The 279,751-nt window shown below is 49.1% G+C and overlaps 6 protein-coding genes across 19 annotated transcripts; 5 read left to right on the forward strand and 1 right to left on the reverse strand.

The window, feature by feature from the left end:
• The first annotated feature begins 23,155 nt into the window (after positions 1-23,155).
• PSMG3 (proteasome assembly chaperone 3) lies at positions 23,156-26,601 on the forward strand. Of its 4 annotated transcripts, none has more exons than XM_063171785.1 (3): positions 23,156-23,278; positions 23,838-24,055; positions 26,051-26,601. In XM_063171785.1, exons 2-3 carry the CDS (start codon positions 23,840-23,842, stop codon positions 26,201-26,203), a joined length of 369 nt encoding a protein of 122 aa, XP_063027855.1. In that variant the 5' UTR covers positions 23,156-23,278; positions 23,838-23,839; the 3' UTR covers positions 26,204-26,601. The 4 variants fall into 4 exon arrangements, with proteins under 4 accessions (XP_063027855.1, XP_063027853.1, XP_063027854.1 ...); XM_063171783.1 differs by lacking the exon at positions 23,156-23,278 and adding an exon at positions 23,422-23,475; XM_063171784.1 differs by lacking the exon at positions 23,156-23,278 and adding an exon at positions 23,485-23,699.
• A 1,446-nt stretch (positions 26,602-28,047) lies between these two features.
• On the forward strand, positions 28,048-38,094 carry TMEM184A (transmembrane protein 184A). 5 transcript variants are annotated; one of them, XM_063171774.1, is made up of 9 exons: positions 28,048-28,271; positions 31,547-31,771; positions 32,411-32,576; positions 33,335-33,425; positions 33,513-33,588; positions 34,135-34,226; positions 34,639-34,808; positions 34,908-35,105; positions 35,520-38,094. In XM_063171774.1, the coding sequence occupies exons 2-9, from the start codon at positions 31,547-31,549 to the stop codon at positions 35,768-35,770; spliced, it is 1,269 nt and encodes a 422-aa protein (XP_063027844.1). In that variant the 5' UTR covers positions 28,048-28,271; the 3' UTR covers positions 35,771-38,094. The 5 variants fall into 5 exon arrangements, with proteins under 5 accessions (XP_063027844.1, XP_063027843.1, XP_063027845.1 ...); XM_063171773.1 differs by lacking the exon at positions 28,048-28,271 and adding an exon at positions 28,580-28,667; XM_063171775.1 differs by lacking the exon at positions 28,048-28,271 and adding an exon at positions 28,764-29,116.
• Positions 38,095-40,126: 2,032 nt separating this feature from the next.
• MAFK (MAF bZIP transcription factor K) lies at positions 40,127-54,258 on the reverse strand. 4 transcript variants are annotated; one of them, XM_063171777.1, is made up of 3 exons: positions 54,204-54,258; positions 46,160-46,239; positions 40,127-44,999 (listed from the first exon to the last, which is right to left on the reverse strand). In XM_063171777.1, the coding sequence occupies exons 2-3, from the start codon at positions 46,193-46,195 to the stop codon at positions 44,565-44,567; spliced, it is 471 nt and encodes a 156-aa protein (XP_063027847.1). In that variant the 5' UTR covers positions 46,196-46,239; positions 54,204-54,258; the 3' UTR covers positions 40,127-44,564. The 4 variants fall into 4 exon arrangements, with proteins under 4 accessions (XP_063027847.1, XP_063027849.1, XP_063027851.1 ...); XM_063171779.1 differs by lacking the exon at positions 54,204-54,258 and adding an exon at positions 50,334-51,105; XM_063171781.1 differs by lacking the exon at positions 54,204-54,258 and adding an exon at positions 48,243-48,385.
• On the forward strand, positions 52,453-69,434 carry LOC134426619 (lysosomal alpha-glucosidase-like). 3 transcript variants are annotated; one of them, XM_063171771.1, is made up of 20 exons: positions 52,453-52,568; positions 58,676-59,204; positions 59,396-59,541; positions 60,472-60,637; positions 61,105-61,201; positions 62,178-62,297; positions 62,560-62,678; positions 63,261-63,392; positions 64,137-64,247; positions 65,034-65,147; positions 65,306-65,390; positions 65,716-65,833; positions 66,181-66,314; positions 66,399-66,550; positions 67,746-67,894; positions 67,973-68,114; positions 68,294-68,392; positions 68,508-68,672; positions 68,753-68,899; positions 69,106-69,434. In XM_063171771.1, exons 2-20 carry the CDS (start codon positions 58,683-58,685, stop codon positions 69,166-69,168), a joined length of 2,781 nt encoding a protein of 926 aa, XP_063027841.1. In that variant the 5' UTR covers positions 52,453-52,568; positions 58,676-58,682; the 3' UTR covers positions 69,169-69,434. The 3 variants fall into 3 exon arrangements, with proteins under 3 accessions (XP_063027841.1, XP_063027839.1, XP_063027840.1); XM_063171769.1 differs by lacking the exon at positions 52,453-52,568 and adding an exon at positions 57,411-57,495 and having other exon boundaries at positions 58,673-59,204; XM_063171770.1 differs by lacking the exon at positions 52,453-52,568 and adding an exon at positions 57,411-57,495.
• Positions 69,435-70,199: 765 nt separating this feature from the next.
• Positions 70,200-98,345, forward strand: INTS1 (integrator complex subunit 1). Of its 2 annotated transcripts, none has more exons than XM_063171786.1 (47): positions 70,200-70,317; positions 70,430-70,720; positions 71,294-71,490; positions 71,706-71,843; positions 72,432-72,591; positions 72,958-73,063; positions 73,326-73,512; positions 73,642-73,787; positions 74,090-74,231; positions 74,570-74,746; positions 74,996-75,104; positions 75,703-75,823; positions 76,465-76,542; positions 77,037-77,194; positions 78,362-78,458; positions 78,857-78,948; positions 79,276-79,336; positions 79,719-79,916; positions 80,198-80,327; positions 80,540-80,719; positions 80,811-80,960; positions 81,462-81,641; positions 81,829-81,933; positions 82,640-82,807; positions 83,121-83,232; positions 83,555-83,716; positions 84,447-84,593; positions 84,988-85,086; positions 85,455-85,579; positions 86,276-86,620; positions 87,206-87,365; positions 87,977-88,117; positions 88,498-88,672; positions 88,756-88,879; positions 89,410-89,528; positions 90,504-90,591; positions 91,195-91,421; positions 92,412-92,535; positions 93,015-93,148; positions 93,507-93,699; positions 93,960-94,087; positions 94,546-94,658; positions 95,216-95,329; positions 96,174-96,244; positions 96,744-96,835; positions 96,950-97,059; positions 97,447-98,345. In XM_063171786.1, the coding sequence occupies exons 1-47, from the start codon at positions 70,260-70,262 to the stop codon at positions 97,560-97,562; spliced, it is 6,648 nt and encodes a 2,215-aa protein (XP_063027856.1). In that variant the 5' UTR covers positions 70,200-70,259; the 3' UTR covers positions 97,563-98,345. The 2 variants fall into 2 exon arrangements, with proteins under 2 accessions (XP_063027856.1, XP_063027857.1); XM_063171787.1 differs by having other exon boundaries at positions 70,201-70,317; positions 83,558-83,716.
• Positions 98,346-107,104: 8,759 nt separating this feature from the next.
• Positions 107,105-131,953, forward strand: MICALL2 (MICAL like 2). The gene is made up of 17 exons (XM_063171788.1): positions 107,105-107,268; positions 114,038-114,086; positions 117,910-118,051; positions 120,527-120,687; positions 121,305-121,426; positions 121,788-122,459; positions 122,668-122,837; positions 123,686-123,761; positions 123,881-123,996; positions 124,514-124,663; positions 127,311-127,366; positions 127,921-128,044; positions 128,632-128,722; positions 129,080-129,153; positions 129,403-129,517; positions 130,385-130,431; positions 130,523-131,953. Exons 1-17 carry the CDS (start codon positions 107,126-107,128, stop codon positions 130,606-130,608), a joined length of 2,394 nt encoding a protein of 797 aa, XP_063027858.1. The 5' UTR covers positions 107,105-107,125; the 3' UTR covers positions 130,609-131,953.
• The last annotated feature ends 147,798 nt before the right edge of the window (positions 131,954-279,751 follow it).

Genomic DNA, 279,751 nt, shown 5'->3' on the forward strand with positions numbered 1-279,751 from the left:
CCCTTGAGAAACCTGGTCAGCCCTTTGCTTAGTGCTTCCCTGCTCCTCACCACCTTTTATCCCACTAATTCCCACCTCCTCTTGTTTAATTAATAGGATGTGAGACCGGTGAGGCAGCCAGGCTGTGAAACTGCCCAGGAAGTCAGTTTTGGGGTAATGATGAAATAAATGTGGTCACAGTGACAGCCTGGTCACTGCCTTCTCAGGAGGGGGAAGCAATGTGGAGATTTAAAGGTCTGTATCTGAATTTAATTAGAAAACTCTCCAAAACCTTCCTCTTTGCATGCATCCTTCCACAGTGATGCCTGCACACCTTAGCAGAACCTCAGCCCACTCCTGGAGCACCACAAACCTGTCCCAGAGATCTTGCCATGGAAGAGAACAGCCTTAAAGCATCACCACATCCCAGAGACATGCTAACGTGTCTCTGTTAGCACTCACTGCTTGTGCATCACCAAAGTTACTCTATGTGTGTAAAGAACCAGGAGGAACCTGCAGAGAGGACACTGAAATGCAAGGGACAAGAAAGTGAAGGTCCCCAAAGGATGGAGGATGCCACAGTGTCCACAAGGAGCCATTCCAGAGCCTGGCTGGTGGGAAGGTCAGTGCACACCTCCTCATGGCCCAAAGACTTTTTAACTCTTCTCTCCAGCTGAGTGGCAGGCAAGAAGTAACCTCAGTGATTGCATTTCTTTGTATGACCCCATCTAAAACTTTCTGCATCAGATAAACAACTCCCAAGGGTCAATTAACATGTCTTGAGATGATTAGAGTCTGACACTGATGAAACCCAGCAGTAATTAGCAAATTAAAAAAAAAAAAACAACCCTTTTGATTAGTACTCAGCATAATTCCCTCCAATTATTCAAAGTTCATGACTACAGGGGGTGGAATATCTCCAGGAATATTTATTTATATCCCTATTTTTTTCCAATCAACTTTGTGAATCTAGTTAATCATCAGCACTTGAACTTGTTAACTTGGAGAGTTTCAGAGCTGTCACTCTGTCTGATTGCTGGAGACAGCCCAGGGAAGAGTTTGGGGAGCACAGAGAATCCAAATACCTGTCTCAGGCAAAGAAAAAAAAAAAAAAAGAAACAAAAACAAGAAGAAAGAAAAAACTCCAACTGAGTGCAGCAGCAGAGAAAATAAAAATACCCTGTTTTCCCTCTCTTTGTTTCCAGTCACAGCTTGGTGCTGGCATGTTTTGCATTAGCCTGTCAGACAGTGCTTTGCAAAGGCAATACATTCCCTTCTGCACACGGACAAAATCCTCTCCAAAGGGATGCTCCTGCCTGCAAATATCTGGGCAGGAGCAGCCCAGGCAGCCAACTCCCCTGAAAATGTGTTCCATGAAGAAGGGTGTTGAGCTCTGAAGCTCCTCGTGTGCAGGTGCAGTAAATCAGCTCCCCAGGCAGCCCCTGCCGGGGCACAGATGACCTGCCCACCATTCATGGCAAGGGCAAGCCACAAAAAAAGCTGGGATTGCTCTGGAAGTCGCTGTTGCCTGCAGGGAAGCTTTGCTAAAGCATTTCATGCCTGTCTTCAGATGGCGTGAGAACAGTTTTCCTGCCCTAAATCCTCCCACATCCTTTCCAGAAGAAGGGAAGGGACTGGGAGCTGTGGAACCACTCCTTCACTGTCCCTCTCCAGAGGGAGGTCACTGCTCCAGTGACCAGTGCTGCTGGCTGAATGGGGGACCAGCATCCCCACCCTGCTGTCACAGGGGGATGTGTGACCCCATCCCACTGCCACATCTGCCCCAGAGCTGCTGCTGTGTCCTTGCTCCCAGAGATGGCTCCACACCCATGGGAGAGGCAGGTGAAGAGGGAGCTGGAGATGTCAGCACTTAGAAATACCACAGTGGTCTGAGCATCACGAGGTTTTCTCAGGAAACTGCTCCAGTGGAGTCAGAAAAAAGCTGCACTTTGCAAGAGGACAGGCACTCTCAGCATCTCCATTCTTCTGGCCCTTGCCTCCCACCAGCCACACCATTTGGGCAGACACTGTCCACCCTGGTGGCCTGCAGGGACTGCCCTTGTTGATCTGCATGGCGAAGTGGCCACATGGAAAGTGGGCTTGTCAGGCTCTGAGCTGCAACTCCTCCACCCTCTGCTTCATTAAAAATTTCTTCCCTGCCTGACTGAGCCCTGAGGGATGGAGAAGTCTAGTCCTAGATAGGAAGACATACACTTAAACCTTTCAAAGCCATTTTTCATTGGACTTTTCTATATTCATCACTGCAGACTAACAGAGATTTTCTCTCTAGTTTAGATGATTTTTTTTTTAATTTAATCCTATCCAGAGAGAGCCCTCTAGGGAGCTCCTAACCCTGCTTTAATAACATGCTCATTAGCAAGGTTATTCAGGGAGTGGTTTCTATTTGACACTCCAGCATCTTTCCAATTAATGTTGCTTTAAAACAAGCAAACCTTAAAAAAGAGAGAATATCAAACAGCTCAGAGTCAGCACTGCAGGAAGCCAGCAATTTCCTCTGGATTTTCATCTCCAAAACTTGGTTCTTAGTATCGCAGCCATTTGATGAGACAGAAGTAAATTAAAAGACTACAAGGCCCTGCCATCTCCATAGCTCAGGGATGTTAAATGAGAAGCCACAACACCAATTGGGACAACAAAAATGGTTTTGTTGAGCTGGATCAGGTCCAGCACGATGCATTCTCTGGGCCATGCAAATGTAAGGTTGTACCAATGCACACAGGCACTCCCATGGCCCAAGGGACAACTCAGTGACATTTTCTGCCATCTCTACAACTGGAAATGCCTCCACCAGCTCAACACTGCCCAGCACAGGAGGTCTTCCCCTTGGTCCCTCACTTGAGGCTCCCAAAGGCGGTCACTGCTCCTGGCTGAACATGGGAGCAGCATCCCCACCCTGCTGGGATGGTGATGGGTGTGTGACCCCATCCCACAGCTCCCTCTGCTCCAGCTGCTGCATTGCTCCGTCAGGACATGAGTTATTGAAAACCATTTCAAAACGTGCTCAATTTGCCCAACATAAGCTGGACTGAAGCACTTCCTCCCCTGCCCACCACTTCCCCTGCTGCAGTAACAGGACATATTAATTTCATTTTAGGTGTAGAAAATTGAAATCCGGGTCGGAAGCGTGGAAAGCAGAGTCACACAAGGCACACAGCCACTGCAAAGAAACACCACCCCTGGCAGGTCAGCAGCTACAAAGGGAGCAGCACAGGGACAAATGCTGCACTGTCCAGCACCAGCCCAGTGGCCAAAGACAAGTACAGCAATTTGTACCCAGCTGAGCCTCGCCCCAGAGGAGATACTGCTGCTTGAGCCAGGAATGAAATCAAAGTGGTGAAGCAGCAAGAGAAAAAAGTGTTCAGAGCCTAGAGCTGGTAACAATACCAAGACTTGTTACCCTTGGTGTTGTCCTCAAGTCATTGCCCACCACTTGGAGTGAGGTAAGTGCATAACTGTGCTGCCCACCACAGCTCACACCCCTTGCTGCTGAGATGCAGGGAATGCCAGCGTTACCTGGCTGTGGGAACAGATCAGCTCTGAGTAAGTCTGCTGGCATCCTCCACTCTCTATTAGCACAAGTCCCCCTCAGGCTCTTCTCTTTGCCTTCCCCAGTCTTACACAGAATTTTGGCTCTTTCCTTGTTAATTAAATGACAGCCAGAGCTTGAATTACAGCTGCCTAAAGCGATCAGCAGTGATTGGAACTGTCGGATCATTTTGATTGCAAAGATTCCCACACGAGTCAAAACAAGCAGGGAGTGCAGGCATATGCTGGGAGCTCTTAGGAGAGCTCCTTCCTTTCTGCTCACACAACCCAAGGCCTGTCCCAAGCTCTTCTCTGAAAGAATTTAAGAGAAAGGCTGAGCAGAGTGGGGTTTTTTCCCCTTGGGTGCAGCTCCTTGCAATGGTTTGAAGTGGCAGCAGATGATGCTGCTGTTGGCCAGAGCTGTTTGTGGGACCCGAGGTAGTGCTAGAGATGAGGCACAGCCCACATACATCCTGCTCTGCTGTTTCAGGATTATTTCTTCACATCAGGCTTGCAGCAGTTGATGTTTCCCTGGCTTGTTTTACAGCTGTGGTGGAAGGAGAAAAGCCAATGAAAGGGATGTAACTGAAATAGAGCGACTTAGAAGCAAGCACATAAAGATGAAAGAGTACAGATCAGTGAGGCTCTATTGGAAGCTCTCCCCAGCAAGCATCCTGCCAGGATTTCCCCAGGGATTGTCCACTCCTCTCTGTACTGCACTGCAGTGCAAACACCAGCCCTCCTTTGCAGTTCTTCTCCTCTCCCCCATAAAGTCTTGACCATACACACATCAAATGGGGTGCCCAAGACTTCCCAGTTCATCAGGAAAAGTCTGTCCCAGAGCTCATGGGAGGCAGTGATGGCACACTGGGAGTGCTACAAGAGGACCTGTGAGTAGCCTGGGGAGAGGAGGGTCAGGCACCAACTGAACCCCTGATCTCTTCCTTCCATCAGCTCCCACATTGAACCAGGCACATGTAAAATGTTCTCAGTAAATATCAAACCAGCCAGGAAATGGAGAATCCAAGAATTCAAAATAATTGGTGAAATCAGGCTGAATTTGGGAAAGCTGCAATGAAAATCCCTGGGGGAAAAAGGCAGCAGAAAGATGTTGCCCTCTATAAATGAAATTTCTAACTCTGGTTTCAAAGGACAGTTTTCTTTAAGACCAGACCTCATATTTAAAGTGAAGCAGGGAGAAGGCAGGAAAAGTGTGTGTCAGGTCAAATAACCTAAAGCAAAATATTTCAATTCAGGTCTAGTGAGAGAGCTGGGGTCTCCAGCTCAAAGACAAAGCAGGGGGAAACTGAACCAAAATTTTCCCCCTGATTTATTGGATCAGATACCAGCCAGAAGCCCTGTGACTTGCCAGCTCTGCTCTCCAGCCCAGGGCTGTTCAGGGGCACCCACAGGACAGTGCTGGGGAGCATCTCCCTGCTGCTGGATCCTCTCAGGAGTTGCTGTGCCCCTCTCTGTTGCCACAGAAACAGCTGTGATGTCATCCTGAGGATGGAGCTCCCGGGAAGGGCAGAGAGGTCACCCAGGATCGTGTCCTCCTGTGCCAAACCCCAGGCACCCTGTCCCCAGGCATGGAAAGGTGTACTGGGGAAAACAAGAGCTGCAGGAGAAGAGGGGAACAGATTTGTGTCCTCAGGAAGCACATTTTAAGCATTTTAAGTACTGAAAACACATTTTTTTGGAGGTCTGGAATAGATTCTTAAATGTATTGGTTTGGAGCAATAATGACATCCAGTGGCTGGTTAGCTTAGTTCTCAAGGGGAATTGTGCATGAGCATCCCCTGTCCTGTTGCTGCTCAAGGGTGTTAGAGAGGGGCAGGCTGGAGAAAATGGGGCTGTCTGCAGTCACTGCACACTCGTACTGCACCTAGGATGAGAGGTCCAGCAGCTAAAGAACTTGCTCCCAGGACATGCTCCTGCTCCATCCTCCCCAGCAAGCCCCAAGCCTGCTTTTTTTGGAGTCAAATCTCTTGGTTTCAGGGAGAGAGCAGAATGACAGCCAAGAGCTCTGCTGTTTCCAGCAACTCTGAGCTTGCTGGAGGAGCCTGTATGGTGAACACCAACCTGCAGCAGCCAGACAGCAGCATGGGTGCTGAACATGGTCTGTGGAATTGAGTGACAGCAGCTGAGACATCTGAGGCCAAGCTGAGCAATTCCTGTGCCCAGGGAAACCAGGGAACACTGAAACACTGGGACACCATGGCAGGTCACACAGGCCACAGGATGCCAGCACAGAGCAGCTCCATTGGATGTCACTGTGCCCATGCCAAGGGTGACACTGACTGCTGTGCCCCACTGCTTTCCCAGCAATTCCCTGAAAGGGGTCCCCAGGCACTATGGGGAAGGGGCCAATGCCTGGGGCACGTCACAACCTTTTCATAGGAGAAACACTTTTGTGTGCATGGTGGGCAGGAGCACACTGCCTGGGTGCCAGGCAGATGGTCTGGAGTCAGTGTCTGTCCCCAGCCCTGCTGTCCCTCCCTCAGTCCCAGCCAGGCTGCGTGTGTGGCATTTGCAGAAGCAGTGGCTGGAGATCCTCTTGGCAGACCTCCTCCTGCAAGGTCAGGCTCCCAAGCAGGCACAAAGCCAACCTTAAAAAACCAAGCAGCATCTCAGGGCCCTCGGCAAGATGCAGTTGTGTCCCTGTTGCCCAAACCAGGGAATGGGACAGCACAATCTGGGGATCTGAGGCATGGAATATTAGCAGATTTACATGGGATTAAAGGAGACTCAGCCCCTGGGGGGTGGCTTCATTGCATCCCCTAATGACAACAAAGGCAGGAGAATGATTTATTTGAAGCCCAGTCATTGGGTTTTTAAGGTCTCTGAACGCATCCCTCACAAAAAGCCAGGTTGGCAAAGCCTGTCAGGAGTGGTTTCTCTGCTCATCCCTGCCAATGATTACTGGGTCAGGCAGAGGTTTCACTCCAGAGCTGATGGCTTTACATGCATGGATGTTCCCTGTTCCCCTCAAGGCTGCAGCAGCAAACACAGCTCAGCTCACGTGCGCCTGCCCAGACCCCAACCAAGGCAGTGAGACGTGAAGGATGCAGTTATGCAAGCAGAGAGTGAGCTCCAGTGCCTTTTCCCTCTGAAACTCAAAAATGCTGCTGTCAGAGGGCTGGCACAGCATCCCCCCCATCCCTGCTAGAGCAGACAGGATGACTGGGATCAATGCTGGGCAGGCCACGGCCATGGCATGGTCGCAGGGGCCTCTCACCCCTTGACAGCAGCCTTAAAGCTCTCCCTCATGGGTGCTGAGAGTGTGAAATTTATCCCACATCTGCTTCTCATCTGTAACTGCATCTCGGGGAGAGCCACCTTTGTCCTGGATGAGCAGATAGAGCCATTCATCTCTGAGGAACCTGGGAGCATGCTGAAGTCAATTAAGCCAGGGTACTAATTGCAGAGGGTCAACAGGCATCTCTCACCGCCCTGGAAGATGTGCAAAGACCCATGAACAATCAGGGACACAGAAGATCAGTTGATTTGGGGAACTATCTCTTTACAAAGCCACTTTAACAGTAAGTTATATTACAAAGACTAAAAATGTCCATGTAGTTAAAGCTCTGGGGCTCAGGGACAGGGGTTTAACTCCCCTCCCTGACACACTCTGTTTGTACAATAAGGTGCTTCGATATGACACCACTGAGACCCATAGAAAATCCCTCTGAGGCTCATTTATGGAGGATGGCAAAGTGCATTTGAACATCCAGTCCCTACAGGTGCAGAGTTGCTCAATCTCACTCCTCCTACTCCATGTGACTCTTCTGTGGAGTTTAGAAACCTCAATATTTCCCCAGCCCAGCACTGCTCTGTTGCTAGCATAAATCCCAGCTCCCCCGTGCTGCAGCAAGCCCTTTAGAGCTCTTTTAAATGACATTACCTTTTCTTTGTATATTTTTGATCCAAAGCACAGGAGAAAGCTAACAGAGGGAAATCAGCATTTTAATCAGGATTGGTGATGCGGCATTTCATAAGCAAGTCAGCTTATACATGGGTTTGGATGATAGAAAAATTGGCTAGTGGGAAGAATATTTACAGGAGTCTTTTCCCAGCTTTGGAATTAGAGAAAATAATCCTACTAAATTAAACAAAAGTGATAATAATATAAGAGAGTGCTTCTTAAACACAACAGCATCCTTCCTTGCCAGCAACATAGAACTCAATGTTTTCAACACATGTATAATGCATTTTTAATGTAAACGGCATGAGGCAAAATTCCAGCATAGGATGTGAAATAGAAAGAGAAATCGTTCAGGAAGGGAGTTGGGGAAATTGCTAACGTTGCACACAAAATGAAACTTTCTCTAAATCCCAAGCTCTGTCTGTGGGGCATTACAGAATCAATACCATTATCGCTGCACACCATGGGCCGCTTATTGCTTTTAATTATGTTAGCAAAATAAAGGATCCTTTCTGGCCAGACTGGATGGACAATGTTAAGCCATGCTGGCAAAGCTGGATAAACCTCATTAAGGAGAATTTGGCACAGAGAAAGATAAGGCTGCACGCTCACCGAGCTGAGGATACTTCAAAGGGAAAAAAGGCTTTTGATAATGGATTTCTTGGGAGTCACAACATGACTGGGCACCTTACTCATCCTGCAGCCAACCGCTACAGAGGAGAGGAGGTCTTCCTGGGAAAATGCCCTCTGTTTGCCTTGCCACCTCCACAGCCATGTGATGTAGTGGTGCTGCATCACACCCTGATTGTGGGGTGACAAGATTTTGCCCTGTTGTTTTAGTGCCCCTGGAACCACTGAGCATGCAGTGAAAGGACCATGGCCCCAGGCATGCACAAAATGGGATGGCAGAGCCCTGCAGATGTGCTGCATCCAGTGGCTCCCAGACTGTATGGACAGCTGGGCTGCACGTTCTCCTGGGTTTGCTCCACTTTGTTTGAATGGTAGATGTGGCATTCACATCTTCTGAAAAATCCCTTCACCCAGGATTGTTCTCCTGGGAAGCTGAAAAGCTTCAGAGAAAAAGGAAAACAAATTCTTATCTCATTTGCTTCTCCTGTGTTGTGCTCACGTGTGGAATGTGTTTGGAGATTGTTTACCCACAGGTGATCGTTCCATTGGATTCTGGTGTGAGTTGTTTTCACTCAATAGCCAATGAGTGCCAAGCTGTGTTAGGACTCTGGAAAGAGTCACGAGTTTTCATTATTATCTCTTTAGCCTTCTGTAAGTATCCTTTCTGTATTCTTTAGTATAGTTTAGTATAGCATTCTTTAATATAATATAGTATCATAAAATAATAAATTAGCCTTCTGAAAACATGGAGTCTGATTCATCACTCCTTCCTCCATCTGGGGGCAACCCAAATACAACAGCAAGACACAGTGAGGGATGAAGGAGCAGGGTTATTATGCATGCAGACAAGAGTGATTGGGGAGGGATGGCAAGGACACTTTGGGGACAAGGTTAGAATTCAGAATTATTTAGACAAGTTGGATGAAACAGCCCCAAATACTGAGGTGAAATGCAAATGGAGGACAACAGCCAGGCACTGCATTTCAGCAGGAGGCACAAACTGCTCACATCCAGGGTGGGAATGAACAGAGGCATGGCTTTTCTTCCAGAAAGGAGCTGGGATATTGGCAGTTACAGGGGAATGGTCTCTCCTTCAGCTCCAAATGGTTCCTCTCCTTGCATAGCTTAACAAGTAGCAGAGGAGAGATGTTAACCTTGTCTCCCCCTCAGCTTAACTATTCAGTTCTTAAGGCCTTGAAAAGATAACCTTCTGAGGGGGGAACAGTCTGTCCTGCACAGCTGCAGCAGACAGGACAAGATGACACAGGTTTAAATTGCAGTGAGAGCAAATCAGGTTAGACACACAGGACTGTTTACAGGGTCTGGAGCAGATAACTTTGGGATGCTGGGCAGTCTCCATGTTGAGAGCTGTAAACTTTTCTTTCCTGTTCATCTACAGGTCTTTTCTCCCTTCTGTGATATCTGTGTGGCAAAGGAATTTTAGAATTTTATCTGTCCTTGAGGAGAGGAGCTTGTCTTGGTTCCCCTGAAGCATTTTCCCTAGCACAGGGGAGGCAAGGCCAGCTCATCATCCTATGTACTAACACTGCCCTGAATATTGGGAAAAGACAGAAGCAATGCTATTTTTGAAGGCAATATTGAATATAAATAGACATGGCAAGGTGCCAGCTTCAAAACAGAACTGTTTCCAATAGAGCTGGGTGAGGCACTCAAAGAGTCTTTTGAAAAATCCATTAAGGCTCCATCAAAACAAGGAGCTTTTCAGGATGACAGACACATAGGTGCCTCCTTCAGCTCATTCATTGAAATAGAAAAATCAGGCATGTTTTCTCCTTATTTCCTTTCATTCAGATTCAGCCCCTTAAGAGGACAAAAAAAAGTAAATTAAAGTTTCTGTTGCAGAGAAGGCAGCACCATTTCAAGTTTTAACAGATCTTCTATTGATCAGGCTTAAATCAGATGTTAAATCAGCTGCACGCTGCCTGCAGTCGAGCTCTCGGCTCCGCTGCACTGCTGCTGACATGGAAAGGACTTAGCAGGCAAGCAGAGAGCTCCCGAGTCTGCAACCCTCATCTGCTGCTCAAAGCTTCAAAATGCAGAAGCTTTCAAGACTGAAAAGCCCAGGCTTTTGCCTTTCCACCAGTAGGTCTTTGAACACCTCTGGGTTTTTGTAATAGCAGCATCTGCTTCATCATTTCAATTTCTGCATGAGTCACAGTTCCCCTCATGTACTACTTTTCCTTTCCCACTCTGCCTCAGAGATAAGAATTCACTGTCCCAGAGCAGAGATTTGAGAAACCTCAGGCAATGGATTCATGTCCAGAAAAAAATGAATCTTATCTATGACAAAGAGGGAAAAGGAAGGGGGCGAAATGTGTTTGTAGTAAAATTGTTAAGAGACCAAATCTGTGCTTCCTTAGGAAGTTCCTGGGTTGTAAAGCACCAATTAATGTGCACATGATGTGAAATATGAATAGACCAGGGCTTTGACTCACCCTCCGGTGCAAAGCAAGGGAAGAGCTTGAGTCGGCAAGGCAAGCAGCAATTTCAGGAGGGAAAAGGGAAGCCTTTCATTTGAACTGTGCCTCCAGCCACAGCAGAGGGACAGAGGAAGTAATGCAAGTTAGGAAGTGCCAGGATGTGGAGATGTGAGAAAAGGGTGCCTGGGGTCTGTCCTGGCCCCGTGCCAGATGAGAGCCCTGTATCCTTGCAATTATTTCCATCACGAATCCAACAACCACTGCAGGTTTGCACACATAAGGAAGGACCTGAGACTCCAAAGGAGCAATACACACTTCAGCTGTGGATCCCCAAGCACTGGGTCGTGCTGATCAGCCAACCCACTCAGTGCCTCTGGCAGTAGAGTATTTTTAAAATATTTTAGGAGACAGGACAAGGATCAAATTGTTGAGGAAGCCAGCAGAATTCATGATTTGATTCTTCAGAAGATGCTTGTTTTACATGATTGCAGCTGAATGCTGGGGACATAAGGAGATAGTCCTTGGTTGTGACCCCCAACTGTCCCAGGCAACACAGCATCAGTGCCCCTGTCCTGCCTGATCTCCTGATTGATATTTAGGACCCAGCAGAGCTGGTGCTCAGATGCTGAGGACAAACTAAAGCCATTTCTGGTGCACTCTCTATTTACAGCTGCAGCACAACCAAATCCATCAAACGAGAAGAGGAGTTCAGTTGTCACTGTCACATCCTGGAGGAAGACTGGGCTGACTCAATTAGAAGACATACATGAGTATTGATTATTGCCAAGTACAAATTCTCTCTCCCTCTCAACTATGTATTACACTGTTAGTTTATTTTCCCCCTCCAGGTTACTCTTAATTTCAAAATAACGTGATTGTTGTTGCTCCCAATGTACAATACAAATTGACAATATAATGTAGCTTGTACTACCACAATCCCTACTGGCTTCTGATGAGTTAGTAATTCAGCCATTTGATTTCCTCATTTTTTCTTTCCCTTTTCACTTGTGGATTCCAAGAGCTCTGAAAATGTATTTCTTGTTTATGTTCAAAGCAAAGCCACCTCACAGCTGCAGGATGCCTGAAAGATCTTTCTTGCCCTTTGACTCTACTATAGAGGGGGCTGTATCTGTTCCAAAGATCCCATCCTGTAATTGCAGCCATCAGTCACTTATTCCCAGGGAAACTTATTTACAGGGCATTAAATTGGGGTGAGGGCAGATTCCTGGGAGCCAACCCTCTGTGTATGCTGGGACAACTATTTTGGAGGGACAGCAGAGGCTGTGAGCTCTCAGCTTTCAGGCTGGGAGTAATCAAGAAATGGATGTTGCAAGCTACAGTCTCCCAGGGTAAATGAAGTGTTAGATCCCACCAAACAAATCTGCCTTGAGACCTTTTTATTCAAGTGGGAATCCATCATCCCTGCCTCTGGAAATAAAGCCATTAGGATATCTTGCTATAAACTCACGAGACTAAAAAAGAATCTCCCTCATCTGAAAATGGAGATTTCGTGGTCCTGCACAGAGCAAACAGAAAAGTCCAACTTTCTACACAAACATCATCACTCTCCTGCCCTTGCAGGGGAGTCTGGGAGCCCAAATTCTCCCACACCTGCAGTTTCCTGCATGGAACTGGCAAAATGCACTGACTGCATTGAATAAGCCTAGAGACTCAGAGGTCCCATGATCTCACCAGGAGATATTAAAATTCTTCATCTTCCTCTTGCCTGATGAAAGAGGGATGAACTGTGCTTGCACCAGTTAGAAATTAAACTATTTCCAGTGTATAACATCTATTGCTGTCCTTGGGGATGACTCAGATGTGAGTTACATATTTCTGGTAGAATGGTACTGGAGAGGACAGCAGGGCCAGCACTTCAGGTCTGTATTTAAGGATATCATCAGAAAAGTTTTATTGGATTCATATTTTGCATCACTCTCTGGAGGTCTTCCTACTTTCATAGTATTGTTCTCTTGCTTTCAGTAACTGATTTTATACATGTATGTACACACAGGGGATTTGGGTAAGAATTTCTCAAAGTATGGAGAAACACTGGAGGCATGACTGAAACATGGGTTCACTGTGTTTATAAATACAAAACCCATCTGCATTCAGATGCACCAGAGAGAGATTCAGTACCAGTCCTACTTTAGCACCTTGGTCTAGGTACCACATGCCCTCATGTGTTGTCCTTTCTCCAAAATGTGAGACATGCTAAGATTTTCACCCAAATAGGAAAAAAGGAAGAAATATTTTAAAGCTTTTCACAAAAACAGCATGTCCTGCAGGTAGTTTGGGTCAACCAAATGTTTTCCTTTGCTCACTTCTCCTATATAAGATAAAATGTGGATAAAAAAAATCGACATGAAGTGAAATGACTGCAACTTTGTTTGAAAAATCATCAAAGCAGAACACTGTAACCTAAAAGTTACTTTTGAAAAGGGAGTGATCAAAACAATACGGCCTGATGTGTCGAAATAACATTTCCAACAAAAATTCCTTTAACAACATTTTCTCAAAGGCTCCTCATTGCACCATTCCCAAAAGGACCATTCCTGGTGATAACATGAAGAGATCACCTAGGAATTTTCTCCTCTTCTGCTTCCTTTTAAGGCAGTGGTGACATGCATTGGTCTCTCCTTTTCTCTTCATGCGCTGTCTTTGAGACTTTTAGTCTTTTGTACCAAGTCTTGTTATTAATGTTGGGCATGGGGTGTGAGATTCACAGCACCACAGACCCTGCACAGCTGTATCACCTTTCCCTGCAATAATGGGGGACTCATTGGATTGACACTGATGTCCCCAAGACAGCAGTGATCTTTCAGAAGGAAAGCAGCCCCACATGAAGGTCACACAGATTTTGCCCCATTCACACTGGTAAGTCCAATGTGCTGCTGTTTGCTGCTGTGCACGTACAAATACTCAGATAAGAGGGGATGTGCTCATGCACTTGTCAGCAGAGCACTGAGATGTCCAGCACTCAGTAGAAATATATAGGAGATGATTGTTGGAGCATGATTGTGTGATCCCTCAGCCCAAGACAGCACAGGCTGAACTCTGTCCACACCAATAGGCTGGTACAGACCTGAGCAGAGCAGAATGAATGCACTTCTTCATCATGCAGGTGTCACTTCTCCTGACTCAGATTCAAGTACACTCATGGAGCTGATTGCAGATTTCAGCCTACTCTTGCATATCAAGCACACATTCAATGTTCCAGGGACTCCATGAAACAAAAAGCCAGCATGTGGTTTTCCTTACAGCCCCTGAGGCTTGTTCATCCCTGGTGGAGCCACATAAAGAATGAGTCTGGCCTATTTTGTCAGATGCAGGGGTATCTGTGGGATAGTATGTTCAATCCTTTATGTCATCTATCTCTTCTCAGCAAAATGTATCTGTGATTACTTCTCCATTTGCTGGGATTTAAATGCAGAATTATACAATAACCCTCAAACTGAAGGAGAGGGGAATAAAAATGTTTAATTTAAAAGTTTAACTAGTCAAAACAAAGTTAGGGAAAGCACTGAGCATCTCAGGTGCTGGTTAGCCTATAAATGAAAAATAATGAAGGCTGGAAAAAGGAATATTAAATTAAGTATATTCTTAGAGGAATCATATCTTGGCTCATATACAAGTCCTCAGTGCTGCAGGAAAGGAATGGGAAGACTGAGCTGGAAGAAAAGGGAAAATCAGTGTCTTCTCATGGAAAACAAGGGAAAACATCAGTGGAGCTTGGGTAGAATGGAAAATAGCTCTACTTTAAAAAGTTTAGGTCACATTCATACCACGTAACAGCAGTAATGTGTTTTGCCCTCAAAAAGAAAGAGCAAAGCAAGTCTCATGCCCACATACAGCCTATGCATGCATGTAGCTGGCACACAGCCCTGTAAGGACTGTTCCTGTTGCATGGGGCTCCTGCCTTACAGAAAAGATTGAGCTGTAGTGTCAGGAGAGCACCCAGAGATGGAGCTGCACGCTTCTCTTTCTCCTCCAGACAGGGACACAGTCCCGTGGGAACACACCCTGCCTTTTGCAGACACATCCCACTTCCTAATTTATGGCAAGTCACCACAACATCTCCCTGGATGCTTTCCTTTCCCTGGGGAGGCATTTGGGACCCAGCAGCAGGTTTGGGGACAAGGGTGGCTACAGACACATCATCTGCTGTCTCCAGCTTCTCTGTGGGAGCTGATGCTGCAGGATCCATGTTGCACTGTTGTGTAGAAAAGCAGAAACTCCTCTCCAAAGCTCTAATGTACCTTCCAAGTCAACACTAAATAAACTTCTGCAAGGAATGCTGAGTTGTAATGCTGGTCCCAGCTGGTTTGGGGAGCATTGTTCTGTTGGAAACCATATTTCATGGTCTGTAAATGTGACAGGGTTTTCTGAAGATGGCCAAGCATGTGGGAACACTTCTCAGTCCCTGGAAGCCAATGGTTGTTCCTCAGCACAGATTTACAATTTAATTGGGAAAAAAAAAAAAAAAAAAAAAAAAAAGAGAGAGAAAGAGAAGAAATTTTTATTAACACCATAACATCTATTAGAGGACTGACAGTAGAAAGAACCAGAGAGGAGAACAAAATAAGAATGGGGTAAATGATGGTCTCACTTGCTCAGGAGCAACTCCATGACGCAAATAGCTACTCTGCACTTATGTGGCTGCAGAGGCTCAGTTTGTCCCAGTGCCTTCTCAACACTGAACATTTGTCCTGCTTTCTAATCTTTAGGACCTGCCCCTAGCAAGTCTCCTGTCAAGCTCTTATTTGTCCTGTTTGCATGATATATCAGGAAACATCTCTAAAAAGAGACATCAGTCTGTGGCATGGAATTCTCCCTGGGAAATAATCTGCTGTGCTGCAGGCTGTGGAGGGGAGATCTGTTACCTTTCAAGAGCTGTCCCATTCAAAAACTGCTGAAGCAAAAAGCAAAAATTACCAGAGTCAACCCTGAACCAAAGTCCCAGCCAACATCAGGGAGCCCTTTTCTGTTAGAAGAGCCTCTTTTCTGTTAAGACTTTCATCCAAGGTTATCTGAACACTTGCAATCAAATGGCATTTTGTGCTAACATTAATCCTGGTGTCCTGGCCACATTCCAGTTTGAGTAACAACATTCTGCCAACATAAATTCCTCCAGAGGTTTGAGTAGGATGGAATTTTCTCCTTCCTTTTTGTCTTCCATTTCTGGGTAGTCAATTCTGGACAGTGCAAACACGGACCATCTTCCAACCCAACATTGGCAGCACCTCTATCAGGAGGAAAGTGGAGCTTCAAGTGAGAAGGACCAAAATCCTGCATTAAAACACATAATTAATAATAAATTACTTTTAAAACATTTTGTTGCTTTTCTTTTAATTTCTGGAATCAGTTGAAAATGTAGAGCTAGAATACTACTGACACCTCTGAGAAAGTTTATCAGCAATCCCGGCAATCAGAAGAGAGAGGTGCCTCTTAACTTCTAATCAATACACTGGTGACACAAATGAAAGGGAGACGTTACATAAGGAGGATTTTTCCACTGGAGAGAGCCCTGACAGGCAGTTATTGCACTGAGGAGAGGAAGTCACCCAGATGGACTCTCCGTCACACTAATGAAGCCATCTCATAACTGTAACAGAGACCTCATGTATCTGCTGTGACACTTAGCAAATCTGGGCATGAATAAATAGCCAAAGTCCAATTGAATTAACCTCCAGCTGATCAGCCCTACTAAACAAATTATCCTAAACTCTGAACAAGATTAGAAGGACTGGCACAGGCCAGAATCATGTGGCAGGAGTGTTAATTCAGTTTAACAAGTTTAAAACTAATCCTCCAGTGTTCTCAGATGTCAGGGTTTCAGGGCAAACTAGTTCCAAAATGCTCCTGGAAGGGTTAGAAAAGGAGGCTCACATGAAGCTGAGAACAAAAATATGAGCTCAGCCTAGAGTCACCTAAAGATACAGAAGAAGAATTTCAAATGCAGAGCAAAGAAGGGTTTAGGCAGAGCATTTCTTACTGAAACAGAAGAGAGTAGGAAAATAACATTGATTTCCTCATGGAATATTCCAACCTCATTTCCAGGATGAAACTTTAAAAGTTGATAGCATATCTGCTTTTTTAATTATCATGTTTCTTGTGCAGAAACAGGAGATAAGCACCTATGAAATAAGGGACAATACTCCATTTTAAAGCCATTTTCTCCAGTATATAATTGTATTTTCTTCTAAGAGTACATTTGTACAGTCCATCAAAAGCACAATTAAATTATCACAAATTTCAGTTCATTACTTAGAATGGCACTAACAAACAACTTCAGTACTTGTTTCTTTTTATGTTGATTCATAAAAGAATTTATATGGTCAGCTAAAATTAACTTTTAACTTCAACTTTAACTGGCTCAACATTTTGCAGGGCTTTGGAATATTAAACCTGCTTCCAAGAGGAAATATTTATTTGATTACTCTCTAGACACAGGAGGAGATGTAGTAAACTCCACAAGTTTTCTGAAATGGAGATAACCAGGATTAGAAACTCTTCTAAAAACAAACTCCTGCAGTACATGAACATGATGCCTCACAAAATCTTTCAAATCACAATAATCTTCATAAATGTATTTCCAATCTTCTGTTATAGGTAGGTCCTTCAATGGAGCTCCCAGATTCCTAAAATCTCACTCTTTCAGTGAGTCTGCTTAGTATAGGCAGATGAAGACAGAAATGTGAGAGTCTCTGTGGCCCACTAAAGGACACCTGCCTGCACTCTCCTGCCTTGCCATGGAATGTCTTTATGCAAGGCTGACTTAGATTCTTTACTGTGGCTTCAGTTTTATGTGCTCAACTCAAGCACCAGACAGCACGATAATTTTGATTAGATGGCAAACAAATTTAATGTATCATGAAAGAGACATTCAGACACCAGGCAATTCCATCATCTTCAATATCTTCAACACATAAAGAACTTAAAAATCAGATTAGGCCAATTTTCACCCAATATTCAGAAGTAATTCATAAATCATTTTGTTACTGTTTCACTGGCAAGGCATTGTTGCCCATTTTGTTGAGAACTGCCTGAATGCTTCCACATATTTCAGTGTTGAAAATGAATACTCCTGTAATTCTGAAACTTCTGTTACACAACACTCAAAATGGAATCATGACTTGTCTACTGTGTACTTTGCTGTTATTTATGCAGTATATAAATGCAAGGTAAATATTTATTCTCATTTTCTACTGTGTGCACTGACTGATATCTCCAAAAGTTAACAGCAGCATTATGAACTGCAAATGATGACACATTGTCAAAGTTGAAACCATTTGGTTAGATGCCTCTTACATTCTCAAATATTCCCAATGTAATTTCATAACTGTCTTGAACATAATGAGGCAATGGATTTTTCCTCCTTCAACTGTGTAACAATGAACAACTATTAGAACCACTTTATTATTTCCAGAGTTTGAGGGATCAGTGGCCACAGAGAAAGTATGCCCTTTTCAACCAAGTTTTTAATTGTTTTCTCACTTGAAAGAGGAGCTAATTTATTACTGGCAGCACAGAAGGCATTTGTCTCATCAAGATATATCATTTTAACTGTGGGTGAATTCTAGACAACAACACTATTTAATTTACTGTCACAATTAAGTGATTTATAGGACTGACTATACTATTAGCATCATACTAATACTCTGACATTCTTGTTACTTCTGCAAGGGCCACAGAGTTATTTTCAGTGCTTTCACACTTCTCAGGAACAGAGGGGTATGAGTTTTACTGTTAGAAGCTATGCCATAGTAATTTTTACAATCCACTCCATTTGCATGTTGTCTCCCATCTGACAGATCACCACAAGCACCTGAAAATCTCCTACACAAACTACAGTGAGATTTAAGGCAATTACTGCTGTCTTTACTGATCCATGGAAATAATTCCTCTGGCCACTGCAGCAACACAAAGCTTCTGCTGCTCTCAGAGTAGATTGCTGATGGATGATACCATCCACAGGCGCTGTCATGGTTGTGATCTATGAGGGGCTGTTATTTGACAAATGAAAATTATGTAAACAGTACTCAAACTCAATCTTGCCTCATGATGACTCTGTCTGTTCCATACCCCCTGCCTACAGTGCCCAGAACAGCCAGCTGTTATCTCATGATAAATATCGAGGATAAAATTATCATCAGACAGCACCAGGTTGTCTGCATGATGTAATCCCGACTCTTTTAGGTAGCTGGAGCTTTTTTAGCTCTCTTAGGTAGTCTGGAGTGTTTCTGGAGGTGTATCTCACACATTTCCAGAGAGTCATTTTCATTTCAGTGGTTGTTGAAATAATTTCTGCAGAAATTTTTGCAAAGAAATCAAAGATGTGCTGGTTTCAAGGGTACTGAATATATGAAAAATATTGTTGTTTGAGATCAAGCACCCCAAAAACTGTTTTCAGCAAAATCCTTCTGCAGATGTGACTTGTTTCACTCTTGCCAGGCTCTGTAATCTCAGCAGGAGCCCCTTCCCAAATTTCTCCCCCAGCACCAAGGTTGCTCCTTTCTCCTCTCAGCCCCATGGATCTGTAATCCTCCTCCCCCAGCCTGCAGATCAGCTCAGAAAACACCAATGACACAGCACAAAAAAGTCCTACAAGGGCTGGAGTACTCCTCTATTTATAGGTCGCTAAATCTGACTAAAAAAAAACTTCCACAGAGCACCAGTCAAATTGCTACCTAGATGTTTCCAGGCCCAGCCAGCCAGGGCATGCTGGCTTGCTGCCATGTTTTTAAATCCTACCCTGTGCATTGAGCTTTCTCAGGAAAATCTGCTAGTGCTCATATGTGGGCTGTTACTATTGACACAAACATTAATGAACATTCCCCTATTGCTTCCTTACTAAGCTGCAAGTGCAAGAAACCAAAACAATAACATGACCTGACAGTCTCAAGCATGTAAGCACATCCAGCACTTCTATTTCAGATGTGCAGCTGAGTGCAGCTCACTAGGAAAGGGAACAATTTGTGTTTAAGTGTTATGTTTGTTTTTTCTTCTAACACTGTTTTTTTGCTGGCTGAATTCTACACTGGAAAAAAAAAAATGTTTCATCAACAACAAAGTAGATTGGAGTGGTTCTGCAATGCCTAATGGATTGGCTGAGCCTTCCTCTCACACAATCAATGAAATAAGAGATGTTCCATACAATAAGAGCCATAGCGACAACTTCAGAACAAAGCAAACCTCTTAGAATTGTCTCTCAAAATAAGGACTGATAATCTTGTTATCCTAGGGAGCACAGCAAAGGGACCAACACACAAAAGAGCCAGAATCCCCTCATCTTCCTTCAAAATATGAGCACATAAACCGAGAGCCTCAGAGCTTTAACTCAGGTATCACCTAATCCTGGACACATCTGAACTCCTCAGGAGCTCACACTCCAACCTCAGGCTCCCCTGCACACCTCATGTCCCATGTGCAGAAACAGCTGAGCTGAGGTCATGGTTGGCAGGCTCATACCTCTATCAGGAGGAGCTGCAGAAACCCAGAGATGAAACAACCAATGTCAGGTGCAGCAGGGGTGACTCCTGACTGTGGACAGTGGGGTTCAAAGCTGTTTCCACTCTGCACCAAAGGCCAAAGCCTCTCTCTGCTGTCTGCAGCCAGCCAGCCAGGGAGACCCGAGTGCTGGGCTAAACAGCCCCACGTGTGCTCCTCTCCCTGCCTCCCCCAGGGCCTCGATTCACTATTATTTTCTGAACACAGTCCCTTCCAGACTAATTAAATGCAGTGGGGATGACTTGAAAGGAGAAATCCAGGAGGTGAATTTCTGCCATTCTTCTACTCCTTTTACAATGGCCCCATGGAGAGAGCCCTCACACAACCCCGCAGCACCCACACCCCTGACCTTGCTGTGCCAGTAATAAGAGGAAAAGGAGAGTTCTGATATTGCCTGGCCCGAGGAATGTACTCACAGGCAGCTCCACTTCATGTACCTGATTTATAACAAGGGTCAGAATAATTCCCAAGCAGCTCCTGCATCAGGGAGCAAACTAATTCCTTTCCTCTCTCCTCGGCTGCACAGCTCAGAGTCCAGCTGCACCCGAGGTTCCAGCTCAGTCTATATTCTGCATCATAAAAGATACAAGAGAGAAATCTAAACTGGAGAAGTAATAACCTGTAAACTAATAAACCAACCCAGCACTTTGATAGTGAGGCACTCCCCAGAGCAGGGATTATTAATGGGTGTCCTGAAACACTGTGTGTCTATGTTCGAGAGCAGTGGGAAATATTTCTGATGCTCTGTGGATCTTACACATATGTTCTTATAAAATCAGTTCAGATAAATGCAAAGACTAATATAAAAGCAGCCTCCCTCCAGTCTACACACACAGAGGCACTTAAGCAGTTTAAAAAGAAAAGCAGTACAAAACTCTTGAATAAATAATAATAAAGGTATTAAGCTGCAATATTAGGAGTAGTTTTACTTGTCAAAGTATGGGGCTGCACAGTCATTGATTTTCTCTTATAATTGAGATAGTGACATGCATGACTTATGTTTCTTTGGCAGCGAGTGCATGGGGATGGAAGAAGGGATCTTGAAATCCTGTGAAATCTCCAGCTGAGGATTTGATGGCTCTGAAACTGCTGTCGGTCTCGATTCTTTATTTCCCTCGAACCATAAAATGGGTTATATTAACAATCTGTTATGATGAAAGACAGTTTATGAAGCTAAATGTAATAACGTTTGCAATGTGATCAGGGATCTGTGGAGGTAAAGTGCTATAGAAACCAGGAGTGTGAGTATGGATCCAGATCCTTCTCAGCCAGAAATGCTGGGAAGCAGATGACAGGCAGACAGACCCCCTCAGGAAAGGTTTCATTACCTGTCCTGGTGTGTATTCTCAAATCCCCATGCCCTGTCTCAGTCACACAAACAGGAATCTTCTCCTTAGTTAATTTCTTTAACATATTCACTTTCAGTGATGAGGATTCAGTGCTCAGTTGCTTCAGCTTGCTATATCCCATCTCAGCTACATGCCAAAATGAGACATCTAATTGACAGAAACTGTGAAAGACAACTTTTTTTCTTTGTCCCAAACTAATGCAAAACAGCAAAGAATGGTGTTTCCATGTAAATCTGAACTACAGTGGACTCCCTTTGTTCCCCTGTCATGTAAAAAATAAAATGAAGTCTGGCAAGGATGGCAGGAAGAATCCAGTGCTTTGTGTCCTGAAGTAAAGTTACTCTCTGGAGAAGGCAGAGCAGGAATAAACTTCTTTATGAGTCAGGAGGTTTTACTGACAATAGCTGCTATTATCTCTGTCGAACAGGCAAAGCCTCGAGTGATTGTGGTAAGCGAGAAAGAGGAATGCTGTTTATTCAGTGCTGGAAAACAGACTATTTGCCAGACTGCAAAGAGTACTGAAAAGGTATCGAGTCTCTCTCTGTTTGAATTAACCACAAAAATAACCTGCTGAATTAAAAGCTTTTCCATGGATCTCTGCTGCTCTCTAACGGTGCCTTAAAGGATTGTCAGCACAAAGTGTATGTGTTCCTCCTGTAATCAAGTTTTGGTAAAACTTTTAATGCAAAACAAACAAAAGAAATATTCATTAGGTCCTTCAGAGATGTTACCTGAACAGATAACTCACAGATCAGGTAGCTATTGCTGTACCCATGGCCAGAATATTTGGGATGTGGTGAGGATGGTGGCAAAGGAGAGCTAAAACATGGGAATGCAGGTTTTGACTGTATTTTAGATGCAGCAATTGCAGGAGTCTGGGAAATGCCCGTTTTCAGGGCTTTGTATAAATTAGAATACAAGCTTTTTATTCGTGAGTACCAGTATTTCAAAGGAAAAAAAATAGCATTGTATTAATTAGGTATAATTAATAGAAACTAATGTTTGCACCTGGGACAGACACATTCGGCTCCACTCTCCTCTCACATAAGTCTTTATTTTATCCCCCTGTACAGCTCCACTGGTCACCTGCCAATGCTCACTCAGCTAGCTAATGGCAAAGCCACTTCCCTGACCAAAACCAGCCTTGTTTTCAGAGAATCACAGAATGGTTTGGGTTGGAAAGGACCTTAAAGATCATTTTCTTTCACCCTGTCATGGGTGACAACTTCCACCATCCCAGGTTGCTCCAAGCCCTGTCCAACCTGGCCTTGGACACTTCCAGGGATGGGACAACCTCATCTGTGCTGGGCAACCTGTGCCAGGGCCTCAGCACTCTTATGGGGAAGTCTAAGTCCTAACAGCCAATATACATTTCTTCCCTTTAAGTTTAAAAGCATTCACTTTGCCCTAGCTCTGTTTGTCTGTGTAAAAAGTTCTCTTTCACACAAGCCCCCTTCATAAGCCATTTTTATTAAGATGGGAAAGCACACTCCGGGTCTTAGAGCGTGGCCAAACAAAACCCAGTACTGGAAATGACCGTACCCCATGGGGAAACGGAGGGAAAACCAATATTCACAGCGCTTCTGTGTCCCCAGGGTCACCTGTCCCCTTACAGCCACCCCCTCATGGAGCAGGGGGGTCCTGCCTGTGAGTCCTCCCCAACTCTCGGCGTGCAACGCGGAGAAACCAGGCGTGGAGACCGGACCGGGGGAAGGGGATCATCCCCGGAGAAAGGGGTTCATCCCCGGAGAAGGGGATCCCTCCCGGGAGAGGGGTTCATCCCCGGGGGAAGGAGTTCATCCCCGGAGGAGGGTCTGGGTGCGGCAGCTCTGTTCGGAGCCAGCGAGCGACCGTGAGGAGAATACGGGGGGGCCGGACATGGCGTCTTGCCGCGGCGGGTAATGGCGGCGGCGCGGAGGGAAGGGAAGGGGAGGGGACAGCCCGTGAGGGCAGCGGCCGCCCTGCGCCATCACCCCCCGCCGGCTGCGGGAGGGAGAGAGGGAGGGATGGGAAAGAAAAGGAAAAGAAAGGCGCCGCTTCCGCCACGGCGGGGCGGGCCCGGGCGGAGAGCGTCGGCGCGGCGGGGCTGGCGCGGGTAGGGGCGGTGAGGGCCGCGGCCCGGCGGAATGGGGATGGCTGTGTCCCTGTCTCCATGTCTCTCTCAGGAAAAGCCTGGTGGAGCCGGGGTGAAAAGCAGGGCTCGAGGTTTCCCCCTCGGTACCAGCTATCCGCGCTAGCGGGGCCCCTGTCGGAGGCAGCGGGGCCATGCGGGGCAGTGATGCCATCGCTGCGGGGCTGCGAAGTCCCCCCCAGTCAGGGGTGCGGGTTTGCACTGAAATTAACTTAACCGTGGGTATTTCAAGTTACGGGAATGATTCAGTCTTTCTGTAGCTCGTGGCGCATGTTTTTAATCTAATGTTGTCACACTGTTGTTGTTGTTCTGTTCTTTTTCGGAAGCGATGGAAGCGAGTCCCATCGTGACGTCCAAGCAGCGAGAGGAGGTGGTGCACGGGGTGCCCACCGAGGTGGTGTGCACGGCCTTCTCCAACTCGGTGCTCGTGGTGGTCACACAGTACGGCAAGATGGGCACCATCGTCTACGTGGACCCCAACACCATCGGCGACAACGTGGGCAGGCCCTCGCTCACCACCAAGGTGCTGCTGGGCAAGGATGAGGTGAGGTGAGAGCGGATGCGAAGCGCAGAGGCAGCGAGGATAAGGGGGAAATGTGGTAGGTGGGGCCGTGCAAGCTGCCAGGGAGTTGATGAATCACAGCAGTTAAGCAGTGTTTGAATAGTGATAAGATTAATTTTAAAATGAGGAAAAGAGGGGCTCATCAGAAAAGTATGTGTGCTCGTCTGCTCTTGGACATAAAAGTTTAACTAACCGTGAGTGGTTTGGCGTTCTGTTGTTTTTATCCTACAGGATATGGATTGCTTCTGCATGTTTATGGAAAGTTTGATAAAGCTCTGTTGATTTAAGGGTTGCAAGATTAAATATGCAGCCATTGATAACCTTTTTGGGTTTCTGTTCCAGTGAGTTTGTTTTCCTTTTCAGGTCTGTTTACCACCCCCATCCTCCCCTGTCTATGCCAGCCCCATAATGGACTTTAGTTGCCCTCTCCCAAGTGTGTCTGCCAGCACCTTCCCTTGATAAAGTTTAATTTGTTTTGCTTCAACAAAATGAGGTTTTTATCGACCATTTCACAAAGCTAGAGAGAAAGCAGAAGCAAATGTGTTTCTAAAAGCGTCAACTGGTCAAACATTAAAACAGAAAGTTACAGAGCTACAAGATTATGAAGCTTTCCATCAGGGTTGAAGCTATCACATATTACTTGCTAGCTTTAACTAGACAAGCTATAGCAGCACAAGTTCCTGATTCTATCCATGACTTCCCCTTGTGGAGTTCTTTTTCTTGAGCAATAGCCTTCCCTTTTTGGGAGATATTTTGCTTTCTCTGCTTTGATATCTGCAAATGCTGACCACCTCCATCCCCAAGCTTATTTGGGTTTTATTTGGAAATGGGAAGTGCTATGTTTACTTTGTTCCATTCTATTTTTAAATAATTTTAACTAACTGATCTAAAGTTCAAGAGAAGACTTTCACTAGTTTGCTGCTTTCCTGCTTGTCACTGCTAACATCATTCTTTGGGATGTTGCACATTTCCAAACAGCAGCTAAAATCAAGCAAACTCATCCTTCTGACAGATGCACAGCTCTGGGTGTAAATAAACCCTCAGTAAGCTGGGTGGTTCAAAGCTGTGCTGGCTGAGGTTGGGACTGGGCATGAGAAAACACCTCTTCACCAAGAGTGTGGTCAGACACTGGAACAGGCTTGAGGTGGTTGATGCTCTGAGCCTGTCAGTGTTTAAGAGCCATTTGGACAATCCCCTGAATAATGTTTTAACCTGGGCTGTGAGTTGGTCAGGCAGTTGGGCTGGATGTCATTGTAGGTACCTTCCAAGTGGAATGGTCAATGCTGTTCTGATCTATTTTGTTAAAGAAAGCTCATGGAAAAGGTTATATCAGTTTTTTGCCTCCTTTAGCCTCACTACTTATTTCTGCTTTTCATGATTCTATTAAAATAAGAAGCAACATGTCTGTAACACCAGGCATACAAAAACTGTCTATAACACCATTTGGGGATTTCTTGGAATTACAAAAATAACAGCTTTTTTTCAGAGCTTGTCAGTGGAGCATCCCCTCTTCAGAACAAGTTTTTAAACAAAAAAACTGTACTTGCAGCCTTCTTTAGAAACCGGGATGTGAAGGAAATAAAGGCATTTGGATCCACAGCATTTCATGTCATTTAACACTGGTGCCATAGTTCAGGTGGGAGGATTATGGAAGGAAAGATTCTCTGTACTGAGTTTCCAAGTTTCCCAGACAGTGCTGAACTCAGTTCAAGTGCAGCTCCAGTAAAGTTGTTTCAGGGTGGTGTGGGTGGCTGGCACACTCATGGGACCAAACTCTTCCCTTTTAAGCTGGTTGAGACAGGGTTTTCTGAAGTTCCCTGTCCCATGGCTTGCCTTTGCTGACCATGTTGGAACTGCTCAGTCTGAGTCCAGGATCAGCAGATTCTCCACGTCACCCCAGGGCTCTTCCTCTCCTAACTCCTGCAGGAGAACTCTCCCATCTGCAGGAGTGTACATCTGTATCCCTTTGCTTTTCAGCCCCTCGTTCATGTCTGTGCCAAAAACCTGGTGGCGTTTGTGTCGCAGGAAGCCGGGAACAAACCTGTTCTCCTCGCCATGGCTCTAAAGGACAAAACCATGGAAGGAATACAGGCCCTACGAGAAGTGATCCGAAGTTGCCAAGTGTGGTGAAGTTGTGCCATCTGGATTCAAGGAAATGATCCTGAGCCCATGACTCATCACCACCTAGTTGAAAGGACTAGAAATGAAAATGATGGAATGTCTTTGTGGTGGTTTTGGACGTCCTGAGGAATTTCATGAATTTTTCTCTACTGTGTAGAACGTTTGTGGGTTTTATTACTGGGACAGGTTTGCAAGTCCATATAGACAGTGGTGAGACGAGAGCAATTGTCTCAACATAGGAGAGGAGTGCTACTTTTATCATGTTGGGTGGGTCATTTGGGAAAGGGCTCGGCTCTGCACATGTGTCCTGAGGAGCAGCAGATGCCAAGCTCTGTAGCTGTGCCATACCACAAAGGGGGAACACCCTTTGTGTTCAGGCAGAGGGAATAAAAGAAACATTGACAAATCAAATTTTACCTGTTTTCTTTTTTGCTCTGTGAGAATCACTTCAATTGAAATACAAGCCTTGGTAAAAAAAATCAACAGTTATATAATGGGAAAGGTTTTCTTGCCTTTTTTTAGGAAATGAGTCCTAGATGGCTGCTTTTGTCCTTATCTCCATTCATTTATTGGATGTAGTCTGAATTCATTTTCTACTTTCACTGTGATTTTAAAGAGAGGCAGATCATGATGCTCTGCAAATTTCATGAAAGCTGATGTCAGGGCAGAAGACAGGAACCCAAAATAGCGGTAAGAAAATAATCTCTGCCAATGGATTACATGGTACCAGCACATTGGAGAAACAGAACATCCATAGGCTGATCACCTGCAATGAGCATCTGTCTTAGGAGACGTGGGGACAGATGGTTTGAGGGGTTACACAGGGTTGTTTCTGCCAAGTCATTTACAGAAGGTGTCAGATTATGTTGTGTGAGCTGATACAAAGATTAATAGCCAAACTTTTGCCTTTTGCTTGGAAAGCACATTTGTTTTTACCTCTTGTAATAAACAACAACAAGTAGTAAATTTTTAAGTGAGCTGTTACACACTTTTGTCACTTATGAACTTGACAGCACAGATGGAGGCCAGGTCTTGGATTCTGGGCAGGGAGGAGTTGTGCTAAGACCAGTTGGTACAGCAGAATCAGCACAGAGCCTGTGCCTGCCCCACCACAGTGATCCAGCTGCCAGGTCATTCTGCTGCTAAAAAATCCCCTAGAAGCAGAAAAGCAGAAAATGGATTTTGAAAGGACTCTTTTCTCTGAAGTAAGAGTTATTTACAGCAGTTAAAGGGATTATGAGAAATGAAACTCTCTTTTAAAAATACGTTCAAACACTGCAGGCTTCCAGCTGCCCTTGACAAGAAGCTTCATCTAAAAATAATTTTCTAAACTGTGCTTCCAAGAATCAAAGATTCGCATCTGTCAGAGCTATAAATTTTTCCTCTTTTACACTTCCCTTTTTTTTGTCTAGGAAGGCTGAGAGAGACATGTGGAATTAGTTATTGTCAATTTTGGTTTGCTAGTAGGGATTCTCTCCTGACACAAAACTGAGGCTCTTACTGTGTCCGTAGCTCCAGCAGCTTGAGGAGAACATGCATGAATCAGCAAATTGGATGGAAATTGCATCTTCCACTGTGGTGATACAGTGGCATACCACTGCTGAGCCCCAGAGAACTGAGTGTTACTGCCTAAAGGCCAGGCACAAGTTAAGTACCTTCATTTCCTGGCTCTATATGTGCCACCTGGTCTGCATAGGACAGTGGGTGAGGAAAGGTCATGGAAACCTCTCTGATTTGATGCTCAGAGCCAGGACAGACTTACCTTGCTGCCTTTCCACGTGCCATAAATTAGAGCACGAGCAATTGGTCCTTCGACTTTGCTCCTCTCTGCTGCACAATAAACCAAGGGGAAGGCCTGCTCAAACAACAGGCACAAGGTGCCACCAGCTGCCTGCCTTTTAGTCATCGCTCTCCTCCAGGTGGGGATTAATTCCCGCTTGAGGGAAAGCTGCCTCTGCCACCCAGGCAGAGCTCTTGCCCTCGTCGTGCGCTGGGCGGGGGGCAGCGGCGTCGGGCCGCGGCTTTCCATCCGTGTTTGCTTTCCGGGCGTGGGTGCCGAGCACGGCGGACTGGAAAGGTAAGTTGGGTGGCTTTTCTGCGGGAGAGAAAGCCCGACCTGCTGCTCCAGCTCCCGCGGGGCCCGGGGCGCAGGGAGGGCGCTGGCACGGTGAGCCGGGCACAGCCAGGGGGTGCGGGTAAGGTAAGAGGGGCACCGGCGAGCCCGGGGCACAGCAAGAGCCACTGGGGGCTGGCAGGGAGAGTGGGGCGCTGGTAGCAAAAGCGGGGTGCTGGTGGGAGCCAGGGAGCAGCGAGGGTAAGCAAGTGGGGCAGTGGCAGGGCCCGCGGCCAGCAGGCGGGCAGGGCTGGGACGGTGTCCGGAGGAGGAGTCTGCAGCGGTGCAGGTGGAGGAGGGCGCGGGGGATGCACGGCAGGTGCACGGCAGCCAGACTCCCTCCCGGAGCAGCCCCAAAGGGTGAGTGGGGCCCTGGGGGGTGCACAGCAGCCGGGGGAAACACCACAAACCGGGGTTGACCCAGCCGTTGGTTCTGAGCACCTGTGCGAGCCGCTGGGAGGGCAGAGCCGCCGCTAAGAGCCCTGTGCCTGCGTCATCCGCTCCTGCAGATGGCCTTTAGAGAGGGCTCGACGCTGCCCTGCCGCGATTTGTAGCTGTGCGCTGTAGGTCCTTCCCCCTGAGTGGCCTGATGGTGGTGCGGAGAGGCTGGTCCCGTGAATAACCCGAGTGTCCTGGCTTTACCTGACAGCAATCAGGAGGAAAGGCATGTCTCCTGCTCTGGTGGGGCTAAGCCTGGATGCTCCCTTCCCCGGGATGTGGGTCAGGGATCTCAGAGGTGCTGCTGGGGGGCTGCGAGGGCTCACCTTTCCCTGCTGACTTGCTTCGCCCCACAGAGGGCTGCCACTGAGGTGGGGATTTGTCCTAAGTGCTGCAGGACACAGGGAAGGATGTGAGCTGGGAGTCTGGGCTCTGGCAGCCTGCAGATGGAGAGGAATCCCTGGCAAGGTGAAAAGCCCCATTTGCAGGTGGCCTCCCTGAACACAAGCTTTGCTGCTCAGTTTATCTTTTCAGTTCTCACTTAGCATCTCTAATATCCCAGAGAGTGCATGTAACAGGTAGACACTGTATGGCAGCCACCTGCAAGGTGTCTGAGAACAGACTGGATATGGCTCAGTCCCATCGAGGAGCTGAATTTTGCAGCTGGTATTATTCCCGGTGTCTCCTTGCCGCCTTTGTTTTGGAAGCAAATGGCTCTCTAACTGCATTGAATAGCCTGACTACCTTGCACGGCCGGGATCTAATTACCTGTGGAGCTGGGAGCCCTGTCTGTGAGCGGCACCGAGGCTTTTGCTTTTAATGACTTGTTCTGCAATGTTCAGAGTGTGACAATGTCGGGGAGGCTGCCAGGACTGGCTGTCGGTGCCACTGTGCGATGGCTGGGAAAGTTAATAGGAGATGGGATGTCTTGGGCCAAGCATCTGTGGTTGAAAACAGAATAAATGGATCTAGTGAAGAGCACAGCTCTCTGCCGTGTCTTGAGGAGTAAGCTGGATCATTTGAAAAGTGACTAGAAAAACACAGCTAGAAAGAGTGAGCTTTCCAGAGTGAGCTTTTCAAGAGTGAGTTTTCCTGCTCTGTCATGATGCTCTGGCAGAGGCAAAGCGTGGCCAAATGCAGCCATTTACCCCAGCCAGCAGTAGGGCAGCCCCCAGAAAGAGTGAAGAGTGACTGGGGAGCAAGGCACAGCTGGACTCTTATCTCCTTCCCTGTGCCACGAGCTATCTCTGTCCTCCTGTTAATGTTTACAAGGCAGGTCCGGCAGCATCCAAGCCTGTCCAAAGACCAGCTCCCGCCCTGGCTTTCCCGGGATCCTTTTTCCTGCTGGCCGGGGCAGGAGCCCAGGCCGGTGTCGGGGAGGAGGAGCGGGCTCCCTGCGGGCTGTGTAACACTATCGGCCCCGCTGCTGTCCCCGCAGCCAGCCCCAGCCCCAGCCCCGCTCCCCCTCTCGCAGCGCAGGTACCCGGGGTGAGCTGCTGGGGCCTCGCCAGCTGCTGCCCGGGCATCTCCGCTTACACCGACTGCCAGAGCCGGGGAAAGGTATTTTTAGGGCTGTTGATCTGACACCAGCTGAGTTCGCTCTCCTGTGAGGTTGGGGTTCGGTGAGAGAGCAGAACAGGGAGCCGCAGGGTCAGCTCTTGCTTTGGTTTGTTTTCAGTGTTTAATTGGACCGAGGTCATTCCCTACCACTCTTATCTGTGGCAGATATTTTTGTGCTTCTCTCCTGTTCACGCTTACAGTTTTACTCCAGGCGATAGTTACCCACCAGCTAAAATATTTGTTTATTAACAATGCACTGAGAAGCATCTATATTGTTAGAGTTCAGCTTGCAGGTTGTTGGGTTTTTAAACCACTATTGTTATACTTGGGGAAAAAGCAGCTTTCCATAGATTAACAGAAAGAAAACCCAAACATGGCAGTTTATGCATCTGTTGGCCTTGAGATATGAAGCTGCCCTATAAATAATTGCTTATTATTAGGTTGGTCCTTGCTGTCTGTAACCACAGGGTACACGGTGTCCGTATGCCCAGCCGCCCTGTGCACCAGGAATGCTCAGTGCCTTGGGGCAGCCAGCTCTGAGGAGCACACAGCGAGCAGGGAGATGCCACAGCTCTGCCTCTGGCATGGCAGGCTTGCTCCCCTGTGCTAAATTTGGGTGCAGGAGGAACTGCTGGCTGTCCTTCAGGTCTTGGGGTTGGCACTACTGGCACACTGACACCCCCACAATCCCAAAATAACTGGGTGAAGAATGTGGGTGACACCAAATGTCTGGTTTCTTGGGCAGCCCCAGGCTTTCCCCCAGTAGGTCACACAGGATAAAAGGAGCCAAATTTGGGGGGGGACTTGGTGTTTTCTGGGCTCCCAAGGAAGATGAGAAAAGTGTCCTGATGGCTTGTTGGTAAGGGACTCTTTATTGTCCTGGGTGAGGGATTGGTTTAACCCTTAAGTCTCTGTTTTCTGATGGAAAAGATGCACAGATCATTCCCTTTCAAGTGGGAGTGATTCCTGAGAAAGCAAGGAGCAAAGCTGGGAAGGAGAAGAGGTGTGTATTTTGGGAGACATGGGAACTGCATAGACCTCCTCAGGGGAAAGAGGGTCTGCTCCTGAAGGATATTTGCATTTTCCTGCTGGGAGAAGCAGGCAAAGGGGCTGGTTTGGGTGAAGGACACCCTGGGGAGGAGATAAACCTCACAGGAGGTTTGTACATGTTGTGTGGGCTGGAAAATCTGCTGGGACCTTCCCTGTGCTGCACCACTCCCCTTCCCTCTCCCTCCCTGCAGATGAGTAATGCCACACGTGCTGTGCCCCCTCCCGTGGCACCTGGCACGCTGGAGCCTGGCACAGCAGCCAGGCTGGCCTCAGCCCCACCATTCTCAGCTGTTGCCCTGCTCACGGCTGCCCACAACACCTCCCAGGAGGGCCAGCAGCTTTTCCTGACCACCACAGCAGCACAGGTCATCTCTGGCATCTTCGTGTGGTCTGCACTCATCGTCACCTTCCACCAGGTACGGGCTGCAGCAGAGGTGGGGCTCAGCACGGGGGTTGACATGAGAGAAAATTAGTGATTGCCCCCAAGTCCATTGCAAATTACTCAGCTCTGGGTAAGTATTTCTTCCTGTTGCTGCCCAGAGGTGATATCCCCGCTGTCAGGAGCCTGCTGCTGGCAGGCAGCTCATAAGGATGGACTTTGCCCACACCCTCCCCAGGTGGTTGCCAGAGCCAGGAGAGGCTGCAGGGCATTGGCACTGCCCAGAGGCAACACCCAGTGGGGCATTTGGCGTGTTTGGGGTGCCCAGCACGAGCTGTCTTGAGGCATTCCCTGGGTGGGCACGGTTTAGGGGGCTGTGCAGGTCTGTGCTGCTGAAGGCAGCCCTGGGGCAAGCAGCTGTCTCCAAGCACTGGGATGGGGCTGCACAGGAGAGGGTACATTCCTCACACAGCCCAGGGAAGGAACCTCATTTCCACGTTTTCATGCAAGGGGTGAGCCCAGGGACTGGGATGGAGCCTGTTGTGTGTGTTCTCTGTGGTGGAAGGCTGGCAGAGCTCTCACCTCAGAGAGGAGGGTTAGCACAGCACCCCTGTGTCTTGGGGGCTCCCATCCTGACCTCTGTCAGCCACAGCTCTGCTTGCTGGGCACTCTGCAGATCTACACACACCTGAGGAATTACACCATCCCCAAGGAGCAGCGCTACATCATCCGCATCCTCTTCATCGTGCCTGTCTATGCCTTCGACTCCTGGCTCAGCCTCCTCCTCCTCGGCAGCCACCAGTACTACGTCTACTTCGACTCGGTGCGGGACTGCTACGAAGGTGAGCACAGCATCTGCTCAGCAGGCAGGCTGAAGGCAAAGCAGGGTTCTCATCCTGCTGACCTGTCTCTGGAGCATCTTAAAGTACCATATCTCCATTGCTTTTGCTTCCCACTCTCCCTTCCTCCATGAAGAAGTTTTCCTTTTCCTTCTCTGTCGGCATCAGGGAGGGGATGCTCCACACACAAACATAAGCTGGTGCCTTTCAGACACAGGCTTGGAGGGACCCCAGCACCACATTGCTGGGAAAGAGGTTTTCTGTGAGGTAGAAGTACAGCTTCTCTAAAACATGAGGCAGATACACCCAAGAAACTGGGCAGTTGGGGTGTGTTGAAGTGCAAAGGAAACTTGTCAGGGTTAAGGATGTTTTTCTACCTTGGTCCATTTGGGTATTTGCATTTCTTCAGGTTTGGTGTATAAAAAAAATAAGTGGTGGGGATGTCCAAGAAAACTGTCCAGGACCCACTGCTTGCTGGCCACCAGCCATTTGTGCTGCCCCTTAGCAATTTTGAGGTAGTTCCATGCAGATGGTCCTTGGATAGACTGTGTGTGCCCAGAGGAGCTGCTGACTCCACTTGGAAGTTGGATAGGTTTGACCTGCTGCTTCTCTCCCCGGGCTCCCACCCACCAGCATCCCAAATCTTGATGCAGTGCCAGGTTGGATGAGGAAACACCTGAGCAGGAAGAAATGTGAGATGAAACAACCCCCTCCAGGACTTCCATCAGTCCTGCTGATCCTGTCTGCCCTTGCCTTGGCAGCTTTTGTGATTTACAGCTTCCTGAGCCTGTGCTTTGAGTACCTCGGCGGGGAGAGCACCATCATGACAGAGATCCGAGGGAAGCCCATTGCGTAAGTCCCAGCATCCTGTGAGTTCCTCCTCCACCCACTTTCCCCACCCAGCACCCCCAATGGCATCCCCTTTCCTTCTGCTTCCAGGTCCAGCTGCTTTTATGGGACCTGCTGCCTTCAGGGTATGTCCTACTCCATCGGGTTCCTGCGCTTCTGCAAGCAGGTGGGTACCCCATGGGGAGCATTGTCTCCACTTCCCTCAGATGAGGGTTCTCTGGAGGCAGGTTCCTTCCCCACTGCCCTGCCAAGGGGGCTTAGCTTCATTATTCACTTAAAATGTTGTATTTGGAGGCCTTTTTCCTCTGAGGGAGGCAGGTCACCAGCTTGCTGGCATCTGGCCAGCAGCAAGGCTGCTTGCTGTCCTTGCCTCTGACTCACTGCTGAGTCAGGGTCTCCTCCCACTGCAGAGCTCAGATTGCCATCTCTGTCCAGTCCCAGGTTATCCTGGATGCTGTCTCACTCCCCAGGACTGCACTGGGGGCTGAATCCTGTCACCTGTCTGTCCCCAAGCCCTCTGGTCCCCTACCCTGGGCTGGCTATGCTGCCTTTTGAGAGCTGCCTTCTGGAAACCCCACTCCCTCACATGTGCAGACCTTGTGCTGGTTCATATTTCACCCCAGAGCTCTGCTTTCTCCTCTGAGTGTGTCCCTGGAGCAGAGGAGTGGGATGTCCTGCTGCCCATGGTACACTGTGTCTCTCCTCTGTGCAGGCCACACTGCAGTTCTGCATTGTGAAACCCCTCATGGCAATTGTCACCATCATCCTGCAGGCGTTTGGGAAGTACCACGATGGAGACTTCAAGTGAGGATGCTGGGGGGGGGGGGGGGGGGTGAATGGGAGAGGATGGATCCCTGCTCCATCTCAGTGTGTCCTGCCAGTGTCCCCAGGAAGCTGCTCCATGGATAGTGAGAGCACTGTGAGCCCACAGTGCTGGGGAACAGAGACTCACTGCCTCCAAACAATAAAGGGACAAAACTTCTCTGAGCCATAATAAATAAAATCATAAATAAAAAAAATAATAAAATGAGGTCCCACCAGCAGAGGAGAAGCTGTTACCTCTGCCCTGCTCCCCCTCCTGGGCTGTGTTCTCCCCCACAGCAAAGCTATGCACCCTCCCCTTCCCCATTTGACCTCTCTTTGGCCCCAGCTGCACTTTCTTGCTCCCCACAGCGCAGGGCAGCAGCTCTCTCTCTCTCTCTCTCTTTGTCTGCAGTGTCCACAGTGGATATCTTTACATCACCATCATCTACAACTTCTCTGTCAGCCTGGCCCTTTATGCTCTTTTCCTCTTCTACTTCGCCACCATGGACCTGCTGCGCCCGTTTGAGCCGGTCCTCAAGTTCATCACCATCAAGGCCGTCATCTTCCTCTCCTTCTGGCAAGGTGGGTCCCACCATGGATGCCCAGGGCTTTTCCTCCCATAGCCCCACCTGGATCAGGGGTGCAGGAGCAGAACTGATCCCTCTCCCTTCCCCCACACAGGGACACTGCTGGCAATCCTGGAGAAATGTGGGGTGATCCCTGAAGTTCAGATCATTGATGGGAAGGAGGTGGGAGCTGGGACAGTGGCTGCTGGCTACCAGAACTTCATCATCTGCATTGAAATGTTCTTCGCTTCCATTGCCCTGCGCTACGCATTCACCTGCCACGTGTACAGGGAGAAGAAAGAAAACTCAACAGGTAACTCTTCCTTTCTGCAATGACTAAGGAAAGAGGAAACTTCCCTTATTTTATTAGTATCCATTACTAATGGGATGCTAAAAGCCACAAGAGGAATTTCTTTACCCTGTACTCCATGCATTTCTTCTCCCTCTTCCCTCATGACACCCACAAGCTAAAACAAGGGGGCAGGTAAGGAGATCTTGGTGTGGCTGGGCAGGATTAGGGGATGGTGGTATTTACCAACATGCTCTTGGAGAAGATCTATCCTTTGGAACATGGAGCTTGGATTGCCTTCCTTCTCCTTGGAATCACAAGCTGATGTGGCCCACAATGAGCCCCTGATCTCGAATTTCCAAGGAGAAGTGTCTTGGATCACTTGTGCTCATTCACTGCCTGCTGTCCCATCACCCTCCTGCTCTCCCTGTTTTGCAGCAAACCTCGCCCCGATGCAGAGCATCTCGAGTGGGCTGAAGGAGACCATCAGCCCCCAGGACATCGTGCAGGATGCCATCCACAACTTCTCACCTGCATACCAGCACTACACCCAGCAGTCCATGCAGGAGGCAGAGCGCAAAGCGCCAGGGGACAACGGGCAGGTGGCCTCCAAGATAGATGGACAGAGCAGCAGGAAGAGCAAACACATTGAAAAGAGAATGCTCATCCTGTCAGATGAGGAGCTGTAGGAGGTATCAGAAGAGACACTGACACTGAAGAGGTTTTAACCCATGCAGAGGGGAGGTGTCTTGAGGCTGGGACAGCCTGGGCTAATCAGAATACTGAGAAGCCAGGAACTCTCTCCAAAAAGCCAGTCTCTCAAAGGGAAGATGCAATAACCCAGAAAAGGTTAAGTGAAATAGTGCCAGCTTCTGCTGGCATGGATGAAGCTGTGCTGGACCCTGTGTTGCAGCCTGGGCTTTGCTGCCCCACTGCTGCTGTCTCTCTGCCAGCCCTGTGCCAATGCTGGGGGATGCCAGGCAGGGAGGGGAGCCAGGGTGCAGGACAGACCTGATGCCCTCACCCTCCTCCTACCTCCAAGCAGTGCTGAGGCCTGAGAGAAATGCTTTTCTCAGCACAGTTCTGCTCTAGTTTCTCCCAATTTGAGTAAAAAATGATCTCCAAGGGCTCCGTGGAGAAAACCAGCCCAGGAAGGTGACTTCGCTTCACCTCAAAACCCGGTAAAGGTTGAAAGACGTCATTCCTTATTTTTACATCTTTCCCCCTCTCCTTCTCACAGCAAAGCTTATAGAGATGTGCACAAGACTTTTACCATGGAGAAAGAGTAAGTCATCCTCTTCTCCCTCCAGATGTGGATGCAGCTGTCCAAGAAACTCCCCCGGGAGTGCGGCAGGACCTCACTGGGACTAAGCAGAGGTCTGCAGCTGCATTTCTGAGAGCGGCCAGTGACAGAAGTGCTTGTTTATGTCTAAACCAGCTTATCTCTGAATGGATCAGAAGTTAAAAGGGATTCCAGCTTCCTTATCAGAATCTTTACTAGGGAACCAGACTGTGACTGGTGGTGGTAGGAATTCACTTACTGGGAACTGTCTGTTCCTCCGAACCCTTCACCATTCCCCATCCCTGGGCTTTGCCTGACCTGTGGGAAGGCAAGCAGGAGCTGAGCCCAGCTGGGTGACCATGGTGAGGACAGAGAGGTGCTGAGGGATGTTGCCATGTGGGGCAAGACCACAGGCAAGGGAAGACTGTGTATGGGGGGATGCTCTTTGTATCAGTGATGGTGAGCTCATATCCTTCTGTTAAGACTTCTTCTCCTTTCTTCCCCAATTTCTAGTCTAATTTCTATTCTCCTGTTAATGAGATGATCCCTGGGAATGAACTTAGGCACTGGTTGGGTAGTTGTCTGGGATGGTAGCTGGCTAGTGGAAGGATGAAGGCAAATCTATAGCCTCAGATTTGCAATCATGTGGCAAACAAACCAATGGATAAGGCTTGGAGCCCTTTTAAACACAACTCAGAGAATTTGGATCTTTTTTTCCCCCTGCTCTTAAGCTGCAAAATGTAAATCACAACACAAAATTATTTATTTTTTTTTCTAATAAACAGCAATTTCTAGCACAGAGCAAGCAAGCATTTTCACTGAGCTCAGCAAGCAAAGCCCACGATCTGCCTGTTCCTGCTATAATGCTGATGCTCTTAAGCTTAACGTCCTCCCTGCCCCTCAGTGCTGGCCCAGCAGAAATACCTGCACACGCAGCATCCTGCACATTTTGGCATTCCTACAGGATTTGTGCTCATCTTTTTCACTCCACAAAGAACGTGTGTGTCTCCTGCTTTGTCTCCTTGCACAGCACCTCTTCCAACCCTCACCTAAGCTGGTTCAGAGGTGCTGGATCTGGTTTAGCTAAGCTAAGCCCAGATTCCAGCACCAACAAGACAAGCTCTGTTGATTATTATTATTATTGGAAAAATCTTACCATGCTATAGCCCAGACTCCACATGAGCAACCTATAGTTCAGCCAGTCCTGCAAGTCCCTCTGGTCCAAAGGAGCACTGCTCATACCTGCTCAGCCGGTGAGACTGCTGCCACTTTTCCTGCAAGGAGGTCCATAAACAAGAGCCAGATGCTGTGCACGTCCAGGCATTCATCCAGGATCCTGCACATCCTGGGAGCCAGACTGTCCTGCATAGAATGTGCAGCCTCAGTACTCAGGGACAAGGCTGCTTGGCTTTGTAATGCAGCCAGCACGGAAGCAGGGACATCTCAGCTGAACATCTTGGTCTTCACCCCTCTGGGAGAGGACAGCCACAGCTGCAGGAACAGAGGCTGCTCTGGCTCCTGGGGCGAGGACAGACTGCAAAGGTGATGATGGCACATCTGCTGGTGCTCTCGCAGCCGCTGAGATAAAGACTTGCACAAGAACACAGCAAGAACCGTGGTTGTACTTCATTGCACAAATGATCGACTCCGGTGCATAATGGGCTGCCTCCACTGCTCTGCCAGCAGGTGCAATTCCCAATGCAGACAATAACATTTGCCTATTTATGTCAAGCCCTGATTACTGTATTATATGTAAAACAGATCTTTCTTGCAAGCCAAACAAGGGGGGAAAGAAAAAAAAACAAAAAAAAAGTCAGCTGTGACTCATGCAAGTCAGCAGTGTGATACCAGGCTGAAGGAGCCGTGCTGGGCTGGACACCAGCTGGCTGCCGCGACGGCAACAGCAGGCACCCTCCCTGCTCCAGCCTGGGCCTCCTGCTCGTCCTTCTTCTTGGAGAGGGGAGAGAGGCAAGGGCTGATGGCTCAGGCTGGCCGCTGTCATGGCCCTCAAAGCCTCAGGCTGTCAAAAGGCATCCATGGGGAACAGAAATGCCAGCGCTGATGTAGGCTGGACGCCGTCTCCTCGGCTCGCGCGTCTCCTCCACCTCCTCAACAAGGACACGGGAAAAGCTGGCGGCGAGCACACGGGTGACCTACACAGGAGCCTGCTGTGCCTGGAGCCACGCCAGCAGGCAGCCCGGGAGGAACAGGCGTCTCTCACTGCCAGCAGCAGACTCCAGTGGTCGGCAGATTTGTTTTCCCGTTGTCGCCTGTCCTCGGGCTTTCCCCAAGGGCAAGGCTGAGCTGCAGCTATCGGATCTCCTGGTGATTTTTGGGCTTGGACCAGGCAGGTTTACACCCCACTCATGTCAGGGATGATCATCACAGCAAGCCCTGCCACTACACCTGCAGGAGCTGAGGCTGACCTCTCTAAAAGCAGAGGGGAAGGAAGGTAGATGCTGGCACCTCAGGAGAGGCAGCTCTCATGCATGGCTGCTCGCTGAGAGCACAGCACCCAGTCAGAGACAGACACTTCTTGTTTTGGGTGCTAGCACTCACCAACAAGTCCCTGAGCCCAGCTGCTGACAGGCACCAGACTGCCAGACCTGTGCCAGAGAGCAGGATTTGTGCTTTTGTCACCCTATTCACAGAGACCTTCTATGCTCCTCCACTATGCATGGTAAATAATGAGTTTCCTTTCACTTCTGAACCTTCACCTGGCCATTCCTGATGCCCTTTTCCTCCTGAACTAATGCTTCTCCATCCCTCCAACAGTCACAACTGGCCCACCTCCCTGTCCCCTCTGTTGTCACCATCTCCTCGCTGCAGTGACTCCAGGCAGGAGCCAAAGCAGCTGATGATGCTTTTTTTGCTCAGCACAGAGACTGCCATCACCCTCAGGCTTCACCCACGTGCTGCTCAGCCAAGCCTGCCTGGCCCCACCTCATGACCATCCATTACCTGCTGACACACAAAGCTCTCCAGCCCTGCTCCTCTTCACTTTGCCCTACCTCTTAATTCCAGCTTTGGCCAACACACCCAGCTGTCTCCAACCTACTGCCTCAACACAGGCCAAATGTTTTACCCCCTTCAGCTGTTCCCTCAAGAATTTCTACCACTTGAAATAGGGAATTAAAGCCAACACAACCCCTGGAAGCTCACTGGCACAAGGTACCACAAAGCCCCAACAGGGAAAAGCAAAAAGATGAAGTATTGATGTAAGGGGTTAAAGCAGTTTATTCACAAGCAGTGACACAGGGAAACCACGAAGGGATATTTCACAACCCAAAGGAAGAGAGAGGAGTGTCTCTCTCCAGCACTTCCAGACAGGTCACAGTGTCTCCAAGCCACAAGTGGCTTTGCTCAGCATCACAACTACAGGCAGGTGCCTGCTGAGCTGTCAATCCTGCTTGTGCTAACACAGACAGCCCCTGATTGTGCACAAAGAGAGCCCCTGGGTCAGGAACAGACACACGGTCTGAGCATGGCATCGACCTGACAAACAGCCTGGACACCAGCTGTCCCTGGAGCACATTCCAAGTGTCCCAAGAAAGCACCACAACAAGGCTGAGATGGGCTCCGGGAAGTTAGGTCAGATGATTGCAAAAGCCCAAGCTGCCATCCCACTCGCCAGCCTCCAAAAAACAAACTGCTCACCGCAGCCGCGTGCTGCGCTGGGGACAGGCAGCAAAAAACCCGAGGAAAACACTCCACTGAAGATCAATTCAGGCTCCAAAACGCTGACCATAGACCAGGGCAAGTCTGAAACCAGAAAATGCTTTATTGGAAAGGTACAAAAAAACCAGTCACTGCAGCTAAATTTACAGCAATAAATTACGTTGTGGCTGTCAAGAGAAGTAATGGACACATACACAGGGCTATTCGCCTTACAAACAGGAATCCACATTGCTTGGTATATCAATAATTTATTTTATAATAAAAAAGCAGCACAAAAATAAATATTGAAATGAAATTACTGAGTAACCACAGAGGATAGAATGAGCTGGTGATAAAAAACAACTTAAAACAGAAGACTTCTATCATTAAAAAAATGAAAGCAAGTATCCACCATCTACGGAAACACCCCAGCAGACTGAAATACAGACGAAGGAAAACAAATCCACATTACAAAAGTTTTTCGGTTTTGTTTCTTTTTTTTTTGTTTTACCTTTTTTTTTCCTTCTTTTTTTCCTTTTTTTTTTTTTTTTTAAATAAAAACAATCATGACAATGAAGTTTAAATGATTCGAGAGAGAAAAAACTGCCACCTTCTCCTCCTCCCCGGGTCTGAGCCATCCCGTGGCACAGCTCACATCCGCCCCAGCCCAGTGCCAGCGCCTCGTCCCTCCCGCCGTCCCGGAGCTGCCCTGGCACCCAGGTCTCTGCACTTTGTGGTCTCCTCCTGGCAGATGTAGAGCTGGGCAGGAGCAGAAACGCTGCCTTGTTTCGAAGGGATCTGGAGCTGCCCTGGAGGGAAAGGTTCCCCACTCCCAACAGAGAGCACAGCAAACACGTCTACGAGAACCGAGGAGTCCCTTCCCGACGCCTTCGTCTCCTCCTGCCTCCCACCCAGCCTCGCTTCCCGCGTCACACTGCGGATGGGGAGCAACCAAAGAAAGGCCAGGCCCAGGGGAGAGCATCCCAGCACCCAAAAATCAGAGCCCCCCCCCGAGCTCCTCCTCAGCAGGGTCGGGGGGACAAACTAAGAGGGGCAGGGAAGGGAGCCATCCAAAGTACTGCAGCAGAGAAGCGCGGGAGGCGCGGCTGTGGGACACGTCCCACGCCACCAGCTCCCCAAACCGCGCTCGCCCTGGGTGTCAGGCTGGCAAGTGCAGGACGGAGAGAAAAAAAAAAAAAACAAACAAAACAAAAACAAAACAAAACAAAACAAAAAATTAAAACACAACAGAAACAAACCGAACCCCAGAGGAATGCAACGCGACAACCCCAAGCTGGAGGGCCCTCCAGGGAGGAGGGTGGAGGAGCTGGGTCTCCAACGCCATCAACAGCTTTCGGGTCATTCCTCCCTCCACGTTACCTTGCAATTCTGATCCCTCTGTGGAAGTTTAGCCAGGACATTTCATTCTCCTCCAGGTCACCACCCAGGGAGCCCTGGACTGGCAATTTCTTTTAATAAAGATTTACAGTATCAAACTTGGAAAAAAAATTATTTTTTTTCTTTTTTACGAAAAATCTGTACGATAAAATGTATATAATTATATATTTATATATATATTTCTCTCTCTTTAAATATTTCCACGTGGTCCTTATGGATATCCAATATGGATTACCTACCATGGCTATGGTATCAACAGCTTTAACAACACCCAGGCCTCTTGTTCTTTATCGAGTGACCAGAGATTTAAGTGCCTACCAGCACTAAACTAGCAATCACTTGGACAAGCCTTTGGCACCCTTCCAAGAACTGGAAAAAAAAGAAATACTTGGCCACAAGGGAAGTGCCACATAAAGATATGTTTCTCAACTCATTCCAACAGCAAGAAGACCCCAGGAACAAAGTTCAACCTCTGTCCCCTTCAGTGAGACAGGTCTGATTTCCCCGGAGGGGTGTCAAGGGCAGCCAGAGGGTGTTCCTATCTAGCCAGGAATGTTATGGAGCTCTGGAGCTGTTTTAAAGACTGGAAGCATTTGGGCATTTTCAAGTCAACTGGCCTTTTTCAATAAAGTTTTCATTTAAAGCCCCAACAGTGCCAGGAGTCTCCATTTTGCCTGTTTTTGGAGGCACCTGTAAGGTCTGGGAAAGTGTCCAATGTCTGTGAGCTGGAGAACATGAGAGGACCAGGAAATGACCGTAACATCTTTCTCTTCCTCAGCTTCTGCTGTGGGAGTCAATAACTGGTACTGATACACAGGACATCGATCTGCCTGTTTGGAGATAGGGAGGGAATGGAGGAGAAATGAGGTAACACTAAGTGCCATCCAAACTCTACGTGTGTTGGAAAATCACACGAAGGAAACTCCCTGCTCCCCTCCAAAAGGTGTGGATCTGGCAGGGGGAACGAGCCTGCAGGAAGCGTTTCACTGACACCCTTTCTGGCTCAGTAAAGTCACGGATGTCGATGCTGGGGACTGAACGAGAACCAAGTCTGAGGTTTCTCTTTTCATTAACCTATTTCACAAAGGATCCTCCTGGGAAATCCAGAGACTCCGATGACAAGGTGAAAAAAAAAAGAAAAAGCAAGCTAACAACTTCTTCCAAAGACAAGTAGGGCTTCACTAAATTTCTACCAACTTACTGCCATTCAAGGCAAGACAAAGCCTCAAACAACAAATTATACTGGGTGTCAGATGCCAGTTCACTGTCCTCTTTCCAACAATGGTAGCACTTGATTATTCTCTTTCAGTCCAAACCACTTATGAATTCTCCGTGATCTTTGTTCCAGAGCCCAAATTCTCTAAGCTCTTCTCCTCACTTCAAAACCTCAGCAATCTCATTCTTTTCTCACCTGCATGACAACAGGCATCGTCCATTCCATAAGTCTCTGACCTGCCCTACAAAACACACAGTCCCTTCCCTTTCCTACTTCAAGAAGAAAAAAAAAACAACAACAAAACACACAAACACCAACATAGCTATTTTTTTTTTTACAGTGACCTGGAAACATTCATTGTTTCATCACTGCTGCGTGACAGCAGAATCTCTCCTTTCAGCTTCCCAAATCCTGCCCACTGCCAAGCCAGAAATCCCTCTCCCAAACCACTGCTCAGAGCCAAACAAACGACTTCTCCATCCCAATTCTTCTGCCCCCTACACGCACATTGATTTTCCATCCTGCCCTCATTATAACTCACCCACTTGCAAGAGAAAGCATCAAGTTTCAGGGTCACATTCACACAGGTTGTCTGAACACTGAGGGTTGTTCACCGTACTCTTTGGATCCCAAATCCAGCATCTGATGTGCTATGGAGAGGGAAAGACTCTTCCAAGCTCCCATCTGACCTCCCCACAGCCCTTCTCTGATCACCAAGGACTGGTGAGCACAGCTCTCCAGCTAAGGATGCTCATTGCTAACATACCAGTGCTTTTGTCAAAGAAGAGACTCTAAACTTCTCTCCTCCTGGCTGAATGCTATTGCCCTCTAGTTACACTTCAGTGCTTTAAAAACATCCTTCCAACATCTTCTGCACAAACCCTTCTTCGCAGTGCTGATCCCAGCAGAACTGTCCCACCTTCTCTCCCAGCCAATTCTGCCTCCACCAGTAATACATGCAGCATTTTTCCTCCTCATCTCCCCTTCTCCTCCTCACCACACTCCTCTTCACAGCCTTGACTGTGCCTCCCTCCCTTCAGCTTCAGGTAACCCAGGAAAAAAAAAAGCTGCTACTTCAAGACTGCGGATCATTTGGAAGAAATAAACTGCATAAATATACCCAATTCACAGGCACACCTTTGGGAAGGAGCTATCAGGAAACTTGGGCTTGGAATAAAGGAGGCTGCTATGTAGGTTTTTTTTTTACAGGCCACACAGGTAATGGGGCATATTAAAATATGCAAAATATATATTTTTCCATATTTTAACAGCATGGATTGAAAACAAAAGGTTATTCTTAATGGGTGTGGTCAGACCCAAGCATTTATCTCCATCATCCTCCCACTCCCATGCACTGTTAGCAGGATGAAATCAAACCCAAAAAGCCTATATTCCTGCCCTCATAATATCAGGTGGAAGTGGGGAAGGTAGGGGAGACCCTTCTTACAAGGAGTAGGAGGCCACTAAAGGAAACTCTTTTTCCCATACATTCATCTCACATGATGATTTCTACGGTCCATATGTTTCCTGGCTCTTGAGCATCATTCACGAAGACTCCGGAGGCTCCTCAGGTATCTTCTCCCAGCTGGAAAGCTGCCCACAGCTGAGAGGGGTTTGTGGAGGCAGAGGGAAGGAGGAAGCAGATCTTGCAATTTGTACTGCATACAGAGCTCAAATCCTGGACACGAGAGGTTGATGGAGCCACTGAGTCCAGACAGAAGCAGCCAGTTAAGTTCCCTTTGTAGGAACCCTTTGGGTTTGTTTGTTTTTCTCTTTTCTTTTTTTTTTTTATATTCTTCTGGTTTTTTTGCACTTTTGGAAGAGACTTCTTAAAATGCCAATTCTTGACGTGACCAAGGACTCCGGAACAATGCATAAGAGCCTTATCCCCTCCCCTCTGAAAGGCTGCTAGTTCCCCCCACCGAGGGCACTAGGAGGCTGCTGAAAAGGGCACAGAACTGGACGAGATTTCGGCTGATTTCACGATGGTGATGACACTGGTGGTGGCAACTTTGGTCGGGGTAATAGGCCCTCGCGCCACAGTACGAGCAAAGGTCTGGAGTGCTTCGTACTTGGAGCGCAAGGCATCCAGCTCTAGCTTCATGCTGCTGTTTTCTCTGGCCAGCTTCTCCACCTCTTGCTGCAGCTCAACCCGCTGCCTCTCGAGCTCCTCTTTCTGAGTCACACGCTTGATGCGGCAGCTGGCAGCGTAGCCCCGGTTCTTGAGCGTGCGCCTCCGCTGCTTCAGACGGATGACCTCCTCTTTGGTGAGACCCCTCAGGTGCTGGTTCAGCTCCCGTACGGACATTGACACGAGTTCATCATCACTCAGCACTGGGGCATTCTCTCCTGACTCCTCCTTTACCTGCAAATACCAACAGCACAGGGGTAGCAGCAAGGCGACGAGAGCGGATGGTCTGGGCAGCAGAAGGAGAAAGGGCCACCCCAACATGACATCCCTACGTGGGAAATACTCCTGATGGGCTGTGGAGAGCGCAAACTCCACTAAAACATCTGGGTTAAACATGGCAGAGATCTGAGCACTGCAGCTGTGTGGGTTTGGGTCACTCTCTTAGGTCACAGATCTTTACACGCCCAATGTGAACACAACAGCAAAATTTTCAAGGGGATAAATGTAAAGTCAGCTGAAGCCTTTTTTTGTGAAGTCCTTTGTCAGGATCTGGAATTCATAATGAATGCTAAAGATGACACCTTATCCCAGCATTATGCTGGGACACCAGTGCAGCAGAATAGCTGCTTCTGTGCAGGGCTTAATTCAGCATTTTGTGGTTTTTCGTTGAAGATTGCTCATTTGAGTCGTGAACAAAACCAACCATGCTTGGCTTCAAGGACAGCCCGATTTGGTTTTGCTGGGGCACAGCATGTAGTAACTGAAGTTACATGAGAAAACCACCAAGGCCTTGCCCTTTCCTCAAGCACATTTGCCACCACCACTATTTTCAGAATCACAAAATTGTTTAGGCTGAAAAACACCTTCAATATCACTGAACACAGAACTTTTAGGACACCATCCTTTTGTCTTTTCAGAGACTGTAGGACATATGAAGAGCCAAAACATTAGAAAGAAATTTCAACCATGCATGAACAGCCCAGGCACAGACCACCACCAAGGTGTGTCTGAGGCATTTACTGTCTCATGGGTCTAAGAGACATCAGCTGAAAAAGTCCCTTCCCCAGTGCCTCCCAGTCCTGAGAGTTAAAGTAGCTCATTGCCAAGACTCAGAGCACTGGTTTCAGGATGCTGCCAACACCTCCTGTAGTCAGAAGTCTCTTGGGAAGCTACTGGGATATGCCAGCCTCCTCACCATGCCAGAGACTTCAGGACTCTTTCTGGGTAATGTCAGTGTTCTCCTACCCTAATCTTTCCCGTAGACAGTGGGAAATTGTACCAGCACCCATTTCTAAGAGTCTCTGGGAATGAAAAAGAACAGTCACGTACAAGCAGCACAGCTCTGTGACAGCCTCCCCAGCCACCCAGCACCACCCACTCAGCCTCTTCCCTACCTTTAATGCCTTGTTCGGTTTGGGATTAGTCGTCATAACCTGAGCACAGTCTTCCGGACAAAACTGCTCAGAAATTGCAACTGGAAAAACAAAACAAGGTTTCCAGGTTAATCACAGAGACAAGGGCAGGATAAAAAACGCCCAACACACAGCCCAAGCCCCCAAATCAACCACCATTAAAAGAAATAAGCACACAGTTGTTTGAATCACCGGGATGGATTCAGATATCATTTACCCTATTCAGATAACAGCAAGAGAAATTTGTGTTGACAAGTGCATTGCTTTTTAACAGCCAGACCTCGTATTTTGCTGTTAACCACACTAAGATGCAGCAGAGAAGACAGGGCAGGGAGGAAAGAAGGACACCCACATTCATCTGTAAACAAGAGTCACACTCAGCATCACGCAGCACCTTGCCATGTGCCACCCCTTCCCAAGGGGAGGATGGAGCGTGGCCTCCGAGGCCCCGTCACTGGCTCACCTCCCTCTGGAGGCATCCCAGACGCTCCAAATGGCCTATTAGGGACTGAATTACGAGTTACCTCTGCTCATAAAAGGCACTGAAAAGCCACAAGACAACAACTCCCTTCATTCTCATTTTGATGATTATTAGCTCGGCTCCAAATTGAGCCAGCAACCCAGAGAGAAGCTGCCTGGTTTGTAACCTGCTTCCAGCGCTGTCCCCACCCAAAGGAGACGCCACCAGAAAACCCAAACAACAGAAACAAATCCCCCCCCGACAACAAAGCCAGCAAGGAGTTCACCTCTCCCAACACACCAAGACTGTTGCTTCCCAATCCTCCAGCCCCAGACTGTGACAGCAGACCTGCTTGATGTTTCTAGTGACGTGGAGACATGTCCATCCACAGCCAGCCCGTCCCCTGCCATGACACTGCCCTTCACTCTCACCTTAGCCACGACTACACCCCTCCGACCAGCACCCTGCAGAAAATCCACCTGCCCACACCTCCACCAACCCCTTCACCCCGTGGTGCGATGGTACCTACCCCGGGAGAGGCACAGGCAGCCGTGCCACCATCACAGCCTCCGCTAAGGCTCCCCAGAGGGGAGGGGTGAGGCAGGTGCCCCCGAGACAGGGCGGCTTCGAGGGCTGCGCACCCGCGGCACCGCAGAGCTCCTGTCTGGCGGGAGTCCTCTGCCTGCCCCCACCTTCTCCTGCCCAGCCCAAACCCTCCCCATTTCCACGTCTGCATCGTGTCACACATCCTAATCATTCATGAAAAATCCAGCCAAAGCATCCCAAGCATGATTCCCTTCTGATAGTTGCCATGGTGACCTTGGGAAAGTAGCCAACCCGGAGACAGTCGCCATGGAAACAGAGAAGCCCAAAAGCAATAATGACTTCAGGTCATGTCTGTGCAAAGACATCACGAGGTCGTCGGAGAGTAAACAAACTCATTCATATCTGCAAACAGGGGTGGCGGGATTTGGGGGGGTGCAAAGGTGGGGTGTGGGGACCAGTGGGAGCTGAGTGGGTGAAGGTGCTGGCTCAGCCCGTGCTGCTGTCACTTGAATTTTATCAGTCAAGGCACCTCATCATCACACGACTTACATAAAAATCAAGATGAAGAGCAGGAGGGGGAAAAAAATAATCCTGTAATTGCAGAGCTGCAAGATACTATCCCAGATATTAGGGAGTGTATTTAGGCGCCTCCTCTATTTTTAAGCCTGAGACAGCACAGCTCTCCATGTCTGGAGGAGGGACAAGGACAGCCGCACAGCACACAAGCCAAGATGCTCCGTGATGAATGGACCACTTACAGCAACTGGTGTGCGCTGCATTTTCTAGAGCATCAGCGAGTCCTTCCCTGCTCTCCTCCAGCACTGAGCCCCACCCCGGGCACACCTCCAGCCACAACAGCCCCTTGTCTCGCCAGCACGGCAGGAATGGGCAGGGCACGGGGCAGGGGGGCGACTCCCAGCCCCCGACAGACGGAGATGCGCCCAACCTCTGCGTGCGCGCTCTCCAGAGCAGCATCTCCTGCGAGCACAGGCGCCTCTCCAGCCCCCTTGCACCGTCCATCGCTTCCCCTCCACACCAGCATTCGCTGCCCACCCCTACCTCCCGGCCGGAGCCGCAGACGTAGGCACTGGCAGGCGGGGAGGAGGGAAGGAGAAAGCTCCCTGTGTTGGCCAGGAGGTCTCTGAGGAGCTGAGGAGCGCAGAGGCGCTGCCAGTGCGGAGAGGAAAGGGCCGGCAGCCCCCTCCCTGCAGAGGCGCAGCCGGGCCGCAGGCAGTTGGTGCCATAGTTATGCAGTGAGTCACCAGCTGTTTACAGAGTTTGAGCGCTCGCATTCCCACAGCATCAGAAACTCTTCCTTCCCTCGGCGGCATCCCCCCCTCCCGCGCCGCCCCCGTCCCTACAAGGGAAGGGGCGCACCGGCCGCTGGCCGCGCTGCGAACGCCGGAAAAGGAAAGGCAGAAAGGAGGGGGAGGCCAGCGAGAGCCCCGTCACACCCACCGAGCGCACAAAAAGCCTTTTGATCCTCACCCAGCGCGTCTTCAAAGCGTTTCGTGCGCCAGCCGATGGAAAAACTGAACGCGGCCGCTTGGCCGCGCGGAGATGGAAAGAAATGTAAAGTATCATGGAAAACAAGAGGCGAGGGGTGAGGTTGCCTCCAGTGAGGGTCAGCGTGAGGGCTCACCTGCCACCCTGAGCAATGCTCCAGCTCTGAGTGATGAAACCCTGCTGGTCACCTGTTGCTCCATGTCACCAAAGCAACAGCTCCTTACCCTGCACATTCCTCAGAGGACAGCACAGGCGCTTGGCTCGGAGTCTGCTGCTGCACACCTGTCTCCCCCCCACACCAAAACACCCTGGATGGGCCAGCATCCCTCGGACATAGGCTGGGATCCACCCTACTGCACTAGGGGCCATGGCCAGAGCTGCTGCTGACACAGACTAACGAGGAGGTTCAAGGCACCATCAGGAATTGTGATGCCATACCCTCTTAAAACAAGGGTGGGAGACTGTGGGCTGGCCTGACCCAAAGGGCAAGATTTCACAGAGCAAGTAGAAACACTCAAACAGGCTCAAGTCAGATATGAGTGCAAGGGTGAGTCTTATCTCTGCACTAGGTGAAGGCACAGGTGTGGTCTGGGCTCCGCTCGAAACCGATACAGCAGCACTCGCAATCCTCACCAGCCATCCTCCAGGGCCTTGGGCCTCATCTCATCTACCAAATCCTTCCCATCAGGATTATTTGGGACTATTCAGCTACCAGCAAGAAAACACTAAAAATCAGCATGTCATCTCCCTTACATTTGTTACTTACAAAGCAAAACCCCGCAATGAAATCATAAACCACTCTGCAAACAAGTCATACCCAGCAGCGTTCCCTAAACATGCTGCACAGGGGTCTTCTGGGACCCTGCCTGCGATTTGATTATTAGAACCCTTTTAGTCTTTACCCTACTCCTGCCCTTCTTTCCTTAATTGCATTTGCTGCATCACATCTAAAATTAGGAGCTCAGCTTTTTGGAACAAGGACCGCGCCACATCCCTGCTCTGTAAGCAGTACGACACATTCCGAATGCCACATCAATAAAGCAGCAAGTAGTATTACACCAACTGTGAGGGGAAAAAGCTTTTCCAGAGCTGCTCCACGCTCGTATTTACAGCAAGTGTTTTGACTGTGGGTTACATAAAGAGCCCTTGTAATTCTGCAATAAAGTTACCCATTGACAGCCTTGCCAACGCCCTCTCCCTCTCTCAGACAGCTCCTGTGCCTCCTGCAGCATCCTCCCAAAAACCTGGAAGTCTCCAGCTGACATCCTAAGTCTGACAGTCTCAGCTTCGAGCATCTAGAGATCCCAGTTCCTTTGCTTTGAAAGGGAAAGGCAGCAGAAAGCCTGACTCAGGCGGAGGTAGGACAGAGCTTTCCACACAAGGCTTGCAATTAAGAAAGAAAACATGCCAGAGTGAGATTTCAGACTTTCCACGCTACAGGGCTTTCCAAACGCATTACACATTAAGGAATTACTATAAAATCACTGCCGACACCCGACAACTGCAGATGAACTTGAATTTTAAAACTCTTTCTACACCGAAAGACAACCCCGGCCACAACACGAGTGCCTGGCAGACAGCCCTGCTGGTGTTTAGCTTCCATGCTCACACACACAGAGCAAACTGAAAACATGCAAGCCTCACCTTCCGCCAGGCCAGCGACGACTTCCCGAGGGCAGAAAAACAGCGCAAGGTTCAAGCAGTGGCAGGGATCTCTGCCATCACGTCTCAATTCGGCACCGACAGCTACGCAGGGAACACTCTACTCATTCCCAAACGCAGCCATTTAAATCCTAGGCAGCTGTTTAAATTTCTCGTTTATCCTCAAGTTGTTCCCAGCTCCAGAGCGCCAGCCAAACGGATGTGCCTACCCCGGGTAACATCTGAGCTGACAGGTGAAGGCAACTACAGATGCTTAAATCCTCATCGCCGTGCCTCTGCCGCTCGCAGGCACGACACGGATTTCCAGCACATTGCAGCATGGTAGGCAGAGCACCATCCCTCTCCCCATCACTCAAAAAGCCATTCTCCTGCTCTGACAACCTTCACACATCCTGTAAGGCAGACTGACGCTTGTCACTCATTTGTAATGAGAGCGGGGAGGGACAGGCTGGTGGTGTGAATCAGAGAGTAGAGAAGCATATGCGAGGCAATATATTTGACATGAAGAGAGAGAAGACACAAGGAGGGGGTGAGTCACTGTTTACTGTTCTAGAGGAGCTCCATGCAGCCCTCGCCCAGCTGGCCAGCTTTCCATTTCCCTTATGGATCGGAACCAGCATCCAGCAGCAAAGGGGAGATTCAGGAACCTTCAGAGCACATTTGAGAGCTGCCAGGACAGAGCTCTCTGAGGCGCTCTCCGGGGAAGCCTGGACATGGATCAGACAGTCTTCAGTGCTTTGGTAAACAACCTAGTCAGAAGCTGCAAAGAGCCTGTGGTTAGGGAGCAGGGATACAGAGCACCAGGCGGGCACGTCTGTGTGTCACCTCTGAAACTTCATGGAGGAGGAGACTGAAGGGGAAAGGTATGTGACAGCCAGCCCTGGTACTGACAAGCTTACAGCACTTTTTCCATCACGTGCTTGTAAAACGCGGTGACAGAGACATGCTGGAATTACACCTCAGCATCACCAGCCCAGAGATGCGGCTCCCCAGCCGGACAAGCTGAGCCACCAAGCAACAAATAACTTGCAGATGCACAGCCAGACTCTGGGGCAGAACTGGGAATGGGATTCCTAACTTTGCTGCTCCTGACCCCAAGTGCCAGCCATCAAGTCAGAGACCTTCACTAACTTTAATAATGGAACATAGCAGTGCTATTTGGCATCCTGCAATATTGCAAAGCAGTGGGATCCACTATGCAGCCTGTCCCTCAACTCAGGAGCACAGTGCCAGGGTAATTGCTCTCATTACTGCCTTCCCCCAGCCCTTGTGCTGATGGTCACAGAGCACTGCATCGCTTGTGCTTGCTTCATGCTTGGAAAACTCTCTGCCCAAGTTTGAAGATAGCCTCAAACAATAGCTGAGACAGAAGTGGAAATTGCCTGTTCATCTCTACAGGGTGCTGAGCCTGAAACTTCCTGATAATTGAAAGTGCTAGCACCGCTCAAGTATTTCACAGCTGGATGTTTACAAAAATGATCAGCGAGCAAGCTTATCCCACAAACCCCGACTGCCGCAGGGGCCAGCGCTCCCAGCTGTCCTTTCTTCGCTTCCCAAACATCTCACACAGCTAGAGATTTTCAATACCAAGTCCTGCAGCACATTCCTTGCCATTAATCATCTTCCAATGCTGATGGAAATCAGAGGGTATCAAGCTGATCTGTATTTTTCCCTTTCAGGAGGCACACAGCAGTACTGAACTCCACGCCGCAACAGATTGCTGAGACGGGCGACGGCGCAGAAATGACATAAAACATGACAAAGCACGCTGTCCTTGACAGGCAAGCAGGGGGAAGAAAAAAATAAAAAAAACACCAACAAATTTCTACCTCTGGTTCAGAAACAGTTGTGAAGCAAGCAAGAAAGCTGGCGTAATATAGCCAGGAACACTGAAGAGGGCTCAAAGCCCTGTCAAGCTCAGAGCGTGCAGAAGCGGGCAGGGTGTCCTGATGGCCAGAGTCACCGTGTGCCCAACCTTGCGGCAAGTGCATGGAAACCCTGGGCAGCCGCAGGTCCGGCCGGGCGGGAGCAGAGTTAACTCCGGGGCCGCGCAGCCCTGCGTGCCATTGGGCAGCCGCGGCGTCCATCAGCCCGAGGAAGTGACTGAAGCCTTGGGGAAGGGCTCTCGGCAGGCAGCACCGCGGACACACACGGAAGGAGAGGGGGGAAAGAGCGGAGGGACGCACGCTGCTCTCAGCAGTGAGAAAAAGCCACCAGGTAAACTCATTCGCTGCTAGAACCCCGACGGCAGCAGGCGCTGGGCTGGGGCGCTGGGCTGCGTCCGCCACAGGGCTCACAAAAACTGAAAGTGCAAGAAAAAGGCGTGCAGCTTTTCAGGGAAACACTTTGCTCTCTCACTGGCTCCCTCCACCTTCCGCAGTCCCGGCTCAGCTTTAGGCACGCTGGCAAAGGAGGGGGCGGCCAGGTGAAAGCGAAAATGGAGGCCTTTCCCTTTTCTGTAACAACTTTGCCCAAAGGGGGCTCGTTCCTAATTTGAGACCTCATGGCCTGCTTTCAGCAGAATCTGTAAAATAAATCCTCCACGGAGAAACCCACGAGGGAGGGGAGCGGGCTCTCAGCCCGAGGAAGAGGAGGAAGGAAACAGACCCTGACACCCTGTGAGAGTTTGGAGATCTCAGTTCCCGTCGCTCGTGGCCTGGATGTTTCCCCACCTTGCGCCGCTGCCGTCACGGGGAGGCTGAAGAGGTTCCCCCCACCCACCTCCTCAGTTCTGATTAAATCCCCGAACCGTCCCGCACCCACCAGACAGTCACGCGGCACTGCCCGCTCCCGGAATGTCACCGTCCCCTTTCCTCCCACGGCCGGCGCTGGGCGGCCGCCGAGCACCCCGCTTGCAGGGCGGCCCCATGCACACGCATCCCTCCCTCCCTCCCCACAGGCTCCGGGACCAGCCCGAACACAGCACGCACCTCTCCCTCTTTCCACCCGACCAGCAGCTGTGCTCAGCAGAGATAAGCCCCCCACCCGCCGCAGGCTGGCCCCTCAGCCCATCCGACGCGCCCGCCTGGCATTTCCCGGTGGCGGCGGCTGCTCCTGCCCGATAACGCGGGGCGGACAGCGGATCACGAAGCCGCCACCACGCCCGGCCAGCGCCGCACGCCGCGGCCACGCTGCCCGGCCCCGGCTGCGCCCCGGCTCCCTCCGTACTACAAAAGCTGCTATTTTTAGTCGGCGGAGCGCGCGGCGTCACAACAGGTTTCCTCACATGTATTTTAAGAGCCATTCAAAGGCAGAGGCAGGCAGCGCGCTCATCCTCGAGGGGAAGAAAAATAACAACAAGAGACAGGCAAAGCATCACCCCGGCGAACACCCGAGGGACCCCCCCAGCCCCGTGTCCCCGAGGGTGCGGGGGCGCTGCCAGCCCCGTCCCACGGGGGTTCAGCGGTGCCGGCTCCGCGCCGCTGGTGCGAGGTGACAGGGAAGCTGTGACGGCGGGGCCCTCGCGCCTCCGCCCCGCGGGGGCTTCGGGGGCCGCTCGGCGGGGACGGGCGGCGCTGCCCGAGCCCCCTCCCGCTCCCGCCCGGCGGGGCCGCCGCCGCCGCCCGCCCCGAGCCCCCCGCCGGGCCCCACGTGCGCGCCCGGCCCGGCCCGGTGCGAGGGGCGGCGGCACCACGTGCCCGGCGCGGTGGTGACTCAGCACTTTTACCTCCGCCGCCCCGCCCGCCCGCGCCCAACCGGAGCCGACCGGACCGAGCGGGAGCCGGGCCGGAGCCGGGCCGAGCCGCCCCTTCCCCCGCCATCGAGCGGCAACGCGCGGCCACCCCCCCTTGCCGGCTCCGACCCAGCCCCCCGCCCCCGCCCCCTCCGCGCCGCGCCCGGGCGGCTCCTCACCTGCGTGCCGGCGGGAGCGCCCCGTGGCGGGGGCGGCGGCGGGGGCGGCGGGGCAGCGGGGGCGGCGGCGGGGGCGCTGCGCGGCTCCCTCCTCCCTCCCTGCCAGCGAGTCCCGCGGACAACAACAAGCGCGGGGCGGCCGCCTCCCCCCCGCCGCGCCGCCGACCAACCAGCGCCCCCGCCGCTTCCGGCATGGCGCGTCACCGCGCGCGTCACCGCCCGGCCCGGCCCGCCCGCCGCGTCACCCCGGGACCGCCCGCGCCGTTCATTCATGGGCAAGGGCGCGGGACGGGCGGGGCGCCGCTGCTGCCGGCACGTAGTCGCCCCCCTTCGTCCCCGTCCCCATCCCTCCGTCGTCTCCATCTTCCTCCCCATACTTGTTCTTATCCCGGTCCCCATCCCTCCTTCATCTCCATCCTCACCCTGGTCCAGATTCCTCTGTTATGCCCCCTTCATGCCCATCCTCATCCGCGTCTCCTCATCACCACGCCCCGTGCCCCCGCCCCGCGGCGGGGCTCACCCCTCTCCGGCAGCTCCCGGCCAGCCGGATCAGTCCCGATGGCGGGGGCGCAGCGTGGCCGGGGGTTTTGCACGCTCACACACGGGTGCGTTTTATGGAATCATAGAATGGTTGGTTAGGGAGGGACCTTAAAGCTCATCGCGTTTCAACCGCCGTGCCATGGGCAGGGACACCTTCCACTAGACGAGGTTGTTTCAAACCCCATCTAAATTGGCCTTGAACACCTCCAGGGATGTGGCATCCACAACTTTTCTGTGCAACCTGTGCCAGTGCCTCACCACCCTCATGGAAAAGATTTCTTCCTGACGTCTAAACTAAACCTGCTCTTTGTCAGTTTTAAACCATTACCCCTTGTCCTGCCACCACATGCTCCGGACAAAAGTTCCTCTTTAGCTTTCTTGCAGGCTCCCTTCAGACAAAGATAGCAATAAGATCTCCCTGAAGCCTTCTCTTGTTCAGGCTGAACAATCCAAATTCTCTCCTTTCCTCATAGGAGAGGTGTTCCATCCCCCTAATCAATTTGGTTGCCTCCTCTGGACTGTCTCTAACAGCTCCATGTCCTTCCAGTGCTGAGGACCCCAGAGCTGGACACAGCACTGCAGGTCAGGTCTCACAGAGCACAGCAGAGGGATAGAATCACTTCCCTTGACCTGCTGGCTCCTCTGCTTTTGGTGCAGCCTGGGACAAGGTTGGCTTTCTAGGCTGCAAGTGCTTTGTTGACTCATATCCAGCCTCTCATCCACCAGCACCCCGAAATCCTTGGAAGGGCTGCTCTTGATCCTTTCATCCCCCAGTCTGGATTGATACCAGGAGTTTCCCTGACCCAGGGGCAAAACCAGCAGGGCAAATGATGGTGGAGAAACGTGTCCTGGGCATCCCAATGCGCTTGGGAGGACTCACTTTTTCCCTGGGCTTCTTGAGGTGGCCGCTGACCAGCTTTGCCCTCCACTAGCTTTGGACTGCCTGTCCTGCCTGTGGACCTGTGGACTGCTTGTCCTGCAGCCCCCTGAGCATTGCAGCAGGGCCAAATCCTGCCCAGGGCTGGACCCTCAGCCCAATCTTTGCACTTTCCTCGTGCAGTTGTGTGAGCTGCTAAACGCAGCACCCTGACCCCAATGGTGTGAACAGCATTTTGGACCCTGGGGGAATCCAAAAATCATGATAATCTATCAAAAAATGTAATAACACAGGCAATTGACTAAACCAAACTGTCTCCATCTCAGCTAGGCTTGTTGTGGTTTCTTTGTGTCCATAACAATGTTGGACACTCTGTGTCAGCCCCTTGCAGTTTGTGCTTTCCAGCCTTGGGGCCAAACACTGGAGCAGCTCTAAGGGCCACAACTGAGGCTGTGAGTAAGATCCCATCCCTAACACAGGCAGCCTCATACCTGGCAGAGCCCCATGGGTCTGGGCAGCCAGAGCAAGGTTTAGTGAATGCACCTCCCTGATGTTAAGAAATCCCTACTTATCATTGGAACTGAGCTAATGAGGTTGGCTAAAGCTCCCAGGTGATGGGTGGCACGAAGCTGCTGTCCAGTGTAGCTGCAGCAGCTTTGGCCTTCACCTCTCCCAGATTTGCAGGCACTGGTTGAAATCCTGTGCTGGGTGCTGGGACAGGGTGAGCTAAGGGCTGGAGGGCAGATTTCAGCCAAAACTGCAGTCTCCACTGATGCCTCTGAGGTTTGTCTCCAGATCTCCTTTCCATCCAGGAAGGTTCTAGTGGCTCAGAGAGCCTAGACAGGCAAGGAGAAGGGATGCTGGGTGTGGAGCCTTTGGGGCCACTGATGTCCTCAACACAGCCACCTGCTCCTTGTGCTCTCTCTGAGTGCTGATAACCAAGAGTGGTCAGAGCCATCCTAAATCATCCAGGGCTTATCCCTGAGACATCCTCGAGATGGTCCTCAAGGGCAGGAGGGATGGGCTGGCTGCATCCTGGACGGGGGTTTCACCCTCTGTGGTGACAGCCCCGCACATGGGGCTCACCAGAATTGAGGTATTTCCCCCCATGGGGTTTGACAGATCACATATAGCAGGAGGGGAGCGGCTTTGTCACCTGAAATTCTGTTTCTGGATGAATTGCCCTGTTCACAACAGGTTGCTTTTCATTTTCATTCCCTGGGGAAAGCACCTCTGCTCCAAAGGTCTGTTTTCATTCGCTGCTGAACTTTAGACAGCGGTGGCCTTCAATAGTAAACAAGGAGGAGCTTTCTAGTCCTTTGAAAAGTGGGAAAGCCTGTGCAGCACACACACTCGTTAAGCAAATGAAGAGGAGTGCATGGACCTCTGGTGAAAACTTGGATGGAGAAAGGTTCTGGGACGTGTGGGGTTTTGTGAGTCTGGCCCAAAACACACCCAGCATCACGATTCCCTGAAGCCACTCAGCAGAGATAAAGTACTCTCACCCTATACGGGGGCACAGAGGATTAGTCACCTAAACAGAGGTTTAGAACACCTAAACAGAGGTGTTCTTTCTTCGGGTTTTGACACCCTGCATGCATCAACTGTGGAAAAACCTAAAAAAACCCGCTGCTCTCCCATACTCTAGACACAAATATTAAAAATGAAATTTAAAAACAGCACCCAAAGCGGAAGAGCGAGCGGAGGAGGGGCGTGCGGGGATGCGCTGCTACTAGAGAGGCGCGGTAGGAGTCGGCCGAGCTCGTCGGGTGTTTACGGCGGGGCCGGCGGAGCCGCAGCGCCGGGAGCGCTGCCCGTGCCCTGCCCGCTGCCCGTGCCCGCTGCCCACAGCCACAATGTCAAGAGGAGACCCGTGTATGTAAGCGCCGGCACGGCCGGAGCGGGGCCCGCAGGCGGGCAGGGGCGCCCGGGGATGCCGCGGCTGTGTGTCCCTCCCCGGGGCTGTGTGTCCCTCCCTGGCCGTGTGTCCCCCCGTCCGTGTGTCCCTGCGGCTGAGAGTCCCTCCGGCTGTTTGTCCCCCGGCTGTGTGTCCCCCGGCTGTTTGTCCCCCGGCTGTGTGTCCCCCGACTGTGTGTCCCCCCGGGGCGGGCAGAGGGCCCCGGGGCTCGGGAGCGGCCGCGCCGGGGGAAGCGGCGGGCGGGTGCGAAAGGCGGAGGCGCCGCCGCTCCGGGAGGTTCGCGGCCGGGTTGAGCCGTGGTGGTGGCCCGGGATGGGAGAGGGCTGGGGACTAAATGTGTTGATGGGGGATGGAGGCGTTTTCTGAGCCTGTGCAGGGAGGATGGTGAGGGGAGCAGGGTCTGAGTGAGAGTGAGATGGAGACAAGAAAGTTGTGTCTCTTTTTTAAGGTGCTGAGATTGCTGCCTGCAAACTTAACTAACTAGAACATGGGGGTCTCCGTTGCTTAGAATCCGGGAGTTGTTTGCCTGAGAGGTTGTCAGGATCAGCATTTATCAGTAGAAAGCAAGGACTAATGGCATATTCCCAGCCATCCCTTGCTCAGCTCTCCTCGGGTCTAAAACCTCTGAGTCAGGGCTTTGGACTGTGATGACAGAGGATGCTCGGAGCAGAGGAATGCTCAGAGCAGAGAATGCTCCTCACCTCGGAGCTGTAGCACTCAGCATCACGGCTCTGTTCCCACAGGAAGAGCAAGCTCGGTTTTGCTTGCACTTTCCAGAAACACTGCAGCCCATTAATTCAGATCTCCTTGAGGGGCCACTCTGCCGTCTCCCAAAAGCAAATGGTGCTTTTACCTCTTCACAGAGAGCAGCAGGCACACTTTCACCCTTGGGATTAATGGACAGTCAGGTGTCAGTGTCTCCCCACACTTAGCAGGGTGAGGACCACCTGACCTTGGCCAAGCCTTTCTTTTGCTGTATTTGCCAGGTGCATCTTGGCTGAAGGCACAGCTGTGATGCTGCAGGGTGCTGAGGGAGCAGGCTCTGCCCAAACCACAGGCATCAGGAGAGGGGGAAGCTGTCCTTGAGGCCTGGGCGAACTCTCCCCCTCTGTCTCTTTCACCCCTTCCATCCAGCAGCAGGACAATGAAGTCGTACCAGAAGCTGACAGCAGCCCAGCCAGCAGCATGCCGGCTGGAAGAGGAGGGGGCAGCCCCGGTGCCCTCTGGCCACGGGAAGCTGGCCCCGTGGTGGGTGGGCAGTGGGCTGCTGGTGGCCGCTGTTCTGCTGAGCACCGTCACCGTCTGGGTGCTGCGGCAAGTGTCGGGGGGCTGGCTGGGACCCACGGCACCCCCAAAATGCCTGGCGGTCCCCGAGAGCCGTCGCTTTGACTGCTACCCGGAGCGGCGCGTGGTGGTGACCCAGGAGCTCTGCGAAAGCCGAGGCTGCTGCTTCATCCCGAGTCCCCCGCTGGCAGAGGGCAGGCAGGGGGTGCCCTGGTGCTTCTATCCCCCTGACTTCCCCAGCTACACCCTGGAGAGCCTCAACCAGACAGCGCTGGGCATGGTGGGGCTGCTGGTGCAGAGGGAGAAGGCCTATTACCCCCGGGACATCCAGAAGCTGAGGCTGGATGTGGAATTTGAGACGGACACACGGCTGCACATCAAGGTGAGCTTCCTGCTGGCTGCCCTCAGGGGCCTGTGACTGTGCTCCTGACCCTTGCACCTGCCATCCTGTAGGGGACATCAAGTCTGGAATCTGCTGTGCTCCAGGCATGGCTGTGTGGGGCCAGTGAGCATCTCCAGCACTTTACCCTCTCACTTTGCTGGTCTTTAAAGCCCTTTTTCTTCCTTTTGCAGATAACAGATGCAGCCAACCCACGCTATGAGGTGCCCCTTGATGTTCCCCGGGTGATGAAGAGAGCGGAAAACCCCATCTATAGTCTGAACTTCTCCTGGGACCCCTTTGGGGTGGTGCTGCAGCGCAAGGCAACAGGGACAGTGCTGTAAGAACCCACCTCATGCTCACGCTGTGCCAGTGGAGAGAAGCTTTTCCCATCCTAGGCAGGATCCAGCATGCTTCCCCGAGGTTTTCCATTAGGAAAGTCCATGCTGTGAGATCTCCAAACTCTTTGTCTTGTATCTTTTGAGCGGTGCTGACATGGGGATGTGGCAGCAGGTGGCTTCCTGGCCCCAGGGGCTGGCCATGTGCTTGCCTTGTCCATAGCAGACCTGTGTGGGATCAGCATCTCTCCAAAAACTTCCCAGTGCTCTGATTCCTCCCAGGGTGCTACAGAAGCCAAACATTGTGTAGATCCCAGCACATCACCAATAAATGATCTGGTGGCTCAGGAAAAATGTCAGAGAAGAGTTGTGGCTTTGCCCTCTCCCTGCTTTTGGGTTTCACTGGCTGTCCAAACTATAGGTACACCCACAGCTCCAGGCTTTTTGTGGAAAAGGACTGTGGGTGACTTTGCTGTACATCTTCTGTCACCTCCACAGCTTTGCCCACACTCAGTTGGTGGTAAGCACCACCAGCTGGACAATGTCTGGTCAGGGTATGTTTTGGGATCCCATCCTTTCCTCCTCTTTCCCATTTGCTGGTGGCTGTGGTCCATTCTGTGCTTGGGAGCTGTTTATCAGTGACAGAAGGCTGAGAAACCCCATGGCCATATCACCTCAGTGGTTAAAATTAACCTGGGTGGAAACTTCTGGTGTCAAAGGGAAGGCTGTGCTGTGCTGGCTTGGGCTGTGCCTTGTGTCCAGCCAGACCTGAATTTGCTCCTGGGCTGCTGGATGCAGGGTGGGATGTGCTGTTAGACTGCCCCTTGAGATGCTTTGAGAGGGAAGAGATCAATTATTGATGAGCAAATGGATCCTAATGCATCCCAGAACCCTCTCTTGACCCTCTCTCTTTCTTGGTGTCACCCTGGCAGGCTAAACACCACCGTGGCCCCCTTGATCTTTGCTGACCAGTTTCTCCAGATATCCACATCACTGCCATCCAGGTTCCTCTATGGGCTGGGGGAGCACCGTGACAGCCTCCTGCACAGCCTGGACTGGAACACCCTCACGCTGTGGGCCCGCGACGTCTCTCCCACGGTACATCTGCCCTGTCCCCGAGGGGTGCAGGGGCTGAGGGCAGGAGTGCCACTCTCCTGAGCCTGGGAAAGCGTGGCAGGGGTGGGCAGCAGCACTGGGAGAGGCTGATGAGCAGGTATGTGCCAGGGAGGATTTCAGAGCAATTGCAAAATGCTCTTGGCACTCCAAGGGCGCTGGGTGTTTCCGCTCCACCCTGCTCCTCGTGCAATGTGTTGTGGTGAGGCAGGAGGCTTCCCCCTCACCCAGCCCAGCTCAGTAGCAGCCCCTGAGCTGGAGGAAGAAGCAACCTCCCACGGCCTTAAGCTCCAAACCTATCCTCATTCCCTGCCTTATGCTCCAGAGGAGTGACAGATGCCTGGTGAGGTGGTGGCAGCATATACAGCTCAGGGTCATTTATTCCCTTTCAGTGACATGGGCCTCTCCTGCTTTGCCCTCTTTGTTGTCTTACTGGGCACCTTTCCTTGCAGGAATCATTCAACCTGTACGGTGCCCACCCCTTCTACCTGCTGATGGAGGAGGGTGGAAACGCTCACGGTGTTTTCCTGCTCAACAGCAACGCCATGGGTAGGTGTCCAGGGGACCCCAGGCCAGCTTGTCCATGGTGGAGGAGTGGCAGATTGGGACAGATGGGAGCTGCTGGAGTGGGCACTTTGGGACCTTGGGGTGAGGGGAAGGCATGAAAAGGAAAGATGTGGTTTGATGGCTCCGTTATTGAGAGCAGCCATCTGTTTCCTGGCTACGGCGAGGCTCTTTAGCAACTGCCGAGCAGTTGAACCACACGCCCAGCTGCCATCAGCAAGGCAGGTCCCCTGCATGCAGCTCCATGCCCATTGCCCTGCTCCAGCACTGGGCACGGCTGGGGCACTGCCATCTGTCACCCTCACTGTTCCCAGCTGTGCTGCCAGCTGTGGCCATGGGATCTGCCCCTGTGTGCCAGCTGATAACGCAGCAGCTCCTGCCCTGCCAGGGGCAGCACCAGGACCACCCGTCCCTCCCTGCAGCTGCCTCTTGCAGCCAGCTGGGATGATGCTGCTCACCCCAGGGCTCTGGCAGCTCCAGCTGTGCTCTGCTCTGTGGCTGTGATGCTGCTGGGCAGGAGCTCCTGTGAGATGCAGCCACCTGAGCTGAGGTTAAAAGGCTGCTCCATGTGAGGAGCCCTTCCCAGGAAAGGCCTGGCTCCCACGTGCTTGCTTGTAAAAGCAGCCCTCAATTCACTTAGGAGGGGATTTCAGGGGAGGACATGAAGGAAAGCACTGCACTGAAGTGCTTAGTCTTGGTCCAGAAGCTGGCACAGATTTGAGATTAAAGAGCAGATTTTCAAGATAGCGTAAACCCATGATCTCTCTGGGCTGTGATGATTTAAGCTTCCAGACACCCATTTAGCATCTGCTGAGTGTAAGACAGGGATTTCTGTGTTCCCCCCTGAGCATTGCCTGTGGTGCTGCCTGGGCCCCATCATAGGGGCTAAAGTCTGGGGGCTGCTCCCCAGTTGTCACTGCCTTTTTCTCTTCTCTTTCCCTTTCTATCTTGCCATTCAAAGAGGTGGCTCTGCAGCCTGCTCCAGGCCTGACCTGGAGGACCATTGGAGGGGTGCTGGATTTTTACATCTTCCTGGGGCCCGATCCCAGCATGGTCATCCAACAGTACCAGCAGGTGATAGGTAAGTGCCCACACCCCAACACAGCTCTCTACAGGCATCTCCTTCATGCCCACATCCCTGTCTCACCCCAGCTTCACCACCATCCCCAACCCTCTCAGCTGGAGAGGGGTCAGCATCCCCCAGCCATCCCATCCCCAGCCCTTCCAGCACGCTGTGGTCAGTGGTCACCTTTTATCCTCCCTCTCCTCTTGCCTTCCCATCCTTTTGAGATGCTGCTGTCATCTTGGGAATCCCCATCCATGCTCCCACTGTCCCACTGCAGGGTTCCCAGCCATGCCCCCCATGTGGGCTCTTGGCTTCCATCTCTGCCGCTGGGGCTACGGATCCAGCAACGGGACCTGGCAGACTGTGAGAGCCATGAGGAACTACCAGATCCCCCAGGTAAGCCCAGCCTGTGGGGCAGGGAGTGCCCATCACCCATTCCTGCGCCCCATCACCCATTCCAGAGCCCCATCACCCTTTCCTGAGCCCCATCACCCATTCCTGAGCCCCATCACCAATTCCTGAGCCCCATCACCAATTCCTGAGCCCCATCACCCATTCCTGCACCCCATCACCCGTTCCTGAGCCCCATCACCCATTCCTGAGCCCCATCACCCATTCCAGAGCCCCATCACCCATTCCTGCACCCCATCACCCATTCCAGAGCCCCATCACCCTTTCCTGAGCCCCATCACCCATTCCAGAGTCCCATCACCCATTCCTGAGCCCCGTCACCCATTCCTGAGCCCCGTCACCCATTCCTGAGCCCCATCACCCATTCCTGAGCCCCATCACCCACTCCTGAGCCCCATCACCCATTTCTGAGCCCCATCACCCATTCCAGAGCCCCCATCACCCATTCCTGAGCCCCATCACCCATTCCTGAGCCCCATCACCCATTCCTGAGCCCCATCACCCATTCCAGAGCCCCATCACCCATTCCAGAGTCCCATCACCCATTCCTGAGCCTCTTTCCTGCAGGATGGGCAGTGGAATGACATCGATTACATGGATGGCTACCGGGACTTCACCTTGGATTCCCAGAAGTTTTCCTCCCTGCCCTCCCTGGTGGAAGACCTCCACAAACATGGGCAGCACTACGTTATGATCTTGGTATTCCCCCTCCTCTCCCACTGTGCTGCCTTTGCTGCAGGGATGTCAGACAAGGGCATAAAGGATGCTCCTGGTGCCAGCTGGTCGTTCCTGGCTCTGGGGATTTTTGTAGGAGGTCAATTCCCAGTTCTGGTCAGGCCCTGTAAACTGTGACTGGAAATCCCCCTAATGCAGGGACCTTGGAGACACAGCCAGGTTCTTGTGCTGTGCTTCTGTGGGTAAAAGGATGGCCCTGACCCCTGGGAGAGAAGGAATGGAGGAACTGTGGGTCAGGCAGGTATCCTTGTGGGTGCTCAGCTCAGGTGCTCTCACATCCCCACAAGTGCTGGGACCTTGTGACCTGGCTGTGATGTGCCTTCTTCCCTCTGCAAGGAGTGGGGGCACGGGTTCTGCTTGCTGGAGGCAGTGGGGACCAGCAGGTCCTTGCAGGGGGAAGCTGGATTTCCTCCTCAATGAACTCTCTGTAGTAGCCCTGTCCATGACCTGACATTTCTTGCATAAGAACAAGAGTTCTTGTATGTGTCTCCCCCTCCCCAAAACACCATAACGGGTCCTGGGGACTTGCAGAAGTGGCATTTTAGAAAACATGCCTGGAAGTGTTGAACACAAGTTTCTCTTCCCCTTGGGGGGGAAACAGCCACCGTGTGTGGGCTCTGGCTGACCCTGCCTGGGTTCTCCTCTGTGAATCACACTGGTCTGGCCAGGGCTGCCTGAAATGTCACTAACCCTCTGCCCCATCCCCAGGATCCTGGCATCAGCAGCACCAGCCCCAATGGCTCCTACTGGCCTTTTGATGAAGGCTTGAGACGGGGCTTGTTCCTCAACACCACCCAGGGGCAGCCACTCATCGGGCAGGTGAGGAGCTCTGGGGGAAATCCCAGCCCAGGGGGTTGTGCAACACCAGGAATGGGATTTCAGCACAACAGAGGGAAAGCCAAGTGGCCAAGGGACTTCTCTGGGATAATTGCCAGAGCCTGGCTCAGTCCTTGTCCCCTCCTGGTGTCTTCACCAGCCCAGGGACCAGCCCTTGCTCAGCAGAGGAGCCTGTGGAAGTCATATGAGCTTACCAGAGTCAGCAGTGCTGCCTCAGGCTGATCATCTGATTTCTCTCCCTTCCTGTTTCTGGGGTGAGGGGAGGTTGTCTGTGATGAGCAGTGTGCCTCGAGACCTGCTCTGCAGCTCTTCCCTCCCACTTTGACCCCTCTGGCTGTTTTCTCCCACCTGCTCTCTCTTGCTCTCTCCAAGGAGGGAGCTTTCGATGTAGCCTGAAAACATAGGGGAAAATGAATTGGCTAAAATTCCTGGAGTGAGGCAAAGCACAGAGAAATCATGGCTTTTCCCTGACATGTTCTTGGTGAGGTGGTAACAGGCCTTGTGCAAGTGAGGGCAGAGCAGCTCCATCAGCTGCCCACGGCCTGTGGGGACTCCTCAGCACTTGGTACTCCTGGTACCATGGAGTAGAAGGGATGCTCTGTGTTTGTGTAGCACCCAAGACTCAAAGCTTTGGCTGGGTTTATCTTCTCTCATTTCCTGTTTCACCCCCAGCTGAAATCCCTGGCATGCTCTGGTACCCTGGTCCTCATGGTGGCTCCCCACAAATCACCTGCTCGCTGAACCCATGGATTTGTGGTGTCTCCACAGGTCTGGCCTGGTTTCACTGCCTTTGCAGACTTCTCCAACCCAGACACACACCAGTGGTGGCTGGAGAACCTGCAGCACTTCCATGCCCACGTGCCCTTTGATGGCCTCTGGATCGTAAGTCCCTCCTTGCCCGTGGGTTGCTGCGTGCCAGCAGCTCAGCTCCTGCCTGATGTGTGTCCTGGCAGGACTGTCCCTCAAATGCAGCTTTTCCAGGTCTATTACTAATCACAAAACCACACACCTGAAATTGCAGCACAATTTTCTTTGCTTAGGACATGAATGAGCCATCCAACTTCATGGATGGGTCTGAACATGGGTGCCCCCCAGGAGAGTTGGACAACCCACCCTACACTCCAGGTGAGGAGGGAGATGAGATGCAAAGCTGTGCTCATAGGTACTGTGTGCTTTGAGATGGCTGCCAACTGAGTGTGGTGGAGGAAAACCATTTCTAAGAGACATTTATGAATGCCTCCATCCCTTCCTTCATGTGCCAGAATCCATGTCTAAGCCATGCACACTTGTTAGGCCACATCAGGGTGCAGGATGGGGCTGTTTGCATGAGCTTTTGGCACTGGTTGGCAATGACAGCTGGCTGTGGGAGGGCTGGCCCAGAGCCAGCAAGTGTGGGGGTCCATATCCCCTGCACCCCAGCTGGGTCCAACTGGGCTCTGTGTCCTGGCAGCCGTGCTGGGCGATTCCCTCTCTGCAAAGACGGTGTGTGCCTCAGCAAAGCAGAAAGTCTCCGTGCACTACAACCTCCACAACCTCTATGGGCTGATGGAAGCCAAAGCCACAGCAAGGTACCTGAGCATCCTTCTTCCTGGCAGCCTGGGGATGGGCTGGGACAAAATTCTTTTCGGAGCTGAGCAGGAAAAGGATGGAGATTTGAGTGTGATCTGAAGTGGAGGAGCTCTGGCTGTTCACTGCCTCTGGGATGGGAATAACCCAGGAGAAGAGAAGAGCTGGCACTGCTCTGGGAGGAATGGGTGAATGAGGCTGGTCCTGCTGGAAGCCTTTTCCAGACTGCTCAGACTGACTCTCTACCCCTCTGCCAGCGGGCTGGAATTTCCCTCAGCTGTTGTGGGACAGGGCAAACCCTGGCGGGCTGCTCTTACCCTCTGCCCCCAGCTCTGCCGTTGTTTTCCAGCGCCTTGATCCAGCTGCGGGGGAAGCGCCCCTTCCTCATCTCCCGCTCCACCTTCCCCAGCCAGGGCCGCTACTCGGGGCACTGGCTGGGTGACAACCGCAGCCAGTGGAAGGACATGCGTTACTCCATCCCGGGTGGGTGCCACAGAGCCCCTAACAGCACTCTCCTCGTTTGAGGTGTCTCTGAAACTGTGCCCTGCTGACTGTCCCTGCCCCCAGGGCTGCTGAGCTTCAGCCTCTTTGGCATCCCTCTGGTCGGGGCGGACATCTGCGGCTTCTCGGGCAGCGCCTCGGAGGAGCTGTGCACACGCTGGATGCAGCTCGGCGCCTTCTACCCCTTCTCCCGCAACCACAACACCCAGAACGAGAAGGTGCAGGGCAGTGGGAGGCATCCTAGGGCTGGGGTGTGGGATGGGGGATGCAGGGTGTGGGGTGTGGGATGGGGGATGCAGGATGTGGGGTGTGGAACTGGGGATGCAGGATATGGGGTGTGGGATGGGGGATGCAGGATATGGGGTGTGGGATGGGGGATGCAGGATATGGGATATGGAATGGGGTTGCAGGATATGGGGTGTGGGATGGGGGATGCAGGATATGGGATATGGAATGGGGTTGCAGGATATGGGGTGTGGGATGGGGGATGCAGGATATGGGGTGTGGGATGGGGGATGCAGGATATGGGATATGGAATGGGGTTGCAGGATATGGGGTGTGGGATGGGGGATGCAGGATATGGGGTGTGGGATGGGGGATGCAGGATATGGGGTGTGGGATGGGGGATGCAGGATATGGGATATGGAATGGGGTTGCAGGATATGGTGTGTGGGATGGGGGATGCAGGATATGGGGTGGGAACTGGGGATGCAGGATATGGGGTGGGAACTGGGGATGCAGGATATGGGATATGGAATGGGGTTGCAGGATATGGTGTGTGGGATGGGGGATGCAGGATATGGGGTGGGGAACTGGGGATGCAGGATATGGGATATGGAATGGGGTTGCAGGATAGGGAATGTGGGATGGGGGATGCAGGAGGTAGGATGTGGAACTGGGGATGCAGGATATGGGGTGTGGGATGGGGGATGCAGGATATGGCATATGGAACTGGGGATGCAGGATATGGGATGTGAAACTGGGGATGCAGGATATAGGATGTGGAATGGGGGATACAGGAGGTGGAATGTGGAATGGGGGCATTGGATGTGGTATGGGGGAGGCAGGATATAGGATGTGGGATGCAGGATATGGGATGTGGGATGCAGGATATGGAGTGTGGGATGGGGGATGCAAGAGGTGGGATGTGGAATAGGAGATGCAGGATATGCGATGGGGGATGCAGGATATGGAATTGGGTATGCAGGATGTAGAATTGGGGATGCAGGATATGGGATGGGGATGGGGGATACAGGATATGGGATGGGGATGGGGGATGCAGGATATGGGATGGGGATGGGGGATGCAGGATATGGGATGGGGATGGGGGATGCAGGATATGGGATGGGGATGGGGGATGCAGGATATGGGGTCGGGGGTGGGACAGCTGCTGACTGCCCGTGTCTCCCCCAGGCCCAGGACCCAACAGCGTTCAGCCCCGCAGCCAGGACAGCCATGAAGGACGTGCTGCTGACCCGCTACTCCCTCCTGCCCTTCCTCTACACCCTTTTCCACCGTGCCCACCTGCAGGGGGACACCGTGGCCCGGCCCTTGTTCTTTGAGTAAGGCCATCCCCACTGGGAGTGGGGAGATGCTGGGCTGAACCAGGGAAATCACACAGCATCTCCATCCTGCTGCAGGTTCCCTCAGGATAAGGCCACGTGGGAGCTGGACAGGCAGTTCCTGTGGGGCCAGAGCCTGCTGGTAACCCCAGTGCTGGAGCCTGGGGTGGACTCAGTCACAGGTTATGTCCCCCAAGGCACGTGGTACGACTTCTACACGGTGAGGAGCATCACAGCATTTGCCAGGGGCTGGGTGATCCCTGCTTGACCCTCTTGAGTCAAACTGTGGGTGGGAAGCCCTGGCTGAGCCCTAATGGAGGGAGGGTTGGGGATGGCTGCCCTGCAGACCCCTGCCTGAGCCCTGATCCCTCACACCCCTGTCTCTCACTCCCTGCCCAGGGCTCCTCAGTGAACAGCAGTGGGGAGATGTTGAAGATGTCAGCCCCTCTGGAGCACCTCAACCTGCACATCCGGGAAGGTTCCATCCTGCCCACCCAGGTGAGTGCCCACCCATCGCCTCCCTGGGTGCTGTCCACGGAGTGTGTGTCCCCCAGCACCTCAACTCCTGCCCCCAGTGCTCATGGCCCTACAGCACCCATGTCTTTGAACCCAGAAACCAGGAACCACCACAGAGGCCACCCGAGGGAACCCCCTGCGTCTCATCGTGGCCTTGTCCTCGCATGCCACGGCCTGGGGTGACCTTTTCTGGGATGATGGCGAGAGCCTGGACACCTTCGAGAAGGGCGACTACTCCTACGTGGTGTTCAATGTCACACAGGTGGGATGTGGTGGGGAGGGCAGGAGTGGGAGGTCCCATGGTCCCTGGTGACCTTGAGCTCATGCTGTCCCCTCCTACAGAACATCTTCACCTCCACCGTCCTCCATGCCAGCACCGAGGCCACCAAGGTCACCGTTGGCACACTGAGCATCTTTGGGGTGCAGAAGCCGCCCAGCAAGGTCCTCCTGAATGGCCAGGAGAAGCCCTTTTCCTACCTGGACAACCAGGTATGGCCCCATTTCAAAGTGACCTTTGCTGGGTGGGGGTGCCAATCCTGAGGGTCTCCACCCCTCCTCTTCCAGGGTCACAGTGGGACCAACGAGGGGGTGAGGGCTCTCTGTGGCTCTCCCGCCATGCCAGGCCTTAGGGGAAAGCATCCTCCACTTCCCTCCTGTCAAGGCTGTACCCCAAAATGTCTCCTTTCCCCCCACAGGTTCTCAACGTGAGTGACCTTGGCATGAGCCTCAGCCAGGGCTTCTCCCTGCAGTGGCTGTGACAGGGGGCTGTGGGGTCACCCCCAGGACACCCTGCTGGGAGATGCTCAGTGCTCCAGTCCCTGAAACCAGGATGCTGCCATGGAGTGGGCTCTGGGGACTGTCACCTGCTGCTGCTCACCCCCTCCAGCACAGCTGGGGACAGGGGGCGTGGGATGGGGGCTTGGCTGCTGGGTGCCCCCTGCATGGTCCTGGGTGGGTGGGTGCCGTGGGTGGAGGTGTGGGTACCTGCTGTCCCCACTGCAATAAAGGCATGTGGAGAACTTGTCCTGGGAGCATGATGTGGGGATGGAAGGGGTAGCATGGGGGAGAGAGCAACTAAAACAGTTGCTGCTGTTTTAGTTTTTGACCTTGGTTCTCCTGACTCCATCACCCTGGTTTCAGCTGCTCAATTTTAGCCCCAATCCTCAATTCCAGCCCCACATTCCACCCCTCCAACTTCAGCCACTACTTCCAGCTCCCCAATTTCAGCCCCTGACTCCAGCATCCAATCCCACCTCCTTGATTCCCCTGTTTGATCCCAGATCCCCCAATCACAGAATCATTTAAGCTGGAAAAGATCTCCAAGATCAAGTCCAGCCGTGGACTAATCACTTTTTCATACACCATGGCACTGAGTGCCACGTCCAGTCATTTCTTGAACACCTCCAGAGGCGGTGACTCCATCACCACCCTGGGCAGCCTGTTCCAAAATGTAATCCCACTTTTTGTGAAGAAATCCCTCCTGATGCCTGACTTAACACCCCCTGGTGCTGCCTGAGACTATGTCCTCTTGCCCTGCTGCTAGCGGCGTGGGAGAAGAGACGGATCAAGCACCAAAGAATACATTTTTTTAAGAAGATGTTTACATTTTATACAACTCGCAGCCTCTCTGATCTCGGGCGGCCCGCGATCCCCGGCGCTGCAGTTCCCCTCCCGCCCGCCAGACGGCGCTGCCCGGTGGGGCGGGCCGGGCCGGGCGGTGCCGCTGCGGCGGCGATTCCGGTTCCGTGCGGCCGCGGCCGTCGGTCGGTCCCGGCTCTCGGTCCCTGGTGTCTGTCTGTCCGTCCCGGCTGTCTCTCGGTCCGGTGCTGAGCCGGTGCTCGGCGGCGCCATGAACCGGCCGAAGGCGGCGGCCGTGCGGCGGCCCAGCGCCGTGCCCAAGCCCTCCGGTGAGTCCCGCGGGGCCGGCCGGGCTCTGTCCCGCACTGTGGTTGTCGCTCACTGTCCCTCACTGTCGCTGTCCCTCATTGTCGCTCACTGTCGCTGTCTCTCCCCTCGCAGCTCACCCGCCGCCCGGAGATTTCATCGCGCTGGGCTCCAAGGGGCAGAGCGGCGAGGGCAAGGCCGCCGTGACGCTGCTGAAGCCGGCGCCGCCCGGGCTGCCCTCGGAGCGCAAGCGGGACGCGGCCGCCGCCTTGGCGGGCCCGGCGGGGCTGCCCGGGCTCACCAAGCGGCCCAAGCTCTCCTCCACGCCGCCCCTCAGCGCCCTGGGACGCCTGGCAGAGGCGGCCGTGGCGGAGAAAAGAGCCATCTCGCCCTCCATCAAGGAGCCGTCTGTCATCCCCATCGAAGGTGAGCCTCGCTGCGCTCCTGCTGTCACACGGAGACCTCGGGGAAGCTTCTCCTTGCTCTGGAGTCTCATCCCAGGAGTCGTTCTGGAAGCCCACGCTGCAATTATGTGCTGTCCTCGAGGGTTTCCTTCCCTGGATATGGGGCTGAAGTCAAGGCTTTCTCTTCTGTTGGCATTGGGTTGTGTTCATTCTGTCTGACAGCTGTTTAGTAGCTGTATGCAAAATACTCCCTTGAGGAGATCTCAAAGTCTGGATTGTAGTGTGTTATTCACATACCTCTTTAGCAAACTCTGGGTCTGGATGTTGCCTTTGAATTGTCCATTTCAATTGTCCAAATGTATCCATTTCTGATATTGGGTACATTTGCAGAGGAGTGTGCTAGCATGGAAAAACAAGGGGTATTATCAGTTGTGAAACACAACTTTTAATGGCAATTGAGTTGGGAAAAACTGTTGCAGGGGCTAAAAGTGAGCTGGTCAGTGCTTTGCTGTCCCTTGTGACTGGTCCTGCAGCACCTCAGGGCGGTCATTTGGTGTGAGGGTAAATGCTGATGCCTGTGTGTTGGTGGTTGCAGTCGTCCCCACGGTGCTGCTGGATGAGATTGAGGCAGCAGAGGCAGAAGGCAACGATGACCGTATTGAGGGGGTGCTGTGTGGAGCTGTGAAGCAGCTGAAGATGAACAGAGCCAAACCTGACACCACTCTCTACCTGAGCCTCATGTACCTGGCAAAAATCAAACCCAACATATTTGCCACTGAAGGGGTTATCGAGGTGAGGATTCACAAAGTCACTGACTGAGCATTCTTGCCAAACTGTGAGCAGACTTGTACTTTCTCTCAGGCCAGAGCATGGTCTGCATGGCTTTGTAAATACCAGAGCTCTGTGGCAAGCTGCTGCAATTTGTATTTCTCTTTCTGCAGCTTCTCTGCATGCTTTCTCAATAGATGACTTGTTTATCATTTTATTTTTTGTGGATGTTATTCCAGGCACTGTGCAGCCTACTCCGAAGAGATGCCTCCATCAATTTCAAAGCCAAAGGGAACAGTCTTGTGTCTGTCTTGGCATGCAACCTTCTCATGGCAGCTTATGAAGAGGATGAGAACTGGCCAGAGATCTTTGTCAAGGTTGGTGAGCTGAGGGGGCTTCTGGACTGAGGCAGTGATGGGCAGACTGGTTTGGGAAATGTGGATTTGTTGGAGTAGGAGAGCATCATGGGATTTATTACAGATGCAGGGAAGGGGGTGGCTAGTGTCCTCTTGTCCACTGTGGGAATGCAGCTGGAGGAGGCTGAAATTGGAGTCTGGACCCATCCTTGTAAGGAAAATCTCCATGGGTTTCTGGAATGTAGCCTCCATTGCCTTCTGTTGCCTTATCTCTGAGATGTCTTTGAGAGTCTGTATTGATGTAAGTGTTGCAGAGACTCCTTGCTTTCTCTTTGGTGTGTAGGGGTTAAAAAAGCCCTTTAACTTGAAAAGACCGAGCTGACCAGCTTGTATATTTTGATGGCAGAAGTTGTTGTAAAGTGTTCCTTCAGAAGGTGCCCAGTAGAGCTTGGGATGTGGTGGTATAAATTTTTGCTCTTTTATGATAATCTGGTCTGGTTTTTATTCACTGGTTATGTTAGTTTCCTACTCTGTACATTAGAAATCCATAAAAACTCACATATACTCCTTAATTAACCCCATGGAAATGGGTTGTGCTCCCTGCTGCAGGTGTACATCGAGGACTCCCTCGGGGAGCGCATCTGGGTGGACAGCCCTCACTGCAAGACATTTGTGGATAACATCCAGACAGCTTTTAACACCAAGATGCCTCCTAAGACCATGCTCTTGCATGGAGAAGTTGGACGTAGTGGAGGGGACCTTAGTGCTGGTAAGAAGATGTTTGGGAACCAGGAGCAAAGGTTTAGGGAGAGGACAGAGCCTGCAGTGCTTATTGACTTGTGAGAATAGTTTAGATGGAGTCATACAGACCAGGCTTTGAGTTCCAGGCATTGCTTTTCTCCTTTATGGGTCTCTGTCATGCCCAGGGGATGTTTGAGGGTAGTTAAAAATAGGCTTATATGGGATGCAGTGTGAGAAGCTGTGGTCCTGCCAAAAGGGATCCCTGAAAGAAGCTGAACAATCCAGAGCACAAGTGATTGATCTCTAAGAAGAGGAGCTGTGTGCTGTGTCCAGTGATTGACCTGTAGGGAGAGGAGTTGTCTCATGGGGTGTGCTGTGTCCTGGTCTCTCTTAGGGAGTAGCCCACACCCTTCCATGACAGAGGAGGAGGACAGCCAGAGTGAGCTGCTGATTGCAGAGGAGAAAATGAGCCCGGAGCAGGCGGGCCAGCTCATGCCCAGGTACAGTGCCTCTTCCTCTCCTGACACAGTTGTGTGCAGGTGTGTCTGTAGATGTGTCTGTGCTCACCCACCTGCAGAGCTGTGGCAGGAAGCTCCTTCTCTGTGCTCCTGTGGCATTTGCTGGGGGATGTTGATAAAGATAAAACTGGTGCCAAGAGAAAAGAGGGGATTTTCTTGGTTTGCAAGTTGTACCACAAACAAGAGTGCTGATCTCTGGACTGTCTTTTGTGGAAATGAGTAAAGTTCAGTTTGTGTGTCCCAGGTATGAAGACCTTGCAGAGAGTGTGGAGGAATATGTGCTGGACATGCTCCGGGACCAGCTGAACCGGCGGCAGCCCATGGACAACGTCTCCAGGAACCTGCTGCGCCTGCTGACAGCCACCTGTGGCTACAAAGAGGTGCGCCAGATGGCTGTGCAGAGGCTGGAGATGTGGCTGCAGAACCCAAAGGTGAGGAGAGGAGCTGCTGGAGCACAGCCCTGGTCTGCAATCCAGCCAGGAGGGCTGCTTGCTGTACTCCAGTTATGTTTCTGGTCTGTAATGGTGAGTGGTTGAAGTCTTTCTGCTCTTTTTCTGCAGTTGACCAAGCCAGCTCAGGACTTGCTGATGTCGGTGTGTATGAACTGTAACACCCACAGCTCAGAGGACATGGAAGTTATCTCCAACCTGATCAAAATTCGTCTCAAGCCAAAAGTCCTTCTCAACCACTACATGCTGTGTGTCAGGTGAGTGACTGGGTCTGTGACAGGAAGGGAGAGCACTGTGGGAGACATGCCCAGGGACTTGACAGTCTCAATGTCGCTGCACAGTGGTTTTAAATATCAGCTTGGGGCACAGAGTGTCTTGTGTTCATTTAAATGAATTTCACTGTCCTAGAAATCTTTCAGTAGTCCTTTGATATTGTCCTTTGATATGTGCTGTTCTATCCTTTTCACTTTTGTGTGCTAAATACTTCAAGGAGAAATGAAAAGAATGTGTCCAGCTGCAATGAAATGTCAATTCAGGTGTCCCTGGTCTTCCCTTGCAGGGAGCTGCTGAATGCACACAGGGATAACCTGGGCACCACCATTAAGTTTGTGATTTTCAATGAACTGTCAAATGCAAGAAATCCCAACAACATGCAGATCCTGTATACTGTGCTTCAGCACAGCTCAGAGCAAGCTCCAAAGGTAGGTGCAGGGTCTTGGATGACTGATGGTTACCCCAGAACCCCACCTGACAGATTTAGTTGTTTCGAGGCCCAGATGAATCTTTTCACAGACAGCTGTCTGGTCTGTATCATACTATTTTGAAATTATATAATTATTCTTGCTAGGAATAAACATAAATGGGCATTTTCTAACTCCCACATTCTGGGTGATAATGCAGTTTCATGAGAGAAACATTATTACAGCTGCCCAGGGGTCTGAAGGACAGGATACGTCCAGCATGGTTTCCTTGTGTCTCTTCATGTTGTGGATGCAGACCCATTACAGTGCACTGAACGTTTCTCTCTGTGTGGCCCCAGTACCTGGCCATGGTGTTCCAGGACCTGCTGACCACCAAGGACGATTACCTGCGAGCTTCACGGGCTCTGCTGAGAGAGATCATCAAGCAGACAAAGCATGAGATCAACTTCCAGGCCTTCTGCCTGGGTCTCATGCAGGAAAGGAAGGAGGCCCTGTATGCAGAGATGGAGTTCAAGGTACCATTCCCCACCCCTGTGCTGCTGGATGTGCCAGAGGTGCCCTGACCTCTCCTGTGTCTGCTTTCCTGGCCATTCTTCCTTTTGCTCTTTGGTGTGTGAGTGAGTCACTATTTGTGTGTCTCATAGCAGCACTCCCATATCTCATTTCCAAACATCCACGTTCATCCTTTTTGATGACAAAACACTTCCAGAAGGCAGCTCTGGCTGTTGCCATTCAACTCTTTTTTTTTTCTTTGCTATTTCAAGGAGCGGTTTGTCATTCACATAACCGACCTGCTGGCTGTCTCCATGATGCTTGGTATCACAGCCCAGGTGAAGGAGGCTGGAATTGCTTGGGACAAAGGAGAGAAAAAGAGTAAGCAGAAGAAACTAGGTTCTCTCTGAGGATGAACATTTTAGTAGATATCTGCCCCTGGTGTTGGTGGAACATCAGCTAGGGTTGGGAGCCTGCTGCCATCCTGGGGCTGATAGAGATTGGGGATGTGGCATTTGCATGGCCAGTGCTTCTTGTATCTATGGAAGCAGTGGCTGAGGCTGGAGAGAGGGAGCTGTGGGTGGAGGGGCCTCAGGCCTGAAGGGGCAGCTGTAAGGATTAAGGGGCTGGGAAGACAAACCTTTGGTGTGGCATTGACATGACTGCCCACGTGCCTTCTTCTCACAAAACTAATCCATCTGTGCTTTGTGTTGGGGGTTTTACTGCAGAAAGCAAAGAACATGTTCTGCCAGAGCTGGGGGACTCAAGTCCTTCTCATACACTCCTCTGGTTCCCCTTCTCTAGTGGAAGGTGTGGTGCAGGAATTGGAACAAGATGATCTTTAAGGTTCCTTCCAACTCAAACCATTCTGTGATTCTGTGATTTGCTATTGATGCCTCAGAGTCCTGTTTACTGTCTTGAAACCACCACACTTCTGATGAGGCCCGTGTGTGTATTTTGTGCCCTGAATGTTTTTCAGACCTGGAAGTGCTGCGCTCTTTCCAGAACCAGATTGCTGCTATCCAGCGTGATGCTGTCTGGTGGCTGCATACAGTTGTTCCATCTATCAGCAAGCTGGCTCCAAAGGACTATGTGCACTGGTGAGAGTCAGCCTGGTCATGTCTGTGCATAACCAGTCCCTTCCCCAACACTTTTCATATATTATGAAAGCAGGTATACACCAGGTTTTAGTTAGATTTCTCTCCCATTTTCAGACAGGGAGTAGAAACAGTTTTAGCAGGGACTGTCTCCCTCTCTGAAACTCCTTCAGGTGCATTCTCATACCAGAAATATATGATAATGGAAAATATTTCTGATTTATGTTTAGGCCCACTCAGTAGGGGATTTTTAGCTATCTGACCAAACAAATTCCCTGTGGACTCCTTGGTTTTTTGTTTTTTTTTTAATTTGACATCCTTTTTAAGGCTCTGTTGCTGAGGGCTCCACAGATAGTTTTGTCTTCTGGAGAACAGATGATATCCTGGGGTCTTGACACAAGGTATTACTGAGACAGTTCAAGCCAGAATTTTTAGTAAGCAAGACAGGTTACTGAAAGTATAAAAGCCCCGAGCCCATGTTGATTGCATAGTCCTCTCTGTTCTGAATCATGTTGTTCCTGTTGCTAGACTCACTTACCTGAGAGTGCTCTTGGGAAGCTTTAGCAGGATTTGAGGGAGACTGGACTGTTGTATGTGTTCTTAAGCCTCACAGATGATGTTTACTGTGCTATTCATCTCTACAGCCTCCACAAGGTGCTCTTCACAGAGCAGCCAGAAACCTACTACAAATGGGACAACTGGCCCCCCGAGAGTGACCGCAAGTGAGTGCCTGCCCTTCCTGTGGTAGCTGCAGGGGGAGCTGCTCTAGCTGGAGGCAGAGGAATGGGTGTTTTCTGGTGATCCTTATATAGCTCTGTGTTGGAAAGGCTTGGAACTGTGCTCAGATTTTCTTCATCTGTTACACTGCCATAAAACTGGGGGGTGTTGTTCCACTCTCCATCTGTTCCTCTTCCTCCTTCATTCCTGTTCCCTGTGCCAAGCTGTTCTGTATCTTGACACTGTAGTTGTAAGGAGAGCGGCCCCACAGTGTGTGGGTAACTGGGGTAAGGTGAGGGAGCTCAGACTCAAGGGGGCTGAAGCGTAGAAGGCGCTGCAGGTGATACTCAGATAATAATTTGTTTCAAATAGTTGCATTTGGAGCTGGAGATCGGGGAAAGAGGCTGTGATGTATCTTCTGCTCAGATACGTTGTAAGGTCCCTGGAGGGTTCCAGGAGGCTGCTGTGCACGGTGATTGATGTCCGGTGTCCCCTGCAGCTTCTTCCTGCGGCTGTGCTCGGAGGTGCCCATCCTGGAGGACACGCTGATGCGCATCCTGGTGATCGGGCTGTCGCGGGACCTGCCCCTGGGCCCTGCCGATGCCATGGAGCTCGCCGACCACTTGGTGAAGAGGGCTGCAGCTGTGCAAGCAGATGGTGAGGCTGCACAGGCTCCCACCAGCAAGTGCTGGCTTCTGCCTCCGCATCCTCCTATTGCCACCCAGGGCTGAGACAGCTCCTACCACCTACCAAAGAGCCTTTGCATCACTTAAAGCATATTTTAGTCGTGATGGCTAAACATTTGGCTCAAAGCCAGCTGTGCTGCTGTTGCTTTCTCACTAGAGGAGCTTCTTATTTTTTCTTACTGTTTCTCTCTGTTGCTAATTTTGTATCGTGGAGTGTTTGGGAAATTATTGGTTGTGTGGAGAATGAAGGAATGTGAACAACCACCCAGAGTTTTGAGTCAGCATTTTAAAATTCAATTTAGTCCTTTGTACGTACTGTAAAATGAAATTTGTAGGCTATGCAAAAATGGAAGGATTGGAAGTTAAATTAATTAACCAATTGTATGCTCTTCTCAAGTCCATTATTGGGACACTTACAGAATAGCAGTTACAAAAGCAATCTTTACTCTTACTTCTTTTATTAATTCATTTAGCATTTGTCTAAATTCCTGCATTGCTGGTAAATACATCCATTCAGCTGAGCTGTGTATGTTTGTGGCAGAATTGAGGGTGTTGTCAGAGTTTGGTTCTAAAGCATCTTACATGCTCTTACTGCCGACTGGTTAATGGCAAAGAGGGCTTGTGGAAGGATTTAGGCTTTGCTTGTTTTATTGCTGTTCAGTATCCTTTCACAATGTGTCCAGCCTCTCATATAGGATTTTAAATCCTGCACCATTTCATATACTGGAAAACTCAGAATTAGAGTGAATCTGAAACTTGCAGCAAAGTTGAAATTCATTTCTAGTTCTTCTGAGCCCCAGAAGTTCTGAGCAGATTTGTTGCTTACCTGAAGGAGTGTATCCAAGTTCTGAAAAAGTTACAAGTATCATATTGGATGCATTTGGGAAAAAAGTACCCTTAAGAATTTAAACCAGATTGCTGCTGAAAAGCTCCATATCCTTATATATCGACTTATAGGATTTTTTAAGTGTTGTTGCTCTTTAAATGTTGATTTTTAGTTTTTGTAATATCACAAGAACAAGCCCACAATAACATAGTTGCTTGAAGTAAAATTTTTTTACACTGTGCTGCTTTTCTTGAAGGACTTTCAGGCAGGTAGACAGGTCAATAACTTGTTCAGTCTCTTCTTCTCCTCCAGATGTTGAGGTCCTGAGGGTAGAAAGAATCCAGCTGATCGATGCAGTCTTAAATCTGTGCACTTACCACCACCCAGAGAATATCCAGCTACCTCCAGGGTAAGACTTATCACATAGATAATCTTGCTGTGATCTAGCTCGCTTTCACCTTGTGACTAACATTTCCAGTACACAGATTTTAAGATGCTTTTCTGTATTAAAATTTGTCATAACAAAATGACAAGGATTTTCAGGGTCATGTTAAGGTGGGTATTTCTCTAGAGCAATCAAGACCTGAGTCATGGAATGTACTTTGGTCTGCAAGCACTGACTTTCTGCCCTAGAAATCTTCAGCTGAGCTGGAAGGATTTTTGTGTGGGTGTGGGTGTCTCTTTGTTGGGAAAAGCACTGAACTGGCATGACTGAATCTAAACAGTGCTTGATTAAGGGGAAAAGCAGACTTGAGATGGGCTAAGGAATCAAACTTGACCACTTATTTCTGTTGGTGGCTTTTGCAGGTACCAGCCTCCAAATCTAGCTATTTCTACTCTCTACTGGAAAGCCTGGCCTCTCCTGCTAGTAGTGGCTGCATTCAATCCTGAAAATATTGGTGAGTTGGGACATTTCTCAGGATGCCAGTTCTGCTGCAAAAATTGGCCAAGATACTTTCTGCAGAAGTCTGGTTGCTTGTGTGCAAGGCCTGTGCTGGGTTGGTGAGGTAACTGCACTTAAATAACTGTGTATCCCCTGTGGCTGAAAAATGTGTGCAGGTGGGATTTGGACCAGCATGTGGCTGGAGTTGCCTTGTTTGTGCTCTGAGTGTTATGAGCTGTTCTCAAGTGAGCTTGTGTTTTCCCACCTTGCAATGTGTTAGAGTATATTTAAAGGCTCTGTTTTTTTCCTGTATTCCTTATTGTTGTTCTCTTCTCTGCTGCAGGTCTGGCTGCATGGGAGGAGTACCCCTCTCTAAAGATGCTCATGGAAATGGTCATGACCAAGTTAGTATGGTTAAATCCCTAAGTATGTCAAACAGACCACTGAAAACACACATTTCTGAATTAAGTTTGAGCCATGCAACTCCTTCCTTTCCAGTGGGACTTGTGTAAAATAAACTGGCATCAACACTGCAGTTGGAGTGGGAAAAAAGCCTTCCCTTGACAAAAATATTATAAGCAAGGGAATAAAACTGAGAAAAAGAGGGAGGGGAATGACTGCTGTGCCTTGCTGAGAAGGTCTCAGTCTCCTGGTTCCACTGAGGAACTACTTGGTTTTTTCTATGTTGTCTATCAGAGCTGAGGTCCTGTGTTCTTTCTGACTGTGGTTCATGAATTTTGAATAGAACAAAATAACCATTTCCTTTTTCAAACTCTTTTTTCTCAGTAATTATTCCTATCCTCAATGTACCTTGACGGATGAGGAGACACGCACAGAGATGATTAATCGTGAACTTCAAATCTCCCAGAGAGAAAAACAGGAGATTCTTGCATTTGAGGGTCATCTGGCAGCTGCATCCACAAAACAAACAATTACAGAGAGCAGCAGCCTCTTGCTGTCCCAGCTGACAAGTCTGGACCCTCAGTAAGTAGCCTTCTGCATTCTAGTACCTTTATGAAATCCTAGTTAACAGCACTAGCAGGAAACCCTGCTCCTCCACAGGGTGCTTGATGTGGGGAAGAAGAACCCTGTGGTGTGGTAGCCCATGGGATCACAGAATCATAGAGTGGTTTTGGTTGGAAGATCATCTGGTTGCAACCTGCCTGCCACCTTTTTATAAACCCCTCATGCACTACAGAACTGACTGAACGTGCTCACATCAGAGTGAAGGTCTGCCAGGCTGTAACTTGCTGTTTCTGTGGCAGGGGCCCCCCTCGCAGACCTCCACCACATGTCCTGGAGCAGGTGAAAAGCCTGAACCAGTCTCTTCGCCTGGGCCACCTTCTGTGTCGCAGTCGCCATCCTGACTTTCTGCTCAACATCATCCAGAGACAGGTAGGCTGTGGTGGGACTGGATCCTTTGCCTCTGAAACTTGAGCAGAGTGGGGGCAAAAGGAAGCTGAGTGAGATTCAGGGGAAGGTGGTTTGCTGCTCAGGAATTAAATGATCAGTGTGCTGCTCTGATCTATGATCTACGTTCTATGATCTATGTTCTGTCTGATCTATGATCTATGATCTGCTGACCTTGTTACTCTCATCCTTCCCAGGCCTCATCACAGTCAATGCCATGGCTGGCAGATCTGGTTCAGTCCAGTGAGGGCTCCTTGGATGTCCTGCCTGTGCAGTGTCTTTGTGAATTCCTGCTTCATGATGCTGCTGATGAATCAACCTCAGGTGAAGAAGAAGAGGAGGGTGAGAGTAAGGACCAGCGTGCCAAGAAACGCCAGGTGAGCATTCTCTTGGGGATCCCTTGTGCTAGCTACTTTCTGTGCATCCCAGATTTGATTTCACTGGACAGACCAACTTATCACTTCACAGAGACAACAGAAACAAAGGCAGTTGCTTGGACGTTTGCAAGACTTGCTGTTGGGACCCAAAGCAGATGAACAGACAACCTGTGAGGTGCTTGACTACTTCCTGCGGCGCCTGAGCTCCTCCCAGGTGGCTTCCAGGGTCCTGGCCATGAAGGTGAGCAGAATGGAAATCATCTTGACTGGGGTCTGTCTAAACCCCAGGGCAGAGCCCTAGGTTATCTTGAGTGCAGAGCCAGCACAGTGCAATTGTTCCATGTCATCCTCCTTTAGTGACTTGTCTCAATCTCCAAACCCCACCAAATACACTTCTGCTCCCTGCTGCTCAGAAGTTATTGTTCAACAACTAAGTTGTACTGAAGATAGAGCTGGATTTTACTATGTTTCCTGTGGAGTTCAGGTGTATGCTCAGGAGATTGTGTGCCATGTGGAGTAATTGGCAGAGGCTGTTGTTTGTGAGTGAGTGCCTGGTGCTCAGACTGAAACTTCAAGCAGGGTATCTGTCAAGAAAACTCATTATATGAGATGAAACCTGTTGTGTGCTGCATTTGGATTGTTCTGTGGTGTTTGAAGCATGTTTCTGTTACATTCACTAGTATGAACCTAGCAGTCCAGCTGTGGCTTCAAATGCAACAGCTGTGTGTGTGCGACTTTGCAGGGCCTGTCGTTGGTGCTGTCGGAAGGAGGGATGCGGGATGGGGAGGAGAAGGATCACCCCATGGAAGAAGACTCTGGTGATTCTGAGCTGCTGCAGGGGTATCAGTGGCTGCTGAGAGACCTCCCAAGGCTGCCACTGTTTGACAGTGTGAGAGCCACGACAGCTCTGGCCTTGCAGCAGGTGGGTGCAAGCAGCTGAAGGGAGGAGTGTCAGGCTTGTTCTTTTTCTACTAGTGCTGAAACAGATCTAAACAAACTGGATCTGGCTGTGATATTGGCATGTTTATGTGCTTGCAGAAGAATTTTGTTTATGCTGGTGCTTGTTTTCATTAAATCCTGATTTCTAATGAAAAGAGTTCTTATTCCAGGCCATCCACATGGAGACAGATCCCCAAACCATCAGTGCTTACCTGGTGTACCTCTCCCAGCACGCCCCAGTGGAGGAGCAGGGACAGCACAACGACCTTGCTCTGGTGAGAGGAGGGATTGTGTGGGGGACACATGGCATGTTCCAGGAGAGTGGTAGGCATAGGACCTGCTGTACCACCAGGATGAGTTTTGGGGAGTGTGTTACTCTGACAACTGCATGTTTGTGTCTGTGCATGGGCACCTGGCAGTGTTTCATAAATAAACAGGTGCCAAACCTGCAGTCATATGTGTCTGGGGAGAGAATGGGAAGTCAGGAACTTCAGTGGTGGGATATGTACTCCCCTATAACCAAAACTAGATTTCTGGGTTGATTTGTTTGTGTGAATTTTTTTCTTTTCAGAGAAGCTTTTGGTGATATTTTTTTAATAATGTTTTTTTTTCTTTTTTCTCCCTGGGTACTTTTTTTTTTGTTGCTTTAAGACTTATGTGCTGATAGTGCCTCTGTTTGGATACACGGGGGAGGTTGAATGATAAGATCAGGAGATCTTTTTCTTCAGAGTAAAGCTATGTGAAGGCTTATTTTGTAGTGGGGTGCATCAGAATGCATCTGTGCTCCACTGGGGCACTGTAAGATGCATGCAAAGCACCAACCTTTTCCCTCCTGTGTCAGTTCTACTCTTGACTCCACAAGCTGATCTCCAGAGTGGTGTGTACGGGGCTGATGATGGGAATGGAGAACACAATGCAGTGAAGCAGTGGGGCCTGGCTGTGCTTTGCAGTGAACGCCTCCTGGATGTTTTCTCCCTGCAGGACGTCGCCCGACTGATCGTGGAGCGCTCCACCATCATGTCCCACCTGTTCTCCAAGCTGTCCTACAGTGCTGAGTCAGATGCAGTGCTCGTGGCTCTGCTCTCCATCTTCTCGCGCTACATCAAGCGCATGCGGCAGAGCAAGGAGGGCGAGGAGGTGTACAGCTGGGTGAGTGCCTCCTGCCCTGCCCCAGCAGCTCACAGGCACTGACTGGGCAGGTTAACAGAACAGAAGCCCTTAATGGGTTACTCAATTTGAATAGACCAAGTCCAGCTCAAGAATTCCCTAATCTGAAAATAATCGGATTGTGACATAGGATGAGAGCTAAGCCTGTGTGTTTGTAAAATGCCTTTTTAACTTTTCCCCAAGTATATCCACTGTTGGAGATGTTGGGAACTATGGTCTGACTAAATTTGTCCATTCTCATGTTCTCTTTCTCTCCCCCTCTTTGCTCATCCTGTCTTATTCTGCCTTTTTCCAGTCAGAGTCCCAGGACCAGGTGTTCCTTCGCTGGACTAGTGGGGAAACAGCCACCATGCACATCCTTGTGGTCCATGCCATGGTTATTCTCCTGACACTGGGGCCACCTCAAGGTCAGTGAAGTATGCTCATGGTTTTTTTGGGGTAATGGTCAATACAGGTTGGCTTTTCTCTATCTGCTATCTCCTAACACGTCAGACTGGTGTTAATCCTATTCACAGGCTTGACCCTTGCAGTACATGTTTGTAGCTGTAAGATTTATCAGAATATTGCTGCAAGGAGTGAAGGATTTGCAGGCTTATTTATTTTTCTTTTCGCTTTCTGCAGACAGCAGGAAATGCCAAAACAATGGTGTGTTCTAGTGTATTAACAGAGAAGGGCAGGGCATTCTAGGTACTTGTGAACATGGGAAATAATTTCTTATCCACTCTTAAGCAGGGGATGGTGATTTTTACACCTTACTGGATATATGGTTCCCTGAGAAGAAGCCCCTCCCTACTGCTTTCCTGGTTGACACCTCGGAGGAGGCCCTGCTGCTCCCGGACTGGCTGAAGCTGCGCATGATCCGCTCCGAGGTCCCGCGGCTCGTGGATGCAGGTGAGCCTGGGCCGTGTCTGTTGGTGTTTCAAAGCCCTGCTGAAAGGAAAGGGAGAGGCTTCCTTGCTCAAGTGTGCCCAGCCATCCTGTTTGGATGCCTTTGAACGTAGCCATGTTACTTTTAAAGTAGGGGAGTGAGTCTGAATGGATATTCCCTTTTCTGTGTATTTTAAAGGAATGGGAGACTCTGAATTGAAGTCCCATCTCTTTTACAACAATTCAATTCAAGCTATGCAGTCACCAGACAATAGGCACAGCACTGTGGAAAGCTGTGCCTAGAGGATGTAAGCTAAACCTCTGGTTATTCTGGTCTTTGTACCACTCATCAGTGCTCTCTTTCTTCTTGGTATTCAGAGCTTTCATCCCATTTTACTAATTAAATGACAGCTGTCTATAGCCAGTGATTGAATTATTCAATAATTCCTGCCTGCAGCCATCAAGAGATAGGGTGGAAGTTATTTTTTAATACGAATGATTGCATTACTGAAGTTCTAATAAAATTAAACAGAAGATCAGATTAGCCAGTGAGTGAATTAACTGGAAGATGCAATAAGGCAGCAATAATTTGCAGAGGAAAGAAAATATAGTAGGCAGCTGTCAGAGTTCTGGCTTTAGGCTCTCTGCAGCTCTGTCATTAATGTGTCACAGACAAAAGCATAAAGATAGGTAATAAAGATGACCCTCCATGGACAGTTCAGAGGTCTGAGGACTCAGTGTTTGTCTATTGCAGCCCTGCAGGACCTGGAGCCACAGCAGCTGCTTCTCTTTGTTCAGTCCTTTGGAATCCCAGTTTCCAGCATGAGCAAACTTCTGCAGTACCTGGATCAGGCAGTATCTCATGACCCACAGACGCTGGAGCAGAACATCATGGACAAAAGTAAGAGCTGCAGAGGAGGCTGACTAGGCATTTAACTTTTTCTTGAACTGTTTCCATGAGTATCTCCTGTGACTTTCTTGGAAAAATCCAAGCTAGTTCAGCAAACTTTGTGCACAGGCTGCTTTGGCAGCTTGTTGTCACTGTCAACACCTGGGTGGCCCTTGGCTGTATTTCCCAAAATAGAGGAGGATTTTTTGGATTGGAATGTACTGAGTCAAAAAGTACTTTGGAAGGTATTTTGTAAAAGAAACAAAGCTTTCAAGGCATCATGTTTACAAAGTCTATGGGAACAGCAGATTCTCTTGTCTGTGGGGGCTGTACAAACAGCCAATTCTGTCCTGCTTTAATGAAGAGGGCAAGATGATGATGTGTTCTTATTTCCTCCTTTTTTCAGACTACATGGCTCATCTTGTGGAGGTTCAACATGAGAGAGGAGCAACAGGAGGCCAGACTTTCCACTCCCTGCTTACTGCCTCCTTACCAGCCCGCCGAGGTACTGGCCAGGATTACCTAAATGTCAAAGTCATCTTCCAAACTTCCCTCCTTTGTTGCTGTTGGGAGGAACAGGCAGAGATGCCTTAAAAAGCAGGCGTGTTGTAATGAACCAGCAAGCTACAGTTAGACACCAGTCCTTTGCTTTTTTGCTTCTGGCAAAGAGAAAAATTCCAGTATTTTTGGAGTTTATTACAGCGAGTTTTTCTGAGTCATATAGAAAAGTAGGTCTTGCTTGGAATGAAGAGAAAAGCTGCTGAATTCCTCAGTAGTTAGAGACTGTAAAGCTGAAGGTGATCTAGTGTTGGGGCTCCAGATGCTATCTACCATAACAGCATTTTCCTTTCTTTCCTTTTATTCCTCTTGCAGACAGCGCTGAGACTGCAAGGTCAAAATCCAGTCCTGAAAACTCCCAAAGTCAGAGTCGGATCCGGGCCTTGAGCCAGGTCCGTGTGCTGGGCCCAGAAGATGATCTGGCAGGCATCTTGCTGCAGGTACTGTCATAACCTCCAGCTGAGTAGCTGCTTCCCTGCAGCAGCTTTACAAAATCCATTTCTCTCATACTTGCATCTTGTGACTCCTCATCCTGCAGTGTTTGCAGGCAATAAATATGGAAACCCTGATGCAATGAGGCTGTGCCATTACAGCCTGATGGAGTTGATACTGGCAGGAATTTTCTCTTGTAGTTGGAACGTGATGTGGCTTTTGATCATGCCTGGTACTGTCAGTACCTACTAACATGTTGCTGTCTCTGCACCTTGTTTGTTCTGTGCATAGTGCCTTTCCTCTCAGCAGTGGATGCAGGATTTGTGAAATGCTCACAGGGCCCTGGCAGCAAAGCTGTGTGCAAACAGCATTTGTACTCTGGCTTGTCTGCTTACAGAACTTCCCTCCCTCCATTGACTCCAGAAGGAGCCTACAGGGAATTAATTGGCCAAGTCAGTTGTTGGTGTTTGGGTAGTAGGATTCCCCTGCAGTGTCAGCGTGGATAATCGTGTTGGGGTTGCAGAGATGCTGCTTATGTTCATGTGCCAGGCACTAGAATATAGAAGAAGCTGTATCAGAAGGTTCCTGTTAGCCTACAGTCAGTATAACTGTACAAGATAAATCATTCCTCAGCCTCAGGGTGTTCATGGTACAGCAATCCTTTCATTGTCAGTCATAAATTACTCCTTGCTGTATTTCCCCAGCTTTTCCCACTGACCCCGGACCCGCGATGGCAGAACTCCAGCCTGCGGCCGCTGGCCCTGGCCCTGCAGCAGTCACTGGGGCAGGAGCTGGCCCACATCCGCCAAGGGGCCGTGCCAGAGAGCGGGGTCACAGCCAGTGGGGTCACAAGCAGTGGAGTCACAGCCAGTGGAGCCACAGCCAGCGGGGTCACGGCCAGCGGGGTCACAGCCAGCGGGGTGACAGCGCGGCTGCTGCAGGCCGTGGCTGCGCTGCTCAACTCCGCGCACGGCGGCGCCCTGGCCATGGCCATGCACCGCCACCACTTCATCTCCTGCCCGCTCATGCGCCAGCTCTACCAGTACCACGTGAGTGCCTTGGGAGCATTTCATACAGAGGAGTGAGGGAGAAATGGGGGATCTGTTTGGGAGCATTTCGTACAGAGGGGTGAGAGAGAAATGGGAAATCTGCAGGACATGTGCTCTGCTGTGTGCACACTTTGTAATGCTCAGCTCAGGTTGCCTGGCTGTGGGTATCTGGATGCAGGCTGGTGGCATTAGGCTGGCACTGCTGAGATTACCTGCAGAGTTGGTGCACCTTACCCAGCCTGGTAACTGTTTTTTGGATTTACAGCTGTAGGTCTCTGCTGGTTTTGTGATCTGTAGTCTGTGCTGTTCTGTGGTGTTGGACATGTCTTGCAAGCCAGGGCATTTGCAGATAGTTTGAGAGCTGAAGTCTAATTCATAGAGTCATAAAATGGCTTGGGTTGGAAGGCACCTTAAAGATCACCTAGCTCAAATTCCCTGCCATGGGCAAGGGCACCTTTCACTAGACCAAGTTGCTCCAAACCCATCCTACCTGGCTTTGAACACTTCCAGGGATGGGGAGTCCAGAACCTCTGGGCAACCTCTGCCAGTGCCTCACCACCCTAACTGTAAAGAATTTCCTCCCAGCGCGCCATGCCACAGGACACTGCCTTCTCCTCGCTCTTCTTCAAAGTGCTCATGCAGATGCTGCAGTGGCTGGAGAACCCTGCTGTGGAAGATGGTCCCCTGCGAGCTCAGCTGAAGGCCTTTGCTGTGCAATACTCCTCAAGGCACAGGATCAGTGATGGTACTGGCACTGGGCAGCTTATGGGACTCAGAGGGGACAAAGTGGGGCAAGAAAGAGACAAAACTGCACCTGGAGCAGGAAGTGTTGTGGGAAGCCTTTTAGACAGGTGTCATAAGGAGTTACAAAAGTAGCACATTGTGCTGCAGAAGCTCTTTGAGACTGTGAACCGTGTCTTAGCTCTGGGGGCTTACAGTTGACAGCTGGTAGCATCAAAGCACAGCAGATCTCTCAGGGAAAACTTACAATTCCTCAGGCCAGGAATTCCGTGTGAATTGTAGTTTTGGTAGATGAGCATGCAGGAATGCCTCTGGAACTAGGTCACATCATGACTTATAGAGTTGTTTATCATCTGCCATCCCTTGGGAGCAGGAATCTAACGAAGAGTTTGGGCATGGAAATGGGTTTGTGGTTACAGAGCTTCTTCTTAGCCACATGTCCCTGTAACATGCAGGAGAGCTGTCAAGGGTTCTGGTGGCCATAAGTGGCAGTAGAATGTGTATTTGTATGTTTGAGTAGTTGTGCCCTGGAGCCACATGGGGAATCTGTGGGAGGGAAGCCTGATGTGGGGGCTGGCTTGTCCCTGTGATGCCAGTGCTGTGATTTTGTTACAGTTAGAGGTGGATTCCTGCACCTCACAGAAGCTCTTTCTTTCCGTCGTGACCCGGACTTGATCAGCTCCACGGTCTGTGCCATCATTGCAACCCTGAAATCAGGAGAGAAGTGTAATGTGGAGCCAGAGCTCATTAGCAAAGGTATGGATGTCCTTGTGCTCTCCTTCTTTGCAGCAGCAGCTTGAACTTCCAGCCCAGCAAGGCAGTGCCTAGTGTGCAGGCTGTGGGAATCTGCCGTCTCCTGGATCAGAAAATGTGAACTGATCTAAGCTTGGGCCTTTCTTGTATCACCTCCTTTCCCCACTGTATGTGGGTTTATAAACTGTGATCTGGGGCTTGGATTAAGTCTGTGAGCAAACTGTTGGTTTCCACTAACAAAAAGAAATGGAAGCCTACCATCCCAGATAAAAATGTCTTCCCTCTTCCTCACTGAGCCTGGCTATCAGGAATAATACTTGCAAGGTTCCATACCTTTCACCACATCCTGGAGTTAATGAGTGGCATCTTTCTCCTTCTTCTAGTCCTTCAAGGTCTGATTGAAACCCACTCTCCATACCTGGAGGAGCTCCTGACTGTCCTCTTCTCAGCTTCTGTTGAGACCAAGTGTCCTGCCATGAAACCAATTGCTGTGGTGTGCTCCTTGTTGCTCCAGGACAAGGAAGAAACCCCAGTAAAGAAGGAAGTGGAGAGTTGCAGGTGAGCCAAGGCAATGATGGGAATTCACAGGTAGGTCTGGGTGCATGGTATCACCAGTGACACTGGTCTTGCTTTGTCCACAGTGCTGAATCAGCTTGGCCAGGGCCTGCCTCTGGCCTTCTCAATGACTGGCTGGAGATGTTGGACCCAGAGGTCATCAGCAGCTGCCCTGATCTACAGCAGAAGCTACTGTTCTCCTGGAGCAAAGTAAGAGTTGTTGGGCAGAGGGATTGCTGTGCAGAAAGAACTTTCTGGGGTACTGACCTGCACCTGGAAACAGGGCAAGGGCTATTTTTATGTTTTGCCACAGGTTACTGTAGGAGTTCCAAAGCAGTACAGGCTGACTAGGAGGACAGTTGTGTGCAAGGCTCACATTTGTCAGCGCAGGGCTTATGTTTCCTTTTAGCTTTATATTTCCTCAGTTATGTTCTTTTAAGGACTTCAAAGTGCTTTGCAGACACAGCACAGTCCCATAACAACCCAGCCAGCTGTGTTTTCATTGGTATTTTTGCAGACAGATCAATAGCTTGCACAAAGTGCCATGCCAAAGTTAAATCTGAAACTGAATTTCACACCTGATACTATGTTCTCTAGAAAGTGCTGCCCTAAATCCTCATGCTGTCTGTGTTGTCTGCCCTCCTGGACTATCATCCTTCTGCAATACACATGGCATGGCCTACAGCCACCCTGCTGCCAGGACCTGTTCATTGCATCTCTTTCTCTCTTGGTGCTTCCAGGCAGGGTCCCAGGTGCCCTCCTTCCGCCCGTACCTCCTGGCTCTCCTCACTCACCAGTCCAGCTGGACCACACTGCACCAGTGCATCAGGCTTCTGCTTGGCAGGAACAGGGAGCAGAGGTGAGTCTTGTTTGGCCTAGCCAAGGGATTGAGTTGGGCAACTCTCTGTCTGAAGGAGAACAAGACCTGCCATGTTCATGATGTGACTGCCAGGAGATGTAAGTCAGCCAGAAATAGACTTTGTGAGAAGGATGCAGATTTCAGTCCTGCTGATTTGTGTACCTTGATGTAAATATTACCTACTGTTTGATGGAAGCAGCACATAAAGATTTGGCTGTGTTCTAAACAGGAAGTGCTAATTGTGGGTAATCCATCTTGCATTGCCCTTGTTAGTAGTGCTTATGAACACAGGGTTTGCAGGATGGCTTGGATAGCAAACTGGGGGCTGTCTCTGTACCTGGGCAGGCTCTGATGGATATTTTGGTTGTACTAAACTCCATTTCAAGTCTTTTTTCTAACCCTTTCATTACATCAGCCTCCCAGTTTTGATCTCTGCAGCAGCCCTAGCTCTGATCTTCTGTACACAGCTTTCAAATACTGAAGTTCCAGTTGTAGTATTGTTACAGTTATGGACTAGGACATGCTAAAAACTTATAACAGCAATACTTCTAAAACTGGTAGTACTTCAGTTTATTATTTTTTTCTTAATTTCTTGCTCAAAATTAAATTACTTTCTCAGTTCAAGGTAACTGCTGTGATAGGGACAGTAAGGTCATTGGTCTGATTGTACCAACTGTTTGTGTTGATGACCAGCTCCTGGCCTTGGTGTAAGGCTCCCTGTAGCCCCCACACTTGCTGAATGCCATTTGTTCTGTTCTGTACCCTGTGCTGTGCTTACTGCAACAACTATTTAGTCATAATCTGGGAACAGAACCAACCCCCTTCTTGGGACTTAATAGGTCCTATTTTTACATTTGCAGATGTTTCTTTCTTCACAGCACTCTTCATGTTTAGTGATGCTTCCATGTGTTTGTGTGCTGCCTGAGGGTTGTGTTGACTCTAATTGCAAATCTGTCTTCTTTTGTCTTCTGGCAGGTTTGACCCAACTGCATCCTTGGATTTCTTGTGGGCCTGTATTCACATTCCTCGGATCTGGCAGGGAAGGGACCAGAGAACTCCTCAGGTATTGGTTCAGCTCTTCCAAGATTTCTATCTGGATGGAGTGAGAGGCAATGTTTTCACAGTGCCTGATTTTTCCATGGCCAGGAGGTGGCTGGAGTGATTCAGGTGCAGTGTGCCAAGTTTGCTGCTTGTACCTCAGCTGATTACTTGGTTGCTCTGCTGTTCCATGTGACAGTGGCAGTTTAGAGTCCAGAAAGCTGATAGGAACACATAAAGTTTGCCCACTTGGCATTTGCCCTGCAGCAGTTGCCACAATATCTGGTAAAGGCACAAGAGAGTGGCAAGCAAGCTAAAACTCAACATGGGATAATTGCCATTTTACAAAGAAAAGGAGGCTGTGTCTCTTCTCCACAGAATTTCTTTGGTTTGGTGACTGAATTATGCTTTCTGACCCATCACATCTAAGATGGAAGTAAATGAAGAAGTAGAGGAGGGGTAAAGAGATTTTATTTGGGGTTGTGATTCTTTCAGAGCTCTAGATATGGAGCCATTCTTAAGTCTGGTTCTGAGATGTTCCATTCCAGTCAGGGAAGGTGTGACTAGAAGGAGCTAAGGCTCTTGGGATTTGGTGTGGAATAATTTGGGGTGTTCTCTTGCCTTACAGAAGCGCCGTGAGGAATTTGTGCTCCACCTGAAGGCATCAGAACTGATCAGCATGGTGGAGCTGATCCTGGCTGAAGCAGAGACCAGATACCAGAACACTGACGAGGCCTCCTGCACACTCATCCAGTCCCGACTGCCGTTGCTGCTCAGTTGTTCTCATGGAGACCTCGAGAACGTCAAGAAAGTAACAGAATATTTGACCAACTGCATCCAGCAGTGGGGAAGCAGGTGAGGGTGCAAATGAGGAGCATTGTCTGCTGGAATTGTAGTTCTTGGGCACAGGCAGGCAGTAATGCTGAGACTTGCCAGTATGTCTTCATTAAGAATATCATGTTCCAGAGCCTGTATGAAAATGCACACTATCCTCCCAAGGTCTGGGGAAATAACAAGTGGTTTTAAGTGGTACTCAGCCCAGGAAGCTGACTTCAAAAGTGAAATTTAAGGGCCTTCTTGCTTTTAGGACTTCAGAATGAAATTCTTGACGTGCTTGGGGTTTTTTCTTTCATTCTTTAGGCAGTGGTTATTTTTGATTACTAGTTCCTAACGTGGGATTTCTTGTCTACTCATCCCTTGAGTCACTGCTTGTAATACATCCTGCTTCTGACTTGCTTTGAAAGCTGAATGGAGACCAAATTATTTCCTAACAGCTATTTTAAGACTGTGGAAAGAACAGGAAGATGATGTTTTTGTGGCAGTGAAAGGAGCTGACCTAATTCCAACCTTGCTTATGGTGATATTAGGAAAGATTCTGAATGACTGTTTCTTCCTACTGCCTCCTGGTACAGACTATGCCAGGGATCTCCAGGGGTTTCAGGTGTGTAGAGAACATGCTGGTTAGTCTGAATAGTTGCGGGTTTGACTTATTTTCCAATTGGGATGGGGCTGACTGTGAGTACCACATGCAGGAACTCTGCACTGGAGATGTAAGCAGAGCTTTCTTCTCCTATGCCCTTTGAACTGCAGTTTTCTAACTCCAAATGGCCTCCTGGTGGATCCCCATAGACTGTGGATGGATCTGTGTGGAAAGTGGATGATTTGAGCTGTTCAAAAGAAGCAAAGACTTAAAAAACACTGGTTGAGATTATTGATGTCTTTGTTTTCACATGCTCTGTTTGCCACATGCAGGAAGGCTGTTTGTTACTAATCTGATGGGTCTGGGGTGTTTGCTGCTTGAACTAATGTAGTGTCCAGTGGCTGACCTCTCACTTTCTCTTTTAGCTCTGTGGGGAAATGCTGCCAGGACCTTCTGCTGCAGATATACCTGCAACTACCTGAGCTCCTGGTGCCTATGCCTGAGATGCTTCTTACCAGTGAAGGAGCCAGAGACAGCAGCACTTGCAAGGTAAAGTTAGAGGCATAGGAGGGCCCCTTTCAGTTGTGTGTATACACAATGGATTCTACCTTGATGCCCAGTTTAGAAGGTGAGGGCTGGCAAAAGCTTCCTGGGTGACTTTGGTTTCTTTATTTTGCTTTTCTGTTACCCCATCCCTGCCTGCACTCTCCAGAGAAGAGAGTTCTGGTGTGGTTTGTTTTGCAGTGTCCTTCTATAAAATAGTATAAGCTCCACAAGCTTCTGTGTGCCAAAGGCTTCTGTAAGGCACAAGTGTGCAGGCATCTGATCCTGCTTTGATGTCTGTAGGGACTGTGGACTTCAGATCCCATGCCAGCTGGAGCACTGCATCTGCTCACAGATTCTACCTGAAAATAATTTCTGTTAACCCCCCTGTGTAGCTGGAAAGGAATTGGGAAACACTGCTGGAGAGCCAGGGACTGGTTTGTACATTAAACTTCTTACCAGTTTGCTCATTATTTTTCTTGCAGCTCGATGCCCTGGTTCACAGATTCATTAACCTCCTCGCAGACACCAGTGACTCCAAGTCCTCCGAAAGCCGCGTGTGGGATGCCAATATGGCCTGCAGGAAGCTGGCTGTGGCTCATCCCATCCTCCTCCTCAGGTACCTCTCTCTCCCTGTGTGTCTCTGAAAAGCTTCCACCCTTGTCCTAGAAAGAGAACAAACTGGTAGCAGTCACAGTGGTGGTGACAGAGTTCACGTTCATGGACAGAAGTCAGGAGAAAAGGCAGCAAAGTGACATCTTTTACAGTGAGGCAACACTTTGTGTCTGTCAGGAAATAATCTTGGAATTGGAGACAAGGGAACAGAGTATGGGTGGGAAATGGGGCATGCTGAATCTGTCTATATAGGGATCAAGACAAGAACTCTGAGAGAGGATAAGGGATTTTGCCTTCCAGGAACTGAGGTAACATGTACCTTTGAAAGATCTAGGCCTAGATTTTCTTGTTTGGTGTTTCAGGCACTTGCCAATGATTGCAGCACTGCTGCACGGCCGCGTTCACCTCAATTTCCAGGAATTCAGGCAGCAGAACCACTTGACCTTCTTCATCCATGTCCTGGGCATCCTGGAGCTGCTCCAACCACAGGTGTTCCAGAACGAGCACCAGGCGGCACTCTGGGACTGTCTCCTGTCCTTCATCCGTCTGCTGCTGGTAGGAAAATCCCTCCCTGTGCCGGCTGCTGGCCACTAGATGGGGAAGCTCCTGTAACACAGGGCCAACCATGCTGCTTCTCATTTGAGGGGAAAGCCTTCCTAAATGCCTAAGAACAAAAAAGTGCATTAAGTACCTTGGAGAGCTTGAAGAGGAGGCAGCAGATCAAGAAACTGCTCCCTGGTACCCAGAGGTGCAGGATGGGACAGTGCATTGCTGCTGTTTTTTGGTTAACTCTCACCTTTTTGATCCTTTCCCAGAACTACAGAAAATCCTCCCGGCACCTGGCTGCCTTCATCAGCAAGTTTGTGCAGTTTATCCACAAGTACATCACGTGCAATGCCCAGGCAGCTGTCTCCTTCCTGCAGAAGCACTCGGATCCACTCCAGTAAGCTTCCTTATGCCTGTTAGCCCATGCACAGTCACATTGCCAGGAGCTAATCAGACACAAGACAGCAAGAGGATATGACAGAGTAGCTGCTAATATGGCATTTTTTACCCTTAGCTCCCTTAAGTCACCACTGAAATGAGCAGCATATCTCTTCTTTATAGGTGAAAACTGAGCCCAAGGAAGTCACATAATGACTTTAACTCACATTATGGCCTAAATGTTATATTGAGGTATTATAGTGCCCTGCAACCTTTCATAGAGGCAGCTGGAGAGTCTTTTTCCAGAGCAGTGGCTGCAGGGTCCCACCTACAGATATGTGGGGGAAGTGGATTTGAGTTCCAGTTATGAAGAAAGGAATTGTTTCTGCTTCTGAGAAGCTCTTTGTTTCAGTGTGCATATCTGTGCTCATGCCCTTATTGCTATTGAAAGCCAAACACACCACTTTTTCTTCCCAGTGACCTGTCCTCAGACAACAGTGACCTGGCAATGCTGAAATCCCTCCTGGCCGGGCTGAGTCTCCCTAGTAAGAGTGGCATCTTGGACAGGGGCTCTGATGAAGAGAAGGATGGTGAGTCTGGGTGGGAGAAGAGTTATTTCAGCTGGTAAACCTGCACTCTGCTTTGGAAAATAAGTGGGTTTTTTGTGGGGTGTATACTGTGGTTGTTCTTATAACAGCTCAATGTGTTTAGAGTGGAGAATGGCACTTGTATGCTCAGCAGTTGGGAACCAGTATTTGGGATGGGTTAATTTGTTTTCCTGCCAGTTGTATCAGTACTGGAGCAGAACAGCTCTTAACAAGGGTGAGTTTCCTGGTTGTGGATTTTGCCCTTTTAATCCACACTTAAGGATTGACCTGTTGGGGGGACTCTAAGGGTACATCCATTCTTCCACTGTTGACAGCTTGCACAGCTTGCATGGAGAAAATTATTCAGCATTAAAAGAGCTTGCAAAGCTTCCTCCTCAGTGTCAGCTGAGGGGGTTACAGGAGGTGCAGTGAGATTAGAGGCAGTGTGAGACAATTGTATCTCAGCATTGCTGGTGGCTCCTGATACACCACTGCACTGCTGGGGAATCCTGGCCAGTCCAGAGGCTCTCAGGAGTGCCCTGCTCTCTCTCTCCCCCCAGAAGAAGCAGCTGCTGGCTCTCTCCCCCTGGTCAGCGTGTCCCTCTTCACTCCCCTCACACCAGCTGAAATGGCTCCATACATGAAGAGGCTCTCCAGAGGCCAGACAGTGGAGGGTGAGTGAGGCCCTGCTGTGCAAAGACACAGGGCAAATACAGACATTTGTCAACCTTGTTACTTATCTGTCAGCAGCAGCCTGGTTTCCTGTTTCAGTCTTGCACCAGCAGTTAGGATGTTGTTCCATTTTTGGATTAACTTGTCCATAGCCTCCTGTGATTCTGTGACAGAGGCTTCCTATGATTCTATTGTCACTTAGCTCAGCAGTACTTCAGTGGCCCTTCTAGGCCATTTGAGATTGACCCTTCTGGGCCATTTGATGGCCCCTTTGAGGCTCTTCAAGGATCTTCAAGTATTTTGGAAGATAGTATGAGTAAATCAAGGAATGCTGCAGTTTGAGCCAGGAAGTGCTGATAGGAATGAAATACCAAACTGATGAGAAGCAGGATTTACTAGAAATCCCCAAATGGCCTTCATGGAAGAAAACCATGTTAATCTGGCATATGGGAACAATAATCTCCAAAGGTCTTCTGCAATTACAAGTGTCCTGTCTTCATACCTAAGTTGTGACAGTTTTCCTTCCAAGGTAGAATAGCACAAAAAAAGTCCTGCCTGTACCCTGTTTTTTAAAGAGACACTCTGAAGGTCTTTATTTACAGAAGAAGGTGCTCTGAAACTGAAACCTCTCACTCCTTGTATTCCTTCTGCCTGGGCAGCTTGGGATGTGTTGATCTGGCACATCCCTGGTCTCCTCCTTTCTGAAGAACTGCCTTCATTACACTACCTCTGTGTGAAAGTGGGGAAACTTGATGGCTTGGGAGATTTGTTTTGTGGGGAAAAAGAAAAGATTCTTTGCTGGATCTGTGAATTTCAGTCACCTTTTCAACCTGTGTCTTCTCCCAGACATCCTGGAGGTGCTGACAGACATTGATGAGATGTCCAGACGGAGGCCAGAAATTCTTGCCTTTTTTGCTGTGAGTATTGGTGTCTCAGACTGCAGCTGGAAGAGATTCTTTTCACCAGATTCTGTTGCACAGCCAGCTGAAGCACTACCCTTCCTCTGTTTTGTGGGTGGTTGTTGCAGCACCTTAGGAGAAAAGTGTCCTCAGTTAGCCCTGCTGAGGGCAGACAGTATTTCCCTCCATTGCATACTGCCTCAACTATCATCTGCTGTATGTCAGAGGAAGAATTAAACCTCTGTCCTCTTCTCAGGGCAAGGAGAGAACAGAACAGCTCTGTTGAATAAGCTGGAAACTAGGGAAAACTCAGCTGTCCCACATGAAATAAGATTACAGAAGGGTACTTTAAAGTATTCAAAACCAGGATAATCTGTCTTACTAAGAGGGATTTCTGGGGTCAGCCAGTACCTGCTGGATTTGTGTTGGGCTGGATTGGTGTGGAGGGGAGTAATGCCAATCTGAGGAGTTTGTGCTCCCTGAATGGCCCTGTGATCCACATTTGTCCATCTTTCAGACAAACCTGCAGAAGCTGATGAGTTCATCAGAGGATTCCTGCCGAAACCTGGCCTTCAGCCTGGCTCTGCGCTCCATCCAGAACAACCCCAGGTGAGCACCACTGCACCTGAGGCTGTGCTGCCTGAGCTGGGGCTCCACTGACCCTGTTTGCTGTGGATTTCCTGCCCACATGCATGTACTGACCCTGTCATGTTTCCCTGCCAGCATTGCTGCAGATTTCCTGCCCACCTACATGTACTGCCTGGGCAGCCGAGACTTCGAGGTGGTGCAGACAGCGCTGAGGAACCTGCCTGAGTACACCCTCCTTTGCCAAGGTACCTGGAGATCAGCCCCCTTTGGGCCATGGTTGGCCTCACAAGGGTCAAAGCTGGGGTGCTGTGCTCCCTGGGATTGCTGTTGCTTAGACCAGGCTGTCAATGCCAGCAGTAGCTTTGGGCTGAGCTTCACAAGGGGGATTTGGCATAGAGACAAGGGGAGCTTCCTTGAGGCAGATTTGCTCCCTTATGGTTTTCTCTGAGTTGTGACCTCTCACATGATCACAAACCCACAGAGCAGTTAGAGGGGAGATTATTCCAAATTCTTATGAAAGTGGAAATTTCTCATACAGCTGCAAATGCTCAGCCAGTGGTTGTTGGTGGATTGCTCTTGCACAAGGAGCCCTGGGGCCAGTCCTCACTCTGCCTTTCCTTTTCCCTTTCCAGAACACGCAGCAGTGCTGCTGCACAGAGCCTTCCTGGTGGGCATGTACGGCCAGATTGACACCAGCTCTCAGATCTCAGAGGCCTTGAAGATTCTGCACATGGAGGCCATGATATGAACATGTGGTTCTGGGAGTTCCACTTCCAGAGGAATTAATTTAATGGATTCATCAGCTGCATTACAGCCCTTTAAGAAGAACAGTGTATTGCAACTCATGTGCTGGAGGATCAAAGAGGTGATGTGGCAGGCCAGACTGTGCTGGAAAAGAAGAAGGTGCTGACTGAAGATCAGAAAAGGGCAAGGATCAATCTGCCTGGCTAAGATGCCATTATTGTGGGAGAAAAATCTCCTAAACATTGTGCCAAACAGGGACCACTTCCTTCTTGGAGTCTTGGGGCAGTGGCTGTTGGTTTGTTGTTTGGGGTTTTTTTGTCTCTCCAAGAAGGCAGAGCTGCTGGGAGAGCAGAAGGGAGTGAGTGATGGCCCTTGCAATGGAAGTGTCTGCACTCTCTGTGCTGGAGAGAACATGCAGATTTGTGCAGGGGGAGAGACCACTTTGGTTTCTGGGGGTGGGTGGGGTTTTTTTATTTTATAATTAAAATTCTCTTTGTTTCCACTGTGCCTTTCTCTGCTCCCTTGGGTGTAACATGACATCCCTCTCACCCTGTTCTTCAGTCTCCCTAGACAATGCACCTCTGGAAGACCTCCATGGCCAAGTGCTCACAGGGCTGTCTAGGCCTTTTACAGGATATGCAAAAAATGGAACAGATTTGGAAGGGTCAGTGAGGTACTGTGGATGAGTTGGGTCAGTACCAGCTGCTGACACGACAACTTTTAAGAGGTTCCTTGGAAAACTTTTGTTTAAAAACAAATAAAACAAACTTCTTGGTACATCTGCAAACATCCCAGCAGCTGGCCACTGTCTCAGTGGAGGCTTTGAACCAGCAGCTGGGTTTCCTCCTTGGGATCTGCCAGTTCCTCCCTGTGACTCTTCTGACCACTGCTCTCTGGTCCTTACCTCCTGATAGGGGTGAGGGTTTATTTGCCAGCTGTCATTTGAGGACAAAAGTCTTCATTTCCCTGCTCCAGAGAAATTACTGCTCCTTGTGCTTGTTCTGCAGCCTCACTTTATTCCAATCACCAATTTGTTCTCCTGTCATTTGTCTCTATCCCTCTGGTGCTCCACTTGTTTAGTGGAGAAACACTGTAGTATGGTAATGACAAACATCTTGGAGGAATTTTATCTCCTTGCTGGTGGCAGGGACAGTTGTGACCTCAGAGGTGGCTGGTGGGGAAATATTGGCTATTCCTGCACATGAGGAATACCACAGCTGGTATTTAGCTGGTGTGTCAAAATATGAATGAATGTCCAGCTGGCTTTGCAAAGAAATTGAGAAGAAAAGGGGGAGAGCTGAACCTCCCATCAACTCTAAGTAGCCTTGTCTTTAAATAGAGATTAGAGCCATCAGTTATGGATGCAACATGCTCTTTTCCTCAGCAGCATCTGCTTTGCATCCAGAGCCACTACTGAGGCAATTAGCTCCATGTAAATTATGTGGAGGAACAGCTGAAGGAGATCAAGTCAGTGCAATGGGTTTCCTGAGGGGCTCAGTGACAGCAGGATTAATGCCTGTCCAAGGGGAGCCAGGAATCTCACTGGGAACCCTTTCCTTAGTCCCTTATCACACATCATTAAGGCACTGCTCAGTTTGTCAGGGCAGGGAGGTAGTTCTGTTGGTGCTGCTGTGGGCCTAGAGCTGCTGGGAACTTGTGGGACTTCCTGGAAAAGGCTTTTAAGGACTTTGAGTCAAGGAGCAAGGAAGATGTCCCAAGACTGTTATTGTGCAAGGACAGTGAGTCAAACACGATAGTGGTGCTTTGGTAAAGATCCTCTCTGCAGCTGGGGCTTTCCAGAAATTCCACTCTTGGACTGCAACTAGAAACATTTACAGGCAAAACCAAACAATGTGGTTGGTCCCAAATTATCCTGTGTGTGTTTTGCAATGCCTGTGGTGAGCAGAGCTGCTCCAGGATGCCTGGGTCACAGGAGCAGGACACACTTGGATGTTGGCAGAGCTATTTCAGGACCCCTCAGTCCAGAGCAGACAGGCTTTGCAGAGCTGTGTGGAAAGAGATGTGTCTAGGAAGGTGGAAGGAGCATCTCTTTAGCAGCAGCAGGAATCTCCTTTTGGGAAATCAGGAAATGAAGTCAAATGGAGATGATGTGGGTGGAAGTTACTCTGCAGAATTGAGATTTCCTATAGATCTCACAGTACAAAAATCATCATCTGTGATTTGTTGATCTCTCCTTTTTCCTGTCCCACAATGCATTTTCTCTGCTGCCATGCTCTGTTTGGACCCAGTGGAGCTAAGCAGGCTGCCTTGGCTTGTAGCACATCATCAAAACCAGATGAGTGCTGGAAACAGGGCTGTCAGAGGGTGCCTGGCTGGGTGGAGACAGCTCAGGGCAGGGCCCCATCCCTGCTCTTGGGGAAGGCAGCTGTGGCAGCTCTCAAATGGTTGGTGACAGTGGTACTGATGCCCTGACACTTGCTGCCTGTACTCTGTGCTCTGTAATTTCCATCTCTGCCTGGCTGACCACCTCCTCTCCTCCCATCCTGGCTGAGCTGGCAGTGTCACCCTTCACAGCTCATCCCAGGCTCCTCCTGGGGCTGGGCCCATCTTCCATGTGTTCAAGAGCTGGTGCCTTGTTCAGAAGAGGAGTGGTGAGGAGGTTTGCAGGGTCTCTCCTGGCCAAGCCCATGGGGCCCCTTGACTCACCCAGTGCAAGTCACTGCTCCCATCTGCCTTACAGGCAGCACATCCCAAACTGGTGCAAAAGTGTTCAGACACTTTTTTACCATCATCTCCTGTAGCCAAGAGCTTTCTAAAGATAACTGGGCTGCCAGAGCTGGTGGCTGGGGCTGGAGAATGGCACTGGCTTGTGGGGAGGCTTTTTGTCTTCTCAGATACACTGGGAATCCCTTGCCAGCTGTAGGGGGAGGCATGATGGGGAGGAGAAAACTGGCCAGAGGTTTGTTTCCCATGCTGGGGCTGCACCCAGCTCAGGGCAAGGCTGGCTCTTGCCCAGCATGCACATGGTGGACCTCAACTGCTTGGATTGGCATCTCCAAGCTGGCCATCCCACACACCTGCCAGGCCCTGTGTGGCTGCAGTTGTGGCCCCTCACGTGTGCCAATGTCCTGGAGGTTTGTGGCTTTTTGGCACAGCTCTGGGCAAGGTTGTGCACCCCAGGAACTGTGAGGGGTAACCAGCAGCATGTAAATTTGGTTATGAGCAGGGTGTCACTAAGCAGGGAGGTGCCTGCCTGTTCCTGCCCCAGTGGCTGCTGCTCTGGGATGTGCTTGGCACTGGGGAGCTGGACAAGCCCCACACTGAGCTCAGAGGAACATCTGCCCAACCTGCTGCACCAACAGCAGAAGCACAGGGAGAGCTGTGCAGGTAACAGGCACCAACTGGGATTTCATGGCTGAAGGCTGATGTGCCAGCCATGAGCAATGAGAAAGGGTAAAGAGAAGCCTCACCTTGCAAGGAGCAGCAGGCAAGAAATCTTGTGCAAAATGAAAAGGGAGAGGAAAACTCTACCTGGTGTCTGTGAGTGGAGCCTGTTCCCAGGACTGCTCCCTGGGGCTCTGCCATCCACTCCCTCCAGCCAACCTCATCTGTGACCCCCATCAGTGACAAATGCAATCCTGGCCCTGCCTGCCCTCAATTAACTTCCTTCTGGCCATACCACAGTTCAGGACAGTACAGTTCACACTTAACTCAAGGACTGGTTTGCTAAAAGCTAAAAATGGTAACTTTAGGGGTGTCAAAGCCAGCCCCATGCCATCCAAGTAGCCTGGCTGCTCTAGGGGTAGCATTTGCCTGAGGTGGGCTGTTCTCTGTGTTGCCTGTCCTTGTATTTAGATAATTTGCCCCTAAAATATACAGAGAATACTTTAGGGGCAAATTATCTAATACAAGGACAGGCAGAATATAGAGCTTGACATTTCCCATCATTTTAAAATCAGAAGACCTCTATAACAACATATCTGCCTGTCCCATGTTGCTGGTGGTGTTTTGGTATCAGCCTGTTTGCAGAACACCATCTCTAACACAAGAAGATACTGACAAAAATGTCAAGACCCCCAGCAACAATTAAAAAATTAATTAAGCTACAGTAGCCCAGTCATTGCTGGGTAATTATTAAGCTGTAAGAATTGCTAATTGTCTTATTAGCATTAAGCAATTATGCAAATAATGGAAAACATACCATAAGAGTAATAAAATTACCTCCCTTTCTCTCTCTCTTTTTTTTTTTTTTAAACCAATAATGATATTCAAAATCTAAAGTGATGCATATGATTTTATTGTGAGTATCTTTGAAGAGGAGTGAGACCTCTAAGGGTGCTCAGCCCTTTTGGGGCATCCCAAAACACATCTATCATGAATTCTCTTGCAGAGCTTGTGATGCCCCACATGAGGCCATCCCCTGATTCTGCACCCACCAAGGCACCAACAGAGGGACACAGGGTGGCCAGGAGTGGGGAGTCACAATTTTATACTGTCACAGATGTTCTAGGGCATCCCTGTTCTCCCCCTAATAAAGCACATACTGCTTCAGGTTTGGCCTGGGAAAAAACAAGGCAATTTGTAGTTTTTCTGTCAATTCAGTGCAGAAGTGGAAAGTTTTGGCCTTTAGAGTTGCTGTCTCAAGGATTTTATTCCTATAAAAGTTCATAACCTGAGGTAAGAGCTGGCTTCTTCTCCAGGTGAGGCTCCAGCTGGATTTCAGGGTTCAGGAATAAGCTGAATGATGAGCAAGTGTTTTTGTGTTCCTTGAAACAAGAACAAGACCTCACCCTCATTACCAGGAAAAGGAAACTTCACTTGGGCCTGGACAACATGAAGTGATTTTTTGCTTCAGCACGTTCACATTGTTAATCACTAACAAATTTTATTGCTTTTACAGGCTTTAAATTCTGCTTTACTGATAAGACACAGCATTTCAAAGTGCCCAAGCCAGTTCCTGCTCCAGGGTGTGTTCTGTTTCCATGGAGGCTCCTTAATAAACCTCTGGTCACTTCACCCAGTTGTGTGATCCAAACAGGTTTTGGTCTGCAAAACACACCTTTGCTTTCACTTTCTGATAAGAATGGGGATGTTCTCTCCTGGAGAACCAGAGAGAGTGTTCTGCTATGGCAGTGCAAAGACTGGAATCACATTAATCTGTTTCCCCTCCTTGTCAGAGAAGGGGAGATCACATTATGAAATAAATACCACCCCCAACCCTCTTGGAGTGCTCCTTTCAGCTCCCTGGGACTGGTGACCCACCAAGCTGCTGTTAATGCCCTTTTCATTTTTCCTATCCCCTGGTGTGTAGGATACAGGATGTGAGCAATCTCTTATCTTTGTTGCCTGGAAACAACTTTCTGAAATCACCCTCTAGCCTGTCCCTCATTTCACTGCACTGAGGGACAGAAAAACCAGCAGGACATCTGGCTGGTGGAAGGGGGGACAAGGGAGAGAGACTTCTTTCTGTTTTGATGTGATATTGTATTATACCTAGGTGATAGGACACTCTTCTTTCTGATGCTCACTGGTTTTGGTCCTTTGAGATTTTAGGATAATGGGTTTACCATTTATGAGCTTCTTGAGGGATGTGTTGCAGAGAGATTTACCAAAGTGCCTTTTCCTGTAACTTCATGTTTCTCTTTCATCTTCTTGGAAGAATGGAAGAAGTGGAAATTCTTGTTCAGACTTGAATTCCATAATAACTTTTTTTCTGCCACTTTTACAGGTCAAACTAGTCAGACTCTGAGGGGAGGCAGGTATCATGTGGAAGCATTTCTGCGTGAGTAGCTGTGAAATTGTTGGGGCTTTCTTTTCCCTGTTTGGGGCCTTTCCATCTCTGTGGGTTCAGCTTGGCTGCCTTCTGGGAAGAGAGAGCTGATGAGGCATGTTACTGATGAGACAAATGCTTTTTCCTTCTTGTTTTAAATCCCTCAATTTAATTCAAGCCATTGGCACGGGGATGTATGAGAGCTCTTGGCTACCACACACACTTCCTATTGTTGGGAGTGAACAGCCCTGCACACAGCCTGAGGCAAAATTATGAAGTAGCTCAATTTGATCAGCTGATTTCTCACAATAGTTAAAAGATGTGATTTTTTTTCTATGATGTTATGCTCTCCTATGAGGAAAAAAAAGCATCACTTGATTCTCAGCTTCATGAGGCCCCACATTTCCTGACACAAGGAACTGGCCCTTCTCCTTCTTGAGTCTTCAAGGTGACAAATTTTGGTTGGGTTTTTTTGGGCTTTAGGGTGGCCTAGTCAGATATTTAAGTTTTTTCTCCACTAATGGTAAAGTCCATTGGTTGCTGCATATGGGAACCAGGATGAATTTAAGAGGTGATGGCAGAGTAATCCTCACTGGTCATAGTCATAGCAACTGTCAGGAAGCACCAGCATTGCTCTGGTGCAGCCTGGTATCTAAAAAGAGAACTGAAAAGGACTGAGGAAGAGAAAGAAGAGTGTCTGTAAGTAGAGAAGAATAAATCAGTCCATGTCTGTGGATTGCTGCTCCAACAAACTTCCAAACACACCTTGGGGAGGGAGCTAGGGGAGCAGGCAGAGTGCTGCAGGACTCACTTTGCTCCAGGAGCCAGCTGTGCATCACAGGTGGGAAACCTCACCCAGCAGCCCTGGGAAAAGCTCAGTGAGCAGGGCCAAAGTCTGCAAAAAAGGGTAAGGACATATAAGGCTCCCTCAAAGGAAAAGATGTGGAAAGGAGAGGTACAATGCAGAGTAAGGATTTGTCAGCATCATCCCCTGAGGAACATTCTCAGAAAACAGCAGCTGTGGGTAACAGGCAGCTGCACAGGCAGCTCTGCTCCCTTCCTGCCCTTTCCTCTCTCAGTGTGTGCTACTTTACCTGTTGGTGCATTAAAGGCTCATCAGAGCTGCAAGCTCCCACAGAGCTCTCCTCCAGAGCTTGCACAAGTCTCTGCTGCCTGCACTTTGGAAAGCCATTCTTGGGCCAGCAGCAATACCCTTACTGTATTAGCAAACTCCTCCAGCAATGTCATTTTAATCACCTTAGTGGAAAATGTGCACCTGATTCTTCTGGTGTACCAAGGGCTGTACCTCCAGACTAAACCTCTCTTGGGGTGCACAGCTTGGAGCCAGCAGCTAATAGTTTCTTCTTCTGCTGCCTGCAAGCCTGGATTTGTGGTCTGACCGTCCTGGTGATAAACGGGGCTCAGTGCAGGGAGGGACGAGGTGAGATGTGCCTGTGACACACAGGAAGTCACAGCTGCTCTGAGCCCAGCCTGGCTTTCCACTCTGTGGGTCTGTGTCCCCTGTCCCTTCCCAAAGCCCCAGCTGCCCCTTCCCAAAGCACGAGGTAATGAGAAGGGCCTGGCTGCATTGGCTCATTGAGCTGGGTTTGTTAGAAGACAGATTGTCATGTTAAACAAATATATTTAAAAAAACACAAAGTCTCATTCCCTGGGCCATGCCCCATCTGGGCCATTAAATCTGAAAGGGGTAAGTACAGCAGTGTCAAAGCTGCACTCAGGAGCTGATTTTCAAGCTGATTTTCACTGTTTGTGTGATGGCAACTGGCAACCACTCCATTTCCAAACCTCATTTCCTTCTCCTCCTTTCCCAGAGCTGCGCTGTGTCGATCGGAAGCGCAGCAGGGGATGCACACTGCTAAACACAAACTCCACAGACACATTTCCTAAACCCAGAGCTGCCTCTTTATTTCTAACCAAACCCTAAGATACCTGGGGATGGGAAGGGCTGCTCACTGTTAGCCAGGCTTTTTGTAAATTGTACTATTATACTATTTTATCAAAGGTGTTGTGGAAATGTGGGACAGCTCATCTTTCAGGGCTCCAGCAAGCGTGTTTTTTGAGGGAAGTGAGGGGTAAAAACCCAACTTTGAGTTAATCCAGCCTTTCTTTTGATTGGTCCCTTGGTAGTCTGATTAATTTTGAGTGCAGATGTTTCTGCTTTCCATCACAGAATACACCCAGGACCTGGGAGCAGCCTCACAGTGCCGTATTTCCTCCTCACCACACCACTCTTGTTACGGTTGTGCAGCAACATATGCTAAGGCCTTATTACAAGGGATTCCTATAAATGGCATAAAGGATTAATAATGTATTTATAACACAACTTTTTTTTAGTATAAAGTGATCTATAAATTTGTAATAAATGTTTTATAATGTTTTTGTAGCCTGTTATAAATGATAAATGGGAGACTATAGATGCCACATCAAATATTCATGCTGCATTGTGTGCATTATTATGCCATTACTGTTCAGGAAACCATTAATAATAAAGTGAATGGAGATGTAAAAGTTGCTGACATGCCCAGCAAGCCATTTATAATGAAATGTATAATCCTTACCATAAAGTAAATACATTGGCCAGTGATTGTTGATGAAATGGAAACACTCTGAATTATTTGTGAGGTATTTATATATTAATGTATATTATCCATATCATGTCACAGAAATGCCGTTAATGTATTATATGTATTATTGATTATTTTCCCCTAATTTATAGGCAGCTGTTTAAGTGTTACCTTGTCTCTTCTCGTGTTTTGCCAGCTGCCTGAGGTCTGCTGAGTTATTTTATGGGACGCGAGTGCTGCGGGGCAGCTGTTGCGAGCTGGCCATGGCAGCGCTGGAGCGAGCTCAGCGGGGCAGGACGGCAGCGGGGCCGCCTTGTCGAGCCGCAATCCTTCCCCTTATCGAGCCGCAATCCTTCCCCTTATCGAGCCGCAATCCTTCCCCTTATCGAGCCGCAATCCTTCCCCTTATCGAGCCGCAATTCCTGCGGGGACGGGCCGGGGAGCAACCCGCGGGGCTTCTCCAGCCTGAACGAGTGCAGGGTTTCACGGCACTGCCGGTGCCTGGTGCGCCGCCCCAGCAGGGACAGACAGAGCCGCTGCTCCCGGCTGGCCTCGCCGCGGCGAGACCTCGGGGCAGGCTCCGGGCTGGTTCTGGGCTGATTCTAGGGAGGTTCTGGGCTTATTCTGGGCTGGTTATGGATTCTGGACTGATTCTAGGCTGATTCTGGGCAGGTTCTGAGCAGGGTCTGGGCTGCCGAGCTTCGTCCTCCCTCCTCCCCGTTCTCTCTCTCCAGAGGGGCTTTTGCGGCTCCGGCACCGCTCGCCCTCGGCGTTACCTGGTGATGCTGGGGATGTATCCGCCCCCCCCAGCCCAGGATTATCCAGCGAACACTTTACATTTAGATACTTTATGATACTTTTTAACTTTTTCTCCTCCAAATGGGGAGAAAACATCCCTCCCAGTGACTAAATATGGTTCACGCCTCCCCTGCTGGCCGCCCCTTGGGCAGGGGGTTTTTCTGCGGGAGCAGAGGAAATTTCCCATGCCCTTGGTGCGGGCCCCCTTGTGCCGGGGGTGCTGCTGCCCGCTCCCCGAGGCGAGGCGGCGCCTTCCCCGCCGCTTCTCCGCCCCTGAACCGCCCCAGAACCGCCTGAGAGCCGCCCCTTTCCCCGCCTCCCGCCGCCGGTCCGGCCGCCACCCGCGGGCTGCTCGGCCCGGGCTGGGCACGGCGCGGCGCGGAGGGTCCCGGCCCTGCCCGGCCCGTCCCGGGCCTGCCCGGCCCCGCCAGGCCCTGCGGCGCCCCGCGGGCCATGGCGGCCATCCAGAACCTGCAGCTGTGGTGCCGCCAGCAGTGCGAGGGCTACCGCGATGTCAGCATCACCAACATGACCACCTCGTTCCGCGACGGGCTCGCCTTCTGCGCCATCCTGCACCGACACCGCCCCGACCTCATGTGAGTACCGTGCCGGGCATCGAGGGACGCCCCGCTCCGGCCCGGCACCCGCGCCGGGCCGCGGACCCCGTGTCCTCCATCCCCCCGGTACCCTCGCTGGGCTTTGCCCGTCCCTCCGTCCATCGAGCTGTGCATGTGCTGTGTCCATCCTGCCGTCCATCGAGGTGCAGACCCCGTGTCCTCTATCCCCAAAGAACCCTCGCTGGGCTGTGCCCATCGAGCTGCGGACCCCGTGTCTTCTGTCCCCAAAGATCCCATGCTGGGCTGTGCCCATCCCTCCATCCTTCAAGCTGTGCATGTGCTGTGCCCATCCCTCCATCCATTGAGGCGTACCCATCCCACCATCCATCGAGCTGTTGATGTGCTGTGCCCATCCTGCTGTCCATGGAGCTGCAGACCCCAGGTTCCCCATCCGCTCAAGAACCCTCTCCAGGGTGTGGCCATCCTGCCATCCTACAAGTTGTGGATGGCTGTGGCTGTCCTGCCATCCATTGAGCTGTGGACCCTGGTCTTCCACCTTCCTTGGGCTCTTGCCCTCACCAGCAGCATTCTGCTCACACCCACGCTGAGAATCTCCAAGAGAAAAGCTCTGCTCTCCCAGCCTACGTGCTGGTTTTTTCCATACATTTTTCCTTTTTCCCTTTTCTTCCCTCAGTAGCCGGATTATAAATGTTCCAAATGCGTCCTTTCCGTTGCAGAACAAGTTCAGGCACTGATCTTTGGGGCAGCATTTCCTTCTTTGCTGTTGTGTTTGCTCTGGCTGGGCTCTCCTTGCTCAGCCCAGCAGCAGCACAGTGCTCACAAGTCATGAGGCAAGGGCTATTTAAACAAAATGCAGTAAAAGGGCAGGGCCCCACAGCCACTGGATTCCTGCACATCCTTGTTTTTCCCATCTAGAGCTCTGTCTGTGGGAGCTTAAGTGCTTTTTGTGCCTTGCTGGGGCCATTTCTGGTGCCCTGTGGGTTTTGAGCTGTCCGTGCCCAAATGTTGGCATATGAGAAGGTGAATGGCCAAAGGGAGTCATAGATCCTGCTTCATAGCCGGGGTTCTTTGAGTTTGATTAATTTTTTCTTCTGGGCTCTTTGAGATGGTGGGATTGAGGGGGAAGATGAAGGCAAGGGAAAGAGTGCCCAGGAGTGTTGATTTAAACATTAGGTCTCTCCTGATCAGATGTGCCCAGCTGGGTGAAGAACAGATTGGGTGGTCTGCACTGCAGTTTTCCTCCTGTCCTGCATCTTCTCCCTTTTTCTTCATGCTCCCAGCACAGCCTGCCACATGGGTTTGTGTGCAGCCATCCCTCTTGCAGGTGTCTTGCTTCTGCTTGAACCCAAGGAAAGAACCCTTGTTTTCTCTCCTCTGTTACCTTGAAACGTGCCAGAAGCTGGAGCAGGCTTGGGCAGCAGAGGTTGGTTCAGGAGCTCCAGGCACCCTTTGTTGTCCCGGTGCTTGCTCTGTCACCGTGGTGTTGCCATGAATGACTTCCTGACATGTTGTCATGTCCATGTGACTCCAAATATTTCCTTTCCTTCCTTTGATTCACAGTCACAAAAACACAAAACACCGGGGCAGGAGGGTTGAGGTGTTCTAGTGGAGGGGCTGTGACTGCTTCCTGCAGCTGGCCCATCCGGAGCACAGCGATGGGAGAGCTGGAATAATCCTGTTGCCCAGTTTAGTGAGTTGTTTATAATCCTTGAACTGTGCAAAAAGGGTTGTGGATAGACATCTCTAAAATAAATTTTCCTGTGCTGGAGAGGGAAGATGTTCCTTGAGGCATCTCTCTGTTGCCATTCATTTTCCTTTATGGTGGACATTCTGCCTGACTTGATTTGGGACATCACAGAAGCTCTTTCTGACTCAGACCAGCTCAGCAAGGGCTGCCTGAAGGTTAAAGTAAGAGAAGCCTTTATTTGTCACCTCCTTCATCCGTGTCAGTGCTGTAATTCAGCAATGCACCACGTGTACTACTGACTGGGCAAAGTCCTGCTGCAAGGAAATGGTGCTTTTGGGTGGTTGGTGGCCAGGCTTGCCAGGTGCCATGTGTCAGATCCTGGGGCAGAATACTTGTGCAGGTTCTCCATTTATCCCAAAAAGCTTCTCTGAGTGTTCCTGGTGCAAGGCACAAAGGTGGAGAAGTGCAGCTGGGTGCATGTGTGACTGTGATTTCTCCTTCCCAGGGGTCCATCCTGGGCTCCTGTCCTTGCTTCTACCAAGGATTATAGTTAAAGATTAAAAACACCAGAATGAAAGTAAAACTAGAAAGGGGTGTTTGGAGCTCTTGGTGAGTTTGCAGCAGCTCTGCTGCACAGATTACTTGCAGAACATGAGTCAGTCACAGCATCAGTTTTGCAACAGCGTGTTTTCTGTCTTGTTTTACACAAATGACATTCTTGGGCTGAGTGCAGGGGATTTCTCCTGAAGAAGCCTGAAAAATTACCAGGAAAACTTCAAGCTCAAAACATGGACATAAACATGAGCTTCTCTTGTGAAGTATGTGGCTCAGAGGGCAGGCTGGTGTGGGTCTCTCCTTCCTTCCTGTTTTCTTGCTGGAAAACATATGGAAAATATGATAACTCCTCTCAAACTTGGCCAATGTTGGCTTGTGTGTTACCAGTGAACAGGGCAAGCTGTGTAAAATTAGAAATGCATTTCCCACTCACTTCCCACTCATGCAAGGATCCTTGGGGGAGTGAAGATCCATGCTGAATTACCATGGAAATCCACTTTTTTTGTCCCAGATAAAGAGTGTTTCAGAGTCAGTCCCAGCTGGGCACACACACTGTTTCAGGCAGGCTGCAGCCCATTTTCTGGGATGCTTGTAGAGCCTGGGGACATCTCTTGTCAGAGGAACATGAAACCTCATGGTAGGAGCTGAGGTTAGCAGCTGCCACATGTGGTGGTGAAGGTTGTGCAAGCTTCAGCCAGGATTTTAGTGCCCTTGTCCTGATGAATGAGTTAAAGAGGCAGGGGAGCTGTGCATGCTCACTCAGATATTAATGCCAGATGTCGAGGAAAGGTTTTGATTAGGATCCTTCTCTTCATCCAGGATCTTGCTCTTTCCCGGGCTGGTGTTCTGGGAATGGGCTGGTGGAGAAATCCCCCTTGGCAGCTGAGCAGCAGCAGTGCTCCTTCCCCCTGCAGCATTTCCAGGTCAGGGGCAGCTCAGCAGGGCAGGATGGGGTCAGGCTGGGGATGGGCTGTCAGCAGCAGGCTGGGCTGAGGCAGAGCTGCCTTGGCTCGGTGGGTTTGTGGTTTGTGTGACAGGCATAGGCAGGGAGGATGGCTGGGGGTTCATTTTGGCAGCATTCTGTCGCTTGCCAGCAGGAGCATGGCAGAGTGGGGCAGGCATTCCTCAGAGGAGGATGGGCACATGGGGGGCATCTCCCTCCTGGAATTGCCAGCCTTGTCCCAGCTTTGCATCTCCAGAAAGAGCACAGCTGAGAGCTCCTGTTCCCAGCAAAGCAGGCTGGGTTTGAGCTCCTCTCCAAGGCTGGGAGCTGGCAAAGGGTGCCTCACTCCTTTACAGTGTTCCTTTTCACTGCACATCTTACTGTCTGTAGAGAAAGTAACACAAAGTTGCCTAAAAGAAGAAACTTTTTTGGTGCCATTGAGGCTCTGGGATTTTATTTTTTTTTGCTCAGTCTGTTCCAAGGTCAAGTTTCCAATCAAGTTGGTGCTTGCAGCAGCAGAGATTCCTCCTGTGGAGGCACATGTGCTTGCAGAGGACTGTGGCATGTTTGTGAGTGCTGGGTCTGTGCAGCTGGAGCAGGGGGTGGTCACAGAGATTTGTGGGCATGGGAAATGCTCAGCCTCTTATTTGCTAAGGGAAGGATTTTTTTTTTCAGAGCTAAAAACTTCCCCTGTTTTAAAACAGGAATAAAACTATTCCTCTGCTTGTGCACTCCACTCTGATTTGTTTCCAACACTGGAGGCCTCTCTTGGGTCGCATTTATATTTTTCACATTTTCCAATTAATTCAGTTGCCTGTGTTTTCTCAGTGGAGAACTCCTACTTCTCTGTTTGTATTACCTTTGCTGTCTTAGGATTACATTGGTCCAGAGAGCTTTGATATTCCAAGATAGGAGATGCACCAGCAAGATCAATTTCCAAAAGAAATATTAGATGTAAGCAGTTCACCTGACTAGCCAGGAAAGAATGATGCTGAGAGGTCAGGGGACTCTTGAAATGACCAAATAACCTGGTTGTTTGCACTTTCTTTTGAGGAACAGAAGGGGATTTGAGACATCACAATCAAAAGATTGGGGTTTGTAGGTCTCTGCTGCATGCCAGGGAGTGCACGCACCACCACAGCAAACAGTGTTGAGTGTGGCTAAGGCACTGACTGACAATAAATAATTCTAGTGTCTCACAAGTCAGAATGACCAAGGAACTGGAGCTGCTCTTTGTTCTTGCAGTGTTTTGCTGCATTTCCATGCTACAGAGATTGTTTGGGAGCAGAACAGGGAGTGAGGCAAAGAGCTGATATCACCTCCTTCAGCTGGGTCTTAAAAAAAACCAATTTTCTGGCCTGAATTAACCCAAGGATGGTTGTATCTATTGTTCCACTGAGACTTTTTTGGCACGTGATTATTTTTGTTGCTTTTTAATCCATTGTCTCAGGGAAGGGAAATCTTTGGGCAGGAGCACTGCTTGAAGAGAAACCTTTGCAATTCCCTTTGACTGTGCGCAGGAAGGACTCTGTGGTTTAGAGGTGGGATGTGCCTTGTCTTTACTGCTTGGGGGAGTTTAACCTCAGGGTTTTATCTGCCATTCCTTCTGTCCCTGTCCCACACAGCAATGCCAGATGTGGGAAGCAGGGAGGAGGCATTGGCACGATGAGCCAGGCTGTGGAAGGTTCCTCTCTTATTTATGATGTAATGCTCCCCTTTCTGTGCTGAGCAGATAAAGGACCTGGCTGCCTCCTTGCTGTTACAAGCAGTGGAAAAAGTTCCCCCGCTGCGATACAGATCATGTGTTTCTCTCATGAATAGGGTGCTGTGAGCCAGCTTTGCTCTCAGAGCTACCCTGGCTCATCCCACAGGAGAGGGATAGGCTAAGGAGGTGGGTCCACATCAGATATAAAGGTGCTACATACAAGGAATGCAAAGTTGGTGCTGTTTTCTGTTTGTCGGTGAGAATTCCCCTCTCAGGTATCAGCAGACACAGGGATTGGAAGGTGAAACGGTGTTATCAGAGAGGGATTGACCCTGCCAGCCTGCCTGGGCAGGAGGAAGCAGTGTTGCAGAGCAGGGCTGCCAGCCAGGATCCAGTTTTGTGTTCCCTGCTTAGCAAGTGGCAGCCCGTTTCTAACGAAGCTGATGGTGCTGTTCCCTCAGCAAGGGACACGCTCTGCTGTGGCTGAGGGGGCACTGCCAGAGGGCTCCAATTGCAGCAGCACAAACTCTGCCATCCCATCCCTGTCCCAGCACATCCCAGGGTCTCAGCTCCCAGCACAGTCAGGGAGTGTGGATCTGGGTTGGACCCGGCAGAGGGAAAGCAAATCTGGGCAGAGGTGAAGAGGGAAGTGATGTCTGGAGACAGCAGAAAGGAGTTGTTGACTTTGGCTTGGATTTGTGAACAGTAATTGTCACTTCCTTTTCAGTTGCTGATTATGAGCACGAATCAAAAGTTGCAGCCCTAGGGAAAGCAGGCTAAAATTTTTACTGGCAGCTTTGGTGTTATCAGATGCAGTATGGTGTGGGCAGAGGTTTTCCCAGGCAGATCCCTGGTGCTGCTTTTGTGGAGTTCTGCCAGAGGGAAAAAAGAAGATTTGAAGCCAGAACTCATGTGCTGCTGGACCCAGGAGCTTCTGAGATCAGAGGATATGGGTGTGTTGGAAAAGCATGTGATATGTGCAGTGTGTGAGGGCTCCATGAGAGACCTCCTTGGAGCTGAGCTCTGTGGAGACAAATTTCAAGGCAGGAGAAGAGCATGGAAAGTACTTTTGGGGTGACAGTGTTCATACCTGGCCAGCAGGTGTTGGTGTGTCTCTTTGAGGTGGGAGGGAACTGTGACCGTGTTCACAGGGGTCTCAGGTTGAGGGAAGAGACAAGGATCTGACTCCATGTTTCAGAAGGCTTGATTTATTATGATATATATTATGATATATATTACATTAAAACTATACTAAAAGAATAGAAGAAAAGGTTTCATCAGAAGGCTGGCTAAGAATAGAAAAGAAAGAATGATAACAAAAGCTTCTGTCTCGGACAGAGAGTCCAAGCCAGCTCACTGTGGTTGGCCATTAATTAGAAACAACTCTATGAGACCAATCACAGATGCACCTGTTGCATTCCACAGCAGCAGATAACCATTGTTTACATTTTGTACCTGAGGCCTCTCAGCTTCTTAGGAGGAAAAATCCTCAGGAAAGGATTTTTCATAAAAAGATGTCTGTGACAGGGCAGCAAGGCTTTTCTGGGGGCCAAGAAACCACCCCATGAATTAGAGGTTGCTCCTGGCTGTCTCAGCAGAACCCCTCAATATACCTGGGATGTTTTTGCACCAACATGTCCTGTCCACAGGCAGCTGTGGGAGCCAGCAAAGGCAGATGTGCCAGAATTGTCTGGTGCTGCCTGTGGGCAGGTGCTGTGCCTGCTGCACATCCCTGTCCTGGGTGCAGCAGGTCTGATCTCAGGTGGGATCTGCCACGCTGCCCTCTCTGGAGCTGTCCAGGGGTGGATGGGATGCTCTGTCCCCTGAGCCAGAGCTGGAACTGGAGCAGTTCACTCTACATCACCAACCTGAGATTTTTCCTCTTTCTGTATTTCAGAAACTTCGACTCCCTCAGAAAAGAAAATGTGTACGAGAACAACAAGCTGGTAAGTGACTTCTAATGTTTACTTTTGGTCTAGTCTGGGACGTGGCACTTTGCTCATGTGATTTAGCAACAGAAACCCTGCAGACACAGTGTGCCCATTGTGCTGGGTTCCAGTCTTTTGCCTTATTCTGCACCTTCCAGCCTCCTCCTCAGGACAGCAATGTCCTGCTTGAAAGCACCTTCAGGCTGTTCACTCTTCTTAGCTCACACAGTGATGCCTGTTCCCAGTGTGTCCCGTGGCAGCAGGAGCTCAGACAGAGCTCAAAACATGGGCATGTTGAGTGTGTGATGCTCCTGAGGGGTGGAGCAGGAGCTGGGGAAAAGCTGGTGTGAGAGGGGAAGCACAGGGAGTGTCCTCCCAATTCTGTTCCTTCCTGCTGCAGGGGATCAAGGTGGATACATCCTAAAACCTGTCTGGGTGCTGCCTGGACATTTCAGCCTGGTGTTGGAGTTTCTCATGTTCTTTCCACGAAGAAAAGAGAAGTTAGGCAGGCCAGCCCCCTCCTGCACTGGATTCTAGCATGGTCTTAGTGATCCAAGGAGGGATTTTCCTCTCCCTCTCTCCATTGCAAAAGGAGAGGCGGTGAATTATAACCCTTCTCTTCCCCTGGCTTTGCTCCATGCAGCTTCATGGCTGCTTGACAGGAGCTTGGGATATGAGCAAACCATGGCAGCTTACCCCTGTCTGGGCTGGAGCAGTGACACAATCTCAGGCTGAAGTGCTTCTTGCCTCTGGGAGAGCCAAACCTGTCCCCTCATGCTCCTTAGCTCCTGCTGCCCTTCATCCCTGGCATGTCCATCACAGACCCTGAGTGCCCGGGCTGGGCTGGAGCCTGTGGGGAGTTGGTGACACTCTGGGGCTCAGCCCTGTGTGTTCCTCTCCTCAGATTCAGACCGTGCGTTTTGCCCTGGAGGGTTGCTGTTTGGCAGGAGCTGGGGCCTCTTCTCCGTGGAATCTTGGCTGGAGTGCTGAGGATCCCTGAGTGTTGCTCCTTGTCCAGCTGGGCTGATGGTGTCTGCTTGTGTCTGGGAAATGAGCTCTGAGAGCTGCCTCTGCTGCTTTCATTCATGAAAAGCTTCTTTGTGCTTATAAAGAGTTGCTCCCCTCCTTTGTTGCAGTCTGTGTGTCCCCCCCTCCTCCCCCTTTCTGAGTTTCTTTTATGTCCTTTGTTTTGCTCTCTCTTCCTTATTCCACCTGCTGTGGGCTGCCTTGTCTGTGTTGTCCTTTCCCTGCTGGTGTCCTGCTGTCCTGGCTGTGCTGTCTGTGGGACTGTCCCTCCACCTCTCTGTGCTCCTGCCTCCCTTGGGCTTCTCTCCATCCTGGCTCCTACCCTGCCTTGCTCTGCCTATCCTTGGGATACAATGATTTGCTGATTTCTCCCCAAATTATTGCTCTGCTATTTTCCAGACCCTCCTTGATGCCTTACTCATCAGAGGCTTATTTTCAAGGGCTGCATTGTGCATGTAAAAAAGCCTTGTTTGAGCTGCAGTTGGCCATATAAGGTCATCTATAAGAAAGAATTTGTCATTTCTCAAGTGCCACAAGACCAACCCCAAACCCGTGAAAAATTTCACTTGGTGGCATTTTTTTTTGCTAGAGATTTCAAAAATATATAAAGAGGAGGAAAGTTTCTAGAGACCTGGAGTCAGTGCTGGTGGAGGGTGGTGTGGTGTAGCAGGTGGAGCCTGTGCCAGGCAGCTCAGGTGGCCTCAAGCATATCACTTTCCCATTTTGCATGGGCATGGCAGCAGTGGCACTTTCCTCCCCTGGAAAGCCCTTGGAGCTGCACAGATGAAAACCATGATGCAAAAACAACATGCTGGTCTGTGATGGTGGTCACAGGGGTTCTTGGATGAGGGAAGAGACGAGGATCTGACTTCATGTTTCAGAAGGCTTGATTTATTATTTTATGATATATATTACATTAAAACTATACTAAAAGAATAGAAGAAAGGATTCCATCAGAAAGCTAGCTAAGAATAGAATAAGAAAGAATGATAAAAAAAGTTTGTGGCTTGGCTCTCTGTCCAAGCCAGCTGAGCTGTGATTGGCCATTAATTAGAAACATCTAACATGGGCTAATCAAAGATCTACCTGTTGCATTCCAAGCAGCAGATAATCAATGTTTACATTTTGTTCTTGAATCCTCTCAGCTTCTCAGGAGGAAAAACCCTAAATAAAGGATTTTTCATAAAAGATGTCTGTGACATTGGTCCTTGAAAGGGCAGCCTGGGCAGGCAGGCAGAGCAGGAGGTGACTGGGTCCTTTAGGTGCTGATCCTCTTGGGTCTCCAGGCAAGAGCAGCTCCCAGGAACACGAGGGTGCTGCAGGCACAGGGGACACCATGTCCTGATGGTGCTCTCTGCATTTGGCTCTGCCCAGAGCAGGTGGGAGCACAGAACATCCTCCTCTCTGTGGTCCAGCAGCCCCTGGCTCGTGTTCTGTGCCCGCTGTCACCTGTGGCAGGAGGTGGCACGACCTGTGTCCCCACTAAACATCACACCACCAATGTCCAGCAAGAAAACTGGACTGGTCAGACCAGTTGTGCAGTGGGGAGCACTCCAAGGAATGCATTAAGTACCAGTTTGCAAGACAGGAAAGTGCCAGGCTGGGCTGGCAGCTGGGGTGACACAGCCGGTGGTAACTGGCTGAAAGCGTTTTTAATGTCAGCTCTGTTGCATTTTTACTGGGATACCCAATGGAAAAAAAGGGTAATTATCTTGCTGAAAAATAGTGGCTGTTTGTTTCTTCTAAGCAGGAATGGTTGGCTTGTACACCAACACTGTGTGTGTCCGTGCCAGAGGTCAGATGCGGAGGGGTTTAATATATTCAAGGGGTTTTTTTTAACCCTTTCACTGTGGACTTTAGCAGTAGCTTTCCTTGTGCCTCTGGTCCTACAAGTGCTGTTTTCCTTTGCTGTATTGGCATTTCAACAGGGATGCTCCAAAGGGGGAGAAAAAGGATTTTTTTCCCATAAGTTGGGAAGGAACAAGGCTGGAGAAGGTTCTTAGTGAAAGCTTTAAACTGAGCTGGGGTGTTGCAGTTTTTTTGTATTCTATTAAAGACTTTTTTCAGAGGCAAGAGAAAATAGCTTTTGCCTCCTTTAACACCTCTTCCTGGTGTCCTCTGCAGTTTCAAAGCAGAGGACACCAGAAAGAGGAATATCTACCCCAAATACATGTTAGGCAGCACGGAAACAGTTAAACTGGAAGGCAGCTCTGTATCAGGAATTTTTCTGTATTACACCTCTTCTCCCCCTTTCTGCTCTGGGAGAGCAGGGTCCCTCCTGCAGCCCAATTTTCAGATGGAGAAGGGCAGGCAGTAGGAGGCTGGAAACTTTAGCCCAGCACTCAGAGATGAAAGCTGCCTGCAAGCACCTACCAGCCCACCGTTAATTGGGGAGAGCTCAGCTTGGGCTGGGAGCCTGGAAGCAGCTCTGCCAGCCTGGCCTGGCACATCCCCTTCTGCCAGCCTGGCTCTCTGCAGCTGTGCACGCACACACACAGGCAGGCTGCAGGAAGAGCAAGGCAAGCCCAGGTGAGTTACTGAGCACTGAGCTATGGCCAGCTTGCCAGGCCAGATTTTTGGCTCCTTGCCTGGGTTTCTCAAGGCAGTGGCTGGAAGCCATGACTCCGTTGGTTCCTATGATGTAGGAGTTAAACTGGTGCAGCTGTTCCCCAGTAGAGTTGTTTTTATTTGAGTGGGGCTGTTTGCAGTGAACTTTTTTACCTATGATGAGGAGCAGCTCTGCTGCCTGCCATGGATAAGACCCCTCTGTTTTTATTTTTATTTTTATTTTCCCTTTCTTTTTCCCTTTCTGCAGGCATTTCGGGTGGCAGAGGAGGAGCTGGGGATCCCAGCCTTGCTGGATGCAGAGGATATGGTTGCTCTGAAGGTACCAGACAGGCTGAGCATCCTCACCTATGTTTCCCAGTATTATAACTACTTCCATGGACGGTCTCCTAGTAAGTACCATATTCCCTGGAGGGCTGGGAAGTATCAGGGCTTCATTTCAAGGCTGCATCAGGGCTGCATTTCCTCCTGACAAGCTTGGAAAAAGCAAAATAAACTGCACAGAGGCCTTCTTAGTACCAGAACTGTTTCACTGGGGGGATCTGAACTCTTTGCACACCAGCCTACAGTTGCACCAGTGCTTTTGGAATAGGGTACAGGGCCGTGTCTTGTCTTTGAAACTCTACCTTAAAATTTAAAATGCGGTTTAAAATTTCTTGTGGTCCAGCCAGAGGGGAGCACTGAAGGTTCCTCTCCATCGTCCCCACCTCAGCTTTCCATTCCTGAGCACCTCCACCCCTGTTCCAGTCTTTGCCATGCCTGAGGGCTGGTGAGAGCATGCAGCAGAACAAGGCTGAGCTTGTCTGTGAGGCTGTGCCAATGTGACAGCATCAGTGGTAGGGCTCGTACAGCACAGCAGCACTGATGGAAGGAAGGAGAAGAAAATTATCACCCTAACTGACATAATTGTGATAGAAATTCTGTCAAACATAAAACAGAGCTGCCAAGGCATTATATTCATGTAGTGGAGAGTTTAGCTGAGCTCACAGGGGCATTTTTGTAGTCTTGGTTTATATTTGGCTTTAAGCTCACACAAAATGAGGTAATATAATAAACCAATTTTACAGGTTCCTCCAGAGGAAACTTTCTAAAGTGGGACATGAATGACTTAAGTGGTTAAGGTGAATGTAAATGGAGAGATATGTATTGAAAATGTCCTACATCTTGGAAAGAAAGCACAATTCACTCAGAACTGCCTTTAATGCTTAAACTCTTCCTACTTCTCCGCCTCTTTACACATTTGTGCATGCTTTTTCTCTCCCTCCACAACTTCTTCTCTCTCCCTCTTCATTTTTTATTTCTTATTTTAAAACTGTTCTGATTGAAATCAAACAAATTCTGTCATGTTCATGCCAAGTGGTGAGAACCTGGGTCAGGCTGGGGTCTTTGCCCCCTCCTCCCTGCATTTATCTGCAACATCATCAAGCACAGCACATTTTTATACTCCCACAAGTGTCCCTCAAAACACTTGGGTTGCATTCCTGTTGCTGGGGTGAATGGGAATGTCTGAAAATGAGGAATGTGCCCTCTGACACGGAGCGGAGTCGCGGACGCACAGCCGTGCCCTTCAGATGGGTTCCTGAAACAAGCAGGACACAGGAGGGCAGGCAGGGAGAGCAGACAGGGCTTTAGTGAGGCCATGCTCTTGTGGGTGAGCAGAGTTGAAGCCACCCATCTTTGTGCTGGGCTTTGGGAATTCAGTGAATGGCACATTGGGGAGTGAGGGACACTCTGAGCCTGAGCTGTGTGATGTTTAACTGTGCCCTGCTCCCTGCACTGGGAGTGCTGGGTGTTTATTTGGAAACTTGGCTCTCTTGAGGCAGACTGCTGGGAACTGGGCTCCCTCTCTGCTCCCTGCCCTTTCTGTGTTTACTGAGCAGGGTATAATCTCTTTTCAGATGAGTGGCCATTGAAGTGTCACTTGGAAAGTGGAGCTGTGGCTCAAATATCCCACAAGGAGCACAGAGACATCTCATTCAGAATAGGAAGTGGTGCAAGAATAACATCCCCGTGAGACACTTGGGGTTTGTGTCTGTAAAAACTTTGCACAAAGCCTTATTTCCCAGGGAAGGTTCCCTGCACCTCCCAGGGCACAGGGCACCATTCCCTGCTTGACTGAAGTGTGCTGGAGATTCTCTTTTCTCCACTTGTAGTGAATTTTGAGGGGTTCTATTCCATCTGCAAAGAAAAGAGAATTGGGCATTTTCAGGCTGCTTGTGGCAGCTCTTGGTTTCCACATCAGCATCTTCATGGCACCTCCAAGTCTTTGCAGAATTACCCATTTTTAGTGGTCATTTCCACATTCAACGAGGCTGTTTGCTCTGTGGGAGTCCCAGCTGGGGTATGGGAGGGACACTTGTAGCAGTGAATGTTCAGGCTCTGTAGGAAATCTGGAGCACAAGGACTTCAATGAAGCAAACCCTCTGTTTGCAAACCCTTCATCTCCTTAGCCATGACTCCTCTGCCTGTTCCAGCAGGGCCTCTTCCAGCTGGGATCATTTCCAGCCAAACCATGGGCTGCAATTGAAAACCCAAGGTCTTGTTCTCACCAGCAATGGATGGCAATTTGCATTTCTGCCCTCTTGCATTTCTGTTCATGAAATTCCCTGATTGCATTTCTGCCCTCTTGCATTTCTGTTCATGAAATTCCCTGGGAAGAGAAAAATCAGCAGTTTCAGAATGTTGTTACAATTCACTCGCTGCCTCTTGCCCCTCAGTCCAGTACAGAGCTGCTCATGAAGGAAGTGTGTGTCTCCTTGTGTGCTTTTCATGTTACCCATCAGGCGCCTCTGGGTATTCTTACTTTAAAAATTATTCCTAAACCTGTGAGTTTTCCTTTAAAATATTCCCTTCTTCCATTCTTCCAGTTGGAGGCATGGCTGGAATCAAGCGTCCTTCCTCTGAATCTCCAGAGCAGCATCCTGGGAAGAAAACTGCTCCAGAGCCCCCCAAGCCAGTGCCACCAAAACTGCCTCCTGCCCACCCACCAGCCAGAGCCAAGCCAAAGGAAACCTCCCCAGTTACCACAGTAAGAAATGTGGGTTTGGGTGTTCTTTATACCTTAAATCTGCCCAGTGAGATGGAGAGTACTGGGCTGGTTTAGAGCTCCTGCTGGTAAGGACTTAGTTCCTAAATTTTCTGTTCAGTATGAGTGATTTAATTCTGGCATAGATGGAGGTGGGAGTCACTGGAAAACCATCAGTCAGCCTGGATACTTCCTGAACAGGATGTGGATGTCTTAGGACATGGAACCTGTGCTGTTCCTAGATATTGGGAATGGAGATTTTACAGGATGTAGTGGTTTTTTTGCTAGAAAACATTGATCCAATTATTTGATATGGCTTCAAAACAGAGTAGAGATGAAAACAGGGTAGAAGCCCTTTCCCAGCTCATTTAAATCAGAGACCTTTGCCTATAGGCAGACAGGGCACCCTGGTTCTCTGGTTTTGTGGGAACATATTCCCCATGCTCTGTCCTTCCAAGGGCTGTTCCACTTCTGTGACCAAGGGATTGGAGGGAGAGGGAATTTCCTGGGTGTCACTTCTCTGTCCTGGCTGTGCAGGCCAAACACTGACCTTCTTGGGAGATTTCTAGCTGTGCCCAGTGCCACGCTCTCGTCTGCTCACCCTCTGCTTCTCCCCACAGAAGAGGGTCCTGGCAGAGAGTGGGAATGTGCCCAGCAGCAGCTGTGGGGTCTGTGGGAAGCACGTCCACCTGGTGCAGCGCTACCTGGTTGATGGGAAGCTCTATCACAGGAACTGCTTCAGGTACAGCAGCTCTTCAAGGCAGGGGCACAGCCCTGGGGCTCACAGAGGGCCAGCCTGGTTCTTTGGGGCTGGAGAGAGTGGTGTGGCACATTTTATTCAGAGTGGAGGCAATCTGGGCTTGCTGTTGACCTGTGTGTAAGGGAAACCGTCTCCACTGGTTTGTTTTCATCCACACCCCTCCTGCTTCAGGCTGTGCTATCAACAGCTCTTGTTCTGGTGCCTGAGGAGTGTGCACACAGGGTCTGCTCACTGCCAGTGTGGTGCCTTCACCCTCCTGTGGGTGGTGGAGTCGTGCCTGCACTCCCAGCTGTGTGTTTCCCAGCACTCTGGAGGATGTTTCCTGACATTTTTGTATCCACAGGTGCAGGCAGTGTTGGAACTTGCTTCTTCCTGGAAGCTACAAAGCTGGGCCTGAGCCCGGTACCTTCATCTGCACCAGCCACCAGCAGCCAGACAGTGTCCAGATCTCTGGTCTCCACAGTACTGGGAAACAGCCTGACAGTGCCCCAGCCCCTGCTGCTGCCAGGGCGTTCCAGAAAGCAGCAGAACCCAAGAAACCAGAGCAGGTGTTGAAGAAACCCAGCCAGGAAGGCCTCACTAATTCAACCAAGCCATCTGTTTCATCTTATGGAAGCTCTGGCTTCAAAAGTGTAAATACTCCATGGTCCTCCTCAGCTGTAAATAAATCAGATGACTGCAAAGGTGCCTCTTTGGGGAATAAATCAGATCCCCATGAAGGCACCCCAGCAAAGCCTCCTTGGACATCCTCCACAACAAAAACACAGCAAGCACGAGAAAACTTTTTTCGCTCTTTGGAGTCCTCCAGCAATAAATCTCCTGAGACTCAAAAACAAGTCCAGTCTCCTCAGGGCCCTGATAAAGCTGCCCCTGCCAGAAGCACTGCTGAGGTCAGTCGGGTGACTGCTGGGAAGGATCAGGCACGTAACCATATTATACAGGCTCTGTCTGCATCAGGCGCTGCTCCAAGCAGGCCAGGAGGACTCAGTTCCACTGGCTCCTCAGCACCTGGCAGGTAAGCACTGTTTCCCTTTCCCTTTTTACTGCCAAGATGTTCCTTGGGATAATTTGAGAAGCCCCTGCACCTTTCTTTGCTTTGTCCTGACTGCTCTTGTGGCTCGGTTTTAAAGGCATGTAGAGGGACACATACAAATCATTGGAACAGAGGCAAATAAAAAGGTCCATCCTTTCAAAAAGACTCATTAAGTTGTTCTTTTTTGCAGTGGCAAGTTTTCTCCCCCCAGTTCTCAGAGTCCAGCTCCAAAACCACAGTCCAGTAAAACAGGGTACCCAGCACCAAAGCAGGAAAAGATCACAGACCCTGTGCCCAAGAGCCAGGCTGCCAGCAAACCTGCTGAGCCTTTGCACAAGCCAGAGCCAAAAGGCATCAAAGGTGAGGATGAATGATTCACACAGCTCTGCCTGGACACAGCACTCCAACTTTATGCCTTCCTCTTGGACCAGTGCAGCAAATGTGTCCATGACTCTGTCCTTTGTGTCTGTGAGTGCTTTCTGAGCTGTGTTTTCTCCCTGTGTGCACTATCCCTGTGCAACTGCTCCCTCTAGCATGGGGAATTCTACTGCTCTGAGGATCTCCAGGTGTTTGAAGTTGTACTTGCTGTCATCAAACATTGAGATCATGGTGGCTTTCAAAGGCTTAGGGTTTCCCAGGTGGGAGACCTTGCCAGAGCTTTGGGATGGTTTTTTGATTGCAGTTGCAAGTCACCCAGCCTCCTTGTCTGTTTTGTACCAAGCTTCCATCATGGTGACTTAGCAGTAGGCCAGGGGATGATATCTGGGGGTTCCCAGTGTCCCAGGCACTTTCAGGTGGCTGGTATTTTTTGGGGCCAGAAGAACTGGCTCTTTGCAGTTAGCTGTGACTTTGTGGGGCTTTTTTGTCTCTTCCTGCCCCAGCCTTTGGTCTCTGAGATCTGAGCCGTTTGTGTTGTATTGCTGTTGAATGTGCCTGTTCATGTACTCTGCAGCTGAATTTCTGTAACTGTGATTGATCTGAAAGTGACAAAATGCCACTTAGATTACTTACTCCCTATTGTATCTGAATCTGCCCATGTTAAACTTGTTGAGCTGGTGCTGCTTTGCTGCAATAACATCATAGTACCTGCCCCACTGCATGCCTTATCTCCTAGGATTCTCCTGAGACTCAAATCTGGCTTGTTTCTTTTTATTGGATGCTTTTGTTCTTGTGTATTTTTATTTCCCTTGCTATGTTCTTTTCTTCAGGAAGCACAAATGTTGCTGACAGCAAGTCTGAGAGCCCAGAAGGGTGGAGATCTCGGTTGAAGCCTGTGGGCAACAAGTGAGTGTCTTTGCAGCTGGTGGGTTTCCACACCAGATCCACACCAGGATGGCCAGGACTTTTCCTGTGGACCATTCTGCATGAGGGATTTTTCCTATCTTTGTCTTTTTTCTTTGCAGGGACCAAGGTGGCTCTAAGAAACCTGCTGATAACTGCCAGGTGGGAGCAGGGAGCCCAGCACAGAAGGAGCCAAAGCCAAGCCCATTAGTTGTCCCACCAGCAAAGCAGGACTCTGGTATGAAGGATAAAAGCTTTGCCTTCGTTTTGCTGATCAGGAAAGGGACAGGCATTGTACTGCAAGGATTGTTGGTGGAGAATGTGCCTTTGCTTTCAGGGATCTTTGCTCTCTGCACCTGCTTTAGCCTTGTGGTGCCTTTATTTTTGATGGATGGCTTCCTATCCTTCCCCAAGGAGAGGGACTCAGTATCCATAGGGTTCCCTTTTCTGCAAGACAGCCTGCAAGATTCCACTTACCCTCTCTTGCATGATTGTATAATGTTGAGAAATCTTAGTGATGGTTCCCAGCTGTTTATTCTCCTCCCAAATGTTTATTCTCCTCTTACTCTGGCCTTGTAATGAGTGTTTTTTCCTGTTTACTTTGGGTTTATGCCCTTCATTATCATCAAGAGAGAACTAGGACTAGAAATGGAGTTTGGTAGTGGTGACTGCCAGAGACATTGGGCATTAAAGGGATTTTTGTGAGATAAAATTGAAATTTCTTACCCAAAACTTCTCTGTGCTTCTTAATCCAGCTTCATCTGGTGGATTCACGAAGAAGTTGTTGATTCCCAGCTCAGATCTTATCAGGAGCTGTCAGAATGCAAAGCAAGACTGGAAAGATCCTGGAGGGTCTGCCAAGAAGGAGGAAGATGGCAACCAGTTGAAAACAAGCACTGCTACATGTAAGGTCTCTTCTGTCTACTGAAGTCACCCTCTCCCCTGCACTGTCAGGGAACAGCCTGAGTGGTCAGGGGGGGTTATGTGTCCCAGAGTTTTCTGTGACTGATCCTCTGGCTGCTGTCATGGGGGCAGAGTCTGGGTAATTGATTTTTATTAGCCAGCTTGGCCTGAGCAGGAAGCAGCAAGGCCAGAGAATTCAGTGGGAAAGGAAGAAATTGAAATAGGAATTTTTCAAGGTCACTGCCCTGTCATTCTTTGGACTTATGAAGTGCTATGAAGAGGACCATCTCCTAATTTGGGGAACTGGGATCTAGTTGATGTCTCTGTTCTTCTTCAGCTGGGTGGCTTTAGGAAATAAAAGGAATGCAGAGAATTGTCATCCAGAGACTCCAGCTGGCAGGACCCACAGGAGCAGGAGCCAAGGCTTCTGTTTCTTTGATATTCAAAGGTGTCCTGACCAGTTTTTTCCTACTCTTAATCCAGTTTCTTACTCCTGTTTGTTCAACCATAGCTTTACTGTGCACCTCTCCTCCAAGTTTTCCTTGCTCTGACGCATCCCACCACAATGCTGAGGAAATTTTCTGGAGCTAACCTAATGTTTGCTGCTGTCCTGTTTGCTCAGCTTCTTTGTCTCCCTTTTCCTTGCCCCATCTTGCTGTGTCTTACCTGTCTGGAGTAGAAGCTTCACACAGCAGGGCTCAGTCCTGCCCCTGAAGTTTGTCTTGGGCAAGCAGGATGGATCCTGGTGGCTCCATGGCCTCATCTTTATTTTTTGTCAGCTGGTTCCACCACCTTTGACAGCTACCAAACATTCAGTCTCCAGTTGTGCTGTCTTTTTTAAAAGTTTGCTGTGCCTCCTTTGCCAGCATTTTCCCAAAACTTCCCAGCTCCTCTTCCCTCAGCCTCAGCCCCAGGGTTCAGCTCCGGTCTCTCCCAAAAGTGAGTGAGCTGTTCAGATAAGGGAGGCTGGGTTCATATCTGTCTTTCTAAAGGTTATTGATTGCCATGGGGGAGGGCCATTGGGAAATGTTCCTGGCAGTGTCCCCCCACTTTTCCCCAGCTGAAAGGCTGGTTCCTGCTGCTGTCACTGGGCAGGCTGTGGGGTAGGGACAGAGCTCTTGCTCCTCTCTGTGGATTTTTCCTCAGCACTCAGAGCTGCGAGCAGTCAGCTGCTGTTCCTGCCCTCAGTCCTGGGCTGGTGTTGAGCTGTGGATGGTGAGCATTGCTGTAATCATTCATTTTCTTTGGTGGTAGGTGATGTTTTCTGCTGAGAAAGGAGGCTCCAGGCTTTTCCTGCCAGCTGTCCTACTTCCAGCTTGCTGGCAGGCATCCAGCCCATCCTGTGTCTGTCAGGCCACAACCCGAGGGTATCAGGGGATATCAGATCCCGAGCTGGTCCCAGGGTGTCACTTTACAGGCTCTCCCCTGCAGTGACCCTGGCCTTCTCTCCATCAGGGCTGCAGCTCTCTGCCGTGCTTGGGGGTGCTGCAGAGCCCACCTGGGAGGAGCCCAGAGGTGCAGGACTGGGCTGGGAGAGGGAAATGTTGTTTGGGCAGGCAGCTCAAGGCAGGACAAGTCCTTCTTGGAGGAATCTTTAAGAGAAGTGTGGGTTGCAGGCAATGCACAGGCAGCAAACAGCAGCATCCAGAGGGAAGGGATCCCTGACAGAGCCCAGCAGTGCAGGAGCAGCACAGCCACATCCAGCATCTTCTGCCTTTGCACTCCTAGAAAGCACAATGGGCAGCTGGAGAGCTGTCCTTGAGCTCTTCCTCAGTCTCCAGAGACTCTCAGGAGGCTCCCCATGTCTGTCTGTCCTGCCTTTCTGCTTGTGTGTGCTCAGCCTGCATCGCTGCTGCCTTTGTTACAGCCCTGCTCTTTTGATAGCAGAGTTTTCCTCCCTTATCTCATCATCCACTCACGCCTCTGTTCCCTCTCTGTGGTAATTATCCAGCCCAGCCCCTTGGGGATCCAAATACCTCACACTCTTCTGTAGTTATCCTTGCAGCACAGTTGGGCAGAGGAAGCTGAGGCACAGTGGAACAAATACACACTGCTTAAGGATTGATTTTAATAGGTGTCCAGAGCCTGAATAATGCTGTGTAGTGGGGCCGTGGGGACTTCTCACCTAGGAAGTGTTTTGTGGAAGGAATTGAACCTTAGTTTCCTGAGATCTACACTGAGGTCCCCTAGACCATCTTTGTTTCATCAGTATTTACTGGTACTCCTTTGTAAAAGAGCACTAGGGGGACATTTTTAGTGTGTCCTGGTGTTTGCTGTGACAGTAACCCTGTCTTTCTGTGCTGCCCTTTGGAACCTTAATAAGGAATGGGTTTTGCCACAACAAATATCTTTGGGTTTTGACAAGATAGTGAATGAACATGCAAGTGAGTATTCATGGGTGGAAATTCCAAAGTCACACCTGAGTTAGGTGACTGTCCATTCCCTGGGGTTGAAACCCTGAGGGACAAGCCACAAGGTGTAAATCAGGCTGTGAGGAGATGTCTCTTACTTTGGTCATGTGGATGCATGTGTATCATCTGTGACCTCTGTTGGGTAGCTGGGACCTGTTGTGCTCTGGTGCTCTGGGACAGGCACTGTCCCACACCATAAAATTATTTAAAGGTTGTTGTGATTTTTTTTCTCTTGTAGTTAAACTCCCTGTTTCAAAAAGCGAAGGGAAGCCTCAAGTGGTGTCCCCAACCAAGGTATGGCTGGAAACCACGTGTAAGAGGAGATGGGTGGGGTGGTTAAATACCCTTCTGGAGTGCTTGTCCAGATATATCCAAGTTTGTCTTATTGGGAGGGTTTGTTGGGATACCCAGGGAAAGGGTGAAAGGCTGTGGGGCAGAACAAGGTGGAGAAGCTGCTGGTTATCTTCCATGCAGGGAGACAATCAGAGCTGGAATCAGAGCCAAACAAAACTGTGGCAGACATTGCATTCCCCACAGAAGGAAGGAGAATTTCTGCAGGCTGACAGGTGTGGGGGAGTTACCACTGACAGCAGAAGTGTCACAGCCCTGCAGTGGCCAATGACAGCAGAATTGTCACAGCCCTGCAGTGGCCAATGACAGCAGAATTGTCACAGCCCTGCAGTGGCCCCTGCCCTGTTGTGAGCAGCTCTGCCCCTCTGCTGGCCTGGCCCTCCCAGGCTGTGGCTCTGTACCTGGGCTCCTTATGCCCTTTCCCATCCCTGTGGTGACCTCACCAGGCAGTCTCAGGGCTCCTGAGCTGCATTTGGCCCTACATTTTTATTCCCTAGCTGCACCCAGACTACCTCCCTGAGGAGAAGATCCAGGAGAAGGTTTGTGCCATCGAGAAGCAGCTGGATGAGCTGGAATTGAAGGGAGTGGATCTGGAGAAGCAGCTGCGTGCCTGTGAGGGAGGTGAGGAGCTCTGGTGCCAGCTCTGCCCTGCTGGGGAGCTGTGGGGCTCAGGTCCCACCCCTGGGCACTCTGGGCTCCATTTTTAGGAGCTCATGTGAGTCACCAGGTTGCCAGAGGTACCTGGTATCCAAAGATAAAGCCCGGGGAATTTTGAACCTTCTCTGGCTGTTTTGTAATATATTTTATAATATATTACAAAATATAATCTATTACAAAATTAATATAAATATTTTTTTAGCAAGGTCTTGTGTTAATTTGGCTGAGGATCAGAGTTTTGGGAGTCCTGTAGCAGAGGATCCATAAGCAGCTTCCTTGAATCCACAAGGAGTGACCTGCATCCCTTGGGGCTCCAAAAATTGCCTGTTTTCACTTGGAGTCTGGAAATCCCCACACAGGCCCTTGCTTTCAAGGGAACCAGATGGAATTTGCTCATGTCTAAGACTCTCACTGTTGGGTTTTTTCCTGTTTTTTCACTTGAGGTTGCCTGGGGCTCACATAAGTCACCCTAGGCTCTCCCCCAAGAGATTGTGTGCTTGAGCCAGGGGGGCTGAACTGATGCAGCTTCTTGCCCTTTGTCTCCTCTGTAGATGAGTCTGAGGATGCCCTTATGGTGGATTGGTTCAAACTGATCCATGAGAAGCAGCTGCTGCTCAGACAGGAATCAGAGCTGATGTACAAGTGAGTAAATCAGAAATTCTCCTCTCTGCTCGTGCACTCCCTGTGGGCAGTGAAGGACAGAGAGTGTGGCAGCCCAAAACAATCCCATGCCAGTTGAGATGAGAAGGGTTGAGGGTGTCTCTGGGAGAGCTGCCAGCATCCTGATGCATTAGCTGGTGGGCTTTGGGCACCCAGGGTCTGTGAAGAGCTCGTGAGGAGAGAAACATCAGAAATGTGATGGAGGAAGATTTCCCCTGAGCCAGCAGCCCCTGCTCAGGTGGTGGGCAGCACAGAGATGAGGCTTTATCATGAGAGGAGAAGGGTCCAGCCCTGGGGCATGGCAGGGCAGTAACCCATCACTCCTGTCATTCCTTCCAGGATGAAGCAGCAGAACCTGGAGGAGCAGCAGTGGAACATTGAGATGGAGCTGCGGAGGCTCATGAGCAAACCAGGTAAGGACTGGGAGTCCTGCTGGGAACCTCCACCTGTGTGCCAGCCCTGGGATGTCCTTCAGATCTGAAGGGGTTGCACTGTGGGTGTCCCTGGGCAGACTCCCTGTGACACCCAGCCCACCTCTGCTTGGTGAGGGCGTGTAGGATGTGCCCCTCAGTGTGAGGATTGTAAAATTGGGGTGGAGGCAGGAGCCACAGTGGGGAGGCACTGCCTGTAGCTGTGAGATGGGCTTCCCTTGTCTTGTGCAGAGGAGCTGAAGACTCCCAGGGAGAAGGAGCAGGAGAAGGAGCTGCTGGAGTCGTACCTGAACACGGTCAATGACCGCAATAATATTGTGGATTGCCTGGATGAGGACAGGCTCAGGTGAGGCTGCTCAGAGCCAGCACTGCTGTGTTTCCACTGCTGCCCAGGCTGTAGGGGTGGATGGGTGGCTGTAGTTCTGCTCCATGAGAGGTGGGTGGTCACCTGTCATCAACATCTTGTCCTGAATGCTGCTGTCTTTGCATCCTTGGCAGCTGCTGGGAAGAGATCAGGACCACAGCCCTGTTCTCTCTCAAGCTAAAGCTGCTGTGAGAACTGGGCTGGGAGATGTGGAATGCAGGGGAGGGGAGGGAGAGGCTGGAGATGGGGAGGCTGCAGGCAGTATGGGAGATACAGGAGCAATCTGGGAACATGAAGTCAGGAATGTCTGCTGCAGCAAGTGGAAGAACAACTGTAGCCAAGAACTGGATCCTTCCCAAGTTCAAAGGAAAACTGTCAAGTAGCTGGGTTTGTGCCTCCTGATGCTGAGAACAGCCTCCATTTGTTGACCTCAGAGCAGCAGCTCCTGCTTGTGGATTGTGGTGCTGCCAGGACAAGGTGGTGACAGCAGTGTGCCTGTCCCTGATGGCAGTGAGCTCCTCTGTAGCACCCTGGGCTGCTGTGTCAGCTTCACTCATCTCCTGGGGTGTGCTGGTGTCTCACCACTCCATGAACTCTGATGATTCATCAGCCAGCTGGGAGAAGGTCTGGAAATCCTCACACAGGCCCTTGCTCTCAAGGGAACCAGATGGAATTTGCTCGTGTCTAAGACTCTCACTGTTGGGTTTTTTCCTGCAGCTTCTCAGGGTATGCTGTGGAGGTTGGTCATCTCTTACTGGGGAATAAGAGCAGTATTTGCATGGGCTTTGGTATCTACCAGCTTGTCATGTGCACAGGAAAGTTTCCTAATGCCATGCTGTTCCATTGCAGAGAGAAAGAGGAAGACCAGATGTTGGCAGACATGATACAGAGGTTGGGTAAGGACCCTTTCTCCTCTTCCAGAGCAGCCCTGGGGCTCAATGGGGCTGTGGGTCTCAGCCTGCTCTGTGTCTGCTCCCTCTCCTGCAGATGGATCTCTTGAGAGCCACGAGCCAGAGAGGAAGAAGAACAAGTTCCGCCTGTCCAAAATATGGAAGCAGAAAAAACAAGAGTAAAGCTCAGGAGCTTCATGTTCCTTTTCCCAGTGGCCCAGAGAGAGCCATCAAAGGTGTGGTCCTTCCTCAGTGCTGTGTTCTTGGAGCTGTGCAGGACTGTGAGAGGCCCCAAGGGGGCTATCAAAGGTGTGGTGCTTCCTGAGTGCTGCTTTCCTGGAGCTCCTGGGCTGTGAGAGGCTCCCTGGCATGGAGACTGCTGAGCAAAGGACAGTGTCAATCCCCTCTGGCCCTGGTGTGGGGCCCAGGGATACCTTCCCCAGCACACAGACTTTTAAGACTGTTTTCCTTCACTGGCTGTGGGTCAGAGCTGGTTCAGCCTTGCTGGCAGCTCAGGAGGGCAGAGCTCAGGTTGCCCACCCAGTGCCTGGGTCAGAACAGCCCTGAAAGCAGGAGCATGGCCCTGCATGGCACCCCACAGTGTCCCATCCCTGTCCAGGGCTGTGGAAGGGCCATTGTCCCTCCCTTCCTGCTCTCTGCCTGTGCTGTGGCTCTTTGGCCAGGTCAGAGGTGCAGGGAGGGAGATGCTGCAGGGCCAGAGGGGTTGATGGTCCCCCTCTCACCACACCAGTGCAAACTGGAGGCTCCATGGCTGGGGGGAGCAGAGAGCAGAACCTCTCTGTGTCTGTGGTGTGGGATGTTCTCCACCCACAGCAGTTTCAGCAATAGTGATTTGTTTCCAGACCTCTTTTGGAAGTGGCTGTAGGCTGGTTTCTCAAAGCCATGAGAGGCTGCTCACTGCTTCATTCCCTCTGTGGGGGAGATTTGTAGCCTCCTTATTTCTCTGACTGCTCAGTGGAGCAGTGTTTTCATTGTCTGTGGCCTATCCTGATAAAAATGAACAGAACCATTATTTTATTAACCAGGTGCTAACTTGGGAGCACAAGGGAATACATGGGTTTGCCTCACCCCTGATTCTTCTGCTTGGGACCAATATTTCATCTCCTGAGCTCCATCCCTGGACATCCAGGGGTTGTTGTGGATCACCCTGGTGAGAGCAGAGTGCAGGAGCAGGTTCTGGGCTGTTGCAGGGAGCCTTTCCACTGGGGAGCAGGGATGGAGACAGCCACGGAAGGATCGGATTAATTCGTGTTGCCTCTGCTCTGTGTGACCTCCTCCCTGCACGGCAGCTCCTGGGGGCTCCTGCGGGCTCTGGCCGGAGGAGTTTGCAGAGCAGAGGTGATGCATCCCTTTCCCACGAGGTGGCAGTGGGACTCTCCGGGCAGGGATGTGCTGGGGCGGCCCCGGTGCCCGAGGGGCTCCCTGTGGGCACCGTGTGTGTGCGAGTGCTGGGACTGCACCCCGAGCCTGCAGGTGCTTCCACCCAATAAAGAATTACTGGAGCAAATCTCAGCATCCCAGCGTGGTTTGGGGATACTGTGGGTATGGCTGTCCTGGGAGCACTGATAGTCCCTCTCTGGAGCTTGGTGTGCCTGTGATGGAGCAATCCTTGCCCACAGTCCTTGCAGGGCAGCACAGCAGTGACACCAAGGGGTTTTTCACCGACTTTGGATGTCAAACTCACCCCTGCTCTCAGGTAAATGCAATTCCCCCTTGCTGCTTTAGCATCACACACATCCCAAAGCCTGTGGGGTCCCAGCCTGGCCCCAGAGAGAGGCAGAGCTGGTTCTGCCACAGCTGGGCCGTGGCATTGGTGACACGGTGACAGAACCACAGTGTCACCAGTGAAAGGCTGATGGAGGCTCTGCCACCTCTCTGCCCCCTGTGCTCCCCCAGAGGGGAGGACAAACTGGGCTGTGGGGACATGCTGGCCACAGGGGCTGGCATGCTGTGCCTTGCCATGCTGGCCTGTGCCTTGCCATGCTGGCCTGCTTGTCTCTTTCTTCCCTGGTGTGCAAACATGAGGGGAGGGAGGAGGGCTCCTCTTCAGACCCGGGCAGTGGCAGCAAATCCCCAGAACTAAACCTGCCTTTGTGGGCTGCCAGCTGAGAGGAAAGGAGCTGAAACCATCTCTGCTGAAGGACAGAAATACCTTTCCTGATGAGCTATCCCAGGCTGTTAATATTGCTGGGCTTTCATCTTTTCAGGCTCCGATTCTCCAGCCTCAAGAACTTTAGTCTGCATGGATTTGAAGGATGGTGGCAGCACCATCCAAACTCATCCAATTCTTCCCTCTCCAGCCTTCACCCACCTTGAAAACAGGCAGGAACTGGACCTCTGCGGGCATGTGATAACAAAGTGCTTAAACAACACCCCCAGGGCCCTGTGGTGGCAATGGTTGGACCTGCTGTAGGGTTGGATTTTGTGTGGAGGCCAGGCTGCTGCCAGACTGCAGGCAGGGCTACACCTGCTCCAAGAACAGGTTTTGAAGGGAAGACTGCTCCTTCTCCCATCTGGAGTCTGTTTGAGAGGTAGCCATGGTCTAAGGAATATGAAGTTCACTTGGAAATGCTGTGTGGGTTTAGGTTTAAGTTTCTAGGTAGAAAAATACTCAGAGGGAGGGGAGACAGAGCCCAGCCTGGCTCACCATGCTGCTGCTGTGAGGCTGACTGCAAGACAGCCTCACAGCAGCCTCAGTTATTTCCACACCAAAGATGGAAGGGTAAATAGTGGAGTAGTGATCCAACACATCCTGCTCAGAGTCCCAAAATTGTCTGTGTGGATGGAATGCTGTCTGGCTGTGACCAGAGTGTACCAAAGCCAAGCTCTGTATAGCCTGTCCCACAGCTCCTGCACACCCTGACAAATGCTGATGGTGACCATGAGAACAACCCAGCTTGTTCCTCCTTCCTCTGCCCTGAATTTGGGACTCACAGGATTTGCAATTCCACCATTCTCCTAATCCAGTGCTTGAAACGAGCCCTAGAAGATCTAAGCTGTTGGCTAAGGTGGAGAAAAGGAATGGCTTTTCTCCAGCTGGCTGCGTTCAGCTGAGCTGATTCCCCTGCCTGACCCCTGTTTGCTCTCCTGGCACCAGCAGCTTTGCTCACCCCTTGGAGGAGCTCCAGGAGGCAAAGCAAGAGGATTTGGCCTTGGGACTGAGCAGCCAGGGCGGTGTTGGGAACCAGCTCTCCACTGCCTCTCCACAGTGGTCACTGCTGAGTAATTAGGCAATCCAGACACCCTCCCATAACCGAGTGGGAATCAAATTCCTCTCCCTTCTCCATGAGAAAGGGCTGTTTGTGCTCTGCTCCAGCCCCACCAGAGGTCAGGCTGGCAGGGGGCTGACAGATCCATTGCTGTGTGCATGTGGGCGTCTGCATTTCGGCGATGACTGAGGCCTTCATTACTCTTCTAGCTCAGCTGCTCCACTTCCAAAATGGTTTTCAGGGGGCTGAGCTTCCTGCTCATTTCCTGATGGCCTCCAGTGGGGTTCGTGGCCTCACCAGCTCCTGGATACCTGGAGTGCTGCTGCTGCTGCTGCTTCCATTGCAGCTGAAGGGGAGCGTGGGGGCTGCACCCCTGAGCCTCTGCCATTTCAGGGGATTCTACTGCAGCTGTGGGCTGCTGTGGGCTCTGTCACTTCCAGGCTTGCAGATGAAGCTGTGCTTAGGCTCAGTGTGTGTGTATGTGTGTGTGTGTGTGTGTGTGTCTGTCTCTTCTGCTGTTTTCCTTAATTACAATCTCCGAGGTAATTTCTGACGCATCATTAACAGTTCTGAGTAAACAAGGGGAATTCTCCAAATTATTTGCCATGAGCACAAAGGGAAATCGACTTTCATCGTCTCCCTCTCCATCCGAGTAAGAAGCTGATCTGCAGTGAGCACGGGGATGTTGTGGCTGCCCTCTGATGCTTTGAGTCTCTTTGAGACAGAGCAGCAACACATCCAGCTTTTCCAGCTGACTGGGGCCAATTCTGCCCACAGCTTTTTGTCCCCACTGCTGAGCAAAGTGGCTGGGACTCGTCACCATGCCAAGTGCTTCTTGCCCATGACAGCTTTGGGTGCTGCCTTTGAGGGTTCACCTCTTGTTTCCAGCTGGATGAATCGGAACATGAGCTGCTCAAGAGATGGGACAGTGCAAAAGCATCCTCAAGGCTGTGTCTCAGCTTGGAAGGTAAAACCCTGGTCATGGCTGGTGGGTTGAAGGGTAAATCCTGAGACCAGAGTGGATTTAATGAGGGAAAGAAGGAGCACTGATATGGAGAGAGTGCAGGGTTGGGGAGGGAAGGAAGCAGCACTGAAGCAGAAGAACGTGGAGCCCAGGAAACTAAGTCTGAAAAAAATAAAGAACTAAAGCAAGAGCCCACAGGGATGCTGGTGTGCCCTGTGAGAGCCACAAACACACCTGGCAGCGGGAGGAGGTGGCTGCAGAGGGCTGCTCAGCTGGGTGGGAGAGCATTCCCACCTAGTGCAGGGCTCAGGGGAAAGGGGCCTCCCTAGAGGGTGGCACATGGAGCTCAGAGCCAGCAGTGCCTGCTGGAGCATCCCTACCCCTGCCCTGCTCTGCCAGCCCCTTCCTCCAGCACGGTGGCAAAGCAGCTGCAGCAGCAGCCGAGGGAGCGGAGATTATTTATATTCACGCTGCAGCCCTGCCAGCCGTGCTCTGTTATCTGCCATGCATGAATATTATTTGAATACGGAGTTTGTCCTGACTATTCTTCCATGTGAAACGAGGGATTTGCAGTGGGATGGGAGCCCTCCCTCTGGCTGTCAGTCAGGAGGGGTTTCCTTTTCCTGTCTCGTTGGAAGCCGCGTCCCCAGCAAGGTGAGACAGTGGACACTTTTTCTCTTGTTAATATCCATGTCTAATCTCCTCTCAGAGGGGCCCTTTGTCCTAGACTGTAGCCAAGATGAGTAATTCAGGGATAGATGAGACGCTATAATTGGTTTGTGACAAATTAAAACATTTTTCCTTGGGAGCTGAGAGCAGGACTGTGGTCTGGAACTGTCAAGCGTCACAGGGGAGGGCGATTTTCGGAGTAAGCGCATTGCAAATTGGCTCCAGATATGCCTTGGAGTCTGAAATTAAACTCCAGCTGGTGACACCTCTCAGTTGGGGTTTTATTTTAGGGGAGACAAAGGGAACATGTGTGTGGAGGGACAGCCTGATCAATACAGAGAGTGTGACTGCTCTTTACATCATACCGTGAGCTGGGAACCAGAATGAGCCATGGTGGGGATGCTGGGGAGCACCCGGGGCATGGTGGGACGGAGCAGGCCAAGCCCTGGGCTCACCACTGCCTGTGTCTCCTTCACACTTCTCTCAGTGGTTCCTCCATCACGTCCCAGAAAGGAAGAGCCATGATGGAAAGCTGCAGATCACACCATGTCCTCTCTTGGTCACAAGTGGGTGCCAGCTGCAGGACCTCTTTAGGAGATACAGGCTGAACCTTGCCCTCTAATAATTCTTTTACTGAGCCAAAAAGAGTCTCTTATTTCCACCCAGAGATCAGGGGACTAGCTAAAATTCAGGAATACAGAGATTTTCAGGACAGACAACTTGGTTTGACCCTAAGGTGTTTACAAGCTGGTCTAGGGCAAAGGGGTGGAGGTGGGAGGAAAAGAACTTCTGATGCTCAGCACAGCTGCATGGAGAGAGCTACAGCAGCAGAATCTCCACCTTGCACTGAAGCTGGGTGGAGAATGAAGGAATGCTTGGAAAGGGCATGAGCCTGTAAAGGAGGTTTAAAAGGCTCAAGAGGAATCACCATGTGGGCTGGTTTGTGTGTAGATGGTGGTGGAGAAGAAAGCCTCAAGATCTTCTATCTGGTACAGAAGAAAAGGGAGGCCTGAGGAAAGGGTGCTGTGAGTTTTGCAGTGTCTAAAAGTGAGGCAAACAGTCTGGAAGAGACAGTCCTAGTTGTGCAAACAGGGTAAGAGCACAGGCTGTCAGTGAGCTGGAAGAGTTCAGACCCTGGAGGTGCTGGGTGGAGAAAGGAGGAGATCTGGGCATCTCTTAGATATGAGAAGCAAAACAAGCAGGCCCTGGTGGCAGGGTGATGGGTGATGGGGAGTTGGGGGGCTTGGAAGGAGAGATCAGAGGATCTGGTTTAGCAATGGAAAGTGCATAGATGCAGCAAATCCTGAAAGGCAGGATCAGATGGTGAGCTGTGACTGGTGTCACTGGCATTAAGACGTTCGCTAATCCGGTTTAAGGGGATAAGCCCAAGAAAAACTGTGGAGACCTAAATTGGAGCTTGTCACTCTCCTGTGGAAAGCAGAAGTGTGGAGGAGGAGGAGGAGGATTTGCAGAAAGAGGCCCTGGGTGGTTGGCCAGAAACAGAGAGTGAATGGAGGATGGCTGTGAAGATGAAGGGTCAGGAAGCCTCCAGTGGGAAGGAAACAGGAGTCACCAGAAGTGGAGAAACCCAGGAGCCTTCTGGTGAGCACAGTCTCTCTATCAATAACTGACCTGTAGCCCATCCTAATGGTGAAGCTGGCAAGGTAGCAGGGAATCTACAGAAACCCAGTGATTTTGGTCTGGGAAGCTTAAATGATGCATATCAAAGCCAGGATGTAAATTGCACAAGTGTGATGTAGGTCTGGCACTAAAGTGATAAGAGTCATATCAAGGGAATAACTTAATTAACTGGTCTTGATCAAAGAACTGTATGAATTCAATAGCCCAGTTTTCAGTGCTAAATGATGAAGTTTAGAAAAACTGTACTTGACACAATTATCAATTTTCCTGTCCGAGGAGCTTGAAGTGCCATTAAGAAGGAACAGTCTGTTGTTCTGTTTAGGACAATGTTCTCCTTCCCTCCAGTGATCAGAAGGCAGAGGGGCTCTCTCTCCTTTTCAAGTGCTCATTTGAAATGGTCTGAAGCATAATAAACACTGGATGTCAGGGGGAATGGTACTGAGGATTTCACAAATTAATTGTTTCAGATGATGTAAGTCAGGAGCAAAGAGCTGCCCTTTCCCTGCCATCCAGAAAACAAAAAACAGAACAAACAAACAAAAAACCCCAAACAAAACCAAAGCAAAAAATCGAAGAAGGTGTGCAGAAGATGGGTCTTTTCTCTGCTGTTACCTTGGCAGGCCTCAGCTAGCGATTCCAGAGAGGCACCTGCACATTTGGGTGTGCCTTTCTGGAAAAGGATGTCTAAACCTTGTCAGAGACAGTGGTGGGAGTAAAGCCCCACTGCTTCCAGCTACTCCTACCTGTGAACAGACTTCCCTGCCCTTCTCCATTCTCTGGGCACTGTGTCCTTTCCACTGGTGAGTATCTCATTCCAAGGCAGGGAAAACTGGGAGCATGTCCTGTCTGTCCAGTGCAGTGTGAGGCTGCTCTGAAAAGCTGAGAAGCCTCAGAAAGTCCCTTGGGAAATCGAGGATTAATTCAATTTCTTCACTACTCCAGGACTTCCCTCTGCAGAACACAGATGGACTCTGAAATGAGGTGGTTCCTCCTCCTGGGCAGAGAGAGGGAATGATTTCCAAAGCAAGCCCAAGTTCCTCTTGCTTGGGTCTTCCCCAGAATAAGACAAGTGATGGCAGGGGGATGATTCCCTCTCAGAGCCACACTGCTGGTTTGTCTCCAGGAGATGGAGGGAAGCTGGGTGCTGGTAGCCAGGAGGCAAAGCTGCAGCTGGCCACGCCGGCTCCGAACAGCGAGGGCAATTAGAGATCAGAAGAGCTGGGGTGGCTTCGTCACATTTCCCTGCTGCTGTTCTGGAGGTGATAATATAATTCATATCAGAAGAGTTAGTGGGCTGAAAATGAATTGGAGAAATCAATCCAGAGGGTATAAATGAATTAGCATGTAAATGAGGACACTTGCTCTACATAGTTTAATATTGCCTGCAGCTGTAAATAATTCCAGGGATGGAATCAAAAGCCGCAAACAACTTCATTTTTGTGCTCCTCCCCCGTCCGGGAGCACCTGCAGCTACGACCGACCCACCCTTGCAGAATCATCGCCTTGCAAGGGAATTAAAGGAGATGAGATGTATAAACTTTTTTTTTTTCCCCTCCCCTGATTGGCCATTATTTACAAGACTGCTGCTCCCAGTTGTGTGTGCACCGAGCCCCTGTTTGTGCATGCACATGGCAGTGTGAGTGGTGGGGAGGGGACGTGGGGAAGCAGCCAGCGGTGAAACCTCGTGCAGAGCACCACGAGCCACCCCGGTCACCCTGTGGTGGGCTGGTGTGCGTGTGAAATAGCAATTTCTCACCCAACAGCTGCAGTGTGAAAGCTCCTGGTTGGGGTGGAGGATTTAACCTTCCTGGGGTGCCTGAGGGTGGGTGCTTGGAGAGCAGGAGCTGTTGGGGCAGCGCCTTGGTTCTTGGAGCTGTCTGGATAGAAGGTATTTCCAAGGGATGGGGAAGCATTTGCACAGGGGACTGCACACATGTGCAGTCTGGAAAACTGGAAGAGGTGCAGAGCCAGGTCATCAGAGTGGGGAAGTGTCAGGAAGCTCCTTTATGAGAGATGACTAAGGGAGCACAGCTTATTTGGCCTAATGAAAGGAAGGCTGAGGGATGTGATTGCACAGGCAGATAAACACAAGAGAGGGAGAGGGGCTAGTTAAGCTAAAGGCCAGTGTTGATACCAGACCATGCAGATACAAACTAGTCATGAATAAATTTCATAGGGAAATGAGATGGAAATGTCTAAGCACCAGAGCAGAGACTGTGCATGAGCACTGGAGAGTCCACACAACCAGGCTGCTCTTGCACTGGCATTTGAGTGTAAAACAGGATTACAGGGGCAAGTCCCTCGAGATCAGGCAACTACGTTTTGTGATCTGGGAAGTTCTGCCTGTTGCCAAAAGCCCCTTTATTATTCTGGCAGGGGAAGGATGCAGATCTGAGGAAGGGCATATGTCTCTTCAAGTGACTCCAAGAGCAGTTGTTGAGAGCTTTTGGAGTGATGCTGATGACAGGAGGTTAAAGATGATCCTCAGCAGTCTTTTATCAGTACTTCCCTCTTGTTTTTTGACACTGACAGATCACTGAGTTCCCTCTTTCATCAGGTTGGAGTTTCAGGTTCTGCACTAACTAGATCTCCCAGGTGGACTGGAAACACTGATTAAGATGGATAGAGTGAAAGCAAGTCCATTAAATTGTTAATAAAGAATATTACACACATACCTTAATCTGCAGCTAGCCTGACACTTTATAAAAGTACATTAGGATATAATCCAATTGAAGCCACAATATCGAGAACATCTTATCTCATCACAAATTGAAATTATATCATATTCCTCATTTCTTAAATTAAAAAGCTAAAACCTTTTAGTTTGCTCTCATATGCTTGTGTAAAACTTAATCAGTGGTTTTAACAACATTATTTTTCAATATGGGCCATTTCTGCTCTCATTTATTTACAAGAGAGAACTTCCTGGTAGAAGAAGTGATTCAATTTGCAGGAGGATACATCAAGCACTTAAGGATTTTGTAGGGATTGATTGATTATTTATCGTGTTATCTTGCCTGGAGACGTCTGATATGCCTGTGCTTTTGCTATCTCTCATTCCACCTAATGCTCTCCCTTCGCCTCTCGCTCCCCTCCGGTGCCACGGGCGCTCTTCCCGCACACACGTGTCTGCATCAGCACACTGGGAAAGGGAGGCAGGGCTGAGGTTCCCTCTGCTGGGATGAAGGTGCTGGACTGGGCAGATGGGAGAGATTCACTTCACTGGGAGATAGCACAGAGGTGAGAGGTGGAAGGGTGGTTTGAAGTTCTGCTGGGTTTGATCCGTGGGCTGCGGCACTTCAAGTGCAGCAAACGTGTCCTTCCTTGCAGGGGAAGGAGCTGGCATACAGAGAGGCTGGGTGGTTTGCTGGAAGTGCCCCCAGAAGCAGAAAACAGCCCTGAAGGGCCATCAGCTCTGGTTGGTAGCTGGTCACCTGGGTCACACTTTCCAGGGTAGCCATAATTACCTTGAATTGCCCGGTGAAGCACTGGATGATGTCCTGGAACATCCACGGGACAATGCTTCCACTTTGCTGAGCTGCCCCAGTGATGCAGTGGCTTCTCCAGGGATGTTTGAAAAACATCCTGACACTTATGAGGAATCTGGTGACCTGATATGGGGTGCAGAGAGGAAGGGGCCACCTCTTCATGCTTAAAATAAACCACTCTCACACCAATGGCTGATTATCTCCCACTGCTTCACTCTGGCAGATGGGCTCATTAGCAGTGACAATTAGCATGTCCATGATGGAGGTGTCAACCCAAGGCCTAAGGGGTGACATGCAAGGTCTCCATTTGATGGGGGATGACCCTCAGGAGCCCTGCAAGAGGGCTGTGGCTTGAGCTTTGTGTCAAACATTGGCCACTCTTTGGCACTGGAACATGAGTGGGAGAAGGAGGGATGTTGTCAGTGGGAGCTCTTGGCCTCGCATCCCTGGTGGGGCGTTGGATATAGCAAGAAAGAAAACTTTTGATTTTATGCAAGAGAACGACGGCAGTAGGAACTCCAACCAAACCCTCGAGCGTTTGGACTGTGATTGTCTGTAGGCACTGGGAACCAGGACATCTGAGGTTTATTCTTTTCACTGCTGCAGATTTTGGCAAATTGCTCTCCCTGCCATAGTTTTCCCTGAGCAGTTTGAGATCAGCTGGGTTTATTCTTTTATGAGTACTGGAGTGCAGGAATTGCTGTCTTCTGGTGAAAATAAATACAAAAATCCTGAAGCACAACTCCAAAGAGAGATGAGCCTGCAAAAAAAAAAAAGCACTGCGCTGGAAAGGGAGTATGTTTGGTTTGTCTTATTTTTCTTTTGCTTTCTGGGATTTTAGGATTCCCGTTGCAGGGATTGCACCAAGATGACAAACTAGAGAGTTTTCAAAATGGAAACACAATCCCCTGACTCCAGGAGCTCAGACTTAAATATCAACAAATAACTCAGGATGCGGTGCGAGTGCTGATGGAGCAGCTGACTCTGGGAGCGTGGAGGTGAGCAGCTCAGGAGCCCCACAGAGCCCCACAGCCCTGATTTGCTGAACCCACTGGAATGAATTCCTGTGCTGGATGATCCATGTGCATGGGCCTCCATGGGATCACGGCCAACATTTGCCAAGTGCTGTGAGATGCCTGGATGAAAGAGACCACAGAAGCGCAAAGTATTACTTTTTCATGATTGCTGCAATTGCTATCCTTGGGGCTGTCCAAATACTGTTGTTCCACGTGAAAATATAAAATCTTTTTTGGCACGTTTCTGTTTTGCGTTGTGATAAATAGAAATGCAGGAAGGGGAAAAAAAATCTCCTCCTAAGAGCGAGAGAAGGAAAAGCAGCCCCTGTGCAATTTGTTACACATCTCATATGTCTCTGACTGCTAGCTGCAGAGATATTTAGAGGGAGTATTTAACCAACCCAGTGCACAGCCTCTGGAGTCCCAGCTTCTGCTTTGGTCCATGCTTGGTTGAACCTTTACAGCAGCTTTATGGTTTTTCAGCACAGCATTTCAGGAGAGGCTTTGATTCTGGAGGATGCCAACTGCACCGAGTGAAGCTAAGATGATTAATCAAATTATTTGAAGGGCGTTCGCCAGAACTGGGCAGTGACCAGTCTCTGTCCTAATCTCTGGATTGAGATGTCAAACCGGCCTCCAGCTCGGAGCACTGAGCTCGCCAGGAGGCAGAGGGTGGAAAGAAATCTCCGTCAGCAAACAGCCTGGCAGGGCTGCCCGTGCTGGGAGGGAAGCTGGCCATCAGGGGCCAGTGGGCAGGGGGAGGCTGCGGGGCTTTGTGTGTCAGCAAGGCTGGACAAAACTTCTCTAGCTGCCATGGAACAGGAACAAGGTGATGGTTGTGCCTCAGGCTGCCTGCCTCCCACCAGGCTGCGGGGAGGAAGGGGGAATGGCTGGGGTGTGCAGATCTCAGGGTCACAGGATGAGCAGGGATTCTCTGCTCCCATGTCAGTTTAGGCTGTGGCCGAGCAGAATGGAGGAACAAGTGGCCTGGTGTGTAAGGGATACAGGCATTGAATAATTTTGAGCTTGGTGCCTGTGTCAGATGCTATGAGGAGCTGGAGCTTTGGTTGGGAAAGGTGCAGGGTGGATGGTGTGGAACAAGGCTGGCAGAGGGCTCCAGGAGATGAGAAAGGAAGCAGGGGCTTTGGCTCGGTGACACGCTTTTCCCTTCAGGGACCAGCGTGAAGCTTTCCACCCACCTGCTTGGTTACATTCACAGTTAAAAATGAAGCCAAAGCACCTGAGAAGGAGAAGGCACACACTGCTGCAGCACAGCCCAGGGCAGCTGGGGTGGGGTTAAGGGGAAGGGCACTGACATGGGGACAGGGACCCTCCTCTGCCTTCCGTCCCCTCCTCTGCCCTCCGTCCCCTGCTCTGCCCTCCGTCCCCTGCTGCTCGGGGCATTGCGGGCAGATGGGCTTTCCCCAGCGCCAGGGCGAGCACTTGGCACTGCCGCTCGGGGAATTGCAGGTCTCTCCCTCCCCTCCAGCTGGCTGGATGGGCACATCTCTGTTTCTACGCGAGCCCCAAGCCGTGCCGGGATCCCCTTCGCACCTGAGCCGTGTCACGGAGCGCTGCCCCGAGCATCCTCCCTGTCCGCCACGCTGGGCGCTGATTCCTGCCCAGCACTCAACTCTTCCTCTGCTAAACCCTCTTTTCACCTCTCTCCCAGCCCCATCCCGGCCGCTCTCACCCCGGCCGGGGCCGCGCGTTCGCGGGGGCGCGCTCGCCATCTGCGCGCTCCGCTGGACCCCGGCCAGCGCTCGCAGGGTCGGGCTCGCATCCTCGGATCCTCACGGCTCCAGCGGGCACCCGGTGCCCACGGCACCGCCATCACGTGTGGCCATCAGCTGATGGGGAGGATGACTCAGCCGGCAGCTGTCGGGCCCCTAAAATAATGACAAAAACAATTAGCAGTCCAAGCAGTAGCCTCTCCTTAATTATCTCCTCCGAGTTTAATTAACTAGCTAAATTATCAGCAGTAATGTAGGCATTAATTATGTCAAATTACAGTGTAAAAATCACAAAGTGTGGAAAATGTCAATTCAGCTGCGCTCACCTGCCGGGCTGAGGCAGCGCCGGTGACAGAGGCTCAGCCTGGCACAGGGGAGGGAAGGGCTGCTCCTCCTCCCCCGGGGACCGGGATCCTGCCACGGATCCTCAGCGGCACCGGGGGGACACCGGCACCGATGGCGACAGGCACAGCTTTATCTGGGAGCCGGTGGGTGGGTGCTGGAGTGGAGAGGGGGGAACGTTTTTGGCTCTGGCAGAGGGAGGGGAAGGAGCATGGCTCCCCAAACCAGATGGCTCGGATGCTGAATTATTAAATTATGAATATTAATACAAATCAGACACGGAAGAGGTAATAATTTTGCTGCCCTACAGAAATAATTAACATAATTTTGATAAATTACATGATAAGAGAATCTCAAAATTGAGGTAGATTTATCTTAATTAATATCTTGGACTTGCTCCGAAAGGTAAATTGTTCCACTGGGGACTGGGGAAGGGTGAAGAAGGGGCCCCTGGCTCTGTGAGCCAGACCTTTCCCAGGGTTAGCATGGTGGGGAGGACAGGGCACCCCCAGGCTGCACCCAGCCCTGGCTCTGAGGGTGCAATATCAGGGTTATCCCACCCCCACGGGGACACTGAGTGATTTATTTCAGGTTGGTCAGAGAGCAGGAGTCTGAACTGGTGTCTCCAAGCTCCTTTGGACACAGAGCCGCCTGGCTCTGCCAGGCATTTTCCACAGCCCAGTGCTGGGCAGGCACTGAGGTCTGAGCCCAGAGGATAAATGGCTTCACCAAGAACTGCTGCCCAAGTGTCCCCTGGCTTTGCTTCAGGTGCCCCTGCTTGGGCAAATGAGCATTGCAACCTGTGTGCCTGCTCCATCCATCCATCCATCCATCCATCCATCCATCCATCCATCCATCCATCCATCCATCCATCCATCCATCCATCCATCCATCCTCATGGGCACTCCAGGCAGCTACTGCAAGTTCAGAGGTTTGCTTTTTGCTGAACCAGTGCTGGTGGGGTCATGCCATATTAGAATTTAGTCTGGAAGGGAATGGGACATTCAGTAATTGAGTGATTTGCTTCCCCATCCCTCACTGTGGTGTTGCCACTGTCCTGCCTGGGTTTTTTTGGTTGCATGTCCCTCTCCAAGTGTGTGTGTGATGATGGGCAGTGCCTTTCCCTTTTTCCAAGCTGAGGTTTTCCCCACATCGTTGTCTTGGTGCTGCTGCTCATCAGCTCTGCCTGCAAAGGTGCAAATCTGCCCCAAAATGGATGTACAGACAGAGTGTGCAAAATTGCTTTATATTCTATTTGCATAAAATGTAGTACTTAAATCTCAGAGTCATCCAGGAGGATGTAACCTTCCAGCAGTGACCTAACCCCCAGAACATCCCCCAGGCACAGGCAATGCTGGTACAGATGTGTGCATGGAGATCATCCAGAGCTTGTGGCATCAAAGCTGCAACTCGAATTACAGGGCTAATTGCAAAATTAAATCAGTTATTCTTTACTAGGACATTTTTGGAATGTCAGATCAGGTGATGTAGGAGAAGATGTTGTCTGTACATCCGTATTGAACATTTTAAATGTCCAGAGCTGTGGCCCCACCACAGTTCTTCCTGCAGCCTGGTTATGTTTCAAGTCTTTGTCAGCTGAAAGGGCTTGGAGCTTGGTTACTTGGTGATTTCTGACAGGGGTGAGCAGGAGGAGAGCGAGGAGCAGCCAGGAGAAGCTGCTCTCAGGAGGCTCCACTCTTGGTCTTGAGCTTGAGAGGTTTTTAGATTCACATCCATGCGTTTGCCAGCTTAATTGGCAAAAGCTTTAATTTTTCAGAAGGGTTAGAAATCTTGTTGATCTGCTCCCACTGGCAGGATTTAAAGCCTCAAACACTTTACTTTTTCAAAGAGCTGTACAAATGTTAACTAATACAGCCCCAGTTAAGCATAATCTCTAGATGGGGAAACAGAGTGACACACTGCCCCAGCCTGGATGGGGAGTTGCTGGGACCTTCATCCAGAAGGCACTGTCATCTCTTCCAAGCCTTCCCCACTCTGCCTGATGCCCTTGCCTTGCTGCTGTAAAAGCAGGCTGTATTTAACTGTTTTTGGCTGTGCAGAAAATAACAAAAAGGGAAAACCCAGAGCCACCGATTGCTGCCGTGCCAAGGCACAGGCTGGAAGCAGAGACTTCTCACCATGTGGCAGCTTTGGGCAGCCAGGTGAGACCAGGGATGGTGCCCAGCATAATCAGGGATATTCCTGGAGCACAGTAGGAACCAGTGTTGGGAATATAATTTATGGAAATGCACAACAGGAGATTCTTTGCCCTGTTGGGGATTTCCAGCTATGGACTAACAATCATTGATGCTATGGAGCAAGTGGTCACTCTGCCACCTCTGCTGCTCCCCACCCAGCTTGTGGGGTGGCAGAAGAGGGAGATTTTCCTTGGGGCCCTCTCTTGGGCAGCCCCCATCAAACAGTCCCTGTGGATGAAGCTGCTGGCAGCCCCAGCAGCAAAGAGGGATGTGAATACACTGTGTCTGCACAGTGCTGGAAATCCTGCTCACACTGTGCTGAGTGACACCGAGCTCTGTGCCACTCATCCCCTGGGCTGGGGCTGGGCAGCCCTTCCTCACACCCAGCCCTGGCAGGGCAGGGCACCTCTGGGCTCCTCCTTTCACCCATCTCTGGGTGCATTTTCCATGCAGAGCAGGGAGATCCCAGCGCTCTGGTGCAGCAGGAATGCCCTGAGTGCATCCCAAGGGAGCTGCTGTGCAGCAGGGCTCACGCTGTGTGCAGATGTATGCACACACACACACACAGAGGGATGGCCTGGCACAAACACCCACTGCATCCAACACTCAATCCGAGCCCAGCCTTAACCCCTTCACTGCTGCAGGAGGCAAATCCTGGTGCTCAGTGCTGCCAGGAGTGGGGGACACACAGCTGGTGGAACTTAAAGCCATTGAGAGGGGAGGAATGTGGCTGGGTTTTGGGGGATCAGGTTGCTCAGCTATATCCAAAGTAGGGGATGGAGAAAGGAAGTTGAAGCCCAGTGAAATTTAAGGCAGAAATGAAGAATTTTAGGAGAGGTGAAAGGAGAGTTGGATGGAGAGTGGGGTTGGAAGAACATCCCCTTTCAGGCACCAACCCTGAGCTGGAGGAGGAGGATGTAGAAGGGGGGGAAACTGAGGCAGGGAAATAGATAGACATGCAAGGAGAGGGGCAGTGGTTGGTGTGACCACCCTGCTTCTGCTTGACAAGGACTTCTGTGTGGGAAGAAGGAACCCAGGCTGAGACAGCAGGAGAGTGCAGGAGCCATCCCCACACGTGCACATATGGGTGTGAGCAAGATGTTCCCACCTGGGAGAGCACATCTGCACTGCAGAGCTGATGGAAACCTCATCACTCCCCTCCTCTTGCAAACTCCCCTCTGCTGGGGCTGGATGGGGGGAGACTGGCACTGCTTCTGCCTTTTGTGGCTGCTGTTTCCACTTTGTTTCAGGTTTCTCCTCTGTTGGGACTTTGGGCCTTCCCCTTCCCCAGTAATTATATAATTACTTCACAACATGCTGCAGGAATAGTCAGGGAGACGGCTACAGCTAGCACAACAATGGTGACAAGTAAAACATTAATTTCTGGAGTTCTTTTAATTAATTCATCAGGAATCGTGCTGTGCGGGATGATTACGTTAAAGTGTTTAATTACAAATTTATATGTAATGATGCACTTTAATTACTTTGGACTGGTACAATATTATTGGGCCCTTTTCCCAAGATTCCTGGCACTGGGTTTGGGCTTCACATAAGCAGTGCCATGGATGCTTGTGCCTCTAAATTATTTACGTGGCATGGGAGAAATCCAGTCCTGATTGATGAGAGCAAATTTTTCCCTCAGCTGAAGGGGAGCGAGAGCCCTGGGGAATCAGAGAGGGAAGGTCAGTGTGGGGTGTGTGTGTCAGGCAGAACATCAGGGCATTTTCTGTTGGAAGAATCGAGGTTAATCTGGTGGAAACTGAAGTGATAGAGAGCCAGGCACGACAAATATTTATCAAAGGGACCAGTGTCAGGATTCTGGTTCACCAACGCAGATATGTCCTGGATGGATCTCACCAAGAACCCTTGCCAAGCACGTTGGGTGGTTTCTCCAGATCCCCTCTTTTTGCTTGTCCCCCTTGCCTTTGTCTTGCCTGTCTTTGTGTGCATATGTGTGTGTGTGTGTGCACACTCATTTTCTTTCCCTTTAGGCTCCCATTTTCCCCTCATCCCGTCTCTATTTGCCTCTGTGCACAGGGAGCATCTGTCATTCTTCCTTCTCCTTTGTCAGCATCCTCCCAGGCTAGACAGACCCCAGAGGGATGGCCATGCTGTTAGAGAGGCCTGGGAGCTAAAGGGCTTCAAGTAAGTTTGGGGTTAGCCTGTCTTTAAGCTGCTCTACATGCAAAATAGCCAGTTGTGTAGTACATCTATATATATTTATTATTTAGGTATAGGTAGATATATCAATGCTACACAAAGCAGTCTGCAGGACAGGCAGCACCTTGCTGTTTGGGATTCACTGCTTCTGGCCCACAAGGATCTGGCAAAACTTGAGTTTTGTTTGCATTTAGGGATCGTTTTCTGGCAAGGAAGAAATGAGACTGTTTCCTTCTCAATACAAGGGAAAGAGAGGTCAGATTTGGGGTTGTGCTGATGGGTCCTGGCAGGTGCACTGCTGAGCTCTGGTGTTGTGTCACTGACACTTGTCTTGCAGCGGGTTTATGTCAGTGCAATTGCAACCAGAATTTGCTGGCAAATAGCAGCAAATGGACCCTGTGAGAGGCTCTGCTCCCCTGCAGCCGTGACTTTGCATGCTTATTTTCTGTGCAGTTGCACAGATGATGCACAGCTTTGCCCAGGACTGCGGGGTCCCGGGCTCCAAGGCACTTAGAGTGCTGTGTTCTCTGACTTTGAACACACACAAAAGAAGTCATTTGCATGTGCTGATGTCACGCTGCCACTTTCTGTGGGTGCAAGTTGCTTTTAGGGATGTTCTAGTTTCTCGTGGAACTGGCTGGGAAGAGAAGGGAATTTTCATTGAGCTGGGAGAGGTGCCTGGACAGACAGAGGTGAGGGTTGCCCTCGTGGCCATTGCTCAGGGGCTGCTTTGCTGCAGTGGGACCATCACGAGGGTGAGCAGGTCAGAAAGAATCATTCTGGGATCCAAAATACGCATCTCCCTGCTGACTCACAACTGCTGCTGCAGCTGAGGAGGTGGGGGAAACCCTTTTTCCCAGGGGAAAAATGGATGTTTGCAAGCACAGCTCACTCCAGAAAGTTTTGCCTCCTGTCAGCCTGTAGGAATGGCCCCTCACTGCACAGGAGGGAGGGAAGCCCTTTCCCTGCAGCCTCCCTGTGCCCTTTTCCTTTGCAAATGTGTTTTTATAAGTTGTGACCACGTTTTGGCAGAGAGCTGGGAGTGCTGGACAGCTCAGTGAGAGCAGAAGCATCTCTCCCCACAGCTCAGGTATTTCCAGGCCAGAGCTGGTCCCAGAGTTTGGCATTGCTCATGTGAGGTCATTCCACCCTTTTCCTGCCAGTCCTCAGTGGGAAGGGATTTGGGAGCGGTGGCAGGAGCAGGGCTTGCCTGGAGGGTGGATGGGATTCAGGGAGCTGTGATCACAGCACAGGCAAAACATGTGAGCATCATGGAAAGCAAACCAAATGGGCTTAGGTTTATCCTAAAGTCCTTGAGTGGGACATATCCTGCACAGATTTGTAGTAGCCATGGACTCTGCCCTTGTGGAACTTAGAATGCCAGGCAGGCTTCAGGTGTGGAGGGGGTTTTTTTGTTTATTTTTCGTTTGTTTTTTTTTTTTTTGTTGTTTTGTTTTGCTTTGTTTTGTTTTTTTGTTGTTGTTGTTTTGTTGTGGGTTTTTTTGTTTGTTTTGGGGGGGTTTTTTTTGTTTGTTTTGTTTTTTTTTTTTGTTTTTTTTTTTTTTTTGCTTTGTTTTGGTTTTTGGGGGTTCTTTTTGGGCTTTTTTGATTTTTATTTTGTTTGAGTTTTTTGGTTTTGGTTTTGTTTGAATTCCCTTTGCCCTTACTCCAGCCACCCAGAAATGGTTTTAGGGCTGGTACTTCCTCTGGGAGGAGGAGCCGGGATACTGCACACACACAGCCACCTTTCCCAGGTGTTCTGTGCCAATCAGAGGCACGGCTCAGCTTTCAGGGCAGACCACAGGCAGAGCGATTCATTTAGCCATAAATAATTCCCATTTGTGCCTCCTGTCCTGCCCACACCAGCAGGCCCAGGTGCTGGAAGCAGGATGCGATGTGCAGGATCCCCAAGGGGATCGCTCCCTGCCGTGTGCCACCTCCCCACCGCCCGATGCCGGAGGGACCTGCGGGCACAGGAGACGATGCCCGAGCTGCTCCGAGGCCCTGCCAAAGGCTCGGCCCCCCCCGGGACCGGCGGCACGGAATGCCCGCATCTCCCATCCCCGCCCGGTGCCCGCGGCCCCGCGGCCGTGCCCAGCGCGCTGGCAGCGGGCTGGCACTGCCAGGGAAGGCTCCTCGGGGCTGCCAGCGCCAGATGGTGCCTGCGAGCGGCGCCAGGCCCCAGCTGAGCGCTGCCAAAGGCGCGGCATATGCTGCGCTCTGCCCCGCACCGGCCCGCGGGCAGCCCCGGCGGCCCCAGCTGGAAGGGATCGGGCTGGCAGGGATGGGAGGGGAACCCCCAAAATGGGAATGGGAAATAAAGAGCGGGGACAGGGGAGATGCAGCCGTGCCCGGTGAGGTGTGGGGAGCAGCGGGAGAGGGGGGAGCAGCACCAAGGAGGGGGTGGGACGTGGGATATGGGGTATGGGATGTGGGACGCGGGAAATGGGATATGGGACATGGGATATGGGGCACGGGATTTGGGATTTGGGATATGGGATATGGGATATGGGACTTGGCATATGGGACATGGGATTTGGGATTTGGGATATGGGATATGGGAGATGGGACTTGGCATATGGGATATGGGACATGGGATATGGGACATGGGATATGGGACATGGGATTTGGGATATGGGATATGGGACATGGGATATGGGACATGGGATTTGGGATATGGGATATGGGATTTGGGATATGGGACATGGGATATGGGACATGGGATTTGGGATATGGGATATGGGACATGGGATTTGGGATATGGGATATGGGACATGGGATATGGGACATGGGATATGGGATATGGGATTTGGGATTTGGGATATGGGATATGGGACATGGGATATGGGATTTTTGATATGGGATATGGGACATGGGATATGGGATTTGGGATATGGGATTTGGGATATGGGATATGGGATATGGGACATGGGATGTGGGACACAGGATATGGGACATTGGATATGGAACTCATGATATGGGATATGGGACATGTCCCCTTCCACTCACCCCCACCAGGATCCCCGTTTCCCTTTGCACAGCACAGAGCCATCTGCCCGACCATGTCCCTACCAGCCCCAGGAAAATATCCTGGGAAACTGCTGGGGGATATTTAACTCCTTCTCAGGAGCAAACCCCAAATGGTCGTGAGCACAATTGATGGGAGAATATACTTTCTGCCTGTTTTGAATTTTCTTTGGTAAACTGTACTCACTTGGGGCTTGGTCTATAATTTATTGAAAAGAACCAGAGTGGAAACCAGCTTCATACTGTGAGTAATTTCCAGCATCGTGTAATCTATCACAACAAGACAGGGCACTTTGTTTCTCTGAAAAATTATTTTTATACTTGGCTTAGTAACAACAACAATTATTATTATTAATATTAATAACTACTTGTGTAAGGCCTTTCATGCGTGGTTTAGGAAGTGTTTTTGCACATGGGTCAGTAGGTGCTGGCTGCATCTCATGGGAAGGGAAACTGAGGCACAGATTTGGCCACTGCCTCACTCAGGCTTACCCTGGTGGGCAGAACCCTCACTCCCAAAATTCAGCCTGGACCACTGGGTTGCTGCTGCAAAGCCAAGCTGTATTTAATTGGTTTTGGCTGTGCAGAAAATAATGGCTGCTGCCCTTTGTGAATTTCAAAAAAATATTTGAGGGTTTACTGATGAAGGAGATGAGGAAATAATTTCCTTTAAAATTTAGGTCTACTTAGGTTCAAAAAAATTATAAAGCATGGTCCAGAAAGAAATAGGCCCTGCCACATCCTGGTGGCTGGAGCTCATCCCCTGGGAGAGTGCAGAAACAAGCAAACATCTCAGCTTGGAAATAGTGACTCAAATGTTCCCTGCACTTAGTATTAATGTAGAAAACATTAGAAGCTTTCCCTCAGGCTGGCTGGCTCCCTGGTGTCTGGCCTGTGGCCACTGAAGCCCCAGGGCTGTGTCCTGAGCACAGGGACATCTGCAGGGATCTCCCAAAGGGGAAAATGCCATTTCTGGGTGGAGAACAGCAAAGAGCTGCTGCTGCAAATACACCGGGGATGGGGATGGGGATGGGGATGGGGATGGGGATGGGGATGGGGATGGGGATGGGGATGGGGATGGGGATGGGGATGGGGATGGGGATGGGGATGGGGATGGGGAGAGAGCCCCCAGCTCGGCTCTGGGGTGGACAGACGTGGGTGGGAACACTTCAGCTTCACCCTCTCTTGTCCTCTCTTCTGCTCAGGCCACCTCCAAACTAAACAGGGTTGGTCTGGACACGAGTAAAGTTATGGTGAAAATACTCCAGGTGACAATTGCATTCTTCTATGGAAGTGGTGTAGACTTTCCATCCATCCATCCATCCATCCATCCATCCATCCATCCATCCATCCATCCATCCATCCATCCATCCATCCATCCATCCATCCATCTTTCAAGACCCTGTTTTATCACTAACAAGAGAGCTCTTCAGCTGAACTTTGTCCCTGTTTCTTTCCACTTCTTCCTTTATAGCAATAATAATATTTCACTTTTATGGAACACTTTACATCTTCAAATTGCATTTGCAGGTATTAACTAATGAAGGCCTGGGTTGCTCCTGTGAACTGGAGGGGAATGCAAGGTTATCTTCTGCATTCTCAGGTGGAAAATTCAAGGAAGGAGGGGAGGTTGTGCAGGATCAGCACTGGATCCTGAACTTCCTGCTTGGCTCAGGCAGCACCCTCAGTGCCTCTCTGGGGGCACCATCTCTTACAAAATCTTCTCCTCTAGTAAGAAAAGGGGGTAAAAAATATTAGAAAAAAAATCCTTTCTTAACTCCCATTAGGAATTTCAGTTTTCTTTTGGCGTTTTTTCCTTCATTTCTTTAATACAATGAAAAATGTTTGGAGCAGACATTCCTTAATCCTGTACAGTGGTAATATAATCTTCATTTGTTCACAGTCATTCAACCTGAATCATCCTAGAGCACTGAAGCTGATGTGTGAGCACAGTGATAAATCCAGCCACCACCTCAGAGCAGGTGCTCCCATGTAAAACACAGTAAAAAGCCAGCCCAGGGACAGGGGGACAGCATTCATTCCTACACCCAGCAGCATGCTGGACTGAAGCCTTTTCAGGGAGTGGCCATTTCTGCTCAGTTTGCTGTGCCAAAGTCAGATTTTTAGGATTTACCATGCAGGTGCATGAACCCCAGACACAGATTGTGCTGTCCCTTTGTCCAGGCTTTCTGGACATCAGCACTGCCAGCAGGGTCATGCAGCATCCCTGATAAATTCCCCATTTCCACCTGGGAAAGAGCTCTGGAAGTTGTGCTGGAGGAGCCTGCTGGTGGTGGCAGTGCATTATCCAGGAGGACAATCATCCCCCAGGGGACTGAGCTGTCACTGCCCCATAAGGCTGGGGGAGCAGGACCCAGAGGGCAGCTCACACACGGCGCCAGGCATCAGATGGAAAAACAAAATATTAAAATATTCCCACTGCCAGACCCACCATCCTTGCCTGCAGGAGTTAGTGGGAAGGGCAGGCAGAAGCCTGGGTAAAGCCAGGGTGCACAGAACTTTTTTTTCCCCACTTTTCTCAGATTTCCCAGGATTTTTGTGGGTTCTGATCCATGTTAGGGTGAGGAAGCCAATAGATGGCACTGTGCTGTTTCTGGAGGAGCCCAGCCTGTCTGGAGGGTTTCTGGGATGCCCGAATGTGGGAAAGCCCTGCGCTCCAGGGAAGTTTCTCCCCATGCAGGAACACGAGCAAAGTCTCACTGTGGAGGAGGCTTCATGCCCAAAGCACCGTGCAAAGCAGGGATATTTTTGCACAGCCCTGGGATGTTATCTGTAAACAGGAAAAGGGAGGAAAAACCCTCCAGCAAACGAGGTCAGTGTTAGGAAAGGGAATGTTTTTGTCCCTGCAGCCTCTGTGCCAGTGCCCAGCTGAGGAATCAGCTCTGGGGAGCTGATGGTTTTGGCAGGAGGGACAGGGCTGCCCAAGAGTGTGGCTGGGTCAGCTGGTGGCCCTTGTCTGGAGCACGAATTTAGCCCTGGGGACTCTGGAGTTCAGCACCAGCAGGGCAGAGATGAGGGATGGGGAGGTTGGTTCCTGGTAATAAACCCCTGCTTGCTTTTCCATCAAACCTCCCCTGTGTGAGAGTGCTCTTTATTTCACACATCCTGAGGTCTGAGCTTGCTGCTCCAGGAGCACAGGCAGCATTGGGCAGGTGGTTTAGGGTGAGTTAGCCCCACCACTCAAAATGTGCCGGCCTCCCAGGCTGACCCTAACTCACTTCCAGGCCAGTATTGTGGAGTCCTGTGGAGCCATTCCCCAGTGTCCCAGCCCTACCTGGTGGGTATCACTGATATCCTGAAATCCTTGATTTCAGCTCCCTAAAGAGGTCTAAGCAGTGAGATAAGGCCCCTGTATTGATACTGTATTGATGGGCAAGGGGAAGCCTGGCCCCAACCCAGGACTGGGAGCTGCTCTTACCTGGGAGCTGCACCTGGGCAGGTGCCAAGGTGGGGTAAGCTCAGAATGGCCCCATTTCCCCAATTTTCTTGCCCTAAGCCACCAGATCTGTCCCAGGGAGCAGGGCCAGCAGTGAGTGAGAGCACAGTTCCTCACCCAGCTGAGCCATCTCTCCAATTCTCATTACTACAATTTGCTGTTCTCTTTTTCCTTCCCTCCCTCCTTCCCTCTTTTAAAGCCCCTCTCCAGGTCCAATCCAGCAGAGGTGTGCTGTGTTTGCTGCCAGGTCCTGAGCATCCCCCAGAGCCACTGTGCCCCTCTGAGGACCTGCTTGGCACCTGACCCTGCTGCCATTCAGTGCCACCTCTCAAATCACTCCAGTCAAATCAGGGTAAGTAGTTCTATCAGGCTGACCCCTGCCTTGTCAATCTTTACATCATTCCAAGGCAATTTAGCCTATTCATTCATAAAGAGAGGATATTGATTGAATAATCTCTGTTATTAGTGCTTGGGTAGAACTTGTTCTTTATTTTATTTTAATATTGGGTGTGTTGGTAGCTTAAACCTTCCTCTGTAGTGCCCTGCTGTAACTGCCAGTGCAATTACAGCAAAGAGCATGAGCAGATAGTTGATTAAGCCTTGCAGAGATTATTACAAAGCAAGGCCTCGTTCTGAATGCACATATTTCAGGAGAAACAGCATCAAGAAGCATGCACGTGTGAATTCCTAGAATCTGCAAGCACAATTTATCCTTGCAGGTCAATAGCTCATATTGTCTGCTCTGCCAAATTGTTCAAACATATACAATGCTCTCAAAACATTGCTTAATTAGATTCTAGAGAACACTGACACACAAACAAAAGATATTAATATCAAGGATTTCAGCATCAAATGTAGTTTGCACAGATCAAAGAACATTTTTGGTGCAAAGAGGTTATGAATGTGACAGGTTGTTACTCCACAAGTGCAGAATTTGACAAGAGGGGAAGCAGTGATCAGAGAGCAGAGCACAAAGAGGAACAAGTAAGGACTCGTGAGGGACATGGGCAAGATAAAGCTGCAGAAACAGAGGGAAAAGGAAGATTATTGAAGAGGCAGGGAAAAGGAAGATTATTGGAGAGGCAGGGAAAAGGAAGATTATTGGAGAGGCAGGAAAAACACCTTCCAGGAAACAATACTCCCTAAAATGGACATGGAGCTTTTGGAGGGTGTAGGGTTGTGAATTGCTGGGGTAGAATGAGATTTGTCCCCTTCCATAAGGATGACATCTTAAGAGCAAGATCCAAAACTTGAAAATTATTGTAGGCAAAGTCTTTCTTGAAATCACTGAAAGGAAACTTGGCTGGGAGCCTTTTGTGGCTTAGTTGTTTGATCTGTGTTGCTTGAAACTGGGATGAGGCAGTGAAGGGGTGAAGATGAGGAAGAGAAGGGACAGGTCAGAATCAGGGATGGGATATCAAATATGCAGCACTAGCCAGGCCTTGCATCCTGGGGGAATTGAGACAGGAAAGGGGACAAATATAATTAACAACTGCCTGTCCTGGGTTTCACAAACACTGCTGAGAATAAGTGACATATGCCCAGTGTGGGGGAGAATGATGGTTTGTTGGGGATGTCGGTGCCCTGCTGCCATCACTTTGGAACAGCTACAGGGTCTGCGAGATCCTTGCTGAAGCCTCAGTTATCCTGGAATAAGCAGAACTGTCCCAAATCTGCCCCAAACCTGGGGAAATATTCAGTCTGGTCAACAGGTCTGAATTCAGCTCATCCACAGCACCTGGAACAGAAAATTACTCTCTGGTGGCTACCTGGAAGAGAAGCAAGGGGCTGGAAAGAAAATATTGGAAATGGATGTAAGGGTAGGCACAAAGTAGCAGGCCAGGAAAACAAGCAAACAGCTAAAAGAGCAAGCCAAGGGGAAGTCAATAAAATTGACTTAAAATACATATGAATGAAAAAAATTAATAAGCCAAAGCTGTATTTAATGTCAATATTGTTGTAGTAGTCTGAGAAATCATGAATAAATAAAAGCAGATGGTGCATTGATCATCCAACACCAAGAAAGGCACTTGTGAAGAATATTTTCTTCTCAAGGCAGACAGACTCATATGTGTGTGTCTCGTTTGCTTTAATGGCAGTCATGTTTGCAAACTCCTGTGTATTAGGAAACAGGTAAACCTCAGTGGTTAGGACTTGTTTTGACACAATTATTTCCTTTTTCTCCTGGAAAGTATTAACTTCTGCTTTGAAAGAGTTCCACATGCATATTACACTGTATATCACAGCAACCTGCCAAATCCACTGTAAATTATTCAAAAATAGGCTGACAAATCAAGGACTAGCATTTTAAAGTGAGGGTAATTTGCAGCATTATTTAAGAGCTCCCTTTCCCTTCAACTTTTCCCAATGAGCACTAAAAGCAAACTGTCCCTGCTGGTTCTGACAAGGAAAGGATTGCCCTTATTTCAAATTCTGGCTGAAAGGCTGGGACCTGCACCTCATTGCTCAGAGATGCTGGGGGCTCTCACAGCCAATCACACTCAAAAAAAAAAAAAAAGCCTCAGTCCTTGCCCAGCCTTTCATCTATTGATTTTTCCTCATGGATAGTGCATTGCAATATCCTATTTAAAAAATTGGGAAGAGGAGAAACTGCATCACACTGAGGTCCCAGCACAGAGCACTTGCTATTAGGCCCTACTGCAGAAGATTGTTTAAGCATGCACTTCTTGCATTTTCACCCCTTTCTGAAGCCATGAAGCTGCCAGGAAAATTTTGTTTACTAAAAGTGAGTAGATGTGGAGCATCTGTGCATGGGATGGCCATTACACACCTCAGGAGATGCTGAGCTGCCTGCTGAATACGGCCTGATCCTTTCAGGTTCCCAGGATGGTGCAGAGGAAGCCCAAAGGCTTTTTGTTTATCTCTGGCACAATTTATGTCTTGTTTCAAACCTGGTTTTGTAGCCTGGGTGTTCTTGTTTGCACTGTGCCCATTACTGAGAGATGCAATTTATGGCTTGTGCTCTTCAAGTGTTTGACAGTTCTGGTTTATCTGCCCCAGGAGCTTTGTCTTTCCCCTGGAAATGATTAGGTGGTTGAGAATTGACTTGAGGAGCTATCAGGAGGAATAGGCAAGAGGAACAGCAGCAGCCTGTAGGAAGCTCAGGAGACCTGTATCAACAGGTATTTCAGAAAGTGGAGCTGTTGCTGAAGGAAACTTGCAGAGCTGTGAACTGGATTGGCACCAGACTCTAACCCAGCTGATAAAGTCAGGTGTGACCCACAGCCTGCTCAGCCTGTGCAAACCTTGGCTGCAAGGTCCTGGCTGTGCAGGACTCTGGGATCAGGGTGGATGCTGGCTCTGCCTGCAGCCATGAAACCAAAAATCCCAAAAGCAGCAGTCAGGACTGACTGTGCAATACTGAACTGGGGCAGAGTGGCTGGAAAGATGCCCAGTGGAAAAGGGCCTGGGGATAATGGTGAACATTGCCTGAACCCCAACCAGATGTGCCCAAAGGCCAAAAGGGCCAATGACACCTGGCTTGTATCAGCAATAATGTGGCCAGTAGAACAAGGACAGTGATCATCTCCCTGTGCTGGGCACTGGAGAGGCTGCATCTCAAATCCTGTGTTCAGGTCAGGGCTCACCAACCCAAAAAAGACACTGAGGGCTGAATCAAGTCCAGAAAACCATAACGGAGATTGGGAAGGGTCTGGAGCACAACCGTGATCAGGAGTGGCTGAGGGAGCTGGAGCTCAGCCTGGAGGAAAGGAGGCTCAGGAGGAACCTCCTCACTCCCTGCAGCTCACTGAGAGGAGGCTGCAGCCAGGAGGGGGTTGGTCTCTTCTCCCAAGTAACAAGCAATAGGATGAGAGGAAAGGACTTCAAGTTGCACCAGGGGAGGTTTAGATTGGATGTTATGAAAAAATACATCACCAAAGAGTTGTCAAACACTGGGAAAAGGCTGCCTGGAGCAGTGGTGGAGTCACCATCCCTGGAGGTATTAAAAACCTGTAGATGTGGCACTTGGGGATGTGGTTTAGTGGTGACCTTGGCAGTGCTAAATTAATCGTTGGGTTTGGTGATCTTAAAGGTCCTTTCTCACCCAATTTATTCTTTAATTCTGTGATTGAAAATGCTGCTAAATGTTGGCTGCTCATGGATGTGAGCACCCTGAGCACCAGCAGCACAGGGACAGGAGACTCTTGTGTTGAATTCACAGGGAAGGAGATCCAGTTTTGCAGAGAAAAGATGGACCAGGCCCTTGTGACAAGATACAAGGCAGGTAAGAGATGGTGCTGACTGCCAGGCAGAGGTGGAAAAGGCTGAAGGGAGATTTGGCTTAGATTTAGGAAATCCTGAAGGCAGTAGATAATCTGGACACAGAATGGTTCTTCACCAAATCCTGTAAATACAAGAACAAGAGGCACTCAATTGAAAACAGTGAGATTAGGTTTGAGATAGATAAAAGAGCTCTTCTGGACACGGCAGGTAGTGAACTTTGGGAACTTACTGCCACAGGAGGAAAAGGGGATTAGACAAACTCATGGAAACAGCTTTATAAGTAGCAGCTAAAATCCCTGGCCAAGCATGCACTCTCCAGCATCTCTGCCAAAGCAGCTCAGGGTGTCGCCACATTTCTCTGTGCAGAGAAAAGCAAGGCACAGTTCTTCCAAGTGTATTTCTGGGTTTCACATTCTCTGAACCTCAGAGAAAGGAAAAACAATTCTTATAATTTGCTGTGCCTGTAGTAGAATGCAACACAGAGATTGTTTACCCAAAGTGATGGTGTTTTGTTTCCTTGGCCTGTCAAGGCCAAGTGTGTGTGTGTGTGTCAGGACTGTCAGGTGAGAGCCACAATATTCTGTGCAGTGTGTGCAGGATTGAGTGCTTGGCAGATTCAGTTTACATGTAATGTAACATAGTATAGAATAATATAATATGATAAAGTAATAGTAATATAGTATTATATATAAATTAATATGTAATATAGTATAGTAATATAGTATTGTATATAAAGTAAATATAAAATTATATATACTAGATATACTATAGTATTATATATATACTATATATGTACTATAGTATTTTATATAAGTATATATAAAATTATGTCTACTATATTACATATATATTAATACATAATATAGTATATTAATATAGTATTATATATAAAGTATATATAAAATTATAAATACTAGATATACGGTAGTATTATATATATAATATAGATTATATATAGATATATAAACTATATATAGATATATAGGCTATATATAGATATACTGTAGCATTATATATATGTACTATATATATATAATACTTTATATAGTATTATATATAAGTATACTTAAAATTGTATATACTATATTACATATATATTAATATGTAATATAGTATGGTAATATAGTATTATATATAAAGTAATATGTAATATAGTATAGAATAATATAGTATAATAAAGTAATTAATTAGCCTTCTGATAAGCTGGAGTCCTCCTCATTGTTCCTTCCTTCGTCGGGGGCTCCCTGCAAATACAATATCAGGGAGCACAATGGATGTGGAAAGCAGCAGGGGCAGCACACTTTTCTGAAACACCATCTCCTGCTGTGCCCATCAGAGACAGTGTGCCAGGCTGGACATCCCTGTGAATGGAGCCAGCCAGGGCATCCTGCTCACCGAGCTCCCTGGCACCAGCACTTCTGCTGCAGCACACACAGGGGGCTGGCACACTCCCATGGCAGGAGTGCACAGGCCATCTTCCTGCAGCTCCTTCTGCACCAAGGGGTGAGTGGCACAGCTGCTGGGGTGGTGCTTGGCCCCCACGCTCGGGGCAGGGGCTCTGCTGCTTCCCTGCCTGCCATCCTTGCTATCCTTGCCATCCTTGCCATCCCTGCCATCCCTGCCATGCCTGCCATCCTTGCCGTGCTGCTCTGAGCCCCAGCCGTGGCAGCTGCCCGGAGAGCTCCTCGCCGCTGCAGCACAAGACACGTGGATCAATTAACTCAGTTGCTGGGTTTCGCTTTTGAATCAATTAACTGGAACTGAAATTAACTAAAAATATCCTTTGCTTATTAACAGACTGAACTAATTGCAATAAAAGGTGGAGGGGAAAAAATAAAAGGGAGAAACCCAGAGATGTTATTTGTCACAGTGAATCTCAGCCCTCATCTTGATTGCAGATATTCCTCATTCGCGGGGTGGACTAATGATTCCACAACCTCCAAATTGGTTGTGTCATCCCATGATGAGGCAGCTGTGTTTCCCACTATCTCCAGCACATCCCAGCTCTGCAGGGCCAGGATGGGGCCTGTCCAAGACCCACTCTTGTATCCACCAAGTCTCCTGCCCTGGCTGCTCCACAGGGCCTGGCAGCATGCAGCCCTCTTTGTCTTGCCTTCCTTCCCTTTGTTTCTGCCTTCAGTTCTTTGTTTGTCTGTTTTTTCCCCTTTTTTGTTGTCTGCATCCATCATTTCTCTGTTGGCCTCTCCATTCTCTCTCCTTCTTCCTGTGTGCCTCCAGGGATTTCCATCCATTCCCCCCAGCCCTTCCTTCCTCCCCATTTCCACCATCCTCTTCCCCTTCCCTCTGTCCACAGAGCTATCCTGCTCCTTCCCTCTGTCTTCCCAGCTGCAATTAGAGCTAATCAGATACCTGAGCAGCTCTGCAAAGCTATTAGTGGCTCCTCTCTCATCCCAGGGGGAGCTGAGCAGAGCTGGACAATTAGGCTTTTCCATGCAGCCCCCAGCCTGATAAACACAATAACCAAGGTGGGGCTGTGGGCACATCTCTGCCCCTGGCCCGGAGAACATCCCTGGCCACACTGGGGCTCCCAATGTGGCATCCAGCACAGGGGATGCTCTTGAGGAGCACATCTGGCCACCCTCCTGTCCCTGTGCATGCCCTCTGTCTGATCCCCCTCCCTGAGGAGCCTGGGGGGTGTTTTTGGTGGGGGCAGAGCCTCTGTGGCAGGGCTGACGTGCAGGGTTTGTTGCAGAGAATTTCCCCCGCTCGCTCCCAGCCCAGTGCACCCCTCCTGCTGCTGGATCTATGAGCTGTGTGTGTGTTTTGTAATTAAGCAGTTAATTGCACTGGAGTTCTTGATTAGCTTTGGGGGATGGTAATGTTCTAGCAGGATGAGATGTTGTGTACAGTTCAGAATCATTTACAGAAATTGGAGCTAATTTTGCTGTCTGTGCTTATTACTGCATTAATTTAATTTGGGTTGCTTTTAGCTCATTAACACATCTAATTAATTCGTTGACATCACTATTAAGATGTCTCTTTGAAATTGGCGTCTCCAGATAATCAGGATGGAAGAGGCTGACAGATCAGGCGCGAAGCTGACTGGGAAAATAGGGAAGAAAAAAAAAAAAGGGACGACTAATGAATTTTCCATCAGAATCGCACGGTTTGTCAGAGTTGGTATCAGAGAGACAGAGACAGAGCTGGTGAGACAGAGAAAGGGCACGAGAGAGACAGCGGTGGTAAAAAGAGACTTCCTTCCAAAAATATTATATTTGTTAGGAGAGCAAGCAAGATGTGGGAGAGGACAATAAATTTTCTTTAGTGAATCGACATCAAGACTGCATATTTCTTAGTTAATTTTCCTCTCTGCCTGGTTTTCTGTTGCAGCCTTTTGGCTGTTTTCATTTCTCTTCTGCACCACAAATGACTTTGCTCTCCCAGTGCTGGGGACTGTGTGTTGTCCCTTCTGCCACCACAGGTCCTGCTCTGCCAAGGGCAGGGGAGGCTGCAGGGATGGGAGATCCTCTGTGCCCTGTGCTGCAGGGAGGGCAGGGTTCAGGGGATGGATGGACAATTGCAAGCAATTAAATTACAGTGGTTTAATGAGTTTGCACATAGCAAAGCCTCACTGTTTGGTGATATGCTGGCCTGGCTGTATTTGTGAAATAAACCAGCTTAGCTTAAGCCTGCCCTCACAGTGGGTGTAGCAGAAGAGAAATGTCCTGTGGGTTTGGAAGGGCGGTTGTGGCTTGCTGGATTGGGAGGAAAGTCACATGGAGACTTCCCCAGGAGCTGCTGGTCCTGTACCTGGGCAGGACCCCCAGAGCTGAGGTGGCTGTGGGGCACCCAGGACAGACCACCTGCCACCCTGGCTCTGAGAGAAGGTAAAAACACCCTTGGTGACATTCCAGGTGACATTGAACTGGAGCCTGGGACACCACCGGAGCCTGGGAAATCAACTGCACACAGGGAAATCTGAGTAAATCCAGCAAGAGAAAGCCTATAGCAAGGAGACAAATAACACCTTCACCAGGCAAGAGCTGGGGCCCTTGTCCAGGGCATAAACTCATGGCCCTTTCTTGGGTGCAGCTGTGAAGAAGAAGGTCTCTGGGGCTGGATGGTGGCAAAGCTCGGGGAATGTCACTGGCAGGGCTGGAGTAAGGTGGGCTGCAAAAGAGCAGGGAGAGAGGAGCCAACACTGATCTCACTCCCTGACACAGGTTGATAAGGATGTGCTTAAAACAACCCAGAAGAGCTGCTTTTCTAGCTCCAGGACATTCATTTGGAGGGTTGATGTGCAAGGGATGCATTTGGGGCACAGCTGGCTAAAGGCACAAAAGGAGGAGGGTGGGTGGAAGATTTGTAGAGGGCAGAAGTACCACAGTGAGAATAAAACCAGAAAGGAACAAGGAAGCTTTGGGGTGAGAGGTGAGATCTGGAGAGGCCTAGTATCAGAAATATTTATTCAGTGCACTTGAGGAGCAGATGGGGAAACACCAGACACGGACCTTTTCCTTTCTCTTTAACCCCTCTGATGTCCAGCTCTGCAGGGCACTGAGCCAACAAGCACATCCCTCAGTACACAGCCAAGCTCTCCAACCTATTGAGTTTCTTTCCACTGTTCTCATATTATTTCCATTCCCCCAGATTTTAAGAGCCTGGTCAACATGGTGGAGAGCTGGAAGCTGAGTGTGGCCATGGCCTTAGCATGCTGCTTAGGAAACTCTCCCCTCCTCCAGCTCCAGGCGCATTGTCCCAAAACCACGAGGTCCTGGACATAAGGGGAGGAGGAAGCAGACTCAGATTTGTTCTGAGGTGGATTATGGTTTTCTCCTGCAGATTACCCCCATCCAACTCAGAATTCACAGCCTCTTTCTGTTCCACATTCCTTCTGACACATTCCTTCATGGGATAGAAACAGCCCCAAACCCACTTCACCCATGATTTCAGCTTTTTTGGGTTCACAGAACCCCCAGGTTTTCACAAAGCATGAGCAGACCTCTCCAAACACTCAGAATTTGTGCTGACTGACGGCAAACCAGCTTTCCCCAGTTACCTCCCACAACTCCTGATGGTTCCCTCTGGAATCTGAGGGCAAACACATTGAGAACACCAGCCCAGGTAACCCACCACACTCCCAGCCACATTCTGCACACACCAGTCAGCATGCTTGTTCCTGGAAGCTTTTTCAGTGGAGTTGGTAACATTATCTGGGCTACAAACATGATGTTTGCTTCTCACCATCTCTGTGGCCCTCCCAAGGGAGGTGCAATGTGGATGGAGGCAATAGAAGGAGCATTGTCACTGGGAATAGCTGTGCTGCAGAAAGGCTTTTGTAAAACTGCTTCAAACTAATTGATTTTAAAAGAGAAGGAAATCTCGAGTTGCAGTAGAAAGGCTGCTGTGGAGGGAGAGGATGATTTTAAAGGATGCATGGCACCTGATTCCTTGGGAGGAGCTCCAAGGCTCTGAGGTCAATGGGCTGAGCCAGGCAGAGCAGCCCCCTGCCCTCACTCCCTGTCCTCATCAGGCCCATTGTCTGTGTGCCCTCTCAGGCTGGAAAAGCCAAATGGAGAAAGCAATGTCTGCCTCACAGCAATTACCAGCCTTGCTCAGGGGGAGCTGAGGGTGGGCCCTGGCAGAGGAGGCCCCAAGGCCCCTCCAGGCAGGGTCTGGGTGATGGGGAAGGGTTGCAGAGGTGAAATCTCCTTCATTACCTGCTTTGCTTTGCAGGGCTCACCTGGGAGGAGCTGCTGGTGGTGGATGGAGGTGAAGAGCCAAGACATTCCCATTACAGGGACAGAGGCAGCTGAGCCCTGTGCTGTGCCCTGTGGGATGGGCACAGGGAGGCCGAGCCCTTTGACCAGGGATGTCAGCCTAGGAAACACATGGTAAGCAGGCATCTACCTGGTTTTCAAAGGTACCAAACCAGCCTGGGGCAAGTTATAAATAGAGGAGATTGGTTAAAGAGCCTCTTTTCTGGCAGTCTTGCTTTGTCCTGCTGCCATTGAACTGAAATACCCAGGCCAGCGACATCATGAGTGCTGTTATCTGTTCTCCTTCCCAAATGGACACCAAATCCTTTGGGATTTGGTTCGACCCCAAAAGAGAGAAGCCCAGGATCACACCGAAAAGCCACAGGAGTGGCATTGGCTTCCTCAGACTCCTTGTCCAACAGCAGGGCTAAAATGCAGCATGTCTTTAGGTCTCTTCTATCTGTGACTAGGGAGGAAAACGACCCACAAGTATCCCCACATTGTTGGTCTAAAATTGGACCTGAGCAGGTCTGGTCTTCCTCCCCTGCACCACAGAGCTCACTGTGAGGAGCACAGGGTGATTTACTCCAATGCTGAGCTGCAGTTCCCACCTGGGGAGGAGAAGTTGGTTCCAATTCCTATTCAATTTCATTCAAGGGAAGAGAATATTAGAAACTCCACTCTTTAGCACTTCATTAAACACTTTAGTTTAATAGCATCCTCCAGGGAATCCCAATCTGGACCACGTGAGCCAGGAGTAAACAGCTGCATCAATTAACCCCATAATCTCAGGGGTGCTATTAGAAGGTGAGATACCCTTAGAAAGTGCATATGCCTGCAATTAGGCTTAAAATACTTAAGTGTCAATAGCCTCAGTTATTTGTGCTCCCTGCTATTGATCTTGCTTATGTTTTCCACATTAAACAGTCTTTCTTACTTCATCAATAAATTAAGTGCTGTTTAGATTTATTCACTTTTTCTATTAAATGGTGCAAACTCCTGAGCTCTATTTGAGATGAGGGTCTCCAGCCCTCTTTGCTGGCAGCTCCATCTTGCTTTTGTTCCAGAGCTGGGGAAAGCAGCAGTAGGATGGAAAGGATGGGAACAAATGCAGGAACTACTGGCTTGGGTTGCCCATTAACAAAGCTCAGGCACTTTGTCTGGGTTTGCTGTTTTATGTGTTTGTTAGACCAGATTTGGAGGAGGCCTTAGAGAAGGCCAACTTTCCATACCATGAACATAACAGAAATGTTTGAGTTTCTGCCACACGAGGATTTGAGGAAGGGACAGTTTCTACATACCATGCAGAAGATGCTTTTCCTGGCTTTTCTTCACATTAAAAGGCTTTGGGAAGAGCTTTAAATCATCTGAAATGGCAACCAACCAGGCAGTGAGCCTGTTCTTTTTCCTCCTCATGCCTTCCATCAGCTTCATTGCTGATTGCAGTCTCTTCCTTCTGATTATTTGACCCCAAATCAGGTGTATGCACAGAACGTGACTGTGCTGTGTTGCTGGCTGGAAGCTGGGCCCATTCTGGGAAATTCAGGTGTTCCAGAAAGGTGTGAAACAGTGGAGAGACCTTTCCTGTAGAGCAGGCTGAAACTGGGGCTTGAGGAGAGGGAAACAGAAACAGATTGTTTCTGTTTTGCAGTTTGACTTTTAAGTCCTAATTCTTACCCATCTGGATGTGGACCAAGGCTGTGGTCCTGCTGCAGGGTAAGGCTTGTGCAGAGGGTTGAGCACACTGAATGAAGCAGCAGCTTTTGCCAAGGGCTGGTGGCATCATGTGCTGGAAAGATCTGCTGCCTTTTTCATTCTATAAGTTCTTCAACTGACTTCTCTTGTTTTCAACATGCCCCTTAAAGACCTTGTGTCTTTCTGTAAGGAAAGTGTGACACTCAGGGTTTTGGTTTCGTCATGGATTTGGAATTGCTGGGTTAGCAGCTGAACTCTGTGATTTTTTTCCAACCCAAATGATTCTATGATTATTTTCATGGTCAGTTTTATTTCCTTTGGTCATACAGACTTTTTTGTGTTATGCTCAATGATTGTTGTTGCATGAGGAGCTCGCCTGAAAACAAAAGGAAAACTTAGGGCACTTAAAAGAACAGTCATTCAGCTAGTTCACATTGTTGAGTTTGCTGTTCCCTGCCCATCTGGTGTGTACCAGTGCATGCAGAATTTTATTTTTACCCAGGCATTCCTGACTGGAGGGAGGCCGGCAGGCCCTTGTTGTTGCAATTAAACCGTGTGCTACTTTCCATAACTCATTAGCCCTTTAGTTTCTGGATTAATTCAATGTGCAAATAATGTCACAAATTGAATATTAGTAGACTTCTATTGAGGATTAAGAGGCAGTAAAAGCATATCACTGTGTCTTCATTGTGCTTTGCATGGCTGTGGTTTGTCCAGCGTGGCCAGAGGTTTGTTAACCACCCCATAGCTCACTGCCTCCTCTCCTGGGCTGGTTTGGCAGGCATGGCCCAGAATTAGATGAGGAAAACAACATGTGAATGGGAGCTATGGCAAAGGAATCACTGTCCAAACTCTCTGTCCAAAGAGTCCAAACTCTTTTTTCAAAGGAGAGCTTTTCCTGAGGATGGCCCCAGCTCTTCTGGAGATGCTCCCACGCACACCCAGCAGCCCATGGTCAGCTAAATGGGCTGTGCTTGCCCTGGGACACTTCACCTGTGCCATGGCATGGGTTTGGCAATGGATTTATTGCCTTCAAATATTTTCAGATGCACAGTTAAGGTGGGATTGCAAAAAAGAGCCTGAGCATCCCTATTATTGCTCAGAGGTGGAGCAGAAGAATCATGGTTTGGAAGGGGTGCAATGTCCCACCCCAGGCAAAGATCTCTGTGAGAACCCCCGTGCCTGCTCCCAGGGCTGTGGTTGTGGCTTTGGGACCCAGGGTGGGCAGTGCCAGTCCCACACGAGCCCAAAGCTTTTAATCTCAGAGGTGCTGATGGTGTCAGGGTGGGCAGGATGGTTCCATGCCATGAGAACTTCCAGGGCATTGAGAAGCAAAATGGGTCCAGCTTTCTTTTAATGCACTGAAGTGGAGGCAAATTTCAGTCTAATAATGTAAAGCAGCAATAACCATTATAATTAATTTATATAAAAAAACATTATAAAATTACACTTGATGCATTTAAATCCCATCCAGGAGCAGTGCTCGTTTTCCAGTTAAGCTATGGGTTGTGCAAAGGCAGATGAGGAAAGAGGTATTTCAATATGTCTTATAATTTTATATTCTTTCTAATATCTCTCATGCTAATTTCATTATGCAACACAGTCAGCACAATGATGTAATTATTGAAAAGTAATTTTGCAATAAATGGATTTAAATGTGTTCAAGTCCATTGTAAATTCAATCTCTTGGTAAAGGTGGATTGAACAGGCAGGAAAAAGGGAGCAGGGACGTTGCTGGGTGAAAACTGAGAAGTCCTGAGCATCCCACATGGAGCATCTGCTTACACCAACTAATAACATCCACTTCAGATGGAGACCAGCCTCAGAGCCAGCCTCCCTCCCTCTGAGCCCCCAGAGCTGCTCCTTGCAAAGGGCACTTCCAGCCTTCGTGATGGGGGAAATTTTGGATCAGTCAAGTCTCTCCCAGAGCAAGGCACTGCCATTTCTGGGTGTCTGTGCTGCTCTCAGCAAAGTGGGTCCTGTGTGGGTGTCTTAGTCTGGATTAAGGGCTCAGTTACTGGGCAGGGACATAAAGATATTCTTCTGCATAAGACATGGGAGATGTGATTTCTATTCCTGGCTCTGTCAGAAACTTCCTGTGTGATACTGGGCAAGCAGTATATCATCTCTGTGCTACCATTTCCTCATGTGCACAATAGGGATAAGGAGTGCTTCCCCAGCTCATCGGTGAAATTAATGTAACATATGTAAAGTGCATGTATATCCCCAGATGAAAGGTGCCATTGTAATAATATTCAAATTATTATGGAAAATAGATAAAACGACCAACCCCTGCTAAATGATCGTCTAGCTTTTCACCAGATTCATGAGATCCATGCTAAATGTGATAAGAAAACTTCAGATGTCAAGTGGTTTAGAGTCAGGCTCTGCTCACGAAATGGAGCTGGCTGTGCCTTTTAAGTGGAGGATGAGATAGCAAAGAATTTGGGGCTGGGAAAGTTGTTGCTGTGGTTAAGCTGCCTCAGTTTATTGGATGCCACCATTCATGACAAGGAAGGGGCTGGGGGATGCATCACCCAATGGCCAAATCAGGACCAGGAGCCCTTCTGTGACACTGAAATCAAAGTGACAAAGCAGGGGCTGTTTGGTCTTTGTGACACACAAATCTGGGGTGTCCCAGAAAGGTCACAAAGGGAACACTGGATGGATTGGCTTTGTAGGAACACTTCACCCACAAGGATTATGTCAGACCTAGAGGCAAAGGAAAGAGTTCTGCTGTCACTTGTAGAGCAGTAGCAGATACTGCAGTGGCAGGATGATCAGGTCTCAACACAGAGGTGATGACACCTCTCTGCTGTCCTTTGTGTACCTCCCCTTTCCCTCAGCATCCCTGCAAGCTCTGTTTGGGCAGGACAAGGCTTCCATACAAGCAGTATCCATGTTCCTGGCACTAGGGGTGTATCTTAGCAGGACTGGCAGCATGCAGACTTTTGTGTGTTTCCTCTGAACCTCCTGGAGGTCCCTTCCATTGGGAAGGGGGTGCTGGCTTGGCCTTTGAAAGAGCCATTTGGGGGATCACTGAAAACCCAAGCTCACAGCAGATTTGACTCTAAAAGTGCTGTGCTGGTCTCTCCTGGCACAACTGTACAGTTGCCCAGCACCAAATGCTCAGTTATAGACAAAATTGAATTTACAATTTGCTTTTGGGCAATGTGTAAATTGGCCCTTCATTGATTATTAATGAAGTGCTAATTGCTCTTTGCAACCAATTTTTATGCAAATGCTATTAGTGCTATTTGCACAGTCCTGCAATTTACAGTTTTACATTTGCAGTGGCCTGGTGAAAAGATGTGAAAAGATGACAGCTTGTCCTAAAAGAAAACAAGAAGGGGAGGAGGGAGCCAATTGCAAAACTTGCAAAACTTGGAGTAGCAAAATAACACAATTAGGAACGAGAAAACATAAAAAAACCCAAACCAACAAAACACGAACAAGCAAACTCTCTCTCTTTATTGATTGTTACAGATTCAGCGTTGACAGGGGTTGTTCTGAATGTAACAGGATCCCACGGCAGATGTAAACCAGACTCCAGGCATTTGCTGCGTGTTTCACGAGGAGGTCAGTGTACGAATTTGCCTGTGAAAACATTGATGCGAGGCTGCCAGCATCACGCATTCAGAGCCGGGTGCTTTCCTCGGTGACAAGTGACGTGGTGTTGGTTTGTGAATGACTCTGGGCAGCCGCTGAGCTGTTTGGCCATGGAGTTCCTCTCCAAGGTAACACCTCTCCCTGCTGGGGCCAGGGCTGAGCATCCCCATCACCTGCCCAGGCTGGTGGGACCCTCAGACCTCCCGCCCTGCTCTGCCACCACACCTGGGGTCTTCAGACCTCCCTTTGCTTCTGCATCTGAGCAACACCTTGTAGGCTCTGCAAGGAGTCATGTTTTGGCTGGCTCCTACAGGATGGGAGTGTTGTAGGTCTCATTTTGCTCGTGGGGAGTGAGGGCTTCCAGTCAGGACTTGTTTGCAGCTTCAGTTTTCTTAGAGGGTGCTCCTGTCTGCTCCGAGGCTTCCCAGGAACACTTTGGTGGAGTACAATAGGAGATTCAGCTCCAAGCTGCTCCCTGATGGCTTCACCTCTATCAGACAAACTTCTCAGTGAATTTCACTGCTGGTGTTTAGGGCAGCAGAGTGGCCTCATCTCCTGCTGGGGGACAGATATTGCTGGTGGCACAGGGTTTGCTGAGTCCCTAACAGAGATGGCTTTTAATTTGGGTAGGGGCAGGCAGTCGTCATTAGGGCCCAGAATGAATCACTGCCCAAGTGTGTCACCCTCATTGAGGTGTCATGAAGGGCCTGGAATTGTAGAATGGTTGAGGATCCAGATGTGACAGCTGAGGCTCCAGAAAATGGGAATGCCACCAAACCAACCCAGAGGTAAGAGGCACCCTGTCGCCTTCCCCTAGAAAATCCATTTGATGCCTGGGCTAAAATAGGCTTAAAGCATGCTTTCATTTCCAGCATTTTCTTCTGTTTTCTTTCCAACACCTGGTTTGGAGGACTGTCATACCAATGAAATAGGAACAAAGTGGTGTTTTCCCTGCCTCCTTGGCAATGAGTGCCTGCCATCAGCAGTGGCAGTCTGGGCTGGGCCTGCTCTGTTCATCCTTAGTCTCCAGGCAGCACAGGGAGGTTCAGAAGATGGAGGAGGAATCTCCATCATTCTCTTCTCCCATATAATGACACTTCTCTGCAAGTGCTGCTGGATTTTCTTGTCCATAAAAATGTCCCTCCTCCACATGGCAAGCAAAACCCAAGAGGCAATCATGGACCTTATTTTTTAGGACCAGCATTCTAGCAGGACTTCATTTCAAACCCCTCAAATTTGAGAAATATGTATTTTAAATACGACGTAATTTTGAAAAATGCAGTAAATATTTTATTTTATTTTTATTAAATACTAAATTGATGACGGCTGACACTTTATTAAAGTGTCAAAGTGAGTGTTCCTACATCCTAATTACTTATTCTAACAAGGAGGCAGGCTCGTCAGGAGCTGTGCGTGCTGGCGTGTGCAGGCGAGGGGCAATCCTGGTAACTAACACCTATTAAACTATCATTTGCACCTAGAGGCATCTCATTAATATCTCAACTGGTGAGTCTGTGCTGCCAGTGCCTACCTGACCCAGGGTGTTGACAGGAGAAATGGCTCCGGGAGGCTTTGCCTCGCTCCAGGCTTTCCTGTACAAATAATTCCTATAAAATTAATAACGACCATTCCACTTAATTGAATTCCTGATAAATGAAGATTCTTCCAGGCGCCCGTTAAAAGCATTCAAAAGATTCAGGGGGGGTGCTGCACCTCATTCTGGGGACAGTTTTGTTCCTCCCCTCTTTCCTGTTCTTGCTTCCTTTGTCTCTCCAAGCCTCTTCCGCCCTGTTCATCTCTCCTGCTGGTCCCTCCTTTTCATTCTGTTCCTTCCTTTCCTGGCCACGTCTTTCCTTTTCTGCAGCAGTTTCCTTTCTGATCTCCCATTTGACCCCTTCCACTTCCCTGGCTCTGCTTGGATCCACCTTTATGGGTACCCATCTCAGTGACTGATTTTCCTTTTGGCGCCTTCTCCTTATTTCCTCTCTTCTCCTTCCATCTTTATTTCCCTTTCATCCGTATTCTATTTGGCTCCTCATCTCACCAATAAAACCCATTTCTCTCAGGTTTCCTTCCAGGCCCCAAAAAGATTTTTTTTAGAGGAATCTCCTCACTGATGTGAGCTCTCTCTTGGATGAGGTTGTGGCATTTCATCTTCAGAGCCATCCAGCCATCAAAAAGATATTTCCTCTCCCAAAATGGAGTCTGTCATCCTCAAAAACTGATGGAACATTCATTCATCCCACCTTCTCCATGGATGTAGAGATATCTGTGGGTGGAGAGGAGATTTTCCTCAAGCCAGAGTTTATATGACCATCACTTAGATGCCAAATCATTACCAGAGAAGCAGTGGGCCTCTAGGAGGGGCACATTGGAGTTTTAGGGCTTTTTGTTGCCTTGTTGCTCTTATCTTGCGCATATGCATTACTGACTTTTGGGTTTGGTCATCAGTTGTTGAGATTTGCTTTTGTCATTCCTTTGATAAATATAAAAATAACCACTAGAAAATTCTGTTCCATGTTTATTTTATTCCAATTAGAAAAACAAACTGGAAAGTAGACTTAATATTAAAAACACCAACTCGAGATTCAAAGCAAGTAACTTAAAAATAAATACATACATAATGGAAAAAATATCATTAAATAACACATGAATAACAAGTAATAGGATTTTAATCTTCTTGCTAGGAGAGGCTACTTTTTCAGCACTAAAGGTGACTCACAAGCAGCATCACTCTGGGAAAGTTAAAAGTGGTAATTCAACAAGATTCAAGGATTGTGTGGAACTCAAAGGGATAAAACAACCTTGCAGGGAGCTCTTCTCCCTCCATGTCCTGGTGATGAATGAAACTGGAAAGCCAGATCAGTTCAGAGCTGCTGAAAAATAAAAGATGATCACATCTTCATGAGCTCCCAGGTAGGCTGGAAATCACTGCCCTGCAAGGGTGTGATGCTGAAAGCTGAACGGAGTTCAACAGGAGGTTCAGCATTTTTGTGGGTAACTACATCCAGACTAGGATACTACTACTACTACTACTACTACTACTACTACTAATAATAATAATAATAGTAGTAGTAGTAGTAGTAGTAGTAGTAGTAGTAGTAATTTTTATTATTGACGGTAGTGGTCTGGAGAGCATCTCTGTGTGCCTGCACCAGGACTCCACAAACCAGCAAAGTTCATTACTCTCAAAACAGGGTTTTTTCCACCAGTTTCTGCTGCCTCCAGTGGTAGAGCTGAGATGGAGCCTGAGACCTCTGGGGCACCTGGGAACGGGACTGTTGTGCTCAGAGTTTGCACTCGAGTTGTGTGTTTCTGTTCACATCTTCTGTGAGACATCCAGAACACAGATGGAGATGAGAAAAGAAGGGAATAAGTCAGGGAATGAAGAGATTGGGTTTATGGTGGTGGTGGGAAAGCCAGAAGGGAAGAAGGAGAATATCTGAAAGAAAGGAGAAACAGGTGGAGAAGGAAAAGGATTTATTTTGACAGGCAGTAGGAGGATGACGGGGCCAGTTCCAGCAGATGAGCACCTCCCACTGAAATCCAAAAATCTTCGGGCAAATCTTTAGCAATGTAGCAAAGAAAGGAAAACACAGCAGAAAAGTTGATTCTTTTGATGTTTGGTGCTGGGCTGGTGGGTGAGCTGGGAAAGCAGAAACAGGCAAACAGGAGCTGGGAGGAAGAATGCAGGGAATAAGAACAAGAACAAGCAAGGGGTGCAGAGAGCACTTGGACTGATCAAACTATGTGTGTAGAATGTTTTAATGTTTTAATCCAAAAGAGGTGACAGCCAGAAGTTGTGAAGATCTGCAGAGGAGGTAGCTAATGCTGTGTTTTTGTGCAGAGAGGATGGGCAGGGGTGGCAGGAGCAGGGGCCGTGCTCCTTCCCTGCCTCGCAGCTGCTCACTGCTGGTAATTTAAGGCAGAACTTGGCCCTTCTTACATATTTCACTTATTCCCTTGATTTCAATTGACCCTGTTATGGGCATTTCAAGCATTTCATGAGCCTGTGGTGCCTGGTTTCCCAGGTCAGAGGGAGGTGAGTGCTGCTCCTCTGCCAGAGGGGAAGGGAGCGCTGTGCAGAAGCTTTGGGATGGAGAAAGGGCTGTGAATGGGTGTTGAACATGGGTACACCTTGTAATACTTCTATAGTGGCTTTGCCTGCCTTCACTCACCCTCCTTTCCCTTCCACCATCCCTCTTTCTTTTCTCTGTTTAAGAGTAGATTTGTTTATACTCATGGCTTTTGCAGGAGCACATTTAACTCTAACACCCTCACAGCCAGGAGGCCACTGGGAGTTTCCCAGCTGGGTTTGGGGGGCTCAGGGTGCTGGTCTCCCTGTCCCCATCGTGCAGGGAGGGTCCCTAGGGCTGGGCACTGCAGCAGGGCAGCACAGGGCACAGGACAGGGCACAGGACAGGGGTGCATTGCCCAGGGGGGCAGCCAGGTGTGTGCCCCACTCCTTCCATGGCAGTGGATGGGGCAGGCTGCTCGGACGTACAGCTGCCCGGCCTCAGAGCAGTGTTTATTTTCCAGGCTGAAAGGAAGCTTGTGATCCCAAAGGCCTCTGTGTTTAGCCAGACCTCTCATTCACTCGCAGAGGAAACCCATGTCAGCCGCTCCCCTTTGTCTCCCCTGAGCTATTGCTTTGAATCTGAAAGGATTGGGTGCAGATTTCAAGGGATGTTGAGACAAAGGCTGTTTGAACAGCACTTGTGTAAATAATCCATGAAAAACTCTTTGAATAACGTCAATGAAATTTTCTCTGAATTTGCTATTCTTTTTCTCCAGCGGCAGAAAGAAGTGGAAGTCAGGAAAGGGAGGAGAGCGGGAGGAAGGGAGGGAGAAGGAGGAAAGGGGTGGGAGAAGCGCTGACACTTTTTTCTCTCTGCCAACTTCTCTCAATGCCAAGAAGTAGCTTGACTTAGGGAAAAAAAAAATCTCTTTGTTATTTTCACAGCTTTAGGAATAATCTCATACGGGACCTCCGTGTCCTCAGACTTCTCCGTGCATTAAATGTAAGGGGACACCCTTGCATTTCGCAGCAAGGGTAATGCCGAGCTAGTTAATCATTAGCCGTGTGGTTTAATGTTCACTTGCTGTACATATGTACGAAACAATTCCCCTTCAGCACGTCGTTTAGTTAGCATTAAAATGGAGATAATTGTTTTGATGCCAAATGTTCCCGTCCCGCCTCCCCCATCCCTCTTCATACATTTTACACAAATTACAGCCTCAAACGAGAGGCACAAAAAAGTCTTTGATTATTCGGTTCCTTTTGAAGACACCCAAATTGAATCCCGTGCTGTGTTTGGGGACACCTCGGGCCGGGCTGGGCGAGGAGGGGACAGAGGGGACACACTGGGGTGTCCCTGGGCTGTGACACGGGATGGGAGCGGGGGCTCCGGGGGGCTCCGGGTTCCTCAGGAGCCGGTTCGGTGGATGTCCAGGAGATGGAGCAGTGCTGCTGTGGCCTCTGCCGCCTCTGCTGTCCCTAACGAGCCAGTCTGTCTGAACTCGGAATGAATTTTGTTCCCTTTTCATCACTCCCTGATGTCCAGCTGCTCCTGTCAACACCTTCTTATAGCATGTAATTCATCGCTCGGAGTGACAGCTGGGGCCGTGGGGCTGGGACCGGCTCCTCCTGCCATCGGCTGCACCCAGGCACAGTCCCTGGCCGGGGCAGGGGCTTCCCTCGCCCCCTCCCCGCACCTGGGGCTCGCAGCTCTCCCAAGGATTCCCCCGACAAACGCAGGGGCAGCCCGGCTGGTCCTGTGCCCCTGCTGCTGTCACTGGGTGAGCTCTGCCGGGGGATTTGTGCGGAGCATCCCCCCCAGAGCCGGCTCCAGTGGGTGCTGTGGGGCCGGGGAGGATGCTCAGAGGGGAACAGGGTGATGCTGCCATCAGGGAGGATGCTGGGCGAGGATGCCCAGAAGGATGGCCATGCCCAGCCCGCAGCTCCTGCACTATGCAAACACCTGAGCACCAACCACTCATATTCCGCTTATATTCCTGAGGTTTGGCTTATTTTGGCTGTAGGTCAAAGCAGGAGCAACCTTGTCCCCAAATTTAGGGGTCTGCACCCCAATAGTGAATAGTGCTGTCACCCCATGCATCCCCAAGGCACAACTAACAGGGAGCTGCTTTGCTAATGCACAAAAATGTGCAGCTTCCTTTGGTACCCATCCCCAACCCAAATGACCTCTTCCCTTCAGTTTATACATTTATACAAACTGAGTTCTGAGTTCTGTTTCTAATAATTATTCTTTAACTCAGCACTTCTGCCTTCAATTCTTCCTCCATACCTTCCTGCTTTCCCATAATTTATTCTATATTTCACCCATTTCTTGTCCTCATGTATAATTCTTTATTTTATTACTTTGCATAATTTCCTTTTAGGATTTGTCATAAAATAAATTCTGCCACCTCTGTCTTCTCATTTCTGTTCTCAAGTGTCAGCAAGTGCTCTTCTGAAGCAGTTTCCAGTGACTCCCAAACTCCTGGGCTGGAGCTACCCCAGTCTTGGAGGATCTGGGGAGCCTTTCCAAATGAATCAGAGCTCTGAGTGACACCTGGAAAGAAAGCCCTGAGTGTCAGTCCAGGGAGATCCTCTAGCCATGTTCTTTTGCTATGGTGAAATGCTGACATGGGCAGAATCATCATCTCATGATTGACCAAATCTGAATTAAAAATACTGATAACTGAGTAGAAGAGGAAAAGCTACTGATATATTGATGTCCAATCTGTCCTGGGAGGCAGGAAAGCACATAGGGAAACTGAGGCACAGACCTCTAATCTACATCCTTCAAGGTGTGAGATGCTTGGCTCTCTTTGAATCCCAATCTGACATTTTTGACAGTTTGTGTCTGATTCACCTGTTCAAGGTCACACAGGACACTTGGAGGATAGTGGTGAAGAAAACAGAATGCAAATTTTCTGTGGTTCATCCCAGAATATGGATATTTCAGCTGAAATGTGGCCCAGCATGAGGAAGAGCAGAGGACTTGGATGAGCTTCTCTATGTTTCAGTGCACTCCATCTCCACAGAAAATAGAAGCTCTTTTTGCAGAATTGGAGTCCAAATGCTGTTTGGTCTACTGGACAAGAAGGTGAATGAAGAGCCATGAATTTCCAGTTACCTCCATGGAGTGGAAATTTGAAATTTCCTCAATAACATCTACGCAGGGTGAAAGATTTGGGAAAACTGTGGGAATACTGATTGGTGAATGGTTTTTCTGCCCAAATACAGGGAGATGCCAGAACATGAGCTTGTGATGAGGCTCCCTTGAAAATTCCTTTTCAAAAGGAAGGACCATTCCTATGAAAGGCAGTAGAGCCTTAATGCAGACATGAGACCTGTAAGGGGAGGAGGTTGCATTCAACAGAGGAAAGAAACAATCAACCCTAACCCTGGTAATGTGGGCCTCTCTTGGAAAGCACCTTTTACCTGCAGACAAGAAAAGGTCCCTTTCCAGCACAGTCTTGTAGCAAATTTTGGGGCCATTCCTGGAGGAGGCTATGCAGGGAACTAGGAGTTCATGGTTAATTTCATTTTTTAGAGGGTCCTGATAGGAGATTATAGAAACAGATGAAAGGAATCTGTCTGTGCCCAAAATCTGTAATGGTTTCTCCACTGCAGCCCCTTACCTCCTCCAGAGTTGTGGCATCATGCACTAAGGCTCATGAGCCCTTTTGAAGGCTCTTTTTGAGCAAACCCAGCCCCAAAGACAGCTTTGTGTGACAGAACCTCGTGGCGCCATTTGCCACCCCCTTGATTTTTAACATTCTTGGATCTGAAGCTCAAAGTAAAACACACAAGAACAAAACCTCAGAGGAACGAGATGGAAAACATCCTCCTGGTTTTCTGTGCTGGATAAAAACCACCAGCTTCATCTTCCTAATGCATTTTTTTTGTTTTGTTTGGGTTGGTGTGGGGTTTTTTTTTTTTTTTCCCTAGTATGGAGAAATCCCTGTGTGGTTTGGGTTTGTGAGAAGGATTTTCCCTTCATGCGCTGCCACAAGCACTGAGATCAGCTGAGGCACTGGAGTGAACGGATCCTGGATGTAATTGTCTCAGGGCTGGTGCCAGCTTTTTTCAGAGGAGGGACCGCCTGGCTGTGTTTCAGTTCCACCTCTGCCTCGACAGAGCCTGTCTCCTTTAATCATTGGAGTTCAGTGCACGGCTCTCGCCTGGCACGAGCTGGAATTTCATTTGTTTTGGAGGGAGATTGCTTCTTTTGTTAGTTTAGGTCTTTTGGTTCCAGTTGTGTAAACTGGGACGAGCTGATCCCATTGGCTCTGAGGAGCTGACAGCCAGGAGGAGGCTGGTCTGCCATTCAGTTCTGGGGTTTGGTTTTAAATCTTTAACACGTTCTGGTTTCTATAATGAGGCACGTTTTACGAACCACAAACTGTATGAGTGTGTGCTTTTCCCAAACCCAGGGCAGTCAACACAAGTTCGGCACCATAAACTGAGTTTCCTGAGCAAACTGAGTTCTGAATTTGTTCAAATGAAAGTGAATGCTGTATTATTACAGCCTTGCAAAACTCTAGTTAATTTATGGTAGTATAAAAATCCATTTTTTTAATGACAGTGACACTGCCAAAATCTTTGCAGATGCAGAAACAGCTTCACAGGAGAATTTCAATCTAACATCAACAGGAGATTTGGAAGATGAATTGTGCAAGGATCTCCCTCCCCCAAAGATGCTGCTTTGTTTTGCTTTTTAGCATTTGGCTTGTCTCTAATATTGTCTGGTTTATGATGTTTTAATTATTGCTGTTTATTTATTATAATCATATTTTAATTGTTTGTGTAGTGCCTTGAGTGCCTTGGCAGGGGGGCGTATTATAAATTAAATTATTATTAAAACGTTATTATTATGTGTACCTACTCCAAACTAAGCTAGAGCAGGGAACACACTCAACTGCCTGGAATTAATTTGTCCCTTTTTTTTTCCTTTGTCTCTACTCAGAAGCATAGTTCAAAGGGTTGGAGAGAGAAAAGGAAGTTTCACTGAGTTCTCCTGGGGCAAGGCAAGTGAGGGGAGCTTTGCTCTGATCTCCCTTGGGGACCCCATGCTGCTCCCTTGGGCCCCAGGGATGAAGTTAGGGAAAAGATGTGCTCTGTGAGTCAGGCAGAGGTTGGAGTTATTTTTTAGAGGGGTTGGTTCATGTCTGCTGCAGCACAACAGCATTTCCTAGTTCTTAAATTAAAAGGTGGAGTGTCACTTGTGCTCGTGGTGTGCTTGGAGGCTTGGCCCTGTCTGAATCCCACTTTCCATGTCCAGATCTTTCTGGTTTGCTGCAGACATCGCTGTGGGTCCCAGCAGGGTCTCTGCCAGCCCAGAGAAACCCCACCTGGTGAGCCCAGAGCTCCCAAAATCCCAGCCAAGGTTTCAGCCTCTGAAACCCCCATTCCTGGTGCACCGGGTTGATGCCGTCACTCCTCCAACTCTGCTTTGGCCTCTTTGGGGTTTCCATGAGGCAGAGACCAGTGGCCATCTCAAGACCAAAACATCCTCATCCCCAGCTCATCCCAAGACCAAATAGGACAACTGGGAAAAATCTGAATAGTCACATTCTCTTAATTTCATTTTCATGTGTCTCCCCACAGGTTTTCTCAGACCCCTCTGTCCCAACATGGTCTGGCTGTTGGTTCAACCCCATTCTGTGGGATTGAAGCTCACCAAGCCCTCAGACCTCATCAAGACTCTTTGTCCAGCATGGAAAAGAAGGATTTCCCCCCTCCCTCAAACCTCCTTATCACTTGCTCAGATGCTCAGGTAAGAATTATTTGGGTTCTCCATGGATAATAATCTGCTGAGGGAGGCTGGAGGTGCTTGGGTGTTATGGTGATAGGAGCCCCACGAGTACCATTGATGGATTAGTGATAATGTGAAGAGTTTTCTTATATTAGCCATCAGTTTGCTAATGAATATTAAGAGACAGTTGTCATATGAGCATCTCTGCCCTTTGGAGCTGGTGGCAAACTTCACACCTCCAGCTCTCCTAATAAGACAGTATTTCATCCTGCTCAAATGCTTATTATAGCTAGTCTGATAGGTACTGTAAGATCTCATTATTTATCTATATGCTTTATTTTGGGTAGATAATAGAAAAAAATTGTCTAGAAGGGCAGCAATTTATTCCTACCATTTAGGAATGAATCTGTGATTTTAACTTATTCCAGTCTGTGGGCTCCTGAGTGAGGGTTTCCAGTGGAAGTACAGATCTCTTTGTTTCGTGGTCTGCTCCAGCCTGTGGGTAGACTGGAGGCCACGAGGACAGGAGAGGGAATTGGGTTTGGTGTTTCTGCAGCATCCCTAATGCCTCAACAAACCCAGCGTTTCACTAACTGCTGCCCCATGGTGGCATCAGAGAGGGTCAGCAAAGCCAGCTGCTCCTGCAGACACTGGGTGTGAGTCTGAGGAGAGTCCATCTTTTCTCTCTCCCCTGTTCCTTCTATTTAACCAGACCCACATGCCAGGCACCTTCTCCCTCCCCGAGCTGCATCCCTTTATTGCTCCTGCTTTGGACACTGCAGCTCATCCTCTGCTTTTCCCACCCCTCTCTGGCACATCCCCAGGGATCTCCAGATGGGGCTCAGCTGCTGCCCCTCTCCATATGCACAGCCCCTTCCTCAGGCCCTTTCTGCCTGGCTGTGATGGGCAGGGAGCTGCAATTCCCTGCTCTGCCCCATCCTCCAGCAAAGCCCTGGTAATCCTGCACCCAGGGGCCGTGTGCTCCTGTCTGCCTGGTTTGTGCCTCTGCCACTGAAGGGTCCTAATTTGGTGTCATGTTGAGAGAAGACCAGAAGGCAGGGCAGGGCTCCTGAGGGTTGGGGGCTGCTCCTGATTTTACAGCCATGCAAAGCGTGAGCTGGGGAAAGGGTGTTAGTTAAAACCAAGCACCCACTGGTCGTGTTGTTGCTCTGCATCTGCTTTCCTGGCTTAAGGTTTTAATTTTATTGTGTTTGCTATGATCATTACAAAACTGAAGCTATTTAGGCATAAAGACTTTGAGCTCCTCTGATTTTCTGAGTCTGTATCAGAGCAAGTAACCCTTTGCTCAGGAAAAAGGCATCTTTAAAACCCCTATACCTGCCTCACTTCTGCCTGAGCTTCTGATAATGGAGCACCATGTCCCAAATCTCACTCTTCTCATGAAAACTTAGGTTGTGTTACCAAAAGCAGATACCACAATGGCTGATTTCTTTACTTCTTCCTCTAAGGAGCTTACACAGAAAATCTCAGGCTGGGAAAAACAGGTCTTACCATCCTCTTCTGGTGTAACAAAAAGGAAAATCCCACTCTTTTCCAGGGGTTTTTGTCTTGGATTGAGAGGGCATAGTGAGGCAAACCCACATGCCTCCCTCTCATGCTGGGGATGGTGGATGTAGCCATGGGATATGTGTAATATAATTACACTGCCCTGTGATAAACCACACTTAGCTCCGTTCCTCCCCCTAATCCACCTCCAGTGGGATTTCTCCTGGTGCTGCAGACTCTGCAGGCTTCAAGAGTGGTCTTTATGAAAGCAACACCAAACCAACAACCTGCCAGTGGCTGGGGGGTGTGTTTCCCCCAGGACAAAGCAGCTGCCACCCTGGTTCATTCCTGTGCCCACAGCCCAGCAGGCATCACTCACCCTCATGGGTAATGGACACTCTGGGTGTCCAGCTCCCAGGGCCATCAGGGCTCAGACCTGCAGATTTACACCCTCAGCCTTTTCCAGGGAGCTCTCTGGATTTATAACAGGGCAGGAGGTGACCTGCAGAATTTAACAATGGGTGCTAACCTGACTGTAACCAAATTAGGCTGGAGCACTGGCTGTTGTATGGGGAACTAAGCTGCAACCCACCGAGAAAATAGCATTAATTCCTTTTCTTGTATTAACATTTCTTTACAATGATTCAGGTGTGTTCTGGCTGTGTCTGTGCTGGGGAGGGATGAGCAGGACACCAGGAGCTTCAGATGGCCTCTATCCTTTTCTGTTACCTAGCTGAAACCATAAGATCTTTTAACTGAGAACAAATGATTTTAGGCCCTCTTCCGGCTACCACACTCTGAAAATGTTATCCCCCAATGCCTGGTGTGCCTGTAACATGTTTTAACTTCCATGTGAGTAAATGCTGGGCTCTTGCATGTCTGCAGCACAGCTCCTGGTCTGCCTGGCTGAAAATCAAATCTATATGTGCCTTTGCATAGCAGAGCTGGGCCAGGATCCCACCAGCCAGCCAGTCCATTCCCTGTGCACACAGGTTCTTACTGTATCTCTTTCCAGACAAGAAAGCCCTTGTGGCTGAGATGCTGAAAATAACAAATGTGTCTTCATGCCTTCAGTAAGATGGGCCATGGGTGGGCACAGCCTGGCTTTTAAAGGGTTAAGGAGGCTGTGTCCTTGGTGACATGCAATTTATGATCTTGTGAATCCTTTTTTAATTATTTTGCTGTGACAGAGGTGGAAATATCCAACTTCAAACGACTGGCTTTATTGATATGCTGCTATTTGTGCCTCTGTGGAGGAACAATCCCATAAAAGCAATAAATTAGAAAAACCCCTTTTCTCATCAGAGAGAGAGATACTTTCTGGCTGGGAGCAAGAGACCTGGTGCAAAGGCATTTCAGCTCCACGAAGGGGCTCCCTGTGATCTGTGGTGAAAAGCCTTTTCTTACCAACCAGGCACATTTACAGTGCACCCAACTACTCAGTGCATGTCCTCCCTCCAAGAAGGGCTCATTGCACATGGCTGGAGTTTGGAATTTCTGCCTGCATTCATGGATGTTGGCTGAACATCTGTAAAATGTTTATGGCTTTGTGGCCGCTCACATTGGTTAGTTATTTACCATATTTGCTCTGAGAGGATGATCAGAAAGCACATTTTAGGACAGAAAAAGGGATTTCAAAGTACAATTAACTGATGCTGTTGGAGAGGAGCTGATTGAGGCCAAAATGGCTATGTTTATTTGCAGACACAAATGACTGGTTTTCACCACAGAGAACGCAACAAAATCCATCTCATGAATCCAGATGAGAGCAAATATGACATTGTATTTTTTTTTTTTTTTTTTTTTTAGTGTAAATAGTTGCCCATAACAGAGATGTACAGGCCTGGCCACGGGAGTACCCGAGCACAGCCATACAAACACCAGCAGTTATGAAATGATTTGTGCTTCCAGCTGCATTTGGCAGCTGCCAGAGCTGAGCTGGGCTCTGCCAGCATGTGAGGAGTGAGCATTGGAGGGGTCTGACCAGTCAGGGGCATGTGAGCCAGCCCCTGCTCCTCTCTTTGGGCAGGCATGGTCTGATGTGGAGCAAAAAACACAGGGAGACTCACCCTGGGCCCCTGGGAGATCACCAACCCATCCCTGCCAGCACAAAGGAATTGCCAACTTTGGGGAAATTGATTCCATGTTCATCCTGGTCAAATCCCCAGTCTGTAACTGCAGCCATGGTCTCCTCAGCACCAGCCCTAAAAGGAGAGGGAGACTTCACCAGGGCTGAGCTCACACATTTTTAACAAAAGTCAAGCATCCGCCCCAAGTCTTGTTTTTGCAAAGGGGAGACAGCAGTGTACCTCAAGCTGTAGTCTCTAATCTGTTTTTGTTAAGAGGATTTGTGAAATCTCTGCCCTTCTTGTACCAGTGGGAAATTTTATTGTGCCCCAGAACCTCGCTCATTTCAGAAGCTGGCTTTTGGTAACAACCTTTTCTGGCACCCAGGTCTGAATTGATGATCTCAAGGTAAAATTGCTCCAAATGCCATCACTATTCCCTGGAAACACCCAAGAAGCAGAAGACAGCAGAAGATTCTTTTTTTGCACCGTGGCATAAATCAGAAATGCCTCCACAGAAGTCCCAGGCACTTCCCACACTCTAGCAGTGGTACAAGAGAAAGATGATTTGGTCTCTGAGTTTTTACCTGCTGTTGATCCAGTCCTGAGATGCTGCAGTAAATGGGATATTGCTTTTGACTTCCACAGATGCCGGATCAAGCCTACAGTGATTAACATTCAACACCTGTGCTTCGATCAAGGTACTTTTCTGTAGTAACACCATTTATGTTGAAACTTCTTCTCCTTCAGTCACTGATCTTCAGGCTTATGTGCCTTAGCCTGATGTAAATCCAGGGTAACGCTGCTCTTATTGGAGTTATTCCTGATCAGCACTGGTTTAAATGAAATCTGAATGTGACCCACAGGTGACATGGCTTCAGGGCCATGTAAAGACCAGAGCTACAACCTAAGTTCCCTGGATTATATATAATTTATATTTTCCCCCATCCATGCTGACCAGCACAAAGCAACATGGATGGGACATTATTGCATTTTCATTCCTTGATGTGGCAAAATTTACTGTGCAGTGGGGTAAAATTCCCTGTTTACAAACAGTGTTTTCACTGGTTTCACTTTGGTATGCAACCACCTCCCTCTGTGCCAGCCCATCCTCAGGGTTTGTCCTCCAAATCATAAAACTTCTAGGCTTGACACACACTGCACTGTGAGAGGCTGAACAGAGCCAGTCCGAGGGATGGAGAACAATTCCCATCCAGGGAGAAAGGGACCAGGCAGGACAACAATCCTGCCTTTGGGACACCCTATCTGCTGCTTTAACCATCCATGTGGGCAGCCCATCCTCTGGATAAGGGCATTTCCCCACAACTCCCATAAAATCCCATTCATGGTCTCCATCCTTTGTTCACACCCCACCAGGACCAGGGCTCTCAGGTTGGGCTGGGCACCCAGCTGGGGGTGTCTGCCAGCCCAGAGCCCACCAGGATTTGTGTTCAGAGCCCATTTCCAGCAGCTCCCTGCCATGCCCATTGAAAGATGAAGCCTCGCCAGTGGTGAACACCACAGGACTAACCCCCTGCACTGCTGCAGAGCTGGACCCTGGTGCAAAACGATCTTGTGCTGCTGCTTGATCACACCTTGAAGGTCACTGGTGAGGCCAGGCAAGGAGAAACCACCGTCTGCCGCCTCGGTGGGCCTCGTGGGCATGTTCACACCCCCACCTTGGGACCCCTCAGGAGATCATCCCACTAGAGGGCACTGGGAGTCGATTTTCCATTCCCTTATCTTAGTTTCTGCTCTTTATTTGAGTTTCTCCTTGCTTAGCGTTCTCCCCACCTCTCCCTCCTCTTTGCTGGCCAGCTCAGACTGTTTAAATTGGAAATTATTTGTATTACTGTCTGTAAATAATAGATGAGGGAGTGAAGTGGAGTTGGTGTCCCTTCCATAAACTCCTCCTCACTTTAATTAGTGCGAAACAGCCTGGTGAGAATGCGAGCTGCCTTGATGCTGGTAATTAAAATTGAAACCAGTGAAAAGCTGCTCTATTTTTTATCGGAGCTGCTGTTGGGAGCCGGGAGCCTGCGGACGGCTCTGCAGTAAAGAGTGATAATGAAGGTGTGAATTCCCGCAGGGAGGAGGGGCAGCTGTAGCGATGGCTGAACTTACACCAGATGAAAATGCAGGAGCAATTAGAGGTGCCTGTGTACAAGCTGGGCATCGGAGATTAGTTGGCACCTTGGGAGCATGGCAGGGAGGGACAGGGAAGGGGGAGATATATTTTTTTCCGTTTTGGAAAAAAAAAATTAATAATAATAATAAAAAAACGGTGGTAACTTAAAATAAAGACAAACATGTGCAGTGTGCCTGCCTGAGCAAGGGATGGGAGGGATGGTAGAAGATGCAGAACAGAGCATGTGGGGTTGGAGAAAACAGGGTATCTTGCATTGGGAAACAGCAGCATTGGTCACACTGAGGAGCTCCTGGTTTTCAGGATTTTCAGGTTTTTCAGGAGCTCCCCAGCTGCCCTTGCAGGAAAGGCATGGGCTTGATGGGCTTGCTGCCATCCCCAGGTGTGCTGCTCTTGAATGTGCATCTGAATCCCTCTGCAAGTCCTCTGTGCGCCCATGAACTGAACCAAAGCCACGTGGTGACCACTGAATAATTCTTCTCATCTTCTGTTAGGCTTTGGATCAGACCCTGCCTCTGAAAAATAACTGTTAAGTATCCAAGAGTGATGGAAGATAGAAGAGCACAGAGAGCCTAGCTATTCTTGGCCAAAGAGGAGTTTGGGAAGAGTTGTTCTAAGTAGTCAGATGTGGTCATTAATTGCTTCCTGCTCTGACAATTAATGCTCTGACATTAATTGCTTCCTACTCTGACACATTCATCTTAGTGTGTGCTCCACCAAACAGTTGACAGCGTCTGCTGGGCAGCAGAAAATATGTCAGATAATGTAATGTATATACATTCCCTGCCTATGGGAAGAGCTGTAAACCTGCAAAATCCTCTTCTGGCTGCAGCCACCCTGCAAGGAAAACACTCTCTGAACAAAACCACATGAGACAGCAGCGCTCTGGGGGAACAGAAGCTCCTCCAACCTCCCAGAGCTGGTGGGACCCTCCCCGCAAAGGACACCTCACTTGTTAGCTGCTGACACTGGGGGACACCCAAGGGTGTCAAATTGTCTTATTTAGACTGAACAGGAATTTTGTAGAAAGGAACTTGGAGAGGCTGTAAATTGCCTGCCCTGACTCAGCTGTGGTTTCAGAGGGTTGGTGTTGGGTGTTGTTTTGTTTCTTGGATCAGGAACTGCTTATGTAGGGTGCAGCTCCATGGCAGTAATGCTGTTTCCACTGTGAATTCAGGCTCAAAAGTAGGGAAAGTTCAGACTTTCTGTAGGAAGTTTCAATACTGGAATGAAAAGCCAAAATTTAAAAACTGACCATGAAAGGAGCAAACTTAACATATCCTGTAATATCATGACCTTGGAAAAGATCTGTGAAATAAATAGTAGCCTGTGCATTTCCAAGAAAGAGGAAAAACACAGCTTAATTTGAAACATACACTTGGACTTTACCTGCATGAAGGATTCTGTTAAATTTTCATTCACTTCAGCACACTTGATTTCCTAACAAACCCCACGGCTTTGTAGAATAAGCACTTTCTCGTGAAAAGCTGCTCAGCTTTTTTTTCTTTGTCATTGAGTCAGAGTAACAAAATATTTTTACACTTGAAATTTATCACTTGATCTCCTGAAGGAAGAATCCGAGAGAAGATCGAGGGCAAAGGAAGGAGAGCTGAGATGCCCATGGCTGGTGTTTTGTTTGTTTTCAGTTAATGTGATATTCTCAGGAATATGCTGATCCAGGAATAATGGACTGTCCACAATGCTGACGAGTGCCTCAGCATATTAGTGAGATCTCCATGGTTCATATTTATCTCCTGTATCTTCTCTGCCTATGAGTTTCTAAGGTTTCTCTGTGGTTTCATCTGTGAGGTGCAAGCATCCCTCAGAGAGACTTTGCTAAACCCTCCAGAGTTTGGAAATGGGCAGTTTATAAACCCAGGAGATGGGAAAGTTTAGAATCATTCGAGGCTTGGAGACTCTGAGCAATTGTGTTTTCGCTTGTTTTTGCTTTGTTGTAGTGAGGCTGTTTTATTTTATTATAAAGCAGGCAGGTCTTGCAGTTGAATTCAGCCTATGTGCACTGTTGTGCACTCTGCCCAACATTGTTTTCTCAGGCAGCGGGTTGTATTCTCTCACCTGTCAGGCATGATACAAAAATGTGATTGAGCAGATTTCAAAACTGAGAGGGTGTTTTCTCAAGCCTACAGGACATGTTTATTTATCAACTTGTTTCACACACTGGTCAGTGGCTTTTGTTATTTAAACCAAAGAGGAGGTAGAACAGATTTGTATCTGAGACATCTTGTGTACAAATACTTGGGACTCTGTGTCTTTTTGCTTTGCCAAATAATGTTTGCAAGACAACTGAGCTGTCAATTTGTTAGAAGGAAAAATATGACTCTTCAGAAACACTTATTTCCTTTACTGAATGCTAGGAAATTTCCAGGGGAAAAAAACTTATTAGGATAGAACTAAGTTAGAAGATAAATTGAAATTCTTTGATTGAAAGTAATGTTATTAAAAAGTTTTAATTATTGAGAAGAAAATGTAGGAAAGGCACTCAGAGCTAACATAAAAATGATTGGAAACTGGTAATTAAAACAAAATGCTTGAAAATTAAACATCACAAAATATGAAACTGCAAATGTGGCTCTGATTCATTGCAACACTTAAAATTTGGGATTGCTATTGAGTTGTAGATGGTTGGTTTGAATTCTGTGGGTCCATGTTGATGCTGAAACTTGGGCAAATGCTGCAGGACTTTCCTGGTTGAGGCCACCAGACCTCAAGTCCCATCCTTATCCTCCCCCTTCCCACCTCTTGCCATCCCCCATTTAGATTTCCACTCTAAAGCAAAACTTGTTGCTCTTTCTGAGAGCATCTGGATGCCACCTTCCCTAGGTGTTTGTAAAGTTCATCAGTTTCACCCTCCCAAACAGTTAAAGCTTTATTTTACAACCCCACTACAATTACTTAGGCACAGAGCTGTGTCTCCCTGCAGAACACCAACTTCAGCAAAGGGTCCTTTCCTTGAGTGGCAGCCTCAGGATTCCTACACAAGCATCTCCAGAACGTCCCTGGGATCTTGCAGAACCAGGTCTGTGTTTCCTCTTCATGAGGGAGTTGGCACCAGAGAGTTGTTCCTATGGTCACTGGGCTGGTTTGGAATCTGCTTCACCCAAGGGCTGTAAGGAGCCCTTATAGGAAGCACCAGCACGGTTCTCTTGGCAGATTGTGCACCAGAAAAGCCACCACTCCTCTGAAAGTCAGACAAAACCCATCTAGTCACCTCTATTACCAGGCTGGGTTTTTCTACATGGTCAGAGCAGTGAATGTCACCTTGATGTCACTGATGGACAGACTGCCTCATCCTCTCCTCCAGGACAAACACCCGAGCCCCACACAGGACCTGGCTCCTGCCACCTCCCTTGCCCACAGTGCTTTTCCCAGGAGAGACCAAGAGAGAGCAATCTTACACTTGGAAGGAGGTAATTTGAATTGGATGTGAAGTTGTTACTAATTTAATGTTTATCCAATAACAAGGACTTTGCAAAACCCCTTACCTTTTCATGAGCCTCAGGTAACACTGTCAATTCATAATTGCTATGATTCCTTTATCCTGTGGTTTAATAAATAATTTACCTAAATTATTAAAATGAAAATTTCAACATTATTAAAAATTAACCAGGTTAAATGAGCAAACAGTAAATAGTGCTGGGATTGTCCTGCGTGACAGGAGTCCACAGCTTTTATTGTCTTTTTCCCAGGCACAGAGGGGACGTTCCTCCCTCCCCCTCTTCCTCCTCCCTCCCTCCCTCCCTCCACTTCCACTGCTCTACTCTTGTCTTTCACAAACTCCTCTCCTTGATATTAGTTTTCTTCACTGCCTGTTTCATCTCTGTGTCCTGTTCTTCAGTGTTGGTTTGCTCTTCTTTCCCATGAACCCTTTCCCTCCCTGCTGAGCACCAGGCATCCATCTCCTCTCTGCACACTCTATTCTGCACACATATGTAGCACAAGATGCCTGGTGGGCTTTTTTGTGTGCTTTTTTCCTTTGATCCGTGCCTGGCAGTGCCATCTGATGCCAGGAAAACATAGATCCAGGAGAACATGTGATCTCCAAAGAGCAGAGAGTTTGTCAGGTCTTCAGGATATGGGGCTGCTTCCATTCATGAAAAATTTATTAAATTCTGACTGCTCTTAAAGGATCGCAGCTCTGTCATTTTTAATTGAAACATTCAGTTTGCCCAAAATGAAGTGCTCCATCTTCCAGGCTGTATCTCTTGCCAGATTTTTTTCTTCTCTGTAATTCCTGCTGAACTGCTCCTTCTGCTGTTTTCTGGCAGAATTCCTCATTGACTTAAAAGGGTTCCCCCCCTCCAGGCTTCATCCCATCCATTTTCCCTTTCAGCACATGGGAGTCCTGGAAATGGCCTTTTCTCCTGCCTGGCATTTTTTCACACAGAACACTTGCACCAGCACAGACCTCAGGGCACACAGCTGATCCTCTGCAGGCCTGAGAGAGTGAAGCACCCAGCTCCTGCTGAGTGTTGGTAGGAGCTTGGTGCCAGCAGGCCTGTCCACCCCTTCTCCAGGATGCCATAATACCATTCCACATCCCCTGGTGAGTTTTGGTAGGAGCTTGGTGACAGCAGGCCGGTCCATCCCTTCTCCAGGATGCCATAATACCATTCCACATTCCCTGGTGAGTTTTGGTAGGAGCTTGGTGCCAGTAGGCCTGCCCATCCCTTCTCCAGGGTGCCCATAACACCATTCCACATCCCCTGGTGAGTTTTGGCAGGAGCTTGGTGCCAGCAGGCCTGTCCACCCCTTCTCCAGGGTGCCATAATACCATTCCACATCCCCTGATGAGTTTTGGTAGGAGCTTGGTGCCAGCAGGCCTGTCCATCCCTTCTCCAGGATGCCCACAACACCATTCCACATCCCCTAATGAGTTTTGATAGGAGCTTGGTGCCAGCAGGCCTGTCCATCCCTTCTCCAGGATGCCCATAACACCATTCCACATCCCCTGGTGAGTTTTGGTAGGAGCTTGGTGCCAGTAGGCCTGTCCATGCCTTCTCCAGGGTGCCTTAACACCATTCCACATCCCCTGCAGACACCTGGCCCCTGAAAGGCAGGCGTGGACTTCTTAACGTGCACTGATCATGCTCTTCTTTTTCCTTCTCCCATGAAAGAAGTCAGGCAATATTTGCCACCAAAATTCAGCTTTGTTGACAGGCCCTTTCCTATCCCTTTCTGAGCAGCCCTTGTGCAGTTCCCAGCCTTGCTACAGTCCTGTTTAGGATGGAGAGTGAAGGAAAAGATCCCACCTGCATGCAGAAGCAGCGGTGGTGTGAGCCACAGGGATAATTCAGCTGGAATGGGTCCAGGAGACCTGGAGTGCTTGCTCCTACAACAAGCTCTGGAGAGGTGAAGCCCCAAGGGTATGGTCAAAGTGGAGGCAAATGGATGCACTGTGGAAGTGGTGAGCCCCAGAGCCCATAAAGCAGGGGAGATGTGTCCGTGGGGAACGTGGAGTTATTGACTGCACTGTCACGTGGCATGGCCCTTTCCTCCCACAGTCAAGGCTGATATCTGAATTACTTTGGATTTTAACCACAATTAAAGAGCTAATCAAGGTCAACAGCTCCTTTCAAATACAGTTTAGTACAAAATCCTAATGCAGGAATTACACAAATTGATATTGTCAATATAATGGATTCGAACCAATTGTGCTAAACAAGGTTGTATCAAGTCTGCACTCTGTATTAGGTGAGGGCTAATTCTGTCTAGCAGCAGTGGAGACGAAGAGAAAAACAGATACATCAAGGCTTCACAGTCTGGATTTATTACCAAGGTGGTTTTTACTCCCCTCAAAGAATTCATTAGTCTAAGAAAACAGTGCAGTGCCGAGGATTCAGCTCCATTCAGAAGGCAGAACACACAAAATTGAATGCATGGACTCTCAGTCTAATCTATAGGAGATGGAAGGAAGGGACAGTCAAGAGAAATGATGAGCCTAGAGAATAAATCTGAACAGCAGCCCTTGGTGGAAAAGGAGGTGACAAAAGACTCTGCTCAGGTGACCAAATGGATTGCACTACTTGAGACATCTTAAAGTATCCAAGACACCAGGCATGGCTGGAAGATGTGACAAGAGACCTGCAGAAAACCCATGTTCTCCCAGCATGGCAGATCTCCAGAGTGTCTCAAATGAACCCTAGGAGATCCAACCCTCTCACACCAACTGACATTCCAGCCTTGTTTTGCTTTTCCTCTGAGTTCCTTGAAGGTTTCACCAATGAGTTTCTTCCCAGCTTTGTAGACATGACGTAACCCTTTCCCTTCATCTCAGCATCCACCTTTTGATTCCTCTCCTCAGAGGAAGTGTGTGGAGTGACCCCAGCCCTTGCTCCCACCCTCCAAACTGCTTTGGAACGGTGGGAGACAGCCAACTTTTCCGGGGTCCGTGTGAAAGAAGCTAAATTGGACCACAAAGGTGGTAATGGAGTGGAAGCCGAGCAAGGAAAGCTTCATTGATGGATTATTAAGCACTGTCAAGGTTTCAGCAGAGTGGAAAACTTGGAGGCAGGAGTAGTAACCCATGAAAAATCACCTCTTCCTTTTCCTGTCCATGGCAGGGCGGCGTGTCCAGATCAAAGCCGCCCGTCACTGCTCAGCCCCAGTCGCACGATTTACGAGGCACTGGGGCACCAGCCCATTAACAGCCCTGGTAATTCATTGCAAGGGCAACAGGAGGTGTAAATCCCCTCCCCTCAGGACTTACACATTCACCCAAGTGTCCCCCTGTCACTGGAACCTGGACATCAGAGGGGCTGGTGTTCTGAATGAGAAGGGGCACGAGGATGAGCAATAGGGTAGGAGAGGACACTTGGGAGAGGCTGGGATGGTTGGAATGGGTGGGAGAGGCATGACCCAAGAGGCAGAGCCATTTTCCTTTCTTAATGCACCCATTAAGGAAATCTCATTGGTTTTAATTGCATTCTGACCTTCCGGAGCTCCTCCTGGCTGTTTCCCTTGGGATTGGCCTTGGAGAAGGAGCATGCTTCATGCACATGGGCAGCTGGGAGGCCTCTGTGCTTTCTCAAGGTCTGTGGGATATTGTGCCTCACACAGGGCAATCCCTGCTGCCAGAAGCTGGTTTAGAGGCTCAACAACACCAAAATCATTGATGGCTGCAGGTGACGCCAGCTAAGGTGAAATACATGGTCCCAACACAATTTGGAACCTGAAGACCCAGAAATTCCTAGGTGGAGAACATTCATGTAGCATTCCACCACTTTACTGGCAGCACTCAGACATACTCTCTTCTCTTAAATCTTCTCTTGCTCTTCTGCAACATGCCTACATTCAAAACCAGCTTTGCAGAAAGCAAATGCTTTGTTGCTTTCCAAAGATAACAGATACCAGGTTTACTCTTTGTTTTCTTGTGTCTGGCTACTCCATCCATTTGATCTCACTCCCTTTCTCTCTGTCTTTACCTTCCCCATAGTTTGACAGTCCCATTTCTTACTTCCCATCACCATTTCTTGTGTTATACTCCATTTTCCTTGCACTAGTATCCTTCTGCTCCTTCATGCTTGGCTCCAGCTGTTTCAGAGGCTTTCAAAAAGTCCCATTCTATTTAGTCTTCCCTGACTTTTTAAATTCCTCTGCTGTTCCTTGTGCATGCTCAACTCTTTAGCTAATTTTTGGTATCAGAAAACTTGTCTCAGCTACATGACTAGGTTTAAAACATCTATATATTCACAAGAAAACTTTGAATGTGAGTTTTCCTCTTCAACAATTGGGCCGCTGGAACTAAGTCCTCATCAGAGGTACTTGCCTTTAAGGGCAGCAATGGAGATAAATAGGCTCTGAAGCAGAAATGGAAGGCTCACCAGTCATATTCAGTGAGTGAGATAAGATGGCCAGATCAGTGGAGTGTTTTCTTGCAAAAATCTTTCAAATTTCTCTTAAAAAGGCGCCTTTTAAAAATTAATTCCACTGCGGCTCCTTTTGTGTCATTTTTAAGTTGCTACTTATCATTTCTTTTTGAAGCAAGACTACAAACAGATTTCCATCAATTTCCCTCAGAAACTCATTTTCTGTTTCATGCTATGGAGTTCACAAGAAATATGGCTAATTTCCCAACCACTGGTTGCTGTGCACTTGACCCCATGGTCACAGGGCCAGGCAGATGTGCCTGCAGGACAGGAGAGCACTGGTTTGGTTCTTTATGGGACAGGGATGTGACCAGCTGAAATGAGATGGAAGTGGTCAGAGTATTTCCTGTTCCTCCTCAGAGGCCCTTAAAGCATGACCAAGAATGAGAATCTGGCAATGATCTTTGGTTAAAAGATAACCAGAAAGGAGGTAAATGGAGAGAAAGTGTAAATGAGAAGATACTGGTCTGGCTGGGGGGGAAAAGGTTTTGTTAGGGTAACAGTTTGGAAGGGAAATCTATGAGATTTGGGTTTATACATGCCTGATTATTGAAAATGTGATTTAGACACTTCAGTGCTCTTTAGGTGGAAGAATTTCAGCTCTAGTTAAGTGGAAGGAACAATTCCATGAACTGCTTGTAGTTAAGTCTGGACACTTTGTCAGTCTTGACTTTCTGGAAGCAGAAGTCACCCTCACATGCAGCTTCTCCAGGGTCCACAGCCCTGGGAAGACAAAAGAAGGAGACAAGGCAAGGTTTTGATGGCTCCTCTGTGTTACTTTCTCAGAAAGGAGCCTCATAAATGTTCCTAGATGCTGCCATGGGATTTACAGCCTGTTTAGTACTCAGGGTGATGGTGCATTCCCACCTCTAAAGGCAGATGGTTCATCCTTACCAATGAGAAGATAAAGGATGAGATGAAGCCCTTCAGCAGAGGGAGAAATGAAGCAGGGCCATGAGAGGATAAACCTTTGATACTGTAGAAGGAAAGTCCAGCATGGGAAAGGGCAGAGCCTCCACCAGGTCTTGCAACACATGTGAAACCCATCAGGGTCACTGTTCCCATGGTGTTCTGTTGTCTGAGCCATAACATGACGCCCTACAGAGAGGGAAAGGCATCCTGTGGGTAGGGGGAAGAGCTATCTGTGCTTTTAAGAGGTTGGCTGGGAATTAAGGGAATACTTTATGGTGGTTACACTCTGAATTTATAGTTTCCTCCTCTTGCTTTTTAATGTTCTCCTGCCAAATTACCTGTGGTTTGTCCTATAATATCCAGCTGCCCTGTGGTCTGACATGTCCCAGCACCACCTGGGACACATGAAAGAATATTTAAAAAACTGTCAGAGAAGAGAAGGGCTGCAGTGCAAAATGTGGGTTCTTTTCTGGACCTAAACCCTAATTGTCCAGACTCTTGGATCAGATTTGATAGATTTGCTCTCATGTGATGGGGCAATGGCGACATTATGACACAGATCAGAAGTTTCTTATTCCAAAAGTGTGAGTGGGCACAATATTTTCAAGAAGGCTTTTGGCTGTGAAGTTCAGAAAACATCTTCTGCCTATTAACTAACCTCTCTGTCTTATTGTTTAGGGGTCTGAGCTACTCTGCACACATCTATTCTCAAGAGATAGAAGAAGGTTCAGCATCAGTATCTCAGAGCTTCAGAGCACAGTAGGACACCTACTCAGAGAGAAGACCTTCTGGTACTTCCCATTGCATTCCTGGAGAAGCTAAAATCAGGTCACATGTAGCTGCTAATAAAAAAGAAATCCTGCTCTGAGAACTTGCTGGCCATTCATTACTTGAAGGTGAGTTGTTGCCCCAGAGCTAAGGGTTTGGGAACTTTTGTAGTATATTTTTGGAAACCTGACCTCATTCTGTGGACGTCTAGCCTTCAAAGCAGACCCTCAAAATAAAGCTGTGTCGTCATGAGGAAGAAAATCTACTGGTAGTAGAGAAGAGAAAATAAAGCCTTCTCCACAGGTGGCACTGTTAACATGACCCTTGTTTCAGAGGTTTATAGCTCCTTGTCTGTGTGTCCTGGAGTCTGCCTCTATCCTCATTAAGGTCTTTTCTTGTCCCACAGGCTGTGTCCCCCTGCAGCTGACCCATTTCTCCCTCAGTCCCTGTCCTTCCCAGTGGGCATCACAGGAGAGGCTGTCATGTGTGGGCTTCAGCAGAGCACTTCCCTGCCCCATGTGCCTCCACCAGCAGCAGAAATGCAAGCCCAGCAGTGGGAATGAGCTGCCTTTTCTCACAACTGCCCTGCCCAAAGCCACGTTCCAGCAGTTCACCTCAGTGGCTCTAAAATAATCAGGAGGTTTGAAGTTTCACATGGCCCAGCAGAGAGAGACAGGACAACCCATCTGTTATTGCAGCCCCAGTGAACAATGCTTTGGAGTGATGGGGGGAATCCTGAACTTGGAAACCTCTCCATGACCTCTGCCTGGGAGCAGGGTCATCCCCAATATCCGGGGTGGATGGTGCCTCAGCTCAGGTGCCAGCCTCTGTCAGAGCAGAGCAGGAACCCAAGCATCCTGACACAGGGCATCACCTGCCCAGCCAAGCATTAAACATTAATCCCCCAGGACTTTCACTCCTCTGTCTCTGAGGTGAAAGCAGATTAGGAATTTGATCTCCCAAGATTTCTGCATGAAAATCGCCTTTGAATAGGCTGCTGGTGGTTTGTCCATCTCTTTGGGGTTTTGCCTTTCATTAGATGTTGCTGCCCTTCAAGCTCTTTTTGGGTTTGTTTTTTTTTGTTGGTTTTTTTTTTTTTTCTTTTTTTAGGTTTTTCTTTTTTTAGGTTTTTCCTTTTTTTAGGTTTTCTTCTATGACCTCCTGGGGGATTGCATGGTGTCCTGGGTAGGAAGGAATCAGCCTCCACCTGAAAAGCTCAAACAGAGGCAGGTCAGCTCCTCCATGGGTGCCCATCTCCCCTGTGGCAAGGGGCTGCTGGAGGTGTGGAAAAGCCCCTGGTCCCCTTCCCCTGGCCTGGCAGGGAGTGGCAGTGCCAGGCATGGTGCTGTTTCACTCACAGTGCTCTCCTGCACCGACAGCTCCTCTCCCAGGGATTATTGCAGAGTAGCCAGCACGCCGTGCCTGGATTGAGCCGGCAGATTTAATTAAGTTGCGATTTAATTACCTATCAGCATCCCTGTTTAATAAAGCTCAGGAGGATTTTCATTTTGAAAAAATAATAATAATAATAATAATAAATGATAAGGGCTGTCACCGAGTGGCAGTGAGGGCACCCAGTCTGGGCAGGAGGGCTCTGCAGGCAGTGTCCCTGTCCCTGTCCCTGTCCCTGTCCCTGTCCCTGTCCCTGTCCCTGTCCCTGTCCCTGTCCCTGTCCCTGCCCTGTGGGACGAGCAGGACGTGGCCAGGCTCAGACAGGGCTTGGGAGAGCTGGCACAGATTGCAGGGAGGGGAGTGTGACCCTTGGCAGCCCGTGTGATGCCACAGGCCCAGGGCTCATCTCCAGGCACTCTGCTTGCTCATTCTGCCTCTTTGTACAGACACTGGAAGGCACTCGGGAGCCCCTGCCCACTGCCAACAGTATTGTCCTGATCAGGGTTTGTCATTTTTGCTGTCTGCTGAGGCTCCTCTGAGGGGAGGCTGTCTCTTGTGTTGGTTGGCATTTCTCTGGTGTTCTTCCTAGACAGCAGATCCAGGGTGTGGATGCTGCTTGGGTTTTCTGGTGAGGTTTTAAATACACTGAGACCCAGTGGGTGATTTTAACCTGAGGTTTAGTTTTGATTCACCAGATCAAACTGAAGCTGTGTGTGATGCTCAGGGCCATCAGGATTTGGGGAGGTTTGGAGAAGACACTTTGGCTCCTCTCTGGGCTGCAAGTGAAGATGTCAGGTTGTGGCTGTGCCCAACATCTGTGAGAATTCCCACCAAAAACACTCATCCACTTCAGCACTTCAGCCATCATCTCCTTCCAAGCCCCTCCCAGCCCCAGCAACCTGTGCACAGCATTAATGTCACTGTTTGCTGAGGATGTTTCCTCAGGGTTTAATTGTGATTGAGGTTTTATTTCTTTTGGGCCAGACCCAGACCCTGTGCCAAGCAGACGTGGTCGTTGTCCCGGGGTGGGACTCACCAGCTTTGTGTGAGCTCAGATGCTGGACAGGGACCTGCTGCTCTTTGCTGCCAGTGGGGATGGGTTTCTTGTTCTGCCATCTGTGTTCATCCTGTTTTCTGCTTTAGAGCTTTTCTTTCATGGAGGCTCACCCGAGACCTCTGTGCACCTCCCTACTGATGAGGATGTGTCAACACCAAGTTTAGCACCTCTTAAACCATGATAACTGTACACACAGTGTAAAGGAAGCAGTGCTTTAAGCAAGAAAAATGAAGGAAAGGCCAAACCTTCCCCCCTAGTCACCGGCATCACACCAAATGAGATCTAGCCTGAGTTCTAAAATACCTCCAAGGGGATAATATATCCATATGTGCTTCCCACCTGCACCTGGGACAGCACATATGGCTTCCTTAGCTCTTGCTCTGGCCTTTAAAACACACCTACATTTGTGACACTCACTTTTAGAGACCCCTCAGCTAGGCATAGTGGGTTCCCTCCCTGTCTTCCCCCCAAAAAGCCACTTTCCAACAGGGAAAACAGCTGAGATGGAGAGAAACAGACCTTGATATTTCTATTGTTTCACAGTAGCAGTGCCTGTCCTGAGACCCCAGGCCTGACAGATTGACATAACAGGTTAATAAGTGCTTTCCACTTCTCCTAAAGGCTAATTAAATATTAATCCACTTGGTGAGGTCAGCAAAAATAACAAACAATTGGCAGAGTGAAATTCGTTTAATTAATTCTCCTGTGGAGGTTTTTTAAGCATCTTCCTCCCCTGACAGATGACTGCCTCGGCTGCAGTAACCTACAGTGAAATCAGAACTTATTGGTTCTGGGCCTGCTTTTCTCAGATATTTAATTTTGTTTCTTTTGGTTTGCTTGTTTTTTTAGTTTCTGAATGCTTGTTGGGTATTGCCCAAGGCTCTAAGCAGAGATGAGAGAAGAGAAAGAAGGGAATGCAGAAGTGGGGTGTGAAGATGAGGAAGAAGATATTGGACAAAGTCTTCGTAGAAGGCTCCAACCTTCATTTGCCAAAGACATGAGGTGCAGAATCAGTGCAGAAATAACCCAGCAGATGTGTCTCAGCCTTGGTGGGGTGGGTGTGGGCTACAAAGGGTGAAATCCCAGAAGATACACACTTAAGGCAAGCCTAGAGGTGCCTTTCCTCACAGCTGTAATCTTGGGAGTGAGAGAGAAAAGGGAGACCCAGAAGACAGCATGACTGGGGATCAATGAACAACTCCAAGAAGGAAACTGGAGCTTCCTTCCCTCCAAAATGCACTCTTAGAAACAAATAGTAAAAACTTCCAGAGGAAAGGATTAAGGAAATAAATTCTTCATACGCAGAAGCTGCACTGACTCTGTCTCCAGGTATTCCTCCAAGCATCTGCATGTCTGGAGCAGGGTGTCCCCATGGACACTCCATGGCTGATTACCCATGAGCTGCAACCCACACTCACCTCTCAGCATAACAGGGGAAAACATCCCTGGGCATGGAGCCTTCCAGGCATCAGCCCAGACTTGGGGAGAACTGAGAGAAGTGGAGAAACTTTCTCTGGGTTACTGCTTTAGTTCCATGTTAAATTTTTATTTATCTGAAAGTGTCACTGGAAGGGTTTTCAAAGTGAGTCTAAAGTAATTAGGCACTCCTGCTGATGGATTGCACTGGAGAGACATGTGGATTATTTATTACAAAGTCACTTGCTGGAAAGGTTAGAGGCTGAGAAGTAATTATTTTTTCCTTTTCTTCCTTTTTTTTTTCTCCTCTTTTTTTTTTTTTTTTTTATCAGTGCTGGAATCATCAGGGGAGCCCAGCTGAAGTTCCTCTGTGAAATATTCCATCCTGCCTAAGTGCCCCTTTTGTCCCCTCTCCCATGGCAGCCAACAGGACTGGTGCTTCAAGGAGGATGTTGAACTGGACCTCATGAATCCTGCAGTGCTGGGAGTGTGTTTTGGGTTGAAATCTTTTCCCAGCACTCGCCCTTTACACCTGGGAATCCGAGGGGTTCCCCACTCTGATCTCAGTGTGTCACAGCTGCAGCCAGGCTCAGTTTTGAGGCTGACCAAGCAGGGAGGGTGGCTGGTTCACACGGCAAGCCTGGCACACTGACTGGTGAGTGTTCTGAGCAATACCAGGAGGATTAAAGCTTCTAGCAACCTCAGCTGCCTCCTCCTCTCCTGCCTCATAATCTAGGATGGGAATTGAATCCAAAGAAATGCAATCCTCGACCTTGAAAAACAAAGCAAGGCTTGGCAAGTCTAGCAATGAATATGCAACAGCCCTAATCAGGAATCCTTTGTCAGAAAGGGGATAATTGTGCCTAACAACATGTTAGTGTAGTGCTGGATCTTCGGGCTTCTAACAGCTTATAAAATCAGGATCTGTTTTTGGAGGGAAAAGCTGAGGGAACAAAGACATGCTCGAGCAATGAGTCACTGGAGAGCTCAGCTCCTGCTGGACAGCGTTAGAGCCACACAAACCAAACCAAGTCCCCTGACATTCCGAGCAGGAGCCCGGGGTGGAGTCAGGAATTGGAGGGTGGTCTCGGGGGAGTGGTGTTGACACAGGGAAGTTGGGAGGATGGAGCATTGAGGGCTCTGCTCTGTGTTCTTTAAACAGTGCCCATGCCATGGCATCTGGGCAGGTATTATCTCAGCTTTACAGGAGATGGCTATGGAGGTCCTTGCCAAATTAAAAAAAAATTCAAATCCTGAATAAAACTTAGTTTATTCAGGAATTGAAATTATTATAAACCTTTGCAAGGGTCAGTTTAGTTATTATAAACTTTTTCAAGGATCAGTTTAGTTTTAGGTGAAAAACTATCTGAATTTCTCAAGGTGAGTGAGGAGCAGGTATCAGCACTGGAGCTGGTGCTGAGGACCCCCAGTCCTGTGCTCCCACTGCCTGTCTGCATTCCCAGCTGTCCCTGGCTTTGCACCAGCACATCCCAGGGAATGCCTTGCCAGTGGTGTCACCACCGTGTGCTGGTCCTTCCTGACATCCTGGGGTGCCTGGCTAAGGACACAGCCTGCATTCCCTGGGTTAGGGACACAGCCTGCATTCCCGGCCCATTGTGTGGCTGGCCTCCAGGCCACCCAGGCAGAGCTCTGCTCTGACAGCAGCAACCCCTGGCTCCTGGTATTTATAGATCCCATCCATGTCCTCCCGAGGAAGGCATCCATAATCTCTTACAGATGTTGGTGAGAACAAAGCCAGCCAGTGACTGGGAAGGACCGCCCAGCAGAGTAATGGATGGAGACCTATTCCTTAGTTGCCTCTGACATTCCTCCCCCTGCACGCTCTTCCTCTTCCCCAGGAGACTCATTGGGGCCTGCCTGGTGCTTCCCTTGGGCCTGCACTCATCCCCATTCCTAGCAGAGGGAGCCTCTAGAAACTGTCTTCCATTGTCCCCAAAAGGGATGGGATGTTCTCCTGAAAACCCCAGAAGATGCACAAACAAAGGAGGAAGGGCACAGGAGGAAGATGTCCCTGATGCAGTAGAAGCACCAGGCTCCTGCCTGGGGGGCTGGTTGCTCCAACAGGTACAGCCACCCCAAAGTGCTCCCTGCAAGCTCTCCTGGGGTTTTGGGGTCGGGTAACATTCATGCTACCCACTGTACATGCACATCTCCTGGATTTCTGCTCAGCAGGGTATTTTGCCTTCCCCTAAATCCTTACATTACCATCTCAAGTTTTCTCCTCCAGTTATCAATATGTCCTGCACAGAGAACAAAACAGCCTCTCTGATCTCCTCAGCATCCTTTCCCTTTTAACTTACCATCTCCAATTTCCTCTTCACCCCGAGTCAAAGCTCACACCCAGATTCTCCCTTCTTTACCTTTTTATTTCCCTTTTCTGTGCCTTCCTCCAATTTCCCTCTTGCCCTGCCCCAAATCCCGCCCTGCCTTCTGTGCAGGGAGGTTGGAACTTGGCACTGCTGGCACGGGGCCACCCCACTGCCCTGGGGCCTGGCAGAGCATGTCCTGTCCTTGTTTTCAGGTCAGCGTCCTGTCTGCCAGGAACCCAACAGTTCACCTGGCAAAAGCCAAGGTGAGAGATCTGTTTAGGAATTTACATGCCTGGATGTTGTCATTTCCCCCTCTGCCCCTGCCCAGGACCTCAGTCCCCTCTCTGGGTTGTCCTGCACGGGGGTTTTTGGGGAGTGTCAGGAGCTGGTAGAGGACAATAAGCTCACCATCTCAAACCCCAAGTAGGTGAACCAAAAGAAGCCCTGGAAAGGGGGATGAGCCAGCTCAGTGGAAAATGAAGCACGTGGAGCTGCTGGACACAGACTTCTGGCAGCACCAAGGGAAGAAGGGGGGTGTTGGCTGGAGAGGTTGGGCTGGGAAAGCAGGGCTGGCTCCCGTCCCCTCTGCATTTAATTGCACAAGGATCTGCAGCCAAGTAACCTTTTAACGAGGGTCCAATCTGTAACACATGCATTTGCCTTGAATCATTGCTAGAAATAACTTCAGGTCACATATCCCTGCTCACCACCAGCTGAGCTGGGGCAGTGTTTGGGGCTCACTGTTCCATGTGTTCTGGAGCCTTTGGGAGGCTCTGAGCAGCTCCCTTGCTGGCAGTCCTGTCCAGCTACACCTGCATCTTGCTTACTTTTAATCCCATCTGCTGTGGACTCTGTGCAGCCCAATCAACCAACAGGGACCAAACTGGTGGAGGGAAGCTCCTTCCTCCTGGTGACTTGCTTGAGTCTCTAATCTTTTCCCTCCAGACCCAAACACGTTGATGCCTTCCTCCTTACACTGTGGCCTCTTGGACGGATGTGCATGAATTTGCATTTGGAATTTCCCATAATCTGAAGTTGCTGCTAGACCCTGACTGAAGCTCAGCTCTGGGGAAGGGGAGCCCTTTGGAGACCACCTTTGAGGCTTCAGTGCCTTACCAGTGCCAACCCCACCCACAAGGAGGGAGGCAGGATGGACAGACTGACCTGTTGGCAGCACTTGGCAGAATGATGACTTTGTACAGAGCCAAAGCACAACTGACCTGGGCCCTTTTAATGAGTTCCTCTGGTCAGGGCAGCCTGCTGAGACAATATTCACATTGATGCTTGGGCTAATGGCAAAATTGGCTTCCAAACTTGCTGTGGCCAAGGGAGGGAGAGGGGCAGCTGGAGCCAAAGCACGGGAAAGGGAGGCTGGAGCAAGAGGTCAAGCAGAGGAAAGGAGGCACCTCTCCCATTGCCAATGTCCCCTGCACAGGGGACAGATCTCCCGCTTTGCTCCTTTGCACTTACTGGGGTTTCCCTTCTGTCAGCAGGGTGGCTGGAGCAGCTTTCCGTGGAAGTGGGGTGTCCCCAGTGTCCCCCGGGCTGGGAGAGCAGCCCCAGAGCCAGCAGAGCCCTTGGCAGGGCTTTGTCAGGAACCAAACACAGTAACTGTTTAACGATTTAACTGCACTAATGAATATTGGGCCAGATATTTTCAAGGCCTGTTCAGACTGATTACTTGGAGAGCTGAGTATGTCTACCAATTACCCAGGCAATTAGGCAACTAATTAAACACTTACCCTCAGCTTCATAAACAGAAGAGAGAGAGAGGGGAAAAAAAGGAGGGAGGGAGAGAGCTGGCTCCAGTTTCTGTGAAATATTAGCTGTCAGAAATTGCTGCTTGCAAGGGAAGGTGCACAAAGGCAGACGGATCTGGGCGGACAGAAAGACTGACAGCACGCACAGGGGAGTGCAGCCATCAGACCCCTTGGCTTTGGCAGTGCCAACAGCATGGAAAAGTGTGGAGCCAGTGGGTCTGCCCTGCCCAGGCAGGCAGTGGCTTTCAGGACGTCTCCAAGCCATCATTCCCTGCCCCTCTCCTGCTTGCCTGTGGCCACGCAGGCTGCAGAGCCAGAGCTCATCAACACGCCGTCATCTGGCACAGTGCTGGAACAGAGGTGCCAGGGAGGAGGCTCCAGCCCAGGCACCCTGCAGCTCCTGCCCCATGCAAAAACACATGTGGTGAAAGGAGGCAGCAGCAAGCTGCAAGCCAGAGCCCTGGGAGAATTGCTTTGCAGTGGAGAATAAGCAGAAATGTGCGTGCAATAGGTTTTGTGCCAGTTCAGCACACCATGGTTTCATCCTTTTAGATATTTAGGAGCAATGCTGGTCTCCAGGTCAACATCTTAGCAAGGGTCACAGGGTTGAGGCCATACACAGATTAAATCCCACATCTGGCATTTGCTCAGGCCTCTGCTACAAAGGAGATTTATGTTAAACCTGAAGCTCGTGTGAGGAAGTGAAACAGAGTGGTTTCCTCCAGGTAGGACCCGGAGGGTTTCACGTTGTGCTCCCCACTTCTTCCCTGCTCAGCATTGGTCCTGCTATTGAAGCTCCTGCTTCCAAAACCTCTGAAGACAGGTATTTTCTAAGAAATAGTCGAAAGAATGTTGTTGGAAGGCATTCAGAAACACTCTAGGCTTTCGGGAAAATTTTGAAAAATAGTTCCTTCCTGGAAAAAATGTTGAAAACATTGAGTAAAGGCAGAAATGCATGTCGTATTTTTTAATTATTTTGCTAAAAATTTTCCCTTTTAAAATATGCTTGCCCCTTCCATTTTCAGAGACAGATTTTGGATAATTTGAAGGCCAAATGGTTGCTCTTGTCTTATGCAGGTTGAGCCCCATGGTAGTGATATCCTGCTTGTAGTCTCAACAAGACACTTGCCATACTCTTTTTAACAAGTTTTGGAAATATCTGACAACTTTTAGATGCATCATGTCTTCATTACATTTATTTGTCCATCCAGGTGCAATTCCAAAACTAGAGCAGGATCAGAGAGATGCTCAGTGATAGATTATTTTCACATCACAACCAGTGTGTTCTCTTTCTGGCTAGATGGGATCTTGCAAGAGGTACATTTTGTGTCGTTTTGGGATATTCTAAGAGTTGAAAGGACAGGAGGAAAATCCTGATGCGTCTCTGCACTGAGATGCTCTGACAAGATAGAGCTTTTGATACTTTTGATACTCACCCTAGAACAATCCTGTTTATTTTGATCCTGTTTACCTGTTTACCTTCTGGACACCATAACAAGGTGGATCAGATTGCTTGGGGGTAATTCCAAAAATTTCAGAAGATAAAAAACAGCTACATGAACATGGGATACTACAGCAGACACCTTGACTAGCCACATATTGGTAGTGTGGGCAGATGGACTTCATCTCGCTCGTGAATATTCAGATGGAGCCTCACCTCTGCGGAGCGCGGTGATGGAGCTGGGAGGAATAACTGGATGTGACACGCGGCTGATCACACACAGATGGCACTTAACAAGGCAAATGAGTGAGCTGATGGGCTTCACTGGAGCCTCCAGACAAGGCAGAGATGGAGTTTGCTTAGCCCTGGAGTTTGAGTGACCTGGGGGTTATTCACAGAAGAGCTCTCCCTGTACCTGCTGAAAGGACAAATGTGGGTTCAGGGCAGCTGTAGCTGTCTATTTCCTCTTTCCAAGCCCTCCAAGATTTTTTCATTCTGGCTCTTCAAAAATATCTTGTCTATTAACACATGCCCCAGGAGAGATGGATAATCATTCACCAAGACCTGTTTCATTTCTGGACTTCTGTCTCTGTTCGAGTCCCTCCACAATCTCCTTTCCCTGAGCTGACTTCTCCTCATCATTGAACTTCCCAGCTGTACATCCCTTAAGACAGTGGGATAAACAGCCCAGCTTTGTATAATGCCCATATAAATGTAACAATTACTGACTGGCTGTTTGTACTCAGCTCTCATTTACTAAATTCATTACTCTTTTGTTCTTTTGATTGGTCATTAACTGTCAAGCCTAAAAGATTTTCAATCTCTTTGTGACTCCTCCCCTCTCCATCTTCCCGAGATGTGGCCCTGCAGAGCTGAGATTCCCGAGGCCTTAGGGACTGTGGTGCTGCACTCTGGCTTGCAGATGTCCAAGGGACATGGACAAAAGGTCACTCAGCTGCAGGACACGGTGAAGCCCTGCTGTCACAGATGGGCCTATAGCATCCCCGTTTGGTGATGCCAGCTTCTGCCTTGCATCTCATTGGGAAGCCACGATGTCTCCACCCTTGTGTAGGTGGAGTCATGGCAGAACTTGCTTGAGCTGGTTTAGTTTCCATAAGGAAAGACAAAAATACTCTCCCGGTAACAACGGTATCTCTAATGTACCGTGGGGCTCTCTTGGATTCAGGCCCACTGGGAGCGAGGAGAGTTTTCTCACTGGCTCCAGGGATGCAGGATTGGACCCTTAACTATTACTCCAAACAAAACAAGCCGTCCTGGTAATTGGGGTAGGTCTGCTCTCGAGCCAGAGAGTTGAAATGTTTATTGTGCAAGGCATCAGAAAAAGGAAAGGAATCTGCTGGGAGCACTTGGATCATTCCCGTAGAACATGCCCCGAGTCTCTGTTTGAATGCCGCGTCTGTGGCACGGAGACGGGAGCTTGTTTTGATAGTTCCTCTGCATTCAGAGGCATGAACACTTTACAGTTTTCTGTTTAAATGACCCATTTCTGAGAGCGGAAAGCAGCGGCCAATGAGCGCCCGGGCCCCTCCGCGTGTATCCGGAGTTTACAAACCATCCCCACCGATCCGTGGTAGTTAATGGACACTCCTGCTGCTCAGGGGGGCTGGAAAACTGTTCCAGGTGACTACCAGCCTCAGCTAGAGACAAGCCAGTCCCCAGAGGTCTGGGGAGACACATGAGAATGAACTCAGCGTTTCATGACGTTGATTAATGAGGGTGCACGGCTCCGTCCTGCTGGCAGCAGCGCGGCTGATGCCGTCCGTCCGTGGGGAATGGCTGAGTATAAAGGAACTGAGCACCAGTGTTCACAATCAGCCAGCCCCACCGTCCAGGAGAGGCTTTCAGATGTAAAACTGGCAAGGCAGCAAAGCCACACCTCATCTCTGCCTGCTGTGGTCACCTGCTTGCTCATTGACACCTGGTGTTCTGGCTTCAGCCTCCAGACAGACTCCCTAAGCACAATCCTCTTTGGAGACCAACCTCAAACCTCATTTTTGAGCTGGCTATGGTTTCAGACTGAGCAGTGCACTGGCTCTTAGGAATCTGGAGCAGTGTTCCTGCCAGGAAAGCTGATTTTCCTTCTTCTCTTTGTTTTTTTCAGCTCCTGCCAAGCTTCCACAGGTGATGGCTGAGGCTGCTAAAGACCATGAGTTGATGTAGTCCATCTTTCTGCATAATACCAACTGCAGGAGCAGCAAGTTGGGCAAGAAGGTTGAGAGTAGGTTGTAGAACTTAATTCTTTTAGGAGTCTAACTGTTCACATCTGTCATCCTAAAGAAATTTAAACATGGCCTGAGGACTTGAGCTCCATCTAAAACCTTGTGGACAATGATGGGCACACCTGACATGTGGGTCCAGATCACCCTTCTTGGGGCTCTCTGAGCTGGGCATGAGAAATGCTCAGCACAGCAGTGGAATTGGGTCTGAGGCTGCCTGGGTGTGTTCCTCCAGCCTTCCTCACCCTCTCCAGCAGGAATGTGTTCCTCACCCTCTCCAGGAGGAGTCTGTTTTCCCACCCACACATCAGTGTGTGATGAAGATCTACACACCACACTGTGCTGCTGCTTTCTTCTGCTTTTTTCTTGCTTGCAGGCAACCCCAGGGAAGGCTGGGATTATCCTAAGGTATAAAACTGGTATCCTCAGATACCAGTTTTGCATGAAACAGTAGTTTGGTGTCTAGGAAAAGCTGGAAAACCCTTCTCTTCTACGGTGGCAAGAGAGCAAATCCTTCCAGACCCCTTTCCCTGCTCATCCCAGAAGTGCTAAACATCCTTCTGTGGTCCTTTGGGTGCACTGAGCAGGCAGACCCTCCTAATGACTTTGCCATCCCAGCCCAGCGCAGACACTGAGAGAGCTGTGGGCATCTCAGCATCTTTCTTCCCATGTGCTCTGCATCTGAGACTTCCTGGGAACTCCTTGTGCAAAGCTAAAAACATCTGCAAAAGCAAAGGTTAAGAAAGCTGCTGGGGATTCGTGTTACCTCTCTCCCATGAGGGCTCTGTGACTTCCATTCACACTACTTCCCGCATAATCAAAAAACAAACCTCGGATGCCCGAGAATGTAACTTTTCTCAGAGGAAGGAGCCACTGGTTGTAAAGCCTTTGTAAAACAGCAGGTTTCCTGGTGAAATGCACTGGCTGTTTCCCAAGGGGGGTGATGCTGTCTCTACAAACCCAAGCAAGACTCACAGCAGGCAGCTCATGCAAACAAATACCAGGGCAGGAGTGGTTTGGGGTGAGGAGATGTTTGAAGCTGGCTCTGCTTTTGCTTTGGATGGTGGGAGAGAGCTGATCAGCTACACTCTCATCTCAGGGACTGGCAGGACAGCACTGACTCAGAGATGGCTAAACACTGATACAGCCAGAAACAAACTGGAAATGAAAAGGAAAACCTGATGGACATTGCAAGAGCAGAGGTTAGAAGCTCCCAATCAGGCCATCACAAAATGCAAGCGCCACCAGGATGCTCATGGTTTTTCTTTCACAAACATTGCCTTTGCTGGAGGATTAAGACAAAATGCATGGAGGAGGCAAAATACCAGAGCTTAAAAGCTTTTTTAAAAGCTGCACACCCTTTTGTATGTCTGCCATCATTTGGAGAGTTAGAAATGAAACAGAAGCCCATGTCTGTTTATTTAACATGGGCCAAGATATGTCTGCATACATGTTTATATCCAATGCACATAAATATACACTCCAATTTCCATAACCTACTCTCCAATGGGAAGCTGAAGATGCTGTGTCCCTTTTACCCTCAGTTCAGACAATACCAGGAGTTGCCTGTAGCTTTCTGTGACATGCAGAAGGAAAATGTTTATTTCTGTGTGAGCAGCGGGTTTCCTCTGGGATGCCTTGATTGATACCCTGCTATTGATGCCAGCAGCAGCTGGGACGGACACAGGGTGCCCAAATATGAAACTGAGGGGGAGCATGTGCACACAGCACAGCTGTCCTGCTGCCCATCCTGCCTGCAGCCTTCTGACCCTCTCCTGTTAGCCACAGCCCCCAGGCAGGGTCCTGGCAGGGTGGATGACACCTCCAGGGTTTTCAGCAAACCTCCCCAGCAGCCTTGGCCCTGGAGCTGCAGCCACAGCTGCTCTGAGCCTGCCCAGAGAGGGAGTCCTGAAGGGCTGGTGGGGCAGCTCCAGGGCACCGCTGGAGCCAGGGGGATGGAGGGCTGATTTCTGGATATAAAATTCCTCCTGTAGGGATGTGGGACAGGCTGATTTCTGGATATAACACTGCTCCTGTAGGGCTGTGGGACAGGCTGAATTCTGGATATAACACTCCTCCTGTAGGGCTGTGGTACAGGCTGATTTCTGGATATAACACTGCTCCTGTAGGGCTGTGGGACAGGCTGATTTCTGGATATAACACTGCTCCTGTAGGGATGTGGTACAGGCTGATTTCTGGATATAACATTCCTCCTGTAGGGATGTGGTACAGGCTGATTTCTGGATATAACACTGCTCCTGTAGGGCTGTGGGTCAGGCTGAATTCTGGATATAACACTCCTCCTGTAGGGATGTGGTACAGGCTGATTTCTGGATATAACACTGCTCCTGTAGGGATGTGGGACAGGCTGAATTCTGAATATAACACTGCTCCTGTAGGGATGTGAGCTAGGCTGATTTCTGGATATACACTCCTCCTCTCTCTGCCATAGACTGACACAGTCATAGGACAGCAGCAAATAGGCAGGACAGGGAAGAAACCACCACAATTCAAAATGGACAGGTGGAGGATTTTTGTTAAGGGACATGCAAGAAACTTTGGGGTTTTTAACACTTCTTACTGTGTTTATTCCTGTTGTATTTTTGATAAAGACCTTGGTGAAACACTAGTCAGGAGAGAGGGGAGAAGTGAGTTGAATGCTGCCTTCTAGAAATAAACTGGCATAAAATAATAAATGAGGAAAAAAGGCACCCTGCAAAAGCAGGTGGGAAAAAAGACCAAACATGAAAAAACTTCTGGACAGGTATTTTTAGTTCCCTCTCTCCAAGAGAAGCCAACTGCAGGAGTTTGGAATACAGATCTCAAATTCTCCTCAGTTTTATAGAAAGGGGAGGTCTGTGCTCCATGTTTCTAGCATGTGCTCATGACCAAAAGCCAGAGCATTTGTGCTCAGATTTTATTTCCATCACTCCAGCCCCATACCTGCATCAAGGTGTTTCCATTCCTGTGTTCTCCTGGTGCCTTGGAGGTGAAGTATGGCAAAGTTTATGGAGAGCAGGAAACTAATTCCCCCTGGAGTCTGGAAAGACCCTATCATTTAAATTAAATGTTAGCCTTTGAGAAGACAAAAAGAGCACTGTCTCCAGCAGAGCTGGCTGGCGACATGGAGAATATTTATTACAGTGCAGGTAGTTTAAGAAAACAGAAGCATTTCACTGGAGATTTGGATCTTCAGCCTAAATAGGAGCTTGGACTGCAAAGGTTCAGTTGCTAATTAAATCTAAGTTGGACACTGTTCCATAGAGGGCAGATTGTAACTATAAGAGGATGTTAATGTGGATTTTAAATATTTATTATAACTGAGGTAGGTTATAAAAACAGACATTCTTCCTTTCAACACTCTATAATGTCAGATTTAGAGGTTTGTCTCGGGCTGTGAGTGATTTCCCAGCAGCTGTCAGGGGCTGGAGGGCAATTTATCACCCTCCCAGTGAGAGATCTCGCTGGACAGTGAAAGATTAGCACTCTGATTTATGGCACGCAAGGAAAAAACAACGTTGTTGGAGCGGGTGCCTGGGTGCTGATTTTCACACACCTGTTCCCAGCCCAGCCACACGAGTTGATGGTTTTACTTCTCCAGCAGTGCCTGGATCCCCCTGGTGCCACTGCAGGGATGCTGGGCTGAGCCCACGTGGGCAGCAGGGCTTGGTGCTCAGGGGCTCCACAGAGTCAGGCAGGCTTTGGGGGTTGTGGTTCTTGGTGGAGATGGGATTTTTCTTGGCCAGGGCATGGTTGGAATGAGCTCCATCCAAGCTGGAGAGCAGGACAAGACCTGGCAGTGATGCACAATTCTGCAGGAAGGGAAAAGTTTATGGAGGACCAAACAGGGAGTATTTTGTCCCTTGGAAGCCACCTAGGCTCCTGGCACTGCCCCTTAAGGGTGTTAAGTACCATTCCTAGCAGATAAGTGAAGTATCTCTTTGCTTTTGAAGAGAACAACCCCACAAGGGTTAAAGCCCTTTCCTCAGCCCTGCAGGGTAAATCTGCTTTGAGCCACGATTTCCATGGCAAAGTGGGAGTGACCACTGGCACTTGCTGCTGGGATGTCCCATCCCATGTGTCAGCTGTGGACACTGCAGATCTCCCCTGCCTGAGGTGACCTGAAAAATTACCATGATTATCTCCATGTCACCTGCACAAGTGGTGGGGAGCAAAGAGGTGACAGGGATGCCCCAGTGACCACATTGCTGGAAATGTGGAAATGTCCCTGCTTTGTCCACTCAGGAAACAATGTGACTAGGGATATGGAATGCAAGGAAAAATGGGTGTGCACCCAAAGGGAGACAAATGGAGGATGAAGATGCTTTCACTAAAACCAACGGAACTGGGTGGTAAATTTTGTTCAGCAGAAAACCATGAAAACTGTGACTTTGTGGTGAAAAACCTTTTAAAACCAGATGAATTCCAAAGTTTTCACTGGAACAGATGCATCCAAAATGCAAGACCTCTCCTGCATGTGGTTTCAAGTCCACATTTGTCAGATCACACTCTGATGGAACACCTCTCCACAAACCCAACCTGGTCTTGTCATGTAGGACACACCAAACTTCCACACGCCTCAACTTCTGAGCTCCTGCCAAGCTACAGTTCTCCTGTTGAGATCCCCAGCCTTGTGAGTCCTGGACCTTGATGCCTGGGTCCAGTCCTGCTTCCTGCCTCCCTCAGCCTGGAGTTTATCAATATCTTCACATACTTTGTGTCCCACATCCTGAGACATGGCTACACTTGTGCAGCTCAGTCAATTAGAGGAGACTGTGCCATCATCTGATTTGGTTTGTTACTTAGGGAAGCAGCAGTGGAGACAGGATTGATTCAATAGTCCAAGATGAAGCTCAGATGGGGAGGGATGCTCGAATAAGGGGCTGTGTGTAAGTGTTAGTGATTGGTTTTAAATCAGTTTTCCTTCGCTCTGGATTTCACGTGGAGGGAGGGCTGGTACTGAAAATCCTCTTGCCAGAGAAAACGTGCTAAAAGGGCAATTTACTCACTCCCTGCATTTCCATCCAGCTCAGCAGGGCTCTGGAGCTGTAGGAGGCCTTCCAGTTAAACACTTAGAGTGGAAAAAACAACTTTCAGGTGTGGTTTATGACGTAACAAAAACAGATCCTGTGGGTCTGCCTGGGGCACAGCCATTGCCAAGAGCCTCAGGGGTGGCAGTGGCTCTCCTTCCTGGGCACCCTTTGTGGGAAGGAAAAGTCTGGCATGGTCCAAGGTTTTGCAGCTGTTAGTGGGGATGTATTTCAGCACACAGAAGGGTTACTCCTCCGGGTTTTCTCCTAAAGAGTGGCAGGAGGGTTTTGGTTTTCCCATCACAGGATGGCAGGAGGACGCTGTTTCTTGCTGAGATTTGTCTCCACTGGAACCAAAACCACCAGATTAAAAACCTTCATGAAAACATGCATTTAAAGAAGTGGATCTTGCTGAGCAAAATATGACTGAGAAATCCAGGAAACAATCTGATTCCCCCTTCCAGAAATGGCCTGGTCACTAAACCAAAATGATTTTAAATCAAAGCTGCCAAAGAATTCCATTAAACAGGCTGAGCGGGAGAAAAGCAGCTGTGTGCAGCAAATAACTGCATTAGCCACACAACAAAGCAAATATAACAAAAGCCCCCAAACAAAATTACATTTCACAATTAGGAAATGAATAACTCTTTAGACAAAAGTAAGGCAATGGGAAAAAAATTAGCATAGACTGACGCTTCTAATTGTCTTTCTTTTAGCTCCTCTGTTCACTGATCCATCGAGCAATGATAAAGGCATTAAATTTGGTGATTATGTTCACTGTTTCTAAGGACATGATCTGCCTGGGACTTGACTGGCAGTGCTCAGGTGTCTCTGCACCACTCTGCAGTGAGCGATTGGCTGCACGGAGGAGGTGAATCCAGGTAAAGCATCCCAACAACCTCCATCCTTAGCAGCTCTGGCAAGAGTCTTCTCCCAAGCTAGGGCAACAATCTGGAGTGGCAGCAGAGAGGAAAACTCGTGTTGCAGTTGATTCTGGGTGTGTTCATCTCTTGTGGTGGCCGTGATGCCCTGGAGATGAAAGCCCCTGGTTGTGGGAGGATGCTGAGCTCTCCTGGGCTGGGCTGTCTCCTTCATCACAGTCATGATTCCCCCTTTATATTTGTTTTCTTGTCTGTAAGAACCTGTTCCCCCAAAGCACAGCCCCAGCTCCTGTTAGCTTGGGCTTGCTTCTGATTCTGATCAAGTTGGTACTTATGGCTTTGATTGAAGCAGGCATGTGATCTGATTATCCATATGTCCACCAGGGTGCCTGTCACAGCTTGCCTAGCACATGGCAGTGCTTATAATATCATTAACAATGTCTGAATAACAACTGTTACTTAGAGTCAGCCTTTATTACCGCGTGGGGCTTCACTGGCTTTCCTTTGATTATGATTTTTTTTCCATCTTGTTGTGAGAGCCTCCCAATCCTGCAGTGATGAGGGGCAGCTGCCTGCAAAGGGATGCAGCAGCACCTTTCAAAGATGCTCATGGTGGCCTTGGGGCAGGTGGGAGGGGGATCTTTTGGGATGTTTTAAACAACTGCTCTTGTCCAGGGCATGCCTGGGTTATGTGACCCAGCTCCTGGGCATCACCACTCCTTCCAGAGGAGGTTAATGCAGGGCAAGGCCTAGTGACTAAAAGGGACTGCAACTCCTCCCTGATTGAATTTAAGTCTTTGCCACCCTGCTGTTCTGCAGAGAGAGGAACTTCTCTCTGCCTCTTTGTGAGGTGCTCAAGCCTGGCAGGGCTTTATGTCCCCTGCCAGAGTCTGTGCCTCTGAGGGAATGGTGGGGATGCTGCAGCCCATGGGGACATCACATGCAGCATCAGAGCCAGCACCAGCTCCTCCTGAGTCCAGTTTCATAACCATTGCTCTGCACAGGGTTTTCCTCCACCTCTCTCCAAGCTTTAGCAAGTGCCTGAGCTCTCATTACCATCCTCAGGTCAGGAAAGGACACTGCCAGCCCTGGGAATGTCCAGAGCACCAGGGGAAGGGGAGCAAGGCTTGCCCTGCATCAATGACAGGAGTTTTATGCCTCTTCCCTTTCAAGTGTGTGCTCTGTGATGTATTGACCCGCTGTGTTTTTTCAGTTGTGTTGTGGTTTGGAGAAAAACAGCTCTGCTCCTATGAGAGAGGCAGCTCTGAGCTGGGTCAGCCTGGGCAGGGGGAGCTCATAAAACTCTGCTGTGAGCCCCGATAGGTGAAGGGGAGGCAGAAATTCTCCATGCTGCAGGATTGTGGAGCTGCCAGATTGAACAGGCAGAAGTCACAAAGCAGAACGTGGCCTGGTTTAAAGCCCTTCTCTGTCTTATGTTCTTCCCAAGGGCTGTGTTTGCCCCAGGACAGAGGCTGACATGAATATCCTCACTGAAACACTGCCTGCGTTGGCCCTACTCTGGGCAACTCCTCTGTCTCCTGTTTTCACAGGAGAAAAGTGATGGGAAGGGATGCATTCCCATCCTCACTCATGTTCTCTGCCCTGCAGTTGTCTGCCCAAAGACAGGAGCTGCCAGACAGGGTCACCCTGCGCACTTTGCTGTCCCCTTTCCCTGTGAGGAGCCCCATGAATTCCTTTCTCTCAGAAAACAGCCTCAGCACCTGAATTCCTCCTCCAGCTGCCCTGGCAGGGAGCATTTCCCTTCCCAAACTGGGTTCAGATGGAGCCAGGACTGTGTGACACAGTCCACCCATCACCACCCTGTCCAGAGCATCCTTGGCTTCCCAGCCAGGATGGAGGGACTGACCCAGCCAGGATGGAGGGACTGACCCACCCACAACCCTGAGAAGGTTTCAAGCACTTTTCCCCCAAATTTTCTGCCCTTCTCCTCCCGTTGTGCTGCTCTCTTGTAGACCAATCTTCCCAAACTCTCCTTGCAGCTATTTAATTTTGACATGAGCTTTTGAGAGAAGGGGCAGCAGTAGGAGTGAAGCTGGAAAGGTGAGACCAGAGGGTCTGGAGAGCTGGTGCCACAGTCCCAGGCCCAGTGAATGTGAGCACACATGGATTTGTACCTGCATGCCCTGACTGCAGCCACCCAAACCTCTCCAGCGAGCAGAATGTGCTGTGTACTTAACTAATGAATTAAACAACTATAATTAATTCTATTTATAAGATGCCTCTAGGTGTATTTACAACAAGAACAATAAAAACAATAAGGCATTACATGATGCCAGGCAGCATTAGTTAATGCAAAGGAGAGCACAGAGCAGCCAAAACCCAGCTCTGGCTGCCCTGTGCCTCCAGCCTGGCCAAGCAGCTCTGCCTGGGCCCCTTCTCAGTTTTGTTTTGGTCCCCTCAGCTCTGGTTTCAAGCACTCATTGGCTTTTCAACAATGTCTTTTCTATTTTTTCTGTTGGAAAAAAAAAATAAAAAGCTAAAACTTAAATCTATTAATCGTCAGTTTAATCTCCGGATGGGAGATGGGTCTTCCCATCTCATCACATCCAGCCTTCACTGGACCAGTGTGTCCATCTCAAATAGCAAAATTTTCAGCCCATTTGCACACAACCCCAATCAGTGCCCCAAAACCACCAGGAAAACCTAAAAAGTGGGGCTGGAGTTGCCAGAGGGCAGCGGGGTTGGGCAGAAATTGCAGCAAACCCTGCCCCATCCCCAGCCCAGAGCAGCACCCCAGACCTCCAGGGATGGAGACGCAGCAGGAGGAGGGCAGGGACAGCCAAGCTGCCTCTTGGGAGGGATCTCACAGGCCATGAGGGTTTGCAGGAGGGATTTCCTCACGTTCAGCTTTACCACCACATTCTCCTTCTGGTGGGAGCTTGAGGCTGTTGTTAGCTTGGATTTGATCACTTGATGGCAAGGCTGGGGTGAATATTCCTCCTGGCCCTGCACACTGACTCTCCAGGCAGGAGCACATGTCTAAACCTTCTGATGGCTGTTAGACTTGGTTAAACCAATACTCTTTTTATTATTTTTCTGGCAATAAACATATGGGCTGTAACTCTTTTTGTCAGCACTCCAAGAAGGATTTAACACCTTCCCCGTAGAGGACAGCCTACTGATTACCTGCTGCTCTGCTGGGATGTCTGCAGCCTGCCTTCCCTAACTCCAAACTCATTTACAAATGCAGCGTGCCTGATTTCTGGGGGAGCTGCAGCATTTTCCTTGGAGCAGGCACACAGAGGTCTGTGCTCCAGGAGAGGATGCACAGAGTCACAGCCTGAGCTTGCGGGTTGCTCACTGCCCACTTGCTTCAGCAGCTGGGGAAGGGACGTGGGTGCAGCAGAGGGTCCCTGCAGGGTGATGTGAGGGGTTGTAAATGTGACCAGGGAGGGTTTGGTTGTCAAAATCCACCTTCATGCACACTTGGGATGCCCCAGGCTACTCACATGGTGTTTTCCTCTCCTTCAGTTTCTGGGGCTGCCAGTTACTGATCTGTTGAATGATGGAGATGGGCAATTAATGATGAGAAACTCTAAAGTCTTGTTCAACTTGCAGCTATTTTGTGTGATACTGCCTGCTGAGAGCTCCTTTCCCCTCTGAGTGTGCACCATGGAGAGCTGGGCTCAGCTCTGCCCTGGCTCTCACTTGCCCTGTGTTGTGTGGACTGAGCTGATTCCCAAGACATTTATCATGAGCCAAGACAAACCTACCCAGCCCTTCTCCTTGTTCTGGCTCCCTCTGGTCACCACCAGTGGCAATGGGATGTTCCTCCCTGCAAGCTGAGCATCCCAAAAGGCTGTGAGCTCCCCACCAGCCTCCTCTGCAGCCCCTCTGTGCAGAACTCCCATCCCTGCCTTCCTTGGCAGGGATTTCCTTGAGCCTTTCAGTTTTGATAGCTCCTCCTGGCACATGGCCAGCCAGTTCCATGCTCCTTTTTGCTCATCAATCTTTTCACCAAAACATGGTGATATACACTGTGATACACACTGAGAAGCATCCCCACGGGCTCCCAAGACAGCAGACAAATTACCAGATTATTTGTGAATTTTAGCCACCCGATGGGAATTCAATGCTCCAACTGTAAACGTGAAATCAGCTACTTCCTACAACTTCAAAACAGGGAGCTGTTAACAAGTCAGGTAAATTAAACAGCAGACTCTTTGCACTAACAGGCAGAGCTGTCAGGAGAAGACAGATGCCTGCAATCAGCATGGAGCTCAGCCTGGCTCCCCACCCCTGGCTTGAGGAAGAAAGCACTGGCTTATTCTGGAGCAGCTGCCTGGGAAGTTCCTCCAGGAGCAGATCTCTCCCCCCGTGCCTTTTCTGCCCTTCTCTGGGATGCTCTTGCACAGTCCCAGACTGGGCAGTGGCACCAACCCATGGTGGCACAGTGATGGTGTTCACAGAGGTCTTAGGATGAGGGAAGAGACGAGGATCTGACTCCATGTTTCAGAAGGCTTGATTTATTATTTTATGATATATATTACATTAAAACTATACTACAAGAATAGAAGAAAAGGTTCTCCTCAGAAGGCTGGCTAAGCTAAGAATAGAAAAGAATGATAACAAAGGTTTGTGGCTCGGACAGAGAGTCTGAGCCAGCTGTGCCATGATTGGCCATTAATTAGAAACAACCACATGAGACCAATCACAGATGCACCTGTGGCATTCCACAGCAGCAGATAACCATTGTTTACATTTTGGTCCTGAGGCCTCCCAGCTTCTCAGGAGGAAAAATCCTAAGGAAAGGATTTTTCATGAAAAGATGTCTGCGACAGTGGCCCCTCACTCCAGCATCCTGCCCCTTTATGCTGTTGGCCCCTGAAAACCCTTCCAAAACCAAACATGCCAGAGCTGTGGGGGAAAACACATCCAGAAAAATGGCTTAAAAAGCTCACCTTGCCAGGGATGAGATAGAGGAGGAACAGTGCTCAACCAGGGATCAAGCTGAAGGCATCTCTCAGCTGAACAAAGCCACTTTCCCTGCAAAAAGCCATCAAAACCAGAGTTACAGGGGCTCATCTTCTCCTGCTGCACTGGGATCTGCTAAGCCAGAGTGTAACTCTGAGTGCTCCCACACAGAGAAACCCTTGACAAGGGGAAAATGAAGCTACACTGGAATTTGTTAGGTAAATTTATTGTGGATAATTTAAATACACTACAGAACTTAGTGTGCCGTATGCACCCCTTGATAGGGCTCCACAGGGCTGTAACCAACCAGTGCTGACAATAGGAAATGCAGATTTATTAATTCTCATTTATATATTGGCTTAAATACCTTAGAGTTAAATAAGCAGATTTTTTTTTTCTAATTCCCCCTTCTTACTGTATGGCAGATCAGGTTAAATTTATTAAGAATTGTCACTGGCATGAACCAATTTATATAGCACTCTTTTGAAATGTGAAAAGTACTCACAAAAAGTAATATTTTGGGGGATGAAACTAAAAGGCATCTAAAAGGGTGTGAGATTCCTTTTTTCCTTGTCTTACCTCTCAGAACAAACTTGGTAAAGAGAAGCATATGCCATCCTTGCACCTCCCTTGGAAGATTCTTTGACGGCTTGTTTAAAATATTTATGTGGGTACAGGAGGAATTACTCTCAGCTTTGTGTCTGCAAACAATTCCCAGCAGTATGCTGCAGGAGGCTTTCAAGGTTTGGGCCTTTTTTAAAGTAGTTAGGAACCCTTTGCATAAATGTCGTCTGATTTTATTGTTTTGACACTTCTGCAATGATAAATATTGTTACTGAAAGTCAGCAAAACAGATGGATGGCTGCCTTGGCGGATTTTGTGAAATCTCATGCTAATTAAGGGGCTGTCAGGCAAAAAAAAAAAAAAAAAAAAAAAAGAAAGAAAAAGGAATTGAGATTGAGATACTGCATTTGCTTGTCTGACTTGACACACAGGGAAAAGTGCTGCTGGGGCTGGAGGAGCGTGTGCCTGGACAGGCTCTCACCCCCTTGCCCTCCTGCTCCCTACCTCACAAGGTTTTGGAGCAGTGTTGTCTTTTTCTGAGCTTTAAAAAGAGTGGATGACCTCAAAATGTGTTGGGAACTCAGTGATGAAGCAGGAGGATGGTAAAACCCTCCCTGTGCATCTTCCTTGGCCGTGCCCATCACTGCAGTGTCAGGACTTTTGGGGACCTGGGGATGAAAAAGCTCCTGGGGATCCCTCATTGTCTGAGAGAACAGGCACAGGAGAGGTCCCAGCACTGGGTGAGGATGCAGCACCTGGTTGTCTTTAACTGAAACAGCCACAACACCAGTAAAAAGTTACAGGCTGGCACAAAATTGATTGGTTCTAGGAGGTAAAGATTGAAAAACACCGGTGGACTCAAAGGGCTGGTGGGAATGAGCAGGACCTGCCCAGGGTTTTGTTTACAGTTCCAGGTTCCCACCATTAAGCAGAAGAGCTGACAGGGTTGTTTTCCTTCCAGCAGCTTGAACTCATCTGTTTGTCTTCATCTCTATTTGCAAACAGCAGCCCAGGGCCAGCTTTGCTTTCACTTTATCCTTCTGCAGCGAGCTGCAGAAACTGGAGCTGCAGCCCATCCACAGCATGAGGGATGGGAAACAGCTGAGCAGGGAGAGCCCTGGTTCCCTGAGGAGCCCAGCTTAAACAAGCCTAGTGTGGGACCCACAGGCATTCACAAACCTCCCTGCCAGCTTGGGAAAAGGGTTGAAACACGGCCAAAAATGTTCCATCACTGTGGGCTCTGCACTTTGTCAGACTTCTTCATGTGAAGGGGAAAAAGGATCCTGATTATCATTGGTAATCCTTGATTAGCATCCTTGATGATGTTCTGAGCGTGATTTTGTTTTTCCTGAGATGCAATGTGGGACAGCAGAGTGCAATGGACCAGAGTTGCTGGTCTGGGATCAAGGAGTAGCTGAGTTACAGCACCAGGTCTGTCGCTGCTCACTGGCTTTGTTAGAGATAGTTCATCAAGGATATTAATGTTCTTTTGCATTGTTGCAGCCTTCAGCTGGTTTCTCCCACAGCAGCTTTATATCCATCACCAGGGCAAGCAGTGCTGACAATAAAAACCCAGCCTTCCCCAAAGGGAAGGGACTGTTCATCACCAGGTGCCACTGCTGGTCTGGGACATGGGTGGCTGCAAGCAGGTCATGGTTCATCTCTTTCATTCCTCCCAAAATATTGCTGAGGAGGTTTTAGAGAGCAATCACAGGCCTGGGTTTGTCTCACCACTCTCAAAGCCTGGAGAGCTCCGGTGAGAGTCTCAGTCCTCTGGGTGGCTTTTTCCAGCCAGGGCAGTAAATGGAGAGATCAGGGAGCAATTTCTCCAGTCCAGGAGGGAATTGCTCACCAGGATGTCCCTGCCCAGGTCCAGCCTGCTGTCCCATGGTGAACAAACCCCACCACACTCCCCACAGTGGCAGAGACCACTCCCCCACCCCATCTTCTCCTGCAGCAGCACCTCTTCTTTCCACATCCATGAGTGCCAGCTATTTCTCTGCTTTTGTCCCAAACAACTCCCTACTTCACTTCCTAAAGATATCCAACTTTAAAAAGACCTTCCCACTGACATCCACACTGCCTGCTCCAGTACATGGTTAGAATCCTATCACTGTTTGCTTATCAGCATCACCCAAACACCCCCAACATGGGCACCAAGAAAAGAAAGCCCAACCACTGCCTCTTCATTTGTGTGTAAGCATCTTCCAACCCTCCCAATCTCCAAAGTGCTTGGCTTTGTAAGCTTGGCCAGATCTTCCTGGGCTTACATACTGGTCCTGTTGCTGCATTTTAGGCTTCCTTTTAATTTAAAAAATCTCTATGATATTTTGCCTTTATTTTTTCTTTCTTTTATTTCCCAGGTTGCTAATATTCCTTTCAATGGGCTTTGATTAATGGCTGAAAGCTCAGGAATATTCCTGGTATTCACTTAGCCAGAGCAATTACACTGCAAAAAGCAGCATGAGGACCCTGAGTTGACATGCAAATAGCCATGTTACACAATTAGCTGATGCACAATTAATTGGAATAATGACAAATATTGTCAAATAAGGCTGGATTTAGGCTGTGTAAATCTGAGGCATACCTTAGGGTTATTCAATTAAGAGATGTAAGGAGACAACAGCAGAATCCTTCAAGGACAAAAAGACTATTCCTGAGAAAAAATATTTTCTCTTTAGATCCAGCCTGGGAAAAACTGGCAAAACAAAATGCAAAGTGACCTGGATGTGACAAAGACTAGACAGGGACATGTCCCTTACCTGTGTGGGCTTGCAATGAGAATTACCAGCACCACTCAGGGCACCTCACCCTGCTTCCATTGCAGGACCCTGCGCAGGGGTTGGAAAAGGTGATTGGAAAAGGCCAATCACCCCCAGACCTCCCCAAGCCTCAGAGGACACCTTTGCTTCTGCTTCTCATCATTTTTATAACCCAAGAACCACCAAACTTTCTTGGAAGAAGAAGGAAAAAAAACCCAAACTGCACTAACATCTTGCACAGCATTGCCACAATGGTCTCCACTACGACCCACTAAAAAGGAGGATAAACTTTGAATGTTCATCTGTCAGTTTTATTTCCCTCCCATCTGTTTCTCGCTGGTTTGCAAGCCCTGAAATGCAGAGAGAAGGTGGGATGCAGACAGGTTTTTTCCTGCAGCTGCTTCAGAGCTTTTCTTCCAGACTGACAGTGGTCTGTGACCCACACAATGACCAAACCTGCAGAGCCCCATGGAAACACAACAATTGCCCAGCAGGCAGGGAGCACTGAGGGCTTCCTGCAGCCCAAGGAACGGGACAGGCTCGTCACTGGAATGTGCAGAGGGCAACCATGCCTCAGGCTCCTTGCAACATTCATTTTATTTTATTACTACTTTATTCTCCTGTCCTTTAGAAAGCTGCTACATTAACCCCCAGATCTTAGATATTGAGCCTAGCTGGTGTTAAAAGTTTAATTACTGTTACTGTTAATTATGATGCTTGCAGAGAGCGTTTGCCATCCAGGCCTGGGGAGCTTTGATTCCCTGCATGGTTTTATTGGTGGGATGTATTTTGGGGGTAGTTTTATCTCCTCTCATAACAGAAACCCCTGATGGATTCTGGGTGTAGACACAGGTCTGAGAGCATCCCAGGATGACACCAAGCATGGACTTTCAGATGCACAAGACAAAATATCCTGCAGGGAGGTGTCCTGATCCAATCTGCACTTGTTTTCCTATTGCCTGTACCTCGGCCTATGGATCTGAATGACCACTTCAGTTTTCTTCCTGGTCTCTTTTATTCCTGCTGCTCCTGCTCATCTTCGCAAACATTTCTATTCTCTGAGTCTGAGTTCTCAGAGGATGGGCCTGCAGACTGGTCCCCAACACAACCGAAGCAAATTCAATTAAGAATTGACTTGATTTACAGTAATTTCCTGCATGTTTCACCAGCTTGTGATATTCTGCATATTTTCTAGGCTTTAGATATCCACTTCTTCTCCTGTCTTGCTCAGTAGCCCTACTCCATTGGTTGAAGAGGGAATTAATCAAACCCTATAAAATATTCTCCATGCTCAGTCTCTTACTGGGGTTCTATTGAGAAATAAATGATGCTTTAGGACTTAAATCAATGTTTCTTGAACCAACACCCTTCATGTGATTTCAGTGGGGTTTGGATCAGCTCTTTAGCATACACATTATTACAGCAAGTGTTCTTTATCCAGAGAAGATATTTAGCCTTGAAAAACGATCGGGAACATTTTAAGCAGCCAAAGACAAATTCTGCTTGATCACACATACAATAATGATTGATGGTAATGGAAAAAAACAAATGCTATCACGATGATTTACTCGCCTGTCAAAAAAAATTAGTCATCCTAGAATTCTGCCAAGCTCATGTGTGTGTGGGGATATGTGCACGAACACACGTGTGTGGGTGCACAGGGCAGGCTGCATCTGTGGCAGCAGCACAGGCACATGCTCTGGGGCTGGGCAGTGACAAAAGAGTCTCTTGCACAGCAGAAAACATAATTCGCAAGGGTGGCAGCAGTGCTTTGCTGAGGGATGATGAGAGGAAGCATCTAATTACCAGCGAGTGTTCCGTGGCTGTGTGCAGGGGAACACACAGAACACGTGTGCTGAGGCCTCATCCACGCTGCAAGTCAAACCAGCCTGGGTTTAAGCATGGGCAGTTTGAACATATTTCATCCTAGGGATTTTTGGTGGTATGGAATGGAGGTGATTTTGCAGGACCCCAGTGTCGTGTGTATACTGTCACATATTTGAAATAGATGTGCTGTGTATTTCATCCGGTATTTATTTTTGCCAGCTGGGCTGGGGGCTGCTGCTATCAGACATTTGGGTTCCTTGCTGCTGATCAGGGAGGAGGGCTCTTTGTGGGCTTTTATTTGTTGGGGTTTTTTCCCTCCCCCAGCACAATTCCAAGCAGTTTCATGTCATTAATACCTCCCCTCACACCTGAAACCAGCACGAGGGCACAAGAGTGGACAAGACCACGCCAAGATCTCTGTTTCTTTACATAAATCAAATTCTTTTACAATCCTTCAACACAAGACATTAAAATATGCCTGTCTCATGTGCTCTCTCCCGGATTGCCTGAGAGGAGTGGGCACCCCTGGGAATTGTTTAGCAGCGATTCACTGGGTCAGTGTATTAGAACAGACTCAAGTCTATCAGCCAGATGGTGACTTCAGAAAAAAATTGACACACCATTTCAAACTGATTTCACGCAAACCCTCCTGAGGGGAGCCAGTGGGAATCCAGCAATCAGATCTGTTGTGAATAAATATTACAAAATTGTCAATTACAGAAGGGATGTTTAAAATGTTTGGCTGATTTAGAATGTATTCATTCCTTGCCTTGTGCTTTGATGATGGATCTTTCAATATCACTGACTGATTGCTTCCCTTGGCCAGAGAAATCTCAGATTTTATTTTTTTTTATTGGAAGAAGTTACTGTGCTGCCTTTCCAGGCTTTTATGGTAAGCAGGCATCTGAGATAAAAGCCAAGCCAGGTACAATTTGGAGCATGATGTCTTCTACAGATAGTGGCTTAAAAATGAGCGTTGGACTTAACAAGGCAATCAGGTCTGAATGTTTTCAAAGTTACACAGGACCAAGATCTCTCACGAGTAAATTTAATCAATGTAGATGCAAATGTCTGCTTTTGCAGGCAGGAGAAACTGGAATATTCTTCCAAGCACCAGTTATGCATGCTCATCAAGTTATGCATTCAGCTGAAAGTTATTTGCCTTGTGTTGAAACCCACAGTGGAGGCAATTTTTGTGTTTCTGCTTCCCCTGTGACTGCTCTGGACCCATCACTTCCTCTGGCCTTGTTTCTTTGTCTCAAACTGCACATCCAGACTGGCCATCCCCATCCTTGGCCATGCTCTCCCTCCATCAGAGCACACCAGGGCTGCCTTTGGGCCATTCCATAACTGCTCAGCTTCCCCACAGCAGATTTTCTCTTTCCAAGGCATCTTTAATTTTACCAGCACTGCTGGACCCCTCTCTGCTTCCCTCTGATGGAAACCTGATCCCTGATGTGCTCAGTCCTCACTCCTCTCTTTTTTTTTTTTTTTTTCTATCTCTGAGGTGGTTTAATTTATTGTCCCAGGGCGGTTTCACCAGTTGTCTCTCTCTCTTTAGATCTTCATACAGTAAATAGCAAAGCTCACCTCTGAGTGAAACTCTTGTTCCCACAGGTCTTTGAGCTGGTCTGTGCAGGTCACTCTTACCAGTCCTTCACTCCCACCAGATGGAGATATGGTCACTAGAAAGGACAATGAGGCATAAATCAAAGTTGTTCCACAAACAGAATTTCAAAGGGTTTCTAAGGATGAAAATGAAATTTATAAAGCTTCATTAGTGCAGTATTGACTAATTGTATCCAGATTGTAGTAAATTTACAGATTTATAGAAATTGATATACTATGTTTTCATCCTGATTTGTCTCAATTTTTCAGGGATTACAGCACTTTCTAGCAGTCCTAAAATTTCTTCAACAAACAGATAAATCTCTCCTCTAAATAATCCAGATTCCAGGCCTTGTTTCTCCAGATTACATCCACAATTCAGCCATCAGCCTGAACCTGATCTGGGCCTGGAAGGATCCTTCCTAGCAAATATTTATCCACCTTTTTAGAGACTTGGTTAGCCTGACTCAGAGGCTCTGTGGATGTGAGCAGTTGTGTGTAGTATTTATATTGCCTTTCCCTGTGCCCTTGCTCCCTGGGCAATGGTCATAGGCAGCTCCAAAGAGGAAAGAGCCATAAAAGCTGATGTCTCTGCCCAGAAGTGATGAGAGATGATCTCACATCTGGGTGACACCTGTGGTCTCTGTCCCTCTTGCTCTCAATACCTGCTGTTTGTCTGCTCTCCTGCCTCTGGCTGGAGTGGCCCATGCTGCTGGGGTCGTGAAAAACCCTGAAGGGTAAAGGCTGAGCCCTCTCTTGCCTTGGGCTCACACCACCCTCCCCATTGTGGTTGCAATCCTGGGCTCTCCTCACTTCTCCTCCCCAGCATCACTGAGCCAGCAGTGCCCCCAGCCCTGCCTTTGCCTCTCCTGGAAATGGTCCCTGGCTGTCCCTGCAGCAGGGCTGGGACAATCTCATGCCTTGCAGGGGCAATGCCATGGGCTGGCAGCCCCAGGCAGCTGAGATGGGCCCCAAGTCCCTCTGGCACTGGGTGACATCTCCTCCCCACTCACTCCTCAGTTCTTTGTCCCTGTGGTGCCCCAGCACCTGCTGATGGTTCCTTAGGATGAAGAAACAAACCCAAGACAGAAGTGCTCATGATCCACCTGGCTGTGACCAGAATTTCCTTGCTGAGGTCTGAGACTCCTCCAGGGTGTCCTGGCTGCTGAGTCCCTGCTGTGTCGCAGACATCTTTTATGAAAAATCCTTTCTTTAGAATTTTTCCTCTTGAGAAGCTGGGAAGCTTCAAGAACAAAATGTAAACAATGGTTATCTGCTGCTGTGGAATGCAACAGGTGCATCTGGGATTGGCCCATGTTGGTTGTTTCTAATTAATGGCCAATCACAGTCAGCTGGCTTGGACAGAAGGTCCGAGCCACAAGGTTTTGTTATTCATTCTTTCTTTTTCCATTCAGCTAGCCTTCTGATGAAATCTTTTCTTCTATTCTTTTAGTATAGTTTTAATATAATACATATCATAAAATAATCAATCAGGCCTTCTCAAACATGGAGTCAGATCCTCATCTCTTCCCTCATCCTCAGACCCCTGTAAGCATGGTCACACTTCTGTCCCTTCCCAGGCACTGGAAGGTGGCACCACAGCCCTGGCATCAATCTCGTGCAGAGCTGTCCCTTGCCAGAGCTCTGGGTGGTTTCCTGAGCTCCCCTGTGGCCCTCGAGCTCTGTCCCCACAGGCTGCTGCCACCCCAGCATCCGGGCTGCCTGCCTGGGAGCCTGGGGCCAGCGCTGCCAGCAGAGACCAGGCGAGGCAGATAGAGTTGCAGGGTCATCATTCCAGGAGCTCTTGATCAGTGGTATGAAAGGCAACAACAAAGGTCATCCTGAACTTTAAACTCAACACCATTTCCCATCCCCCCAGCAAAGCACTTTCCAGCCGGGCAGTAAATCTCCGTGTGATGAGGGAGAGAGCCCCATTTTCACAGAGCAGGTCCTTCCCAGAGATCAACCTCAGCAGCTGAGCCTGAGTTCATCCCAGGGAGAGACAAAGTTTTGGTTCTGAAACTTTCAGCTCAGCCTCTACCTCGCATTCCTAAACCACCACAAGGTGTTGGGAGAGCTGGTTTTGCACTGAGCTGGCCCTGAAGCACAGCAGGGCTCAGAAATGGGGCTGACAAGCTGGATGAGGTGTGTTAGGAGCACCCAGACGCAGGAAAACCCAGGGATCCCGGGTCTGCCTGCCACCTCAGAAGCAGGGAGATGTGGATGCAGCACCAGATCCAGGTTTAAGGGGATTTTCCATCCCAGGGAGCATTCAAGGCTTGTTGGGGCTTCGGTGCTCCCAAAACACTGTCATGCTTTCAAAGAAGGGTCTCTCCCTGTGGTGTGGTTTTTACAGTAACTACTCATCGCACACCAAGAAAGAAAACACCACACAAAGAAAAACACCCAGAGAACAAGAAAATAAACCCTGGCTCCAAAAACAGTTCCACACAAAATATTCAGATTTGAATCAATATTATTGAGAATTTTTAACAAAATTGCTCAGAAATTTCCCTCTGAATGACAATCAGAAACTCCTTCTGTCAGCCACTGAGACTGCCTCACACACTCTTAGGTTCCACACTCTTCCATGCTTTTGGTTTTTTTTTTTCCTTCCTTCCTTCCTTCTCTATAATAAGATTTATTATTGGGTTATTCTTCATGGTATATTAGCCCTTAGCCAGAGTCAGTGCTGACAGAAATGTTAGTCATTTGGGCTCTGCTTAACCTGCTAAGAAGAACTGAATTTACAGAACGGGACGAGGCTTTTTATGATTTCATTCCAGAGCCAAATCAGATAAGAATAATTATCCTCTCCTGGGATATTAGGCAGCACCTCCCCAGGACCAGCAGCTGACAGCTGTTTTATTGGTTGAGTCACTTGGGTCTGGAGCCGAGGATTAATTGTTCATGTGTCCGGGTGGTTCCAGGAACAACAGTGAAAGGTTCTTTCTGGAGATGGGAGATAATTTATTTTCAATTGTTTTCATGCACATGATTTCAGTGGACAAAGTGAATTAAAAATAAAATCGCATAAATAACCCTGCTTCCACCACTCCCTGCATTCGTTGTTAAACACTGGCTTGTGCATTTCAGATCTAGGGGTCTCTAGCAGAAAAAAAAAATGTAGCATCAGAGGAGATGCAGTCTTTCCAAAGCAAGTTCAAGTCCACTTTGTCACCAAATGTCCTCTAATATCTGACTAACCCACCAAGGCAGCGCCCACTGCCCACCCCTGCCCTTCCTTGGCACCCACCCCCAAGCGCTTTTATTCAGAATTAATTTACTCCTGCCTATCACCTGCTTGAGATTATTCTAATGATAATGGCCTCGATCCAAAGCAAATTAAAAACCAGTGGTGAGGCTTTCCCTGCCTGGGCTGAGCACGTCTCTCCCGGGTGGCAGGGCTGGCTGTGCCCTGGCTGGGACACACGCTGTGCCTCTGTGATGGCAGAAGGGGCCCAGGAGCGGGCAGGGAAGGCAGTTGCCTGGAGCAGCAGGGGTTTGGGCAGCTCTGCACCCTCTGCCCAGCTTGTCTGCATGGCTGTGCCAGGCAGGATTCCTCACCCGCCCTTCCCTGGGATGCGAGCGGCCGCAGGAATAAAAGTCCCCCGTTGTCCAAGGGTGTGCTGTCAGCTTTCTGCTCAACATCCCCTCTCCTCCAGCTTGTGGAAGCTGCCTGCCCACGGGTTGGGTTTTGCCTGTGAGCTGAGGAGGGGGAGCAGCTCCAAGGGGGTTTTTGTTCTGGGATTTGCAGTTTGAGTGGAAAGGGGCAAGTCCCCAAGTCCTCTTGCAGAGGACTCGGTGCTCCCACAGTTCAGCTCATGCTGCATCGCTGTGCCTCAAAACAGGGAAGGTGTTCTGGCAGAAACAGCCTGGATTGCAAAGGAGAGTTTTAAGTTCCTCTAAAGAAGAGGAAAAAGAAAGAGTCAGGGCAAACCATCCCTGGGGCTGGCTGAAGGAACAGGTGTCTTAGCTTTGGAGCAGGGTGGGTACCTGCAGCACCTCAAACCCAGGGAGCAGAGCCCTCCAGCAGGTAGAGGACACCACAGAATCACAGAATAATGAGGGTGGAAGAGACCTCTAAGATCATCAAGTCCAACCTATGCCCTAACATCTCAACTAGACTCCAGCACCAAGTGCCATGTCCAGTGTTTTTTGAAACACATCCACAGATGGTGATTCTACCATCCCCCTGGGAAGAGCATTCCAGTACTATATTGTTCTTTTGGTGGAAAATTTCTTCCTAATATCCAACCTACACCTTCCCTGGCATAGCTTGAGGCTGTGTCCTCTGGTTCTGTCAGTGCTGCCCTGTGGAAGAGACCAACCCCACCTGTCTCCAACCTCCCTTCAGGAAGGTGTAGAGAGCACTAAGGTCACCTCTAAACCTCTTCTTCTCCAGACTAAACAGCCCCAGCTCCTTCAAACATCTTTGTGTGCATGGAAGAGACGTTGGACATCTTTCATGCTTGGCACAAAGCGACCAGAAGCCTCACTGAAGCCAAGAAGCATCTTTGCCCACTTCTGCCAGGGCTAACTTTGTCCCTGAGGCCATTACCCGGGGGCTCTCAGGCGCTTCGGGTGCACAGTGCTGATCTGTCAGATGAGGAAGTTATGAGGAAGCAATGGAGTGGCACGAAGGGATTGAAGAGAATTGATACGTGAGCCTGGATAATTATGAGGTTGCCAGTCCAGTGTCATTTCACGGCTGGGCTGGCTCTTTGTGGTGTATGATACCCATCAATGCAAAAATGGAAATGAAGATAAATGGGGCAATGGCAGCAGCAGTTAGATCTGTCTTGCAGGCTGGCTGCTGAAGTTCCCTGTTGATTTGGGAGCAGCATCCTCCATAAGCAGCAAGAGGTGAATTTGGAAAGTGGCACTTGCCACAACCAGCTATGGGATCCTGGACAAGCCATTGAGTACTGCCAGGTCACCAGGCTGGGAAATTTTAAGAAAGTAGTGGCCAATCTGTACTTTTTCGGGGTTAAATTATCTCTGCTGTGTCTGCTTTGCCTGTTAAGGTCAACAGCACAGCAAGGTTGAAGTAGGACAGAGATGCAGCTGGGCTACGAGGACATTAGGGAGTGACAAAGCCATGGGGTGGAAATTTTATGATACATAGGAAAGAACAGGAACTAAGAGGGTCTTAAAAGATGTCCATGAAATAGAAAAATGTAGGACGAGAAGAAGAAGAGAAGAAAAAATTGTTTCCAGGCAGGAGAGAGCTGTCTGTGATGTCCCTGATCAAAATCCCAGTAGGCAGGACCCTGGGGCTCAGCTGGGCAGTGTGACTTTCTCAAGGTCACATCAGCATTTCCCTCCTTGGGAGGGAAGTGTGGACTATGAGAAAATGGGAACTTGTGATTTGCACCAACACACGTTGCATCACCGTGAAGCTGACCTAGGCTCACTCAATCTGACCCCTCAGCAGCTACAGACAGAAATCCCTGAAAAGCCAGAGATGCAGTATTTTAGAAGAGACAGGAGGATTCCTACAGAAAGAAATTTGTAGGAATTACAAGAAGAGGAGGAGCAGCAGAAGATGATGCACATTAAATAAAATATTACATTGGCTATAAATGGATTTAGTTATGGAAATTTTTGTTCTGTGTAGCAGCTACTCATAGCCTGACTCTGTCTACAGAGAGGTGCCAGAAACCCCAAGGGAGTGGTGGAGGGTGGAGAGGAGGAAGCTCTAGGGGTGGCTTTGAGAAACCAAGTGTTTTGATTGTGATCCCCAACCCTGTGCAATGAAGAGCGATGCCAAACAGATGATGACATGATTTATTTGCAGAAGGTGCTGCCCTCACCATGCATGAGATGTCCAGGAAATAAAGGCTCTCAGACCTCAATTAGCAATGAGATTCCAGTGATAACAAAGCCATGATTGCTGCCTGGGATGGGGGAGAGAGAGACCTGATTAGGGGAGTAGTGGAGGGTGTCTGTAAACACGGCCAAATCTGGGGCTGAAGTGCTGGGCTGACATTTCCTGTCACCCTCTGTATTTCCCCCCACTTCCATGAGAACATGTGGGAGCTTCAGCCCTTACTTGCTGCGTGGTCTCCACAGAGAGGAGCCCTTTCTGGGCTCAGGAGATGGGGATTTGGGTCAGAAGCACTCACAGGGACTGTGCAGATCAGTGGGGATGCTGCTCTGCATCCATTTCAGCCAGGAGATACAAAGGCTTGGGTCAGGCAGAGGAGCACTGCATGGAATACAATGGCACTGAAATCCCCACTTCACCCCATATTCTGCTCAGGAGGGGAGTAAAATTTGAACATCCTACAAGTTTAGGACACTAAAATAAGTGAGGAGCATTTGGGATCCTGTCTCACCCCTGCAAAGAGGAGAATTATTGGGTGCAGAAGACAGAGTTTCCCTATAAATGAAATACATGAAATACAATGATATAAAATACAATGGCAGTGAAATCACCACTTCACCCCACATCCTGCTCAGGAGGGGGGTAAAATTTGAACATCCTACAAGTTTAGGACACTAAAATAAGTGAGGAGCATTTGGGATCCTGTCTCACCCCTGCAAAGAGGAGAATTATTGGGAACAGAAGACAGAGTGTCCCTATTACCAGCCCAACAAACATTTAATGCAAAGTCCAGCAGCTCTAGATAGTTCCTTCCTGAAGCATAACTAAGACGTTGACAAGAGATTTAAAAACTTTGTCACATCAATGCAAGAAATTGGAACTGGATGCAGTTTTATTGGAAATGTAAGGGCTTTTTTCCATGTCTATGTTCAATAGAAAACTTAAATATTGAAAGGAAAACTCTCTGGGGATGGAAAATCTCCTCCAGTCCACCCCACGGCGGACAAGAGGGATGATAGCTTTTCAAACCAAGGCTGAGACCTCTCCTGGGAGGAAAAAACAGCAGCAAAAAGGTCAAAAGGTTAAAGCTTAAATTTAGGAAACTTGTTTTCTTCATTACTTTCAAATTTCACACTTTAAGATAAGAATTTAATAGCACAAATTTGGGAGATATTTCCATTTTCCCCATTAGGAGATAGCTGCGTGCAGTGGATGCAGTCAGGGCTGCAGAGTTTCTCTCTCTTCCTGGCAGAGTGGTGGTGGGAGGGTGGTGGGGTGAGGACGAAGAGACCTCATCCTCAACAGTAAAGAGACCTCCAACTCACCCCATAACCTGGGAGCAGGTTATTCCCCCTTTTCTGGGGTAAGAAAAGGTGCAAAACAAGCAGCATGGGCTGAAAAGGGCTCGCAATTACTTGATAGGACAGTGATGCCTGTGCCTCAGTTTCCCCAGCTGTCCCCCCAAACAGGCTAGAGCTGTGCTTATAAATCGGCCAGCTGGCGGGACTTAGAGCTGCTGTAACAAAATCGAGAGGCAGAAAGTTGATATATTTCCTTTTTTTTCGCCCCAAATCAGATGCAAACCTACTCTGCTCAAATCCTCCGCTCTTAATGTGGGACTCTGCCAGTTTAAGAGGGGGGCAAAGCAGGGATTTCTGATGCAAAATTCAGGACAGTGGAGAGGCAATGCAATAATTGTCAGTCCAGAGAGCATCCTGGTGCACATGTTCGGAGGATAAGAGTGTCACCAGAGTCTATTGTCTGTCCCCTCTCTGTTAAAGTAGAGATAAGGCTGGGATAAATCTCACTGGGACATTCTGCCCTATGATGTTATTTCATGCCACATCACCTAATAGGTGTATTTTCACACTGCTTGCTACTGCTGTGAGGCTCTGCAGCTCCTAGCCAGGCTGACAATCTCACTATATGGAGAATGGAATAGTGACGGCTAATTGATTTTACAGCAGTACCGAAGGACAGACAATGAAAGTACCATCAATTTAATCCACTATTTAATGGTTCCAATTTAGCCTCTGTAAATGCTCACTAAACTAATTTCTCTGGGTTCAGCAATCTGAAAAGCTATCATATCTCTAATCTCCTTCAATATATTCATCTGGAAAAGGGAATTTAGCCAATTCTGATGTGCGGAGATGATCTGTTAGCACAGTGTAAATGTTTATAACACGGCAATCTAGTTCGTTTATAAGGATATGAAAAGTTTTATTGGGGAGGGCACTGAAGTGGAACCACGGGATAATAGGCAGTTACCCAGCAGTCTCTGGGAGCCAGGGAGCGGGCAGGCATGCAGAAAAATACTAGGATTTACTTTAATCCCAAATTGTAAGCTAAAGTTCTGCCCAGTACATGATGCACCTGGGACTAGTGGAACAAAGGATTGTCTCCCGTCCCCCCGTGACCCAGGCTTTCATGCTGCACCATGATAGCAACAGTCATTTCATTTCCTCCAAGAGCCTGAAAATTAGTTTAGTTTTAGCACATATATCTCTCCTTGTCCAACCAAGTTGCTAGAGGGGAGCTATAGTCCTGAGGGCACTTCCTCTTCTCTGGGGTTTGGGGGATTTGGGGTTTGGCTTTTCAGGGTTTTTCATGGTGAAATCTGGTTGCCCCCAAGTCCTGGAGCCCACCCTGATCTTCTCCAGCTGCCAGGATACCTCTGCTGCTGAGGGAGCCCTGAGACCCTCCTGAAGGCAAGGGGGAGGTTTTTCCCCAACTGCAGTAGGAACAAGACCCGACGACCTGGAGGGGAAAATTCCCTTGAGGTTTAAAGTTCTTCTCCAGCAATTCACCCCTACTTCCCCTCTCTTGGAGGAGTGCTTATCCTTGGTCCAAATCCAAAACTGAAATCTGCCACCAATCCAGGACAAAACATATCAGGTTTAGGTTTTGGACCGCATGCAAGCACCATCCCTCCTTCTTTGTTGCCTGTATCCTGAGGAGAACAGAGCCTGGTATGTGCTGGTTCTACTCCCAGAAATTGGGGCTGTTCCTTAAGCTGCTGCAGACACTGGGGACATGGGACAGACCATTTCTTGTATTTAGAAATTTTAAAAACTTCTCTGAAGATTACACTTGCAGGGGGACATTCCGTTTTGGGAGCAGTTCACAGCTGCAGAGTTTTGATGGTAAGAAGGAAGAGATAAAGCCTTTCAACCCATCACAAGAGAGGGGGATGACAGTGAAATAGTCTCTGTGTGTAGTTTTTATTTTAAATATAATGCCATTTTAAATACAATCCTCTAATAGCTGCCACGTGCTAACACACCTGCAGGAGAGAAGCTACCCATGTAGACACAGGCTGTGCATGGACATGTGGGAGCAGCTCACAGCTCATCAAAGAGCTCTTCATCCCCAGTTGTCACCACCATGCCTGGTTTGTCACTTTCTGCCCTTTTGACAGGACCTGGCAAACCCATCTGGGCACCCAGCGCTGGAGCTGGCATGAACTGGCCTGGGCTGGCAAATGCCTTTCATGGAGAGAGCACTTCTGGATTGCAGTGGCTTTGTAGTCCAACCGCCCTTTTTTTTTTTTTTTTCCCTTTTAAATTCAAAGACAATTCCACAAATGAGCTTCTGCTTGATTAGTGTTTTAATGAATATATCTGGATCCACCACGAGTCCCCCAGCCGTGACTCGGGAGCCACAGGCGATGCCATCCAGATGCTGCCTTTGTGCTGTCAGCTCGGGGTGATCGTGGCAGCCACACCAGGGGACTGAGGGCGGCAATAGCCAAGGAATAAATGTCATGTGAGACTCTGGTTTTCCATGCACCAAGGTCCAGACGGGTGATGAAGGTGCTGGTCCATGCCCCTGCCTGCCTGGGACCCCGTGCTGGGGCAGCTGGGACCCCCAGCCCATGCTCCACTCTGGGCAGCCCCTCTGCTGGAGCTGCAGCACAGATTAACTTGGCTCCCGTTTTTTTGGCTGTGCTGCAGATGGGGAAAGGGCTGCTCGCTCACTGAGTGTGCTCATGATCACTTTGGATGGGGAAATCCAGAGCAAGGGCAGGTTTCCTTCTGCTCCCTGGACTGATCCCTGGGAAGGGGCGCCACACAAGATGCTTTATGGCAGCAGGGCACATTTTTTTCCCTTGTAAATTATATTTAACATTCCAGAGAACTTTATTGCATTTGGTGTTAGGGTTTATGAAAAAATCTGTATTTAACTTCAAGCCCTGGTAAACATCTTTGCTTATGTTGTTATGTGATTCTTTATTTGAGTATTTCGATTTAATTTCACAGTTCATATACCTTAAAGTTTTGATTTTTTTTTTTCCCCTCCCCTCTCATTCAGGGAGAGCCAGGGCTGGCCAGGGGCTTGTTGGTCTCTGGTGAGCTGTACTCTCCCATGGGGAGGGTGATCCTGGGCTGCCACCTCCATCTCTCATCCCTAGAGAGGTGCCTGGGCATGGGGAGACCCTCTGAGGATGGGGAAAGCCTGCATCTCCGCCTGCTGCCATCCTCAGCTCAGCAGCTTTCTTCTGAAATTAGCCATCCCTGGGAGCTCCCAGGGCTTTCCCAAATTGGAAATTTGCATGGGGCTGAATGTAGGTCAGCACAATGGGGCTGTCTCTAGAACCACGGCTGAGCCAGGTGTCAGCAGTCCATCCCAAAATCTGCTGAAGTCCAGGGAAGGCTTTCTGCTGGCACCAGTGGACTCTGGACCAAGCCAACAAATGCACCTGTCACAGCTTCAGCCCCCACAGAGGGAGGAAGGGGAGGATGAAGAACCAAAAGGATGGCAGCCACACAGACTGCAGGAAAATGTAAACATGGAGCTCAGTGGCAAATCTTGTTGGCCCCCAGGTGCCAGGGGCTGGCTGCCAAGTATACAGATTATTTTGATAGCATGACAGAGCTCAGTTCCTTGGGTTTGTGCTGCTCCCACTAGCTCCATCCTCATGGTCTCATCAGGGACATTGAATGTTCACCACCCAGGAGTTGCATGCCCAAATTCTCCTGCAGCTCTGTGGCAAAAAAAAGAGATGTGCAAAGGTTTGTCCCACTTGGATAATTCATTAGAAGCTGGAGGGGCTGCTGCCCAGAAGACAAGAAATGGTGAACTTGGATAATGATGGGATTTCTGTAGTGCTATTTAAAAGATCCATGTGTAAGATATCTCTTCCCTATTTATGCACTCTTCCTGCAGGATTGTCTCCCTCCAGACCCAAATGCAGCAGCACTTTGGCAGCTTAAATGGCCACAGCTGTATGTCCACTTCCAACTGCTATTTACAGAACACCATTTTTAACCTGAGCCCGTGATTAAATTTTCTGATTGATGTTATTGGGGGAAAAAAAAAAGCCAAACCAACAGGATGTAGAGTTTTTTGGAGAGCTTTCCTTTTCACACCTAGATTTATGGTCCAATTTTTGCTTAGAGAAAGCCCAATGCAACATTGCTGAATAAACATCTATTTTAGGAAGACCTTGTGGAGGAGAAGTGACCTTGTGGGCAACTTCCCTCACCCAGGCCACACCAACATGACACAACACTTTGGAATTTTTGAAGAGACTGATTTTATTTTTTTTTTTTTTTTCAAATTCTGTTTGTGATTGCTGTGTACAGGAGATTTCCTATTTACTTCAGCCTGCCTGGCTCACCAAATAATCACAATTTGCATTTTGAAGGACTTTCCCACAAATGCGTGTGTCATGCTGATACACAGCTTCATTTCCTTTGGATGCTCTAGGCCGTATGTCCCGGTCTTGAATATGAAAATCCTGTCTTGGAATGCCAAAGGTCTCAATAAATCCACCAAAAGGAAAACATTTTTTTATTATTCTTGAGTGAAATCAAAACAGACATAACTCTTCATCAGGAAATGCACCTCTCCAACGAGGGGGAGGTTAAACTGCATCCAGAAAGGGTGAAATAAATTGTATCTTTGCCTTTCTAAATGAAGAGTCATACTCTACTGCACATCTTTGTACAAAATTCCCATTGACACCAATTCCACTTATTTATTGATTGTTTTTTTATGTGCTCAATGCCATAGCAACGGGCTACATTCCATAAATTAAATGCAACATTGCATTAAGTTAAACTTCTCGCAATGGAGAGCACACACAGCACCCAACCCTGTGCTGCTCCTGAGCACTGATAAATAAACCAGCAATTATCCCAGGCCAAGGAAACTCTGGCAATGAATTGTGAAAGGCAGCCAGCTTGCACTTCTCTTGGTGGATGGGCACAGGCCCCTCCACGTGCACACAAAATCACACAGAGTGTGGCACAGCACAGAGAGGGGCCCTCAGTCTGCAGTCAGCAGGAACATTGCTTGGCTTGCTGCTGGTGTGATACTATTTAGCTCCAAGCTACTCCTCACATGTGTAAAATTAAGCAAATGAGCAAAGAGAGAAGTCCTGGATCATCAGAATAACTACAGCTCGTCTGCATTTATGGGTGTCATTCATTTTAGTGACATCATTGCTCCATGATAACGAGTATATTTTAGATTGGAGAAATAGATGGCATGAAAAATAGATTAGTTTTATTTAGATAGATTATATCATTATATAAATAGATAGACCACTCTACTTCTACTCATCTTCCACCTCCTGGTTAATAGGACACAGTTTTATTTATAGATAGAGATGCAGGAAATGTTTCCATGTAAATGTTTCATAATTCTGTTGCATTTCTGTGTTTTATTTTAATGGGTCACCCCTGTTGTACCAATCTGAGCTAGGTAATATGTTTGTGCAGAGAGGAGAGTACTTCAGGGTTGTCCAGATGGACCCAAAATGGGGAATGCTCAGAGAGCTGCTCTCCCTGGTGTATTGAATGTGGGACTGTAAGGACTAAAGCCAGGTCCTGGAGGGACACCAAGAAGACTTCAAGCAGGGAATTACTCCTTTGGGTTATACTAAAAAGAAAAATATGGGAATTAGGAAGGGAGGGCATGAGGGGACACACGCACATTTTCTTTCTCCAGCCTGCTGAGATCTGTCCAGCAAGTTGGTTCATGCGCACTGACCGCCCTCAGAGTGGTGTTATCTTTTTATACTAAAAGCTACGTGTACTTTATTTACAATAATTTTCCAATACCTATGACCTATGTTGGACAGTTTGTCTCTAAACCAACCCAAAAGTGCCACCATCACAGCAGAAGATGGAGGCTAAGAAGAAGAAGGAGAAAGAACATGCCCATATTCCTCCATCTTACCACTTGGACCCGCATTCTAAAAACCCCAAAATTCTACATTTTCATCCGATGATAAATTCACCATCGTCCCACTCAAACCCTTGTGGCTTGTAACTCCCCGCGCAAAGTTGGCAATTTTCCCATGGGTTAAAATCCAAGGCGCAGGTATTTTTGACTCCGTGCCAAGGTCTCTGAGCCCCCTGCCAGGGTCTCGAGCCACCCAGGGCAGCCAGAGCAATGTCCTGGGTCCCCACGAGCAGCCAGGCAGGCCGGGCTCGCCCCGCTCCTCGCGGGTGACGCGCGGCGCCGGCGCCTTCCGCACGCGGCTCAATTACGAGCAGACAAGGCAGTGTCACATGTGATTCACAATGTCGATTTCATGCTCGCCGTAACCGTTCACGAAAGAGCTGCGGAGGTTTTACATTTGATAGGAAATCAACAGCGTTTGTGTTTGTAAAAGACCGATCACGGAGTGTGACAGCTCCGAGAGATTGCTGCGGAGCGCTGACTGCACGTCTCTAGTCTGTCATGGACCCATAAGTATTTATTTCAAAATGTTGGTGGGTTGTGTTGTGATGGTGGTGTGGTTTTCTCTTCTCTTTTTTTTTTTTTTTAACCAGGATGTTTGAAAATAAACTGTCAGTCTCTATTTACAGCTGAACAAGTAGGAAATACGAGAGATTTTAGGTTAAATTGTCAGTTAACAGAATTCAAAATAGAAAAAAATATGTACAGCGCTTGCTGGTTTATTACCTGCTGGAAAGAGAGTATCGTTTCTAAATTTAGAGATATAGATGTCTCTCTTTCAGGAAACACAGATTGACTGTAGAACATATTTCAGGTGCCTTTATCTTCCTGAACCCCCCACCTTGCCTAGCCCATCACATTTGCATCCAATTACTACAGCATTAATTGGTAGGGGCCTGGTGCGATCCTAACTATGTGGGTGTAAATCTCATCATTTTCATAGAAATGTTCTGGATTTACCAGTGTGGCTGAGTTTGCAGCCTCTACATCCAAGGTCTGGCAGGGTTTTGGAGCCAGGTGACCAGCACCTGATCCTCCTCATTTTGGAGACATCTGGGTTTCTTGAGAGAGCCCAGATACAAAAGAAATCCTCACTTTTACACCAAGTAGCAGCCTCTTATTAAATGATTTGTCCCTGCCTGAATTTCCAAACCTCGTCTCCAAAGGCAGGAAGATCCTACATCAGTTCTTGAGGACTGTTCTCAGCAGCGTCATGAAGCAAACTCAGGCACATGAAGGAGACAGTTTTCAGGACAAATTCTCTTGCATCCACACTGGGCTCCCCCCATTTCTAAATTCAAGTTTGCTGAACCTTAGCTGAATGAGTCCAAAAAACTTCCTACTCTCAGCAAGTAGAAGTACTGAACTATACTGGGACTAAAGCATTTCCCAACAGTATAAATAAGATTAGTCAGGAGCTCTCCCAGCTGTGAGTACCCGGCTCTTAAACGCAATTAGGAGCCAGCTTTGAACTCTTAACAGTCAGGTATTGCCTCTAACTCAACCTCTGGCTGCATTTCAAGCATAAACTTTCTCAAAAACACAAGAGAACAGATGCTATCCTTCACTAATAAGCGCTTCATTTCTTGACGGATGCTCTGGGTAGTGAACAGCATCAGAGGAAAGAGGAGAAGGAAAAAAAAAAAGAAATATAACATGGAACATATATATTGGGCCAGGACTTGGCTGGAATAAATCTGAGCACAGTTCAGCGGAGCGATATTGGTGAGCCCTGACTGAGGATGTCTCTTTTAACACAAGTAACAGTCTGCAACTGTGCTGGGAGAAAATCATAGACCTAAGAGGACATCATCCTGTGCTCCACCAAGTCATGGAGGTCTTGGATACCACTCTGGAAAGCCTTGGCTTGTCAGAATCTGTCCAGTTTTCCACCCAAAACACTGCCTTGTAAAGTCTGGCCCAATATTTCTGTTTCAGCTTCCATGTCCTTGGTGGAAAAAAAGAGTCACTGCATGAGAGCCAGGACACAGTCCCATGGTCAGACCCATTCCATAGATGGAAAATTAATTCAGATGGGTTAAAGGCTCGTTTTTGAAGGGACAAAACTGCAAAAAACTCCTTCATTGGGCTTGTTTTGGGAATAGCTGGTACCCAGTGCCTGCTCTGCTGCAGGGGGGTGGATTTTCCTGCAAGGCTCTGGGAGCCCGTGCTGTGGTGCTGCTCAGCTGTGCTGCTGGTCTGGTAACCCCTGGGACTTCACCATGAGTGCTGTAATGACAGAGATGTTTTTTCCTCAAAGCTCTGGCTCTTGAAACCTTGTGAATAAGAGAACAATTTGGATTTCTTCCAAGCAAATTTCTAGTTCATGGTTATGGAGAAAACTTGAAGATCTGAAGCCTGCAGGCTAAGCAAAAATAAATATATACATAGATATGTATTTAGAGGGGAGAAAAGGAAAGAAAGCATTTTAAATTAATTTCTTAACATCTCAGACATCACAGGGCTGTGTCATGAGTTTCTGACTGCAGCTGTTGTCTGTGGGAGGTTCGCAGCCTGGTAAACGCCTCTATAAGCTAAGATGCCTCTGCTTTTCAGCCTGAGATGTTGCTGAGCCACTGCTGAGAGCAGCTCCATGCATTTCCTGCTGAGTTTTGTTCCAAGCCTGCTCCCAGCTCACCTGGGACATCCCTGCCTGGACCCTGCTCCTCCTTTCCGTCCCCACAGGAGTGCCAAGGCCAGCAGTGCTCAATGCTCCGCTCCAGAAGGGGATGCTAGCCTGAGTTATCCTGCTCATCCTCCTCACAGGGTGCCCCCAAGACCCTTCCCCTCTTCTCCACGGCTCCCAAATGCACAGCTCCAGCCTGCAGACCCCTGGCCAGCCCATTCCCACCAGACCTGCCCTTTGCTGAGCTCCCTATGACCAAGAGGGACCAGCACATTTGCTGTGACTGCCCTGGCAGAGGCCAGCATTGGAGCCTGCCTGTTTGCAAGCTGTGAATTTTCTCCATGTTCATCCCCTGGAGGGGTTGTTTTGTGGGTTTATTGACTAAATAAGGGTATTGATTTGTTAAGAGCCTTTCTTCCTCCTTTCAGTGGGAAATATTGCTATCTCTTGCCTCTTCTCTGTACTCCAGGTGAGAAGTTCTTTTAGCGACACCATAAATTTCCATCTCTGCTTTACTCTGCTCTGTAAACAAGTGTTTGCCTGTCCACAGGGGTTAATTTGGTCATGTTAAACGCTCTGCAGATCCCTCCTGGGCTCTGCAGTCACAGACTTGCTCCAGAGGAGATCCCCATGCTCTCTGTGCAGGCACCTTCCGTCACCCACTGCATTTCTCCTGACACCCATTGAGATCTGCTTCAAGCGACGGTGTTGCAACAGCCCACACCAAAGCAGTGTTCCCAAAAACAACTGACCAGGACTTCCACTGGGAAAAGGATGACCTGTAGAGACTGTTTGAGGGCTAGCACATGATAATCACTGTTAAGAATGAGTGAAGGTCAGGGTATCATTCCCTCACATCTGTTTTATAAAGCGAGACACTGGTTATTGTCATAACATGTCATGCAACAATTGGATATGCTGGTGTCCATAAATGCAAAAGGTTTTGCTTTCCAAAAATTCATGGTCTCTGAAAGGTTCCCAGTTTTTTCTGGATGAGCTCAGCTTGGACTCAGTGAACCTTTCTTCCTAAGGAGAAAGTGCAGGTCTCAGGGAAAGTGCACAGAAAAGTCATCTGCTTCCCAGCTTTTCAGAGGTGTCTCCAATTTATAACCTCCTAATGCTCATGGATAGGTTTCATTTGCCTTTTATTTCCATGAAATCCATCCAAAGTCCCAGGCACAAGGGGGAAAGAGGAATAAGCAGTTTGGTTCACAGTGTATTTGCAACTAGAGTAAGATCATTACCATCCTGGATCAGATGAACTTCCTTAACCACACTGTTAGAGACCTTTCACTGTGATCCTCCTTAGACTTAATTCTTTCCTTCTTGAGATTATGCTCCAGCAGTGAAACAAACTATTTTAATCTCTTGGGATCCCGGAAGAGATTACAACAAGTTCCATTAATCTTTTCCTTGGCTTAACTGTGAGCCATAGTGGGCTTTGTGCTAGAGCTGGACCATCAGCAAGGCTGCTTGGCTGGCTGCTTGTACCAGCAGCAGGTCCTGCAGCCAGTCCCACCGGGCTGCATCCATCCTGTCCTCCCCTGGGCAGCACGATTTGAGCGTTGTGCCATAAAGGAGTTAATTTTCAGAGTATTGCAGCACTGGGGAGTCAGCAGGGAGCAATACAACCCCAAGCCCATGCAATACTTGGGAAATTCACTCTTGTATGCCCGTATCTCTCACAAGCCTCCTGAGCTGTCAGTGTTATGGATCATGGTGATGCCGAGGCACCATGGCAGCCAATGAAGGTCTTACGAAACTGTAGGAAACAAAATCCCAGAAGGTGCTGTGTCAGCTCCACTATTTACACAGCAGCAGAGCTCTGTAGGCAATGCAAGCACAGCCAGTGCAATGCAGAGGCTGTGCTGCCTCTTGGGTATCAGCATCTTGGCCGTGATCTTCGCTCCACTGAACTGAGGGAGGAGAGGGTGCCCTCATCCTGGCAATGCCAAGGCACAATCCAATGACTCCATTCAGAGTGTCCCTGGCATAATGTCAGCACAGCACAGTGCACCATCATCAAGGCATTGGAATTGAGTGAAAACCCCCAAGAAGAGGAAGGAGGTCTGGCCTGGGAAACACCAAGGCTATATTTTCATTATTAGAGCAGACAAAAATGCCAACACACTCCTGCAAAGTATTTATCCTCGAGTGTTCCATAGCAGGCACTCTACCAGGACTGATTTGGACACAGCCCAAATGCCTTTACACTAGAATTTGAATCAGTCACCCAAAGGTTTGAACCATCCAGTTGAGTGGCATAAAACACCGATTATGCAGCCAGCAATTTCCACCCCGCTGCCCCAAGAGAAACCCTGATGTGTGATCCCCTGGGTCACTGTGGGAAACAGCAGGTTAAAGCAAGCTCAGGAATACTGCCTGCAACAGCAACACAACATCTGCTGCACCAAAGCTGCCTCTGGATGCTGGAGCCTGCTGCTGAGCTGACTTACTCCTGCCTTACCCTGATGTGAGAGATGAATCCGAGCCTCGGCGTGCGCAGTGAACATATGTCCCAGCAGCTGCTGGGGAGCTCTGCTCAAACCCAGTTGTGTGAGCAGCAGGTTCAACTGGGTTTCCTCAAACCCAGAGTGCCACAGAAGGCATTAATAGGCTGTTTGGTGCATGTTGGGAAGCACCTGGAGGATAACCCAACCACGAGCAATAAACAACAGCGCTTCACAAAGAGCGAGTCACGCCAGACCAGCTAGATAGCTTTTTTTTTTCTTTTTTTTTTTTTTGGATCAAATTACAAAATTAGTGGATGAAAAGCCTTACAGAAGATGTAATGCATCCAGACTTCAGCAGAGCATTTGATATTGGTCCTTGCAAAATGCTACTTGAGAAACTCATCCAGGCTGCCTTAGGTGTGGGCAATAACAACAGTGCAGATTGAAAAGCATCAGCTGGGCTGTAAGCAGAGAGGAGACACCAAGGGCCAGCAGCACTCTGGAGCTGCATCACAGGGCCAGCCTTGGCTCAGGTCCACAGAAATATGGGACTTGGGGTGATGGGGACAGGGCAATTCAACTGCAGATTGACCTGAAAGGACCCAAACAGGGATCTTCCTAAAAAATATATCCATAGGGAGTGATGCCATCATTGTTGAAGTGTTAGTCTCCTCTCTGCCTTGGAAATAAGGTGATCTTGCCCCAGGGCAGATTTGGGCCTAAGAGAAGAGATGGAGGTCCCCAAGACTATTTTGAAGCAAAGAGTTGTTCATCCTGGCCAAATTCCCACTGCAAAACTCACAATCAACCTCCCACGGCCTCAGCACCGCTCTTTCAAATATATGTATTTTTAATGCTGATTCATTTTTACAACATCTTCTGTTAATGAGGACCATGGGCAGAGAAAACTTTGGGAAGTTTTGCTGTGGGTGTGAGAGGCAGCAGAGGCAGCAGAGGCAGCAGAGGCTGGGGCTGACAGGGGTTGCTGGCTGGCTCTGGTGCAGTTTGGCAGCTGTCACATCTCCCTGCCAGACAGGGCTGACCTCGAGCCTGGGACCCTGTAGCAGGAAGCAAAACACATGTCTGGCACATGAGCTGTAGGGAAAAAAAGCCCACTTTTGTTGTCACCAGCATAAAAACTGACACTTTCAGGAGCTGACATCCTCCTGAGCATCCAGGCAGATCCGTGGTCATGAACCTGGGTTCTGGCATCCCAGCAAAGGCACCAGTCCTTCGCATGAGGTGCACACTTGCTACCCAGACTTTCATTGAAGGAGCAAATTGCAAAGAGGGGTTTGACCACCAGCCCTTTTTAAGTCCCTTTTAAGATCATAAGTTCATTGCTCCCTTCTCTCATCAAGCAAGAACAGCCCTCCATAAAATCTCACCACCAAGTAAAGCCCATGTGGGAAGAAAACAGACATTCCAGCCACAAGCTTCTTAGTTGTTTACCCTCCTGCTGAACCTCTGATTAAAATTCAGGCTCTGGATGTCCCCACCCTGCTCAGCCCATGTCCCAAACAGGAGCAGCCTGTCCCTGCATCCTGCTCCAGCAACAAGTGCCCCAGACACTGCTGATCTCACTCAAAGCAATCCCACTGCCATCAAGTCATGTCTGATCATGCCATTAATCTGATTATTTACCATGTGTGTGCTTAAATCCTTTAATTGCTTCTGCACCTACAGAGATGTTGATATGTGTGTTGCTAAAAAGATGGGGGGAAACAAATCCAGTCACATCGATTCAAATAAATAAATTCTTCTGCATCCTGTTGGAAAAGTGTTCGATCCAGCACTCTTAGCAGGTCAAGCACTCCATCAGCATCCACTCCTCATGCTGGAAGCCAGCAGCCAGGGGGAGGTTTTGCCAAGCTGGCATGAGTGGGATGGCACCTCTTGGAGAGGAATGGCCAGGTGGGAAGCAGCTGTGAGCTGGCATCACCCGTGTCCCTCCATCCTCTCCACTGACCTCCACCTGGAGAAACCATCCCTGCATCCACTGAGGCTTTGCAACTCCAAAAAGGTGTCCTTTATTTAATCCATCTGATGGAGAACATCAATAAACCTCCCGTTCTCAACATTCTGGTCCTCATGGTCTTTCTCAGGCATGTGCCAGCTCCTCATCTACCCAAATACCCTCTTTGCACAGACATTTGTGTAACTGCAGGGTTGCAGCACCCTTTGGACACCCGTCCACCCTATCCCTTGTGGGGTTCACGTGGTGGTTCCTGCATCCTTGGCATGTGTGCTTCCCCTCTGCTGCCCAGCTCTCCCACTCTGCTCCCATCACAGGACAGACAAACATCCTCTGATTGCTGGACCAGAGGCAGGGAGCAGCATGTGGGGACCAGGGAGGGCCAAATCAGGTTTGTTTCCCTGATAAAACCTGGGAAGGATTATGGTCTCTTTAAGCCTGTCTCCACAGCCTTCCAGCTCCCCGTGCGCTGACCCAGCCGTGTGCTGTATTAGAATTGTAGAGTAATAAATGAACAGTGGAGGGGTTTGTAATGATGATTAGGGACTGAAATTGGTTCAGATTTACAGTGTCACTCAGGAGCGGAGGCAGAGGGGGAAGGCATTCTGCGCGGCCTAATGGATCCATCAACTCGTTTTGGCTGCTCGGTGGGCCGCGCAGGGTCACCAGGCTTTCCGCTGGCAGCACAAAGCACTTCAATTTTGTTAGGAAATGTATCAATTTAACTGACTTGAGCAGTGCACGGCAGAAAAAAAAATAAAAAAAAAAGAGAAGGGGGGGGGGGGGGAAAGCAGGGAGAAGGAAAAAAAAAAAAAAAAAAAAAAAAAAACTAATGAATCTGGACTCAATTTTCCGCCACAGTGCCTCTGCGAACTGTCGGAAACAATGTCTGCGGTCGGGGTGAAGGCAGCGCGGATAGGCTGCCCGCAGCCGCGGAGAGCGCTGCCTCCCGCCAGCCACCGGCCAGCGCTGCCACTCTCCTAACAATGATGTCATTAAAGGTAAATTGGCCTCTATTTCAGCAGGATGATAGTGCTAATTGAGTGGGAAAATATAATATAGGGAGCTGTTGTCTGCAGTTAAAGGGAGGAGGGGGACAGATTAAATGGCCTACAATAGTGGGTGTCAGGCACGGCAGATGTTGCTTTCCGCTGATAACTGCGCTGACATATCTCGAGCTTGTCAAGGCTGAGGTTTTCAGAGAGACTTACAGCAAAAGGCGGCAGATGGCCCTCCTGAATGGGAATGAAGTGCTTAAACAGCCTGGCTGCTGAAGGCAGCTAGTTTGTAAATAGAGGAGTCGGAGGTGTCTTATTGATCCCGCTCCGCGGCCGGCAGCGCGGGGAGCGGCGGGGAGCCGCGGGACGGGGCTGCGGACACGGCCGGGGCTGGCAGATGCTGCTGCGGGGATGGAGGGATGGAGGGATGCATGGCAGCCCGCCGTGGCGGGGCCGAGCAGCGCTCCGTGCCGCCCATGTGCCGCCTGAAAAGTCACAGATGTCAAAAGGCAGGACAAGAGTCAGGGCGGTGTCCAAGCGAGAGGGCGGCGGAGCTGGGGAGTGCCACGCGTGTGTCCCCAAAGCGGCTGCACAGGGCGGACTGAGAGCTCTGTGCCCGAAGCTGCCCAACAGCAACACCCACACCCAGCTCTGCCCCCAAAACAGCCCAATAACAATACCCACACCCAGCTCTGTGCCCCCAAAACAGCGCCCACACCGAGCTCTGTCCCCAAGCATCCCACCAGCAACACCCACAGCGAGCTCTGTCCCCAAAACAGCCCACCAGCAACACCCACACCAAGCTCTGTGCCCGAAGCAGCAACACCCACACCGAGCTCTGTGCCCAAAGAACCCATCAGCAACACCCACACCAAGATCTGTGTCCCCAAAACAGCCCATCAGCAACACCCACACCAAGATCTGTGTCCCCAAAACAGCCCAGCAGCAACACCCACACCAAGGCCAGACCATGACAGACCCCATTTGCAGCCCTGCTGGGCCACCGTGTGCAGAAAGCCCCGAGGTGAGCACAGGTATTTCAAATAGAGACAGACACATCCTGGAAATGCACCAGCACCAAAACTTCCTGCAGAGACCCAGCAAAGCTTCAGGCCTGGAGTCTGTCTGGGGACAGGCACCAAGAGCTCTGCAGACATCACAGGCATGTCCCACCTTCACCCTTTGTCACTGGTGGGACAGCAGCCATCCTGCAATCTGGTCCCATGGAGGGCAGGCAGGTGTGGCCCTCAGCCCTGCATGGGCTCTCCCTGTGCCCAGACATCTGCTGTGCGCATGGAACAGGATGTTTCCTCCATGGGAAGGACCTTGCTGTATCCAAATGTGCTCTGCTGCATGGCATCAAGGTGATACTGCTCTACTCCTCGCTCTCTTCCTTCACAAGCAACAAAAACAAACAGGGACATGGAGCAAACACCATTAAATCAAAGCATTAACCAGTTTCAGGCCATTTCTGGTTTGAGGGCTGCCAGAAGTCAGGTAAATGGGAGTGATGTCTTACACAGACATCCAGTACCTCTCTCCACAGGCCCCAGCTTCTGCCCCCAGCTCTCACCAGGGGCTGCAGGCAAGGGGATGCATTTCATAGAGCTCAAAAAGGGAGCACTGGCCACTGGCCAGACCACTGCTTGACCAGGGGAAGGTGACAGTAAGACCTTGCTCTGGTCTGGGTCTAGAACAGTCTTTTTGGTGCCCCCCTGCATTTTCTATCCTCAAGCATCTCACAGCAATTCTCTTCTCTCCCTGCTGTGTCCCCTCTACATTTTCCTAGATCACATCCTCTCTTTGCTCTGCCTGTTATCTCTTGACAGCCCATTTTCTCCCTCCTTTAATGCATTTTTGTCTTCCCTTCTGTTGTTTCAAAGTCACTGTTACTGGCACAAATCAGCAGCTTCTGCCCCTCTCAGGTCTCTCCTCTCTGTGCTGCTCCACTACCCATTTTCACTCCATTTGCCCTTAAACCTGTTTCTCTGCTGCTCAGGCACCTTGGTCACCTGCAGCTGTCCCACCCTCACTCAGAGCACCACTCACCCACAGGCAGACAGCCTCAGCTGAATTTTGCCATGGCTTTGCTAGCAGGCAGGGATTTGGCTGCCATCCACCCTTGAGAGGAGCTCCATAATTTCACACAGTTGGCCGGAGCACACAACCAAAGCTCATGGGCAAAACCAAACACTGGACAGACAGATGTTGAGCCAAGACCTGCTTCTCACCCAGTGCCCTGGTTACTTTAAGATAGCCACAGGCCTCTGTAAGCTGCTGTTGTCTGGTACCTGGAGCTCTCCTGCCTTCAATGCAATGTTTGCACTCCCTCATCTCCACAAAGGTGATGTCCTACCCCCAGTGTATTCCTGCCAATGGGAAGGATATCCTGGATTTTGACCTACTCTGGCCACGCTGTTGGCCAGGAGAAGCCTCCAAATGGAAATAGAGGGAGATGTGCCTGGACAATAGGAGCTTTGACTACACCCAAATAACTCATGTGCTCTTTGGAAGCCTGCAGAACCTTCAGAGATGTGAGAAAACCATCCTGGACACCTCCAGCTCTTCAAACTCATTGGTCTGAGTGAAGTTCCCCCATGGATCCTAAGGTGTCTGTCTGTCTGTCTGTCCAGAGGATGGGGTGTCACCACCCCAGTTACACACCCAGGGCATGCAGAAACTCCCTCTGCACGGAGGGGAGAGCTCCTTAATGGGCAGCCCTGCATTTACAGTAATCAAGAATGATTCAATTGACAGGTTTGTGTGGTGTTTGTTAATTTGCTTGAGATTCATTCCTGGGAACAGCTGGCTGTATCCCAGCAGGACTGTGACTCTCACTAGCCCACCTGCTGCTAGACAGACGGGCTTTGGGTACAGTTGTAGTTAAAGTTTAGCAGGCAGATATTTCTGGCCATTAAAAATGGAGAAGTTCTTCAAAGGTTCACGTGCAGAGGAGGTTCTGGAGGCAAAGGCATTGGCTCTGGGCTTTGCTGAATGGCTTTGCTTGGTTTCCAGAGTGGTCAAGTTGCTGAGTGCTTGTTTTGTCATTTGAGCACTGCCAGTTGAATTAGCATGATCATGGTACAGAAAGAGGAACTCATGAAAAAGTCACTTAATATTCAATTACAGGGTCTGTTCTGGAAGCTTTATATAAGGAGTTTGACTCATAGGGCATTAAACATCCAATTCCTCTGAATAACTGGGGGAATGGGCATCTACCTCTCTGCTTTGGGAACCTCTGACCAATCAATTTATACAACATTAATATTTGTCTTCCTTAAATTGAGTGTATTCTTTTAAGAGATAATTACATTTTCTTTCTAGTGCCCATGTGGACACAAATCTTAAAGTGTGTGATAAAAAGATGTATTAAAAAATACAGAACTATTCCCCAGCAGAATCTTTTTTAAAAAATCATAACTGTGTTTCAACAAAATATATTCCTCATGGACAAATACAGATCTCTCCCAGAAATTCCAGCAGGTGATGAGATGCTCAGAAAGGACCACTTGGATCCACAGACCCACAGGGTTACTGGACCCTGTACCCAGCCCTTTTGGGGGTCAGAATTGGGGCTGTGAGCCCCCCTGGTTTTAATGTGGGTTACTCAGAGCCCAGTCCAGCCCCTCCATGACCACAGGGAACCCACCAGCAGTGATGGAGAAGTGCTGCATCCCACCACTGTCAGCAGCGCTGGTCCCACTCCAGAGCAAGGGTCAAACATCACCAAACCAGAGCAAAATGGCCACAATGCTTGGGGCAATCCCCACTGCTGGGCTTTCCTGTCACTAAACTATTGATCAGTTATTGATTAAAACATCTATTAATCTTTATAAACTATTTATGAGTGGAACTTTAACATAAAGTGTGACCTGTACAATATTGAAATAGAAATTGTACTTAATATGGATTTGAAGTAAGTTAGATGCGTAAGTGAAGCCCCACATCACATCCCCTGTGTTTGTTGGGTGTCAGGTATGGAGCATTCCACTCAGTCAAATACTCTGGGCTTTCCTTCAAGCCTCCACACTTTGATAAAAATGAGTAACAGCTTGAATCGAGCATCTGCCCTGCCCCTGTTGCACACCTGCATTTGCAGGACTGGCTCCATCCTTCAGCAGCACCTCCAGCCTCACACCAGGCCCAGGGCTGGTGCTGGAGGAGGTGATGGCAGCCCTGGCTGTGGTTGTGAGCTCAAACCCCTGGCCCTGGCTGGCTAAAGATCAAACAAGGAGCTCACAACTGTGAGATCTCCACGGCTCCGTTTGTTACATGGCACAGCCAGGGGGGGTGACCAGCTTGCAGTATATTAAACAATTAATCATGTGGATTGTGGTGCTCTTAATGCTGCTGGCATTTCCCACTGAACGCGTGGCACAGGTGCAGGTGCCCTGCAGAGGGATCCTGCCTGCAAACTTCGGGAAACAAGGGCAGAACAGACAGCCAGGCTGGAAGAGCTGTGTCCTCACAAGGCTGTCCTGGTGGCCCCACTCCTCCATGCCCTGCACGTTTCCACGTGTGTGCAATAATAACCCAAATAACCCCAAAAAGCACCGCTGTGACTGGCACAGCTCAGAGGGAGCAGCAGAGTCCTGGGCTGAGCCTGGCCTGGCTCATTTGTGCTAATGATGCTGCTCATCTCCAGGGCTCACCTCCAGCCTCTCCTGGGCCAGGGTTTGCAGCCAGCACCTCTCTCTGCACCTACTTCATCAGCAGCTTTGGAAGCTCTTGACATCACTTACTTCATGGCATTTGTGTCCTTGTTTCCAGCTGAGGGATCAGGTGACATGGCAGAGGAGATATTGCTCCTGCGTGTGAGTTGTAACTAAAGGGTTTTCAGTATTTACCTTGCTGCTTTTCCTGTCCATTGTGGATTAGAGCTGCCCTTTGAGAAATGGGAAGGGAAGGACTTGGCCTGCTGCAATGGGCAGGAGCTGGGGCTCTGCAGGCTCTCCTCTCCAGGTGATGCTGCAGGGGGGAAAAAGTGTCTGGGTGGGACAACCTGAGGCAAATTGCAGTGCTCCAATTGTGGCACCTCCATTTTCTCACCTAAGAAGGAGGATTTGGGGCAGTGCCGGGAAGGCCAAGTGCAGCTATGAGGATTAACAGGGAGGTTTGAGGGGTGGAAAAAGACTTTATGCCAAGTCAGTTCCCCTCTGTAACCTTGTGCCTCAGAAGCACCCCGGGCTGGTGGTTGTTTCCAGCACAAATGGCAGAAGAGGCTCTTGCACCTCTGACTTGTAGCAGATTTACTGCGTCACATCAATTTCTGAGCAGTTTTGGAGGGGACGCTACAGGGATAATACCCTCACCCAGGAAATGGTTGTGCTAAGGGAATAAGGGAGCCACAGGAGGAGCTGAGGCACTTTAAAATGTCCAAGGCACAGGGACATGCCCCACATACTGCTTTCCCATTAATAGTGCATCAGGAGCTCCTGCCCCACCAGCAAAGTGCCCATCACACATTCAGGCTCCTGGACACCTGCCCCAGCAGAGTCCAACAGGATTCCACTCCTGTGCAGCCACAAAAAAAAATTGGAGAAATCATTCTCTGCCACAGAGATGCTCCAGATCTGCAGACCTGGGAGCAGGATTTGGCCCTGTGATTTCAGCTGATGTCTCATGAGCCGTGGGCTGAACAGGAACTGTAATTGGTGCAATTCTACATCTTCAAGGCTATTAGATCCTTGTAGCTCCCCATCATGCTGTGTTTGGAGTAAATAGAGAGTGTTTAGCCAAGCTGAGAGATCCTCTAATGGAACAGGCAGTTCTTCCTCTCTTCATCTGCTTGTCCCCACAGCTTTGTTATTTAAAGTCAGGTTAAAAAAATAATAATAAATAAATAAATAAATAAATAAAATCAGTAGACAGGTTTGGTTTGGAAGCCGGAGGACAGGAAAAGTTAGAGATATTTATTTGACAGGGTCAAGGTTGCTGCTTTTCTTTTCTCTTTCCCCAGGTCCCATAGGTGTTAGACTGAGAGACATTTAATCGAGGGAGTAGCGGTTTCATATCTATAACAAAAATCAAATAATGCAAGATGATTTACTCCCCCTAGCAACCAGGGAGCTTACCCTTAGCAACCAGCCTAGCCTCAGGCAGCGGTGTAATCAGCTTGAAAATATTTCAATTATTGTGTTGATTTTAGTGGATTTGAGAAGCGCTGTGCGGAGAGACCAGGCACATTCTGCCCACGACCTGGAGAGGAAGATATTGATTTAAACAGGTGTCAGAAAGGAAAAGTGGAGTAAATTTAAATGCAATAGGAGAACAGCGCATTGAGTGTGGTTCAGTGTGGGGGTGACATTTTGCTCATCGCCTTGAATGAAAGTGACTCAACTGAACTAGAAATTTCACCTTGAAAATCATCTCCCATCGACACAATCAAGAGAAAGCCGTTCGCCATCTCTTTTCCCTGGTCGGGGAAGAAGTGGTGGGGGGAGCTGGCACCTGGGTTTCCAAGACAGCTTTGGAGAAAGTAACTATCAGAGAAATATGGGATTAGTGTATCCCACTCGAGAAATTAGCTGAGTGGTGCTGGGGGGAAGCGGAGGAGATGGGAAGGAGAATGTCTGCAGAGGGCAGGATGCAGAATTCAGGAGGACTGAGCTGCAAGAAGTGATGCCATCCTCAGACTCCAGGCTGCTGCTCCTGAATTGAGGAATTTGGTCCCAGCATCAGATTGAGCTGCTGCTGGTGGAGCCAGCAGGAGCAATGTCCAGCCAGTCTCAGACCTCAGAGTGTGTCTCTCCTTGTGTGGCACAAAGCAGCACATTGGGGTGTCTCTGGCCACCTTCAGCCTCCACTGTGTAGTTTGTCCAGGTTTACACTGGTTTAACCTTCAGCCTCCACTGTGTAGTGTGTCCAGGTTTTGTCAGGCCACCTGATCTGGCACAAAAGAGGCAACCAAATCCTGACCTTTAGGAAATTGTCCCACTCCCTTCCACCCTTTGCTGCCTGTCCCCCCACATATATCCAGATGCTCCCAGCAGAGCCCCAGCTTGGCCCCAGGCTGCTCTCTCACCTGCTGCTCCCACATTTTTTACTCATCAGGCAGCCTGTGTGCAGTTCAGCAGCAGCCAGTGACATCTTTGTACACACAGCACTGCCGAGCTGCTTTCTGATGCAGCAGAAGTCTGTAGACAGTGTACTGATAATAGGGTTTCACCTGTTCCCAGTGAAGTGACAACTGACAGGCCATGTTCTGATGAGCCTCTTTCCAGTAGGGTGACACCGTGCACAGAGTGCATTATAACCCTGGTTCTGCAGGCTGCCACACTCTGTGCTCAACACCAGCAATACCTGGGGCTGCAGCAGAGCTGAAACTTCATCCAATTCACAAGGAAGCTGTGATCCATGTGCCTCTGACAGTTTGTGTGCAGGGCACTTCTCACCTGTTGCCCTGTGATGAGTGAGGACTGTGGGGTGGGGATCGATGCCTGGCACAGCTGAGCACAGATTTGTGCCTTGTCCTGTACACTGCCCTGCATCCTGCTCAGAGCCATCCTTCCCATCAGTGGGGCAAGGCAGGAGCAAGGGCTCTGCAGAGGCAGTGGGGCCAGGAGGGCCCCTTGTCCACCTTCTCTTTTGGGGAGCCAGGCAGGTTGCACTGCCTCGGTTTTCTTCCTGTCGCCAGAAATTTCTTCTGCACTTGTCAAGTGACCAAGGAGAATCACTTTTGTTTGAGATGGTTCACACTTCTCTGGGTTCAATTTCAAAGTGGCATTTTTAGAGCTTATCACATGCCATTTATAAATGTATCAGTGCCTGCTCAAAAGCTCGGTGGAAAGAGGAATGCTGCATCCCTCCTGTGTTTGACAAGAACACAAGCCCTGCACAATCTTCAGACAGCAAAGGGCACTGCCTTATCTCTGGCTAGTAAAGGGTGTATCTTGACATTGCTACAATCACCCTCATGGTGTAAGAAGAGCAAAAATCAGCCTTTCTCCTGGATTTTCAACCATTTTGAAGCTTTGCTTTTTGCTATAAACCAAACTGATTCCAGGACTGTAGCTGTTAGAGCAAACATCTCCAGCTGAAATGGGCTTTGGGCCACAGCTGTGGCAACCCCACTCCATACTCATGCACTCAATTTTGCCTTACAGAAGGTACAAGGTGGGTTACTCAAATGCCACAGGGGAAAGGGCTGTGCATTTATCCCAGGGAAAGAACCTCCCCACAGGCAGTTGCCACCAAGCAGCGACCGTGTTACAAATCTCAGCTTTAGCTTTTCCTCACAGTAAATTTCCAGCAAACCCTAAAAAGGAGAACGGTATCCAAAACATCTTCCTTTGGTTTATTTAGGGACTCAAAACAACCAGAGGGCTGCTGAGATAACATCCACTGCAAGCAGAAAATGTAGGGAGGCCAAGGAGGAGACAACAGGGATGTGCCTGGGGGAGATGCTGTGTAGAAACACAGCCAAGCATCCCCACACCACCAGAAGCAGCTCGGTAAGAGAGCACATTTTAACCTCCCTGACTCACCCCAGGCAGGCAGGATCCTTCCCTCACTGCTCCCAGCAGCACCAGCAGAGCCTGTTTGATGTGCTGACCTGCCCTCCACAAGCATCTTACGCTCTCTATCTTTGTTGGATTGGGAGGGAAAGAAAAAATTCAGATTATTTTTAAGCCCATTTGCTGCCTTGCCCTGAAATGTGCAGACTCTTGCCTGGAACGTACCTTCAGTGTAATCCTCTCTTTACCAGGGGCTGGAGTCGCTCATTCACGCCTTCCTTGCCTTCCTTCATTATGACCTGTTGCTCATCAGAAACCCTAGCAGCTTAAACTGGACTGCTTCTTTGCTTGATAACAGTAATCAGGGCTTTAGCAGGCAGCTTTGCAGAATCAGCCTGCCCTGCACCCCTCCCACTCCCAATTTTCTGATGGATAGGTGATCACTCAGGGAAAGAAAAGGTACATGTTCACCTGGAGAGCAGAACAATTTGCATTTTGGGGGGTGGTTACTGCAAAATGAGGTTTTTAGGCAGTGCCACATGAGGTTTCCAAGGGAATTCCTGACCTAAATTTGCAGCAACGATGTCCTGGCATTTTGCCTTGTTAGTATCTGTAGAGTTATTAAAAGTCAATAACCAAATCAGAGTAGGTAAATACATGGGGGCATCTCATGCCATTGATTTTTGGGCAGGATACCCCTCTGAAATCAATGGAGAGCCTTGCTTAAAAACCAGTGGCATGGTAAGGGCTACATTTCTTAAATAGAAAGAAGCACAAATCCAATATGAGTTTATCTACCAGCTCTGTCTCCAAAACCTCACATTTTTGTCTTCTCAATCCCATTTTCCTGCAGTACAATCTGAGTAATTCTCATCAAAAATAAAGTCTTATTTTCTCTGGCTGTTCTTTAAAGGGAATTAGGCAGTGGCTGTTATTGTGCATTTGGAGATACAGATCCAGAGGTTCAGTTTATTCTGCCTTTTGCCTTTGCACTGCTGGACACTCAGTCTTGTATGAATGACAGATCAATTCATTCACTTTTTTGAAACTTTTTTTGCCTTGAATATTAAAGGCTTCAGTTTAGTAGTGATGGTATCGAGCCAGTCAGTGTTTGTAATTGAAATCAGAAACTGAAATAGGAAATGCATCATCGGGCTAAACTGTATTTACAGCTCAATGCCAACACTTTAAACTGCAATGGCCATCCTAAATCACAAAGCCTTCCTCAACTACCCAGCAGCTTAGGGATCAGGCACTGCTCTGGCTCTGGACCCCATCCAAGGCCTCTGGAACTCAGCTGTGGCTGTTTTTGACCTGGCAGGTGCCCCAGAGTCACTCTAAGGCTCTTCCCTGTGTTACCTCAGCACACAGAGCTTCCTTTCTCTGGCCAGTTTCCTTAAGCTGCCGTGGGCAATGACAGCTTTCCTCAAGTGTGAATTACTGCTCGCATTTTTGGCTTGAAAAACAACATGATAATCCCTTTCATGGTTGTTTTCTTTTCTTTTTTTCAAACTTCCCAATCAAGCATAAAGCTGGAGAACCATTTCTCAGTCCTGCAGCATCTCTGCTTCCGAGGCTGCCAGCTCCTGAAGCCCCATTGCAAACAATGCTAAAGATCTGCTTTGCAACAGAAACTTTTCAGGTGGAAGCAGAGCTTTGAGCATGACACCAAGATTTAGACTTACAAAATTCAGGAAAGGTGACATCCATCCTCCCCAGGGGTGCTGGTCCCTGTGTCTGCTGCAGTGCTGGGCAGGGAAAAACCAGACAGGTCAGCAGAGCCACCAGCTACAACAATTTTATTTGGCTCTTTATTCTCTTGGATGGGTTGCTGCTTTTTCAGATGTGAGGCTGGAACTCATCTCAGATACAGGGGGTTCATTCTCCACCTGAGCTCCTGATCATGACCTTGGGCTGCACCTGCAGGAGCTGAGATCCCAACCTGGTGCATCCATCCTGCTGGAGCTCTCCTGCCACACCTTCCCAGCCCAAGGGACACTCAGCTAGCTCAGGTGTGTCTGCTTGCATTAGACCTCGGTTTCCTTTCCTGGGAATGAATTTTGTGGCAGCTGTCGAGCAGGATCCACTTAAGCTTGGTGCTAAAGGCAATCTGCACATTCTGCTTCTCTCCTGGAAAAAGATCTGTGCATGGAGCAGAGGGGAACAGCAGGAACTTTCATCTCAAATGTGCAGGAGACACAAAACCAGCATCCTTCCCTGAGCTCCCCCCCTCCTCCAAGAGGAGACAGCAGTCTTCAGGGGAAGGAAAATACAGAAACCACAAGCTGGAGCCTCAGGCATGGCCAAAGGAAGCTGGTGGAAATATTCCAGCTAGGAAATGGATCGAGCCAAGCCATAAAATGCTTCACTCAGACACGTTCCCTGACAACACTGGGGCCCCCTGCTCCATATCCCACACTGCCAGACTTGCCACATATAAAATCAAGGCAAGTGACCACAAAGCATAAAAAAGAGTTATGCCCTGCCACGGTGCATTTTGAGCCCTCCAACGGCCCAGCACCACAAGGAGAAACAGGGTTTGTCCCCATTTCCTTCAGGAAGAGGTTTCAACCAGCAAAAATCCCACATTACAGCTGTGGCAGAAGTGGCCACTACACAGCAGAAGGAGCCCAGGGGACCTGTCACAGGGGAAGATCTTCAGGAGATCTTTGTTCACCACTTGCAGAGCCTTGCCCCGGATGTCTGGCACACCTTGCTTTCCAGTTGTGGGTATTTCCCATTTTTGAAGGCTTTGGGTTTTGGGGAACCCCATCCACATTTGCTGTGGACCCGGTAATTGCACTTTTATCCACTGCTTCCCTGGGGTTTTCTTCCTGGCTTCCCACCAAGAGTAGGGGCATTCCCTGGGCTGTTAGAGAAAGTTGGGCCAAATTTAGCTTCACCTTGGGGGTTTTGGATGGCAAGAGGATCTCCGTGGCATTTCCAACTGGCCTAAACCATCCTAGGGAAAATTCCCCAGCAATATCTGGAAAAACTGGAAGGCTTCTGTACAGATTCAAACTCAGCCTCAAAAAAAAAAATACCACTCCCAAAAAAACCCCACAAAGCCATCTCTGCTGGTTTCAAATGATAAATGTACCCACCAAGGACCTTTCTGCAGTTCTGTGTTTACAATATATGTCCCTCTTCACGCTGTAGCTGTAGCAAAGCATGAGAGGCAGGCTTGAACACAGTGATGACCTTACAGAATCCAAGATGAGAACAGTTTCGCAGTTATGTGTCTCCACCAGACCTTTCCAAATAACTGATATATCTCAGACCACTCTTGTACACACCTGAAGCTGCTCAGAAATAAGCCCTTGCTGCCTGTTCACTACAGACACACAATCATTTCAGGACGTAAAAATAAAGCACCCAAAGCTCCAGAAGCTCTTATTGCAAATAATCTCAGTGCCAGAAGAAAGGCAGCGTGGAGTTTATCAGAAAACTGGGTTCATGTGTAGGACCTTTAACATGTTCAGATGAAGGCAATCACTCCACAAAGAACAGCAAGGCTTTGGTGTGAGGAGGAATTCACCTTCACCACAGCACGGCCCCAGCAGCCTGCCCAGTGCTGCAAAACTGAAAACACTCTGTTCACAGAGTTTCCAGCTGCTTCTGCTGAGGTTTTCCTTGCTTCAGAAAGGAATTTGGGATCATTCAATGAAAGGAAAAAACCATGCCTGCTCCTTCAGCTCCTGTAGAAATTTAACAAGGAAGAGAGAAAGTTTTTTAACCTGAAGAGTTTAGGAAATGAAGGGCAGTTCTGGCAGAGCTATGCCACAGGATCCAGGAAGCATCCACCTCCTGTGTGTTGGTATGGAGTTTAAAAAATAATCAGTGCTCACAGGTGGATCAAACCCAGACATCCTCCTGCAGCCATCAGCAAAATAACACTTTGTTTTCTCAGGAGCCAGATGTGCCCCACACAGCAAACGCCCCAAATTTATGGCAGCCGTGTCAGACTGCGCAGACCTTGGTCAGAGGGAACGCAGAGCAAACAGAAATAAACAGGGGGAAGCAGAGGGGAAAAACTGCATTGCACACCTTGGCTGTGGGAATGGATTTGGGGTAAGAGCTGGAGGCGGCACTGTGCTCATTGGGGCACGCTCGGGCACGCTCCCGCACACTCGCTCACACCCGGGCACACCCAGGCACACTCGGGCACACGCAGGCACACTCGCTCACACTCTTGCACACTCAGGCACACCCGGGCACACTTGCTCACACTCAGGCACATGCAGGCACACGTGTTCACACCCAGGCACACTTGCTCACACTCCGGTGTCGCAGACATTTCTTCACAGAAATCCTTTCTTTTGGATTTCTGCGTCTTCTGGAGGGCAGAGGCCTCGGAAGAGAAGGTAAACAATTGTTATCAGCTGCTGTGGAATGTAATAGGATGCACCTTGATTGGCTCATGCTTCTTGTTTATAATTAAGGGCCAATCACAAAGTGTAAGTCAGGGACTCAGTCCTTGGGCACAACTTTGTTGTGGATTTCTTTCTATCTATTCTTAGCCTAGCCTAGCAGCTCTGCAAACCTCTCTCCTATATTCTTTTTAGCATAGTCATAATGTATTATATATGATATATTAATAAATTCAGCCTTCTGATCAAGAAACAAGATTCACCGTCTCCCTCTCACCATCAGCAACCCACTCAGGACGCTGTAATGCTCAGGCACACTCACACACGCTCGTGCACACTCGCTCACACTCTTGCATGCTCCGGCCCACCCGGGCACACTTGGGCATGCTTGCACACACACCCACACACTCAAGCACACCCCAGGCACACTCTTGCACACTCAGGCACACTCGCTCACGCTCTTGCATGCTCGGGCAGTCTCACACATGCTCAGGCACACTCACACACACTTGCGCGCACTTGTGCACACTCTTGCACACTTGTGCATGCCTGGGGACACTCAAGCACACCTGGGCACACTCTTGCACATCCCGGCACACTCGCGCACACTCTGGCACATTTGGGCACGCTCACACACACCTGGGCACATTCTTGCACACTTGCGCACACGGAGGCGCACTCAGGCACACTTGTGCACACTCACTCACACTCGGGAACACTCACACTCTTGCACACTCGGGCACACTCATGCACACTAGTGCACACTTGCTGACACTCAGGCACACTCGTGCACACCCCAGCACACTCAGGCACGTTCACGCGCACTTACACTCGGGCGCATTCACTCACACCTTCACACACTCGGACACGTTCGTGCACACTCACACTCGGGCACACTCACGCACGCTCTGAAATTCTGTTCCGCCCAGCTGTCGAGTAACAATTTTGAACCCTTAAACAGCGAATCCATTTGCAGCTATTAGCATGGCATGGTCATGGTTTGTATTTGAAGGTGAAAACAGTTTGTAAGGAGGGAAAGGAAAACATTAATTCCATTCATCTTGAAAGTTACTTTAACTTTTCAAAATGCTACGGTAAATTTTGAAAGTTTAAAATTATTTTCAAGATGAATAGAATTAATGAGTGAATTAGAACTGGTACAGAATTGCAATAAATAATATTCAAAACCTTTTAATAAGCTTTGCAATGATTAAAATGAACAGATTTTTTTTTTCTTTTTGCTATAAAACTGGAGCTCTTTTAAGTATAAATTGTGATAATGACTTGAGAATTTCCAGCATCAGGTTTTTCCATTACATCTCAGCCTCCACAGTTGATCTAAGGCTTAAAGAATAACATTCAAGCCTCACTTTCTAATGATGAGGTGTTTGACACAGAAAGCAATCCTAATAGAGGAGGCTGCCTGCCTGGAGATTGCTGCCAAGTAGAGCTGACAGAGACAAAGAAACATTTTTCTACCCAGTCTCTTAACAAAACCTCCTCCTCAGACCTGGGACTGTGAGTGATGAGCAGGGACCCTGTTGTGAGAAGTACTTGGCAGATCAGACCTGTGTTTGTGATTCTGACAGCATTTGTTGTAAGTCTTGCTTTAAAAAAAAAAAAAAAAAAAAAAAGAGAAAATAGAAAAAAAAGTACAAAAAACATAGGACAAGATTTTTAGCAATGCTGAGAGATGAAACACAAATACAGTTAGCTCAGTTATAACGGTTTGTGATGCCTCAGCTCTGGTTCAACACAGGAAAATCCTCCTCAGAAAGCAGGTTTGGAAAATTTAAAACTTTGCCCACAGCTCCTGTCAAGCTTTTTAACCCCACAGCCTTTCTGGGTTTTTCTGGGATATGCTTCCATCACTGCCCAGAAGGCTGCTGGTGTCCTGTGAGTGGTTCTTCAAAAGTCTTGCACCAAGTTATGCCAGGGCAATTTCCTGTAAATTCATTATTCTCAGTTTTGGGGGAAAATTCATCTCGGCATCAAAAAGCACTGTGGCACTGGTGGGGTTTTTTTTCCTGTTTGTTCAGCCATTCTCCCTGTTTGCCTTGGGGAAAAGCTTTGCTCACAGACATTCCCACTGGGACAGCTGCCCCAATTCATCTGCAGACACAGCCCCTACCATGACTGGTTGTCACCCAAGACTGTTTCACTGCTCCTCTTGATATCCTTCATTCCTGCTTCTCCAGGAACCCTCATTTACCCCAATGTCACTGTACTGCACTGTGACAGTGGTCACAGGGGTTCTTGGATGAGGGAAGAGACGAAAATGTTGACTCCATTTTTCAGAAGGCTTGATTTATTATTTTATTATATATATATATTGCATTATAACTATACTAAAGAATAGAAAGAAGAGTTTCCTGTCAGAAGGCTAGCTAAGAATAGAATGGAATGATAACAAAAGGCAGCTCTCTCAGGCTCTGTCCAAGATAGCTTGGCCTTGATTGGCCATTAATTATAAACATCCAAGATGGGCCAATCAAAAATCCACCTGTTGCATTCCACAGCAGCAGATAACCATTGTTTACATTTTGTTTCTGAGGCCTCTCAGCTTCTCAGAAGGGAAAAAAATCCTAAGAAAACATTTTCACAAAGAGATGTCTACGACACTGCATGTGCCCAGCCGGATTTCTCCCTGCCCCTCTGGCCTCCTGTGCCATTTTGCACTGCAGCTGCAGGGGAGCAGATGCCCCAGGCTGGCCTCCCCTCCTCAGACCATCCTTTCCCTGTGCCAGGAGGGTCGGGAGGAGCCTGATCTCTCCAGAGAGACACCTGGTTCCTCTCTGGTTCCTCAGTTTCCAGCAGGGAGGTTTGACCTGCCAATAGCCCCCATCAGCACCCCCAAAGCAGCAGCTTTCCCCTGAGGGTCACTGCTGCCCAGGGGACAGCACAGTCCCTGTCCCACCCCTTCTGTCCCTGTGCTGTCCCTGGCAGGGACCACACCTCCTGGGCATGCACCACGCTCTAATGAGCTTCTCGGTGGTGCTGAGATCAATTTTCAAGATCCATCACATCTCCATGGCTGGTTTCTCCTCCTCTCCCCAGCAAGACACCACAGGCTCCTCCCCAAATCCTTCACTTTCTGCTTAATCAATCATTCTTCCATTTTAGTAAAATATGATCCTCTTGCTTGGCTTCCAGCTCTGCTTCCCCTCCCCAGATGTGAGGCTGCAGCCTGAACTGTGCTTTCTTGATTTCTTAGTTTTGCATGAGAGCCCATAATCCACCCAGAAGCAGTTTGTAATAATTGTGCATGGGAGAGGCCGCCCACAATGAACTGTGTGGTGTGAACTTCCAGGGTGCTGGCAGGCAGGCAGGGGAAGGACAGAGCCATCTTCCAGGGGTATTTATTTCCCAGCCAGGACAGCTCATAATCGCAGACAAACTGTTTGTCCTTGACTCCTGTCTCGGCAAAGGAAGACTGAACTTCCCGCAGCACGATCCATATCACATCTGATTTGATATATTTCATAACAGCCTTTTATTCTCCTGTCTTTGTTCATTTATTTATCAATCTGACACTTTGCTAGATACATCCCTGTCTTTCTTTTTATTCACCTGTCATTATCTCCTGCTCACATGTTATAATACTCAACTTTTTTATGTATATTAAACATAAAAAGGCTCTTGGCCTGTGCCTTCTCACTGTGGATTTTCTCTGTTGCCCTTAAATAGCAATAGAAGGGCTGCTTTGCAAATCCTTTCTGACTTTTAGTGATATAAATCGATGCTGCTTGGAGCTCCCAGCCTGCCTTGAAGCACTGAAAGGCCCCTGTGCCACACGTGTCTGCACAGCCCAAGCCACACCTGGTGTGCTCCCCAGGCTTTGGGGACCAGGTCCGTGGAGAGGGAGCTCAGGAGAGGAGCAGAAGAGCCCCATAAACACCCAGGCACTGTAAATAAACATTTACCAGCTTTCCATGATCTAATCCGCTGCGTTAACCCGTGGTGAATCCCACGGGAGGGAGTCCAAGGGGTTTTCCCCACCACAAGCCCCAGGAGTTCAGATGGTGAAGGCACTGCCATGCCTCGCTGGGTCTCAGGTGTGGAGCTCAGCTTAATCCCTTAGAAGGAAAGTTGGCTCTCAACTTACAGCCAAATAAAATCGCCCTCTGCCTCTCCTCGAGCATTTCACACAAGCAGTTACATTACTCCACCCTGAATTTTTACTACCATCAGAGAAACAGCTAAAAATATTTAACTTGTTTGTTAAAATATTTAACGTGGTTTTGACAGTTCACCAGCTGTTTAAAAGTAGCTGAAAAGGATGGCAAGGGCTGTTGCTGAGTTTAATAAATATGTGTGTGTGCAATGTTTGTTATCTGAGAAGTACATTTAGATGTCTGCTTAGGTTAGTATCACATATGCTAGAACACATGTTCCTTTTCTGGTACACATCTATAATTGTGCCCATTTATCTTATTGCAGTTTAAAGTACCAACAGGATAAATAAAGGCGCTGTCTGTTCTACTTTGAGAAAGAGGCAGACCAGGCTATTTAAGTCAGTGAGAAAATATAAAACTCTGCAGATAAAAACTTTCAAGGGTGGGGAAATTACTTTTTAAAATAGCACAATCAAGGACATCTTTGCTGTGGAAAGATTTTAGTCAGAAGGAAGCAATTCAAAAGCTTCTACAAAATGGATGTAGGCAGAGAACAGTGGCAGAAGCAGGGAGGCATTCTGCCTGTGTCCTTTTTTACAGTAATCTCCAGGCATTAATTTCCCATGTCTATTAAAATAAAATTCTCTTACAGATTTACTTTCCCATGCCATAGGATCCTAGCACAAGTAAGGGATGCTGGTGCTGCAGATGAGGGCGAGGAAGGGGTGGAGGAAGCACAGGCAGGGCTAAACCTGCAGGATGGCATTAACCACACTCAACCAACCCAGCAGGATAGTTCCCTCAAGCCACAGCACAAGTGACATCCGCACAACAACGCCAGCTGAGGATGCTCTGGATGCCTGCACAGGTCAGGGCTGGGGACCCCCCTACACACAGCCCCACTCAGGATCAGGAAAATCCTACCAGATCTGAGCCTTTCTCCACATTTGTGTGGCCTCTGTCCAACACCAGGCAGGGAGATTTGCTGGACCGAGTCCATAAGCATCCTGAAGATAAACAGAATGAGGATGCAGGTTTGGATCTTTCAAAGTAAATGTCCTTCAAGTTATACCTACTGATATAGGTGTATACCTACTGATATACCTGCCCCAGGCTGAGCTCTCACACCTGGTTCCTCTCACCTCTCATGTGTTAGTCCAGAAGCAAACAATCAGCTCCCACTAAAGCCAGAAATTCCTGTCCCCACCCTTGACACCCAGCCACGATGTGCAGAGAGAGGAAATAAAACAGCTCAGGAATCCAGCACTTTGTGACTTGGATTTGCGAAAGCAATGATAAATTTAAAAGGATTTAGGGAAACTCTAATTGCAGGAATCAGTCTTGAGAGACAGAGCGGGACTCACAGACTTCTTTGATGTTCAATTCATAAAAGTCCTCAAATTACAGAAGGAGAATCACTTTGCAGCTTGGAACAGACTGACAGTCCAGAAATACACTGAAAACCAGTCACTGAGCTCCAGTGAGCTGCAGAGACAAACTGCCAGGGGCAAAATGAACATTAAAACCAAGATCACCAGACACACATAAAATGTGTTTTGAAGGAGAAGCCAATCAGTTTGATAATATTTGTGACTGGACAAGAGAGCTCACCAACCAGCCTGGTGGCACTGGATTTTCCAGGGGTGATTTTTGTTTTTGTGACTCTTGTTCTTGCAGATAAGGTTGATGGAGGGAGCTTTGGTGGGACAACTGAGGTGGCTGAGATGCCCCAGTTCTGATGCAAACTATTTGAAATTAAACAGAAATGCCAGTGAGGGGGTTTAGGGTGCTGATTTGTCAACCTGAGGTGAGCTGTGATGGCTGTTTTTAAACATCTCACCTAACCACAATTTAGGAGAGCAAAATGGATGAAATGGACAGTGAAGATCCAGCAGCTGGATCTGCTTAAGAATTGTGATGTCTCCATAATCCTTTCTTACCTAAACAGATCAAAAACAGATCAAGTGTAACATGAAGGTTATTTTCAGCACACACAGAGGCAGCATCAGTCAATTCAAGAGCCATTCTGGAGCACTCTATGTGCTCTCAGAGCATCAAAGCCATTTTATGTGGAATAAAGCATGATCCTGCAGGAGCTTCTTGCAGCCTGAGTTATGCACCAAACCCAGATGACAATTCAACGCTGGGAAAAGCCATCCTAGAGAGGGATTTGGATTCCTGGGTGCAGCAGGAGCTGGAAACCTTGAGGAATGCTTTAAATCACCCGTGTGCTACGGATCATCACAAACCAGCATCGCTGGAAACCTTGCAAATGACAAGAGGCTCAAATGAGGACTCTATCCTGCAAAACAGAGAGCGGTGCCAGCACCACAGCTATTTGGGTGCCTTGCCAGAACAAACCACCTTGTGAGGGAGAGCCCTTGGCTGCCAAGAGAGGAGCAGCTCTGGAGCTGCAGGGCTGGAGGAGAGGCGGCTGCGCCGAGAGCACCGCTGGAGGCTGCGCTCCTTCCAACACCAACAGGCCAGGCTAAAAACAGAGATGGGCTTATCTAGCACAGCATTTTTAGGAGAAAGAGAAGAGCTTCCAGTGCCTCCAGCTGTCTCCAGAGCTTTGGGGGGATGCAGTGAGGGCAGGGTTTGCTCTGTGGGGCTGCAGGTGGATGTGCCGAAAGCGCCGCTGGAGGCTGCGCTCCTTCCAACAGCAACAGGCCAGGCTAAAAACAGAGATGGGCTTATCTAGCACAGCATTTTTAGGAGAAAGAGAAGAGCTTCCAGTGCCTCCAGCTGTCTCCAGAGCTTTGGGGGGATGCAGTGAGGGCAGGGTTTGCTCTGTGGGGCTGCAGGTGGATGTGCCGAAAGCGCCGCTGGAGGCTGCGGCTCCTTCCAACACCAACAGGCCAGGCTAAAAACAGAGATGGGCTTATCTAGCACAGCATTTTTAGGAGAAAGAGAAGAGCTTCCAGTGCCTCCAGCTGTCCCCAGAGCTTTGGGGGGATGCAGCGAGGGCAGGGTTTGCTCTGTGGGGCTGCAGGTGCCTGCTGGGGACGGCAGAGGGGAAAAGGGAGGGAGGCGGGAAGGAGATGGAAACTGCGCCACGTTCTCCTCCTATGCCAAAAAATGGAAAGAAACTATAAACCCCCTGTTTTCAGAATATAAAAAGGTTGTGAAAATAGGACTCCAAGGGCTCTGCAAATGATTATGCTAATTAGATCCAGGGCTATTCAATAGCTCTGAAGTGATGCTCAGGAATTTTGAACTACAGTTTTTAGTGTGATTACAGATCGTATTAAAATTCTATTAGTCTTCACCTAAGTTGCAAATAAGTAGGATGGGCTCCATACTTTCTTCAACCCAACCCAAACACTTTTAATGTAGCAGATATTTTAGAGTAAAAATATCCCCCTTTTTGAAAATAAAAGAAGCTTTATTTATGTGATTACACAGAGTGAAACTACAAACTGAAATTTTCAAAGATTACTGATTTTTCCACATGGGCCCGAGTTTTGAGTGTTGTTGTAAAACAGTATTTGTAATTGTTTTAGCCTTGCTATACAGTATAATTGAGACACTCGGTAGAGAAAACTTGGTAGCAAAATCTCTTTTTGTTTCTGCCTAGCAAATGATAAATTGTTAATGACCACCTGTTACAATGTTAATGAAAGTGAGATCTGTATGTAAATAAAGCAAATTTAATAACTTAACAAGGTGGATTAAAATTCCCAACCTGCTCCTTGCTAATCTAATGCCAAACACCAAATAGTTGCTATCTAAGCAGGAAACTAGTTAATGTATTCACCTCCATGTACTTTTCAAACTATAATTAATATTTTAAAAATTTATAAAACCAAAATCATAGGTTTGATTGTAACAAACAAAATATCTGCCTTTAATCTACTACAAAAGGTTGGCGCAAATCCCCTTAAACGATACTAAAATGTAAACCACAAGGCAGCACTGAGGAATTGATTATGTTTAACTTCTTTTGCATTTGTCCTAATCACATTCCTTATAATTGTATTTAAAATTACTCCAAAACAGTTGATTGGTAATTCTGTAGCACAGAAGAAATATGGAATGAGAACACTGTTTCCTCAGAAGGAAAAAAAAAAAGTCTTGTTATAAATAACTTTCAAGGTATGTCCTCTGGACATTGGGTGAATATTAACACTTGACAAATGGACATTTGTTGGTTTAAACTAAAGTGAAAGTTATTGAAAGGGAAGAAGTGAGGCTCGTATTTCTCGGGGAAGAAACTCACTTGCAGGTGCTTTTTCTCTTCTCCAAACCCCACACAGGGTTTTACAGCGCTGCTTTTCTCCCCCTTCCTCCTGATTTACACCCCAATGGTTTGTGGGGCAGCTCTGGAGGGCTGGGGGTGCTGCTGGAGCCCCACTTTCACCCCAGCCCTGCAGCTGTGGCTCCAGCAGCAGATCTGTGTTGTCAGGGACTCCTGGAGGTCCTTGACCAGCCTCCTGTCCCAAGCAAGGTCAGCTCCAAACCCAGACCAGGTTCCTCAAAATCCCCAGGGTGGAGACTCCAGAGCCCCTCTGGGATGCTGTGTCAAGGATACACATGGGGAAATGTTGGACTCTGGGGGCTTTCTCCTTAAAACCAGAGGGAATTTCCCATTGCAAGTCACCCCTTATTGAGCACCTCAGTAGCTACAACAGGGAGATGGAGGGAGGGAAGGAAGGGGCATCTTCCCCTTCCATTCCACCATGGCCACACACTCAGTTTGTCCATATAACCTTGATATGAGTCCTTTCCTGCCTTCCTACCACTTGTCTCCTCAGCTCCAGTGCTTTCTCCTGTTTAGAAAAGTGGCCTGAACACAGAGAACAACTCCCAGAGTAAGCCCACAATCAACCCATGATACAAAAGCTGACCAGGCATGGAGGAATGACACCTGCATGGGCTCTCCTCCACTGGGCCTTCTCCTTCAGCTGCCCTGCATTTGGACACCTGGACACAAACATGAGTCCTGCCAGTCCCTGGCCACTTGTCATGGGCCTGATCAGCACCATCCACATCAAAGCAAACACTGTCCCTGTCCGTGGGGAAGGGAGCCCCAGAGGAGATTCCACAAATAACTATTTCTAAAAAAAAAAAAATATAAATTTTGGAGAATACACATGCATACTCTGTCCTTTAATTGGGAAGCACTTCACGGGTCTGCACTTAATCAAGATGGATACCTCATTAGGACATCTCCCAGGGAACCAGTTTAGCCTAACAACAGCAAATCGCAACGCTGCTGCTTAATTGGGACAATTTTTGCAAAGTCTCCTCTTAATGGAGACATATTGGGCCAGCGCCAGGAGTTAAGTGGTGTTAAATGAAATAGGTGCAAGACTCCAACTTCCTGTCTTTTTATATAAAGATTGTCAGCTAAGAATGTAAATAAATAAAGGCTAAATATTTAGGAGTAGGGACTTGGGGTTTCCTATTTTTTTGGTTGCCTGGAGTACTGTAAGGAAATGTGAGCTTCTTGGGTCCATACCTAACCCAACCTCCACTTCTAGCCTTGATGAGCAGAAGTGTTTCTTCTGTTGTGCTTGGACAGCACATCTGGCTCCAGATGTCTGGTGGAATATCCTGGGCTTCCTGACCATGAGCAAGGCAAATTGCCACAGATCTACTTCAGCCTTCTGTAGAGGTGTCTGTAAAACCATAAGAGCAGGTCTGTAGAGGAGCCAATAACTCAACCCTGAGGCCCTGGAAACACAAGCCAAGGTTCCCAGGGGAGCACCCCAGCCATGCAATCACAGGTATTTCTATGTTCCTGCCATTCAAGGACCTTGGGTCAGAAATATAACATTTCCACCGACATGGGACAGAGAATCTACAAAATGATACATCCATGCCCACGATGGGAAGCCTGCCCTCATCTCCATGAAGTCAGGTCTCTCCCCCTGACAGGAGGTTGCACAATTTGCTTGAACTGAGCAAGTGCACCCCACCATGGTGTGGTGGGAAGGCTGCTCAGGCGGGCGAGACCCTTGATGGACACTCTGGACATCCCTGGTTCTGGCAAGTACCACGACAGAGAGTTCCATATCTGTGTCCATGCTTTATTTCTGGGACCTCTCCCACCAGACTCCTCCTTCTCTCGGGTTCTCTCTCTACACACAGAGAGCTGAAATCTTGTTCTCTCCCCCATTTTTCTTTGGAAGAGCAGCTGCTGGAGGAGCACAGTGCTGTTCAGTACAGGGTTAGCTGCTGGGCAAGGCTGCTGACAAATAAAGAAATCAAACTAATGGCAGGTACTTTCCCAAAATGACTCAGGGCAATAGCAGCCACCAGCACGCAGGGAACAGACACCCAGAGCATCTTCCAGAACATAAAACACAAGCTCCCTTCAAAATACCTCTCCCACGATGTCTTAGATCCCCTTAGATATTTCTGAGTGTTAACATTTGCTGATGAGCCAGCCTGAGAGGCATCAAAGGAGGTTTTTTCCCTCCCTTCGTCATTAAGAGAAGCTGTTTTACAAGTAGCTGAGCAATTTGGAGGATATAAAAGGTGTGCAAAAAAATGTCTCTTTAAGACATTGACTCAGTAACCTGTAAAAGATGTTAGTTAAATACATTTCCTTGGGACTCCTACAGTCTTTGACTGAAAGTGTTTTGTACATAAACAAACAACAACGCTCCTTCCATCCATTAAAACCCACCAGGCACTTTAATACATCACAGCGTAACCATTTAGCTCAGTCATTTTTCATTGTTTGACCTCACTTTTAATTAGAGACTAAATTATTAATGCCATTTGATAGGAGACAAACTACTTGGGAGTGCTGCTGTTCTCTAGGCCAGCTCTCAGGAACTACACACTCAGATTTTGTACGTTTCAAATAAAACATAAGTGGCCAGAAGAAAAACAATTTACATTTACAGCTCCTACAAACACAGCATCCATCAAGAGTTTGGTGCTTAAAAAAAAAAACCTCATGTGGTGTTATCAGTAGACTTTTAAAAATCAGCAAGAAAATATAAAGTTCCCCCAGAGAGAAACTCCTGGGAGATTTTCCAAGAAGTTCACGAGCTCTGGAAAAGAAGTTGCCAGCTGCTGTAATCAAAATGCCCAGGACTGTTTCAAGAAGTTAGCAGCGTGTTTTTCCCTGCACAGCTTTGATGTGGAGGTTCCTAAGGAGGGAAGATGAGCCCACAGAAAGAGGAAAGCTGGAGGAGATTTAAAGGCAGAGAGCGGGAGGGCAGGGCTGCAGCACAGAGCTGTGTCTGAGCCAGCTTAGCTGGCACCAACAGAGCCCAAATTGTTCCCAAGGGGGCAGGTCAGGTGTAATTTGCCCCTCACAAGGGCATTTGATGCCTTGTGAGCTCTGGCCTGGGCTCCCCACTCCTGGCACTGTCTCTCTGAGGGCACACTGTAAAAGCAGATTTTCTGTCACCAAGGCAAGCACCGCATCCTGCTCATGGAGAGGAGCACCCATTGTGGGGTTCTCCTTCAGGAAATAAACCCCAGGCTTGCAGTGGTGGTTGTGAAGGACATGACAAATCTGGGATCCTTGGGAGAGCTGTAGGGACTGGGTTTGGCCTCCCTTGTTCACAAGGAGCCTGAGGCCAGGCCCTTTCCCTCCCACTAAAGCCAAGCTTGGGTGACCCCTATAAAACACTTGGCACTGCTGGGTTGGATAAAGAGCATCAGTCCAACCTGTGGGTGTCTCTTGAACCCACCCCAGGGGTGTGTTTGGCCATTATCTCTTTTATTTGGGGTTTTTAGTGTTTCCCTGGACTGAAACATCATCATCCCTCAGTGACAAGGGCTGGGCACCTCACAGAGCAGCCAGCAGCCCATCACTGCCAGCAGATCCACATCTGCCCTTCTGAGGGCTTTGAGGAGCCAACAGCACCTGGAGCCGGAGAGGGGAGCACACCACAATGAGGTGTTAGGAAAACCATACCAAAACCTTTCAAAAACTGCAGCTCTGGAAGCTGGGGACACATTGAGGGAACGATTTCTCCAGCAAGGTTGGTCGTCAGCAGGATCCCTTGCTGTGTTAGACAACTGTTCAGCTGCTCCCTGCACCACTGTGGCATTATCAAACAAGGATGTCAGTTTGCTGTCCTGCTGCTAACAGGCAAAGCCACCAGCCTCACCCAGCTCCCTCTGTCACCTCCAGGAGCTCCGAGTCAGACCCAAACCCCTCCTGTGCCCCTCACACACCCAGGGACTGAGGCTCCCCTCAGCTGTCACACAGCGTTTGCTGTCTGTACCAAGGCACAAAGTAACAATAATGTTCCTGCTAATTTGATGAAGCAGAAAATAATGATCTCCATATCATTCTTCAAAAGCAAAGCAAGAAATCAGTTTTTCAGCTGGACTGGCCTTTCTGCAAAGGATGATGTTTGCCAAGCCCATTTGTTTGGACTCAGCTTTTCCTCAGCAGAAAGAAGAGTCTTGTGTCATGTTGTTCCACCCAAGCCATGAGGTTTCAAGTTCTTTGCCATCCAAACTCAGGCTACAAAATTTCACTGAGTTAGATTTCAGCCTGCAATGCTTTTGCTGTCAAGTCAGAATGTGGTTTTATTTCTTAGACATGTGTCTTTTTCTGTTTTAGTAGGTTTCAAGCAGTTATTTTCACTTACTCCTAAGACACAGAAAAATTGCTGTTTCTTCTCCCCCCTACCCTAAAAATGACATAATCTCCCCTGTATGCTTTCAGTGTAAAATAACCAAGTGCATATGAGGACTAATGGCCCTAAAGGAGCTGGCTAGATCTACTCACTCAATAATCCATGCTTTCAAAAGGCCTGATTTCACAGTTGCAGACACCCCTGAGCAGTTCTGCTGCAAGAGCGAGCACTCGGAGCATCTCCTCCTCTCTCGATATGCTTCAGCAGCTCCCTCTAATGTCAGTGGGGACCCCCGTGTACAGCTCCAGGAAAATTAGACAGCATCAGGCCACATCCTGCCCTCGGATGCACATCCACAGCTTCCAGTGGAGGTAATGAGACCATCACAGCGTCCCAGGGGATGGAGGATGGTCAGGAGGATGAGGATGCTCCTGGGAGCCAGCACATCCATCTCACCCTGAGCTCCATCTGTGGACAGGGTGGTGCATCCATGCAGGATGCTGATGCATGGGAGGGACCCCAGGGGTGGAAGCCCCTTCCTCCTCACCAACTCTGGTCCTAATGCCAGGAGGGAGAGCTGTAGGACAGAGCAAAAAGCATCCAGAGTCCTTGAACGAACCCCCCACTCACATTCATTTCTAATCTGCCAGTGCCCTATGTCCAGCAGTCAGTACTTTAAATTGTTATTAAATGTCTTTGGGGGGATTATAATTTGTATGCCTGATTATACAATGGATATACCTATCTATCTTGTGGTATCACAAATAGCCATACCGTAATGATGATTGAAATATATAATCCCCCCAAAGATGGTCAGAACAATTTAAACTTCCCTCTGCTTAATTAAGAGAGTTAGGGGATTAGGTGCATGAATTAAATGGAGGGGAAGGTTTGGTTTATGTTTTTAAAACCCAGTGGAGTCACAGGGAACTGGTGAGGCAGAAGTCAGACTGCCTTGTCCATTCTTCTGCTGCCTTGTCTCAGACAGGCCTGCCTGTCTGCCTGCCTGACACCGGGAGTTTTCTGCCTTTGATGGGGATAGGAGAACTCTTCTCTTCCATTTTTCAACCTTCCAACATCTCCAGCGTCTTCTCAGCGTGTCCTAGGGAAAACAGCCTAATTCCATCCCAGGTCACACCCCTGTGAGCACAGAGTGCTCATGGTTTGCATTGCTGTGATGCTCAGAGCTCTACCTGGCTGTACCAACCCACTGTGCCACCTCCAAGAATGGAGAGACAACAGATCCATCCCCTCTGCATGACCACAGGGGATGAGGTTTGTTGGAGTGAGCTCCAAAGCCCTGTGCACAGAGGAGAAACACTTCAGAAGAGGTTTCAAAAAGCCAAGCCCAGCTCTCCCGAGTTTCCCTTCCTTCAGGAGATCTGGGATTCGCCAATACCCTGCCAAGCAGAGGCGATCTGTTTGTCCTCTTCACGCTGACAATAAATCCAATCACACCTTGGATGGGTAACTGGAATCAATGGAGTCCCTGCAGCACCGTGCCCCCCTCGGCTCGGCGCCAGCCCCCCTCTCCCTCATCAGCCATGCTAACAGGGGAAACCGGGCGGATTTCACTCCCCGCATTTACCTGCTCATTACAGAGCCATCTTTGTCATTAGGGGTAAATTAATCAGCAGAGGTGAATGTTTTCGACAAGCCGCACTGTTTACTTCAAAAAAGCAGAAACAAAATTAGTGTGATGCAGGGAGAGCCAGGCTCGTGCTGGGCAGAGCAGAGGAGCCCAATCCGTCGGGAAGCAAAATCAGTGAGTTGTTATTGCTGACTCCGAGCACAGCCTGGGGACAGGGATCCCTAAGCAGGCAGAGAGCTCCGTGGGGTGCAAGAGAAGGACTCCCTGCACTCCTTCTCCCCGGTCCCTGCTGCCAAAACCCCCTGCCAAGGAAAACCAGGGCTGTCGTGCGTGCGCAAGCACCAGGGCAGCTTCCACACCCTGATGCTCACCTCTCTCCACTGACAGATGTCAGGCTGGGGTGTTCCCAGCTCCTTTGCACACTTTAGTCACCCTTAGGAAGGCTCCTTTACTCCAGTCCTGGCCAAATCTTTCAGGCTGGGAAAAAGGCGCAGAGACTTTTGCAGCCATCCATAAACTCTCTCGGTGGGTCTGACCAGATGCAGCTGAACCATTGTCTAGTTAAGAGGAAAAGATCAACCCGGATTTAAGAGGCAGCAAGGCCACCATAACTCTTCCTTGAAGCACAGCCTGCCTGGATTTATGCTCTGCAGCGTGGCAGCAGGAAACAGATATAACTCCTAGAGATGGTGCTGCTCCTCCTGAGAGGGAGGGTCTCGCCCCAGCCCTTCACAGGAAAGTTTTGGGGCCACACCTGAACTTTGGGCAGGGTGTCCCAAGGTGTCGCACGTGGCTCCTGGTTCAGACCTGCAGGGCCTGTAGCAGGGAAGATATCTTTCCCCCCCTTTCTTCTTCTTTTCCTTTTTTGTCTTTGAAATCTCGTCAGCACATCAACACACTTGATAAGGGCAGTGTTGTAGTTACACTTCTTTAATTAAGTGAATAATTAAAAAGAAGTTGATCATCAATTAGTTAATTAAATAATTAATCCATTTTACTTTCATACCCTTTTTTGTTAATCACTGTGGCTTCGGTAATGAGCCTCCTATGGGTTGCTAGGCAACCTCCTCCCGCTTTAAACAATCGGCAGCTGCCGCCCGCCAGCGCGGGGACGCGCGGGGACGCGCGGGGCAGGGGCGCGGGGGCGCGCCCTCTTTGGGGCCGCGGGTTCGAGCCCCGCCTCTGCCGCCACCGCCATCCCAGCCGCGACCCCCATCCCAGCCGCTCCTCGGGAACCGCCGGGGAAAGCGGGAATTCCCCCCAAAACCGCCGGAAAACCAAGGTCCGTGCGCTCTGCTGGGCCCAGGCGGCGGGGATGGACCTCGGTGTTACCGGGATGCGATGCCGCTCCCGACGGGCGCTGGCACGGCTCCCCTCGCTCGCACCCGGTGCCTTCCCGGGGGGCGCAGCCACCTCTCGCCTCCCAGCGACCCCCCCGTGCCTCAGTTTCTCCGGGAGAGCGATGCCCCTACGGTCCTTTCGCAGATGGTCCCTGTCCCGTGGGGGTGAACGGAGGGAGCCAGCGGTCCCTGCGGCAGCTCCCCTTCCCTCTGCTCTCCCTCCTTATTCTCCCGAGTTCCTTTTTCTATTTTATTTTTAATTTTTTCTCATTTTATCTCTCTCTTTTTTTCTTTTTTTTTTTTTCCCTCCCTCCTCTGCTGCCAATTGTTTCTCTGCCCCGGGGCCAACCTGTAAATGAGATGTTACATCTGCACCGAACTAAGTAAACACTTTACAAATGAATAAATAAGTGAATAAATAACGAAATAGTAATACCGGAGCCGAGCGGAGCCAGGCGCGGCGGCTCGGCCGGGGACAGCGGGGGCCAGGAGGGACCCCCGGCACCCCGAGCTCCGGCAGCCGCTTCCCGGCGGGGTCCCAGCCGGTTTTGCCGGGGTGTCCCCCCTGGTAGTGCCGTGCCAGCGCCCCGTCCTTCCCCGGACCTGTCCCGGGGCTCGCAGCCCCTCCAGGGCTCCGTCCGCACCGCCCGGCCCGGGCTGAACTTTGTAATTATAATGGATAACGAGAACAAAGGCAAGAAGCACTCATTGAGTAACTGATATCAATTATGGAAGCAGGCTTTTGAGGCTGGAATAAATGATAGGGGAATTGGCCTGAGAGGGAGTGGGAACAGACATGTTATTATTTACGCCAGATTAAGAAAAGTATCCAATTTGCTGGTCATCTCCTTCCGCTGGGAATCGGCATCAATTTTATTATTGTTCCTCAGATTTTTAATATTCTCTAAATGAATTAAGATCGAGCTAGGTAGTTAGTCAATAGTTTAATGCAATTAATTAACTTCCCATCGCTTGGTTATCTCTGCTCGGGCCCCTTTTCTCTGGCCGGCCCCACTGCTGGGCAGCAGTTTGGGATAAATAAGGATGCAGGCTGGGCTCGGAGCCGGGCTCCGTGTGTCTGTGTGTGTGTGTGTCTGTGTGTGTTGACTCTTTGGTGTCTAGATTTTTTCCACTGTTCCGTGCATTGTACGACATAACTAGAACTGAAGCAGTACATTTCTTCAAACAATGCCTCCCCGATTCCATTTGTAATGGAATTGGAGGGAGAAAATGTAATTGTGTGTTAAACATGAGGCAGCCATACATGAAGATAAGCAGGGCTGAGTGACTGGATATGGAAATCCAGCGCGGGGACTAGATACTGGAGGTCTATTTTGGAGTTAAATGGCTCATAAAAATAGGAGGCTGGGGTTTATTTATTTATTTATTTATTTTAGTTGCCCGAATATCTATAGGGCTGTGCATGTGGAGCTGAGCCTTGAGGGGAGAGAAATGCAGGGGGAAGGAGTGGGGGGCTGATGGGGGGGACAGGGGAAGGGAGAGCGGCCAGCCCCAACGGGGGTCGGGGTTTCCTGCCCGGGGACCCCCGCTCTGGTGGGTTTCCCTTGGAGCCAGCCCCTCCTGGAACAACTTCTGCGGCCCAGGTCAGGACCAGCGGGGTCGGGGCTTCCCTCGGGATTCGGGGGACCCGCCGGGGCGGAGGGGCCGGGGCTGAGCACCCGGGGCACACAGGGTGGGGGCACACAGGGTGGGGGCACACAGGGTGGGGGCACACAGGGTGGGGGCACACAGGGGTCCCTGGGGGAACACAGAGGTGCTGGGGGGCACACAGGAGCCCGGGGGGCACACAGGAGTCCTGGGGAACACACAGGAGCCCGGGGGGCGCAGAGGGGGCCCGGGAAGGACACAAGGGGTCCTGGGGGACACACAAGAGCCCGGGGGGCACAGAGGAGCCCGGGGGGCACACAGGGGCCCCGAGGGGCACACATGAATCTGGGGTAACACAGGGGTTCTAGGGGGCACACAGGAGACCGGGGGGCACACACGGGTTCCGAGGGGCACACAGGAGCCCGAGGGGCACACAGGGGTCCCGAGGGGCACACACGGGTTCCGAGGGGCACAGAGGAGCCCGGGGGGCACACAGAGGTCTCGAGGGGCACTCAGGGGTCCCGGCGATGCACATGGTGCCTCTCCCCACCCCGGCGCAGCCACCCCGAGGTCCCTGAGGACGCCTGGCCCGTCCCCTCGGGGCGCTCCGTGCCGTGCCGCCCCCGGCCGGGCTGGCAGAGCCTTTCCGGGGGGGCCGGGGCCGCCCCTTCCCCGCCGGACATCTGGGAACGTCGTTAGGGCCGCTGGGCTCAGGAAGTTTTTCACACTTCACGTCTCATTAACCGCAGGTCTCGCATTCCTTGGGAAAGGGGGACAGGCGGGAGGGCGGCGGCCGCTGGCCCGAGGAGGGGGGGGACACAACCCATGGCAGAACTCGGGGGGCCCGGGGACCCCCAGGGTCCCTCCCGGGATACCGGAGCTCCATCCATCGCGGGGAACCCCAGGCTGGCCACCCTGCCCCGGGCGTCGGGATGGGTTTGGGGCAGGGAGGGAGCCAGACACGACAGGGGGGACCCCGGGATGGGTTTGGGGCAGGGAGGGAGCCAGACATGACAGGGTGAGCCCAGGATGGATTTGGGGCAGAGAGGGAGCCAGACACGACAGGGGGACCCCAGGATGGGTTTGGGGCAGGGAGGGAGCCAGACACAACAGGGGGACCCTGGGATGGATTTAGGGCAGGGAGGGAGCCAGACACGGCAGGGGGACCCTGGGATGGGTTTGGGGCACGGAAGGAGCCAGAGACGGCAGGGTGAGCCCAGGATGGATTTGGGACACGGAAGGAGCCAGACAGGGCAGGGGGACCCTGGGATGGGTTTGGGGCAGGGGGGACCCTCCCCGCACGGCCCCGACGGGCCCAGCCCCCGGTGCGGGGGGACCCGGGCTCCCCTTCCCTCCTCCGCACCCCCGAGCGCCGCAGCTGAAGCCGCAGCCCCTGCTCCCCTGCCCTGCCCGGGCTCTGCCTCTGTGGGATGCAGCCTTGCGGGGAGGGCGAGCACCTCCCCAGCATCTTAAATGTTTCAAAAGGGTTTGTTCTGTACTTACAGTGAGCGAAATTAAAAAGAAACAGTAAAATATTTGAAAATGAAGTGCATTATGTTTAATAAATATAAAATGAACAAAGGCTGCTATATTGCCAGCAATATCATTTCTTGCCCAGGGGCATTAATAAAGACTGAAAGGTTTGGAAAAAACAATATTTTCTATTAAAATTCTACGGTGCGTTTCAATATTAAAAGGATAGGTGATGAATTTTCAGTGTTACTCAGACGGGGTCAGCGACTAATTTCATTTCTTTCTGGTCAGCATTCTGTCGATAATTAATCAAAAGCAGAGTTTCTTAATGAAACACTTTTCATAAGGTGATAATTAGCAGGAAAGACGCGGAGTGCAGACAGTCACTGGTAGCTGTCTAATAACCAGAATGAAATCAGGGCTGGGTCCAGGGAGTTAAGCAAGAGCTCAAAAAAAAAAAAAAAAAAAAAAAAAAAAAAAAAAAAAAAAAAGGAAAAGAAAAATAAAGAGGGAGAAGAGGAGGAAAAGGGATGGAGGAGCCGCCTTGTGCGAAGTCCCGGGAGAGGGCTGTGTTTTCCAGCCCATGCCGATCGCTTTTAGCACCGAGCTGCTGCAATTTCGCCTCCCGTGCCCCGCGGGGCAGCGCCACGGCCCGGGCCCGCTTTGGGGGGCTGGGAGCGGAGACACCCCCTCACACCCTCCTCATCCTCACCCCACGCTTGAGCTCCAGGGCAGAAATCAGCGCGGAGCACACGGTGCCCACCCGGCCTTTCCCCGCCTCACCCCGCACAAAACGCGTGGAAAGAGTAAATGAAGTTAATGAAGAAAATTAGCAGCGATTAGTGACAGCGCCGGGGTCCGGCAGAGCTGTGCTCCGGCCAGGAAAGTGTCTGGTGACAATCACAAAGATACCCCGCGCATAAACAAAAGAAATTAGCCCCTAGAATGATATTAAACAGTATAAAATTAACCGAAAGTTGTAATAAGTGAGGGATTAAAAAGGACCTGGCATTAATTCGTGGGTCTGAAGAGGGAGAGAGGTGTGCTGAACCTTTAATTAATATTTGGCTGGAACATACCTTATTCATAACATTCATTGATGTCGTTACTCCACAAACAGACAGGGATAATTTGTTTAGATAGATAAAAATAACCTTCAGGTGAGATTTTAAATACAAAACCAATCTATCCCTTGCATCTAGTCTGGCACTTAAACAGCAAACCTTTCAATGGGCTTTTTTCTCATATTAATATTTTTTTTTTAATCCGAACATGAATGACAAGTACTGCTTTCCTACGACGCCGGGTGTTTTATTATAAAATTCTCCTGAAATGCTGTAAACTTTCAGATAAAGCTGAGAGGCAGGAGGCTGTTGAGTAGATGAGATTATTGATAGTTATTGAAAGTATCCAAATAGGATTTAGAAATCGGGCTCCTGCGCCTTTAATAGAATTCCAGATAATCTTTTATCACAACAAGACACCCATAGAATTATTTAAACAGATTGGACTATTCCAGCAGCAAATTTCAATTATTCTAATGCTTTAATAAATGTGTTGTGTGTGTATTAAATTCAAGCTTCTTAATCCAAATTTTACGATTTAACTGCTCTGATTTTTCATTACAGCTACACCCACATACAGCAATTTACTTCTTTTTTTGTTTGGGTTTTTTTTTTTTTTTTCCCCTTTATCCCAGAGAAACTGATGCCTAAACGAATCGGGCCCTCAAATAAAATACAAAATAAAAACTGACTTAAAAGTGAGTTCCGTACTGCCCAAACAAGAGAAATAAAGAGAAGGCTCTGCAAGACCCTGTAAGGAGTACGGGAGAGGAGAGCTCAGGTAGGGAAGATGATGGGAAGAAGGAAAAAAATAAGAAAAAAGAAAAAAAAGAAGAAAAAGAGAAAAAAAAGAGAGAAAAATCAAAACGCAAGAAAATTAAGAGCAGAGGATTGAATTGATGGGATCTGGGGGCTTTGTGGCTGGAACCTTTTGTTTCAATATTTATTTCCTCAGAGGTTAATACCTTTTTTTTCCCTTTTTAAACGTAACAGCAGGTGAGAGGGAAAAGCGTGGCCTTCAAAATCTGTCAGCATCAAACCAACTAAAGGAACAGGATTATCAAACAGTGGGAGAGAAACAATATTTTAAATTATCATTAAATTATGGAGACAAGCTCTCGAAAGGAGGAGGGCACAAAACGGATCAGCGGCTTCCCCTGCACACACACACACGCGCGCGGAGATGCTCTCATAAAGGAAAAAAAAAAATAAATAACAAAAATAATAACAAATAGCGAGGGGCGTCCTCTGTTGAAAGGGGAAAGAGTTAACAGGTTTTAAATATTAGAAGTGCCGGCTAACGAGGCAAGGAAGGCAGCCGGGTTGTGGCGTGGCAGAGCGCGGGCCGGGGGCTGCGGGGTCCCCCCTGCCCGGGCCCCCCGGGGCTGCCCTGGACGGGGCCGCCGGTTCCTCCCCGGGGTTCGGGGGTGGGATGCGGCAGATGCGGGGCTGATGGATAATTTCCCATCCTTTCCTTCGCCGGCACGGCCGGCCCAGCCTTGCCCACGGAGGGGCGAGTGCCGGCCCCGCTGAGGGGCTGCGGGACACCGGGGCTGTCCCCAAGGGTGGCACCGCTCCCCTGGGCGAGCGGGCAGCGAGCGGCTCCTCCCCGGGCACGGCATCCCCCGCCCGCCGGGTCAGCGCCTCCCTTTCCTTCGGGGCAGAGAACCCCGAGCAGCCCTGCCCGGGATGCACAGCATCCTCCCCGGGGTTCGCATCCCCCTTTGCCCGGCAAAGCCCTGCCCCAGTCACCCCAAAGCGCCGGGACCCCCCCGGCCCGGGCCTGACACGCGTTATTTGCTTACAAGGGGCCCGGAGGCAGCTCAGCCTCCGGGGCTGCAGGCTCGTTATTAAGCAGTTCAGTTTGTTAATATTTCAGGCCTGACCCTGGCGAGGAGGATGTGCAGAGCCGCCCTGACCCCAGCCTGCCTCCTCAAAGTACTTTTGTAATCAGCTGTTAACTATACAAATAGCCTTGCTGCTAAGGATTATCAGATAATCGTATTTTATTAACTGTGAGAGGCAGCCTGTAAATATTTAGTTTTATTATCTCGCCGGGTATCAAATATTACTCCAAATTTCCTACTTACAGATTTTGCCCTCCTTCCCCAGCCTGGAAAAGTTGTGCAAGTTTAATTTTATTATTTATATTTTGAGAGGTGGTAAACATTTCGCTTTGTTTGACTGGAGTAA

This window comes from Melospiza melodia, chromosome 18 (genome assembly GCF_035770615.1).
Source record: "Melospiza melodia melodia isolate bMelMel2 chromosome 18, bMelMel2.pri, whole genome shotgun sequence".
NCBI classification, from domain to species: domain Eukaryota; kingdom Metazoa; phylum Chordata; class Aves; order Passeriformes; family Passerellidae; genus Melospiza; species Melospiza melodia.

Excerpts from the sequence above, each read along its gene's own strand:
- PSMG3 (XM_063171782.1), top strand. The coding sequence starts at position 23,507 with ATGGGGATGGCTGTGTCCCTGTCTCCATGTCTCTCTCAGGAAAAGCCT. Across the intron at positions 23,598-23,837 it reads GGCTCGAGGTTTCCCCCTCG|CGATGGAAGCGAGTCCCATC; the intron begins GTACCAGCTATC and ends CTTTTTCGGAAG. Across the intron at positions 24,061-26,050 it reads CTGGGCAAGGATGAGGTGAG|CCCCTCGTTCATGTCTGTGC; the intron begins GTGAGAGCGGAT and ends TTTGCTTTTCAG.
- TMEM184A (XM_063171776.1), top strand. The coding sequence starts at position 29,848 with ATGATGCTCTGGCAGAGGCAAAGCGTGGCCAAATGCAGCCATTTACCC. Across the intron at positions 30,225-31,551 it reads CTCCCCCTCTCGCAGCGCAG|TAATGCCACACGTGCTGTGC; the intron begins GTACCCGGGGTG and ends CCTGCAGATGAG. Across the intron at positions 34,809-34,907 it reads CTTCCTCTCCTTCTGGCAAG|GGACACTGCTGGCAATCCTG; the intron begins GTGGGTCCCACC and ends TCCCCCACACAG.
- MAFK (XM_063171777.1), bottom strand. The coding sequence starts at position 46,195 with ATGACGACTAATCCCAAACCGAACAAGGCATTAAAG. Across the intron at positions 45,000-46,159 it reads AACCGAACAAGGCATTAAAG|GTAAAGGAGGAGTCAGGAGA; the intron begins GTAGGGAAGAGG and ends TGGTATTTGCAG.
- LOC134426619 (XM_063171771.1), top strand. The coding sequence starts at position 58,683 with ATGAAGTCGTACCAGAAGCTGACAGCAGCCCAGCCAGCAGCATGCCGG. Across the intron at positions 64,248-65,033 it reads GGCAGCCACTCATCGGGCAG|GTCTGGCCTGGTTTCACTGC; the intron begins GTGAGGAGCTCT and ends GTGTCTCCACAG. Across the intron at positions 68,115-68,293 it reads CGTGGTACGACTTCTACACG|GGCTCCTCAGTGAACAGCAG; the intron begins GTGAGGAGCATC and ends CTCCCTGCCCAG.
- INTS1 (XM_063171786.1), top strand. The coding sequence starts at position 70,260 with ATGAACCGGCCGAAGGCGGCGGCCGTGCGGCGGCCCAGCGCCGTGCCC. Across the intron at positions 90,592-91,194 it reads GGGACCAGAGAACTCCTCAG|AAGCGCCGTGAGGAATTTGT; the intron begins GTATTGGTTCAG and ends CTTGCCTTACAG. Across the intron at positions 96,245-96,743 it reads AAATTCTTGCCTTTTTTGCT|ACAAACCTGCAGAAGCTGAT; the intron begins GTGAGTATTGGT and ends TCCATCTTTCAG.
- MICALL2 (XM_063171788.1), top strand. The coding sequence starts at position 107,126 with ATGGCGGCCATCCAGAACCTGCAGCTGTGGTGCCGCCAGCAGTGCGAG. Across the intron at positions 120,688-121,304 it reads AAACCTCCCCAGTTACCACA|AAGAGGGTCCTGGCAGAGAG; the intron begins GTAAGAAATGTG and ends TTCTCCCCACAG. Across the intron at positions 123,762-123,880 it reads TTGAAGCCTGTGGGCAACAA|GGACCAAGGTGGCTCTAAGA; the intron begins GTGAGTGTCTTT and ends TTTTCTTTGCAG.